At 53.1% G+C, this 243,793-nt stretch overlaps 11 protein-coding genes and 1 long non-coding RNA gene across 44 annotated transcripts; 4 read left to right on the forward strand and 8 right to left on the reverse strand.

Moving 5' to 3' along the window:
• Positions 1 to 503: 503 nt before the first annotated feature.
• Positions 504 to 1,166, reverse strand: DNAJB8 (DnaJ heat shock protein family (Hsp40) member B8). The gene is given in 1 exon segment (XM_005244644.1): positions 504 to 1,166. A coding segment is annotated over 1 exon segment (663 nt).
• Positions 1,167 to 56,466: 55,300 nt separating this feature from the next.
• GATA2 (GATA binding protein 2) lies at positions 56,467 to 75,237 on the reverse strand. Of its 6 annotated transcripts, none has more exons than XM_055805744.1 (6): positions 75,123 to 75,237; positions 67,331 to 67,817; positions 65,988 to 66,587; positions 63,158 to 63,336; positions 59,966 to 60,091; positions 56,467 to 59,132 (listed from the first exon to the last, which is right to left on the reverse strand). In XM_055805744.1, exons 2-6 carry the CDS (start codon positions 67,557 to 67,559, stop codon positions 58,833 to 58,835), a joined length of 1,434 nt encoding a protein of 477 aa, XP_055661719.1. In that variant the 5' UTR covers positions 67,560 to 67,817; positions 75,123 to 75,237; the 3' UTR covers positions 56,467 to 58,832. The 6 variants fall into 6 exon arrangements, with proteins under 6 accessions (XP_055661719.1, XP_055661718.1, XP_055661721.1 ...); XM_055805743.1 differs by lacking the exon at positions 75,123 to 75,237 and adding an exon at positions 68,337 to 68,765; XM_055805746.1 differs by lacking the exon at positions 75,123 to 75,237 and adding an exon at positions 68,337 to 68,759 and having other exon boundaries at positions 63,158 to 63,303.
• On the forward strand, positions 67,300 to 79,616 carry LOC114013644 (translation initiation factor IF-2-like). 14 transcript variants are annotated; one of them, XR_008747432.1, is made up of 7 exons: positions 68,918 to 69,045; positions 70,997 to 71,146; positions 73,561 to 73,742; positions 73,828 to 73,879; positions 74,244 to 74,396; positions 76,826 to 77,238; positions 77,628 to 79,616. XR_008747432.1 is itself a non-coding variant. In XM_055805757.1 (6 exons), exons 1-6 carry the CDS (start codon positions 69,006 to 69,008, stop codon positions 77,170 to 77,172), a joined length of 924 nt encoding a protein of 307 aa, XP_055661732.1. In that variant the 5' UTR covers positions 68,918 to 69,005; the 3' UTR covers positions 77,173 to 79,616. The 14 variants fall into 14 exon arrangements, 12 of the variants coding, with proteins under 12 accessions (XP_055661724.1, XP_055661728.1, XP_055661730.1 ...); XM_055805757.1 differs by having other exon boundaries at positions 76,826 to 79,616; XM_055805749.1 differs by lacking the exons at positions 68,918 to 69,045; positions 76,826 to 77,238; positions 77,628 to 79,616 and adding an exon at positions 67,316 to 67,438 and having other exon boundaries at positions 74,244 to 75,951.
• A 39,636-nt stretch (positions 79,617 to 119,252) lies between these two features.
• RPN1 (ribophorin I) lies at positions 119,253 to 127,617 on the reverse strand. Its single transcript, XM_055805560.1, has 10 exons — positions 127,356 to 127,617; positions 126,485 to 126,549; positions 124,669 to 124,975; positions 123,945 to 124,154; positions 122,782 to 122,974; positions 122,353 to 122,452; positions 121,945 to 122,083; positions 121,626 to 121,745; positions 120,905 to 121,150; positions 119,253 to 119,840 (listed from the first exon to the last, which is right to left on the reverse strand). Exons 1-10 carry the CDS (start codon positions 127,578 to 127,580, stop codon positions 119,658 to 119,660), a joined length of 1,788 nt encoding a protein of 595 aa, XP_055661535.1. The 5' UTR covers positions 127,581 to 127,617; the 3' UTR covers positions 119,253 to 119,657.
• Positions 127,618 to 127,760: 143 nt separating this feature from the next.
• LOC129784543 (uncharacterized) lies at positions 127,761 to 140,752 on the forward strand. Its single transcript, XR_008747398.1, has 3 exons — positions 127,761 to 128,273; positions 130,503 to 130,694; positions 131,924 to 140,752. It is a non-coding gene; the product is annotated as an uncharacterized LOC129784543 (long non-coding RNA).
• Positions 140,753 to 141,154: 402 nt separating this feature from the next.
• On the forward strand, positions 141,155 to 162,394 carry RAB7A (RAB7A, member RAS oncogene family). The gene is made up of 6 exons (XM_005230014.3): positions 141,155 to 141,298; positions 158,270 to 158,330; positions 159,458 to 159,584; positions 160,403 to 160,621; positions 161,159 to 161,287; positions 161,448 to 162,394. The coding sequence occupies exons 2-6, from the start codon at positions 158,278 to 158,280 to the stop codon at positions 161,541 to 161,543; spliced, it is 624 nt and encodes a 207-aa protein (XP_005230071.1). The 5' UTR covers positions 141,155 to 141,298; positions 158,270 to 158,277; the 3' UTR covers positions 161,544 to 162,394.
• Positions 162,395 to 171,568: 9,174 nt separating this feature from the next.
• Positions 171,569 to 173,105, forward strand: LOC101913239 (histone H1.10). The gene has a single exon (XM_013303057.3). The coding sequence runs from the start codon at positions 171,711 to 171,713 to the stop codon at positions 172,371 to 172,373; it is 663 nt and encodes a 220-aa protein (XP_013158511.2). The 5' UTR covers positions 171,569 to 171,710; the 3' UTR covers positions 172,374 to 173,105.
• Positions 173,106 to 176,563: 3,458 nt separating this feature from the next.
• On the reverse strand, positions 176,564 to 179,012 carry LOC101911171 (histone H2A type 2-B). The gene has a single exon (XM_055806554.1). It carries the CDS (start codon positions 178,810 to 178,812, stop codon positions 178,432 to 178,434), a length of 381 nt encoding a protein of 126 aa, XP_055662529.1. The 5' UTR covers positions 178,813 to 179,012; the 3' UTR covers positions 176,564 to 178,431.
• Positions 179,013 to 180,597: 1,585 nt separating this feature from the next.
• Positions 180,598 to 186,288, reverse strand: HMCES (5-hydroxymethylcytosine binding, ES cell specific). Its single transcript, XM_005230076.4, has 6 exons — positions 185,976 to 186,288; positions 184,028 to 184,171; positions 183,554 to 183,673; positions 182,815 to 182,975; positions 182,163 to 182,352; positions 180,598 to 181,753 (listed from the first exon to the last, which is right to left on the reverse strand). The coding sequence occupies exons 1-6, from the start codon at positions 186,156 to 186,158 to the stop codon at positions 181,547 to 181,549; spliced, it is 1,005 nt and encodes a 334-aa protein (XP_005230133.2). The 5' UTR covers positions 186,159 to 186,288; the 3' UTR covers positions 180,598 to 181,546.
• Positions 186,289 to 186,295: 7 nt separating this feature from the next.
• COPG1 (COPI coat complex subunit gamma 1) lies at positions 186,296 to 208,418 on the reverse strand. 2 transcript variants are annotated; one of them, XM_027794207.2, is made up of 24 exons: positions 208,133 to 208,418; positions 204,019 to 204,071; positions 203,136 to 203,216; positions 202,961 to 203,032; positions 202,055 to 202,134; positions 201,073 to 201,148; positions 200,825 to 200,917; positions 200,426 to 200,512; positions 200,117 to 200,274; positions 199,358 to 199,491; positions 198,515 to 198,582; positions 197,570 to 197,758; positions 197,000 to 197,095; positions 195,363 to 195,606; positions 194,921 to 194,996; positions 194,470 to 194,573; positions 194,237 to 194,362; positions 193,728 to 193,796; positions 193,206 to 193,348; positions 191,699 to 191,870; positions 190,603 to 190,700; positions 188,395 to 188,533; positions 187,349 to 187,447; positions 186,296 to 186,736 (listed from the first exon to the last, which is right to left on the reverse strand). In XM_027794207.2, exons 1-24 carry the CDS (start codon positions 208,158 to 208,160, stop codon positions 186,606 to 186,608), a joined length of 2,616 nt encoding a protein of 871 aa, XP_027650008.1. In that variant the 5' UTR covers positions 208,161 to 208,418; the 3' UTR covers positions 186,296 to 186,605. The 2 variants fall into 2 exon arrangements, with proteins under 2 accessions (XP_027650008.1, XP_055660646.1); XM_055804671.1 differs by lacking the exon at positions 208,133 to 208,418 and adding an exon at positions 206,916 to 207,034.
• Positions 208,419 to 208,567: 149 nt separating this feature from the next.
• Positions 208,568 to 209,761, reverse strand: LOC114013772 (urocortin-3). Its single transcript, XM_027794948.2, has one exon. It carries the CDS (start codon positions 209,464 to 209,466, stop codon positions 208,990 to 208,992), a length of 477 nt encoding a protein of 158 aa, XP_027650749.1. The 5' UTR covers positions 209,467 to 209,761; the 3' UTR covers positions 208,568 to 208,989.
• Positions 209,762 to 211,886: 2,125 nt separating this feature from the next.
• On the reverse strand, positions 211,887 to 242,970 carry COL7A1 (collagen type VII alpha 1 chain). 14 transcript variants are annotated; one of them, XM_055804673.1, is made up of 120 exons: positions 242,848 to 242,970; positions 241,753 to 241,843; positions 241,467 to 241,644; positions 241,231 to 241,390; positions 241,040 to 241,133; positions 240,796 to 240,954; positions 240,419 to 240,582; positions 240,191 to 240,320; positions 239,976 to 240,098; positions 239,250 to 239,399; positions 238,421 to 238,540; positions 238,158 to 238,304; positions 237,833 to 237,949; positions 237,608 to 237,757; positions 237,274 to 237,402; positions 237,039 to 237,185; positions 236,750 to 236,875; positions 236,535 to 236,678; positions 236,327 to 236,452; positions 236,107 to 236,253; positions 235,902 to 236,030; positions 235,673 to 235,819; positions 235,375 to 235,494; positions 235,142 to 235,288; positions 234,928 to 235,064; positions 234,722 to 234,848; positions 234,499 to 234,642; positions 234,267 to 234,427; positions 234,121 to 234,162; positions 233,937 to 233,963; positions 233,778 to 233,822; positions 233,501 to 233,593; positions 233,101 to 233,172; positions 232,749 to 232,784; positions 232,620 to 232,673; positions 232,321 to 232,389; positions 232,115 to 232,228; positions 231,773 to 231,799; positions 231,585 to 231,638; positions 231,410 to 231,472; positions 231,238 to 231,297; positions 231,052 to 231,087; positions 230,888 to 230,932; positions 230,477 to 230,512; positions 230,312 to 230,356; positions 230,154 to 230,189; positions 230,047 to 230,073; positions 229,914 to 229,946; positions 229,642 to 229,713; positions 229,481 to 229,540; positions 229,307 to 229,342; positions 229,019 to 229,099; positions 228,841 to 228,876; positions 228,725 to 228,769; positions 228,555 to 228,626; positions 228,335 to 228,379; positions 228,202 to 228,228; positions 228,078 to 228,119; positions 227,345 to 227,425; positions 227,166 to 227,201; positions 227,030 to 227,065; positions 226,864 to 226,944; positions 226,632 to 226,667; positions 226,331 to 226,402; positions 226,085 to 226,129; positions 225,857 to 225,892; positions 225,685 to 225,720; positions 225,471 to 225,575; positions 225,281 to 225,316; positions 225,158 to 225,193; positions 224,947 to 224,994; positions 224,787 to 224,822; positions 224,490 to 224,621; positions 224,124 to 224,333; positions 224,009 to 224,044; positions 223,794 to 223,838; positions 223,552 to 223,623; positions 223,359 to 223,403; positions 223,134 to 223,196; positions 223,007 to 223,051; positions 222,680 to 222,715; positions 222,377 to 222,412; positions 222,144 to 222,188; positions 221,853 to 221,885; positions 221,628 to 221,690; positions 221,499 to 221,534; positions 221,307 to 221,387; positions 221,139 to 221,207; positions 220,983 to 221,018; positions 220,825 to 220,866; positions 220,657 to 220,701; positions 220,459 to 220,503; positions 220,298 to 220,333; positions 220,113 to 220,172; positions 219,857 to 219,982; positions 219,649 to 219,720; positions 219,386 to 219,421; positions 219,073 to 219,132; positions 218,840 to 218,884; positions 218,728 to 218,763; positions 218,558 to 218,593; positions 218,412 to 218,468; positions 217,934 to 218,005; positions 217,591 to 217,662; positions 217,458 to 217,493; positions 217,295 to 217,375; positions 217,150 to 217,203; positions 216,877 to 216,930; positions 216,738 to 216,800; positions 216,572 to 216,634; positions 216,168 to 216,284; positions 215,722 to 215,799; positions 215,588 to 215,641; positions 215,337 to 215,385; positions 215,209 to 215,256; positions 214,692 to 214,781; positions 214,280 to 214,363; positions 213,913 to 214,032; positions 213,055 to 213,234; positions 211,887 to 212,907 (listed from the first exon to the last, which is right to left on the reverse strand). In XM_055804673.1, the coding sequence occupies exons 2-120, from the start codon at positions 241,832 to 241,834 to the stop codon at positions 212,858 to 212,860; spliced, it is 9,099 nt and encodes a 3,032-aa protein (XP_055660648.1). In that variant the 5' UTR covers positions 241,835 to 241,843; positions 242,848 to 242,970; the 3' UTR covers positions 211,887 to 212,857. The 14 variants fall into 14 exon arrangements, 10 of the variants coding, with proteins under 10 accessions (XP_055660648.1, XP_055660651.1, XP_055660650.1 ...); XM_055804676.1 differs by having other exon boundaries at positions 214,692 to 214,778; positions 215,221 to 215,256; positions 241,467 to 241,647; XM_055804675.1 differs by having other exon boundaries at positions 215,221 to 215,256; positions 241,467 to 241,647.
• Between the last annotated feature and the right edge of the window lie 823 nt (positions 242,971 to 243,793).

The raw sequence follows: 243,793 nt of genomic DNA on the forward strand, positions 1-243,793 counted from the left end.
CCCCTTTTCAATGAATATGCATCTTCTGATGCACCAAAGGTAGGATATTCTTCACTCAGCCTCAGGGATGTGTATGAGGGTCATGCAAGTCTTTATTCTTCCAGCTAGTAGACTTCAAGACTGGCATTTCAAGGAGTGGAAAGAGGACCTATAGCTTGTCACAGAGCTCTCTTACCTGCCCATCAACCAGCCTTTCTCCTCTTGCTATATTAATCAACTTGACCTCTTTGGCAAACTGGCAAGGTTGCTTTCACATATATCTACTATACCTATTTAGTGAACAAGCACTATCTATCACTTGCACAGAGTTACTAGGGTCCCACTCCTCAGTTTAATGCAACTCCATATCTTTAGCTGTAAAGTATTTGTTCCCAACCACTGAGAAGTCTGCATTGGCTGCGTCATGGACTTAGCATTTATTAATACTGCTTGTAGTAGATCCTGTCCATTGAGCTATGAGAGCATGTCCCACAGCTTGCACTTCATGCTTGTTCTGGGGTACATTATATCTTCAGGTGGTCTCTCCCATTTATTGTCACAGACCTCATCTGGCCGTCTTCTTCCATACCTATTCTCTCCTGCCTGTTCTCAATGATTTTCCCGATGGTGATCCTCTTGCCATTGATCGCTTCAGTAATAGTTAACGCTGATCTGACACCGTGCAGCCCAGCTGTGCCCTCAGCAAAGGAGGAGGTGGGCTGCTTGCTGGGGCTGAACAAATTCCGTGGCATAAATGACTCCATAAAGTCAGAAAACAGGCTGGAGCTTCTTCCTCTTCCAATTGTCCTGTGCCAGTTCTCGCCATTGTTTCTGATGTTGCCGAAGGGGTCCCAGAAAACATGTACAAAGGGATCCATCCCTCTAAAGATCTCCTTGAAGTCATGGAATACATAGGGGGAATCAAAGGAACTTTCATGACCCGCTGTGGCACTTCTTTCTCTGTGGGATCTGCTCTTTTTAACAGACCTGTCATAGAGCAATCATTTCTGAGGGTCAGGCAAAACCTTGTATGCCTCACCAACTGCTTTGAATTTCTTTTCAGCTTCTTCCCTGTTGCTGGGATTCTTATCAGGATGCCATTTCAGTGCCAGTTTGTGGTAGGATTTCTTAACATCATCCTGTGAGGCACTTTTTTGCAGTCCAAGGACTTTGTAATAATCCACCATTGCAAAGGAAAGGTGGTGCTGTTTGGAAGATGCCTGGTACCTCTCTCCCACCAAGGATGTGAAGCCCAGGGATGACCAGTATGCAGGGACTCCTGGACACCTGCTGTGGCTGCGCTCCTGAGGCATGAGTAGATGTTCACTTCATCCCTTGATCTGCTCCATCCTTTTGCATCGTGAGGCCCCAGAGTGCTGCTTGGCCACTGTTTGCTCACAAACGGTGGGTGAGATTGTGAGCTGGTGTAGTGCTAATGTTACATATGACTTTGTCAGATTACTTTTTTGCCTGTACCTGCCCAAAAATGGGATTCTCAGATGCTCTCTGTGGTTTCATGTGCAGTCCACGGAAGTGTGGTGTAGGGAGGTCATATTTCTTTGTTGGGGCATAATACCCTATAGGAACAGCTATAGGAAAGCTGTTTGCAGCTTGGCTACCCACAGTTTGTGGAGAGCATTGACAAATTGGAAAAGGCTCAGGGAAGAGTCATAAAATACGATTAAAGTTTGGAAAATATGTTCTGGAATGAGGTAGTCGGGGAAGGTATCTTGGTATTAAGAGGAAGTTCAATGCCAGCTTCATCATAGTCTGTAAGAACCTGCATGGGAACAGCAATTCAGTGGCACAGGGATCTCCAGGCTCCCAGACAAAGCAGTTGGAAGGTGGCATTGGCCAAATTTAAACTCAAAATACATTGCACGTCCTTCATTATGAAGGTAATGAATCATTAGAACCTCCTCATGTGGCCATTTTCAAACCCAGGGTGGGCCTTTTTCCTAAAATCGTGATCAGATGACCATCATGATCTCTTTTGAATTTATAGCCAAACCTAACACTTCCAGAAGAGCTTAGCTCTCGTGTTGGTACCAAATTAAATGCCCAGAATGAAGCTCATTAGCTGCCTTAGCCTCTTTTCCACATGCTTGTTTTGATAATCTGTCCCAAGGTGTATGCATGTGCAATAGGGATGCCCCATGAACTACATACAGACAAGTTCAGCTTTAGGAGTTGAACTTAGACGATAGTTTGGGGCTATCCTGCATCTGTTTCTGTTCCCTGGATTTGCAATTCCTGTTTGGAAATGCAATATCCTTACAGAGAACCATTGCATGAAGGAGGTCTCCAAGGAAGTGCCGGCAAGGAGAACTCATCTGTGTGTTACACAGCATCGTAAACACCTACCAATAGCAGCGTGTGTTGCAGATCACTGCCCTCATCTCCATTATCCCACATTATGGGAAGGAGTCAAGAGCTGGCCAGACCAAAGACCATATGCACAGCATACGAGCTGACTGCTGTCCTAACCTACATCGTACGTGTGGGGCCCAGAAGCCAAGGGGCTGCCACGTCAGCCCGTAGAAAGCGATGTGACAGAGGAAGGATGAAAGGCAATTGAGCTGACGTGTTGGGGAAGGGCTTTGTTTTGCTGGTTTTCTCACTGGTCAGCGATGGGTCAGTAGTATGGAGGTACTTGGCATGCTCCTGCAATAAAAGTTACTGTAAGGCACCACGGCACTGGTCTGGAGGCTGGAGATGAAGGGGGTGCAAAGGACCTCTTGGTCCCGTGGGTTCACCTTTCTGGGGAGATCTTTGCTTTTCTTCTTTTTGCACAGAGGAGGTCTTCTTAACTACAGGGTGGTTGTGCCACGTGAATTATTTTTCTGCTGGGTGTTGTTTGTACTGTAGCAATGGCAAAAGTTCATCTGGACCCAACAGCAAGCTTCTGCTGCCCGTTTGAACTCAGAGGGCTCGTCACCCTCCCAGTGCATCCCAAAGTGCTCTTCGGCACTGAGGGGCTTCATGGCTCACTCACACGGTAGTGCCTTGCTTGAAATCTTCACCAAGGGGGCTCATTTACTTGGGCTAGTGTTTTTTAGGATTGTGCATTGGACTTGAGGATATCCAAGCTTACCACCCACAAGCCCGTGAAAGGTGCCATCAGCTCCTAGCCACTGTCAGCACCGTCCATTTTCAGATGCTTAGCAAAAATTTCAAGACCAATTGCTCTTCCTACTCTCTGTCACCCAGAAGGGAAAACAGGACATCAGAAAAGCCTGTTGGAGGGTGCCAGGCCACTTATCTCCAGCAGGGAGTAGGGCTGTGCATGGAAGGAAGGAGGTGGCTCTGCCCTGTGCTGTCGCTTTGCAAAGCATCTCCTCCCGTACTTGCTTTTGATGATGAAAGCCCATCTCAGGCTGGCTGGCGCACTGGATTATCTGTCTTGGATTTAGTGTGTCCTACCCATCTGAAAAGTAGGGAGTGTTTTTCTCCTGTCATCCCCAAATGGAGGACGCTCACTGCCTGTCTGTCTGCTGCCTGCAGCAGGCGTCAGAGATTAGCAGCCATTCAAGAAAGGCCACTGCTGTGAGCCAAAAGGGTTTCAAGAAAAAAAGAAAGGGTCGAGGAGAGGCAGGGAGAAAGGGAAGTGAGAGAGACATGCACACATCAAGTAACTAGACCCAAACTAGCCTGGCAGTCCCATCCCTAGAAACCAAGGCTTTGAAATGAGAAATGTTTTTCGTATCTTAAATCTCAAGTACAAACAATAAAAACCAGCCCAGACTGTGTTCTTTGAAGAGAAAGTACGAGTGACCTGAACACTGGTTATCAGCAGCGTCATTAAGATAAACCCTTAACATGATTTAAAGCATCCGAAACTGAAGGCAGCACTTTCAGATACTAACAAAATGGTCTGACATTGGGGATGAAAATCAATAGTAATCTGATGTCACTAAAAATACTCAAAAGTGTCCCATGGCTGATGGAGGTGAGATTAGTGTAAATATTTGTATTCTAATCAGTGGCACGCGAGGGCTGGAGGCGGCCTTTCTGTCTATTTAATTAATGGAGTAGCTTTTTAAAAGGATCCTAATCATATGTGATTGTATCTGCTTATCAACATTTTTGCTAATTAGATGATATGGAGGCAGTCACTCTGCTAATTCCCTCATCCAAACAGCATATCCTGCACAGATAAAGTACAGTCTCTTTTTAATAAGAAACAATCATGAGACAGACTAACCTTAATGGTGCTTATTATCCGAGGATCTTTGGGATTTTCTCTTCTACCCACCCCCTCCTTCCTTTTCCTTCATTCACTGCTTCAGTATGCCAGATGGATGCGGATGCGGCAGTCCCTGTTCCCCCCAGTCCCCCACTTCAGGCACCACCATGTCCAGCCTGCTCTTCCCTTCCAGCCAGGCATCAAGTCTGCAAGGGCAGGGGTTGTCAGCCAGGTCAGGATGGGAAGCAAAACATGGAACACGAAGTAGCAAAATGCCCCGAGCTTTTGGTCACCATGACCACAGGTGACCCCAAGCTTGCAGCCCCAATCCCTGACCTTGCTTTTGGCTCCCCAATGCACCCTGGTCCAGAAAGGAGTGAGCATCTCCAAGTTGTGACAACTTTATATTATTATTAATAATTTTTATTATTATTATTGTTGTTGTTGTTGTTATTATTATATTGGATATTAGGAAAACTTTCTTCACTGAAAGAGTTATCAAGCATTGGAACAGGTTGCCCAGGGAAGTGGTTGAGTTACCTTCCTGGAGGTATTTAAAAGAGGTGTAGACGTGGCACTTAGGGATACGGTTAGTGGTGGGCTTGGTAGCGTTAGGTTTACGGTTGGACGCGATGATCTTCAAGGCCTTTTCCAACCTAAATAATTATTATTATTGTTGTTGTTGGGGATTTTTTTTTCTTTCTTCTGTTTTAAAAGGGTCTGAGGGCAGAGGGAGTCTACACGAGTGGTTTCTCACCAGCCCTGTAGATCCTGTGACAAGGCCAGGGTCCTTTTATCTAAACCAATATAAGCTGGAGACATTTGTTCCAAGTCCTTTGGCTATCTAAACAAACATGGGTTGCGCTTCACTCCACCAGTCAAACTGTCATCGGCTTCCTCCCCCTGAGGCAGCCCCATCGGAGGGGACACTGCACTCGCTCTCAGGGGATGGGCGCTTTGGGCTGACCTCCTGCTGGGGGAGCATCTGCCTGACTTCATAAGAAGGTTGAAAACTAAACAGAAAATTTGCCCCAAAGAATGCCTCCTTACCTCCCAAAATATAAAAGCATCATGATAAGGAGAAGCCGTCCCAAATGGGTGTGGGTGCCACCCCAAGAACCTCTGGGTGGACCAGAGGCAGCTGCCGGGGGGGGGGTGGGGGGGTGTGGGGGGGTGGTGATAGGTGCCTGGTGTTTAGTTTTGGGATGTCAGGAGTTTGCCTGCTGTTGTTGCAGCTGTGAATGTTGAGCAGAGAAGGCTTAACTGACATGGATCCCTGCCTCCACGGGCAGGAGGGAGGGTCAGTGTGTCCCATGCATTGATCCCATGTGTTGGGCTCAGCATGGAGGTTAGCTGAGACTTGGGAGGTGGGGTGGCTCTGGGGAGGGCTGGCTGGGAGGGACCCCCAGAGGCTGGGAGACATTGCTGAAGGAGGACCCAGATTCCTAAGCCTGCATCCAGCTTTTCTGAGCCTCAGGCTGGGGTTTGAGTCTAAACCGAGGTTCAGACAAGAAGACAACCAGCTTCTAGGTGGTGGTGAGGGGCAAGAACGCCATGAAACCGCTCTTTTTTGAGGTAAGAAGCCAAAGAGGAGGCCTGATCCTACTTAGTGGAGTCAAGGGTGGGCCTAATATTTTTTTTTTTTTATGTTAGATCATGCCCTATGCCCAGTCTTGGAAAGCCCAAATGGTGCTGTAACTTGCGTCCATGGACTCTGACTCCAGCAGAATTCAGGGCACTTTGATTTCATTGCCTGGGTCATCTCCATCTGTGCTATCCTCCTCCAGGCATGGCTATGCTGAGGTTGTAGTCAGCAACACAGTTGGCCGGTCCTTCTACTATTCCTCCTTTTTCGCACAGTCCCTGACCATCCTTCCTCTCCGTGCTATGTGCAGGAATTAATTCAATATTGACCACTTTCCCAGAGTGGTTTCCCGTTGCCAGTTCCATGACTGAGGGCTACAACTTGAAAAGAGGAGGGACTTCTGGGCCAAGGATTGCATTGCAAGCCGTTGAGTCCTGGGGCTTAATGAGGCACTGCTTATCAGCGAGCGTGCTTATCTGGAGCCTGCCGACAGTGTACCTGCTCCAGCCCCATCGTGAGCGAACATGTTTTACCACCCAGTTGCAGGGAGCCGGCAGCACGCATGCGGTCAGATGGCACGGTTCAGCTGATGCGTGGTAACTCATGAAGCTGCAGCAACTTTATCACTTCACAACATCCATACATAGCCACAGCCTTGAATCTTCTCAGGGGAAGAAAGGATGATGAGTTACTGTCCTGGGATTTTCTCTCTGTCTCCAGTCAGTGGGAAGTGGTATGTGGAACATTCATTTAATAAACCAGAGGGGAAAAGCTGTAGATCAGCTTCTCATTATTCCAGTGCTGGCTCACGCCATCGCTTGGGTTTGTGCCTGACAGTTCAGTGTGTTATTTGAGGCCACTCAAGCATTCTGCAGAAATGATGCCACCCTCTTCTGAAAGCATGGGGTTCATCCAAACAGGGAGGCCTGCCTCTATTAGTAGGTTTATCAGTGCTAACTTCATCTCAGTTTTAGGGCTCAGTTTGCAAAGGAGGTGCCCACTTTGGAGATCAGTTCCTGTTGAGAGCCACTGCCCCAGCAGGAAAACCTGGAGATGGTTCTTCTCATGTGGACCTCTGAAGTAAAGCAACTCTAGATGGGTAAAAAAGCACTGGTGGGGCTGGTTTGCTGAGGAAGGGGGGAGTCTAAGTGGTACAAAACTTAGGTGAGGGTCCTGGTGATGTGCATGTAGACCGAACCCCTCTGATTAAAAGAAGCAGCATCTTGCTCTGGAAGGTAGGAGGGATTGTAGGGGACCACTGTAAGTGATTGTCCCTAGTATTTGCTAGTGTGTTATACCTACATCCAAGAAGGGGCATGGCTGGGCAATCAAGGTAGCAGGTGGGGGACTGATGAATTACAAATTACTTTTCTGGGAGTGAGGAACTGAGGAAGACCCCACATTGAAGCCACCAGGACGAATGTCCTGGTCCTGCCTATGGGCACCTTGTATGTGGGGCTGCCAGGAAGAGTGAAGTTTCCACACTGCCTTGGCAAAGGTTTGGTCTGAGTTTATTGCTGAGATTAAAAGACTGGACAATATAAATTGTAAATGTTATGACTTAAGAGCTCATAAATTCAGTATACAGCCCCATTTCAGAAAGCGTGTGCGCAGTGCAGCCGTGCTGCCTTGGATTCACGAGTTGCCCATGCCCCTGTTGCTCAAACCCAACTCTCCAAAGAGCCCTTCTGCCCTGCCCTGGCTCCTGAGAAGATGCATGTGTGTGTGTGTGCACAGACGGTCAGAAACACAAAACCATACTGCCCAGGGATGCCATCCTTTCTGTGCACGCTGGTTTTGCTGTTTATGTACAGACATGGATTCCTTGCCACTGCTTCAGCCCAGAAACCAGTGGTAGTGCTGGAGTAGTATTTGCCCATATCTATCTGCAGCGACAGAGCAGGTAGAGGTCTTGAAGATGATGTTGCATTCTCCAGGAGGAGGGACAGTCCCCCCTAGCTGGAGAGCTATCTTTGTTTACCTGGGCTCCAAGTGTCGTCGCTTGGGGCTTGCAAAGGAGCTTTATGGTCTTACACATGTTCCTGTGTGCAGGCAGCTTGAACTGCCTGGGTGAACTGGTCACACACAGTCAGTGGAAGCAGCATTGTCTCTGAGCTGTGGTGGAGACTGCCAGAGTGGGAATGATGGAGCTTTTGACTAATGTACAAGTCCCTCCCCAGGTTTTGCTGTTACCCTGCTTGTGTCCCCCACCCTGGAGCTGGATGGCCCCTGTGAGCAGAAGGCTGACAAAAGCTTTTCAGAGGAGTGGTTAACATGCCGGGCAGTTTCTGGGGTGAGTTATGATGAGGTTTCTACATTTGGGTCATGGCTGTCACTGAGTTTGTCCAGTAAAAAGTTCCTTAAGTAAATGGGTTAGATGTAAGCATCTTTGACATCATGTGCTTTTTCCTCTTTTCCTGAAAGATGGAGAGGTGAAACTAGCCTACTCTTAGGATTGGTCCATCCCATGCCAAGGATGTAGGTTTTGGTCTGGGAACCCTAACTGAAGCCAACAGGGGAATGCAGCACCCAGTGCCAACCTACTGTCCTGCTAGGAGCAGAGCTTATGACACTGTCTGAGTAGGGGCAGCTGGGGACAAATCCTGGGGGGACACCAGAAGATGCCATGGAATGCCCTTCTCCTCAGTCAAGTGGACCAGCATGCAATACGCATGGAATGGATGGGCTTGGCAGGTGGTTGCCATAGACCTTGTAGCTCCCTGTCCTTGCGCAAGCACGCAGGGGTCAGCGCTTGGGGCAGGCTGTGCTCTGGCTGGTGCCGGGTAAGCCCCAACCTGCTTTTCAGAAGACAGAGCCCTGCAGCCCCCTGTGCACAGGCCCCAGCTGCGAAGGGATGCGTGAGTCAGCGCCGAGCGCTCCCTGGAGTGCCAGGGTTTGTTTTTGGGGTCCAGCACAGGGGACGATGGCAGCACTTGCAAAAATCCACACCAGCCTCTCCCAACAAAACCAAGTCCCCGAGCTCCTGCCAAATTTCTCTGAAAAAAGTGGCTCAGGCCTCCTAGATGGCACGCTCGAGGTTTCCCCTCTCCCAAGGTCCAAGCCTTGACAAGGCAGTTTCAGCAGTGTTTTGGCTCAGAGGTGGCTGTGCAGCACTAGTCCTTTGGAGCAGTATAGGTGCTGAGGGTCGCATTGGATGTACAGCTGGCATTTGCTCATTTTGGAGACCTTTTACCAAATGAGCAACAAGAAAGGAGGTTATATTTTTGAAATCATTTTTAATTACTGTAAAACCCACATTCTTGCTGGTTTGTTTTTCGATCGGACTTGCAGTAAATGTGTCATTAACGTCACAAGAGCACGTGTGAACGTAGGGCTGCGCGTGCAGGTTCACGCGTGCACGGCTGGGCAGGCAAGGCTTGGGGTCCCTGCCTAGAGGCACGGTCCTGCCTGAGCAGACTCAAGAACACACTGCATACGCGGGCCAAACCATGCTGCGTTTTCCTATCCTGGCTGAAGTCTATTTGGCAGCGTTCTGGTCTGATGGAACCATCTTCCCTTGCTTCCCTCCACCCAAACCCTGGAAAACTTTGCAAATTCACCTGAAATGTTTGCCATTCCTCAGCACCGTGTTTGTGTGACCCACCATAACTGCCCTTTCCCGGGACTTGGTTCTGAATGTGGAGTAGAGATAACGTTTAACAGGCAAGACCAGATTAAAAGGAGATAAAGGGAATAAGGGGAGGGGGGGCGGGAAGGGAAAGGAGGGAAGGGAGGAGGAATGCAGAGGTATGTGGCTGCATGTTGTACTCTGTTTATGCATAAACAGGCACGCTTATCGATATCCAGATGTAAGCATGTGTGCGGGGTAATATCTCCTGAAACAATAGGCGCTACTCGACGTGGGGAGTGCTGCTGGAGCCTCCCCATCAGATGCTGCCGTGTTATCAGGTTGCAGCAGGCGTTCCCATCTAATGGGGGATCTGAGCCCCGCCAGCTGCACCCGGGGCTTTCAAAGCCTCTCCTCCAGCCTTCAGCCTGCTTTGGCTCTCCGAGGAGGGAGGGCAAGAGGGGACAAAAGGGGCCAAGCATCTCCAGAAGCAATACTTGGTGCACCTGGCTGCCCAGCTTCACACCTCGGCAGGGATGCAGGAGCTGGTGTGGCCACCATGCGTCCGTGGGGCTGGCAGCAGGGTGACACCGAGGACCCAGCCAGCCCTTGCCAGGAGGGGAGATCCCAGCCCGCAGCAAAGCACCCGCTTTGTTCAGTGCGGGACAGATAATGTCAGAGGGGCCACAGCAGCCATTTCACCCCCATCCCCTGCGCTGTGGCAGGACCAGGAGCCAGCCCTGGGGGCAGCGCTGGCAGCCAGGGGCCTTTTCTCTTATTTTCTTCTGTGCTTTTAAGGAAGACTCCAAGAGCAAAAAAAAGCTTACAAAACCTTCTTTCCCCCTGCCTCTCCCTAGCACCAAAAATGCAATGACCACTAATTTTACATGGCTTATAACTGCAAATAGCTCTGGAACTAATTAATTTGACAGTGCGGCGGCTGCCTGTCTTTTTCACCAAAATCAATTAAGGAAACGCACATTTCCCCTTCTCCTCCCTCCCCTCCCCGCACCGCTTTGCAGCGAGGCAGAGGGGAGAAGGGGCAGTGAGGACCAGGCACTGCTTTCCCAGGGCTCCCGGGGGGGTCGGGGTGGGGAGCCGAGCGCAGGAGCACAGCGAAAGGGGATTAACAAGGTGGAGGGAGAGACGCTGCTGCTTCTGCACAAGAGGAGCGGGGATGCTCCCCAGGGACGGGTGGCGGTGGGAAAGCTTGATTGCCACACGCAGCCACGCTGTGCTGCGTTCCTCCCTCCCTCTGTCCCAGCTCCCTGAAGACCCCCATGAATTGTCATTCCTTGCTGGTGCAGGGGGGGATTTGGCTGCCGGGCTCTCGAAGCATTTTTTATTTGCATGGCTAATGAGCCCCTCCAGAAGGGGCTGCAAGGGAGGCAGGTGGGAATTTCGGCACTGTTTGCTTGCCAAGCGAGGGCAGAGGTGTGTGTTAAGAAAGAATCAGCGAGGAATTTAGGGAAGCAAATTTTGCATTTGCGAGAGGCAGTGGTAGAAATTGGAGAGGAGTCTCACGCCATTTTTAAGGCTCCTTGGAGGTTTAAAACCACGGCCAGGGAGTGATGGCGAGGAGCGTGCTGGAGGGGTCTGCTGCTCCCTTCTGCTCTAGGCTGGATGCAGGGCAGGAGGGTCTGAGCTGGGGGGTGTTGTATCAGCATCACACTGCTTCCCAAAATATCCAGCAAGAACAGGACCCCGCTCTGCGCTTGTTCTTCTGGTTCTACTTCCAGGTGGAAATGAGAGCCAGGTCTGGGGGAAATGGGTTGGCTGATGCCAGAGCTGTGTGATCATCCAGGTCCCCAAAAACACCCTTTTCAGGGAATGGGAGACAACCATCCTCAGGACACGGTGTCGAGACACCTGGCCAAGCTGGGTAAAACCTCCTGAGCGTTATTTCTGTAAATGCCTCCATTTGGTCCATATCGCCTCCTCCAATCTCTATTGAAATGCCCTTCTATTAATAAATAACTCCATTCTCCATTACCCCATCTCCACAGCTCACGTTGAAGTAACTGGGAATTTGGGTTTGGTTTTTATAGCCATTAGAAATAGATTTTATCTTTATTAAGGGCTTTCTCTCCACCTCCCCAACCTTTGCTCCATTGCACCAAGCACGGCAGCGGCTGGAGCGGAGGAAGCAGGTTCCTGGGCTGAGCTCAGCACAAGGAGAGGAAGGAGAACATCTCCCTTGTTTCAGCCAGGGCAGAAGGGGTTTTGAAGGGCCAGGTTCTTCCCTGTGCGTTGGTGGCCTGTGAGTACATCTCTATAGCATGGCGTAAAGAAAGAGAAAACAAGGGAGAAATTTTGAATGAAGAATATTTAAGAAATCATGTATCTGGAAGACTTAGTTTTCAGGCGTTTGGGTTTTTTTTTCTTTGTGAGGGTAGATATCTGGCTTGGGAAATACCTATAAGGAAACCTCCCTGAATGCAGTCATGATGCTGAGCGACCACATGAATTTGGGGAAGATTTTCTTTTTTTAACTGTGGCTTGTAAACATTCCCTGGAAAATATTTGAGTTTTGAAGTGCATTGGTTGGTCGTGATTGGGCAGGGAAGTCACAGGGCAGCATTTTTATCCCTGGGTTGGATGGCAGCAGTTTCTGGCAGGGAAATCAGTGCATGTAAATTAGAATTGTGGTTTCCATGAATGCTATCATATATGGGTTGGAAGCTGATTTTCCAAGAGCAATCGTGCCAGGAAAACTTGTGCTCTCACATAGCCCCAGGCAGCAAACACAAGTGACACAAACATGGTGAGGGTGAGTTCATTTACAACTGTGACTGTTCAAAAAGTATTTCTAAAATTTGCCTTCCCTGCTGTTCCTCCCCTGTCCCCCCTTCCTCCTCCCCTTCCAGCTATGCCGGAGTGAGCTAGGAGGTTTGGTATCCAGCCTTACGCAGCGGCTGGTGCTCGGCTGGCGGGATGGGCGCTGAGGCCGGCGTGCACCTGGGCGCAGGTAAGGCTCTGGCAGGGTGGGGACTGGATTCCTTCCCGGCCCCTCTCGGCAAACAGCTCCTGCCCTGGAGCCCTGCGTTCCTCTGCCCTTATCTCCCTGTGCAAGGCAAAGCTATAAATGTTATTGGCCATGAAGTTATTCATCCCCTTCAAAGTTACACATATGCAAAATAGGCTCCCCTGCTAGAAATGGGAGCCTTCTTAGCAAGAGTGTTTAAAGATAGGGGGTTTTATATAAAATTCTCTGAGAAAGAAGTGCATTAACACATAGCAATGTTAATAGCACTCGATCTGTAGAGACCTATTTATGTATATTACCACAGGTAAATGCCCACAGCATTTCTTACAAGGTAAATATACTCTTGCTCCAGGCGTGGCTAAATCGAGGTGCAGAGCAATGACCTGGCTGGTCCACACAGCGGGCAGGGGAGAGAATAAGTGGGAAGTGACAGAAAGGAGCTTGAGTTGTGACACAGGTCCTGCCTTCATCTCAGGCACAACTCAGCCCCCCTTGGCCCCTCACCATACCCATCCCAGGGATGTGGCACCAGGCCCTGCACCCACAGTGTTCAGCGTGGCACACAGCAGCCTCTGTCCCGGCTCGATGCAGTGATGCTCTTACCAGAGCAAAGACCAGACTTTCAAAGCTCAGAAGACCCACTGCCGCCTTCTGGGAGTTTATAAAATTCATTCTAGTTCATACCTGTTGTTGTTTTAAAACCATTCCTTTCTGAGGAATGACTCAGCTCAAGAAAGAAAAAGTTGTTTTATTTTTTGGCTAACTAGGAGAATCCAGTGATATATAAGGGGATGGGAGATCTCCTTGACCTCCAAAGCTGGAAGAAGCCATTTCCACATTTATGGCACACCTATTTTATTAGGCTCGGGCACAGGCTATGCCTGCCTGCATCAGCCATCTCCCGGTTTTCCCCCCACGTTGTCTGTTGATGGCTCAGACCAAGACCTTTGCAATGCTTCAAGCCAGCTGAGCCTGGAAACGTCTGGACAAGCCAAGCAGCAGTTTCCAGTCACTCTGCCCCATCCCCTTCCCTTCTCTCCCTGTGGGGCTCCTCTCTGCTAAGCAATGCGGGACGGGGCTTTTTGGGGAAGCGAATGCAAGACCCTGGCTAACTTCTGTCCCGTATTTCAACTTCCAAGGCCCAACATCAAACATGTCACTGCAGCCTGAGCCCCCATGAGCCTGACGGAGGAGCAAAAAGAGAGGGCTGGAGGCAGCAGATCCTAATCTTTATTAAATAAGAACAAAGCTTATGCCGGCTAATGAGAGAAACAAACCGATGAAAGATCCGGCGAGCTCCTCAGAAGGACACAAAGAAATTCTCTCTGAACAAGAGCAGGCTAAAAATATTCCCGAATATTTATTTTGCTGGCAATGGCTTCACAGGCTCCAGATTCAATGCCGCCTCTTTGGGGATTGGTATGGCCGTCAAAGTGATTTCAGAGGGTGCTCCGAACTCCGCATGACACCCGGAGCTGCAGCAGAAACAGCCTTGCAAGCCAAGACGCAAGAGCATGATCTGCCTCAGTGCTGTGAGAAGACAGCCAGTCCCTGTACACCTCTGTTTCTCTAAGAACAACAGGGTGGTTTACCATCAGTTTAGGCCCATCATCCTGTTTGGAGCCAATGTGTAAGAGCCAGAGATGCTGCAGGTGTTTTTCTCCAGTGTCAGTCCCTTTCTCGACATGGGTCCCTGTGCATGGGCTGCTGAGGCTGCCAGCACCAAGACCTGCACTGATGCTGTGCACCCTCTGCATCACGACATCAGACACATCAGGGACAACCCACAGGAAACTGGGAACACTGGTGGTCTTTTCCAGCTTGAGCCCACAATGTTCCCCCAGCGAATCTCCATAACCAGCTGGTCCTCACCAGCTCCAAGTCTCCTCTCTGCAGCAAGCCACAGCCCACGCAGCCATCATCAGTAAAGGTATGGACATCATTTTCAATCAAACCCAAAACCATGTGAAGTTGCCTAGATTGTGCACGTAGCGTAATGAACTCCAAAGCACAGACTGTGCCTGGGGAAACCAGTCAGGGTGGGGAGCATTTTGGGAGGCTGTGCTCAGCCTGGTGTGGGCTGTGGATGCCAGCAAGCAAGGAGCTTGCACCCACACAAGTGTTTGCAGAGATTCAGCCAACCCAGCTCTTTCGCTCCTCCTGCCCTTGCCACCTCACATAGGCCCCCACAACCTCTGTCCAGCCCATCATCTCCAGAGACGATGGGAGTGATAGCAACCACCATACTGGATCAGACCGCCTGGCTGGGGCAGGTGGGCAGCTTCCCAGGCTGCTCAGAAATTCAGCTTCGCAACTGCCCCCCGCTTTCCCATATAGGCTGAGCCCCAAACCTCAGCCTTGACTGCCACTGAACTTGGCTGAAAATGTCGCTTCCAAAGGCAAAAGCAATGCAGCAACGAGGTCTGCAGCTCCTCCTCCACCTCTGCCTTCGCTGACCATGAAACCTCAGCCTCTGCTCTTTTAATGTACTGTGGCTGAACTTGCTGCCAGCAGGTCAAAGGGAACATAATTTACTCGGGCTTTGATGCATTTGATACAGTTTGGGGTGAAAAGGGAGAGGGGGAGGACAGGAGACGGAGGGCATAAGCGGTGGCAAGGAAGGAAGAAGGTTGCCTGGCTGTATGGGAACTGGATTAGTATGAGGATGACAGAGCCATTTTCTAGCCAAGAGGGACTTAGCAATAACCAAGAGGGTTTTGACTGGAGCAGGGGCTCCACGTGCTCAGATCAGCGCGGTGGGTAGGAGGCAGCCTGAGCATTTGTCTGCAGGCCCCTTTTTATCTCTTTCTCCAGTTAGGAGATTTGGACGGGGAGGGGGAGGGGAGCGTTTGTATTCTGTATCGCCTGGAGAGTCCTTTTACTGCTCAGGCAGGACCACGGGACAGTTGTATTTCCCCTCCTCGCAGCCAGTTCTCATCGTGTTTGCTTGTCCTTACACACCCTCCTTGTCTTAGAGCCCTTTGCCAGCTGCTTCGTGAAGCCCCCCTGCCCATTTTCCTGCTGGAAGGATGTTGCAAGGCAGAGGGCAGGTAAATAAACCCACGTGGTACCATAGGTGGCTTTTTTGGAGAGAGAAATTGCAGGTACCAATTGCCCAGTCTACACTCAGAGGATGGAGAGCTCGGACACCGAGGCCAGGCTGCAACCAGGGGAGCGCAGCCCTTACATTGCTTCTGGCTGGGCTTTTTTGCAGCAAGATGGTCCAGATCATCTTGCCAGCTCTGTCTGCACTGGTGTTGTCCAAACCCCAAAATACTGTGCAAACATCCACCCTCTACCCTTCTCATTCCTCTAGCAACCACCATCAGCCTTGGAGAAGTCAGGGGCCATCACGTGCCTCTTGGTGTAAGTTTTTCTACAGGTACCAAAGCTGTACCTTGGCTATAGGCTTCAGGGCAGGACTGAATTAACAGCAGGAGCCAGCAGCTTTTGCAAAGAGCCCCTCCTGATGGCAACACTTTCGGGTCACACCACACACCTCACTGGGCTGTGAGCACTTGGGTCACAGTGATGCTTTCAAACACAGGTCGCTTCCCCCTTTTTTTGTAGGGGGTTTGAAACAGGAAAACGGCAACATCTCTTGTGAGAACCTAAATACTTTACTCTCCAGCTTTTGTCTTGGCTGGCTGGTGTTTACACAGGGGCAGAGAGGCCAGGAGGAAGCGAAGCGATGTGGCTGCTGTGGTTTCAGTTCTCACTCCACCTCACTACTGAGAAACTGGACCCATGGTTTGGTTTGTGGCTGGGGGGGAAGAGGAAAGGTCCTTGGATCCGATCCCTGCTGGGGAGGCTCTCCCAGCCCCGCAGAGGCACCAGCAACGCTGATGGGGGGCCTTGAAAAAGAGGAGAGAAAACCAGACCCTCAACAACACCCCGCTCCAGCAGCTCACGGTGCATTAATATTCACTGCAGACCGAGGGGTGTAAATTCACTGCTATCTCCTCAGAGTTTGCCGTTTATGCCGTTCATTTCAAATAGATGTCACTACTGCCTTATGAGCACTCCTCCGAGCCAGCCGGTTAAATGGACCTAGTGCATTATAGTAATGGAGTAACTGTATAAAAACAATGAAATCCAATCTCTTTAAACTGATTTGATGTCTGCCTGAACCACAACATTTCCTGCTAATGGCTTCCTTCATTTTGTAACCGTGATCTCCACCTGATCAGATTACAGCTGTTTTTAATTACAAAGCTAATAGAGTTTGTAGGCAGTGTCAGGCAGACGGCGCATGCCTGGGGTGGGCACAGGGTGGAGGGGAGCCGGCAGGGGCTCTGCGTGACTCTGCTAACACACTCAGCCCGTCAAGCTGACTGTCAAAACACTGGGAGTGGGGGACAGCTAGGAGGAACAGTGATATTTTTTGGCGTGGAGCCAGCACACCGATCTCCAGGCCAGTTTGTGCGACAGCAGACAGCCCTGGGTTGTGCTCCTGCTACATGCTCAGGATGCCTTGTCACCAGGCCAGGCAGCTGGTGATGCCCAGCAGATTTGTGGCATGTTTGGTCCTCCTGTGAGACAGGTGCTAGGGTCACAGGAAGGCATGAGAAGGGCAGAAACAGCTTTTCTTGATGATGGAGTGTAAAAAGACCAAGAGAAAGGAAAAAGAAAAGAAAAAAGACCAGAATAGGGATGCGTGGTGCCATTTGACTCTGCAACTGATGGGGCAGGAAAGAGCATTGTGGATAACTGACAGTGGAAAAAGCCCTTGAGATTGATGTCTTTCTTACGGAATAGTGCAGTCAGCTGCTGCAGGGTCTGCGTCTTCTGCCTCGCCTCGGCCCAGACAGCAAACCCCTGGGGACCACCTCCACAGCTCAGTCCCATTCCCAGTGGCCTCGTTTTTTCCAGCGGTTCATTTGTGTACTGATTGCTCCATCTCTCCAGGTTAGGGGCACAGATCAGCATAGCTGCAGGGGGAGAAGCGGTTCGAAAAAGCTGTTCCAAGCAGCGCTGGCCAGGAATGCCTGTATTCAGCAGAGCATGTGCATGGCAAGCCCCAGTTTGACACTCTGATGGTGGGGAAAAACCTATGGGTGTGTTACAGATTGGTGCTGGGTAGTCCATGCTGATGTTTAGGATTCAGTTGAGGCTGGGCTCAGTTGAAGTTGGCTGAAACATCTCAGCAAAGAAACAGCAGCATCTCCCTCTCATACCTCCCTGTCCTGCCATGTGAACTTCTTTTGTGGGTTGGTGGAGCTACTCTTGTCTACCAAAGCATAGCGCCAGGCAAGTGGGATGGCTTGGTGGCAAGCAACCCACTTACAGCAACTGAGGAAGGGTGGGAGCAGGCAAGAGGAGGACCCTGACTCAGCCAAGCCTCCATAGGGGTGTCCCCGGGCAGTGTGAGCCACGTCAGAGGTGCCCCACTCAATTCACACTGCTGCAGGAGATGCTCGTCCCTTGCTGTTGTAATGCCAGAGCTGCCCACGTCGGGTTACGCACCAGCCTTGTAAATGATTTAGGGTCCACATCAAGAGCGCATCAATTATGTACCCTGGGACTTAATTATTTAGCTTGACAGGAGTCTCTTCCCTTAATTTCATTGTCTTCTCAGTCTCCCCTTTCACAACAGAGCCATGGATGCTCTGCTGGGAAGGGTACGTCGTCGTATGTCTCTGCTCCTTCCCAGTATTGCCCAAAGTCATCTATTTTCCCCTTCCTTTAGTGGATGAGGAAAACAAGCCCCACACATGACACTGGGTCAAAGTGAGGGTCTGGGCCTGTGCACCACAGCTGCTGTGCTCTGCCCTTGAGGTGTGTTAGGGACTGGACTCTGCCACTGGTCCTAATTGAGCAAATTTTGAAGAATCTGGGGATGCTGTAGGGGCTTTGGGTGTTGGGATGAATTTTTGTGATTTCCAAAGTCCTTTCTGATGCTCGGTCACCCATCAGCAGCCAGAGAAGAGGGTTCCTATAGCCCTTCCAGGTGCTCCCTGGCAGCACTGGGGGTGCTGCCTGCCTGCCACACCAAGAGCCATCAGCACATACTACCATTCCAGTCAGCACTTCCCTCCTCTCCTCCCCTCCCTCTTTTCTTCTCCTTCCACCTCTCCCTTTAACCGAACTTTTAAACCCCATGTCTGGTGCAGGTTTTTACAGTAACTGAAGCCTTTGAGAATTGTTACTGCTGTGCTGTTTTCACAGTGACATTACTACGCGCTCCAAAAATGACGAGTATCAAAAGTCGGTCATTGCTGCTGGGAGGCCACGGGTCACAGCAGCCACAGGAGAGCAGGAGATGAAGACGTGGCCACGCTCAAGGGGCACAGCTCAGGCAGGCGAGGCCCCAGATTTGACAGGATTTCCTCTCCGCATCATCTCTTCGTCGTGTCTTGGTATGTCTTTAAACATGTTTATTTTTCAACCCTTAAAAACTACCTTTTCCTAAAATAAATAAATGAAGCTAAGACCAGGAGCCTAGGATTTTAAAGCAACCCTACAATAACAAAGCAGTGTGTGCAGACCAGTTGTCATCAGCAACCCTACAATAACAAAATAATACACGCAACCCCATGCAAGGCTGAAACAACCACTATGGGCATGTGAGGAAGGAAATATATTTTCCAGCGTTGAGCTTAACAAGACTTTGTTCTGCAGTAAACTCGGGGGTCAGAATGGGGATGTAAGGACCAAAACACCTTGAGCAGCGTAACTTTAATGTCACGCAGCAGGCAGGGTCATCGGACATGCAGCAAACACCGCTTCATTAGCGTGGGGTTTAATAGTCTGGAAAAGGAAAAGAAAGCAAGGTTTTGCGATGAAACAGGAAGTTCCCTCGAATCCTGGAGCCTTTGAAGAATTGTCAAAGGAATGAGAAGTCTGTATGTTTGAAAAGGCTCTGGGTAGTGGAGCCAGAGGGGGCAGGGGGACACAGGGAGGGAGGCACCAAGCACAGGCCTTCTCCAGTCCCACACTCCACTCTTTGTTCCCCTTTTCTTTTTTTCTTAAATTATTTGATGCTTTTTCATTGCTTTATTTTTTTATTTTCTGACACACACACACGCACCCTCTGAGGTTAGCAGGAGTTTTCTCAGAGTTAGAGCAAAGCCACGATCCTACATCGGGCTGCTGCTGGCATGGCTTTGCCTGCACCTTGCTGCAGAGCAGTGAGTGGAAGTAGCTCTGTGATCCAGGCTCTGCTCATGCCTGACACACAAAACCATTTTTTTGAGGAAGTGTTTCTGGAGTTCGAAAAGGTCTTGGTTAGCTGTCTTTTTTTTTTTTTTTTTTTTCCCTTTTTAAAATTTATTTCTGCCCTTCTATTTTTTGGGCATGGCACATCTGTGTGGCTGTGGGAGCAGATGGGCAATGCCTCCCCTTCCCAGAGTGCCTGGGGTTGACCAAGAGACACCGAAGAAAATCCCTGTATGATTTCTGACACATTTTCTCAGTGTTTGAAATACAAATATGTGGAAAAATTGTAGTGTCGTGGCTTAGCTGTTAGTAGAGGGAATCTAGTTTCTGCAAAACTGATGATGCTGCTGATGTTTCTGAGGGCTGAGTTTAAAGGCCTGTTGCATGCCCATAAAGAGGACTGGACACTAGACCTAAGAGAGGTTTTCAGCCAGCTGAAGGCATCATGAGGGTGCCCAGCACTGGAGGGATGCCTGCAGGCACTTCTTCACAGGGAATGGGTTTAATTTCCTTGCAAACCCAGGGTGAGGAGGACCAGCTTTTTCTTCCTACCCACCAAGGGAAACAGAATCTGCCTCTTCCCAGGCAAAAACTGCTGGTGATGAGTTACCTTCTCCACTTGCAGCATGTCCTTCCTGGCACCCAGAAAGAGCAAGACATGAGCAACAAGGTGAACGAGAGGGAGCACCCAGCTGCTCGGCAGAGAGGGCGAGCCTGGTGAAGGGAGCCTGGAGGGAAAGCCAAGAGACTGTCATGACACTGCACTTTCCTCTGTGCTAATTGTACACTTGGGACCAAATTTAGACTGGTGTAACTCTGCTGAAGTCACTAGGGATTAATTTGGCTTCTGGTGGCTCCATTGTTTTAGCTAAATGAGTCAGAAGAAGCAGCCTATTCTTATCTGCGCACAGTGGGGCGGTGACAGTAATGGCTTGGTGAGGCAGACCCCAAAAGCAGCATGACTAGGACCCAGGATCAGGGCTACCATGAGCCGAACGGGGCTGCAAGAGGAAATGTTTTGACATTTGGGTTATAGATGGAGGCAGGCTCGGCGTGGGCGCGCTAGTGGTGCTCACCGCTGCTGCAGGCGGAGGGGAAGGGGGCTGTCAGGTTCCCTGAATATTCGGTGGTGCCGTTTGGAGTTCCTCAATTCTTCAGCCACCGGAGAGGGAAGCTGTGGCTCTGGAAGGGGCACGTGGTGTCTAAGGGGACTTCACACTGCTTCCCGGCCCAGTGAGAAAAGGAGCCAAGGCTGGAAACATCCAAAAAGCACCGGCTGCATCCCTGGGCTGCTCGTGCATCTGTCAGCAGCCGGGTGCGGAGAAGGAGGGATGGGACAGAGGATGGGCTTGCACAAGGTTGGAAGAGATGCCTGGGGCATAAGTTTTGCCTGCTGACACAAAGCAGCATGCCACTTTTAAGTGTGTTGTGCATTCCCTCAAACTTCTGGAAAAGTCAGGATGGTTGGGAAGTTTTGATTTTTCCAGCCCAGGTTAGGTGCAAGTTGCTTCCCAGCAGAAAGGTGGTTTTTGTGGGAGCTCTGTGCCTCAAGCAGCCAGCACCCAGCCTTGTGGCAGGCAGTTTTGGAGGGGAAATGGTGTGAGCAACGGAGACGAAACCATTGTCCTTCTTCCCATGCCTGCTGCTGCACCCAGTCTCCTCTTTTCATGCTGTACCCACTGGGCAGATAAGCACAAGACTTCAGACTCTGAGGCTTTCAAGTCTGCACCTTTCACCATGGGTAAACACGCTTTAAAGCAAGTACAAAGGCAGATCTTCTGAGGATGGAGATAACAATAGGTAGGAAGGGAGGGGAGAGCAGACCTGGAGCCTCCCTGCTCCCAGCGCTCCTGCACCTCCGTGGCTCAAATAGGCACATTCCCAGCATCCAGGGCCAGATAATAAGCAGAGCCACAGCAGCTATTCAGGAGGCTCTGACCCTGGCTAGGTAACTACATAATGAGCCTGTTTGAATTGCTCCCGTCCCTGCCAAAGGGGTGGGATCGGGGGATGCTTTTGTTTGCAATAATGAACCTGTAATTATGCTACATTTCTTGGTTTTAGCCACATTTTTTGTGTGCGTGTTGTTCTCTTTGTATTGACAGATTTATGGCCAGGATACTCCGCTGCACCACCAGCCGTACGGCACTGTGTGGAGACTGTCTGACTGTTGTCTCGGAAAGGTGTGGGAGGAGGGGGGCGGGGGGGGGGGGGCTTTTTACACTACCCCAGCCCCTGAAGGGTTAAATAAATGCATTAAAATTAATACAAATGGCAGAGGTGCTGCCTTTCCAAAAGTCACTGGTTTCAGCAAGGCAAAACCAAATCTTTTGAGCTTCAGGTGAATAATAATAATAATAAAAAAAAAAAGTAGGAAACGATTAAACTGCATAAATAAATAAATAACACACCAGATTTCAGCTCCAAGGCGCTCAATGAAATTACACTTTGAAATGCAAGGATTAAGCAGGGTAGGTGACAAGGTAACTTTGTTAACAGGCTAATCTCTCGCCTTAACAGAGACAGGGGATTTACATGTGACTGCACAAAACTGCTTTATGGTCTTTTTTTCCAGCTGGAGATGGTAGGAAGGGGGCAGGATGAAATGGGACAGGGTTGGATGGTTTAGAGCCATTTGTAAGATGGGTTTAAACTGATTTTTTTATTATTATTATTATTTTAGGTTTGTTTGTGGTTTTCTTTAAGCAAGTCTGCATGGAAATGTGTCACCAATAATCAGCTGTTTCCAAACAGTTCAGGTAGGGGTTGATGAAGATGTCACAGGATGATGAATAATTGGGTAAAAGCATTTGTGGTGCTCTTTCTCCCTGAATGGTTTTATTTGTTTTCTTGTAAAAAGCCAACCAGCAGCATGGGCCAGTCAAAATGTTATGTCAGGACTTCTTTGCCCTGAGTCTATCCCTGAATTTCAGCACTTCTTAATCAAAGGCTGTGTGAAATCTAAATCCAGGTTACTATGGCTTTTTTTTTTTTTTGGGGGGGGGGGGGGGTGGGGAGAAGAAAAAATAAAAATAAAAAAACCTTTATGTCTTTACATTTCTATCTGTTACTAAAAGTGACCGTGATGGGCAGAGGAATCTGAAATGAGACCTGAATCTTTCCTGTGAGGTTTTGTACCATAGGGTGCCCACTTCACTGCACCCAGGGTTGAGCTACCCCTCCCTCCTCCAGCAGGCAGAGCGCTCCTGGCTTTGCAGTTTAACCTCTTGCCTGTCAGTGTGGATCTCCACCATGAACCAGAGGAGATGTGGGGGAGCAACCAGAAGTTCAAATTTTCTCCAGACTTCATTTCTGGATAAAAATGAGAATGAGAAAACCATCTCCTCCATAATGTTCATTTGAAATTCAACAGAAAACAGCAGGCAGAATATGTTCTCTGGTTTTAAATAGATCTGGTGAAAGTATTTATCATGTCATATTCATTGCAGCATTTCCAGGGTATTTGTGCTGGCTGCAGGCGGAGGGACTGATCCTGGAAGGAAACGCAGTGTCAAGTCCCTAGCCCATTTCCAGATTCATGTGGTGGACCATTTCTAGATGAGATTTCAGCTTTTTCAGGTGGGTGAGGATGATCTCCTCTATGAAGGCATGGGAATGGATGTCCTAGTGAGGGAGGCTCTGCCACTGGGTCAGGGAAAAGTTGCTTTTCGCTTTGCTTTGATGCCTGGGTAGCAGGAGAGACGATGGTTTCACACAGGAGGGTTGTGAACTTCAGTTGAGTACAACTGTTTAAAAGTTTTCAAACCATCAGCCCTAAGAGTCTTCCCTACTAATGCTGGAAAAACAGAAAAACGATGTGGTCAAGCATTGCCCCTCAGCCTCCAGACCTCAGGGTTATGTCCATTCCCGCATTTCAAGCTGCCTTTGCAGGAAGGCACATGTGAAGTGCTCACAAAAGGCACATGAAGGTTCAGCAGTGCATCTGCCCAAAACCACCGTGGCCAGCTTGGCCAGTGACATACCAGCAGGTCACGGAGCCAACGGCAGTACAGGCAGAGGTCAGAGCCGCAGTGGTGCGGCAGGAGGGGAGGTGGGGGTACGGGACAGGGCTGTCACAAGCACAGCAGGTAGCTGTTTCCCCTGGGGAGCCATCTGACTCTTCAAAGAAAATGCTCAACTTTGGGTTGAGTTGACTGAACCTGATAGAAGTGCTGGTCCAAGCTGCAGCCGTGACGTGGCCGCTGGGGACCTGGAGCATTACTTGGAGACCCTTCTGCGCCTCAGCAGTGATAACCAGAGCACACCCTCCACACAGCGTATGGGTGACAATAAAACTTGTTGGCTTGCCGCTGCCCAAGGGCTCGAGCTTGTGCACAGGTCATGCAGGCTGCCATGTGCCAGGTCCTAGCAGGGCTCATCGGAGGTGGACTGCTGTCTGTGAGCACATCAAGCACTTTCCCATGCATGGATGGAACACAAAGCATGAATTACCCACTTTAAAAATCAGACATAAGCCCAACTCTGAAGTTTATCCACCATTTGGGCGCTAAAACATATTCAAACTGAGCATCAGACATTTATTCTGCACAGGAATCTGACCAATTGTTTCCCTTCTCTCTCTCCTCCTTATACCTTAAATCATTTTGACCTTTAATTGGCCCTAATTTGCCCACAGACGGCCCTGGGACCCTTCAACACATTTGCTTGTAATTGGGTCCCTTTGTTATTTTTCCAGAGAGCCACTGCTGGTTGTTTCTTTTTGAAAACATTGTGGCATGTCATTGAGAGCGGAGCCGCTTTTAAATTAGCCCTGCTGGGGGCCAGGAGAGCCCTGTGAAAAGCCCAGCAGAGAGAGACAGGGCTATCTAAATGCAATTATCATATCACTGCGAAAATGTGAAACCAGCCTGAGCTTAAGCAAACATCACACGCCCCTCGGCTGGAGGGTGGTAAATACTTTGCTGGGAGGCACGAGGTCGAATGCCAGCAGAAGAGGTTATCCTGCCATCACACATTCTGCCGGGCGAAGTGGCGAACGTCTCTCTGCCTCTTGCTCCCTACAGCTGGGAATGTAACTTGGAGATGTGTTTTCCTCAGAGGTTTTATTCAAATCCACCTTATTTCAGCATGGTGGTTTGCAAGCAATCGCTCTGGTACAGCTATAGGGCACTGCGCCGCGGAGCAGGAATAGGAAAGTCCAGACGAGGAGCAGCCATAGCAGTGAGCAACTGTATTAGCAGACAGCCGGCCCTGTGTGTGCTCTTAATCTGGCTGTGGCCACAGTTTGCCCCTAGCCCCACTCATAATGTCATCAAGATCTTAACAGTCCAAAGCTAAGTTAGAACAGCAAGGGATAATACCGCAGCTAGATAGCATCTGCGCTGCCTCCTGCGCTAATGGACAGTTGTTCTGTAACCGAGTCTCCCAGCTCAGTTAGCCCTGCAGCATGGAGACCTTGCTTTAATATTCGCTCTGTGCAGACCTTAAAATCAAGTTAAGTTACAGTGCTGTCAAGCATCTGACCACGGGTTGTTATGCTGATGGTCCTCTTGTCACCAGCTGAGATTGAAGCTGGTGCCCAAGCAGCTGGGAGCTGCAGCGTGTCCCGTAAGGTCATTTTAGTACCAGATCCCAAATAAGTTTACTTTCCATGGCTTAAAGCATTCATGCAGGCAGCACCCACAGAGTTCCGCTGCCTTGGAATAGGTTAGTGAACTACATGTCACATTGTACAGAAAATCAAGTCAGCCGTGGCTGGCAAAAGCTAAGGCTGGATTTCTGCCCTGCAGAGGGGAGTTTTGTATCAGCTCAGTCTGTCTGTGTGTGGCTCCAGCAAGGAAAAGACACTGCTGACACTAGTGGAGGTCAATGGCAACTGAGAAGGACTTGCTGCTCTGCAAAGGTAGTATGTATGATGACGCCTCCTCTCCCTCGAGGCTGTGCGCTGAGACAGGCATGGCAAGACAGTGATCGCAATGTGAAAGACACGTTTGGAAGGAGGGCAGAGTCCTGCCCTACCAGCATGGCTGTTAAATCCTAGCTGAAGCCAGTAGATGGGCCCTTAGAAACAGACAAACCTCGCAAGTCCCTCTGTTGCCCATGGATATTTCTTCATCTGAGGGACTGGAAGCTGTAGTTCCTAATGGTCAAGGCATCTAGTTAGAGTGGCAGCTGGAACTGGCTGAGTAAAGTGGGTCTTACTAGTTGGCAGCAAGACTCCTAGTTGCGTAAAGTTGCTACCATAATCTGGCAACATGGAACTGGCTCTGAGGTGCTGGGGGAAGAAGTCCATCAAAGTGTCCCCCTTGCCCTCACCACATCAGACCCTGCTCTCCCAGAGCCATGTGAAAGGGGCAGCACGCCTCTGCCCAAACCTCCACCAGCTGGGGCCGCTCACCCGGAACACAGAGCCCTGGAGGCTGCTGGCACAGAGCAGCTCCTGGGTGTGACCGGAGTGCAGATTTTGGCCAGGACATCACATGCAGACCTGCAACTGCAGCCAAGTCCTTTTCTAAGGTTAACATGGAGCCAGCAGGCCTGGGGGTGAGGTTTGGGGTCCACATGATGCACCAGGCATGGCTGGGTTCTCCTTTGGAGGACGGCCTGCGCGTGAGAAGCACAGCTCCACCAAAACAGGGCTGAACACTCTGGAGTCTGCAAAACAAGGTGGGAAGCATTTTTGTAGTCTTCTTCAGAATCTGCCTCTCTCTTCTGACTTAACTGTACATTTTTCCCAGGGTTTTCTGATGTTTCTATGCAGCTTGTTTAGGATCCGAGGCATTTTACCTCTGTGGGTCAGAGCCCACATCTGACCAGAACCTCATCACCAGTCTTAGGTTAAGACTGAAGACCCTCAGAGTTCAGCAGTGGATCCCTGCAGTCCAGCTGTAAGGGAGGACAGCATGCACCCTGAAGAGTTTACAGCGTCAGGCTCAGTCCTGGCAGATGCTGGTCCATGTAAGTATGTTTAGACACACGATCCTTCCCCTTGAGCTCAGAGTGCCCAGGATTCTTGCATATGTAAATGTTCGCAAAGTCAGGGCTCTGTTTGTATTGCCTGCTTACTAATTTAAGTTTATATTTAAGCTTCTGATTTTTTTTTTAAATCCATCCATAATTTTAAGGAAAGGCTTTTTGCTGTGCTTTTTAAGCAGATGTCTGAAATATTCCTTGTGAGTTCAGTGTGTTGCTGCAGTAGATACAAAGTCTGGGTCCAGTAGTTTGCGACAGGGTCTCTCATTTTGCACAATGATGAAGGAGCATGAGAACTGTGCTGTACAAACCCTTGTTTGCCATTCCTGACAGTTTTTTGTCCCGGTTGCTGCTAGGATGTGCTTTCTCATGGTCAGACCATTATATAGGTCTGTGCTTGGTGCCGAGTCAGAAAGCTGGTCATCTGTCCTGCCTTTGAGCAAGACAAGTGCAACAGGGCATGCCTGCCTGCGCCAGCTCCTCTTACAAGCCCAAAGCCTCTCTGGGAGCTTGGAGAAAGCCAAAGCATCACCCTGGCACAGGGAGGAGATGTCCATATCATGGAAGCCCTTTGACAGCACCAGCTTGGTCAGACCCAGAGAAAAAATGCCTTGCTGGTAGGGGACAGTGGCATGGCAGTTTGCTCCTGCCATGCTCCAATTACAGTGTGTGGAGCAGCAGAGGGTACTGGTCTTCAGGACTGTCACTCCAGCACTAGCAAATTCCCCTTTCAATCATTCTTTTTTTATTATTATTAAAACAAAAAAGCCTGAATGGTCAAGCAGGAAGAAGTCATTTTTCCAAAGTACTTAGTGATGAATTTGGGAAAATTGGAGGGAGGCCAAGGAGCTACAACAGAGAGTACAAGCTGGGTGACTTTCCTGGGAGTGACCAGAGAAGCTTTCAAAGCCACCAACCCCCCCTTCCCCACCACTGCCACAGGAAAGCGAAAACCTTGGCGGGCAGAGGAGCTGCTGCCACCGCCACTGCCTCCTTTTCTTGCTGCCAGATAAAGAGGACAGGCTCTCCTTTTTCAGCCCATTCTGCTCACACAATGGGAGAGGGGGATCAGCGCCAAAATTACAAGTGTGAGCCCTTAATGCATCAGGTTGAACAATGGGCTTCGGAGGCGTCTGCCTTGTCGTGAGGAGCAGTACAGCTAGTTCTGACTACCCAGTGCCATGGAAAAAAACCTCATTGTCCTGGTGAAATACTCCCCAGAATGAAAACACCCTCCTCCTCCTTTCTTCAGCTTCCTAATGGGAAGCAAAATAACAAACCAGGCCCACAATTAAACAAACATGCCACTAACTGAGCAGAGCTCAAGTGTAACAGATGTTGTTGCAGTTGGACCAGGCTGGAGGCTGGGAGCAAACTGCGCTGGCTGGCTGCAATTCCTGGGACACTGTTGCTGCCATGGTTTCTTTGCCACACCAGGGCCTTCTCCCTCCACCAATCTTTCTTCCATTTTCTCCAGTGTTCCTTTTCCTTGCTCTTCTCCTCTTGGAACATCCCTTCTGCTCATCCTGCCCAGCCACCCCATTTTGTCCCAATATCTCATTCATCACTTCATCATTTTCATTTTTTAACACTCAAACCCACAGGTTTTATTTCAGAAAAGCTCAAGAGAAAGGTCAAAGCCACTTCAATGAACTTTTTAGACCATTTTAATATAGGAGAACACAACAATTATTTTTCTCCTTTTATTTTTTCTTGCTTACATCCAGTGCAGGGACCAGCTCTGTCCCCTCACTGGCACACAGTCTCCATGAGGGTGCTCAGTGCCACCTCCCAGTTCCTGCAGCCCCCCTGAGTTTGATGGTTGTGATGCTGGTAGCTGTGGGGCTGCAGCTGGGCACACGTGAGATTCCCATCTGAAAAGTGCTGTCCCCCCGTTGCTGTTCCTGAAAACCGCTGGTGCCTCTGCCACACAAGAAATTTGGTGTTGGAGAGGGAATGGAGATGGCTAAAGAAGGGCAAGCAAAAGGGAAGCTGTGTCCTTTCCACATTCAGCTGGAACACATCTTCTCTGGGGCTTCACAACCCTGGTGCAGTCCATAATGGGGGTCTTTTTACCTCTGAGGTTTAAAGTCCCTAGGTCCCCATATGGCACCAACTGATGCTTCTGACAGCCCATGCATCCCTGAGCTTTACTGGAACCTGTTTCTTCCAACTCCGTGTCAAAGGCACCAAAATAATTGGGCACATCCCAGAGCCAGAGGCTGGTTGGCCTTGCTCACTCCCCTGTAGAGCTGTGTCAGGGTCTTATGCTGCTGGAGGAACAAGAGGGACTCAAGAGTTCAAGCAACCCCCAGGGCTGGGCACAGTCTTCTCAGGCCTTTGGGTGAGTCCCTAGAGCAAAATCTCCCTGTCTCTTCTGGGAGCCATGGTCACCAACACCTCACTGAGGTGTTTTGAAGAGGAATACAGGGCTGTAGCATGGGCCATCTATGCCCACACAGGTTTTTGACTTGTCTTTTGTTCTACTTGCTCTTGTAAGTACAAAGTCCTGTGCAGTGGGGTTTTGCCTTACCCCAGGCTGCCGTAGCGACTTCTGCAACTATTAATAGAATCTTGAAGATGCAAGAAAAGTTACTTCTCTTTCTCCTTCAAGCAGGGGAGCTGGAAGAAGTGGGAAGATCCCCAAAATCTTCCCTGAGCTGTCTCAGAAACAGGGGCTGGACCAGCCCAAAGGCCCCCAGAGCCACAGCTCACTGGCACAGTTTGGGACTGGAGCATCCCCCACCCGCCGTGACCAACAATGCTGTGGGGTGGAGCAGGTAAGCAGCTCAGAGTGAAGCCTTGTTTCGTTTACCCTGTTTGCTTGTTAGGTGAGATGGGCTGGATACCCTGAGGTACTGGCAGTATTAAGCCCACATCACCTCTCAATGCTCTGCTTTGGTAAGGAGCCAGCCAAATGCACAGTCACTGTGGACCAGGTCTGCTAGTTCACCACGCCAGGGGTCAGAGCAAGAGCAGCACAGCCACGGATAGCTCTGGCCAGAACTGGCTCTTCTGTGCTCCCAGATGGCTAGCACAGCACCGAGCGATACTTCTACTCATATGACAAAGTTGTGAACAAGCAACAGGGAGCCCTTAGCAAAAAGCTCCCCTGCTGTCAAAACCCCCTTCCAGTTCAAAATGAAAACCAAGTCCAGGTGCATGTCCAGGTATTCCAGACCAGGGTAGTGCTGAAGGTAAATCACAGCGAGCCAACCAACCACATACTGGTTTACTAATCGCCTGAGTTTTTGGGTTTTATACTTTTGAACTACTTACATTGAGGCAAAGCACCTCAGATGGAAAATTTGATCACAGTATTGGGTTTTACTTTACTTCCTTTTTCACAGTTGATACACACAGTGTGTGCACATATGTGACTGCACATTTGATAAATACAGCAGATTTACGAGGTCGGCTCCATTAGAACAGTTGATGACATGAGCTAAAATGACTAAGAATTACCATCCAGAAGTGGATGTAAAATTCTTAGACTTCAAGAAACTCAGGGGAAGTCCTGTCCTATAAAACACTGGTGCTTTGTTCAGAAAATGCATCTCTCTTTTCGCTGCCCTTCATTCTTCACCCCACCCCCTTCTTTCTCTCATTTTAAACTCAAATTTACCTCTCTTCAGTTCCCACTTTGTTGCCCACAGCATCTTTTATTTTCACAGCAGCTTGGCAATGCAGATTTTGAGACTAAGACCTAGGGGGACACACGTTATTATAGTAATGTATCTGGGCTGTGGCTGCAGAGCACCCACCACCACCACCACCCTCTCACTAGCTCTGGGGCTTCCTGGATCCTGCTCTGAGCCTGATCAGGATGCTGAGCAGCAAAAGGAAAGTCATTTTTGGTTGGGTTATTTTTATGCCAGCTCAACACGTGGAGGCAATTCTTTACCAGGTCAAGTGAGAAAAGGAATGGAAAAGAGAGAGACCATGTAGGACAGCAGTGCTCAGCAGACAGGTTGGCTAGGGATGCTGCAGAGCTGCTGGCTCCAGCCCTCTTTTTTATTTTTTACTACCGGTGTATTCTGTGTCTTGTATGGATGTTTGTCCCAGTTCTTGCTCAAGTCACTGACCTGAATATACTCTTTACCAGCAGCTCTCTACTTAGTCCCATCCCAGTGAAGAACTATGTGGCTTCTATATTTCAAAGCCTTTTTAATTTAGGTCTTCTGTATGCAGGACTATTTTGATAAAGCTGGGGAAGTGATGACACAAATAGTTGACAACACAAATAGTTTTGCTGGCAGGTCAGAAGAGGTGGCAACCTCTGGATGAGAGCCATGAAAAGCAGCTGTGAACAGACACCTCTGCACAGAGCTCAGCTGCAGCTGAAACAGGATGCACAACCTGGGGCTTCAGTCAATGTTTCATCAGGTCAAAGGAAGGGACAGGGTGAATCAGTCCAGAGCAAATGAAAACTATTCTGAATGCCTGCTCATAAAACCAAAGGGAACGTTTTTTCTGAGATCTGAAAAGATTTGTCTAATTCTCCACCATTCTGTTATTTCTGTTGTCGATCTAGTGCCTGGTTTCATTCCCATCCCAGACAAAAGCAGAAATGCTGGGATACCACAAGTAGTTGTTGGTCTCTGTAACTCTTCAGGCCAGGTAGAAGCAGAAGTAGTGGAAATTTCACATAAATTATCCACACGGTATTTAAAGGTGTGTCTGTACTGTCTTGAGTGTCTCAGCCTCTTCCAAAGCAGATAGTGTAAGGCACCAGCAATAGCAGCATTTCTGACTATGATTCACTCTGATTTGGCTGCAACATCTCAGATGCCTCAGATCCCAGGAGCTCTTGAGAAGTATAACCTCTATGCATCGTTTCAGGTCCAACCAAACATTTATTGGAAAGAGCAGGTAAAGTGAAGGGGAAACACCCTATGTGACACAGAGCAAGGAGTGAAGGCAGGACTGAGCAAGACTAAAAGATGCTGCATGACAGCAATTCCCACCCATTGTAACAGCCCTCAGCAGAGCTGCTACAAACTGGAATAGTTTGTAACAGCCCTGAGGGACCAGGGCCAGAGCAAGGGAGATAGCAGCCAGCTTTGTACCCCCTCACAGGACTGAAGCTCAGCATGATTTGGAAAGAAAAGGATCTTTTTTTTTCACTCTGGGAAACCGGAATCTAAGGATGCCAGCTGATGAGGGCTGTTCTTACAGAAAATGCCAAATAGGAGTACCACATAACCCTGTGACTGCTCACACTTAATCCTGTGATCGCTTTCTTTTTTAGATCCCTCTGTCCCCTCTGGATGGGAGCCCTCACTTTTGCAGAGCACTGACGATATGATATAATGCTCATGCAGGCCTGGAGGAGCCTTGCTCATCCCAGTGCCGCCATCAGGAGAAAAGCATGCCCTTTTGCTGTAGCCACACCAACCTGCAGAAGCCTTTAACCCTCAGGCCACTGGTGACAGGATGCCTGGCATCTGCCTATGCCTGCAAGCATGCAGCAAGAGCTCTCTGATGCAAAGCCCCTTTGGCCTTGTGTTGCTATGTGAGTCAGCTTCCTTGCTCTTCGCATTTCAATTGCATGCATCCACATCCAATCATTTGGGAATCTCATTGTAACTTGCATAAAGTCCCCACTGCTCCATAATTACAGGGACCAAACTAAGACAGTCCTTAGATTGTTTGTGAGTCAGGTGATCAGGATGTGGCCTAAGGTATCAAAACTTCCAGCAATAAAGGGGACATCATCCTAGCTAAATCCTCTCAGGGGCTGGTATGTGGCAAGCACTGGAATGCACCACTTTTCTTCATCTTGCTTGATATAATTACTTTCAGTGTTATTTAAAGCTCTGACTAATCACATGGCAATGGCCAGGTTTATAATGCAACAGTGTGTAGCCTGGAGCAAATTCTGACATAATTATACTTTATAAATTCCCCCATTAGAAATGACACTGCACTGGCATTGTGTACAAAGCAGCCATGGTCCAGTCAGCTGGCTCTGTGAAAATCTGTCTGACAATTCTTTACCCTGTTGGTATCTTATTGACACTTCCTACAATGATGAAACTGTTACATGACAGCGAGTGGGAGCCAGAGGCTGCACAAGTCTCTCCTTTCCTCTCACTCATTTCAAGTGCGGTCGTTTTCTTGCCTGGTTTTCTCTGGATGAGGGCTTGCTCAGTTCTCATTGCTCTGAAATAGAAAGAGAAGCGCATGGTTATGGTACAAATCACAAAAGCCCATAGAAATCCTGGTTGGGGTTGCATCATTTGCCACAAGAAGCAATTACTCCCCTAGGCCCCGTCCCTTTGCTGCAGTGTGATTATGGACCATTTTAGGATTCGTTCTGACCTGGCATTGCCTTGCGCCATGGCAGGGTAGCAGGAGCCAAGCTGCTCTCCCGCTGTTTTTGGCACATGCCAACAGAGCAGCAGGGCATTGTGATGGGCTAATTTGTCAGACCCTGGCATGTACCGCTGCAAAATGATTGCATGACATATTTGTTTCCCACCACAGTGTCAGGGCTGTGGCACGTTTGAATGGCCTGATGAGGCTGCCCTCTTGGTTGGGAGGAGGCCTGAACTCTCAGGGCTGTGACCAGTGCTATTTGGGCAAAGGCAGCCAAACTTCTCCAGTTTCGGAACACTGATTCAGTGTAGGACAAGGAAGGATTTTGTCCTTTTTGGTCATTATCTTGTGTAAGGGTAGGAAAAAAGATATTGGGAAATACTCGGTAATCTGGAGAAATTCGATGAATGCAATGAATATTGGTTATGAAAATTAAAACTTGTAGAGTGCTTCAAAGGCAGTTTTATCACCTCCCTGAGGAAGGTTCAGGAAGAACTCACTGAAACCATATCTTAAACAACAGGCTTGCTAGCAACAGAATAGCAACAAATGGTGATATCATTCAGAGGACAGGATAGAGGAGTGATTCCAGTCTCCCTCTAACTGGTAATTCAAAGTATGTGGAATGGGATCTGGGCCCTTTCCAGATCTTCAATTTCAAGCTGTCTCAGGAGACCAAGAAGCCTCCAACACAGGCAAACTTAAGAGAGAAATAGAGGAGGGTTTTTGAGTTAAAGCTGAAAAAGAGGGAGAAGTTAAACACCTGCATCCCCACCTGTAAAGGATTGTTCCTTGCAATATGTTGTCTATACCAGTTAATTTACAAAATCCCAAAAGACTGAGTTTCTTAATTTCCCTGTGGAACAGATTATTCTTTAAAGGCGGTATTGTCACATCCATTTGGAAAACTTTGGGGCTTTGTGCAGTACAAGTAACATTGGTAGCGTGTGTCCATTTTCACCAGGTAAGAGCTGAACCTATTAACGCACCTAAACCTGGAGCAATAACCCAGGACTTTTGTTTGTTTGTTTTCAGCATCATCAAGAAAGCTGTGACCTGGATGCACCACACAGTCTCCTTCCTAAACAGTAAGTAATGCCCCTAAGACACAGAATTTTCCTGACGGTATTCAGAGGCTGGACGAAGTACTGAGATGTTATTGCATGTATGGGAGCAGTGGTGTGGTGCCCGGCTTATGTTCTCAAATCCCAGTGTCCCCACATTGAGCTGGGTCCCTAAGGGAATACAGTAGTTTTCCCCAGTCCTGCTAGTGGTACTGCAGGACCTGAGCAGCCCCCTCCTCTCTGGGGTGCATGTCCCTGCCTTAGCAAGGAGCAGCGTGGAAGAAGTCAGCACTGCTGTTCCCTATGGCAAACCAAGCTGTGGCTAAAGGAGTATTTAGATACCCTGGGCTGCCAATTCAGAACTTTTCTAAAACCAGCAGTAAAATTTGCTTCCAATTCCTTTTTAGGAAAAGAAGGCTGTAGTATAAAGTCCCATTTTCTAGGCATTAAAAGTTTACAACCCACACCATTAAAAGCAGCATTCTGTGTCTAACTTAATGTTTGGTCTTCAGGAACAGCTAGGAGGAAAAGAGAAGGTTCCCTGTTTGTTCTACATAACAGGAAAGTGGTTGCTTTCTATACTGTAAATATGCATTAGAAAGCTCTTATAGGCTCGTGCTGGGGATTTGATGTTTTTAACTGACTACATTCCTTACATTTTTGTATAACTGCCAAGAAAGCTAAATAAAATGGCTTTTTTAGTGTTTTCTCTAAGAATAGCCCTGCTTCTTTGTAAATATAGCAAAGGAATTGTTGATAATAATTCTTTGGGAGAATAACTGGTGTTATTGATGTTAAAAGTAGAAAGATTGCTGTTTCTCTGTCTCAGAAATACAGCTAACCAAGTGGGCTGGGACTTCAGAAAGCGTGAGCATTCCATAGCCAGTTACTGAGATTAGATTACTGGTTTCATTCCTGTGCCAGAGAAGGTGTAGAATCAGAGAAGACTGGTACTGAAGCTCAAGTGTAAAAAACCAAAAAAACCCCACCCACCCACCCCCCAAAAAAAAGAAAAATAAAAAGAAAGATTTGTATTTTCTTTCAGAATGCAAAACTGAACTTTTTCCCTCCTTTTTTGCATTTCTCAGTTTGCAGATGGTTCTGCCTTCTGCCAACTTACCCTGAAAAGCTGGGGGTTAATCTACTCAGTCTGAGTCAAATATGCGCAATTAACACTTGGGCACCCCTAAACCTCTGCAGTGTTAGGTGGAACCCCGTCCTCCTGAGATACCAGCAGGCAAAGACTGTCATTCTTAGCTAGAAGTTGACAAGTTGAGCCAAATTTTAGACTGTTGCAGGCCCCTGGCTGTTTACTGGCTTGATGCCCATCATATGCCAAGACCTTAGATGTGTTTTGTAATGCCATATGATAAACTAGTGGTGAAATCAGGATTGCAGCATGAGAATTTGAACCACCCTGTGCCATGCTTTCGCTGCTAAACATTGCTGCCATCTAGGATTACCAGAAGGTGGAAGGCTCCTAACCCACTCACATGTCACCTTCAGGAAACAAAAAGGCTAACATTATTTTTTTAAGGTTGACTGAAAGCATCTGCCTTCCCTGCAGTCGAGGCAACCTCTCACAAATTCTGTGTCTAACTTAATGCTTGGTCTTCAGGAACCCTGTCATTAACTAGAACTGCACTTCAGTTAAGCATGCAAAGATTTGGTACTTGTTCAACCGGGCTTCATCAGGGCTGGTAGCCCTCGTTAGGATTATTTTTCAAAACAGAGACTTGATGGGGCCAGGTTGTAGCATACATTGCCCAGATGCTGCCTTCTGTTTGTTCTGACTGTCTCCTCCTAGCCTCCCTAGTTGCTCCGTACCACTGCCAGAAAAGGTGGTAAATGGTTGCTCCTGATGCACCTTTGCCAGTGCCACTCAGCAGATTATACACCTCTACTATATTCTCTCTTACTTGTTTACTTCCCAGACTGCAACACTTCAGTCTAGTTATTCCTCGTAGAGATATAGTAGGTAAAAACAGGATAATTTTGGGAAAAGAGGTAATCAGTCAGTCCTGCCATTACTTTTTTTTCCTGTATCATCAGTTTGGTTACATGGTATCATTGTTAATGAGGCATACACTATGTCAGATGGCATCTGAGGCCAAGCATCTTGGCATCTTTTGAGCCAAAAGAAGGGTTCTGTGTTTCACCATCAAGCCTGTGCTTGTGCCACAGATTTGATGATATTCTCTACCCAAAGCTACAGTATCTAGAACGACACCAAAATTCATAGAGCCTGTAAGGGTTTCATCATCTCTACGATTGATTTGTGAATAAGAAGGGTGGAAGGCAGAGTTCCCACCCTGTAAGGACTTTTAAGATTTAAAAAATTAAAACAGCCCCCAGTAGTCCCCATACCTATCAATTTAACAAAAAACAAACAAAACCCAACAACAAACAAACCATAAAAAAATAAACAATATCCCCCCAAACCAGTGTGCTTTTATCAAGACTGGAAGATGTTACACAGGCTGACTACAGCATCAATGAGCTTGTTTGTGTTTTAGGAAATTCAGATTCTGATCCCTCACCTATCATTTCCAGCATGATCTGGGCTGTTGGCTGCTCTGCTTATGGCCCTAGACCTCGTTGTCACTGCTTGTTCCAAATTTGGGTTGAATCTCAAGCAGGTAGGACCAGACCTTGTTCGGATCCAAATAGCAGCCAACTTACAAGGCTCACAGAACTTCAGTCCTCAATGAGGGCAGAATTATGAAAATTGCTTGTCCTATGAGAATGCTGCCTTTCAAAGCCAAATCCACATGCTAAATTTGATTCGTCTATTCCTTTTAGTGCTCTTTGGAATAGTCTGAGCACTGTGATAAGGACTGTGTGGAGTACAATGACAGAAGAACAGGTTAAGTGTTGCAGATGTGCTCAAATTTGGGTTAGAGAGAGAACCCAATGGGACTAGTAGTCTGGGATTGAAACCACTTTGTGACTTCTGCATAACTGGAGAATTGAGCTGTAATGGGATGCAGAGTGTCTGCATGTTTGTCTGCTCATGAGAGGCACAGCTTCTTTCAAGTTGCCTGGACCACAGGCCCCTAATGATCTTTTACTAACTATAGGATAAAACAACTGTTGCCTCCCTGAATCCATCCATGTGCCGAAGAGGGATGTGAGTGAGGGCTGAGTTCCCAGAGCGGGTGCTGGGAGCACAGTGTGAGAGCGTGCGATGCTGTGCAGAAACACGGCTTAAGGTCAGACTCAGCTCTAAAGCTTCCCCAGAATCCCAAATCCTCTTTTTATATGAGTTTCACTCAAACACAAACAATTAAAGAATTTCATCTTCTCCAACTATGGTGGGAAAGCCTGGATGCTTCTCTGGTCTCTGAACTTTATTAAATAGCTCCAGAGTGTTCCCTAGATGAGGGTCCTACTTGGCTTCAGTCAATCCATATCTTTGTGCTTGATGCGAATAAATTGGTCACTGACGCCAGTTGGCAGTGGGGAAGAGAAATAACACAGCCTGTTGCAAAGAAGTGGGGAAAAAAAAAAAAAAAGAACAAAAAAAAAGGGCAGCTATGAGCCTCATGTCTGCTGGTATGATTGGAGTCACTTGACAAGGACTCCCATCAATGGCAGCTTTTCAAAGACCTCAGCGTGAGCTATTGCACATCTCCGCTATCTGCCTCCTTTTATGTTTCGCGTCCTAAGGGCAACACACATGCCACCTTTTGAGCTTACATAGGTTCTGATGTCTGGGTGGAGCACTGGGAGACGCTTTTTGTAGGTTTAATTTTTTAATTTTCCCCATTAATAGCAACGGTCTGGTGGAACGGGGAGAAACTTTCCCCTGGGCTGGATTGCTGTGGACGCCAGCAGCTCTCTCATCACCAGGGGTTTGTTAAAGCGTGCAGTATGCTAACATCCTGCCAGCTCACCTTTCGCAAGCTGAGTCAAAAGCATTAGTCCCACCAGTGCAAATAAGGTGTCTGCCACATGTCTGCTGGTTTTTCCCTGGTGCACTGAGGCAAAGCAGCCCTTCCTTGTCAGTCATTGACCAAAACTGTTGATTCTGGAACAACGGACTATGCTGGTTGTAAAGGATGCCAAAACCTCTTGAAAGCTGGGAGGCATAGGTGTTTTCTTTTTAAATGAATTAAGCCGTAGAAGGAATTTCCCTGAGAGCTTGTTTGATATCTGGAGTAGAAATGGTTTTCCTTCTCCACCTCTACCTCCTCAACACTCAGAGTCACATCCAGAGAGCCTTTAGACACATTTCCCCTCCTCTCTCCAGACCCCCTGCATTAGAGTTCCTCTGCCTTTATATCTAGACAGCTGACAAATGTTCCAGTTAAGTCCAACTTGAATTTTCTTGCTGGGTTAGTGTAATAATGGACTTAATTCAGCCTAAGGAGTATATAGCAATTGTAGAGCACATTTTCTGTTATATCAGACATTTCTGACAGGGTTGAGCTGGAGGAAGTTTGATACAGTTTGGTTAAACTGTCTGTTAAAATCACAACCAGTTTCTGAACCGCTTGTTAAAGCTCAGGTCTGGTACATCCCACCTGATGGAAGTGCTCTCCGTTTTCCCAGGAGCCACTCCTGCTCAGTTTAGCAGGCAGTTCCCCCGCTTCCCCTCCCCAACAGCAGGCTGAGAGGGGATTTCTGGCCAGCTCCAGGCCCCAGGGTCACCCAGACACCTCCTGACCCCCCCTGCCTCCCTTGAGCAACATAGCTGTGCAAAAGGAAAGCTCATCCTGAGATCTGTGTATGCCCAAAGCAGCACAGACCCCATTATATTGCTAAATGCTGCCACATCTTGTGTGAAAGGTCTTTTCCAGCCCAAATGATGGTATGATTCTGTGACTGAAGCAGGACCTTGCAACGCAAAAGGCATTTTGCAGACACATAGGAGAGCAACCCCAAGACAGGAGTGGCTTTTAAAAAACAGGCCTTATTAAAAGGAGCAGTAAACCCAGCTCTCACCATACCAAAAGACACAGATAACACCTGGTGGCACAGCACTGGAGCTGTGAGCCTAATGCCCCTTGGCTCCTGCAGGAAATAGGACCTCTACCAGCATCCGTAAATAAATATCCCCCTGTGTCTTTACACACTTAAATACCTTTGCAAACCTGACTCCTTGCCTGTTTCCTGCTCGGCTGCTGGCTTCTTCACTTTTGCACAGCAGCAGGAGCAAGGAGCTCAGCTGTAATTTGGGGTTGTGTTGTGCTAAGTGCTGTACAGGCACACAACAAAAGACCTCTGACCCCTTTCCAGCATCTAGTTCTTGTTGTTTTAAAAACAACCCTCCCTGGTTCTCTTTTTTTTTTTGCTTCTTTTACTCATTGTTTTCATGCTTCCTCTATATTCCTGGTGCCTCCAAGCTAGAACACCTTTGCTGAGCTCCTGAGTGAACCAGGCCAAGCTGGCCACATAGTAAGGACTTTTTACCTGTGTCCCACTTATCTGCAAGTGGTAAGTGTGGCTGGAGTGAAGCTGCGAGGGTTGAAATGAAGGGTGTTAGGGGTAATGCTGCACAACAAACTTAGTGCTTCAAGGTTCCCACTGAGATTAAGCATTGCTGGGAAAAAAAAAGCAAAAGTTTATACCACAGAGAACTGAGCAGATGCAAACATGTGACACCAAAACTGAAAAGCTGTGCTCCGAGAGAGGCAAATGTACTCCAGCTGCGCCTGGAGTGGGTGGGTTGTGCTTTTCCTGTGCCCAGGCTGTTTATTCGACAGCAACTACCAAGAAGGGATTTCCTACAGTTTTACATCAAGGAGCTTCATTTCTTGCATCTTGACCCTTAACTAGGTAAAAGTTACTGTATTAACAATCAACCAACCTTGGGTTCCAGGTCTGAGTGACAATTTGCATCCATCCCCGAGTTACATAAATCTAAGCCACCATACTTCAAAGAAAAAGTTCTTCAGCTAGTGTTTCTTCTGAAATCCCAATGGGAGAAGTGTGTTCTCTGGGTGCTTTGATGCATTTCAGGTTCCTTTTGGGGCTCTGCAATTCATGGCAGATGGTTCTCTGATTATTTTATATTAAGGACCAACTTCCAGTAACATCAGTGGGAGCAGGATTTTAGCTCTGAAGCTATTATTAACTAATGCAGCACAACAATGCCTGGCTTTCGTTCTGTTTTGTTTTCTCCCAGGGTCGGAACGTGTGTGTATCCCATTAACTCTGTCCTCGCTGCTCTCAAGATGTTCCGCACAAATGATTTTATTTTTTTTGTAAGAAAATATATTTTACTAGGCAGTTTTATGAGAGCTGACAAAATGCCTCGTAAATAACCCAGCAGGAAATATGGGGTAAATAAAATTTTTACAACTTTATCATAAACCTGAGAAGTCTTTGGTTCCTTTTCAAATGGAATGAACAAGGTATTTCATTAAAGGAAAAGACATGCTCTCTAAAGCCCAACAATTATAGACACAATGCCTTTTTAACCTGCAATTCAGTCAAACAGGTTTGGTGGCAGTGGAAAATGTTACAGGCCCTGTTTTGACACTTTAGGTCATGCTCCCTACAGATCAATTTGTGCTGTAGGTTCCCTACACAGCAGAGCTGGAGAACTAATGTGTGCCTGACCTGCCCCCAAAGTATCCAGGACCTCTAAGGAAATGTGTATCTGGGGGAACATGCTGAGGTTTTCTGTTGCCTTTGTACACCTCCTAGTACAGGAGGCTGTGGTTGGGCCCCTGGGTGCAAAGGGAGTACAAACAAATATGGTCCTCAGGTCTCCAACACAAGCCTGAAATGCGATGGTTTGGTCAAAGACCAAGAGTCTGAAATAGAAACGCTTGGAACAAGCCTCAGTCCTTGAACTTTGCATGAAGGGGGAATTCAGCTCTCAGCAGGAGGATCTTTGACGTGTGATATTTTGGTACTGTGGCAAGATGGGAGGGGGTGTCACTTTTATGTCCTTTGCACTTGTAAAAATTCATATTGATATCCATGACTATTTTCTGCTTACAGTGAAAGAGAAATATGGCAAAATACAACCTGTTCCTGGGTGCATAAAAGGTATGGAAACTACCTCCCAAAGGAAGTGATAAAATGCCATTGTACATCTACCTGGTCTGATGAAATACCAGAGGAAATGATCCGGAGGGAAGGTCTTTGCCATTTCTCACGCCTCTGGTTCTCTGATCCACCCTATTTGTGCCTCTGGGTTGGATAAAAACTGCGAGAGAACAGTGCTGGAAAGGCTGAGCCTCACAGAAGAACTGGAGATGTTCAGATCTGCACATTCTCTTCCCTGTGTTGAGAGCAGGAATCTCAGGCTTACCAGAAGAAGACCAGAGCAGACTCCACCAGCCAGGCCTCACCTTGCTGGCACCACAGGTTGTACCGCACAGCTATGGCCCCCACCCCTCCTCCAGGGCATCACTGCATAAAGCCCACCACCCAGGGTGGTATGGGCCCCACCCTCCCTTAGAGGCACTGTTGCATTCCCTTGCCTTCCCTCCCAGTCCCTCCCAGTTAGATAGCCCTTCCCCACCCACCCACCAGATCACCTAGGTCCTCAGGACATCTACCGGATGGTCGGTCGCATCGGGGAAAGCATTTAAAGCCTTTGTAGCTCTAATGCCGTGTAAACAAGGAGGTAAGCCCACACCATACCACGACTCCAAAGCTCTTTTGATGTTGATTTCTTTTATGACCACCAGCCACACTTTGGGAATCGGGCACCTACAGGAGAGCCGGTCCCTGCGCCAACAGTTTGCAGCCTGACCCTGCATAATGCTGAGTACTCAGAGCCCTAGCTGACTTCCAGGCCAAGTCAGGGTGTCCCTGGGCGTTTTGCCTGTACAAGGGCTCCAACGTCTGGCACGTTGTCTGGAAAGCGCTGTGTAAATAGGAGAGACAATTATCACAGCCCTTTCCCGAAAGGAAATTCCATATTGGCACCGGACAGCAGGGTAGCATGGCAGAGCGCAGCCCTGACAGAGCAGGCTGGGCTGCGTGCAGGGCTCTGCCCGCCCCCGGCAGCGCCTGGCAGCGTGGAGTGGGAAACGGGCTTTTCGGTGGGACGTGCTGCTTTAGTGAAGGCCCATATGTTACTGAGTTATCTGCTCTGAATCCCCCGTATTATCCCCACGTCTCTGTCACTGCCCCCTGCCTCTACCCTCCCCTCAGGCCCCCACCGATGCAGAGGCTAAATAAAATACCATTTCCTACTGATTTAGCCTTTGTCTTTGGCAATCAAAATGCCCTTCAGGCCCCTGTGGATTCAACCTTCCAGGTCAGGGTAGGACATGGGAAACCCCTTCCCAGGCATTTCACTGTAGATAATGTCGTGGCTGATTCATGAGATCATTCAAAGCGCTGCCTTCCACTGTGGCTGCTGCTTTCGGTGCTGACGCTTTTTGGCTTGGGCTCTACCTCCTTTTCCCTCCCCACCACATCACCTCTCCTTCTGGCTGGATTTTACAAACCATCTCCTGGGCAGCTGGGAGACACAGGAGGGGTGCTCAGAAGAAGAATAAAGGGCAGGTTAGGTCTACTGCAGCCAGCCTCTGTGCAAGGGAGGAACAGGCTGGGTGAGTTGGGAGAGCCAGCGAACTCTGTCCCTGCTCCGGGAGAGGCAGGAGAAGCCAGGGAAGCAGCAATGCTCTCGCAGTCCTGCTGCTCCTGTTTGGGCCCCTGAATGCCGGAGTGGATGGAAGCACAAGGGCTCCTGTTGTGGTACTGCTGGGCAGACACAGCAAGAGATGGGGGAACATACTTATACCTGCCCATAGATGCATCATCTGTGTGTCATTCCTCGGCTTGAGGGTGCAATATAGGACAACAGTGTATTTTTTTTTTTATTACAGCTCCTCTAATCTCCTGCTCGGTATTGTTCTGGAGACTCCCTCTAACATAATGTCCAACAGAGATCACACTGGTAAAAGAACATGGTGTAACAGGAAAGACCTATAAAGGACAGTATATTACCTGTCTTTTATCATGCTATTTTAACCTCTCCTTCCTTGTGCAGTTTTACATACTTGGGTTGAAAGTGCAAAGAGAAAGCAGGGAAACTGAGAGCACTGACTTCACCCTGTAATGTGTAACATAGGTAAAAAGGGAGGAAGGTTGACTGTTTTTTGTTGTTTGCGTGGTCTCCAAGGCAAGTAGGATGAGCATGGAGGGAAAGACTCCAGTGTTGGCGTCCCATTCATTTTGCTGGCTAGGTTTGACCATTTCTGACGTGGTTAAGTGTGCAAATGTGTGGCCGGCAGGGAGCATGCTGCTGTCATGGATGTGCAGCAGGCATATACGCTGATGTACTCTGGGTGAAAGCCTTTGTGAGTACAGGGCTTCCTGTTGATCAAAACTTTTCTGGTTCAGCCCCATGCAGGGATACATATTGTTAGAAAATCATGCTGGTGAAAACTGTCCATGAGTCAACAGCTGTCATCCCCAAATCAGTATTTATTGGCATGGCTCAGTTACTGATACATAACTGCCAGGTGTGTCCTAGGACTCGGCCCCAAGCACCTTCTCACTGTCTGCTCTCTGTAGGAGACCAGGTAGGGATGCAGTAAAAGGTGAGCACTGAATAAAGGACAAGGTATGGGTTGTGCGTGTGCAGCCACGTTACCATGGGTAGGGTCAACGCGCCCTGTATCTTTGGTGGGTAGAGCTGTAGGGAATTAGCTCACAGGAGTTTGGGCTATGAGGCCGTTCCCTGGCTTTTCTTGCAGAAATAGAGCCTATTTATCTTCTTATTTATTTATTTTTAGGCAGCAGCCTCCTAAATAACTACCTAAAGCATTTCAAAAAGCCAATCTGGCAAGACATGAAAATCAGAAGGAGACAGCAGGGAGGGGAAAGTGCCTGAGAGCCGGGAAGAGAGGACAAATGGCCCCTGCCCCAGCAATGGTCCCAGCCCCCCATTCTCACCCTGCTAACATCCCTCTCTTTGGTAAACGGAGACAGGCAGGTTGGCACCTTTTCTCTTCAGACAAAGGAGCTGGCCCTTTGTTTCGCTGTGTGACTCCCTAGCAGATGGGGGCTGGAGGGTGCCTGAGGGGTCTTGTTCAAGGAAAACCTCCAGTATGCAAAACGTGCCCACAGGCAGACAGGAGAGCGATGGGTTTCCTCCTGTGAAAGAGGTGGGTGAAACATTTTCTATCTCCTGCCTGTTCTTTTTTGACTTTGAGAAAACATAAATAGTCTGTAGTTTTCCTAACTGAGCCTCTTGTTTTTATAGGAACTGAGAGGGAAACCTGGGATTTGGAGCCAAGCCTTTTTTCTGGAGAGCAAGAAAGCCAAAATCCTGACGACAGGAATGTGTGCATATCTTAAATATTTACAATTCTTGCAGAAAATTTCTTAGGAGGTGAGAATCTGCCCCACAGATCAGTGAGACGCAAGTTTTACAAAGTCCTTATACTTGTCAATCCCTGCTTTCAGCCCCAAGGGATTTATTGGGTTTTATTTTTGTTGGTTTCAGTGGGGCGAGCAAGGCAGACAGAGAGGAAATAGCCAAGCCAAGGCACAAAGGTTGATGAGAAGCCCAATGTTAGTTGGTCATTTAGTCTATCGCTCACTGGTGATAGATCATCTTCCAAGGCCATTGCACCACATATGTGGCCTAACCTTGTTGTATGTGCTTCCTCTAGCCTCCTACACCACAAATAGCCAGGCTGAGGCAATTAAGTAACTGAAAATATTTGATCTCTTCAGGGAAGGTGTCAGGCATGGCATGGAGAGACTCATGGCACATTTCCATACCTAGCTCTGCTGTGATGGCAGCTGAGATCTGTCCTTGTGAATGGGGAACCTCTGTGTTGAAACCAATCTCAGTCAATGGACCTGTCGTGCTGACTTGCAGGTCTCAGACCAGCTGGTAACAGGAAGATGCCCACACTGTTGCTGGCATGGTTTGTCCCCTTGTTTCATTATTTTCCTTCCCTACTCTGACCTATTATTAACAGACCCACCTTCTACCTAGTGCTTCTGTTTCCCCTGATATATTTGTAAAAGGCCTCTTATTCTCCTTAATCCCTTTGGCTATAATTAACTCATTTTGCATTTTTGCTGCCCTTATCTTTTCCCTGCAAGCCTTAACTGACTGAATATTCTTGTTTGGTTGCCTCCCTGTTTTCCATTTCTACTAAAGGTTTTCTTTTTAATCCTTAGATCTATGAGCATGCTTTACGCACACTTATTTCTTGCATTCTTCTTCTTTATTTACTCTTCTTTTTGTCTCCCACCTTACTTATTGTGTGTGTAAGGACCCCTATCTGCTTCACACATGGGTAGATTTCACGACTGCCTCACATGGCACCTTACTTGCTTAGTTTCTTAATTCCCTTCAACCCATTTGCCTTTTTTCTTTGGCACTATGAGATTTTTTTTGACAATGTTGAGTTTTTCCTTCCCACTTGTGAGATTCCCACCTTCTCAGGCAGTTCCTTTCTTTCACCCAATACCTTTCGTTCTACAGAATACATGCAAAGTACAAAATATGTATTTTAAAAAACTTTTTGTTTGTGCAGGGTCTACTTTTGACCCAGAAAACTAGAAGGGCTGAACATGGGCTCAGTGCTATTCAGGAAAGTGGATCTTGACTCCCAGTGCCAAAACTGTCTTTAGAGTTTGGGTCTTTATAACATCCTGGTGTCTCTTCCCAACGGGACTCTCTGGACAGCCCTTTTCTTTACTCCTCTCAGTCCCCAGCTTTTCCACCCTTCCTCTCAGCTGGGTTTGCCTTTGCTGTGATGGTTTTGAGCAGGTTTTATTTTCTTTCAATGCATTTTACCTCTTGTGCCAACAGCAATATCACTGGGGAGGGGGCTGCCCCCCTGCTACTGGGGCTTGGCTGGGAAATAAGGAGCTCCTGACGCTCAGAGGAACAAGTTTGTGGCACATGATGGGGATCCATTGTGTTTACCTGAGGGGAAGGTGCCAGGGACTAGGCTGACACTGTGTGTTTGTGGACCAGGGTGGTAAAAGCCCACAGGACATTGTGGAGACCTGTCCACCATCGCAGCACTGAGGCGGGCTGTCCCACCCGCCATTTTAGGCTGCAGAAGAAGGGCACTTGGGCCACCTTCTTGCTTCTTGGTCTGCTGCTAACACCCACCTCAGGAGTGAGCATGGTGAGGAAACTTTTACTGCTAACAGAGAGGTGTAAACTGAAGTGGGGTCTCCAGCCATGCTTTTCCTCTCCTCCTGGGCACCCCAAGGAGAGGCCACCAGGCTATGCAGGTACACCATAATTCAGTGGGTGGGGGCAGGGGTAAAAAACCCATTCTTTTTTCCCATTATTATGGAAACAGAAGCTAAAAGAGACCCCTTGGAGGAGAGTCACAGGTGAACTTGTCCTATGTGGTGTCAGCAGCCAGGAGGCTTCCAGGGTGTGTGGTGAGGGCCTGGCCCAGATACCCTCTTCTCCCTGAGAGGACGGGGCTGCCTGAGCCCTGCAGCCACTGCCACTCACCTGGGAGGAGGCGACCAGCTCATCATGGTTTAAAAGACAACTAAATTGACTGTTCTTACTCAACAGCCACCTCCCTTTGCCCTTCCCACAATGTCCCTCCAGATCTGAGCCTCCACGGAGGCCAGGGCTGTGCTGCGTGGACAGAAGGATGGCGGCAAGGAAGAGAGAGGTTTGTGAGGGGCAGCACGTGGGCTGCCTTCCCTCCGCAGGGTCTCCCTCCCTTACACCAGGCACATCCCACCGGAGCTGCTAGCTGGCTGCCCCCTCTGCTCCCTGCTCCAGTCCAACTTAGGGCAGAAGCAGCTGCAGATGGCCATGCCGGTTTTGCCAGCCTCGGTCCCAGCATCACTCTGCAGTGGACATCATGGGCATTCTTTTGCCCTTTGCTCTCCTCTAGTTTCAGGCTCTGCCACTCTGGTGCTGCGGTTCAGTGCGGCAGAGCAGGGGAGGGAAGGAAGAAGAAGTGGGGGGGCTGCTTTACAGAAAAAAAAAAAGAAGAAAAAAGAAAAGAAAAGGCAGTCATCTGAGGCCTGGGCATGCTGGTGGTTTTGCTGCTTCCGTTGCATGATCCACCTTTATAGACACGCATGAGAAGACTTCTGAGGAACAGCCCTGGGCACTTCAGCATAACCGTGCACACGTGTGTGCAAACACACAGCCCTGCATGCAGGCTTGCACACTGGGAAGGAGCCTGCGAGGCCAGGCTGCTCCCCAGCACACACTCACGCATGCATGCCTACCATCCTCCTTCCACAAAAGAGGTTTCTTTCATTTCCTGCAAGAGGAGGAGGTGGGAGAGAGGGAACTTGAAGGCTGCAAATTCCTCAGCCACATATCTTGCCTCCCTCTCCTTTCCTATGCTGCCTGCCAGCTCCATGTTCGGGAGCTGCGGCTCCTGCTTCCCATACAAATAGGCAAAGCTGAACAACTGTGCTTTTAAACCTTGTGAGACATTTCTGTAACTTTGTGGGTTGGTTGTTTTGGGTTTTTTTCACAGCATTTGTGTGCTTTGCCTGCCAGAGACACCTCAAGGCTGCTCTAACTCTGTAGGGCCAAGTTGCTGTTTAGCTGGTTAGGAGCACAGGCATGCCTTGTGCTGTGGTTGAAGCCTTTTTTCCACCCGAGCTGTCCCCTTCTTTTCTCCAGCCAACCCCAGGAAGCTCGTCTTCATGCATATTGACAATTACTTTGTGCGGGAGTAACACTTTTCCAAACCCTGAGCGCTATATGAGCAGTATACCTGGCATTTCAAAGGGATATTGCTGTCAAGCACCCAGCTTGTCACAAAACTGTGAGCTGGAGCCACTAAAGCAGCAGGTGGTACCCAGGTGTGTTAGGCTAATCCTCAGCTCTCCTAAGCCAGAGTTACTTTCCCTCATGAGTAACTAGGACAAGCACAGAAGAGGCGGAGAGTGTTTCACAGTTATTTGGCACTTGCAGGCTCTCCCTTATTTTCTACAAGGTAGGTAGTATCACTTCTCCTGTGTCATGGACAGAGACATTAAGGATAGTGAGTAAGATCTTGCTCTCTCCAGAGCTGTGGCAAAGCAGCTTACCCAGCCACTCCAGGGCTGCCGTGGCTGGGAGGTGTTTCTTAGACCATTTGAAGCATCCGAATGCAGTGTTGTGGCTCCGCTCAGTTAGAGCTGGTGCTGATGTAGGAGGGAGTCCAGCTGTCTCTCCTGTTTTTTTGCCTGACACTGCAGGCATAAATGAGTAGTATCAATTAGAAACCATGCCTGAAAGGCAAATAGATTTTGTGTTCTTTAAACAGGGGAAATCCTGTGCACAGAGATTTCAGGACCTGGTGGCTGGAGTGCAGAATGCATGGAGAGAAAGTCCGCTTTTGCAGAACGTTTCCCAAGGCATCCAAGGACTCTCTCAAACCCACAAAGCCTGCCCTAAAACCACAGCTGCAACAAAAGAGGAAGAGTCCACAGCAGAACTCGGAGCATATTAAACCTTGCAAAATAGGTCTCTTTCTGCGGTGGTGGGTATGTGTATAAATACGTATATATTCGTGTACATGAAGAGAGAGCTGGGTTTGTTCGGCATCGAGGCTAAAAGTGAAAGCAGCCTGCAGGAATGCTGAGCAGGGGCGGTGATTTCAGGCAGGGCTAGCAGTGGCAGGGCTGGATCGTGTGGAGGAGCGGCCCGCAGTGGTGGCTTCGCAAGGAGAATGACCAGTCTTCCCAGGCCATAGCGCAGCAGAAGTAAAGGACTCCGGCTGGTTTGTGAGCCACAAACGTAAATTCAGTAAGGATGTAAGTGGGAGAGTGAAATATCAGAAAGAGAGCACAAAGAAAGAGGGTGCAGATGAAAAGATGTCCAACTCGTGCAGGGTGCTAGGCCTAAAGGAATGTAATTTGCATGTGGCATTAAGGAATAACACAGGAAAAGAAAGTAAAAAGAGCGTGTTAAAATATAACCTGCTAAATGCTGGTACTATCTCTGTTCTTGTCAGTCCTGACACAACCCAGTGCAGCCACTGTTGAGTTCGGAGTTGTGCAGGCTCCCATGAAGTCGGTGTTCAAGGCTGGCCCCAGTGAGACTCTACCTGAGGTGGCTGCATTCCTGTGCATTGAGTCAGGAGCTCAGGGTTAACTCTTTCGAGGATGCAGGGCCTTTGCTGAGCAGGTGTGGGTCCCTCATGGACAAGTTTGCTGCAGCTGGAATGACACTGGCCAAAGGGATCTCGCCAAAGAAAGGAAATTCAAGGAGCCTGTACCTGGACACCGTGTCTGTAAGAGCGGTTGCTTGATTTCAACTAACCTTTGGCCCACAGTGCTGGTGCATGCTTTGTGAACGTGCCTATGGTATGGTTTGCAGTCAGACCCGCATGTTTTGGTTGCTGCATGTATCCAGCTTAAAGTTTCCATTGGGATGTGACCATGTCCAAGGCCTGCACTAACACAGACTAATGGATTGCCACAACCCTATGGGTAGATAAATCCTGCCTTAACTGAGTGGGCAGAGGCATTAAACCTCTCAGTTAAGGTGGTGTAGAGCCTATTCTAGATCACAGGAGCCTGCAGCTCCTGGGAACAGTGGATTCACCTCCTGCATCACTTTAGAAAGCACAGAAGAAGGAAATGCACTGGAGATCTCTGCTACTATCTCAGTTCTTCTGAGCACAAGGTCAGCAGAAGAAAAACTACTCCATGCTATGTCTGGACTGCAAGCAGACAGGCTCCACTGGGCAAGCCACAACCCTTGTTCCCCAGTCACCTCATCCACACCAGGGATGTGGCTGGAGCTCCCTGACCTCCTTTAGCCCACGCACCCAGTCTTTTTTCCCAGGAAGTCAGAACAGAGCCACTGTAACCCTCAAGATGGAAGGACCAAGGCGTTCCTGAGACTAGGGGTTACAGTAGCATTTCCACCTCTGATTATCTGCGTCTCACCTTCTACTGGAGCAAAATACACTTCCATATCCCTCAAAGTCAGCCTGCTGTGGAAGTGATGGAGAAAGGAGGGTAAAGCATGCAGATAATGCAGCAGTGAAGCATTTCTTTGCGTCTTTCCTGGACAGAAGTATTGTCTCCGTTCCCATCACTTGCAGGACCAGCTGTGGTTTCTGGCAATGCCAGACACAGCTATCACTCTCTGGGTTCCTTTCCCTTTCATTGTCCCTCTGGAGAACAGAACTCCTGTTAAAAACCCTGCAAGTATCGCTGAGAGCCAGCTCTATTATTCACCAGCCAGTGAAGCAAGACAGGCATACTCTCCCACAACCTAGGGATGCCCCTCTGATCTGTTACCAATGGGGCTATCTTTAATGGGATCAGAGCCTGCCCTTTACCACATCCCAGTGGGACAACACCTGCCCACTAGAGAACAAAGAGGAAACCTGTTGTGATGGGAAAAAAGACAGAGTTCTCCCCAGAGGCGCAGTGAGGCCGTTTGATTAAGAGCATCTTTCTTCCAGCCAGCTGGTTTGTTAGCAAAACAACCAACTAAACGTCATCTTTATGCAAAAGAGAAAATCTCTGTGAAGCAAATGCCCCAAGTTCAGTTCTATTCACCTATATAAACCATGAGAAATCTGGGGAAATAATTGCAGAAGAAGACTGTAGGAGCAAGAGGGAAAATATTTCTGCCTAAAACCAGTATTTAATGTATTTTTAAAAGGTAAATTCAGAACAAGATTTGAAATACCGCAGCAAAGAGATTTAACTAGAAGCTTCATTTCTAACACGTCCTCTTCAAAAGACCCAACAGTTACCAATCACTGTACATTTCTTTCAAGCTCCAGTCTTTGCAGAGGTTCAACATCCCAGTCAGGCAGGTCTAATTCCAGTTGTGCCTTCTGCATGAATGTCCTCTGGAGACTGACTGTCCTATGTGCACACATCTGCCCAGGAGTGCCCTTCATCTGTAGCACTCCCAGCCCTGGGGCACGGAACCAGAACAGGACCAACCAGCCCATTTCTCCTTGACGGTGGTGCCAAAGTCCAGATCAGGCTGTGCTTTCTTTTTCTCTGTCTAGTTCAAATTCCAAATCAGAGACCATAGTATTGGTTGCTGGGGCTTCTCCCATGAGCTGACCAGAGCAAAACTGGCATATGAGCATAGGTGCAGGCTCCGAGGGGGGTCAGAAGAAAGTTATCTATGACCCAGGCACCACTTTGTGATACATGGTTCATTAGCCCCGTCCAGAGTTGGAGTGGAAGGACTCGGGCATGCTTGGATGTGTTTCTGCATCCTTGTTTCTTTGGCAGTTTTGTGATTCTGGCAGAAGTGTAATTGTGAACAAAGCTTTATTCCAGTGGATGCAGCACGTAACAAGAAGTTCACCTTCAGTTAGAGAGGATCTTAATATGACCTTCCATAAAAAAGGGGCATTGTTTTGAGTTGTTAAACAGCTGCTGTGTTCCACCCCAGTAATGGTTGCAATTCAGTAGTGAATAATATAAGCCCTAGATAAACAGCCGGTAAAATAATTTGGGATCTTTCCTGGCAGGGGGAAGCAGGCAAGTTACTCTACAAAAATAAATTATTATTCTCTCTGCCTAGGAAATGAAGTGTTCTCCTTTTCATCACCAAGTGGGCTGTCACAAAAAAAAAATCTCTTCCCACCCTTGTGTGCTGGAAGCAGCCCAATGCCGTTTGCAGTACTCTCTTGCCATCTTCACTTTCATAGGAAGCAAGATGTGGTTTTAGTTTGGATTCATGCATCTTATCCGTTTTCTCCTCTGACCCTTGCTGCCTTCTCCATCCGATTCCCTATCTTCTTAAAAATAAGCCTTCCAAACTGCCCACCCATTGTTCCGCACAGGCACAAACACCATCTCCTTTCTTGAAGCAGCCACGACGTGACTGCAAGAGAAGCAAAAGTTTCCCTAAACCACTCCCTCCTGCGAAACACCGAGTGTCCGCTCGGTACGCGCCGTGTCTGTCTGTGCTGGGGCAGGACTGGAAAGCGCCGGGCCTTGGGTCTTGGCCTCCATCGGATGAACAATTTCCCGTTGAAGGTTACTCACTTCCTGTTTTCCGTATTTAGACAATCTGGGCCTATAGGGAGGCTTTGATTTGTTGTAAACTTCAGCTGGTTTAAACGTTAAGTTGCGGGAGACCGAGGTGAAGGGGAGGAAGGGAAAGGCCTGGAGACAAATTAAGGCTATTTAATGCCGCGACTGTGTTCTCTAGCAGTTTTCTAGTGACCATTAGAGCATGTGAAAGGAAGGTCAGGGGCTGACAGCATGGGAGATGGGGAAAGGGCTGCTTCACAGTGGGCTGGGGCTGGCGGCAGTGTGTGTGTGCGTGTGCGTGGGGCTCCCTGTGTGCACGCCTGTACAGCAGTTGGGAGCAGCCGGGTGATACACTCCAATGACTAATTCCTCCAATGTGTCATTTTTGCCACAGACAGCTGTACGGAGAGACTAACGGCAGTACAACAGTTCCATAGCGAAGGCAGGGAGGAGCCTCTAACCTAGAGAGGAGAGTGCTGTGCCCTTTCCCGGTGCCTATCAGTACACACCACACACTGACATTTGTTAGAACTTGCCCAGAAGTTTGCTAGAGTGGAGCGAGTCAATACTTGTACAAAGCTGATATGGTCATGTCTTTTTTATGCCTGTTTTTCAAGGGGAAACTGAGGCATGAAGTGCTGTAACTGTGCTTGTTATCAGAAAGGGACTGAGTGAGGGTTTGGGGTGAGTACTGGCACCAATCAGGCAGTGGTCTGTCTCCAGAGATGTGCTTCTTCATGAAGACCATCTTCCTTGTGCTGGTGGGAGTTATGCTTGGATAGAGAAAAATAGTGTGCAGCCCAGAGTGCCTGTGGGCATAAAGGTCACATGAATGGTTTTGGTTTGTTCCTTTTTGTTCATGTTCATCTAGTTCTCATCTAACAGATTAACTCTCAAAACAGGGTGCTTTTGCTTCCAAATTTTACAAGAATCTACAAAAATTAAAAGAAAACAAACAAACAAAAAAAAGCAGATGGGCTGAAATGCAGCAGGAGGGGGTAAATTAATCTGAATTTTACAGCAAAGTCCAGTAGGGATTTCCAGGGACACCCTGAAATCACTCTAGCAATATAACCTGCTAGCAGAATGCCAATGTGGGCAGGTGAGAGTGAATGAAAGAACCAGAGATAAAAAAATCACAAAACAACCAACATAAAGCTCTTGCGTCCCAGGTAAAGAAATCTGCCATGTCCCCTCTCCCTGACGGAGACTGAATCAAGCTCCAGAGGAAAATAAAAGCACTGGGGAAGACTGCTGAAGCACTGAAGTGTTTAGGAGAAACAAGGGTCGTCTTCACGCTGTGGCATTGATAGGCCCAACTCCAGATGATTTACATACGCTCTTGACCCTCCTGAGCCAGAGTCAACTTTCCTCCAAATAACTCCCTGCAGCCCAGAGCACAGAATCACAGAGAGGCACAGGAGCAGGACACAGGCAGGTAGCTGTTTTCTCCCTGACATTGCTGCATAGGCTGGGTTAACGTTATACTTCCCTGATTCCATTTTTATAGACCAAACAGTAGCAGTTCCCTCCTTCAGTGGTATGTTGAAGCCTTTCCCTGAAGGAGGGGTTAGTTCTCTATTGTGTTACTACCTGCTGGATGTTTTTCTGCTGTATCTCCTACCCTGTGATTGCATTTGACTCAGCCGAGCTTTTGGTGCTCAGAAATGCAACTTAGTTGTTATTGCAAATGCAGTATAGTTCTCACTGTCTATAGAAACTATAGTTTCTCCCGTAAGTTTCCTCTGTAGGGGCCCTCGACCACCCAGCAGCACCTTGATGCAATCTAAACCCTGAATTTAGGACAAGCTCTGGATCTGACAGGGACACATCAGACTGAATCAGGATTGACCGCAAAGCCGGCACCACGGAGAATTGCACCCAAAGATGTTCAAGCAAATGGTGTCCCTGAATCAGCACCAGCCGGCTGCCCTGATGCCGAGGTTTGATCTGTTAGATCCAGAGCAGCCTGGTTTGCACTCACATCACCATGCTTAAAGAACAGTCACTTAATCTCACTTAGAAATGTTTACTTGCAAGGACCAGATGGCCCAGGGAGTTGGACTAAACAAAGCATTTTACTTCTAGGTCATGCATTCTAATCCAGTCCAGGTTGGTGATAAAAGAACATATTCACCTGATAGCCACTTTTGACTTATTTTTTGGTGTTTTTCAGGCTGGTTTCCAAGGGGAGATGTCACACCACAAAATCTCCCTCTGTGCCCTGCCACAGTTGGTACTGATTTGACTGTGTCTGTGGAGAAGCCAAGGATCAAATGCTCCATGGCGCCAGACTGTTTTCTTTTGCAGCCTGCAGGTAAGGGGAAGTTGTCCGATGTCTGGCTGTGTCATGCCTGCTCTGTGGATGGGCAGGATTTCAGTTTGCAAAGCTGCTGGTCCAACCCCCTCCACCAATGTGAAATTCATTTTAAAAAATAGGGAAATATTTAATTGCAGTTGACATATAGGCACTCTCTGCTATGAACTTTACATGCAATCACAGATAACAGCATCAAAATTAATGCCTGCTTCCCACTTGTCCTGCTATAAGCAATAAACGTTTGGCAAGTCAGTAAATAACAAAATTCTCATGTGGCCATCTACAGGTCACCAGGATACTTAAGAAGTTTGCGTTAATTATACCGTGTTTGCCATCAAAGAGGGGATATTAACCCTTTCGAGCTGTTGCAGGAAAGCATTGGAGTCACTTAGAAGTAAATGAAATCTTGTCACTAAAAGTGCAACCTTTGCAACATTAAAAAGAAAAAGGGGAGATGTTTGAGGCAAAACCCTCACTAGACATCATGGAAAATACGGTACCTTTTCAGCTTTCCTTTTATTTATTTTGTATTTTGACATCAAACACTCCCTGTAACTTAATCTTCTTGGCTTTTGATGTGGCCGTGGAGACATGACAATTAAGCATGGCTTAAAACAATAATCCCAACAACAGGAACCAAAGGCAAGTAATGTCAGGGCTACCTCCTCACAAAAAGCCTGTCCCCAAGTGTTTCGTGGTAGTGAAAGGATCGTAAATCCCAATTTGTTGCCTTGATATAGGCTCTGTGCTTACACTTTACGTTGAACTTTACACACTTGCTCCATTTCCATTCCCTGCTGTTTGTTTTTCTTCCGCTATGCAAAATGTCTGGAGACAAACACAATACGTCGCAGAGAGATGGTTTGATCTTTCACAGATTAGTGCCACCTGACAAATACAGGATTATTTATTATCTGTGTTGCAGGAACCGCTGAAGACCCCACTCAGAAGAGGCACGCTCCGGGTGCTGTGGGGCTGCAGCACCTCTTCTGACAAGCTGGTGGGTTTTGGCCCTGATTCCGCAAGCAGATTGGACCGACCCGGCAAAGTGCCTGCAGAGAGGCAACACCAAGGTAAGCCATCATCAAAGCCTGAATGGGCGTGTGATGTGCCACCAAAGCAAATAGCTTGATAAGCCTAAATTATTTTTAAGAGATCTTGTTAGTTCTGTTCTCTCCTTGTCTCAGTCTCAGCTATTCAAATATGGAGGGAGGGTTGCTGAGTTTTGTTACAACCGTGTTTTAAACCTGTCTGAAAATGAACATGTTTCTTTTTAAATGAAGCTTGCACGGTATGCTATAAACTGCTTTTTTTTTTTTTTTTGCTTTTTTTTTTCCTTTTTTTAATGGGTGTTTGCACTAAGCCTCGCTAAACAAGTTAGAGAGAGATGATTAACTCCTCTGAAATGATGCAGGAAGGCCTCGTCCCAGTTGTGTGTGCTTTCTTGTCATTCGTGAGCAGGGCTTGCAAACAGGGCTGGGGAGGAGGCTGCAGGGTTAAAAAGCAGCAGTGATAGAAAGGGCTGGAATTTACATACACACGCTGAAAAAGGAACTCAGGTTATTTTTTTTCTTCATGAGTAAGGAGTTATGCCCAGGTTCATTTCCACAGAAGTGAGATGCAACTCCTGGGGGGGTCAAAGGAGCAAACCCAAAGTTCATTAGGCGTTTTCTTGAAAATATTGTTTTAGTAGACCAGTACTCACCCCTACACATGGTGGGAGGACTTTGCAAAACTTTGCTTCACTCCGTCAGGCCCCAAGGAGTTCCTTGTGTGGGTCAGACTCAATCATGTGATGAAAGCAGCTGCAAAGTTTTGGCTGTGGGCTGCCTGGTAAGCACTTTTCTCCATCCTCATGTACCAGCCCATGTGTGCACGCCCTGCACCTCTGTTCACCAGACAGCGCTGAGCAGCTCTGGGCTGGCCACCCCCCATTGCTCCCTTCACACCACTGATGATGCCAAACAGTAAGAAAGAGGCTTCCAGACTGATGGTGTTGCCTGTTACAGCAGTGCAAGAACCTATGGAGAACTTTACCCAGTCTGATGCAGTTGAAACCCACTAAGGCAGCTGGCTGCTTCTCTGCATTTACGATGCCTTTAAAACTTGTTTTTATTTGAAAAGTATTTTCTCCAAGCACTTTAAAAAAAACAACAGAATTAACCCCCAAGAAACAACAGTCCATCATCTGCAGTGTGGTGGTGCCTTAGATTTTAAACTGGTTCAGAAACTTTAGTGCACTTAACTGCGTGACCTCGTCACCCCAAAACACCACCAGAGAATGAGCTTTTGTACCTGTGCTTTTTATACTAAATCATTCACCAGCTACTTTTTTTGTCTTAGCCTAATAGGTTTTTGAAATACCAATAGACCACTCTGCATAAAGTTTAAGCTAATAATTCTACTGGCAACAATGACGACGATAATTTTTCCTTTCTCCCTATTAAAAGCAGCCTTTATGACATGAAGCTGGGCACAAGTACTTTCACAAAAAAGGTATTTTATTATTCTTAGCAGTATTCACCTTGAAGGAATATGAGGAAAGCATACACTTTTTACAGACAATATATAAACATGTTGTACATAATTAACAATAACTTAGTTCACTAATCCAAAAATAAGCAAAATAAAAATTAAAAACAGAAAATACTGAAGAATTTTTTTATGCTGATACAAGTACAAAATAATTTAAATCTCGACTGCCGTTGTCTATGCTGCAGTGACTGACAATATATTGCACTTTGTCAACTGTATCAGTAATCCCTGTCTTCCACCCACATCCCTTCCCCACCCCCTGCCCAAATCCTAAAGAAATTTGAGTTGGGTACAAATAATATACAACTGTACCATTGCAAAAGATAAAAAGTAAAAAGGACCCAATTTTTTACTTCAGTAGATTAAAAATTCTTAGATTGCTCCCAACCAATTTAGTTTCTCATTTATTTCCACTTCTTTACAAAGTGCACCTATATGCCTACGCAGACCAGAAAAAGGAGGAAAGCAGGATTTTCATGGCTGCTTGGTTCTTAATTCATTATCAAATATTTGAATTACATGTTTAGAAAAAAATTAACATACATCAATTTTTATTTGTTTTGTTGTGGTTTTTTTCTTTAAAGCAGGACTTTTGCAGTAAAGATACAATTGGCTTGATCAAAAAAAAAAAAAAAAGAAAAAAACCCCAACAACAAAAGTTAAAAATCAAAAAAAAAAAAAAAAATAAAAAGCTTGTCACAGAGTTAAGCTTACGTGGTTTACATTATCAAACCCCTCTGTTCATCGGGGCATTTTCATCAGAAGTATAGCTAAATATGTACATTGTATGTTATACTGGAGCTTGTGTTCACGAGAGGCATCAGATCATAACAATCAATAGAATACACTTCACATTGGCAATAGCTTTGTTTTCGGTCATTTACGTACAATATGCTTTAATAATGGGAGATTTAATTTTTTCTTTTTTTTCTTTTTTTCATATAAAATATGCTACGGAAAAACGACGTTCCCCTTAGAACGATGCTTTCCCTCGTCTCATCAGCTGTCGCTGTGTCTGGGATTTGACGGATGTGTGAAGCTCCAACTGATTGTCTCTCCCTTTCCCCTCTCCAGTGATCTCAACCTCATTTCTGCCCTTCCTCCCTGTGAAGTCCACCGGGGCCTGGATGCCTGAGACAGCACACGCGCTGGCTGGCTTGTGTGGATGTGGTGGCCACACTGCCGTAAGTTTACCCAAGCAGCTAATTTGCATTTTTAAGCGACAGCTGCCAACACAACAGAACAAAATGCTTCAACCTCTAAAGTCTGTGAGTTGGATGTTTTCATGCCCTGTGATGGTTTTTGCTGTGCTAGAAGTTAGCTGCGACAGTTTGGTAAACGCCTGTATCTCACCCCTTGCTAGTGCACGATTGCCTTCCCGAGAGTTTTTTCCCCAACAGTTTGTCTGATCTAGCTGTCTGGTTTGAGGAATAATAGGGTAGCTGGGAGGGGGGCTGTTTTGTTTTTTCTTTAAATAAATTTTTCATGTTAGGGAAAAGAATGAAAAAATTGTGTCAAAATAATCACCATCTTGGGCACATTTTACTGCTACATTTTGGCTTTGTTCTCCCCCTCCCCCCCCAGTTTTTTCCCCCCTTCCAGGTTAAGTATTTTGGTACGGAAGATAGACAGAGCTAATCCAAGGGGGCTGCTGAATATGTTCCACTCTCTCCCCCTTGTTTTGAAGGCAGGTTTTCTTACAGGATAGCCATTGCAAACAACAGCACCAAAACATGCAATCAGAGGGGTTGAGGCTTTTTGTGGAAAACAAAGAGCAAAATAAATATGACTTTGTGTCTGATTTCATTTTAAAAATTAAGTTTTTATAAAGATGTCCTTTTCTTTTTTTCTTTTCTTTTTTCTTCTTTTTTCCCCATCCCTAACAAAGTCTGCGATAGAAATCCAGCATGTCTGGCTTCCAGTGAGCCGGTTCCAACCCGGGAGGCTGCTTATATCTCTTTACAATATTCACAGTAATAACAAAGAGAGAAAGGAAAGCCAGTTCCAAGCCTTTTCCTTCAGCTTCTGCCACCTTTTGCTTCCCGCTGGACCATTAAGTATCGAACAGGTGGGTTCTTTTTCCTTATACCTGAGGGGGCAAAGTGCATTACAGGCACCACTACACGTTTCTGCAGAAGACCCATCATTTGCAAGTTTTTAGTCCAGCATTAAGAGTTAAACCACATGGGAGCAAAGATCCCCTTTTGCCATCCCTACATTCTCCTCTTGGCAGAACGTTTTCTTACTTGATGTCATCTTAGGCAAAGCCCCATGTTCTTGATCTCTGGGTGGGTCTCTTGGTCATCAGGTTTTATCCCATGGCTGTAACCATGCTGGATGGGTGTGGATGTCCAAATGAGATGCTGGAAGATGGGTGGATGGGGGTAGGTGTTGGTAGGATGTGTCCAGAGTGGCTGAAAGGTGGCAAATGCCCCATGGGTGCCATATGACTAGCGAGGGCAGCAGCGCTGAAAGGAGATGATTTCTCCTGCATGCACTTGGACAGTTCCTCAAAACACTCGGAGCCTTTCTTGCTTTTCTTTGATTTGTTGGACATTTTCCTATTCCTGGTCTGAATTCCTTCCTTTTTCATGGTCAGAGGCCTGTTCACCTGCAAGAAATGAGAAAATCAGGCTCATGCAGACAAAATGACCTTATTGTGCAAAAATGAAAATATTTGGATAGACCCCATGTGTTTTTCCTGGATGGAGACCTTTTTCTGGCCCAAAAATATTGTGTTTCTCTCTGCAGAACTTGTTTATATTGATTTGTTTAATAAAACCACACACAAAAAAACCCTCTAGACATGAAAAACAAATTGGACTGAATTTGGCAGCTGATAACTCTCTTTCCTGTAGGCTTACCCTCAGTCCTCATTCATTTCCTAATAGAAGAGATCAAACTAGGAGGCACGCATTGACCCAAATTCAGTCCTAAGACATGAACAATCTTGTACTGGTAACCTCTGTTACTTACAGTTTAAATAACGTTCCAACTTGTCAAGCGATCCCTGCTTAGGATTAATTTCTTTTTAAAAAATATACAATAAAACAAAGCCTTAGATATAATTATTTTTTAAAAAATCAAAATGAAGATGTGCCAGCAGGATTAATGTTTGCACAGAACCCATTCCAAATGGTCTCTGTGTTTCTGGAAGGAAACAGCACACAAAACGCACTTAGTTAAAACAAAGTGTGGTAGCTCTGTTTTGCCCAATTTGCCAAAGCGTTAGAAGCCAAGCTAATACATTGTAATGTCACTAAACTTAGCATCACTATGCTGACAAAGAACGGCTGTCACTTCCCAGGGGAACCTTAGAGACAGGGGAAGGAATAAAACAACAACCAAAACCCTGAAACCAATAAAAGCCCAGTATACACCATGCAGTTAAGACATCAACCCCAGCTAGGCAAGCAGCAACACATGAGATGAGTAAATACTCACATTGTGCAATTTATAGTAGAGTCCGCAGGCATTACAAACTGGGTCCCCGTTTGCATTACGTCGCCATAAGGTCGTGGTGGTTGTCTGACAGTTGGCACAACAAGTCCCTGCTCTCCTAGCCGCTGACTAACAAAAAGAAATAGAAAATTAAAAATGTATTGGCAGGATGAGAGGTCATGAGAAAGGTCAAGTTGGACTCAGTATTTAGGTTGGGTAGAACTAGTTACTAGGATTTTTACAGAGCATCAGGGCTGAAGGAAAGCTCCCGTCTGTTTGAGTTTTGTGGCCATTAGGTTTTTGTTTAAATTCAAGTATTCTCTGCAAACTGCAGCTTCAGGCCCTGTGGCAGTGTGTGTGCACAGGGGAAGTAATGAGGGAAACAACGCATCTCTAACTCCACAAACAGAAGTTTTAGAGGGGGGCAACATCATCCGATTTGTTTAGGTTTTCCCTTTGCAGGATTCTAGAATGCTCCTGAAAATATACTTGCCTTTTTTTAAAAAAAATGACCAATTTAGTTTGTGCCAATGTTGCAACTGGGTTTGAAAATAAGGAATGATCTTAAAAAAAGTGATTTTTACCCCTACTCTGGCCCTTTAAAGATGGACACAAAAGAAAAGCCACTGCATTACTTAACTGGTTAACTGGGTGCATTACTTAACTGAGTATTTATCAGAGCCATCACTGAAAATTCAGTTTCCATTTACAAGTGAAAGGGAGAAAACAAAACCGGCTCCAACTTTCTTTAAATATTTAGCAAACCAAATTTCATGCCTTGAAGCAATGATTCCACTGACCCTGTCTGCCGCCTGTCCCAGCTCAGTTCCTTGGCTGACAAGCCCTCAAACAACTGTCTTAAAAAAAAAAAAACAAAAAAAAAAAAAACAAACAAAAAACCCAAAACAAAAAAATTCACCACCCTTTCCTAAAACTATTGTTCTGCCAAAACCAAGGTGGGGGAAAAGAAAAATGCCCAAACTTTCACCCACCTCCCAAAACAAGAACAGGAAAAGTAGAACAGCAGGCAGCCAGTAATTCCTGGATGGGCTCTTGTCTAGCAGACCCCACAATAATACGTTCTTTGTGCAAGCATGGTGTCATATAAAGTGTTACGGATGGACTAATTGCACCCCATATTTCGGGAAGTTATTTTGTATTAGAAAACTTCAGCCCTGCCTCTGGAAGTGGTCAAAATATAGTCCATTTTGTGCCATTGGATTATTGCTGAGGACTCATTATTTTCTTCTCTTAAATTAGCAGTTTACTTTCTAATGTATATCTATTGTGGTAACTTCCCCGGGGCCTTGCTCCCTGGATATTTTTGCAATTAGCCACTGAGAGCCATAAGGTGAAGCAGCAGTAGCTCACATTAATGTGCTTGGCATCTCCGCACACAGAGCACAAAGTCCCGGAGCGGTGGGTTTCTCAGACCAGAACTTTGTGCGCTTCCCTGCCTGCCGGCTCTGCTGGGGAGCTGGCACCGCTTAGGCACAGACAGACCCAGCTCTCACAAGAGGAGCACCGGGTTCTGTTCTCACTTGTTCCTGATTTATGCCATGGCCCTCTGCAACTTTCCCAAAGCTGAGAGACGGCTCAGCAGTCTAAGGCAAGAATCAGGCCCTCGGAGACTCATATATTTCAGCCCCTTACTCGCCTGTAAGAACAGGCCAAAGGCAGAAAGAGGGGGTACCCCCTACTGCAAGTACACTCATGCAACCCAAACACAATTAATGCCAGACATCCAAACACTAGTGTTATTAATATGATCACTTTGCTATTGCATGTCATAATGAACAAATTCCCAAAGATGGCCATCTCCTCTCCCCCGCAAACAAGCAAACTACAGTGGAAAAAGGGGCAATAAACAAAGCTGTAAATCAATTAAAACAAAACATTAAAACAACTACACTAAAAGAAAACCGCTCTAGTGCTCCCCAAACCCCGTGCCGAGAGCTGTGAGCTAAGTGTAACACTCTCCCAGCACACTGGAAGGTGGAGACCCATGTTTGCATATTTGAGATGGCTTACTGATACTCAACTATGCTGCTTAACTCTATGGCCTGTCCCATTCAGGCTGGAAAGCACTTGAGCCTGAGAGACGATAATGTTACACTGTTGTCTTAACATTTTTCTATATGTCAGTCACTTTAGAAGGCAAGTCATTAAGAGGCTTGCATAGTTGAAATTCTGGCTCATGACAGAAATCTTCTGTATCCCATCCCAGTGTTAAGAGCAGTAATGCCAATTTTCTGCTCTCCAAACCTCATTGAAACGTGCCCATGAATAGCTAAGAGACTTAGGCACCATAAATCACAAAGCTCCAAAAAATATATTTATTATTCTTAGCATTTTACGCATTATTTGTGGAGTAGAGTGTATTAGAAATTTCAAAACAGCAAGCATGACTGGCAAGGCTTGCCTATAGAAACTCTCTAAAGCTTTTAGAGTCAGGAAACAGATACACAAAGTTTCCTTATCTTTAACGTACAGATATCCGGATAGGAAACTACTACCAGGAGCTTAGAAAGGACTTTTTTTTTAAATCACTCAAATGAAAATACAAAGTATAGGTGACTCCATGGAAAAATAAGAGGAATTTTTTTTTAAACAGTAGGGGATTGTCTGGGGAGGGAACCAATATTAATATTGCCAGAGAATATAAGAGTGAAAATTACTTCATGGCTTTTATACAAATAATTATTAGGTAGGGAGCAGTAGCTTTGACTCATCTGATTTGTTTTGCTTTTTGGAGCTGGAACTTTTTTTTAGTACACGGTGGAGGACATTCACGTTCATAACCCTTTCGCTCCCAGTACGCCCCCAAAAACATCCCAAGAGGCCAAATAAACGAGGAATTAAATTAAAAGCTGTCATCCGAGGATAAACGGGGAGACGGATACACGATATCCCGCATGTATTGTGAGCGGCAGGGAGGCTTGGGACAGAGGCGCGCTCGGCAGGCTGCAGCGGCACGGTGGTCTGTGGTCTGTGCCGGGGCTGCCGGGGCTGGGGGTGGAGGGGGGGAGATCTGCCCCGAGGCGCAGCAGTGACCTCGACGTGACTGACCCCCGTGTACAGTACAGCTCAGCTCCGCGCAGGGGCTGAGCAGAGATGAGACACGTTTGGCTTGTGCCTGCGTGTGGTCCCTTTGCCTAATTTATCCCCAAACCCAGAAGAAAGAGAGACACCTACCAGCCTTCGCTTAGGTTTAATGAGAGGTCGGTTTTGACCATTCATTTTGTGGTAGAGCCCGCAGGCGTTACACAGGTAATGCCCGGTGCCGTCTCTTCTCCAGAGAGGGGTAGCAGTTGCTCCACAGTTCACACACTCTCTGCCTTCTAAATGGAAACACGAAGAAACCGGATTTCTTTCTTTAAAAACAAATTCACAAAAGCTTTTTGCATTGTCCTTTAGGCATTTTCCAGAAGTCAAAACAGTGTGTTAATTCAAGCACAATCAGACAGCAGTGACATCTACAGCACATGCAGCAAGGAGCTCAGTGTTTCGAGAACGGCCAGACTCCAGCAAGTATTTTATGTCATGATCAAAAATAGGCAGATCTCTCTGCAAGGTGAGAAAGAGTGACACTCTCATTGTGTCAGATGGAAGTTATCATTTCAGTAATGAGAACTCCCTTAATCTGCACTGGGCACCGGTCCCCTCCCATACCTATTGCACTCCAATGGTTAGATCCCATGTTCTCCTGCCACAAATACACATGTACACAAACACACACACCTGCAAACACAGAGAGTCAAAGGAAGAGTTTTTCTAGGATTAAATCTAAGCAAAAAGACCTCCCGTCCTGTGCTTTCTCTTTTGTTGCAAATGCTACAAGATGAGAAAGCAAAGCCGAGCAGACTGGGAATGGATACAGAATGCCAAAGTCTGTTATGATTTCTGTTCTTAAGGCAGAAAAAAGTTAATTCTGATCTTTGAGAAAGTTCAGTTTCAGCGAATACTCTGGGAAATACTGTAAAACAACAGGCTTTCAGTTCTTTCCTGCTTCGGTGATTTTTCAGCAATACAGTTTGGATTTGGTAGGGAGCAGTTTACCTTATTATTGCTTCATTATTAGTTTTAGCAGCACAACGTGGGAAACGCAGCATTGTAGAATGGCTGTATTAAAACCCAGCGTGTAACTCCTAGATATCCATTTCTGCCCAGAAAAGCTCTCTGCTAAAAGTTCATTTGCCTCTGATGGTTTGAGGGCAGGTCTGCTTAATATAGAAATCTCTCAATATAGTTTATGCAAATCCTACAGTATTTAACTAGAGAGGAAATTCTTTTTGCTAATAACTGAAGCAGGCCATGTTGAGTTCAGCAGGGCTTGCGTCTCCTTTAATCTAGGGAGTGGGTGGCTTTTAAACAACACAGTCTAGAGTGAAAAATGAGGGGAGCTCTGCGGCGCTGCATTTGTAGCTTTTGTCCCTCCTAGGGCAGGAAGCTGCAGGAGTCGTTGTGTCGTGAGTCTTAGTTTTCCTACAAAAACACTGAGTGGTCACGAACTTTCCCCAGTTCCTTGCACAGGGGTGCTCCCTTACAGAAAAAAAAATAAAAATACCAACACGTAAAACAAAACAAGAAAAGCTCCTTACTTCCCCCATCTAATAAAATCATCGGCAACTACAGGACAAAAATAAAAATGCTACTCGAGATCCCTTTTATTATCTTCAGAGACCGAGGTCTTGAATTGGTTTCCAAACTCGGGAAGCTCATGCTGCTGATTGCCTTTACTTTCTACTCTCTGCGCTACTGGAAAAATACATATAGATAGCAGCAATTGCATTTAAATGGTGGAAGAGAGGGTGCATTTTTCCCCTCAGAGGATCGGTTTGAAAGCAGAGCTGATGAGCTTGTGAAATAGCTTATATTTTTGTTGCAAAACTCCTAAGAGTTCACATCTAAATTATTGTCTACTTTAAAAACAACTACATGTAGCGTATTCATAAGCATATATGTGCAATGGTATATAAGAATACACACACAAAAGTATAGATAGCCATTTATTTTTAAAGGGCTATCTAAATTCAGTCCCAATGTACAGTAGTTTCATCTCCTTCCATTGCTGAGGATGTTAAACCAGGAAGGCAAGAAGGTTAGTGGCATTACACAAACTGTCGCAATTCGTCTGCCTAGTTCTACAACTAGTGCGATCAAAACTTCATCTATCACCTAATTTGCTGATTCAGGACTGCACTTTTAGGAAGAAATACAAGGAGGGGTTGTGAACACGGGAAAGGTCTGCAGTCAGTTGTTTGGAAGCAGAGATGTGTCTGGTTCAGAGGAGGGAAAAAAAAGGGGGGGGGGATAGTATTTTCCAGTTAAAGTTAGGCTGGAGTACGTTAGCGATGACTGGACACCTTAGTCTTTTGCACTGGTATGTAAACTATATTTGAACTTTTGCTCCTGTGAAATGTGAAGGAAATAAGGCCCTCTGCGAGCTGAAGCGGACCGGCCGGGTAAGTTTCGCTTTCATCCTCTGCCGGGGCCTGGGTTAGTACTAATGAAGAGACGTAGAAATGACCGGAGGAGAAATACCTATCGCTGGAAGGTCCCCACGTGTAATCCGTGGGGGTTTGCCTGCCTGGGGGGAGCAGGGTCGGGCCCCTGAGCCCCTTGGGTGGCTGAGGCCAGCTTTTCTCCGAGGGAAACGTTTTTTCCTCCTATAAATCCCTCTTTGTACAACTCGACCTGCCGGCTCAAGCCACACCAGTCCCCGTGTCTCTCGGCCTCATCCGAGCGCCCTGGGGCCGGTGCCCGGTGGCTCAGCAGCCGCTGCGGATGCGTTGGCACCCGTGGGAGCCCGGTACGAGCTCCGTCTCCGTGCTGAAACACCCAAGAAAGCGGGACCAAGCAGCCACCTGACGCCCTGTCCCGACGGGAGCCGACACAAGCACCCAGCCTCGCAGCAGCCTGCACCCTCGCCCCCAACAGCCAGCGAAGCCCACCCCGGCAGCACGGCCCTCCCACCCCGGGGGTGCAGCCGGCGCGTGGCGGGGCCGGGGGGCGCAGCACTTACCCGAGCAGGATCTGGCCTTGCTTCGCGGCTTGGGGGTGAAGCTGGACGCGGGGCCCCCCAGGAAGCTGCCTGGGTGGAAGAGGCTGCTGCTGTAGTCGTGGGCAGCCGGCACGTAGGAGGGGTAGGTGGGGATGGGGTGGTGGGTGGAGGGCTGGGCCCCCATGCTGGTGAGGCTGCTTCTCAGCGGGCTGGCGCTTTCCATCTTCATCCCTTCCGACAGCGACACTTGGTACTTGATGCTGTCTTTGTCCTCTTGCCGGGCCCCGGCGGAGGACGAAGGGGAGGCGGCGCTGGTGGAGTTGGGGTCCGGGGACACTTCCTTGGGAGGGGTCGGGGGGAAGCCGAAGAGGTGGGAGCCGGAGTGCGAGGCCGGGGTGAGCGAAGACACGGAGGCGGTGCTGGATGTGCTGCTGCCGGGGTACACCGAAATGGCCCCGGGTGCTCCAGCCGCCGAGGGGTGCAGGGGTGTCTTGGTGAAGGGGTTGACGGTCCAGGGGTTGTGGTGATGGGCAGACAGTGCCGCCTTGCTACTGTCCAGCCAAGGGATCCCGGGGCTGTGGATAAGATGAGGCCGGCACATCTGACTCCCGGTCAGGCGGGCTGTAGGAACACAAGAGCGTTTGGGATCAGCGTGGGGGCAGCTCAGTGCGGGGGAGCCCCCCAGACCCCGGCCCGGGCAGCCCCTCAGCCTGTGGGCAGCCGGCAGGGAGCCGGCCACGGGGGATCTCATAACCCGCAGAAGAGCCTCCAGCCTGGCGCGACGGCCCCTTCACCCCGTCCCCTCCGAGGGAGATGCCCGCCAGCCCAGCGAGAAAGAGCGATGGGCAGCAGGAAGGGGACCCAGGCACCCGGGGCAGGAGTAAAGGCACCCCCTCCTTTCCTCCCACCCCACCCCTCGGAGCAAGCAGCAAACCCCTTTCTGCTCTGTCTTCTGAGCTGCTGCAACGCGCTCTCTTCGGCTCCTAAAACCACCCCAAATAAAATCCGTCGCCGATTTGAACCGGTTTGCGTTTTGCATCCGGGAAGTAGCCGTGTCTTGAGAAGTTTTAGCCCGTGCGCACACTATTTCCCCTTCCTCTCTCACCTCCCCCCCTTTCTTTCCCTCCCCTCCGCCAGTCCTGGGTTATCCCGAGGGTTAAAACCCACCCGTACCCCCCCTTTCTATCCCGTCTCCTTAGATCTCCTTTCTCCCCGGCGCCGACACACCGAGGCGGCCCCGAGCGAAACTCCCGGGCTGCGCGTCGGACACCGGCCGGGCCGCACGGCGGGGCCGGGGCAGCGCAGGCGGCGGGCGGGGCCGGGCCGGGCCGGGGGGCCAAGGAGGGCAGCGGGTGCTCATTTACCGTGTGCCTGGCTGTAGGAGACCCTGGCCCGGGCATGGGCGGAATTGGCATAGTAGGGGTTGCCCTGGGAATCCAGGTGATTGAAGAAGACGTCGACTTCATCCGGAGGTAGGAGCTGCGCTGGTTCCATGTAGTTGTGAGCCAGTCCGGGATGGTGGCTCTCGGGGTGCTGCCCGTTGAGCACGGCGTGGTGGGCCATCCAGCGAGGCTGGTCCGTGGCCACCTCCATGGCCTCGGGCCTCCCCTCCCACCCACCCCCGGATCAAGAGCAGCGGCGCTCAGCGGGGGGTGGGGTGGTGCTGCCCGGGGGGTGGCTGTTGGCGCCGCCGGTGGGTTTTAGGAGATAGGGTGGCTTTTCTTAAAAAGAAAACCGCCGAATTAGTGGATTGCGCCCTCGGAAGGGTGGGGGAGGACCCCCGGAGTCAGCGTGTCCCTCTGTCAACACGCGGGTGGCGGAGGCAGGTCCAGGGAAGCGCCGGGGGAGCACCTGTAGGGAGAGACGGGCGGGTTAGCGGCTCGGCGAGCCCCGGGGTGCGCTCCCGGCGCGCCGGCTCCCGGCCGGCTCGTTTTCCCAGCGATAAATGGATGGGGAGGGGGAAGCAGAGCCCCTCCCCCTTCCAAAAATATCCTCTCCCCCAAAGTCCTCGTCTTGCGCCCTCCCTGCTCATTGCCCCACAAAATAAACAGAGATCCCATTTCAAACTCTTTACCAAAAAAAAAAAAAAAAAGTCAAAAAGCTTCCTTCTTTTTTCCCCCCCGCTCTCGCTACAAACGTCAACAGGAGTTCTTCCAGCTGGCTTCAAAAGCGGGGTAAAAAAGAAAGAACGGCAGATCTAATACAGCGTAGTTCTAGCAAGAACTCCGACTGACACAAAAGGAAAAGGAAGGGGAGAAAGAAGGAGGGGGGGGGGGGAGAGAAGGAGAAGAGCGAGGAGAAGGGTGTTTAGCGAAAGCAGCGAGTGCGCCCTGGCAGCGGCGCGGCGCCCCCCCCGCGCCCCACACTTACCCGGCGCGGGAGGCTGGGTGCCTCCGCGGGGTGGGTGACGATGGATGCCGGCTTGGAGGATGCGAGTGCCGCGAAGAGGGGGAGAAAGGGGGGGGGGGGGGAGGAAAAAAAAGCAAAAAAAAAAAAGGGAGGGGGGGAAAGGCAGAGCGAGCGCGGGAGGAGGAGAGGAGGCTGGATGGAGGGTGTTACTCAGATGGCAAAGCCGCTGCTCTGGCCGGCTCGGTCCCATCCCCGCGCATCCTATATGAGCGCTGGCGCCAGCTGGCCGCGGCGCCGCAGACGGGCCGGGGCGCGCAGGGCCGGCGGCCGGGCCAGCCAATCCCGCCGCCCCACACCGCCCCCAACCGCACCCCCGGCCCCAAACGGAGCCGGCCCGGGGGGGGGAGCGCGGCGCAGACCCCCTCCTCCGCCCCCCTTCTCCCGCCCGCAGCATCCTCGCCCGGCAGCGCCGTGGGGGCTTTCCCCGCCCGGGCGCTGCACGCCCCTGCGGGGCGGGGACGGCAAAATAGGGGGGTCCCGCCGGCGTATGCGGGAATGCGGGGGGGGGGGTGAGGGGGCCGGGGCGGGCGGGCGAGCGAGGACGGAGTGCGGGAAGGGCTCTGCGACTGGGGCCGGCTCCGTTGGGTGCTGCCCGGCCGCGGAGCCGTAGCTCCCAGCGTCGCCGGCGGGATGCCTGGGGCTCGGGGGGATGGAAATCGGCACCGGGGAGGTAAATACGCGACAGCCCCCTAAATGGGGCACAGCAGCCGAGAGCGGGACAAACCCCAGCGTGGTCGTTCCCATCACGTTAGTTTAAAATAACTGTCTGAATCGGGGGAGAAAAAAAAGAAGGGGGGGGGGGGGAGAAAAGAAAACAAATAAACGCGAGGCTCCGCGCCGGCCCCGGGGACCGGTAGGGCGAGGAGGGCCCGGGCAGCGGGGCTGCTCCCCTCTGCCGCGCCGGGCAGGCTGCGGGGCACGGGGACCCTGCCCGGCCACCTGGCCTGCGGCGGCCGGGCCGGGGTCTGCTGGCGGCTGCGCCCGGGCAGGCCCGGGGACACCAGCCGGGGCAGGAAGGCTCCTGGGGACTCGCCTCAGCCTCCCCGATGGGGCCGCGGCGCCGGAACCCCGTTTTTTCCCCTTCGCCCCCTCTTTAAAAAACAAAAACAATTCGGGTTTCATGTTTGCAGTTACTGCTGTGCTTTGGGCCGGGGAGGAGAGGCGCAGCCCGAATCAACAGGCGTTTTATGCGGAGTTTGCGGCGCTGCTCGGCCAGCCCGGGCGCGGGTCGGGCCCTGCCACCCCGAAAGGTGCAGGGAAACCAACCCGCTTCTGGGGCGGAAAATAATAATAATAATAATAATAATAATTAATAATAATAATAATAATGGGAAAGTCACTACCGACCCCCCCTGACCGCGGCCGGGCGCTGCTGCAGGTCCCAGTTCCCAGGCGCTCCCCTCCCATCACTCAGCCGCGGCTTTCGGGGGATGAAAACCTCGAGCTGGACGCAGGGCCGGGAAACCGCTCCTCTCCCGGGGAGTGGGGCAGGGGGCGGCGGAGAGCGGCCTCTCCGCTCGCCGGGCTCCGGCCGCGGCTCGCCCCCGACGGCGCGGCTGGGGCAGGGGCCGCGGGAGCCGGGCGGTGCCGGGCCCCACCGGGGAGATGCCGGCGGCCCTGAGGATGCGGCTGCTGCCCCGGGGGCCGCCCCCCTGGCGGACAGCGCTGGGGGCCGAGAGCCGGAGTCGGCCTCCCCCAGCCCGGCCGCCCCAGTCACTACGACGCCGGGGCTCTGACGTCACCCGTCACTGCCAAATTCGCCAGGAAATGAACTTTTTTTTTTTAATAATAACAATAATAATAATAATGATGACGGTAATAATAATAAAACTCCCTTTCCTCGCTGCGGAGCCCGTCTGGCCGCTGCGGAGCCCTAACTGTTCCCCCACCACCTCCCTCTAGTCACCCCAAACCTCCCCCCAGGGGGACCCCCAGCGCAGCCCCTCGGGGGGACCCACAGCGCAGCCCGGCGGGGCGAGGAGGCGGGGGCCGGGCTGGGGGCGCCGGCACTGCTCCCCCCGCCTCCCCGCATCCTTTCCTCTGCCGACCTCCTGCACCCAAAGCCCGGGTCGCCCCGCTCGCTCCCCCCGGCCCCTGCCCTCGGGGCTGCGTGGTGGCGCCAGGACCGCGGCGCCCCTCGCCCCCCTCTGCCGCCGGGGGGTCGCAAGCGGCGGGTCGGGCGGCAGCTCCTCCGTCAGCTGCCGGGCGCGGAAGGGGCGGCGGAGCCGGCTTCTCCCGGGACGGGCTGGTTGGCCTGGGCAGGCCGGGGACAGGCGCTGGGCCGGGCTTGGTGGGAGAGGGGCCGGGGCTGGGGAGGACAAGTGCCCCCGGCGCTGCCGAGCTGCCTGCCCTCGGCGGAGCGTGCTTGGGCGCCTTAGGCCGGAGGTGCCAGGGAGGAAAGGGAAACAAAGCAAAAAAAAAAAAAAAAAAGTTAAAAGGCAGAGAGAAAACCAAGCGAGCTTTCTAAAAATCCGGCTTCTCCCTCCGAAGAGATTTTCTTTCTACATGCACCACCCCCACCCCCGTCAAAATCACCCAAATATCCCCCCAAAACGGATTTTTTTTTCTTTTTTTTTTTTTTTAAAGAAGGATGAGTATTAAATGAACCCGGGCGTTTGCAGGTAGGTCCCTTCGGCGCCCTGTTCGACCCACAGCCCGGAGGCTGCCGGAGCCGGAGCGCGCCGTGCCCAGGGGGTCCCTCCCGCTGCAGCAGGGCGGCAGGCGGCCGCGATCACCTCGGCTCCCGGACGGCGGCAAGACCCAGCGCCTAGGTACGCCCGTATTAATTAATACAGATGTTTTAATTATTGTCCGCCTGCCATCAGCACGGGGCCGCGATTTTTTTTTTTTTTTTGTGGGGGTGAGTGGGGTGGGCTGTTTGTTTTAGGCAGGTGATAAAATCACAGTTAACGAGCTGATAATTCGCTCGTGTTTGTTTTAAAAGACAAATTGTAAAGATTAATCAGGCGGCTTGATTTATGGCGAGGCAGACCCCAGCGCTGCCCGGCCAGGGCTCCCTGAAGCCCCCGTCTCGGGTTACCCGGGGGCCGGCAAGCGAAACAAAACAAAAGGGGCGAGCGGGCAGCGGCGGCGGCTCCGGCCGAGCTGCCTCGGGCCGGGCCCCCTCCCCGGCGCCGCCCGCCTCGGGCCGGGGGGTCCGGCCGCCCCCTTCCCGCCGCCGGGGTGCTGGCACCGCGGACGGCGCCTCTCCGCGCACCCGCCTCTCGCCTTTGGCACCCCATCCCCCACCCCCCCCATTAAAATCCTTTGTAAAATAAATGACCCCTGCAGCAGGGATGAACGATTTCTGCTGAGGGAGCGGTTTAATTCCGTGGCTGAGCTGGGAGATTTCCTAGCCAGCCGGCTCGCAGGATTTTACCTTTTTTTTTTTTAATTATGTTATTTTATTTTATATTTTATTTTATTCCCGCCATGTCCCATTCCCCGCTGCCTGCGTTTGACGAACCGGCTCCGGTCTCGGCTGCTAAATGCCGCGGCGGCACGGCTGGGGTTTTTAATTGAATTAACGCACCCAGCGGGAACATCAGCAACCCGCGCTGGCTGCTGCCGGCGAGCGGCTTAGCTCCGCTCCGCAGCCCGCTGACACGGCTGGTTAGGCAGCTCTCCCCGCAATCTGCTGCCGAACCCCCGGGGAGAGGGTCCGGCCGGGCCGGGGGCGCGCCCTGCTCCTGCACCCCGCTCCTCGCCAGCCCCTTTCCGCCTCCTCTCTCCCTGCCTTTCCCCCTCTTTTTTTTTCCTTTCAAAAAACCGGCTCCGGTTTATTAACTTTATTTTGTTAGTACCGTTGCAATTTTTTTTCTTTTTTTTTTTTTAATAAGGGAGCTTTCCCAAATCTGGAAGCACAACTGGTTATTTTGATTTGATTGACAAGTGATGTCATATCGTTAAGGGAGGTGGGAGACGACAACATGTTTTAGCAACAGTTAGTAGCGCCATGTGATGGAGTTGACACCTATGACTGGGCAGAGGCGAAGGCAGAAAACAAATACCCCCGGCCGTGCGCGCCGTCTATTTACGCGCCCGGAGTGGGGTGTTTTCCCCCCCCTCCTTTTTTTTTTTTTATCCCCTGATCCTGGGTGCTTGGACCTGGGAAAAAGTGTACCTGAGGAATCGGGGCTGGGCTGCTGGGGACCCCCAGTCCCCGGGGCACTTTCCTCCGAGATCCCCCTTCCCTGGGTGCGCCCAGCGTCCCCCTCCTCCCGGGGCCATGCTCCCTCCCGCCTCTCAGTGAACGGAGACCCCGGGGGTCGAGACCTCCCGGGGTCGAGACCTCCCGGGGCGCCCGTGCAGCATCTCCCCCCAGGCCCCCCTCCGCGCTCCGCCTCGAAGTGTGCAACCCGTGGCGGCCGCAAGCAGGGAGGGCAGGAAAAACTGCGGGAAAAGAAAGAAAAAAGAGGGAGAGGAGCGCTCAGCCCCGCGCCGGGCCGCGGTACTCACGGCCGCCGGGTGATGTGCGAGCCCCGGGGCGGGCCGGGGAAGGGGGCTGCCCGCCGGCGAGGAGGGGGCTGGGAGGGCCGCCGGCGGGCTGTGGGCGTACCGCTCCCACCTCCCCGCCCCGCCGGGGCCGCGGCAGGTAACGAGCAGCCCCTGGTGCAGCGGCTCCCGTCCGCCCGCCGCCCGCAGGTAGGAGCCCCGCGCCCCCCCGGGCGGCCAGCCCCGGCCGCGGCGAGCAGCCCCCCCGCCCCCCAGCCTCGGGTTTATTTCCTTGGATGTGATTTTTTGGGGGAAGTGAAGTTCTTGCTTTCTGCCTCCTTTTCGGTGTTTTCCTCCCTTTGGTCTTGTCTCCGCTTTGCTTTTCTTCTCCCCCGATATCCCCCCGTTCTGCGTTACTAGCACATATTAATGGCTGCTAATAGGGTTATAAAATGACTCGGTTACCGCTTAACCACAGCACCCTATTTAAGCTGCATTAAAAAAAAAAAAAAAAAGAGCGAGAGAGCAAGAAAGAAAAGAGAGACAGCTCCTCGGGGAATAAATCACGGAATACTTAATGTTTGGGGTTTGTTTTGTTTTTTAAAAAAATATTATAGGAGCCTCCTTGCTATTCTCCGACCTCGCAGATGATTTCTGCGGGGTCTGCCCTCCACCGTGGGAACCCTCCATCCCAGCCTCCCTCCCTCCTTGCCCGCTCCCGCACACGCCTTCACCTGTGCTTTGTCCGCAGTTTGCCCGGTGCCCGCCACCCCCCGCACACCCCGGCTCGCTCGGCTCCAACTAAAGGGGAGGAAAAGCCTCAAGTCGACGCCAGGCTGCCCACAAAAACGTCTTTTGTGCAAGTTCCCAAAGAAAAACGCGTGCGGGGTGCGAGGGGGGGAGTTGCACACGCACAGCTTTGTCCAGAAAAAGGTATAAGCATTATTTTCAGGCGCTGCCAGAACAGATTTCGTTCTCAGGAGCTCGCTTTAATTTTATTTTTTTTTTTCCTCGCAAGGTTATTTCGGGCGCAGCTGTTGCAGGAGGGAGGAAAGAGGCCGATCCCGCAGGTTTGGTTTGTTTCTCCGCAGGCAAAACTTTGCTGGGGAGGGCTCGAGCCCGGACCGGGGAGCAGGGCTCGTCTCACACCCGGCACCGGCACCGCCCCCGGCTGCCCCCACCGCCCCCGGCCCAGTCGCCACTGCCCTTCCCCTGCGCGCCGCGGGGCTGCAACCAGGCCGGGGTTTAGACTTCCGAGAAAAAAAAAAAAAAATGCGTTTAATAAAGATGCTCCGTGCTCTGGGGGAGAACAATCCCCGCGACTGAAACCTGCACCCCCTTAGTGAAATCGCTTTTCTTATTGAAATCGCCTCAAATCCAGGCAGGATCCGCTCCTGGTTGCTTTTATTATATTTTTTTTTTCTTGCCTTCCAGCCACAGCACCCCAAAGCAAAAGGAGGATAAAGAGAGGAACTTTGCACATACAACAACAACAAAACAAAACAAAACAAAACAAAAAAAAGAAAGGAAAGAGAGAGGGTGTGAAAGAGCCCGCGGAGAGGAGCGGCCCGTTCCCGATGTGGCTGGGTAATTTTAAATCATGCAAAGCCCCGTAAAGCTGCCGCACGGGACTGGGACCGGGAGGACTCCCCAGCAGGCAGGTGCAGGGGAGCGGGGCCGGGCCCTGCCGGCTTTCCGGAGCAGAATAAACCCTCGCATCTTTCTTTTCTTTCTTTTTTTTTTTTTTTTTTTTTTTTAATGCCCAAATCTGCCAACAATGGGAGCGAGGAAGATAGGATGTGGCTGCGGGGAGGGGGCGCGGGGCTCTGCACACCCTGTCTCCGGGAAGTGTCTGCCTGGCCGCCCTGGGTGAAATGCAACTTTCCAAGATGGAGATTTAAATAATTACCCCGGTGACAAGGGGGAGGGGGGAACAAAACCAAACACCAAAACCAACAAACAGACAAACCTCAAACCCAAACGCGGCCCGGCAGCCCCGCTTCCCGCAGGGTGCCGGTGAGCGGGGGGCGCAGCGGGTGCGCCCCAGCCGCCGGGCAGAGCCGGCCGAGCCCCGCGCTGCACCGGGCTCAGCCCGGCCCCGGCCCCGGCCGGGCGGGAGGAGGCGGCCCGGGGATGTCCGGCCATGCCGGGGGCATTTTTTCGTTCTTTACAAAACCCTGCCTGGTTTGTCCCCAGGGGAAACTGCCCCGAGCGATGCGCTCCGGCGGCGGAACCCGCATCCCGCTGCGCTGCGGCGGCGGAGCCGCGGTGCCGGTACGGCAGCCCCCGAGCCGCGCAGCCGCATCTCCTTACCTTGCCTTTTGCCCGTCCTCGTTTTTCTTTCAGTTTTCTGCCCGTTGATGGCCGGTTCTCCTCCTCCGCGGGGCCGCTCCGCGGGCTGGAGAGGGGGCGCCGGCCGTGGGGAGCCTCCCCCGCCTGCCTGCGCCGGGAGCGGCGGCTCTGCCGCGGGCGGTGGGTGCGCGCAGCCCGGCGGAGGGGCTGCCCGAGGTGCGCGCCGCTTAAAACTGGCAGCAGTTTTCGAGCTGAGCCTTTTTTTTTTCCTCTCTCTCTCTCTTCCCTCCTTCCCCCTTCCCTTCCTCCCTCCCTCCCTCCCTCCCTCTCTTTTCCTCTCTCCCTTCTTTCCCTCCCCTTCTCTCTCTCACTCTCCTGCATTCAAGGATGGCACAGCGAGCCACTGTGTATTTATGTACATAATAAGACAGCTCGTCCCCTCCACTTCATTTGCATCATTACAATATCTGTACAAGCACATCACATTGTCTGTTGCTTGCACCTTTTGTTACGGTTGCTGTCACAGTCTACGCGACTTGACTTTCATATTTTAAATGAATTGATATTATACCAACAGCACACACTCACATCCCAGGCGCTGGGAAGCGGGGCTCTGGCGCGCCGGGCGCCGCAGCCCCAGCCCCAGCCTCTCCCGAGCCGCTCACTTCTTCCACCGGATCCCGCGGAAGGTGGGGTGGGGGAGCCGCTTAGTAGGATCATTTATTCGTATAAATTATTCCTGTTCGTATTAGTTTTGTTTCCACTCCCCAGTGAAGCAGATGTTTGGGGGGTTTGGATTTTGGAGATTTTTTTTTCCCTTTTTTCACTGGCCAGCCTGGCTTTTGTATAACGTCGTGCTGCTTCTCCCCCCTTTTCCTTCCCAAACTCAGCCTTTCGGGCTATGCACCTGCACGTAAGAGAGGCAGCAGAGAAGCTGGAAGAGGCGCAAGCAGATATTTTGTGACGCGTCGTTGTTATAGCTAGGAAAGAAACGGTAGATACATATTTCGTAGACCACTAGGAAATTCAGCAGAACGAATGTTTTTGGAAACCTTTGCGCTCCCCAGCCCCGTCTTGGCAGTCCTCACCTGCTGGGTATTTTGCTCCCGGTGCGTGTGTGAGCGAGGCTGGGGGAGATGCCCGAGCCAAGCGTCCGGTGCCGGGATGGGGTGGCGGGCGCCGGGGCCGGCCGCGGGGAGCCGCGCCGCGGGGGGCCGTAGGGGCCGCGCCGAGGCGCCGCGGGGCGCGGCGCGATTCTCCCGGGGGGGCAGACGAGACCCCCGCCCGGGGCTGCGGGAGAACCATAGTAATGGAGAGAGACAAAGGCCGGACCGTCCGGCGGGGGCCCTGCGGGAACGGGGGAACGAAATACGGTTCAGGAAGGGAAGCAGAAAAGTTTCGCGGGAGAAGAATTATCATCATAATGGAGGTAAAAATGTGAGCAGGGGAAAGGAGGGGGGGAGGGAATCCTATTCTGCTGGCATTTTCTGTCTTTGTGATATGGTTCGGGGGAAAAAAGGTCCTTGATATGCGGCAGATAATTCTTATCAGCACCACGCAGCCCATTTCCAAAGTAAGTGTTTTAATTACTCCTCCTGTATTACCCTTCATCCTCTGAGAGGAGATACATCACCAGATTTATGCAGGGGAAAAAATACAAAAGAATGCGGTATTAAAATATATACATATATATATATCCCACTCTTTTTTCCCCTTGTGCCCAGGAAGAGGAGACGCTGTCGCCAGCCGCGCCCTGGGATCGCCCCTGCACGGAACGACTCTCCAACGAGGGACCGTCGCTCAGGCGGAAAAACCGACGGGCCGAGCGGGGTTCGGAGCCTGCGGGTGTCACCCCGAGCGGGGGCACAGGGGGGGCCCGGCCCGGGGGTGCGGCCGGCGGGGGCGCGGGGCTGCCCGCCCGAGCTCGCCGCGCTGCTGCCTGCCCGCCGGCCGGGCTGTCCCGGGGCCAGGGTCACCCCTCCAAGTGCCACCAGAGGCATTTGAGGGCGGGGGGCTGCGATTTTCCCCTCACGCCCGCTGGAAGAGAAGAATGTTTTCCTCTGCTGTTTAGCTTTCCTGCTAGATGTCATCTCAAAGTCTGGGAGGAAGGGGGGACCGTGCTCTGCTCTCTTCCACGGTAACAACCATATTCTGCATATTGAAAAATATGATAGACAGTGAGGAAGGAGCTTTTTTTTTTCCCCCTTAAAAAAAAACAAAAAAACCAACCTTTTCAATATTGATTCAACAAAAAAGAGAGGGAGAGAATTTAAAAAGAGAAGAAGCAGCACCAGCAGCAAGGAGAATATAGGCTCAGCAGCTCTCCAGGTTCGCTTCCTTATTATTACTATCCAGGGGTAATTTTTCATCTCTGCTAGCTAATCTTTGTTCCTTGTGAAGATAATGAATAGCCCAATCCTTATCTCCTGGGCTCCTGGAGGCTGCTGGAGAATGGGGTTGAACAGGGTTGAAAATTGGTTCCAAAGTGCTGCTGAATAAATGGTGTTCCTTATCTCTCGCTTCCAGATTATCGGAACCCTTTCAAAACTCACACAACAAATACAGCCACCGCATCTAATGCATCATTTACCAGAGCAGATCTCCGCGTTTGATCGGCAGATAGGCAAAATCTATGTATTACTTGCTTTACTTAGTATGCATGGACGCTGGGCTGCTGTGCATGCGGGGTGCCCCCGGCCGGGCCTGGGACACCCCCGAGACTCTGAGCACACGCAGGTCTTTGCTGTGGACTCTGTGGAGTGACAAGAGTGTCCCCTGCCTGTCCCTGACCCAGAGGAGCAGGGTGGGACAGCAACCCACCTTGCAAGGTTGCTGCATGCTTGGAAATTTGGGGTTGCTCTGCTGGGGAGCTGGTGCATTTGCAGGGAGAGGGGAATAGGTGTGAGCATCATCCTGGGCACCCCAGGCACCCCCTTGCACTTACATTCACTCCTGCACCCACAGGCGCATTAGCCTGCACTCATGAGTTGTTGCTGCTCCAGAGGTGCTGAGCTCTGGCTGCATGGCAGCATCACTGCCCCACCCCCATTCCCCACACCCCCCCGAAAACTGTTTTTAGGCTTAGCTGTGCCCTAGTCCTGCCCCAGCCTTCAGCAGTCTCAGGGTCCATCTTGAACAGTCTGGTAAAACCTCCTAGTGCTCCCCCAGGCTTGTCCCCCCAAATCCTGGCAGCCCAGCCACGGAGCCCAGATGTCCCTTGGGTCCTCCAGGGGCTGGGGCCAGCCCCCAGCCCTTCCCATTGGGTGCTGGGTGGTCCCCTCCACATCCCAGTGACGGCAGAACAGGGCACCTGGGGCAGCTTAAATCTGGGGAGCAACTAGTGACCCTGGGGGAGAAAAATAAAGAAATAAACCCCACAGAAAAGGAGTCCTTCTTTGCCTCTGGAGTTTGTGTGAAGCCTGTCCCTTCCAGCTCAGGGCAATATCAGGTTTTCCTTTTTCATTTTCTTTCTTTCCTTTCTTTTTCTTTTTCTTTTTCTTTTTCTTTTTCTCTTTTTCTTTTTCTTTTTCTTTTTCTTTTTCTTTTTCTTTTTCTTTTTCTTTTTCTTTTTCTTTTTCTTTTTCTTTTTCTTTTTCTTTTTCTTTTTTTCCTTCTTTCCTTCTTTTCCCACTAGGTTTTCTGGTTTCTTATTCTCTTTTTTTTTTCCCCAGAAAAATACATCTGCGTAACGCAAATGCTTCCCAGCCTGGCTGTGCAGCCACTAGCTCCAGAGCAGGAGATCCCCCAACCCAGAGCTGGGGACAGATGTCCCTTTCCCCAGCAGTGCCTGAGCTTGTCCCCAGGTCCCAAACAAGATGGTATTTTATTTTGCTCCACCACAGTATACCCCTACATCCCCAGGACTGCCCTGGACCCCCAGCCCAGGGACAGCAATGAGATTCTGGATTGGTGACAGGACATCCACAGTGTCCCAGTCCCCTCTGCCTGTCCAGCAAAGCTCATCCCTCCCCTGCCTGGAAAGGGAGAGAAACTTCCATGGGAAGTTGCCGGCAAGCAGCAGCCCCAGCCAGCCCCTGCCCATCTCAAGAGTTTTGCAAATGTTCAACTTGTACTAATTTTTTTATGGCTGTATTCATAGTTGTTCCCTGTAAAAAATGGACCTGTGTTAGTTTATTAATAACCTAAACATTACGTATTAAAGACCTATGAGTGACACAAGATGACAAAAAGCTGTATTTTTCCAATATACACAAGCACACATTTAATAACCTTCTATTGCATCTCAGCTAGGCCTTCTCTCTGATGGTTCCCATGGCAACTGAGATAAAAAAGCAGCCATTTTCCATATCTCTATGAAAGTCTATTATATTGCAGGATTAGTTCATCTTCTGCTAAGGTCAAACACAAAGTCATACAACCTGAAATATTTAGAATCCATGTACATTCATTTTTTTGTATGCCCTTTCATTTTCCACAAAAGACTGGGCTCCTCTGAGGTTTTATTCCCCAGAAAATGCTAAGCAAAGCAATAAAAAAATCATGATTAGCAGCTGATGAAAAGTTCAATTGTTTTTTTTTTTTTTCCTCCCCCCCAGGTTTCTTTTTCCCCTTTAAAAAAAAAAAAAAAAAAAAAAAGAAGAAAACCAGCACACTATTGTTGGGCAGATAGTACGTTCCCCATTTATCTCTATCAGCAGCCGTGATTGCAGCCGATACCGGCCGCCTAATTGGGCTGGGAGCAATTTGCAGGCGGACGGCGTCACCTTCTGGCTAAGGCGGGTGAGACAGCGGCGGTGCAGGGTCAGGCCCGGGGAGGGGTGCGGAGCCCCCCCCTCCGTTTTAGCATCCCCCAGCCTGCGCACCGGGCTGGCACGGCGGGATGTGCTCCGGGCGCCCCCCAGGGCAGGGACCCCAGGGGCGCGCAGCTCCGGGGCGGCAGCGCTCAGCTCTGCGCCGCTTCGGGAGAATTAATATCATCTCGCTCTACACGCTTGCAAACGTTTCAGGAGTCCGTATCTGCTTATTCCTGCCATGATTAAACATTTTTATTTATTAGTGTGTCATGAGGAGGTGCTCAAAGTCTTTCACCTGAAAATTGCAGCTATTGCATGCTTGCAAAAAAAAAAATGCATTGAACACATCCGAGTCGCTTCTGCCAACCCCCATCTCCATCACAGCGTGGAGAGGGAAAGCAAAGTCACTTTTCTTTTTTTTTTATGAAGGAGTTGGCAACGTAATTCAGCTGGGTTTTGGTGACACCTCGAAATGCAATAAAATAAAACCTGGGCAGCCTTCGGACAGTTTGAATGGTGATAATGTATTATCTCCTATGACATGAAGAACTATGGCTCACTCTTTTTCCAAGGTCACTCCTGAAAACCTGGAAAATCAGGGGAGAGAATCTGTGCATGCGGCTGGCCACACTTGTGGCTTTGTTCATGGGTACCTGCTGCAATGTGACATTTACTCCAGCCTTTTTTTAAGTGGAAAAATAGAGGCTTTGGAAATACAGGGGAGAAGCTCATCAGTGGCAGGAGGATTGAAGAATTATTTTTGTCCTTCTTTTCCCTGTCCCTCCATCCCCTGGGGGCTCCACAGGGACATCCCAGTGGCTCTGGCCACGCTGTTGGAGCAGACTGGGGTGGGCCGGGCATAGGGTTAGCAGGGATGGTGTACACCAGGCTACTCCTGGAGAAGACCTGCACCTGCTGCAGAGAGGTGGAGTGGGAGTAGGGAATAAAAGCCAGCACAGGCAAAGCCAAATCCCAGTCCTTGCCCCCCGTCTCCCACTACCTCATCTTCCCCCAGCTTGGGTGAGGTGGGTGACACAGGGCACACACCTGCACGGTGTTGCCAGAGGTCAGCATGTACCCAAAGGTGTTTTTAATAAGCTGTTTGCAGGTAGGTGTTATACAGTAGTGCTGTGCCCCCCTCCCAAAAACGGGCAGCAGCCTCTGGTCTTGGGAGCACTCCTGGGAGGGGGATGCCAGGGTGGCTTCCCCACCTGGGGGCACCCACTCACCTGGGGCACCTGTGCACCCATAAAAGCCCCCACCTGCACCTCCTTTTGGTCTCTGCCTCCTTTTCCTTCTTTTGGTGAAAGGCAGATAGCTGCATTTTTAGGGCTAATGCAAAGCTATTTCAAAACCTTGGATCCTGGGATCTGGAGGTTTGTTGTTGGTTTTCTTTTTTTTTTTAAAGGTGGCTTTATATGTATTCTGGGATTTGGAGGTTTGCTGTTGGTGTTTGGTTTTTTGTTTGTGGTTTGGTTTTTTTTTTAAAAGGTGGCTATGTATTGCTAGTCTTGGGATTTGTACTAAGGAGAAGAAGGCTGAAAGTGTGCCCTGAGCTGAAAGCTTGAAGGAGGAGTTCAGAGCATCACCAAACCATGTAGGTGGGTTTCTTTTTAAGTCTTATGGTATCTTTCCTTCCCTACTTCATCCTTGCTATACCAGGCAGCAGCTGACATGGTGTTTGCATGTCTGAGGTCTGCAGCTCTGAGGAAGCCTCTAGAAATCTAGGAGTAGCTATGCCCTCCAACCAAAATAGGGTGCTCCCCTGCCTAGGGTGCTAGCACCGTCTTGTTGGGGTGGTGGCATTGGTCTTCTCTCCTTCATAGCTCTGGCTTTCTTTGAAATCTGCTGCTGGGTGTAGGTAGAGGCTGAGCTGTGGTGGTGCTGATAGTGTGGGTGCTATGGGAAGCTGTGATGGAGCTCGTTGAAAGGATCCCGGTCCTCCAGCAAGTGGGGATGTTTGTGTGCCAGTGCCCACTGGGGCTGCCGGGAACTCCACGGAGCCATGCTGGGTGTATTGAGTGCTGTTCAAACCCAGCACGGAGCAAGAAACCACGTCCCCCTTGGGCTGCAAATACTGAGATTGTTTTGTTTCCACTGGCTGGTTACTGCTAGGGGAAGCCTGGAGTCATGTGGGGCTGCTGTCATGTGGCTTTTTGCAGGAGCAGGGTGGCTGCTTGTGCCTGGGAGGAAGGGGCTCCTTCCAACCCTGGGGGCTCGGGGCCGGTGGTGCCACTGAGGGGGTGCTCTCTGCTCCCTCTCCCCAGAGAGCCAGGCGCCGTGTGGTTTGGGATTCAGGGCAGTGGCGAAATGCCCCAGTTTGGCCCCCAGTTGTTTTTCTGTGTCTCAGTGACATCTGGTGTGTTGCTGCGAGTTCCCAGAAAGAGGCCCTGATGGAGGATGTCAGGGTAGAAAGAAAGGAGCTGACCTTGCTATTAAAAGGCAACAGAAATGGAAATGTTTCAGGCTGTTTCTAGTAGACGTCTCTGGGAAGAAAATCTCCTTGCTCTGTTCCATCAGACCCTTGTGGGCAGCTTTTCTCTGGTAATTGTTCGCTTGATACCGCACTGGAGATGCTTAATTTATCCTCACCCCCACTGCTGCATGTGAAAAGATCTTGGGGAGTTTGAGAAGGATTTAAGTCCTACTGATTCCTTGCGACTTTGTGCGTTGCTGGTCTTACAGTGACACCAACAGCCCCAATGCTCTTGGATCAAAGATGATTGTCTCAAGTGGGAAGAGTCTGGGGCCAGATCCTGCTCTGAGTCTGGAGTAATCCCATTGAATCCAGCCCCGCATTCCCAGCAGTACCTCTTTAAAGAGAATTTCTTGCAAATCTCTGATCCTTGCTCCAAGCAGGGTCCTATGGAGGAAGGAAACCTTGTCATCACATGGATGCTCCCATGATGGGGGAGAACTGGAGTAATTATTGAGATTAGTGAGAATAAGCTTTGCTTACAGCCTGAGATGAATGAATGTTTTAAACCCTCTTGGCTTTTTGGCTGAGGTCAAATGTGGCATCAGTTTAACATCTGTATCCTTTATCTGGGCACTGGGAAGACTAACTGCTAACCTTTCTTGATGCAGGGTGTGATCTTGATTTAAAAGGGCTTCCTTGCAACTTCCCCCCCCCCCCCCCCCCCCCCCCCCCCCCCAGCTGTGTGATGCTGCTAGGTGATACTGTGGAGAGCAGGGGCTGCTCTGTCTGCCTGGAAGGGAAGTGGAGGAGGAAGAGGAGGAGAATATGGTAGGCTGTGCTGGATATTTGGAGAACGATGAGAGCGGTGTGTGTGAAATGTGGCTGGGGGTGGGCCTGTGTGCTTGAGGCCAGTGTGGGCACAGTGACAGCAGGCAGCTATTGGGATTGAGATGTACGGATAATCCCTGCTGACCACAGAGCCATCGGCTGCCCCAGTTTGGTCTCCTCTGAGCTGTTGCCTGCTGAGCCACGGCTGACAGCATATCTCAGAAAACCCAAACGGTATATCTGCTGCAAAGGCATAAATCATCCCAGGTGCCATCTACCTGTGCCACAAACTGCTGGTCCTGCTTTGTCCTGGGAAGTGCGAAGCTGGGAGCGAGCTGACAGCCACGTTCACCCACCACGGGTGGTGGAGGGGGCTTGGTAGCAGCCATGAGAGCTAATGCTTTAAACAATTAGCACAGGGAGCACGGGCAGCTGCTATTGACTTCAGCCAAGGTGCTCCCATTGTTCAGGCCAGTGTTTTCCAGCCACTGTCTGTGGAGGCATCAGTGGGGCTGTGGTGGTGGTATGCATCAATGAAGCACTTCCCAGAAGCTGTGGGCACAGAGCAGGGACAGCTGAAGGCTTTCTGAACTCTGCCTTCAAATGTTTTTTGGTGATGAAAGTGGCTGTTTCCTCGGGGCGAAGGCACCTGACCTGGCTTGTTGAACATCATCTCCTCTTCCCCACCCTGGCTCTGGGGTGCCATGTGTGGGTGGACTGTGCCTGGGCCAGTGGCCCCTGATGCCATGGCAGCAGCCAAAGCTGAGCAGTGAGGCTGGTGTGGCCCAAATGGGGAAAACTGGGTGGCTGTGTCCAGTGCAGGAGCTTGGAGCTGCTCTCCTTGGGGTTTTCTGCATCCTCGGTGCATTTAGTCTGTACTGGGCTGAAGGCAGCAGCTTCACCTTCCCCATCGCTTTCTCTTGGCATGTTGTTCCGTTCCTACAGTCCTTAATGGTGACAAGCCCCTGAGCAAAAGAGCACCTAATAACTTTGTTTTCTACCCAACAGAGAGGGGAGATGGTACCTAATAGGGCCCAGGAGCCTTTTTCCCCCTCGGGGGCCAGGCCTGGGGCTTGTTTGAGTAAACCAGCCTGGGCTGGTTCTGCCCGTCCTTGCAAAGTGAACCCCGTGGGTGTCAGAAGGAGGTTTTGTTTGCTGGACTAGAGAAAGTGAACCACAACCTGAGAGCAGGGCTGGAGCCCAGTGTACCCACCACCCTCTGGCAAGTGGCATGCAAAGGGCAGAGCCACATCCTGCACCCCTGGTCCACCCCCGTACATCTGGGCAGCCCCTCAAAGCGTGTTGCTCCAGCCCCACAAGGGCAGCTCTCAGGTCAGTGGGGGTATGCGATGCCCATACCCGGAGGGTCTCCAGGAAGGTCCTCTCTCCTTTCAGAGACTAAGCTGGTGCTGGCAGGCAGTGGATAGTCTTTGACTACTATGGGCTCTTAAGACCTGCTGGAGCATCTGGTCGAGCCACTGTTGGGGACAGGATATTGCAGTGGGGGATATTGGAGCTGGTCCACCAGCCGGTTCCTGTGTTGTGTGGATGTGTAATGCACACCGGCACAGTATATGCTGTGCAGAGTGTGTGACTGTGGGTGCAGTATTTATTTAGGTGTTGAAGGTGAAATGAATCTCTGCCACTTCCCTCTGGGCTGAATCTTTACCTGCTTCCCCAGTTGAAAGCCAACACTGCTGCTCTGGAGCATGGGAACCTCCTCCCAGTATGGTGGGTGGATGCATGTTTCCCAGACTTTAGCAGAAAAACCTTTTTCCCCTCCATCCCCTAATGAAACATGCAGTCCCCACTACCCATCTTCCCACTCTTGCCTTCATTTCCAAAAGCTGGTGGGGCTGCCACTGCTCTGCCCCTTTCCCTTGTTTTTCCCATCTGTTTTGGAGCCCAGTGGGTGGCTCTGGACAGAAACCTGCCCAGCCCACAGAAGCCATAGAAATGCTTCCTATGGGGCTGATAAGAGCAGGGTGGGGCTTTTTGAGGGTTTTTTTGCCAGAACCCAAAATAGCCATTTACAGTGCAACAGGCACGTCACCACCAAGTCAGCTTGACACAGTAACTGCAAATCCTTCTGGGTGGAGATGCCCTGGAGGAGGCAGCCAGGCTGCTGCTCTTCCCCAGTGTGCACAGGTGAACTGGGAACAACCGCGCTGGGATCGATGGGGCCATAGGGAGCATCTCTCAATGCAGTGCTTTCCTTAACCCATTGATCTCAACCCTTGCCTACTGGGCTGTTCTGAAGGCTCCAAAACAAAGCCCATCCTTCATTTGGGAACGTGGCTGTATTTTTTTGGACAAATGAAGGGATTTCTTCATAAATCACTTTTTCAACAAATTAAGAGGGAAGAGAAGGGGAGGAAAGGAAACCCCCCAGCCCTTGTCTTGGTGGCTTGTCATGCCTGCATTTAATTGACAGACCTTGTTATTAATGTTTTCCAGCCGCCTCTCATCCAGGGCTCAAGCCTCCCTTTTAAAGCCCTGTCATGTTAAAAATTGACATGTGTTGACTTTGGCCTGGGAGAAGCTGGGCCCTGGCTGTAGGTAGGAACTGCATGTGTTTAGTCTGGCTTACGTTTTATTTTCCCCTTTCATCAAATTAGTTCAGCTGTATTTTTTTTCTGAAGGAAAGAAAAGAAAAGAAAAACTGTTTGACAATCCGAGGCTCTGGGTTAGAATTGCAGCATTGCGTTAAAACAACAAAAAATAGCTTACAAATGTGGGCTGCGGTGGGCCGGGTGGAGATGGGGCCACCAGAGCAGGGATGGGAAAAGCCACTGCAAGGAAACACAGTCTCCAAGGAGGCACACAGAGATTCCTCCTGCAACCCTTCAGACCCAGATATTTGTTTATTTGATTTATTCCGGTTAGGGTAGTTGCATTCAGCCTTGCTAAAATTAGTGCTGTCCTGACTACATCAGGTTTTTTTCCACCTCCTAGCGCAGCCTGTGCAGCAGCCTTGCTGTGGGTACCCAAGTAGTCCACCCTAAAGCTCAGCCAGGGATGTGCTTCAAGCCCATAGGGTGAGTGCCAGGTTGAACTGGGGCTGGAAAGCCAAGGAAATGCTGCTTCTTGCCCACTAAGTGCCTGAGATTAGGAACTACATGGCACATTTCATTGGGATCACAGTTAAGATCCAAACCGCATCCATCAGGGATGCTCCTGCCCACAAATGTGGAGTGGAGGAGCTCCCACACACCAGGGAGAGCATGTCCTGCTCTTGCTACCCTAGGGTTTTACCCACACACCTTAGTGCCTTGCTGTGGGAATCATCTGCCCCTGGCTCCTGGTGTGTTTTCCCCAGGTGCTTCAGGGTTAAATGCACCTGAAATGTCAGCGGGGCTCATCTAACATATAGGAGGCTTCCCGAGCCCCAAGTCACCGCGGACCAGGGAAGCACCAGCTGTTGTTTTGGTGCCAAATGGAAAGAAATAGTTGAAACCTCAGGAAGTTACTAATGTGCTTGTGTCGCCATCCTGCCTGTGCTGAATCCAACCCTGCTCTGCCCAGGGCGGATGACAGACACCAGCCTCGGGCTGGAAACAGTGAGGGGGGAAAAACCCAGATGGGGCTCCCAGGAGGCTGCATGGGGGTAAGGGGGGACTCTACTCCCACCCACTCAGGAGCATGGCAGTGGCATGTCCCCATGCTGCCATTGGGGTTTCTCCTGCAGTGCCTGTGGACATGGGAGCAATGGGGCTCAGCACCTGCTGCTTGGTTGATGCCATATTCATGCACAGCTAGTGTCAATCCTGCAAGAGGTGACCGCCTCGTCATACCCAAACAGCGCAAGTGAAGTGGAAACGGGCAGAGAAGGATCTTCATTTAACCTGGGGCACGTTTGGGACAACCTGTCAACCTGTCTTTGCCTCCTGAAAGGTCTCACGGTGGGTGCTGACTTAACATCTCCCTTTGTAGCAATTCCCATGCACCCTTTTTTCTGTATCTTGTGATGATGTTTCTGTGGGATGGCCACCACACAGCCTTGTATCCTCAGTGCCCACCAGGTGCAGTGCCAGACCCCAACATCCTGGCAGCCCTGGGACCCTCAATCTGGATTAGCCCCCTGGTTTTTGGTTGTATGGACAGACAAGAACAGGTCCCATCCCCACCTGCCCCACAGGTGTCACTGTAAAAAGAAGCAGGGGGGGTGGGGGTGGGTGGAGGGTTCCTGCCTCCCTGATGGACCCACAATGAAAAAGTTGCACCCAGGGAAGCGTAGAGAGATTTGGCACCAAGACGTCTTCTCCCTGCAGCTTCAGTCCCTTTCCGAAGGGCCTGGCTGGGCAGCATGCCTATACATAGAATCATACATGCAAGGACCCGGCCCCTCATGGGGAGGCTGAAATATTTTCTAACAGCTACTTTTGTAATATTAGCAAAATCAAAGCAAAACGTGTCAAAATTCCCATTAAGACACATTTAACTTCCCTTGTTTCAAGACAAAGTGCCTTTGCCTGGAGGCAGGTTTCGGGTTTGCTGCGTGGCCGTGGGAGACTATTGGATTACAGGCAGCACAGAGCCAGATTTTGCTCTCTTCAGGGTAAAGGCTTTTTCTAATCGGGATCAGTTTAATTCTGTTATCTGAATTATTAGCTTGGCTCTGTTTCTGGCCTGTGCAGGAAAGAGATGAGGGAAAGGAGCCTGTTGCTGGAGGAGGGGAGTTGAGCAGGGAGAGGGTCCGAGGCCCAAAGGGCAGAGCCTCTCCCTGCCTGGGACCTGCTCTTTGCAACTGCAAAACCCCTGTGTTTGTTTGCTAGGTGATGATGGATGGTGGAAGATGTGAAGGCCTCAGAGGGCTTTACAGCTACAGATTAAGCCTCACCACATGGCTCTGCCATCGATGAGCATCAACCTGATTTACTGATGGGGAAACTGAGGCATGAGGCAGAGCCCAGGGATGCGGAGCTGTGGTGCTGGCAGCGCTGGGCTGCCCTTGCCAGCAGAGAGGTAAGATGAATTCCTTATTAAACAGTAGGAAACAGCAAAATCCCTCCTTTCCTCCTGGAAAAAACAGCATCTCTGCATCCTGGCTCATGTGTCAGGGGAGGCTGTTTGGCCTTACCACATCCTTGCTTTGAAAAGTATACTTTTTTCCCCTTCCCTTTCTTCCACCCCCCTCACCAAGAGTGAGGGTGTGTATGGAAATTTGAAGGTAGCATTTCCCATGTTTCTCCTCCAACATCCTCACTCTCCATGTCATGAGTCCTGTCTGTGGTTCTCAGTGCTTGTGCTCCAGACACACACAGTGCTGTTGCTTTCAGCCCAGGCTCCCCAGGGAGCATTTTGGCTGTTTAACCTGCTCGGAGGGCACCAGGCAGCAGCAGTTACCCACCAAGTTAGTTATTACTTGTATTGCTGGTGGCATCATAAGGAGAGTGTGATGGGGTGTGTGAGCGTGGTGGTGGTGAGAAAAGGGCTTGGTGAAGGGGCTGGGCAATGCATCCTGCATCCTGGGTGGTGACCAAGGTCTGGGATACCTGCACCTCTGAACGGGATGCAATCAGGCTGGACTGAGCATCAAAGGAAAGCTGGTGCTTGTTCTCAGAGGGAGTAGCCGGCTCTGCTTGCATGTTCCCAGGTGGTCCCTCAAAATGAGGGGGAAGTTGCTATAGCACAAGGATGATCCCAGTTTTGTTTCACCCATGCAGATCAGGGGTGAGGGAGCCTCACTTCAGCCCATGAGCTGGATACCTGCTTGTCCAAAGGTGGCACCAAGACACCTAAAATGAGAGGGTGCAGGCACAGACGGTGTGGTCAGGATTAGCCAGGCCACTGAGGCACAGTTGGGGTGGCTGAGGCTTACAGGAGCATGCAAGGACTCCAGTGCATCTGATTTAAGTGGGTGAGCAAATCCGCAGGCAAAAGCACCAGGCATGGAGTGATGCTGGGTCTGAGCTGCATGGGTGAGTGCAGGCAGTGCAACAAGGATGGTCCAGTGTCTCCTGCTATTGTGCAAGGAAGAGGCAGAAATAAGGTGCGTGGTGAAGCCACTGCTTGGAGTGAGCATCTGGGAGTCCAGACCCCATCTGAAAAAGGGAAAAGAGAATTGCTTCCAGCTGCCTGTAAGGAGAGGAGAGCATGTGAGGAGAGGGGCTGGTCAGGCGATTGCCGGGTTAGCTGGTGGGAGTGCAAGCAGTCCTGCAGCTGGGCTGGCTGGTGGATTCACCCACAATGGGCACCCTTGGGAGACCCCAGGCTTTCTCCTGTGTTCCTAACATCTGCCCTGCAGCTGGAGTACCGACTAGTGCTGAAGAGCACTTCCAGAGCAAGAGACTGAAAAAAGCAGCATAACGTCCTTTCCATCATGTTAATGGGATCGTGGTTTCTCGGGTGCGTTTACCCTGGGGTAAGAGGTAACCCAATGAGACAATCGCCATCCAGTGGCAGTAAGACACCTCTGCTTAATAAATTCTCTGCTTTTTGATTATGCTCAGGCTGTGGTCATTAAGAGGTTTGAGCCCAGGTAGGACTGAGATGTCAGATTGGCAGAACTGGGGAAAATAGATGAGTTGCAAAATACCTGGGGAGACCTTAGCAGATCTGCCACTGAGTTGTCTTACTGAGTTTTCATAAGGTTTCTTCAACACCTGTGAAAAACAAGAGAGACCTTGCTGGTATGTGAAGGGTCTTCAAACCATTAGATTTGGGGACAAAAAAGCTGCTTGTTCCCTGGCTGGTCCAGTCCTGGGGTGGGAGCAGGGAGATCCAGCACAGGGCAGGGGGATGACATGAACAGCACTGGGTCTGGCTCATTGGTGATGGGGAATCTGTGACTGAACCCATGTGGGTCAGCACGTAGGGGTCCCACATGTGGCAGAGCTCAGTTCCAGGGGCATGGAGACTGATGTGATGTTTTTGGCTTTGTTCCTTGCTGGCACAATCAATCTTCTTCAGGAGATGCTCTCTGCTCAGTATTTCTGACATTATCTCATCCCCACTGTAAAGTGCAAGCTGAAGAAGTGTCCCAGTACTTCAATTTTCAGCCATATAAGCCCTGAGCATCTTTGAAGCCTTGGCTCCATGTTTCCCTTTGCATCCATGTTTCCTCCCTGATGAGCAGCTGTTGCACAGAGAAGCCAGCCTGTGTCTTCGCTGTCCTGCCCCTGCAAGGTGCTCGCTTCCCCATGACCTGTTTTGATCTGTGGAGACCTTTAGGTTCCCTGTGTCGGAGATTATCCCTTTCCTCCTAAATCAAGAGCTGATGGTTGCATGTCTGAGTCCAGGAACACAGCAGTCCTGGAGTCCTCTTTCCTCGGCCTCCTTAATTTGATGGAGTCAACATGCTGGCTCTTTTGCTGGGCCCAAAATTTTTCTGAAGAAGGTAATTTTGAGGGAATACTGCTCTGGGGTGTGCTAGTTGGCCTTTGGGGTTGTGCTGTGTTTTTTAAGGTTGTTGAGGGTTGTGAGATGTGATGCCAATATGTGGTTTGATGTTGAGTCAATGTTTCTTTGGGTCACTGCTGTGGGCTTCTGCCATGGAGCTGCTGGAGCTAGTGTCCAGAATGTGTGGTGCCAGTTGGGCTGGTGCCTCTTTGAACAACTTCTGCAACATTTTCCAGCTCAGTCCATGTATCCTGAGGTCCCTTTCCCTCTTCTAGAAAGAGGCCAAGGAGATGGGAGGTGGTGTGAGCTCAGGTCATGGGAGCTTTCACCCTCTGGCATGAGCCACTGAACCTGGGTGACAGGGATGGCTCTTCCTAGGGCTATCAGCTGGGACAGCCCACAGCCACCCTCAGCAGCTGGCCAATGCCTCCGTTGTGCTGCCATGTCTGCAGCTCCCATCCAGGCGTTTCATGATGTGCTGCCACCCACCCATGGGAGAGAGACCTTCTCCCAGCTGCTTATGCTGGCTCTCTTCAGCCCAGGGTGCCTCACCAAAATAGCTGCTATGGAAAGAGATTTGTTGTCTTTTTCTTTTCCTTTATTCTTTTTTTCTTCCTGTGCTCAAACTTCCCCAGACCTCCTCAGAAGGCTCTGGCATATCATCCTACAGATGTGGCATAGAAGCCCTGGTTGCAAAATATATCCGGCATGGCAGTTGGTAGTGTTGTGCAATCTCCATCAACTTACGGAAACCACTGTGAGATACTATTAAAGAGAGACCCCGGCCCCATCCATCACTCCAGCCGCAGTCACGTGTTCCGCTGTCAGGCAGAAGGGCACAGGCAGGCAGTGCAGGGGCTGTAGGCACCAGGCGAGCTTTCCCTTGCACTGGGTGCTCTTGTGCAGGGGCAGATGGGATATGACCTGTCTTCCGGCACCCTTTGCTGTTCAGACCGGATCTGTGGCATTGCCACTTATGCCCTACCATTGAATATTCCTTTTCAGTGTTTGTCAGTGCTGCTGGTTTCATGCCAGTGGTCAAAATCTGGGTGACTGAATGGCCAAGCAAAGCTCAGTGGGGAAACATGGCAGAGGTGATGGTTATAGTAGCTCTGAGAGGCCAGACGTGGGATGGGAGCATGAAAGCCGCTGTTCAGATCATCACACTGTTTCTTAACCCAGCAGAGCTCTGTGGCCCAGGCTGTCCCCTGTGGCAGTCAGTGCAGTGTGCTCAGTCAGACTGTCCTAGCATGGGACAGCCTGTGCCACCATACCTGACAACAGCAAGCATGTGTAAGAAGGAGCTGTTGCAGTTGGAGACCTTAGGTATGTCCCTTGCCAGAGAGGGATGATGCAGGTCAAAGGATGCTGTAAGGACTCAAAGCAAGAGGAGAGCAGGGGATTACAGGTGTTTTCAGGAACAAAAGCATCCATGCTGTTCCCACACAGCTGGTTGGCTTTTCCCACTAAAAAGGAACCTGCTGGATGAGCAACACCAAATGTGGAGCAGGACTCTACCTACCCATGTGCAGAGAGGCTCCTAGAGGCAATGGCTGGGCTGGTGTTGGGGCAGCCCCCTCCCGTCCTTCATTGCTGTTCTCCAGGGTCCTTGCTAGTTGCCCCCCCCCCCCCAAAAAAAAAAAAAAAAAAAAAGGACCCTGGCTGCAAGGGGGCACTTGTGCAACAGCCTGGGTCTCCTGGATTGGTGAGAACATCAAGGATTGCAAGGACAGACTGGCAACTTCCAACCATGGGCAGACTTGGGTGAAGGGCCACAGGACACTGGTCTCACCAACTCTATTCATCCCTGTCCTTGGGGCACTTCCCCACCAACCCCAGTGGCTGTGGCAGGGCACTGGGAAGGGACACAGTGAGCAGCCACCCCTGATGAACCCTGCTCAGTGTGGCAGGCTCTTTATCACCGCAGCTTTATTGCACAGCACCTCCTGGCCCAGCTTGCCCTCTCCTCCTGAGCCGCCTCTCGCCCTTCTCTCTCCCTGCAGGCATATTAAATCCCTGAGGTCTGCCCAGGAGAAATTGCTGCTGCTCCATTACCCTGCTGTCAGTATCCGCTGCACTTGTGAGAATCAGGCTCCGCATCAGAAAATAATAAAGGCAATATTATGAGCAGAGGGGAGATGAGATTAAAAAACCTGTTTAAAGAGCCTTCTGGTCCCCATGCTGTTTATTGCACATCGTGACTTTGGGTTATTTTTGTTGTCACTGAAGTTGGACTTTTAATTTTCCTCTGATCGTCAAGTGCCTGGCTTGTAATTTCCCTATGGCTCTGAGGATTAAAAAAAGGCTGTTCTTTAGAGTACCTGTTGCTCCCCAAGATCAGCTAGCGATACATTTTCTGCTAGTTGAAGTGCTAAATAAATCCCTTATTTGGCTAGACTGCAGTCATGGCATGCACCGAGTCTAACTCCAAGACTGAGCCAGACTTGCAGTGACAAGGCAAGAGCTACTTGGGGAGGACTTCATAACCCGGTGCAGGGTTAGTTCTGGACCCCTTGGGATCTTAGTGTCATACCCATGTTTGTCCAGGACTCTTAAGTGATTTACTTTCCAGGGTGTTTTGGTCAATTCTCACCCTTAATGCCTTTGGCTAATGAGCCTGCTGAATTTCACGGACTGGTTTTCATGCATTGACATGTTTGTGCTGTGGGCTGGCAGCACTATGAAGGGAAGATATTTAAGTCCTTCAGCCAAAAATGCCATCTTTTCCACCCTTGTGCCAAAAACTTTATTGGTGATAGGATTTTTGGTGGTGGTGGTGAAGGTTTATTTAAATAATGGATATTAAATAATCCCATGAACTGCAGAAGTAGTGATGAGTGTTGGTACCATGGAGCTGTCATGGGTGGATGCTACAGCAAGGGCTGTATGGATGTGTGGCAGCCCTGGCCTTGGAAAGCGTCCAGTGTCCAGCATGGACATGAGCTGCTGTTGCCTGCCCTGCCTGGGTGCTGCCTGCTTTGATGGCAGTGCCCGTCTCTGTACTGATGGGTTTGTGTTATACCTCCCCGGTCAAGGGAGTCAAGGCTACCTGGGGTGGCTTAACTTATTTTATTGCAGCACAGGTCCTGGTCAGGCCTGGAGAGTTTCATCGGTGTGAACCTGGGATTTGTCACATAAGCAGCTCTGCCTGCAGCTCCAGGGCAAACATTGCTTCAGCTGGCAGGGCCACAGAAGAGGAGGTCTGGTGTTGGAGATGTTGGTTGGAAGCAGTTCCTGGAGGGCTCCAGACTGAGAGAGCGTGACTATTGCTGGTGCTAGACCAGCTCAGCTCTGGCTGTGCTCAGGCAACTCCTGCAAAACCTCTAGGAATGGGACTCCTCACACCTCTGGGGAGCCAGCCCGCTGATGTGCTTTTGTCCTGCTGATGGCAAGAAGGAGCAGGTAGATATGAGTGCAATGATGTGTGCAGCTCCTTCAGACGCAGGACCATGGCAAATGCTATTGATGTGAGTGCCTGGTGGAGAAAGATGGGCTGTGATGGATGTAGTCACTGGCCTCTACACAGTGCAGCTGCTGCAGGCACTGCTGGGACATCTGGATGTGTCTCTCCATTGGGTTTACTTATTGCCTGAGACATGGATGCAACTGGACCTGTGTTGTGCATGCACTGACAAGGAGCCAAAGGTGAAAACCCACCTCAGGAGATACTGGTTGGTTTTGGCTTTCTGTCCCCTCTTTCCTCACCCTGGTCCCAGGGTTTAGTATGGGCAGATCTCTGCCACCTTCCAAAAGGCAAAGAGGTTGCCTGGCTTCACTGGAGATGGGCCAGGTCCAGTCCCTCCTCCTGTCTCACCAGTGCCCAAGTGCCACCACAGCGCTCAGCTGGTGGGAGGAGAGCAGAGTTCTGCCTGTCCTCTGGTCCACCCCTCTCCCTCCTCCCAGTCCCAGGGAGCTGCGTTTGGGACTCCTCCCCCAACAGGTCATGCTGGTACCAAAGATGAAAATTAAATTTAAAAAAAATCCATGTATTTCTAAAGAAAACTCCAGACTGAGTTTTCCCAGCTGGAGGGTAGGGGACGGTTGCTTTGTAGTCACTCCCGGCTTACTGTTGAAAACATCTTGGTCAGATTTTTATCAGTACCCAAACAGGAACAGCCTTGAAGGACTGTCTGGGGAGATTAGGTGGTTGCCTGGTACAGCGTGAGACGCTCCTGCCCAGCCAGCTGAGGTGCATTTTAAGTGACACTGAGTTGGTGTCTGGCTGGGGACAGGCATCCCTGGTTCTTCATGGCAGAGCTGGGTGGCTGCTCTCTGGCCTAGGGAAGACCATTAGCTGTCAGATTATGACCATGGTGAGGTGGAAGTGTGTGGTTCACTCCTGCTTGCAGTGTTGAGGAAGGGCTGGGGTTGCCCAGAAGGCAGGTGGGATGGGTTTACCCATCCTCAGAAGAGGGTAAAAGGAGAAAAGGGGAAGGAGACTCAGGTCTGCCCTGTGGGGAGAGGACTGACTTTGGGGATGAGACTTCAGCTGTGAAGAAGGGACCTTGCAGGGACTTGGCCAGGACACATCTACACTGCAGAGATGGACTTAAGGTGAGACCAGGCAATGTGACGGGAGCTGGGCTGGGAGTGGTGAGATCTGATCTGTGGTGTTTTGAAGGAGCTTTGGAGCTACGGTGGGTCCCAAGAAGGTACCAGCACCCCCCAGGGATGGTGATCAGGGCTGGGAGAGGAACCTGCATAGGAGGAGGTGGGTGCTGAAGATCAAGAAAATGCTGGTCCAGGCTAGGATGGATGTACAATAGGAAGGGAGGAGACTGAGCCAGTCCTCTGGTGTGAGCCTGGATGTGGGGCCTGGGTGATGGGAGGGAAGATGGGCTGAAAGGCAAGGGAGATGAAGAGCCATGCTTCCACCAGGCAGCCAGCACAGCTCTGTGAGCATAAACCCTGCAGGGATGAACCCTCTGCTTGGCTGATGCTGCTGTAAATCAGGTGGGAGCATGCTGGATGATGTCCATGGGGAGTGCCTGCCTCATAAGCCCAGGCACCAAGAGGGACGGCTTGGTTTGTAGCCCCCATGGCCTTGAATACTGACGTTGTCTCCCACTGCCAGGGCTTGTGCCGTTCCTCCCCTCTGCCGTTCCATTCCCTTTCATATCCCTATGGAAAGAAAGCAAGCACTTTGCTCCAGCAGCAGCGCAAAGCAGAGGGGAAGGGGGAGAGCGAGGTCGTGGCTCACACCAGCCTTTTGCCACCTGGACAGTGCTGGTGGCCAGGCTGAGAGTGTTGGGCAGCGCTCAGGGTTTCCAGTAAGGCCGGGCCGTGGCAGGGGGCAGGAAGTGTGCAGCAGGCAGCAGGAAACTGGCCACCACACCGCCCGGCATTCCTGCATGCTGGAAACCCGAGTCATGCTTCCTGCGGCGTGCCGGCAGTGCCTCCACCCCAAGCAGTGCCTGCCGCCAGGCTGGATGTGGCCCTGAGGCTGCAGGGATGGGAGCACAGCGATGCTTGATGCTCGGTGGCTTCAGTCCTCGGTGTGGGATGCAGCCCAGTACCTGCTCTGAGGATGCTGCAGGCACAGGTCAAAGCTGTGGTACCTCTGGTGATGACGCACCCCAGGGGGGACACAGCTATGCCAAGGTGAGATGACAGCGAACTGCAGCAGCAGACAGTATGTGTATGTTTTAGATGACCTCAGTGTGGAAACAAGCAGTGCCCTGTGGCAGAGAGTGCCAGATGGAACCCCATGCCGCTGTGGCAGTGCCCCATTGCTCCTCTCCCACCACAGGCTTGTCCCAGCCCATCTCCTCCATGCCGTGCACCTACGCTGCCCACACGGGGGTCCTGTGTCCTTGTGCACCACTGCTTGCACCTACTGGGGTTTGGCCCCAGAGAAACCTGAACTGCTGTGTGTTAGGACAGTTGGCAACAGAGCCATCCCTAAGGGACAGCATGGCATTGTTTCCTCTCCACCACCCACATGTGGCCCGCAGCAGGGCCACAGCCAAGAGTGGGGCTTGTTACCATGTCCCCTCCAGCTGGGATTTCCCTGTTTCCTCCTGCCTATCCTGTTGCCTGCAATCCATGCAGGGGAACGAGACTTTGGGCTCTTCTCCCAAAACCTCTTCCACACCTATGCTTTGGGTTATTTCCTTTGTTAAGGTGTTTCTGCTTTAGCCAGAAGGACCTCAACTGAATAATGATTATTGTGATTTCCTTTGCTTTCCTCCTAGATTTCTGCAATTCCCCCTTGCTTATGCCCCTAGACAGTTCCACTAATCGATGTGCTGATTCAACAAGCCTGGGCTCTGTGCTGGCACAACAGTGTGTATCCGAGAAGGTTTTCAGCTTTTTTTTCCTCTGATAGCCCAGCAGTTGAGTTCAATCCTCTTTAAGATGCTAATGTCCAAGTTTACTCCTGCACCAGAAAGCCTATCCAGTGGTCGTGTCCTGGCTGGATTTCATCTGGCATCTTGCAGCCATGCAAAACTGCTGCTGCCCTTCATTGCAACATCGCTGTTCTGTTGCCCTGTCCTTTCTTTCACTGTGTAGGTGAGATTTCCCTCTTGGGGTGCTAGGATGTGTTGTCAGCCATTCTGGATGGTGCTGAGTATCATCAGAGGCAGCAGGAGCAGCGGGATGGCTGCAGAAGCCCCTGCTTTAGACCCAGGCTGGTACAACTGGCGAAGGGGAAAGTAGATGGATACAGGTGGTGAGAAAAGTCCCACCGGGCAACTTTTTGGATAGAAAGAGGGCCCTGGTGTTGCTGTTTGAAGCTGACATATGCCAGCATGGCTTAGGGGTACAAACCAGAGCAATTGAAACCCTGCAGTTCACATCAGGGGAAAATATCATATTCCAAACCAACACTGCAAGGCCGGTACCATGTATTCTTTAGGCCCAGAAAACTTATTTTTCTGTTATCTCTCATTCTAGTACCAGCCTAACTACCCCGGTGAATAGGGCAAGCCTCTCTGCTGCAGGGTTTTTCCAGCACACCTCTGCCATGGAGAGGGTCAAAACCCCCAGGGCTTTTTTCCTTGGCTGCCCTGGCACTGGGAGCATCAACCTGCCAGCTTAAGCCTGGCCCACCAGTACTCTCTGTGCTGCCTTGGCTGCGTTTCAGAGCACACCTGGAAGCAGACTGAGCCCTGCGTGACAGCCAAGCTCTACTTGTGAGCTTCACCAAGCCCCTCGAGCACAGCCCAGCCCATGGGCTTTGATGGCTCTGAAGCGGCTTGCACCAGCCCCTGGGAGTGCGGTCCCCGTGTCCCTGCCACCTCGGGCCAGCAGCAAGCCCCGCTTGCTAAAAGAAACCCCCAAAATGCCACCGCCAGCTTTCCTCCAGCCGGTCCCCTGCTGCGGAGGGGTCAGCCCTCTGCCAACCTGCTGCCGTAGGAAGCGGGCGCGCGGCTGGTGGCTGCGGTTTCCCGCGCGGCTGCTTTCCCGGCCGAGATTGCAGGGCTGGAGTAATGAGTTACCCGGAGTAATGAGTTACCCAGCCCTCTGAGGAGAGGAGAGCCCAGCGGAGCCAGCGGTGTTTCCAGGGAAGGAAATCCCAGCGCTTCACAAGCTCCACATAATCGTGGGCAACGAGGAGCAGGAAGCACTTGTTAGGAAGGAGCAAGGAAACAGAGCCGCTGCCTCAGCCCAAGCACACTTTTTAGGACCGGAAAGTGGGAGTAGGAAGGCGTAAAAGTACTTTGAGCTTTCGCAGAGGATTGCAAAGGGCAAAGGGTGAGGGGAGAGGGAACAAATACCGGCACGATGCTCAAGGAGGGGGGAGCCAGCATTGTGCGTGCTGTGGAGGGGACTTCACGGTGGAGCTGCTAATTAAATAAGAAAGGCTCGTCTCCATGCTTGTTAGGTTAACTCAGCAGGGATATTGCAAAAGCAAATTCCTCCCAGCAAGTGTAATTAGGTGGCCGGAATTCCTCCAGTTCCTTGTCCTCCCTGCAAATCCTGCTAAAGCCATCAGGTGAGGACACAGGGTGAGGGGGCGAGGGGGGAACACGCAAGTCCTGTGCAATAACAAACCCCCTCCTGGTGTGGCAAGGTTTTCACATCAAGGCTTGACATTTTTTCTCTCTGATTATTCCAGGGTGGAAAATACATGTTCAACAGAACAGGCTCCCTTTCTGGGCTAGGTTGCAGGGCTGCTGTCCCCAGGTCAACAAGCTTGTGTTGGAGGTGGAAAGAGGACTGTGAGCGGTCTTGGCAGGGCATCGGCAGCTCCCAGGCCGCAGGATTTGGGAGGCGTCCACGCACAGCACAGTGGTCTTGGATGGTGCTGCTGACCTGTCATCTTCCTTGCCAAGGGATGCGTGGCTCTAACCCAGCATCGCTGCAGCAGGACATTTCAGGGTTTGTCTGGCACATCATGGCACGTGTTGCTGTTTGTGCCAGTGCTGCCTGTGCAGGCAAAGGAGGATGCTCATGGGGGGCAGCACATGAAGATGTGTCTCACCTGGCACTGGGGGACATAAGGTACCTCTGGAAACGCTGGGACAATGGGAGGTATGTGGCATGGGTGGATGGAAAGAGCCCGGGGGCTGACTGAAGGGGATGGAGGGCATGGATGGAGGGTGAGGAGTTGGGAGAGGAAGCGTGGGGGGAGGAGAAAGGGTGAGCCTGGGACCTTAAAGAGCAATTAGTCAAAGCTGAATTGTTTTTCTAAACTCTTAATGAAAACAAAGAGTGGGGCATGGCCCAGATGGTGCCAGGGGATCAAATAAATGTCGCACTCAGGAAGCAGCTGCTACTGGGAATGTTTCCTGCCAGCCCTGCTGCTGCTCACAGCCACTTTTATTATTTGTTATTTTTCAGGACTGCAGCTGGGGTTTCCCTCCAGCTGTGTGGAAATATGCTTAAGGCTGGTCATGCCGAGAGGCGAAGGGCCTGCTAGGGCTTGTCACTGGCCCATGGCAGCGGGCAGCCGCAGGGCACACAGCCTCCCTGCCCCGCATCTGTGGCCACCCTTCTCCATGCCAAGCTCTGATGGAGCGGTCTTGTCCTCTAGATCCCACCCAGCCTGGCCCAGCATCATCCCTGGCTTGTATGTTGTGAGCCTTTATCTTGTGTAGGGTTTTATCAAAGGGCAGTGAACTGTTTCGCTGCCCAACCCAAGCATCTGCCAGTGGGGGTTCAACCTGTCCCTGCTCCATGTGGTTGGTGTGAATGACCAGAAATCAAGAAATTTTACAAAAATGAATGTTTTGGGTGTTGTTTTCATCTGCCTGCTGCTTTTTGGAGCTGGGGAGTTTTTCTGTAATCCCAAGGCCTAAAATACCCTTGTTTTTAGGAAAAAGAATATAAATCACAACCAAACCAATGCTCCCCCGATGCCAGCAGATGTGATTTAAGAAAGGCATAAAACCCAGCCAGATCAGCTTGCTAGCCATGAGCTGGCTTCCATGGGCATTGGTCAGCCTGAGCGCTGGCAAAAGGTAGCTGAGCAGGGATGTGAGGGGCAAGCAGATTGTGGAGGTTGGTGTCATTTTGATGGAGGGGATGGTGCCTGAATGGTGGGGGACTGTGCTCTGTCCCCCACACTGTCTGGTCCCATCCAGTCCACCAGCAGCCCCTCTGGTCCCTTTTTTTGGGGCACAAGAGATTTGACAGTTTCACGCATGCTTTTCTGTGCACATCAGTCATGAAAGCTCAGGTTGTGCCAGTCCCACAGATTTCCTGGGCTTTTGAAGGCCCCTGAAAATGTGTGTGGAAAGAGCTGACCTGGTAGAGAAAAGGGCCTGTTAGTGTTACCATGGAGGTGAAGAGTGCAACGTGTGTTCAACCCCTTATTAGCCAGCAGAGACTCTATATGGGGCTGTACTTTTGCGGCACAAAACAGTTGGAAAGCTAGCTTTGTAGGGCAGCTGCTCCCCAACCAAAGTATTTTTAAGACATCAGGACTATGGTGGGTTGGTGTATATTCAAGTATTTCATTGGGAGACCAAATGTAGGGACCACTCAAGTCCCTCCTGAGGAACCATGTGCTCAGCTTCTGCCCCTTCCCTTTTAGACGTGGAAAAAATAAGTCAAACTTGCCATGTTATGGTACATCCTGGTCTCTAGAGGATATAATTTTCCACCCAAGCCCTCCTCTGTGTGCCCAGGAGGATGAGCACATATGGTTTGCTGAGGCTTGTGGCAGGCTTTCATCCCATGTCCCCATTCAGAGTGGGATCAGATACCTCTGAGCAGGCTGTTCCACTGCTCAGGGTGGGGATTGTCCCAGACAGCAGGTATGGGGCCCTTGTGAGTTCCCGAATGAGGGGAAGGAGCTGGGCAAAAGGAAGAGGCCATGGAGCGGTTGGCACCGGCCAGGATGGTGCAGGAAAGCCCTGCATGCCCAGGGTTTGGCAGCACAGCCCTGGCGCTGTGGTCCGGCGCGCCGGCAGGGCAGGACCCTCGCTATTGAGTCGTGTCCCAGGAGTTTTGCTCCAGCCAAACCATCAGCTACAGCCATTGTGGCAATTCAGCGATGTGCTCTGGGGGGTTTGGGCTGGGTCATGGGGGGGGGCTGTTTCCCGGCTGTGATGGCCAAGGCTTTGCCAGCTCATGCTGGAGACACCACTTCCCTGCCCGTCATAGCATGTCCCGGGATTTGCGGTTATGTCCTCAGAGCTGTTTGATCCACTAAAATCACAGCTGATCAAAGGGGCAGTTTACAAGAACAAAACACTGGGTGACTTCCTCCGGTGGTGCCAGAGGCAGTCCTTTAGAGGCCAGATACGAGAAAAGAAGAAATCTTTTAACTACTGAGTGCCTTGGCTCCTTATATAGCTGCTTCTGTGGGATAGCTCTGCTATGCAGCACAGGCAACAGCCAAGTGACAGGTTTTTTTTTAAAATAAGTAATATATATATGTATTCTTGGATTTCCACTCCTAAATACACAGGCACGTTTTTTAAAATGTGTATTCCTGCATTTCCAGGCTTATGAGCAAGCTTGGCTGCTGCAGTAACTCAAAAGCAAAAGCCCTCAGTCACTTGTCTACTGAGCAAGCACAGAACAAAAGCCTTGATGGGCCCATCAAGTTTGGGGTTTGCACATCAGTTGGGAGAGGGAAACGATGACAAAAGTGGGGGCACTTGCCAGCCAGCCACGATCACCCCATTTCCTCTGGTCCCATGTTTCTTCCAATGAATGTTTTGGTTGTTAACATAGGATTAAATTATTTTTGCTCACACAGGGAAGAAAGAAATAGCTAACAATGGCTCTCCTGCAGCAATAAGCATGCAGTGGTGGCCACGGATTGCCCTCCTGCCTGAGACATGGGGAGTGCCACCAGTGTGGGAAGAGGCTTGTTCCAGGTAGGTGCTGCCAGGCTGGATCTCAGTTGTAGACTCCCTCGTGGTCACTGTGCTGGGTGATCCTCCAAATCTTCCTGACTCTCTTTTTGACCTATCCAGTGAATTGGGAGGTTTGCAGCTGAACAGGGACAGTGCTGAGCATCATTTTGGGAAGCTGGACCATCCTCTGGGATGGTCACACCAGTCCCGATAGTCTCAGGAGTGGATGGTTTTGGCTTTTTGGAGGGGCCATATAGGAGCAAGCACCCCTCTGAAGGGTGCTCAGCTAGGGGTTCAGAGTAGCGCTCCTGAGAGGGACCTTATCGTGCTGGTCCACGTATTACCTGAACATCGAACTGCTGGAAACGGAATCGTCTTATTGCACAGGAGTGGGAGGAGATGGGAAAAGAGTGGGAAGTCACTCAGTAGTGGGAAGCATTAAAGAGGGCTGGGCAGAGGGGTGCTCCCCACCCGCCCTCCACGCTCTGGAAAAAGCCTGGTCCCCAGGTAGAGGAGGAAGCTGGCAGTGACAATGCACTCCAAGATGTCACCATGCAATCAGGGAGGCTATTTATAGGTCATTAATTGGTTAGGGCAGCCACAGCAGAAGGAAGTGACTTTCAGGAGCAATAGAAAACTGCAGTGCCCAGCTGGCTTTGGAGAGGTGTCAGGGAAAGCCAAAAGCCCTAAAATGATCAAAATGCTTTGGAAAGAGGTATTTCACTGGGATGATGACTGACTTGGGTACAGCCTGAAGAAAAGTTGCATACCTGCCTGTGCTGTTTGGGGGGGCGCCTTGGCAGGACAGAGCCAGAGCTGCTGTTGGTCTGGGAAGCCCCATGGCAATGCTGGTGGCTGTGCTCCACACCATGACATATCTCTTTTTGTCATAGAGCTTTTGGCTCTTCTTTGTAGCCATCCCTCGAGGGGCTTTCTGTCTCTTCTGAGCTCCAGTTAGAGGCTTTGTCCCCAGGCCTGTCAGGTTTAGTTCATTAAAAGCTGGTAAGTAGAACTGATACCAGCTCAGAGAACACCTTAAATACCATGTGATGTCCTCCTAGGTGGGACACTTTTCTTCCTTGAGTTCTTGATGAGATGAGTTTCCCTCAAGCCAGGGGCTGACCTCACTGTCAACCATCAGGCTACTCAAGTCAGAGCAATTGCAGCTTTCCCTTACAGCCTGGAAGATGCCAAGCTGGTTTCAGGAATTAACATGGGCAATGTCATGTGCCTGTGACTGCAAATAGCCGTTTTTCTGGAGGTCCTGATGTGAGATTCCAGCCTGCAGGCATGCGAATAGCGGGGACCTGGTCGGGCTGTGCTGGGGCTGCCTGAAGCGAGTGTGCTGAACTGGTGTGAGCTGCAGGAATGCACTGTCTCCAAGTCCACTCATTTGGATATTGTGCTCTTTTCAACGGTTCTGTTATCAGATGGAGCATTTCCTTCATCAGTGTTAATATCCATGTACTGAAACAATGAAAGGGCTTCCTATCAGTTCCAAATAGGACGTGAAAAGCTCTCAGCGTTAAGAGTAGAGGATGCTGGAATAGGGCAATGGGAAACGCCTGAGTCACTGAAATGCCTCTTTGATTCCATGAGGCTGATATGTTCAAAAGGGAAGAAGAAAAAAATAAAAAGAAAGAGAGCGGAGCTAGTTAATGATCTGCGGGACAGAGGACAGGAAGGGCCAGTGCTTGCAGCGTGGGCCTGCAGAGGAGGGGAGGCACAGAGGGGTGTCTGGCAAGGGCTTTGGAAAGTGGAGAGGGCAGCAGGGAACTGAGCATGATGAGCTGCCTAGTTTGTTTTTAGAGAGGGGGGAGGCATGGTGGAGAAAGCCTTCCTCAGCCTGACCCTGTGCCCCTCGCCCTGCTGCCTCTCAGCCAGCGTTTGCCAGCCTTGCCACCCCTTGCCTGAGGGCTGCTGAGCCTGCAATCCCAGACCAGAGCAGGGCTATTCAGTGCAGCATGGCTTGGGGCAAGGAAACCAGCCAGGGCAATGCTCTCCAGCAAAAACTGGAAGGGTTGAATGTATCCCTGATGCTCTGTGCAGGTGTAGGACATAGTGGTATCTTCTCTTCACATCTCCCTTTTGTGCTGGCAGGCACAGCTGGGGCAAAGCTGCTGGATGGGCACGGAAGGGCTGCTCTTGGGCTTTGTCGAGCAGCATTGGCAGCACTGTGAGGCTGTCCTGGGGACTCCTGGTACATAGAGGCAGCACCAGACACCCTCCATCTCATGTCCAGGAAACTCGCCGGCAAGCTGCCCCTGCAGCCTGTGGGATTTAGGCTGTCAGTCCTGCTCAGCTTGGGGCTGATAAGCTGCAAAACAAACTTTTAAATCACTGTGATTTAACGGTCCCTCCAAGCGCTGCAGACTTGGAGTAGGGAAGGGAAAAACTGCTTTGCAAAGCACCCAAGGTCACTAGCCCAGCACAGAGGAGTTGATTGTTTCCACTGCCTGTTGTCCTGGCCGGAGGACGTGCACGGCCGCTTATGCTGGAGCTGTGCATGCACGCGGGAGTGAGGGATTTGCTGAGATTGGGCAGCACCTGCTGTCCCGAGGCAGAAGGAGCAGGATTTCCCGAGCCTGCAGAAATCCCTGGTTTGGAGCAGGGCAGGTGGCCAGGGCAGCACGGTCACTGGCTGCTGCTCTGCCGTGACTGAAGGTCTCCCTGCCTGTCCCCGCTGACCAGGTGTAAATCTCAAGGCCACCGAGCAAACACACAGGCTGTGAGGTGTGCCAGGTCAGGGGCTGCAAGGAGATTTTTTGCTGTTACAGGAAGAGTTGCAAATACATTAGATGTAACCTGTTTTCTCCCTCTGTTTTGCAAACCATCCCCACTCTCCTGCAGGCAAACACTCCATCGGGCATGAAGGCAACAGCCTTGCTGTCCTCCCCGAGGAAATTTCTCAATGAAACGAGTTAAAAACTGCAAAGGGAAGGAATTGGAGGAGAGATCAGGTTGCTCCTTCAGGGTGGTAAGAGCACTAGGCACTGCAAAACTCAGTAAAGAGCAACCCCCTCCGTGAGGAGTAGGTGTCTCTGCACCCTGAGAAGCACCGTGGAGGGCTGTACCCAAGGGGCACAACTGCTCCATGCTCAGGGTGATGGAGCAGTGCACACTCAAAATCTCTCCTCTCCTAGCTGTGGGGCCACAGGCAGGAGGCGTGGACCTGTCCCCTCACCAGAAAGCATGCAAGACTCCCTGTGAGCCTACTCTCCAGGATTGTGTCCTTTCCTCCATTCTGCCTTGCCCAGGAGATGCATCTGGCTCCCTGCTTCCCTCATTCCAGGGGGAGCCCAGCCCCAGCGAGCCCAGCCTCCAGGCGATGCGCAGCACTTATCCCTCTGTGGCTCCCATTCCCATGCAGGACAGGGTTGCCCTTTGTGATGGGTGAGAGGAGAGGTGATGAAAAGCCAGGGGAAGATGTGCCAGGGCTGGAGGGAGCCCAGCGCGGGGGGTTAGGGCGGCTCGGGAGGCTCGCACACAAAGGGATGTCCTGTCTTCACACCTGCGGGGCGGCTGGGGCGCTGACAGGGGGGATAATGCCACTGACAGAGGCACGTCACTGGCAGATAGAGGCAAGGCGCTTCAAATAAAGGCAAGCGGCATGGTGACAGGAGATGTGCCTGGGCTTGACTGCACAGGGAAAGGTGGCTGCTGTGGGCATGGGCTGGGGACAGTGCTGGGGACCCTGTTGAGGGGACGGGGGAGATCAGGTGGTTGCCTCTCCTCCTCCTCTATCTCTGCAATGCACAAGCCTATGCAGTAGTCCAGTGTTTGCTGGAATGTGTCTTGGCCAGGCTGTTTTCTACCACTGTGAGAGAAATAGATGGTCTATGTGAGCAGGGGCTGAAGCCAGAGCTTAGGCAAAGGCTCAGAGAAGCTCTCAGAAAAGGCTCCCCCCATCTTTACCTCCTTGAAAATACACAGCAGACCCCAACCTATCCATCAGGTCTTTCCAAGAGTTTGCTAAAGTACAAAATCAGGAAGCACTGTGGGTTTCCAGCTACTTTTCCCACTAGTCAGGTGTGACTGTGTTTGAACCCACAGCCACGCTGTTCCCTTGGCTTTCTGTGTCTTGTCTGGGTGCGGGCAGTCCCTAGGTGGGGCTGGGGTCCTGTGGGAACCAGCATGGTTGAATCCTGGTGGGCATTCAGCAATGTTTTGCCTCTACTGCACTTTGGTGGGTTGCAGCATGGGGCTGTGGCAGGCACCCATCACCAGGCGTAGTGATGATGGTGCTTTCCTTACAGGATGCACCAAACCCCACTACTTCTGGCCCCAAAAAACCGACGTTGCCTCTGTTGGGAGAGGTGTAGCCCAGGGCTGTGTGAGGCTTCTCTTGCTCCCCAGGAGGGTGAGGAGCCCTCAGGAGCTGGCAGGGCCCCGTGTTCCGGGATCTCCTCCCCTCGCTGGGATAACATCTCCCTTGGGTCCTGCTCCCTGCTGCCTGTCGTCACCGGTGAGGGACACCTGTGCCCACTTCTCACGGGGGATGAACAGGGGTTTGGGACGCTGGAGGAGGAGGAGGAGGGGGCTCCGTGCGTTAGAAAGCAGGTTGTAGATTTAAGCAGCTTGGCTCGTCAGTCGCTTCAGGGCCGGCCGGGCCGGGGCTAAGCCTCTGGTGCTCCCGGCAGCCTCGGGAAAAGCGTGCGGATGGTGCCCTCCGGCGGCCCCGGCCCCGCTCGCCTCCCGCCCGCAGCGGCTGGCGCTGGGGCCGCCCCGCGCTCGTCGAACCGCGCTCTGCGTCGCGGAGTCGGGATGGCTCTCCACTTCTTGTGGTTTGTTTGTCAGGATGTTTTCCCTCCTCTGGCCTCTGCTTTCCACTGGCTTCTCATCTGCTGAGCTCCCACCTCTGCCAGAGGACAGCTGAGATGCTGCACAGGCACCGAGCTGCTCCTCAGCCAGCCCCGTCCCGAGTGGAGCCTGGGGGCCCTGCAGCCCCAGCCACATCCCCTGGATCCCACTCAGGACCCTGAGCCTGGCAGGATCCCACTTAATGGGTGGCAATAGTGGATGTGGGAGCCATCCGGCCCTGGATGGGCGGTGAAGGGGGCTTAAAGGGATGGGGTGACCCTGAGAGGAGGCTGGCAGGATGGGCACCCTGGGGTGGGCTCTGTTCAGTGCTTGGGTGTCCCTCTTGCAGCCACCAGTGTTCCCAGCTGGGGCCCTGAGCACACCCAGAGCATCTCTTTCCTGTCCCAACTGGGAAGGGCTGGGTCCTGGAGAGCTTTCCTGTTTGTGTTACACCCCACCGCTCCCCAGCAGCCTGTCACCCGCAGGGTGGGGGACCAGGGCAGCAGCACTCCTCTGGGTTCCCGGTGCTGGCAGGGCACTTGTGACCCCTGCTCCTGCCAGGACCTGCTGCCTCCCCCCGACATCCTGCAGGAGCGGGATGGAGGACTATCTGGGCTGGGCAAATTAGGCCCTGCCGAGGTCTGAGCAGCCCCGGAGCCCTTTGCGAGCCTCCCTGAGCCAGTGGCCCTTGGGACTCCAGGGGAGGCAATGAGCAGATCCCAGCGGTGGCTTGCAGGTGCCTTTTCCCTCCATCTGGGTTTTGCTGCGGCAGAGGAAGGGGGAGATGATGGGCTGGCTCCCGGAGCCCCCTTCCATGCTGTCCCACCCACGCACCAGGCCAGCGGTGAGAGACGTCTCCTGGAGCTGTCAGGGGACAACAACTGAGGACAGAAGCTCCCAGCCCTGCCCTGCAGATGGGCTGAGGCAGGGCTGCCTTCAAAGCAAAGCGTGGGTGCTCCCAGGCCTGCTGGGATAAGAAAGTTAAGGGCTGGCATTGTTTTCCCAGGTCCAGAAGGGGGGTGGATACCAGGCAGGATTAGTCTGGCAAAGCTTCTCAGTGTGCTCAAAGGGGCACAAAGGGCCTTGAAGAGAAGAAGATGCACTGATGACAGGTAAGAGGAGTGTCTCTCAGCAGCCTCTGCCTCCTGACGCAGACGGGATGCGCTCAGAGCAGGTGCTGCTGCTTTGCAGACCCATCTCTGCCAGGACTCCCTTCCCATGTGCCCTGGGTCCCCCTCAGCACCACTGGTCCTGCAGGCAGGCAAATGGGGCGCAGGGTGCTCTGCAGCAGGGAGGGGGAGGAGAGGTGATGGGGGTGATTTTGGTGCCTCTCTGCTGCTGACAGCCCAGGTAACCCCCATGAGTCCCTCAGGGTCTGTACTGCCTGTCCCTATCTGCAGACAGGGGGCAAGCCCTTCCTCCCAGGCAGTGTCTGTTCACAGAGTATGAAGGTGCTTGTATTGTGGGCCAGATTTTGCTTCTCTACTTATTGGTTTTACAAATGGTATTTGTCTCGAGGAACTAAATGCACTGTTAAGTCTGGGAGGCTCTGACAGTACCTTGGGGCAGGGGGAGCCCACCATGGTGCAGAGGACCCCCTATGGCAGCCAGCTTTTTCCCAGGGCATCTCCCTATGCCACCCAAGGCCATTGCTGCCATTTGGAGACCCCTGGGATGATGGGATGGGACATGTGTGCAGGCACAAGCAGAGCCTGGGAAAAGGGTGGACGTGCAGGTAAACAGGTAATGCGTGCACAGGAGTTCAGTTTCTTGTTTGTTTGGGTTTTTTTTTTAATTATTTGCAATCACAAGCAATTAGAAGCTCAAACCTGGAGAGTGACAAAACCCATGCCTTGCTGGGTTGCTGCTCACCAAGGTTTTCCTGCCCAGAAACCCGCACCAGCACCACAGGGGCTGCTCTGTGCTCTGGCTCAGCTTTAGAAAGCATGGCTGCAAGAGGACTAGCGACCCACAGAAGCAGCCAGCGCTGGGTGACACCTGCTTCCTGAAAATGGGTCCTGATGGGTGGGCTGGATGTGGCCCTGGCTGCAGGGAGGGTATCACCTGCAGGTGCTACTTTCCCTGGTGCGAGGCGATGCCCCCTGTGCAGGGGGGAGCCTGTGTCCATACACGGGATTTCCCAGAACTGCTCTCCTGCTCTGTGCAGGCCCTTTCGTGCCTGCTCAGTCACATTCCTTCTTTTATCAGACTTTTGCTGAAGCTTCAGTCACCAGGAGCCAAATTTAACTGAGTAGAAACATGTACCCCAGCAGAGCTGTGGAGTTTGGCAAACAAGTGCCAGGGGCATTTACTCCAGTGTAAGGAGCTGCTCCATCAGTGAGCTGCAGTGATTGCTCAGGCTCCTTGTGGAAACCACAGCTTTGTTCAGCAGCACACAGCACCAGCTTTTGTACATCTGTGATAACTTGTTAGCTCTGATAACTTGATAAGTGGCGGGGAATTTGTGTGCCATCACCTGTCTGGCCCACCTCCTCCAGCATGGGTTATAGCCTGGCACCATCCTGCTCTGCAACAGCCTGGCTCACACAGCTGTGCTGTGGATGCACCTAAGCTCCCAGGAGAAGGCAGACAGCCACTGCAGAGCCTCTGCCTTGCTCACAGCTTACCATGTGCTATCTGAAGTGCTGCAAACCAGGCTGAGAACTGAAGAGGCTCAACACACCTCAGGTTTCTTACCCACCTGGCCCCAGGATGACTGGCCCGGAGCAGAGACACCAGACCTGGGCTGGACTCTCTTTGGGGAGGATGCAGGGGATCTCACTGTCGGTGTGGTCTCACAGAGCAGCCAGAGCATCCGTTAGGCTGAATGGGGCTGGCGTGCCATGTTTGTGAAACCTGCCGTGCTTGCGGTTGACCAGAACGCTGAAATAAGCCCGGCCGGAATTGGTGCACTGCTCTGTATCCTGATGTGGTGAGCAGCTCCGACCAGCAAGGGTGGGGGCAGCCCCACTGGGGAGACTAGTGGCAGCAGGACTGCGGGGACCTGGCAGCACCAGCACGAGGGCCGCATGCAGGGCCCCGCCGGTGCCCGGAAAGCTCAGCCTGGCACTAACGGAACTGTGATAAAAATGAATGTGACCAGGACAGCAGCATGAGGGAGATTAATGTCAGATTGTCAGAGGGGAGGAAACTAAGGCAGACAGCACTCAAACAGATACTGGAGTGTGTTGGGGGGGCAAAGCGGGTAGATGCCACTTTTCCCGACATTGATGCATCTGCAGATCTGCATCCCCCCCTACAGCCTTTCAAGAGAGAAGAAGGGACGAAGAGTTTGCCTGAAATGCATGCATCACCCTTGCCAATCCCTGTCCTGCCATCTTCCCACCTCTGCAGGTGGGGACCTGCCCCTCTGTACTGGCCTGAACACCAACATTAGCAGCACCTGCTGCCTGACACATTGCTGCATGTCTCTTGTGGGTCCCTGCCCAGGCCAGGTTTGCTGGTGTTTCCCACCAGCAAAACTTTGGCTATAACTGGAGAGCTCTTGGCTGCAAGAAGGTGCTTCGCCATGGCTGCTCACAGGTACAAAGCTCTTCTCATTGCTATCAGCTGCTCTGGCCTTGCCTGCATCACCAGAGAAGTCTGGTTGCTCAGTATCTCTCACACTACCTGGTCCCCTGGTTTCACCACAGCTCCTTCTTTCTTCCATCCATCACTTTTGGTGACCCCAGTGACTGTTTTCTCTCCAGCCCCAACTTTCTCAGGCTGTTCTGTTGGTCGATGTTCATGTCTGACTGGTCACACCCTCTTCCCCACCTGAATGAAGCAATCCGTGTCCGTAGCCAGCCCCCAGTGCATCACCTTCCATCCCTGTCCTCTGCTGCGCCCTGGGCTCTTTGTAGCTCTCTTCCAAGGGAGTATCCAGCCCCGCAAAACCTGCCCGTGGCATCATCCAAAACAAAAGTCTCACCAGGTTAGGTCAGAGAAAAGGCAGCCCCAAACCAGGGCGTAGCTAAGTAGCCGCAGGAGCTGGGCTCCAGTGGGGCCGTGTCTGCCCTGTTCGCACCTTTGCCCCACGTCCCTCCCGCATCCCCCCGCATCCCCCCGCATCCCTCCCGCATCCCTCCCGCATCCCTCCCTGCCGGCAGGGCGCGGGGCCTGGCTCCGTGCTGACCCGCCCGAGCCAGCGAAACACCTCAAAACCCCCAGCCAGGGTGGGCAGAGGCGGAGGGCCGGAGGGCCGGAGGACCAGGGTTCCAGCTCCAGGAGGTGCCGCCGCTTTCCCCGGCCCCGGCGCCGCGGCGGCGACGCGCGAGCCTGCAGGGACACCTGGCGGCTGCCGGCCGCGCCAGGCCCCGCGGGGGGTGCTGCCTCCGGGGAGCCCTGAAACCCCGGGGCACGGCTGCCGGGGGTACGGAGGCTCTTTTTAGCCACGGCATCCCCCGAGCAGCTGCAGCTCCGTCTTTTCTGCCGTAAGGAGAGGGGGAACCGGAGACTTTTCCCTCGCCTGGGCTGGCTGCAGTCAGCGAGAGGCGTTTTCCATCTCAACCCCTTTTTGTCTGGTTTCCTTCTCCCCTCCTTGCAGGTCTGCAGGGGGGCGGATGGACGGCTGGGCTGCAGGCGCCTGTTCATGCACCAGCTGAGCTGTTGCAGAGGTGATGCTGGCTCCTGCTTGTGAAGTTGGAGGTAGCTGGTGCAGGTGTGGGACCAAACAGTCCTAGGCACAAATGGCAGTGATGGGTGACAAAATCACCTTCTGTGAGCAGTGAAGAGTAAATCTTACAGGAGCTGGGAGCTGAGAGGTGAGTGTGGGCAGTGCCCGTCTGTCTCAGCTGTACTTGTTCCCCCACCGTATTTGTTGGACAGCCAGGGATGCTGAATGCAGGCGATGAAAATCAAAATCTGCTTGCAAGTCATTAGCAAAGAGTAAGGACAACAGATTTCAGCACTGCTCTCCAGCACATTTGTTGCCTGTTTATAAAGCTGGCACGCAGAGGCATGCTGTGACGCAGGTGCTCGGTGTCCCAAAGGTAGCAAAAGCTCCCGCCTGCTCTACTGTTCTGGCACAGGGATGTCCCAAGGCCGAGGCTACAACAAATTTTGTGGGCAGAGCACGCCTGAGACATGGCGTGGCCTGTGCCAGCAAAGGCAGGGGGCACTGCCGGCGCAGGAACCAGAGGAGATGGGCTGAGGAGGGAGGGCAGCTGGACTTGCACCCATGGGACATACATTCTCCTCCCGTGTTGCCTCACTCAGAGGTGAGGCTCACTAATGCATTTATCTGGACAACGTTGAGTCCCGCAGCTCTGTCCTGCCAGTCCCCTTTCAAACAACCCAGGTTTTATATATCCTGAACAGCAGCCCCTGCTATCAGGGACCAATTTCTCCAGGACAGTGAGCTGTTAGGATGCTCACTCTGATGCTCTGGTTCTATTATGCCCTTTTTAGATTTAGCACCCAAGTCATTCACCTCCCCAGTGCTGGTACTCACTTGATCTTTCATACCTGAGCTCACACCTCGTTCCTGCTAACTGCTGCTAACCGCTGCTAACCCCTGCCACATGGATTTGCTTCTTCAGCACACCTTCTCTAAATCCTCCTCCTCAACCCTCTCTGAATGCCTCCAGCTTCTATGAGCTCCCCTGGTACCAAAGGTTACAGTAGAATTGTGTTGGCATAAGCATTGGTCTCCTGAGCAGCAGGGAAGTGTGGTCTTGGCTGCCTGGGAATCCACAGTGGCAGCAGCATGGAGTAGGGAGCAGCCGTGTGTTCCCGAGGGCTGGCCACAGGTTTGTCCTACTCCTTAGTCTCTCCGTGCAGAGAACAGAGGCAGAGGGGGCAGGGCTGAGTTACCCTTACACAGTGGGGTGAGAAGGGCTGTGCAACAGAAGCAGATTTGTCCCGGGGCCAGCCAGATGAACCAGCTACCTGCTGGAAAACGACCCTTGGAGGAAAATCTACCCAGGGATTTTGGTGGCAAGTTGCCACCCTCACCCCGAGCAGTTGGCTCTGGCTGAGAACACCAGCCTGCCTCTGTGGAGCAGCATCCCCTGGGGCTGGCCCTGAGCTCCTCACTGCCATTTCCTCCACCAGCCCCTTTTCCTCTTTGCATGGCAGGTTTACCGAAGAGGTGCTGAGCATCATCTTCTCCATCCCAGCTTCTGACCGTTGCTGCCATGATGCTGGTCTGTGGACAGTGAGCACGGAAATTTCACCCTGGGCGGTATTTGGTAAGCCAGCATCTCTGGTCTTCGGTCCAAGCCCAGCAAGCCCTGGACCACTCCAGTCTGGACCAGTTTGAGTCAGAGGGTGAGAAGTGCCCGGGGCTTTCTTGCTTGTGTACCTGGCTGAGAGCAAAGACTTGTCCTAATGACGAGCTTCAGGGCGGAGACTTGCACAGCCACCCAGTAGCTTTGTACAGCCCAGGAACTGGGAAGGATGGGGAGAGAGGACAAGTTGTGTCCCCCAGCAGACGGATGTGGCGGGGCCAGGTGATCAGAGGCATGGTGACATAGATGCAGCCAGCAGAGCCCATGTGCCTGGGCCAACATCTCTCAGTGAGGAGGGACCTAACGTGACATGTGGTGTGGCTCCTGCTTTAGCCATGTGCTTGCTGCTTCTCTGCTGCCTACCCCTGTGCTCTTGGAAATGTTAGGAGGTGGGTTCCTCTCTTTTGAGTGTCCCATGCCATACCAAAATCAGAGGCGTGGAACACTCTCGGGCCGCTCTTCACTCAGTTTGGCTTTCTCCAGCCTGCGGCTGTAGGGTTGACACAGCTGTATCCCTGCTGGCCAAGGGATGCTCTGCATCTTGCAGCTGTGCCACGTGGGCCACTGCCACGCGCAGCCCTCGTGTCCCCATGGGAGGACGATGCTCCCCACCACCCCTGGAGCCCCTGGCACAGCAGTGGCTTCAAGCTAGGCACCACGCAGAGCCACGCAGGTGGCACCTACAGGGAATGTCCCCTGAAGCCAGAGTCATCAAAGCCCGGGGTCTCGTCCACCATGGCAGGGAGGCCCACGCCAGCCCTGTGGTATCTCTCCAGCCGTGGTGTGCATGGCTGCTGCCCTTGGGAGGAAGAGGCAGCTCCAAGGTGCAACATGGGGCTCGGCACAAGATGGCGGCAGGGCTGGGTGAGGAGGACGGGGGTCCCGGCGGGCCCACCATGGCCCCAGTGGGGTGGGCTCCCTTGGCTGTGCCTCGAGACCCTGGGGTGGCCCCGGAGGAGCTCCCTGGGCCCAGGGGACGTTTCCTGTTTGCTGCCCGCGCTGAAGCATCGGCCCTTCAACCGCCGCCAGTCCTCCGCTTCCGGCAGGGGCTCCCGCCCGGAGCCCCCCTGCACTATCAGCTCACCAGATGCCTTTTTCAGGATACTGTGGTAAAACTGTGCCGGGCAGGCGCTGTCATTTGGGGTTTTCTCTCATGTCAGCCTCGAAGACAAATTGGATGAGGAGGAGCGAGAGGGGGGGAAAGAAAAAAATAACAAATTTAAACAAAAAAACCCCCACCAAAACCCAAAAAAATAAAGATGCTTGCCTCCATCCTCAGCCAGGGCTGGCCCGTGCACCAGCGGGGCAATGGGTCCCCCAAGCAGCGGGGCCACCAGCGGGCCGGGGCACGCTGGCGTGGCGACAGGGCGGTGCGGCCTCCCCGCTGGTGTCGGCCTCTAGCGGCGGTGGAGGCGGCGAGGTGCCATGATGGCCCCATGGGCCCCACCAGTGCCACAGGGACCTTCTCTCGCCCCTCCTGGCCCTGCCACCCGCTGGGACGTGGTCCTTGTCCCAGTGCTGTTGTCTGGTGGGACGTGGTCCTCTGCCAGGCCGTGGCCCACCCTGTGCTGGTGAGGGAGCGGGTGCCACGAGCAGGGGTGTGAGGTACCACAGACCCCTCAGCCAGCAACAGCCCAGGGTGACCCCAGACCGGGCAGGTGCCCCCCAGGCCACCGGTCCATAGCCACCAGATGGTTCTGAGCAGCTGCCAGACTGGGTAGACTGGGAACCGGGCAGTGCTACTGGGGATGGAGGGAGGGAAATGGTGAAAGAACATTTGGGGAAGTCTGTCTGTCCGTCTGGGGGGGCTGCCAGGTCTGCCATGGGGCTGAGGTACCAAGGCGCTGTGCCCTGCTGCCAGGGATGGTCTGCAGACAGATGAAGGGGACAGACCATGGATGCTGTTTAACCTGGGAGCTCATTAAAACCCTCTGCGCTGGCGCAGGGTGTGCACGCGGGTGTGCGCTCCCCACAGCTGTAACTCAGCAGGCAGCGTTACAGCACAGCTGCTTGCACGGCGCCTAGCGTGTGCTCCATCCCTGCCTCCCTTTGAAGATCCAGGGTCAGGTCAGGCATTGCTAAACCCACCGCGCTTTTGGATGTGCTTCCTCAGGGCGTACGGAGACGTGGCACCCCCCAGAGCTGACTGCAGACCTGAAAGATTTGCTCCGGGTTAAGCCTGGTGGTTTTATTTGGTTAGAAGAAAAAAAATAATTAAAAAAAAAAGGTGGTTGGTCCCTGTGGAATAGAGGGGAGGTGTCAGCACGGGGAGGGGAGACAGGGTCAATGGCGCAGAAATATTACTGGGCTATCCCCACCCATAGAGGATGGAGGGAGGTCTGGCTACGGCTGGGGGTGTGGGTGTGAGTCACAATGCAACTGACTATAAAACCCAACTTTTGCCTCCAGCCCCTAAGTTCGAGCATCCACTGGAGGATGGGTTGGACCTCCAGAACAGGTCTTCAGGTCTGTAATTTCCCTTGGAGGATTGTAAGTGAGAAGTCAAAGAGGGAGAAGTTGTTCTCTGGCTCCTCAGGACCCCCAGGAGAAGCTTTGGGTGCGGGTGGCATGCTGGTGAGAAGGGGAGCTGTGGGGTGCAGGGAGGCAGGGGGGAGCAGCAGGGAGGTAGAGGGGAGCTGCAATCAAGCTGCATGCAAGGCAGGTGGCTGTGCTGAGCTGGGGACCTGAAATCATGGCTGCTCGCTTTCGCCAGCAAATCTTGCATTTGTGTGGTTTCCTTTTCCTTCTTCTACATATACTTTTTTTTCCCCTTTTCTCTTCATTTTGTTCCCTTTGCTGTAGAGGCAAATTTCAGCCCTTTCAACCTTTTGGTTCCAAACTCTGCACAGGAGGAAAACTAATTACAGAGTCCCAGCAGGGCTCAGCTTTAATTACCCATGAGATGTTAATCTGCTAGAGGGTCTCAAGCGCTCCTTTATCCAAGCCTTCCTATTCCTTCTGCTGCTCCACAATTCCCCTGGCAAACGCCTCCCAACTCCTCACAGGCTCCCCAGGATTTTGTCTGAACAAGATCACAAGCGATATTCCTAGCCCAGAAAAGTTTCTGTGCAGAGCAGCAGAGACAAAGCCCAGTCTTCTTGCAGTTCTCAGCTCTCTCTTGAAGGCCCAGCTGGTTTTGGATGCAGCGCAAGGATGGGGTTGTCCTCTCCATCAGCCTGGGATTCCCCCTGACCACAGGTCTCAGGTTAGATGGCCACAAGCGTAGCTGAAGGGAAGAGGAGCCCTCGTGCCTGGATTCCCTGGTGGCAGTGCCTACATCCCCAGTGTTGGCTGTGGTGCTTTGGGAACCCGCTGGCTCCAGTTCCTCACACTTGATGAGCTGCCAAGCCTGGAAGAAATAAGGGATATCCTTGGAAAGCAGCAGCTGGAGCTTTGGAGCAGCTGGAGGGTGATTCCAAAGTCAACTAAAAATGGTGCCAACAAGGCCAGCCCTGGCCAAGGACCTCCTGGACTGGCCCTGGTGGCAGAGGCCAGCATGGTGATGCTGGCTGGAGGATGCAGCAGCTGCAGGAGCAAAGCAAGCACAGCCTGAACCACGTGGAGGAGAGACTGAGCTCCCTGATGGATCTGCTGGTGGGAGCTTTTTTGGGCTGTCCGCAGTAGCTCCTTCCTAGCAAATTAGTCCTCAATGGGCACCTTGGGAGACACATCTGGCAAGGGGCTGCTTCTCTGCTTGTCACTGGGGTCTGAGCAGGGAGAACATTTTGAAACCTCCTTGGATGCATTTACAGTTTGTCATACCCAGCCACAAGAGAGAGATTTTTAAGTCAGATCCCCTCAAGCCCTCAGAACTGAGGAGGAAGACGGCAGGACATGGACAGCTGACTGCCTTTCTGGCCCAATGGCCCTCCCCATTTTTCCCCCACCCCATGGATTGGAGGCTGATGCCTTTAAATTTGGCAGAGAGAGAAATCATTTGGCCTTAATTGATCCATTTGCTGCTATCAGGTGCTGTTGCTCTGGCTCTCCCACAGCTCCTGCAGACACCAAACTTCTGGTAGGTGCTATGTTTTTTCCTCCTCCTTTTCTAGTTTATTCTCAGGAATTAATGATGCAGGAATCCAGAAATTGCTCTGGTTTCTAGGTTGCTCTGCTGCTGTGTGTTTGTTGAAAGGGTTCCCTGATATATATGCTGCTGTGGGCTACTATCACAGGCTCCAGGTGCCCAGCTGCCCCTTCTGGGGGGGGGTCAAGCAGGGAGGCTGTGTGCTTTGAGGTGTGGGGTCCCTCTTTGCTGTGGTTTCCCAGAAGTTCTAGGGGCTGCTGGCACAGGAGAGCAGACACAAAAGTTGGGGGCAACTCTGGGGGGTGAAACCCACCCTGGGGAATGCAGCAGCATGTGTGCCTCCATCCTATTTCATAACGCAGTTGAAAAGCACGGTAGGAGCCAGAGCCTGTCTCTCCAGGGGTCTCTTGCTCAGCCCAAGGACCTGCACTAAGCCCCAGGGCAGGGACACCCCTGTGCCACTCACCCTGAATCGCCCCTTCCCTGCATGTGAGCTGTCCTGAAGGATGGGCTCAGGGCGCACCGCGTGGGAGGCTGCGTCCACCTGGGGAGGGTGGCGGAGGGGAGCAAAGCATCTCTCTCTGCAGCGGCTGGTTTATTCTCAGCCTCTGGAATTGGGGCAGCTCTCCTTAGGGACCAGAAGCCTTTTTTACCGGAGCTGCCTGCGTTCATCCTGCCTATTTATAGCTGCTATCTCCGCAGCCGTGGTTTCCATTAACAAGCAAAATCTGAAGCCGCCAGTAGCCGTGCGGGCTGAGGCATGTGCTGATCAAGCAGAGCCCCTTGGAACAGGGAGGAAAGACACAGAGACACACTTGCAACCCCACGGGGCTTTGTAATGGGCACAAACTCCGCTGTTCCCTGGTGGTCTGGGCTGCCTGCAAAGCCAGGCAGAAGTAGTATGTGGGGAAGGTGGGGTGGCATCGCCTTTCCTCTGCCAGGGTGAATGGAAAGTTTGGGGTGTCTCTGGGATCATCAGTTTGATCCCTCTCCTCCTCCCTGGACCTGCTTGTGTTGCCCTGGGTGCAACAGGCAGCCCCTGTCTGGGCTTTGCATGCCCCTGGTACCTCTATGAATATTGTGCGTGTGTTTTGGCCCAGTGGGGTAACGTTTATTTATTTGATTTTAGTTGTTGGTCATCGCCACCCTTGCCAGGCAGGACTTGTGGTCTCAGGGCTCCCAAGAGCACCTGTGCAGGGAGCAGAGGCAGGGGATCTAGGCTTGCCCACCCCGCTGCAAGGTGAGGCTTGTGGGTGTGGGAGGGAGCTGGCACCGGGGCTCAAGCCTACAGCAAAACGCTAACAAACCTCTTTGGAGGCTGTGTGGCATGGGACAAAGGGCTTTCCTACCAACTTCATCCTCTGTAAAAGGAGAAAACCATCCCAGGAGAGGACAAAGACCACTTTTATCCAAGTTAAGAGGGGACAGTAAGGGGGCAGAGACCATGAATGTGACAAAGACCTGTGCTACGTGGGCCTGGGACAGAGGGACAGGCAGTGCAGGTGGCCTGCCGAAGGACTGGAAAGCGTCCAGCTGCTTGCGGGTGTCCAGGCACGGGGCTTGCAGGTAGCACTGGGCCACAGAGTCTGTTTGCCCCGAGTCTCGCACGGTGCCAGTGCAGGTGCTGTGTGGGGGGGGACACCTCCACCTCCCAGCACAGGCACTTCTGGCACTAGCATCCTGGCGCTGACTCAGATGCTCTGGATGTGCTCAGTGGTGTAACTATGTTCTTGCCCAGTCTGTAAGCAGCCTCCAGCTCCTCTGGAAGAGTGCATGAAGCGAAGGCCCGAAGGAGAGGGTGGCATACCGCTTAACCACCCCTGCCCTGCAGAAGCAACACCCGCAGGCAGCTGCCTTCGCCCACAGCTCAGGGCAAGGCATCACCAAGAAAGTCAGAGGGACACATCTTGTTCTGAACTTTCGGGTTTTTTCTGTACTAGGATCTCAAACCAACTTGGTAAACAACTTAGCCGTGCAAGTGCAGTAGGGAAGACCTATACTGCTGTCCCGGCAGCCAGCTCTGGGGTGTTTAGCAGTGCACTGAAGCAGAGAGGCACAGGGAAAAAAAAAAAATCTTGCAAGACTGAAATTAGCAGGGAAATGCATGCAACAGCCCAAGATACCCAGGTGTGAGCAAGGGCCTACTTGGGCAGCACAAGGGCTGCAAGGACTGTTGTCATATGCAGCAGGAAAGCATATGGCACACTGAGAGGGACTAGCAGGGGGAGTTATATTGCATGTTTTTTCTCCCTGTAAGGGTGTAGGTGCACGCATATCCCTAGGGAACAAGTACTTGGCTTTCTCCCTTGCTTGGGTCTGCCTGTGCAGGGTGGCAGAGCTCTGCCTTTCGGGCACATAGCTGACAGGAGACAGGAGTGGTCAGGGCTGAACGCTGGTCCCCAGGGAACTGCCCTGCCTGGCCATGGGCAGGACAGGGCCACCCAGCCCCTCTGCACCAGCATCTTTGCCTCCCCCCACCCCAGCACGACACGTAAAGGAGAGGCAGTGGTTGTTTTATTTCAAAGTAGAACAAAGGTGTCTTTTATTCTTTCTGGAGGCGCAACATTCAGATTTGCCATGAGCATGTCAGAGCTCAGCCTGGCTGTTTGCGTGCACTTTAGTCAGGGCACATTTACACAGGGAAAAGCAAAAGTGGGAGACTGTTTTATAACCTGGCTGAGACTCAGCCAAACAGCATGATGTTGTGGTCCCTTGCACAGCATGTATTGCTGAGCAGACAGGCTCTATAGAAAAATCTAAATGCAAAACGTACTCTCATACATTTCGCATCAACTTTTCCCCTAACTTTGCTGGGAAGAAGTTTTGGCTCAAAGTTATCCACTCCCAGGCTTCTCATTTTCCTCCATACTTCTCCCGTCCACATGCTCACTAAACCAGAGAGTTACAGTGCGTCAAGGATGTTGTCGATTCTGGTGACCAGGTCCTGGCGCTTGTTGGAATGCATCTTCTCATTCTCAATGTACGTGTCCTTCTTGAGCTTGCCAGCTACCAGCCGCTCAGCCTCAACCGAGGACTTCAGAACAAGCTCCTTGACTTGGCCATCGAGCTTCTGAATCTCGCTTACCTTACAGGGTAAGAAACAAAGGGAATATTAGAGGAGACAAAAACCCCATCCATACAGTGATGCTGGAATAGAAGAGAGGATGAAGCTGGAGCAAAAGATGAAGTCAATGCTAAGAGGAAACACCTCCGATCTCTGAATATTGCCTCCCGAGCCATCACCTTACTCTGGCATTGCGTTATGAGGAGTATCTCATGAATGGATAATTAAGCAGTGCGGATAAAGGGGCTCTGAGGACCCAGGAGCCATACTGGCAGGAGACAGGTGCAATGACTGTTAAGGAGTGCTTAATGACAGATTTTAAAGGCTTCAAGCTAATTTACAACTATGACAGCTGGAAGCTGTGTCCCTACAGCTAATATTAATGGTGTGTGAGAAGCAGGTCTGCAATGACAGAGCTGCTCTGAGTTAATAATAGATTAAGCAAGGTGGGCTGCTGGTTGAATGGACCTTACACTAAAGTGTCGCTCACCTGGGTTTAAGTGGCTGTTGCAGGTTAAGTGTTGAAATATGGTGGAGGAAGGAAAGGATAGTGGGTGTGTGCTTGCTGTGCTGTGGCTTTCAGCATGGTACAGCAAAATACCCCCGGAGGAGCATCATGTTACTAAAATTCTGTCAGCACCAAATTCAAGTGTGCAAGAATACAAGAGATCAGGGAGAAGATTTTGGTTTGGCTGGTGTCAATAGTAAAGTCAGAACTGATAACGTGCTGATAGCTTCCATTTTTACCTAAGTGTCTCTACCATGAGCTCAATCAGAAGCATCAGGATTGTGTTACAAAAGCATTAATCTGTACTCATGCAGCTGGTTCAAGGGCTGTTTAAGAAACAGCACAAGCAGCTGTTTAACAGCAGCACTTAATGGCTGCATAACCAAGATTACTGCAAAGAGAACAAGCTGATCTTCACACCCCCTGGCAGGGATCAAGCCATTTCCAGAGGTGGGAAAAAAAACCACCACAACAAAATACAGGCTGCAGAAGCTAAACCCCAAATTAAAACTTGCCTAGAATACTTGATAGAACCAACAATAGGAAGAGTTTATAAATATAAACTAGAATTTCTTACTTTATCACACAAGTCTGAGCCTTCTGTCTTCAGTTTAGACTGCAGAGACGCTATCTCATTTGTCAGGGCCTTGTGCTCTGTCTCCAAAGACTTTTTGCCACTGTTCAGCGTGGAGATGTCCCGCGACTGCTTGTATTTATTCACTGCTTCATCAAAGTGACGGTACAGTCCAAGTCTCTTGTTCACCAGAGTAAGCACTTGTTCTGTGATGCAGGCAACCTTCATCCTGGCTTCAGCAGCTGGATCCTGCAAGAAGACAAAGGGAAGATCTAAGCAGTCACATCTTTGACCTGCACCAAACCATGCCTGCAATCTGCCACGGACCTGTTACAGAAACTGCTCCCTTTGCAACTTAGTCAACCAATAGTAATTAGGTGAATGGTACAAGTACTGACTACAGCAAGCACCTTTCAGCACTCAGTCTGGCCCAACAAATAGTTTAACAAAATAAGTAAAAACATTGCAGGAGAATTACAGCTATCCCTACTTCTTGGGGGGATTCTTTTCTATCCAGAAGGCAAAAGTCTGGCTAGCCTTAGTACACCAGTTCAAACCCTGCAGAAATATCAACGCTCAGGTAGCATAAAACAAGGGCTTCATTTAAACATCTAGTAAAATATCTGATCAGCAGGAACATCCAGTGAGAATTACTGGTGTGAAAAAATCTCCATCAGCTGAGTAAGCTACTAATGCTCCCGCAGAGCTTTTCATCATACAGCACCTTAGTGATGGAGAAATCCAGCCTCACATAGACGATCACAGTGAAGAACAAGATATAAAAGGCTCCAACCACCAACAGAGGCTCCTGCAGCATCAAGATTTTGTTGAAGGTGTAATGAACCTAGAAGAGAAGTTTGAAATGCTGAGCAGTAACCCATGTTACTATGAGAGAGAACTACCCTCCTCGGACAGCAGTGGAACTGGACATGAAGTCCAGCAAGTATTTATTTCTGGAACCCAATACGGGTGTTTTGACAGTGTTCCTAAATTCAGAGGAGGCACAACTGCTCAGGCAAACCACGCACAGAGGCCACACTCACCACAATGTCTTGGATGTGCTGTTCCACCAGGTTGCTCTTGTGTGCCACAATAACTGGACGTCCAAAAGTGTCCAGATAGGTGTAGTGAAGCTCATCTGAAGCACGATTGATTTCATAGGGGCTGTCCACGTGGATATTCCTGTGGATAAAATCAGACAGTCCCATATGACTATACAGTGTCTGAGATGATGTAACCTCGGAGTCGGCTGGCCAGCCATGGCCTCTAGCACAAGGCAAATTATGCAGTTTAAACACCACTCTAAAAGGAAGCAAAGCTGTGCTCCAAGGTCTCCTCCACGTGCAAAGTCATAGTTTTGTTTCACTGCCCCCAGGCCGTTCGAGTAGACTGGAGAGTTGCCACCAACACAGCACTATCTGCAGTAACAAGCCAGGAATAATGACACTTACTTGGCGCCTTCTGGCAGGACGATCTTGACAGTCAGAGAGTCTGTAACTTGCTCATCGAACACATGGTCGACAAACCTCATTTTCAGGGCATACTGATCACCTAAGAGAGTGCAGGCCAGAGGGTGGTTACAATTCCTCAAAGAACTGAAGCTCAGCTCCTAACACAAGTAAAAGCAGAATTTGGATGGATCGGTTGTGCAGCAGGGGGCACTAGCTCACTCGAGTATATTTTAACCAGATGTCTACAAAAACCTGAAGGAAGCACAGAAAAGAAGAAAAGAAGGTGGATTTGCATATTCTAGAAATAATAGCTAGCAACTGTTGTTGCTAAGGTGCTGCATACTGCAGCTTTGAATTCTTCACTGTACAGCAACCACCTATAAACACAGAGGAGAAGGTTTTTTTACCCCCTTCCCCTATGCCACCCACCGAGATTGTAGAGGTATTCGTAGCTCGGCAGGTTATAGCCAATGATGTAATGTGTTTTCCATCCCCCAAAAAGTGGGAAGCGGGGACGGATCTCCATCTCCACGGAATCATCCAGGACAAGGAGGTGGCTGGTGGAGATGTTCCCGATTTCATCTCTATAATAGACGTCCTGAGCAGCAGCTGGGAGAATGGTCTGTATGGAGAGAAGCAAGTCAAGTGCATCAGCTAGGAGTTATTTCCCGTGAAACTGGCAAACCCAATAATGACTGTTAAAGCGCTGAGAAACTGCGCTCCCGTGTGAGAGATGACAAAATGGCCATTCAGTTGCACCAAGTGGTAAAATTGTGCTATTATAAGCAATCAGTCACAGAAGTGGCTGCCAGCACTAAAATCACTTGGACTCTAAATGAACGTGCCTTTCTCCAGCCCAGTTTCAAGTATCTCAGACAGCAAGGGATCTCATCATGCCCACCAGGACAGCAATTCCCTTTTCACTCCAGCCCGCTGCCATAGCTCACTAGGCTTGCTGGCTTTACACTCAGCAAAACGAGATTTCTGTTTGGCTGCACCACCTTACAGAACTACAACAATCAATTCTGGAGGCTTCAAGCAGCGAGAAACATTTTGGTTCAGATGAAAACACGTAATACTTCTCACATCTGCCTAGCAAAGCCACAGCTTTAACTCCTGTTGAGTGCTTTGTGAGCAAGGAATGAATGGGTGAGTTTTTAATCAATACTGCTTGACATGATGAGACTATGACAGAGAAGGCAACTCTAAAAATAAGACGGTGGGGACAGAATGAATGGCCCTTGCACAGTAGAAAACAGAAAGCAGATATTAAGGGTTTTAGAGAGTCTCTGGGATTGGAGGGGTGGGAGTGTGAAGAAACACTACATGCCCTGGTATATGCAATTTGTTTGGGGAACAGATGCAATAAAGCACATAACCTCCCAATTCTACCTCCAAAACCTATTCCTTATCTAGCACGAGCTTTCTCTGAAAATAGATCAGAGCTCTAATATTCCCTTATTATTTGGGTATGGTTACCAAAGAAGAGGCAAAGGAAAAGGACAACTGTATTTTTTTTTTCTCCTCTGGGGATGTAAGAAAGGGGGAAGCCACAGTTTAAAGGAAAAAAAAATATTATGCAAAATGTGAACCTTAAAAGACTTGACAGAAGAGATCCCACTGTCTGGCTGTCTCTGGTAGTCATATCTGGAGAAAGGCCCTTTCAGCACTGCTCCGGTGTGCTTTAAATCAACCGTCTCTTCAACTGCTATGTTCCCCCAATGAGACACCTCGATGACTCGGGTCATACTGGTGATGGTCAGGAATGGACTGTTATTTTCATAGTGCACCTTCAGAGTGTCCTACCGAGGAAAAAAGATAAACTATTAGACCTGAAGCAAGGAGCAACCTCCGCTCATAATTATCTGTCTCCGTGTCCCACAGAGAAACCTCCTTGACAGACTCTGCAAGAGATGAAGCTGACTGCACAGGAGGGACTGAGCCACCCCAGCCCAGCTCACACAGAGCGCTGGGTACCTGGGGTGTACTCGTAGGTCACACCCTGTGTGTCTGGCTGTTATGGTGGTGAGGGTGCTAGAGATGCAGTCTTCCCCACTGCAAATACACCCCTGCCAGAACCATGCACAAACTGGCTTGGTTTGCTCTGTAGACATCAAGCAGCGGTCAGCGATCACATCTGTACTAGGAGCACCCTGCTGGAGCGCATGTTCCAAGCCTGCATGCAGGCTAACTCAGGCTTGACCTGCAATTCTTATATGAAAGCCTCTAATTCCCACTCTCCAGCCTCTGAGACACAGGTGCCGTGTTTCTAAGACGCTCTCTACACAGCCACAACCTCTTTGCACCAATATTTACCTGGCTGTATGGAGGAATATCCTTGAAGGGGCCATATTCAATCATGTCTTCAGTGCGGGAAGGGTTGCCCAGCTTGGTGTAACTCTCCACGTTCCTAGAGGCCAGTTTGACCCGGGTTGTTTGAGTCTTGGCGAAGTATGGCGAGTAGAAATAGTGATTTCCTTCAAAGACCACAAACTGTTTCTCACTTTGGGTGATGTGGGTGGGGTAGGGCTGCAGGACGTGCGTGAAAACCATTTCAACAGATACACGGACCTTGGCCCCTGGTGCCAAAGGAGAGGGCAGCTTCACAGAGAAGAATTTTCCACTGGAAGGGAAAACAGGTAAGTCATATGAGATCTCCCCCGAGAGAGTAATCAGATCCAACCTCTGCAACACCTCCTGTGTATGGGAGCCCGTATATCGTGCGTGACTGGGGCCAATATTTTATTTGCTTCTCCAAGGTGTATAGATGTTTGGTCCCAGAATGCGTACTTACTCTGGACTGGGGAAGCAGGACAAGAGGCAGCACAGGGGTGAACTGTGTCCAGGCACACTTATAGTCTTTGCTTCACAAAAAGTCTGGGCTCCCATTTTGGAAAGGGAATGGTGACACACTCCCCTCCCTCGTTCTGCATTTATAAAGCATGCTTCAGCAGGGCTTTTTCTATTCCCCAGATGACAAGAATGATTTGAATGAGAGGAAGCATGTGCAAATGTCCAGAAGACAAATCACAAACATCTTCACCACCTGTTCCCACCAAGTCTGTTCATTCTCAGCTTTTTGCCCACAGGACCTGAAACTAAGGAATGGCCAGAAAATAAGCACAGTTTTGGACTGAGGTTCTACAGAAAAGACTGAGATTTCACCAAACCTGTAAGGATGCACCAGATGGACCACGGTGATGATACATGCCTGGTGGGCCCAGAGCAGGATGACACGAGACCTCCAGATAGGTCAGAAACCCATGGTCTACCATGGCAACTCAATTCAACAGTCCTCTTGAAATCCTGCAGCACGGTGCTTCTGACCCACTTTACAAGCACCCTTTATTTCTCAGCTCTCACGGCTCAGAAAGCACCTGCCTGCCCAGATATGCAGTGTAAGCAAAGCATCCCAAGCTTGGCAGCACAGAGCCTCATGCAAAAGATAGCATTCTCTCTCCCTGCAGCAGCAACAGACCATGCTGGGCCACAGCAGGCAGCGTACTGCGTACTCCCCACATCGCAGACTAAGAGCTGTGCTCCGGGGACAGCCAAAGAGCACTTTACAATCTCTCAGTAATCACCACTGCTAATTGTTTGAGAACTCTAAAGGGAGCAATGGATAAGAGCATGACCATAGCTATAATGCTTCTTTTACCTGATGTCCCTTAATAAAGGAACAGGGCATTACTCAAAGCATTGCGTACAAGAGACTACGCACAGCTGAGCTCCCCTGAAGGCAGCTGTGTTACATTTAAGAGATGCTCTCCCCTCCCTAGCAGCCACGGGTGGCTGTGAGAAGCAGGTATACACTGCTTGTGCTAGGCTCGGTGCAGAGATCTAAACCCACACACGCTATTTCCCAAGAAAGGAGCATCTAAGGGTGGGAAACGACTTCTACTGGAGCCTCTTGGGCTGCAGGAATTGGGTTTGGCTGCTTGTGTGAGCTGTGCTCCCTGGCTCTGTGGCACCCCAGGATGCAGCCTGATTACAGAATGGATCTTTTCAGGAACAGAAGACTCTAGGATCTCTAGGTATGTGGGACTGGGGTAGTATTTCTGCTCCACCATAAGGACAATGGTGGAACCCCTATGCACAACTCCACGTATTGACATTAGAGGGTGACACTCACCTTTTGCCCTTAACTTTAGTCTCTCTCACTTCCAAGGTGTTCTCCTCCTCTTCCTCACCCTTGACCTGTTCCAAAATGACAGACTGATGAGTGTGTTACTGTTTAAGAGGCTTAACTTGTCCAGGGCAAACTCCAGAAGGTCCCTATCCATTTTTCAGGGGGATGCTCCCTGAGAAAGTACAAGCTGATAACTATTTACATACATACATAAAAGCCCTTTAATAATGTTTTGCATGAATACAAATTGCAGTGCGGTCAGCATGCAAGAACAGATACTGGTTATTTCTGCTAGCACTCTCAAGTTCCCCTCGGCCTGGTTCCCAAGCCAGCACAGTCACGGTAACTTCTGCAAACCAGACTATCGGTCAACTGCTTTTGTGATTTCTCTTGTAGTTTTCTACGGTGGCTGGGGAGCGAGCAGGCCACGGGGTCTGGCTTGGGCAGCCAGCAAGCACAGAGGAGCTCAGTGGAAGCGCTCCTGGCCGTACAAGAGCCCCCTTGCACGTACGGCCCGGGGGGCAGGCGCTGGACCCCGACCCCCGGCCGGCACCAGCTGGAACCGCAAGCGCTGCTCCCCGCGAGGGGCCGCGGCCGCTCTGCCCGCAGTCTAACGCCGTTAATTAGCGCCCGGCCCGCCGCCGGCACCGCGCCTCGTCCCGCGGCCGCCGCAGCCCCCGGCTTCATTGTTCCTCACGCACTGGAGGGGCAGCCCGTCCCCGCCCGCCACGCCGGCCGGCGGCGCAGCCCGTGCGGGGGGAGCGCGGCGCGGTGCCTACGTGTCCCTGCGGGCGGCGGGGCCCGCGCAGCGCCCCAGGCCGTGCCGCGCCCCCCCCGAGGAGCGGGGCGCCGTCCCCCGCCGCCCCTCGCTCACCTGCACGCCCAGGTAGGCCAGGCGGGGCTCCAGGCCGGGCTCCAGCGCCAGCAGGAAAGTGGAGGCGGCTGCGCCGCCCGCTGCATTGGCGAGGCTGAGCTCGGCCGAGACCTTGGCCAGGTGGGTGCTGAGGTCCACGGAGCGCCGCACCTCCTCCAGCAGCAGGTCGGCGGCGGCCCCGGCGGCCGCCAGGCAGAGGAGCAGGCGGCACAGCAGCCCCGCCATGGCCGACACACCGCACGGGGAGGGCACAAGATGGCGGCGCCCACGCTGTACGGGGAGGGCACAAGATGGCGGCGCCCAGCAGGGGAGGAGGCCCATGATGGCGGCGCCTAGCGGCGCCTCAGGCCCTGCCCCCGCAGGGTGAGGTGGCCGCGCCAGTGCCTGGGGAGAAGGGGCGGGCCCCTCCAGAGCCCCCGGGGTGGCTCCGGCCTCCCGCAGGCCCGGGCGCTCGCGCCTCGCTGAAAGCACCGGGCCGCAAGCTAGGGGCGCCCGCGGTGCGGCTGGGCTCCACACGGGCCGCGCTGCCGGGCCCCGGGGCCGGCCAAGCGCCAGAGGCGCGGCAGCCGCTCGCTCGGCCCTGCTGTGGTGAACCGCTGCGGGGCCTGAAAGGGAGCAAAGAGCAATTACAGCAAATAATCCTGGACGCTCAGGGCACCAGGTGCTTTTAAATCTCCAGCCACCGCACGGAACAGCTCTGTTGTCTCCTCGTTTTTTGCAGAATTCGGCTCTCGCCAGGGCTCTGTCGGTGGCGGCTTCGAGCAGCCAGAAGTGTGGGCACCGCTGGCAGCACCATGTGGCACCGGGCCCTGTGCGGAGATGGGGCTTGGTGCTCTTGATTGCTCTGCTGAGTTAATGAGCCACAAGTCGGGGCAGTTTGTCTCACAGGCCTGGCACGCAGGTCACTTGCTCTGGAAGGTGAGGTTCAACACGAGTAGGTTTTAAGCTTGTGTTGTGAGTGATTTTCAAGATTGTAAATCAAAATCTGCTAAAAAAACCACTGGTAATTGACAGCTAAATGATGCCGGAGTAGAAGTGCCACAGGCAGCTGAGGCGTGGTAACCAGCCTTGAACTGACTTGGGCAGAGAGAGCTGGAGAAAGGAAGATGTTAGTGGTTTAACACATGACTGGGGAAGAGGTGATAGACACTTTATTCCCAAACATGTAAAACAGATAAAAGCAAAGAACGGATGTTGTCTGCCGTGATTACTGGAGCAACGCTTTTGCCTGTGAGCCCTGTGGGACAACAGACTTTTCACGTTTGTATAATGTGATCCAGGACTCGACCTTTCTTTAAGATCCTAATATGAGTCACGAAGATAAGTCTTTGGATTGGCCTGAGGTTGCCAAGTATCAGAAGGGGATTTCCTAAATGTGAGTTTGGATCTGGAGTCTAATAGCCCCTTGGCAAAAGCTAAATAAAATGGGATGTTTCCTGGTGTGCTGTGTTCAAAACAGCATGCCTCTTAACTGGCCTTCCCTTTCTTCCCTTACTGTCGTCCCGTCCCCCCCCCCCCCTTCCTATTATGGAAATTTTCTTGGCAAATTACTTCAATTTCCCTTTGATTTAGGCACCAGACCTGTGAATTTGGCAGCTGGCCCTGCTAGCATACCCTAGCACAAGCAGGTAGTCTTGTCACTGTGTTTTGGGTGACAGCAGGCTATCTTCCAGCAGCACAGCAGGGGAAGGTTGCAGGGGCAGGTGTCTGCGTCCTCAGCCTTGTGTTTCCAGCTAGGGAAATGTTCCAGGTCCCTCTGCTTTCCAGGAAAAGCATGATTATCTTCAGCTTCTCCAAAGAGCTGGGTTTCAGGGCCCTGCAAGTGGGTGGGCCAGTTCAGGGAGAAACAGCTATGAAACATGGAGGGCTGAGTGAAATAGCCAGCTCTAATTTAAGGCTGGCCAGCAGTGCTGTGTCTGGGGACTCCCTCCAGTTGTCCAGGTTGGTTTTACTGTGGAAAGTTCCTCCACTAGGAGTGGCTGTCGCTGTCCTTCCTTCAACCCTCGTCTTCATGTCAGAGGGAATAAATGAACTCCAGGCTGCATCTTTAATAACATGCAGCTTCAGCCTTAATTTGCCCTCTCTCCCTCAGGGCAGTTTCTCCTGGCAAAGGGAGAGGAAGAAATAAATACATGTTCCCCTTGTGTCTGGAGATAATTGGGCTTCAGTCGTTACCTCCTGGGCTAAAGGTTGCTCTCTGATGGGTTCAGCCCAGAGCCTGGATCTGAGCTTGCTGGCAAATGCAAAAGTTTCAACATCTGACCCATCCCAGACCCTGGCGAGCTCTGAATCAGGCTGTTATATGCTAACCCCGTGTTTGGATCCATTTCTAATTGCAATAATTGAGTCATGCCAAGCCTGTGCAGCGTCTGTTCCAAGGCTTCAGCCCTACCACGTAGGCTAAATTTATCTTTGGGTTGAAAAGCTGCTGCCTTTCAGCTTGCGTGAAGGATGAGTTTGGCTCCGCAGGCCCCTCTCACTGCTGCCCTGCATGTTGTGTAGATATTTAAGCTCACACAGAGTGGTGCCAGGCTGTTGTTCTTGTACGGGTTCTGTTAACAGCTGGTGGCAGCCCCCTGGCTGGGTGTGCTGGTTATGGTGGCTGGGATAGCTGGTGGATAGCTTGCAGGCTGTGTTCCAGTAGGGAGAGGCTGCTTTTGCAGGCAAGGAGCACTGCGGGGCCTGCTGCCTCCTAATTGTCCCAGGCTGTGGTGCCTGTGTGAGAATCTGGCCACCTAGGGCTGATTCTAGCAAGAGTCCACAGAGCCACTTACTTTTCTCTCTTTAAGTGTTTAGCGGTGGGTTGTTTTTTTTTTTAATTCTCCCATTGCGTGGAATGTTCCCCTCCAGCAGTAATGGCCCAGAGAGCTGTGGGTTGGGAAGCAGCATGAGAGAGGTTACCAGACCCTGCTGCCATCCAGGCACTGGCATAATGCCCCAGCTGCTGGTGACAATGTGCTGTGGAGAGAGCATGTCAACCTCAGGGACCCCAGGCAGTGTGAGTGGAACAGCCATGATGGAGCCCGTGCCAGCGCAGCCGTCTGCCAGGGCTGAGGGAGAAGGGCGGTCTAATAAATGCCTCTGGCAGGATAAGCCATGGACGGAACTGCACCCCAGGAAAAGCCCTACACTCTTCTGTTTTCACAGGGCTGATGCCAGGCTTAAGAGCTGTGTCATCTGTCGGAGCAATTTGTTCTCAAGGAGGAAAGGAGAAGTTGTTTTCCTGAAGGAGCGGCTTGGCTGTGACCACAGAAGCACACTTAAGCCTGTAGCAGCAGGGAACAGGATTTATCCTAGTGCGATCGTCATGCCACGGGAGCTTGCACTGGGAATATGCAGGTACCGTGATATAATGTGTTGCTCTCTGAGGAGCCCAGGTCAGGTCAGGAGATATTAAACAGAGCTGTGCATGTGTAGCAGAAGTCATCCTGGCAACACCTTAGCTTGCAGATTGTAGTAAAAATCTAACAACAATCCTGAGAAAAACCCCCAGGCACGTGGCTGTCATAATGACTGAGAAAAAAACCTCCATGCTTCAGCTTTTAATGTTATTTATTTCACTGTTTAATCCTGTCCGTGTAAAATCAAGGCAGCCTTCTGGCTGCCAGTGGGAGGCAGAGGTATTTCTCCTGCTGCATTAGATCCCGGGTGAGGTTTTGCAGTTCCCAGCCATGAGAGCACAGGTACCACCTGGCCTTGCTAAGGCCCTCGAAAAGTAGCTGGGGAAAAAAATAATAAGTCTTCCAGTTTCATTATTTTTACAACCTCATTTTTCAGCTAGTCAGCACAACTTACACTGAGCCTTTGCCAAGCAAAACACACAGTGATTCTTGCTTGGGGTTCGCCTGCGATTTCCATGGGAGTGGTGGGCCTGGAGGGGGGCTGGTTGGGGCTCAGCGCTTGGGCTTTGCTTGGCTGCCCTGGAAACGTGTCCTGCCTTCGCACAGAGACGGTGCTGACAGGGCATTGTCTGCTCAGGGGCTGCTCCTCCGGGGTTTCTTCAAGAGACTTCAGGAATCTGCAGTAGCCCTCCTTACAATGTTCACCTTTCTTTAAAATAATTTCTTTCCTGGGTTTAAAAAAAATGTTTTCCTGCCCACGTTAGACCATGAGACTTGGAAAAACTAATGGAGAAAACTGTCTGTGCACCGCAATTGTATGGAGCATTGGGAAGCACACAAGGAAAACCTGCTGGAAGGAAATGGGAGAGTGTCTTTGGGTCTTGTAAAGGGCTGAGAGCACTGTGTGGCAGGTATTGTTGCAATAGGGAGGAAAAGACTGCAGCAGGGAGGACACTTCATTGCTATAAAAAGCATTTTTAACTCCATTTTTAAAGCTTACTAGAACCCTAACTGAAATAGCTATAGACAGGCACTGGTGGGCTGCTAATGGAAGAAATCTGCTACACGTGTGTCATTAAAATGCAGAGCCTGAGCAAGGAATGGGCACATTGCCCGCTTCAGGAGACCTCCTTTGGCTTGGGTCTAGATTTTGTTACAGGATCAGGGTGTGTTTTGGATGGAGAGAGCAGTGCCAGTTGAACTGCATCAAAAAAATTGTGTGCTCAGGGCTGCCACTCAAGTACTTCCCAGCGCAGATGGGACCTGGGTACAACACCCGCTTTGAACCAGCCCTGAAGTGGCCCGTCCACGTCGCTCTGTGGCTTGAAAATGCCTTTGGCAGACTGGTGTCTGCAAAACACGAGGAGGTACAAGGAGGATGGGGTGCAAATCCTGGTCTGAAAAGATGAGTGCTGGCTTTCAGAGAACCAGGGGGAGCAGGGAAGCTGCTGTCCTTAGAGCAGGAGGCTGGGGGTCCTAAGCACGGGCAGAGAGGGGAGATGCTGCCTCCTGGGCTGAATTGCACCCTCACACTGCGAGCAGGCTGCGTTCAGCTCCTCCTGCCAGGGTCTGGCACAGCATGGCCAGCTGGTCACTTGCCCAAGGCTGCAACCTCCCAGGGCCGGCGGTGGAGGCAACAGCACGCCTGTTTGGCACAGAAACACAAATCTGGGGACAAACCAGTGAAAGCACGTCCAGTGGAAACCCTCGTGCCCCGAGGTAGGGAGCGCCCATGGCGTGGGCTGTGTGCTGGGGTCCTGGCGGGGTCCTGCGGGCAGCGCTGCCACTGCTCCCCGCCTAGACTGGGAGATGGAGCTAGTTCCTGGCTAAGGTAGTGGGGGGGGGGGGGGGGGGGGGGGGCGCTGCAAAAAGCCCTGGCTGCCCCCCGCCCGCTCCCTCCCCGCGGTGCCCGCCCGCCGCCGCCAGGGGGCGCCCATGCGCCCGGCAGCCGAGGGGGCGGTGCTGGCGCGGTACCGTGGCGCCGCCCCCGGGGGACAGAGCCCGGCCCGGGGCCACCCGCCGCCTCTCGGCCGCCGCTGGTGGCTGAACCGCCCCGTGCGCGGCAGCTCTCGCAGGAGTAACAACAGTTAATGAAAGGGAGGGCCCCTTCCCCCCCGCAGGCTCCGGGCAGGCACCCCCGCTGAGGCTGCATCCCCTGGCTCTTTGTGATGGGCAAAAGTCACCCAGGTCTGCGGGGTAACGGAGCGTCTAATGGGGATCCGCTGCAAGGATCAGCAGGTTTCACCGCATCGTCCTGGTGTCATCGCTGTCCCGCCAATCTGCCAGGCTCTGGGATGTCCAGTGCATCTCCCGGGGTTGCTGCAGGAGGTGATGTTTGTCGCTGGGGTGAAAGATGGGGAGAAGTGGCACGCTTCTGCCCGGGTGAGAGAAGGGCTGTGCAATAATGCAGCCCCCGGGTGCCATGCCACTGTGGTGTGTGATGTAGTGCCCAATCTGCCAGATAACTGGTATTGCATTTTTCCTTCTGACCCTTTAAGATCCTGAAAATGTGGTGCCAAGACCTACCTCAGAACAGTACAGTCCCACGGCCACGATCCTGACTCAAAGAAATCACCTCACAGTCCACAACTGTCAAGTAAAGCACACCTTCACCTTTATTGGTGCCAGGAGCACATAGGGGTTAGCACCTCCCTGTATGTGTCCAACGATTTTTGAGATTACAGGTCAATTATACCTTTTGGTTATCTGATAATAGTTACCACACGCGATGCATACTAACGGCACAGGTTCCTGATCTAGGGTCCATACAGGGTGAACCCCCAGGTGGACCTCTGGTACTTAGGTGGAGGTCCTCCCCTCGCCCAAGCCCTTCTCGCCTTGTACATGGCAGTAGCTATTCTCTTACTGTTTATTTACTTTTATCTTATGAATACCATCTCTGCTTGTAAGCTTATTTACGGAAGTAGAAGTATCGGCGCCTAATATGTTTTCAAAACAGGCCCCCACCTGCAAAGTCATGCTAGCATGTTGCGCCTATCTATCTCACTGCACTCACACTGTATTTCAGCTGTCAGGCAATCGAACTAGCAAGCAGTGCCCAAACTCCCGTTTCAATCCTGTCCTCAGTGAAGTCCGGTGAGGAACTGTTGCTGGTCACTCTCAGTACAATAACTGAGTTTCCATCTTTGTATGGAGCAACTCTTTCTTTCCCAGATTATTTTTGGAAAGGAAGGCAATTGTTGATATATTTCCTTTGGAACCCTGTTGCTCACGTAGAGTTTAAGCCTGGACTTTAAAGCCTCAGTTTTGCAGGATCTGCCACAGACAGTGGGAGGTTGAGGATTCCTCCAACAGCAGCAAAAGGGGGTCATTTGCAGATTGGCAGCTCTTGCTGTGCCTTCTGCTTCCTCCAGGAGCCCTGCGTTTGACAGTGCTTGCTGTGAGATAATGCAGATTTCTCACCAGGTTACTAAATTTTGGAATCCACTGACAGGGACTTCCCTGGATGGCGCTCTCTAAAGTGCCAGCTGGGATTTACGTTTCTTTGCCCGTGCCAGGCTGAATCAAAACCTCTGACCCAAGCCTGGCTATTCATGGACCTCGGGCATTCAGGTATGTGGTGGTCAGCAGTGGCCCCTTCCCCAGAGGTGATCCCAGCGTGCCCCACCGGATGGCTGATGTGTGAGCCAAAAAGAGGGAGTGTTAACCCTCTGTGAACAGCATTGGTGTGCAGCAGTGAATGCAGTCATTCTTTCCTGATAAGAAAAACACTGATTATCAAGGAAAAAAAGAAGCTTGAGGATAAAAAGGTCATTCTTTCTTATTCCTCTTATTCCTCAGGTGGGTCTCAGGCTCCTAACACACAGCTCTCTTACCTGCCTGCTGAGAAATGCCTGATGCGATGTATACATTGTTTTTCCCTGAGTTGCAGGTATTGCTCAGCAAACCGATCCACTCCAACAGAAAGGACAGCAGGCAGTGCAGCAGGTAGCCCCACGCAGGTCACCCAGAGAGCAGCTAAAAGACAGCCTTAGCCTCTGTCCTGTACTCCAGCAGGCCAGCCCCAGCTCTGATGTGGAGGTGGCCCAGGTGTCTGAAGCAATTTGGCAGAGGGCAGGAGTGCAGGTTGGGGGGCAGAGCAGATGTTCCTCAGGCTTGCATTGTGATGGGAAGGTAGATGGAATGAGTCTTTTTAGCTCGATGGCTCTCAAGTTCACTGAGGAATTCCCTGAAGGAGACAAACCCACATTGATCCGCGGTTTGTCCCAGAATTGAAGAAAGATGTGCTGGTTTCTATTTGCCAGAAATTCAGGCAGGGATATGGAGCCAGCCCTGAGTGCTAGAACAGAATAACTGAAGCTTTAACACCCACCTATAACCATTTCAGTTTTAGGCAATTGTGCTTTGCAGGGCATACCTTCAATTTGGTGGCTCAGGGATTTGCAAACAGTGAGTCATAACTCCCTGGGGTCAAAAATGCAGCTGCTGAGGCACCAGGCATTGAAAAGTGTTGTCCAAGATAAAAGCAAAGCAAACCTCACTGCCCACGCACCCTTATCCTTCAAGGCTGAGTATCTCTATCACCCTCTTTGAAAACATGGACTCAAAATTATACAGGCTTCTTGTGGTTGCCATTGATACGGAATTTACTTCTTTTAGAGCAGACAAGAAGGGATTGCAAAAATCTGTGACTTGAAAGAGTTGAGGCAGATAGATCTGAAGCTAACAGGCAGCACCCTGTGCTTGCAGAGAGGTGGCTGGTGTTTGAGGAGGGAATCACGCTGTGGGCCATGTCTGTGTCCTTCCCAGGAAGGTCCCAGAAGAGCACCTGGGTCTATGCAGACAACCCCTGGCCCTTCACATCCAGGACGGACCTGCAGGTCCTGGAGAGCATGCATGCAGCCAGTGTGGTTCGTGGCCATGGAGCACTGTCTTTGGGACACCTTTTGGCACTGACTCACTGCTAAGGAAGAAGCAACATGCGAGTCACCTGTCCCATAAAGTGTCCCACTCACAGTGGTCATGTGGCACCGGGCTGCTGTCCCATGACACATTCTGGGTACAACAACAGTGTGACATGGCCACCTTTGCCACAAAACGCCTGGTTGCAGAGCTCACGTGGCTGGTCCACCCCATCGCACAACACCCAGTGCAGAGAGGAGTGGTGGCATGCAGCCTGTGGGTCCTGCAGAGCATTCCAGGCACTGCCACCCATCGGCCTGTCCCCATGGCTTTAAAGCCATTAGTATAATGAGCTGAGAGGTCTCAGGCACACCAGACCTTTACTGTGAAGGCTTCAGAGCTTGGTAAGTAACAGCTTGCAGAACCTGCTGCTTTAGTAACGCACTGCACTAACAAAACCTTGATTCCTGAAGAAAGGCCAGTTCTGCAAAGGCCTGTGCTGGCTGTGTGCACCTCTCTCTGCACCTATTTTTATACCATTCCTATGGTTTAAAAACCTTTCAGAAATGTCCCGTGTTTAGAGGGACCCAGATCTGATGAAGTAACTGACTCACTCTGACCTCAGGCAAGTTACTTCACTCCCTGGATCATCTTCTCCACTCGAGTACTGAGAACAGTCATATGAAATTACCCAGCATACCTCCAGTGCAGCTGTAAAAAAATAATTAACTGGTATTTAGCACCGGCTGTAAAAGTGGGAAGGTGTTGGTGTGGCTGGAGAACTTCCTTAGCTGGGGAGGCCAGCTGGGAGTCCTGTGGAGGACACGGGTGATTGTCACTGTTTGTGTGACAGCCTTTTAGGATTATGGTCATCAGTAGGATGCAGGTGCCTTTCTGCTAGTCTGGACCATCAAAACACCCCTTTACCCTGTGACACTTGAACGTTCCATGGGCTTTGGTGTCCACCAGTCCAGGCTCCAGGTAACTGCAGTGGTGCCAAATGCGTAAGCATAAAGCTGCGTGGTGCCCATCTTACACTGTGCCAGCAGCATGTGGTTGTTGCTCCCTGCCTGTCTTACCAGGACCAGTGTAGGCATTAAGGGGATGTCCCCTGTGCTCAGCATGTTGTCCATAACCTCTGTAGGAGGGTGACTCAAAGGCAGAACAAGGGAGAGATTTGGACCTTCACGTCTCAGGGATTGAGCTGGCATCTAAGGGAAGATGCCAGCGTTGCCACTTCCCAGTATCAAAGAGATCACAGCTCTGCAGTGGTTTTGCGGCTCTTGCTATTGAGCAGGGGGAAGCTGTCAAAAGACATTTCCTTTATATGTGCTCGTGTCTCCTGTGTCTGGTGTGAGGGAACATGGCAGAATCAGACTTTGCAGCACTGCAGGTTGGCCCCCACCCACACTGTGGGGCTCAGGCTTCAATGGCTGCATTTAGACCCTTTATCTGTCTTGGGTTTTTTGGTTTTGTTTTTGTTTTTTTAACACGTTCAACCTCCAGCAGCTGCATTTTTATCAGCAAGTACAGATGCTGGTAATCCCTTGCACTATATGCAATGTCCTCTGCACGCAGAAGCTCAGATTGGAGATCTGCCATGAGATAACGTGATTGCAGTTTCTTCCTACGGTTGGTATCTGGTGATCAAGTCTTGTCCAGAGCTAGCTTTTTGCTTTCATGTATTGCTGCTTAGAAATCAGCTGAGGATTGCAAAGGTGAAAGCATTAGTAGATTACCGGAGCAGTATTTGTACTGCAGGCAGGGATTAGAGAAGAGGGCAGACAAAAGACTACGGATGTACTCTTGCCAGTGGAAATGCATCTGTGGTCATGCAACAGCAGTAGATTTCTGATGAACAAAATGCCAGCAGTAGCAGGGTGAATCTGCTTTAGACAAGATAAAGGATGACAAAGCTTGGAATACAAAAGCAAGATATTGTGTGTTTACTGCATTTTAGTTCCCCTTTTTTATTTTTGTAAGTTAGACCATTATAATTATAATTATAATTTGAGGAAGCTGATCTGGAAAGCCAGAAGAAAACATTGCATAGCTAGTTGAGAGAGGACAGCTCTATGTAGGGATCTCCAGACAAGTCAGTTTTCACTGAGCAGTACAGCCACTGTGGGCTGGTGCTACATCTTTCTGGGCACAGAGGCAAAAAAGGGTCCCAGGACTGTGCCCAGCGAACGAGGAGGAGGGACAGCAGGACTCTGAAGAGCTGAAATATGCTGGATAAGAATCAGAAGAATGAGGAGGCTCTCCCCAAGCTTTTAATGTCACAGGTGGCCAGAGGTGGAGTAGCTGTGTGCCCATAGAAGAGGGTGAATGCATTAGGCACTGTAGGGAATGTCAGATGTTCACAGTTAATGTCAAGGATTTGTACGTACTACAGCTAAGGTGATGTGCTCCCTGGATCTCTCTGCAGGCCATTCCAGAAGGCAGCAACTAGCATGTGTTACTGTTTCCCTGTTCACTCTGCCGTCTTATAGACTTGGAAGAGAAAGGGAAGGTCCCTTTCCGTCCAAGAATAAAAGCAAAGAGATGGCATAATATATATATCATGTTTTATTGTCTGTAATCGGATCAGGAAGATTAGTACATAGAGATCAGATGTCACAAAGGGAAGAAAATCAAAGCAGGAGGCATTCTGACTTCCCAATTTAGAGGGAAAAGTGCATGAAATAGATTGAGGTTTTTGCAATGGTGAATGTCTTAAGACCTGTCACTATAACTTTAAGAGTTCCACTCGTGTGAAGGTCCTTCAAGGACAGAGAATGGATTTCTTCAGAGCAGTGTTAGTGATTGGAAACAAATGCCATTGGGTTTCAAACTGATCCATTTTTATGGGTTTTCCTTGGGTTTTGTTGTTATCAAATAAGTGGTCAGATGAGGAATACAGTTTTGTTCACAGGCTCTGAAACCAAGTGTGCTGGGCTGCTCACTGCACCATGTTCTGGTTTCTCCCAGGCCACATGTTTATTCTTGTGGGGAGGTGCATGCGTGTGTGTGTCCATAGGGCTAAGCAAAACACAAAAGCCATGGCTCAGTACTTCCTTTTGCCACTTTCTCACCACTGTCCGTCTACTTTCATTCTGCCACTCCAAGCGTAACTCTCATCTGTGCCAAAAGACAGGCATCCAGCCTGGATAGCAAGGACCTCTCTGCTGACGTTGTCCTCCTGAGTGCCAGGATTCATATGCTCTTCAAGGCAGGCAGGATCTTGCCTCGTCAGTCTGAGAAAATGCTGCATTCCCACAGAGGATGAGAAACTCATCACAAACAGCTATTGCATGACACAGCTATTGGTCATGCCAAGAAAGCTAGCAAGTGACATGGGAACTTGGTGTGAGGTTATTGTCTGCGTAACAAAGGTACGTAATAGATGGTGCCAGGATTGCTCTGTGGTAGAAAAGGAAGGAGGAAATTTCACCCACAGTTTTTGATTGCTTTTCATATTGTGTAAAAAGAAAGAAAAAAGGAAACTTAGGAAAAGAGAGCCAAGGAACAGTCTAACTCACCATTAATGCCTGCTCGTAACAGCCCAGCGTGTTGGTCTCCTGTTACAGGAAAATGGACTGGAGCAAGCCAGTGCTCTGCTCCACCAGCTGCTGCTAATCCCAGGGCCCACAGTCCTGTGGTGGAGCTGAGAGGATACTTTCTTCCCCACCTGAAGAAATCATGTGTGTTTGGGAGGCTTTTCTCCATCATTTCACTAATCAAAGCTTTTCCTCTTTTGTCCAGTCTGCGTTTTAACTAGCGCCAAGTTCTGGAGCTCTTTGTATCTGATGGGGCACCTTAAAAGCACTGATAAATGAGATGTCACAGGCTCCCCTCTCTTGTGGGATGGATTGGTAACAGTCACTCAGTCCTGCAGGTGGAGAACTGAAGGTACAAAACTGGTAATGAACTTGCTGGCATCACACGAGGAGAGCCCAGCACCCCAGCCTCCCATTCACCTTCTCCTAGTCTTCATTTCCACAACTTAAACCAGCACAAGGACTGGCAGCCGTGTCCTGCCTCATCCACACCTTCCCTTGCATGACGTGCGCCCTGCATGAAGCCAGTTCAGTGCACTAAGCCGGCAGAAAATTTAACCATGCTGCTTTTGTTGCTAGTTATCAGCAGATTTAGCGCTCAAGTGACTCAGGGCAGGCTCAGTCAAGTGTTAGCACTGGCATAGTGGAGAGTGAGTGTGACGGTGTGGCGAGTACCTGAAGATGGCTTGGGCTGGTCTGCCCTTTGCAGCAGAGGTGATTCCCACTGCAGGCAGCACACAGGCTTCTCTGGGCAACAGAGATGCCAAATCAGGCTCACGCGCCTATGCCATTGTTGCCCGATTTTTCTAAAGCAGGACACTGTAAGGAGACCCTGCATGCTTTGTGGTAAGATACTCCTCTGGTGGGACTCAGGCCAGACCCGACAGGTAACGATGACGTGAACAGCATGCTTGCTACGCTGTGCTGCCTTTACACTATTGATCTCAAACTGCTTTGTGAGCATTAATGAATCAAACCTTGCAGCATCTTTCTGAGGTGACCGTTCCTGTTTCCAGGTGACTCACAGGGAAACTCTGTTACCCTACAGAGGAGGCAGGTGATTTGTGTAACAGTATGTAGCAGATTTGTCTTGGGACAGAAGGAAAAGCGAAGGTCTTCTGACTGCCAGTTCTGTGATCTCCCTGCAAATCACAGTCCCCATCTCTTACAGAGCTGGAAGCAGTCTGCTGTATATTGCTCAGAAGTGATTTTCTTTTTAATGTAGCTATAAGTAGCTTCAGCCCTTTTAGCTCTAATTAGCTCTAAAAATACTTCTCTTCCTTAGTCGCTTTCCTGACTTCACAGGCTAACTAAACACACAACAGTCATGTGACTTGAATGAATCCAAGAGAATATCCAAGTAATTGCTGAATAATAAAATGAACTTGCTGCCAATGTGCAGGGTAGAAAATATGGGTATCTCTGGTATGACCAGGGCGGCCAATGTCCCATGGATTCAGGTGCTAGAGAGTTTACCTAGTCCCGTTTTACTCGCCTGCAGTATTGCTCTTGGAACTGGTAATTGCTCGATTAATCAACCTGAATGTATCTTTAATTGTCATCCTTTACTTTTTTGTCTTTTTTTTCCTGACAAATGCTGTTGCTACAACCTCACTCCAGATCCCAGCTGCAAATAGAAAGATGCCAAACCACAGATTTGTGCCCTTGTGTGCCCATCCTTTGTAAGTGAAAGCATGAAAAGCTCTCCAGCCCTCTCCTCCTCCCCTCGGGACCGCAGGGCGCGGCGTGGCGGGAGGCCGCGGCCACAGCGGGTCACCTCCCCCCGTGCTAGGGCGGGCACAGCGGCTTGTGCGGTACCACAGGCACCATCTGGGCTCCCAACAGGCGCGCTCGGCCCGGGCCCGCCTCCCGCGGAGAAGCTGCCGGTTCCAGCGGGAGGCAGCCGGGCCCCAGAGCCGGTACGGGGCGCGGCTACGCGGCTGCCTCGGCGACCCAAGATGGCGGCCGAGAGCCCGCGGTCACGTGACGCGCGTGCCACCACTCCCCTTCCACCACCAACCCCCCCTCCGGCTGCCGGGCGGCGTGCTGACGTCAGGGCCAGCGGGCGGGCCCCGTGACCGGAAGTTGTCGGGGGGGAGGCGGAAGTGAAAGCGGGGAGGCGGTTGGGCCCATTAAAGCCGACCGAGGCGAGCGGGGGGTGGCAGTGAGTCTCGGGCGGGCGCCGCGGCACACGCACCAGGTGAGGCCCTGCGGGGCGCTGGGGTCGTGCGGGGAGGGGAGGGAGGGAATCCCCTCCCGCCGGGGCTCGGGGTGCGGAGTGGCGGCTCCGCCCCGGCCGTAGGAGACGCTGGGTGGGGGGCGCCGCTGTGGGCCCCTCCCCGCAGCCGGGGCGGTCGGTCGGGGACCCCTCTGCAGGGGGGCGGCGGGCGAGGCATTGCCTTCCCGCTATCGCGGGCGGGCTCAGCGGGGTCTGGCCCGCCGGGGAGGGGCGGTGTTTGGCTGTCCCCGCGGCAGGGTCAGGCGGCCGGTGCTGCCGGGTGCCGAGCTCCCTGGAGCCGGCCCGGGCCTGTGGCTTCCCCGGGAACAATACAGCTGGGCCGCGAGGGCCTGCCCGGGCAGGGGCTCCGGAGCAGAGACCCGTAGGCCTTCCCCGGGATGCGCGTTTGTCGAGGCCTTTGTGGGAGCCTCCTTTCCTGAGAGGTTTAAAGAGGCCCGAAGTGGCGCCTCCCGGCAAGGGGAGCGTATTGTCTGTGACATGTGCTGCTGCTCGCGTAGCTTGAAGAGGCTTTGGGGCAGCTGGTGGCCGAAGGTGGCTCGAGTGCTGGTCTTTGGGGAAGCGCTGGGGCGGGGGGGGGCGTGAAATGGTGCTCCGGGTGGTCAGTGGATATCGCTTTTAAGATGGGCAGGCTGCCCTGGGAGCAATTAAATTGACAAAACAGGCGGCTGAAGAGACTGGCAGTTATTGCGAAAGTAGCTCTCGGCGTGTGTAAAGCCTGAGTCAGTTCTAAGAAATATTGGAGTGCATGTTAGAAGTGCTTTTGGCGGTGAGTGTATAATAAGGTAAATTAAGTGATAGATACATTACTAGTCTCCAGGTATATATAGACTAATAAATATGGAAATACCTAATTGTTGTAGTTAAGACAACTGCACTGCCTTCCCTACAGATAGAGGGATTAGTTTAATAGCAAAACAGCTGTAAAAGGCTGTTTTAATCTGAAGTAAGATGAGTAACTTACTCATCAAAATGAGTATCTCTTACACAGTAACTCTAAACCCTTCAAGTCAACGCTAGAATTCTCAGTATTATTTCCCTGAGGACTAAAAATACTCGCTGATAAGCAGAGCTGTTGATATGTGTGTATGAGGTTTTTTATTTGTAAACTGAGAACATATGACCTCCCAACACAAAGTCCTCTCAACTGTAAGCAAGCTGTTCTTTGTTTGACAATTGCCAATATGGAAGCTTTAAAGTTTCTGGCACTTGCCACTGTCCAGCCAGCTCTGGCCTGTGCCTAGCACTCCATCTGTGTGGAAACTGGGACTGGGGGAAGTGGAGAGTTCTCTTTTTAGGGGAATCGTACATAACCAGCTATGCCACAGTGTTTGGCTATGACTTAAAGGCTTATTTGCGGCTATACAATGTTCATGGACTGAGGTGGTCCTAGTAGTGAAGGATAGAAGCTGTAGCCTGGCTACGCTTCCAGTAGAGCCAGGCTGCTGGAGTCAGCGTACCCTGTTCTCTCAGTGGCTGTATTTTGAGGTTAAAGTGGGTGGAGTCATTTGAATATTCCCTGTTAAATAATCAGGCTTCCTTGCTGTACTTATTCAGGAAGAACGAGTATACTTGTCTCTTTTCTGTTTTCCCCCTCTTCCCCCTTGTGACTTCCAACAGCTGACTGAACACATGACTTGCCCTCCATGAACTAATGAGTAGACCCACCATGCCTGGCCTGAGTCCTTACAATCCAAAGCAGCTCTAATACTGTTACTTTCAAGCGCTACCCCCGTGGTTTTTTTTGTTCTCTTATGTTAATTCTCTACTTCTGGTGTAGAAAAGCTCTGAGATGGGGTTAATCTGACCCCTCAGTAAGGAAGACTTAAAATCCAATAGCAGTTTCTTGATACCCTAACCTGCAGTGAGGAGTATAACTGGTAAGATGCCAGGCAGTAGCTACATCAAACTTTCCTTTTCCCTTTTGGTGTTACGCAGTGGTCAGTGTCTGAGGACACCCTACTAATAGTTCAGCGTGGCATGCTGAGTTGTACCTTAAAAGGCAAAGGTGCCAAGTTAAGAATTTAAATAACTGTGTTGCAGAGCCTACACTACAGGCATCCTTGCTCTGCCAGTGAATCAAACTATGCTGAGTAGCACAGACATATTATAACATTGAATTCTTAACTGGAAGTGGAAAATGTACAAGCTCTGCTATAGGCTCTCCTCTGAAATCACTTGGAGAAAATACCATGGTGTTTGGTTTACTACCCAAAATGAATGTTTGCAGGCAAGAGGGCTACCAGATTAAATTTCTGCAGTGGCTTCTTAAAGCTTCTGTTTTAAGACTCCTGTGTTGGAAGGTCATGTGAATTACCTGTTGGTGCAAATCTCTGGCAAAGCTTGTCCTTGAGGAAACATAACAATTACAGTCAAACCATCTGTGCAAAACTATAAATAGCTTTGTCTCTAACATGTTTGGGGTTCTGGTCTGACTTCTGTGTGAAAATGAGACTAGTTGATGCAGAACTTGACATTGGGCTGTAAACAGAGCTGCTTGTGCTTTATTAGAGGGTGCAGTTTTAAATGTTTTGTTGTGAGGTAGGTGTCTGGCAAGCTGTGAGGGCTGTGGAATAGGGCACCTGGATATTTGCATTCTCTAGAACTGGTGGATGTGTGGGATCAGAGATACTTTCTAAGAGCTGTTCCTGCTGTTAAAATGTAGCAATTTCTTCAGTAACTAAAGAAAAATTGGCATTTGATAAATGAGTACAGAACCCTCACCTTGCATGCTGCCAGCATTCCCTAATGTCTTCTGGGCTTCTCCTTAGCTGAGACCCTAACTGCTCGTAACCCTTGTTACTAGGGCCTGATGGATCCAAGATTCCCTTGTGGAACTGTAGAGTAATTTAAAGCTTGTCGCCTTGATGGGAGTCAGGATAAGACCCAACCTAAATGATGAACTTGGCTGGGCACTAGCATGCTTGCACGCTGCTTGTCTGCCAGCAGTCCTGTATCCTTCGGGTGCTGAAGTACTTCATTCTTGCACAGCATTGTTTTGATAATTGCAGTTTAATTGCCTGATGAGTTGGAGTTCAGTTGGCTTCCCCCTGCAGCTTCCTAAAATGATCTTTTGTAGTTGCTATATAACAGTCTGCCTTCAGATGTAGTTAAGTTTTGACAGTGGGTTTTGAGGATAAATGGGTCACTTTCTGCAGCGACAATCCAAATGTGAGCTGTGCATCTCAAAACTGAATTAGATATGGATAATGAATGGAATAAGCATAGTTAATACACCATATTCAGCCCTGCAGTTAGCTGCCCTATTGAAGATTACATTTCCCTTTAAATGCACCTTGAATAAAACTTCCAAATGAGTGCCCAAGGTCAGTGACTCCACATGTGCTGTTCAGAAATAGCAGGCAGTGAAGGAATACCCCTCTATCACATGGTTGCTTTCTGGCTTCCAGTGTGCTTGTAGCTTTTGCGCTCTGTTGGTGGGGATGCAGTGCTTGAACCCAGTGTGCTGCTGCATTTTCTGCTCGGTGGAGATCTGCCGTAGTGATGTCATTGTTGCTGTTAGCGCTGTTCCTGCGAGACTGCTGCTCCTCTCCGGTGCCAGCAATGAGCGCTCCGTGCTGTCCATGGGGGAAGCTGTGTCAACACTGCTGTTGCTAACTGCCGGTCAGTGATGGGGTGGGAGGAAGCAAGCTTGTGAGGGTCACTGGAGTGTGCTGATTTACAGCTGATCTCAAATAGCTTTGACTTCGCTTGCAAGGGAACCTGTTCTTGAAGCCATGGCTGTTTTCAAAGGGCAGTGAAACTTCAGGAGGGGTGCGCTGCCTTTGAGATGGGGTTGAAGTATTAACTTGTGGCACAGATTCCTGTTCGTATAATTTGAAGGCACTTGATGTAGTGAGTGATTTGCTCTTGCCTCACCATAACTACTTACAATTAGTCACCTTCAGTTGGCATTTTATCTAACTGTACTTGCATGAGTTTCAAGCAGAAATTCCTGAATAAAATCAAGTAGATCTTTACGCTGTCAATTAAGAAAACAGTATTTTTCTGGAGGTCCTATATCACTGCATACTTCGATCACTTGGTGGACAAGCAGGACTAGTGAAGTGGTGGACAAAAGTGAAAGCAGGCAGGTGGAGCTGCCTTCAGAGGCTTCCTGGTTGGAGTACCTGGATGTTGGTTGCTGGGGCTACCAGTTTATCTAACAAGCCTGTGCTGAACCCTTGATCCCTTTCCAACTGGGAAGCAGCATCCTCTTGAAAGTAACCTGCTTGGTGCTTGTTTCTCTCAAGTGGGTTGAGCCACTTGGCTCTGTAGCTCACTTTTCCTGCTGGCTCCTAGACATGGATAATATTTGAAGTCCAAACTGGCACAGTGGTAACAGTGTCTCGAGCATGAGCAGTGAGATGGTTGTAGCTGAGGCATGCCTAGGCCTGATCAACCCCCAACCCCACCCCCACCGAGATGGAGTTTACTAGCACTGCTCTCATAATCTCACCACTTCAGTAAGTTGTTGGGGTTTTTTTGTCTCTTGTGGAGCTTCATCAAGAGAATAGCTCAGCGGGTAAATTATCAATGCATGATCTGTGCAAGAGATAGGAAGGTATGAAATATGTCTGAAACAGTATCCACAGTAGGAATTAATTGTTAGGCACTGACTCAGCTGTCAAGGCAGGCTACCTGTTACACTCCCATCCTGGGACTGGTACTGAAATACTTGTCCTTCCTGCTCTGCAAACTGCATTAGCATAGTAAGAGGTATTGAGTGTGTAGGATCAGGAGTTCTGCTTGCAGATCAAGGTTTAGTTCTTAGATTGCAACCTGGCCCTGGAGGAAGCCTTCTCTCTGGAAGACTAATTGCTGAGAACAGGACCTCTTGGAATAGATGTACGGGAGCAAGGTTTTTGCCATTAGTGTTGGTCTTGTACTTATCTACACCGCCTTGTCTGGCGGTAGGATCTCTCATCAGTATTTGTCCTATCTGTTTATCAAGCTGCTGGTGCTGAAGGAGGGACAATATTCACTCTTGGATCTGAGTCTTGGATGTAAGCTACAGGGCCTGGCAGTCTTCCTGAGGGCCGTGATTTCACTTGAAGCCCTGAACCTTGGTCAGCCTCCCTTCAGTCACTTGTTTCCAGCCTCTAGGAACTGGTGGAAGCTAGCAGCCAGGAATAGATAAACAAGGCTTGTTTACCACTGACAAGGTGTAAGATCTGTGCTTTGCTTACCACTGCAAAGGTTATCCAACACCTCCTATTTGTGTTTCTAAAACTGAAGGCACGACAGGAATGTGTGAAACCTTAGGAAGCTGTAGACAAAACTAGAAACTAATCGGAGTACTTGAAAAATACTGTTAGATCTTTACTATATCTGACAACTTTACTGTTTTAGTGGATTGGCTGACTGGCAGTATTTTGATTTGGTCACCCTTATCTTCTGGATATGAGGATTAAAACTCAGCTGGCACTGTGCTTGATTTATAGAAAGTAACAGGGAAATAGTGTTTAGTGGCATGGCTTGATGTGAGAACCGTGCTGGGCTATTGGTACTGGTATAGGGGTTACTGAAACTGTTGGTTGGCTCTAATGGTTGGGTGGCTGTGTGCCAAAAGGCTGACAGACTTTCCTGTATAAACAAGGCTGTATGGGCACTATAGCTATGTTCCAGTTAATAGTAGAAGATTTGTCTTGCTGGGTTTGAAAGCTCTCCACCAAGGAGACTGTTCTGGTAGAGGCATGGCAATATGGAAGCTATACTGGCATAGCTGAAACGCTTTGCGTAGGCAAGGCCCTTAGTCAAGACACATGGCTTGTTGCCTAGTGTCTCCCAGCAGCCAGCAATGTGCTCAACTCTCCTCCCACATCCTGAGATTGTCTCCCCCAGGGCAGAATAGGGGAAGTTGAGCTTGCTTTGATAAAGGGGGAGGGGTATTAAAGCAGGCATGCCTGTTCTTGTAACAGCTTGATCCTTGGGGAAAATTAACTGGGAACTACCTGAAATCCTGTAGGATTTATAGGGGAACTGCTTCTCCCTGGAAGGCAGGGGCACAGCAATACTGATTCTTGGATGACATCATAACTTGAGCCTCCAAAAGAAGGGTAGCTGAAGATCTTCAGTCACTCACTATAAGCCTGTTAGGGCTCTGTATGTGTCTGCCCATTCCTGGGAGAAAGTTATCCTGTGATACAAGGGCCCTTCAGCTGCTGGAGGAGCCGGTGGACTATGAAACTTCATGACTGGAAACATCTAGCTTTCGGTGAAGCTTCTGGGTATGGCTTTCTCACAGAGCTGCCTTCCTAAAGCCTGAAGACTACCACTTCAGCGGGCTTTCTGTCTGGGAATCCTGGTCTTGTTACTGTGTGGCATTAGCTCTAAAGGGCCGTCCTGCATACAGCTGCAGTCTGAAAATGCCTGCTACCTGCTGTGGAGATGATCGTCCTCATGTTGCTGAGGAGCGAAGTGACCATCCAGGATGGCTGTCCAGCATAGGTGGCTGCATTGCCAGGGACACTTCCTGCACTCCCTTCCCTTCCTCCCTTTGGCTCAGGGTGTCTATCACCTAGAAGAGCCTACATGTGCTGCTGTAATCTTAGGCTAAGCAGCAGTCTGGACAAAGTAGTGTTCCTGTAGACAGCAAGAAATGATCTCCAGACCTTTCCCATTGCTCCTAAGCACACTGGTGGTCTGACTAAACATGCAGTGATACATCTGCCTTAGTGCTGTAAGAAAACACATTTCTGTGCTTGTTTTGCTCCCACTTTCAAACCATGTAGTCAGATCAACGTGATATCCCCTCAAGAGAAGGTAGATGCTGTGATATCTAAACTGTCAGTTTCTAAGCTTTATACCTTCCTGGATGTGGGGGTGGGGGCTAGTCCTACATAGTTTGGACTTTTCCAGGCTAGAGTCATGACTCAAATGGCAGCTGTAGAGCAAGAAGCTTGTTCAGATCAACATCTGGGATTTAAGCGTTGTGCAGGCATAAAACAACTGATCTGGAGAAATGCCGGGAGGTGTAACAGGGCTGTGAATCAGTGAGGCTTGGGCTGGGGGACTTGCGTTTGAGAACTTGGGCTTTGAGCCTGACTGATCATATGCATCAGTGCCTCTCAGGAATGCAGTGCTCTCCAAATCTCAGCCCTCACGCAGCTGAGCTGATACCTCAGGTGCGGCAGACCCCTTCTCATGTGTGAGTCCTGTGATTCCACTGCAGACGTGGTTCCTACCAGTGGCATTGCTTCTGCCTTCCATGTATCTGGACTCTGGCAAACTGGCCGTTGGCATATACTTTTCCAAGGAGCTCTATGAGCCCTTGCCCACAGCTGGGATGTGTCCTAGAGCCCCCAGCTGAGGCTTGAAGGGTATGTCTGAGGGCAAGCTAAAACCTTATTGCCACTGAAAGGAGTGTCTTCCTCAGCACCAGCTCTGGAGCTGCCTTGATCACACCAAGAGCCTGTTCTGCTCACAGCTGTTCCAGAGCTTTTGCTTTCTAGCTGGGTCCTACATGTTTCCCCAAGTTGCATGTTGCCCCATCATTCTCTCCTGAGCTGTCTTAAGAGCATGTTATCCAGCAACAGGATGCAGCAGAGCATCTGTGGGCCTGGTGTCGTATCCATCTGGTAGTTAGCTCACAGACCAGGTCAGTTAGCTATTGGCATGTCATGCCAGTTGGGTGCTCACATTGAAGCAGCCAATGACCTGAACTAGAAGCCATGTGCCTCAGCTGTAGCTGGTGGCTGCTGGCTGGTTCCTGAGCTTCATTTGGTCCTAGAGCAGCTCCTCTGGTGTGGGAGGCTGCAACTCCACCCTCAAAATGAGGTGGAAGCTTACTGCAGACAGCTGTAGTCTAAAAAATCCAGTTCCTCTGGGATGCTGAAACATGTTTTAAGATTCTATTTTGATCTGAGCCATGTCAGTGTGCTAGCAAGCATCAAAAGTTCTAGGCTGTTCTTAAAGAAGGTGAAGCTTTTGGCTGAGGACTTGGGTGGGGGTGGAAGACACTGGACAGCATACCTGCACCTGACAACTTGCAATATAATGTTTTACATGAGGTATCAAAAATTAATTTGTAGCCGAGGCTCCCAGCTGCCTGAGTAGAGGTAATTCCTACCTCAGAGGGCTGTCTGGGAAAAGCACCAACTGGACAGAAGCCTGCTCTTGGTGAAACTGCAGTAGGTAGCAGGCAGCCGAGCTGCCCCTCCTGAGGAGGGAATGATGAGCTGTGCTTAAGCTCTTGGCTGGGTACCAGCAGGAGGGACATGTGTTGGTTAGAACAGCAACATAATCGTGTGGGGAGGAAGGAGGTGGAAAGCAGTTTTGAGATGCTACTGATACAGCAGTAGCTAGAGTGTACCCTTCTGTGAAGCTGTCACAGGAATATCTTGCCAGCTGCTTTTGGTGTGGGCTTTACTTTGATAGCTGCTCTGTGGTGCATCAGCAAGGCCTGAAAACACCTCTAAAGCACCTCTGACTATGGACTGTAGGAGCCTGTTGCCCTAAAAAGCAACCTATTTAGAGAGCAGTTCTTGCAAGTTGTCAACCCAAATGGCAAGATGTTCCTAATTTGCTTTTTAGGCACAAAGCCAGCACATGTCCCCACTAAATGTGAAGCTTTCCTATATGGGATCTTGCAGCCAGCTGGGGATGTTGAGCTACTAGTAAACCTGTCACGGGCATGGAAGAGGGTACTGTCCTGCTTGTGCAGCCCTTCTTGATACAAGACTGAATCTGCTGTTAAATCTTCATGTGCTTTTGTAGCAGTCCTCAGTGTGAGGATGCCAGGCACTTGTTCCACTTGTCGAGCACTCGGATTTGGTGAGGAAAATACGCAGGCTCTGTAGCAGTCAAAAAAACCGAACGAACAAACACCAAAGCAGGCTTATTTCTAGCTTCTTCCTTAAAGGCAGCTTGGCGCCTCTTAAGCCATTTTTGTGTGAAAGAAACGGCTCCTGCTGATTGTTCTCTGGCTGGCACTTGGCTTTTTCCCAGCTGAAGGGACAGGGCTTCTGTTTACTGGTGGGCTGTTGTGTCACTTGGGAAGAATGCAAGATGTTAAATGTTGGTATCTGCTGGTCATTCGTGTTGAATTGCTCAGGCTGTCACGTGTAGCTTTGCATTAGCAGACACCTCGTTAACAATGTCTGTGTGGCCAGGTATTTGGAACCAAGCTGTTCTTGTTAAATTGTATTGGTCAAATTTGTTCAGCTCCACCTTGAGTTCCTGCTGCAATTGGAGATTGAGGCTTCAATACAAAGGGTGTCTTGGTACTCTGCAAATGGGACCTGTGATCCTGGTCAGCCGATGGCAATCGGAGGCTATCGGCCTTTCGTCCGGACGAGGCCTTGTTCAGGGTAGCTCAGTTGGAACAAATTCACATCTCCTCAAAGCCTCAGCTAAACTTGGCTTGAAAAATCATGGCAGGGTACAGCATGACTACAGGGCAAGTGATATATGCCCGTCTGGTGTGCTTGATCCTGTAAGACCAGGATAAACATCCAGTGAGCATCTCATTTCAGTGGCTGAAGGTCTAAGCAGACATACCCCCCTGAGGTGACAAACGTGCTAGGGAACTTGCTGCTTCTGGGAAGGAACTGGTTCAGTCTGACTGAGCTGGTCCTGAATCATTCTTCCAGCTTCAGTTTCCTTGAAGAAATGCAGAACCATTGGTCTCTGTGTGTGTGTAAAAATAGCTTTCTGGTGTAGTACAGAGACCTAATGCTTTGCAGCCTCCCCCATGCAAGAGAAGAGTGAGCAGAGGTGGCGTTCCTGTGTCAGAAGCACACTTAGCTGCATTTTCGGATACTTTTCCTGTGTGTTAGGACAGGAAGTTCTTCCAGTGTTCAAGTGTGGCTGTCTTCTCAGTCTGGTCATTGTGGCGAGTCCACTGCAGTGTGTGGTATCCCCTAATGGAGTACTTAACTATATTTTTGTTTGATACAGTGGAGAAGTGAATGCTCTGCTTATCAGCCACAACACCTAGACCAGACCTGCAGTGCTTCATGTTCAGATATGCCTTTGTGGAACATCTGTTTACTCCTGTGCTGTGTGCCTGGACAGGGGCGCAGAACTAGGTATTCCTCAGTGCTGCAGTAAGTTTAGCTCTGCTTGATGCTTGCTCACCTGCTGCTGGCACCTTGTTGGCATAGTAATAAATATCCCTGGCAATGGACACCAGGAGAGAGGCATGGTCTTGCTTCAGCATTTAGCTGGTTTCTGGTGGAAGATGCAGATGGCAGACTGGTGGTTGTAGGAGCAGGGAACTCCTGGCCAAATGTCCCAGTTCTTCTGGCCTCTGTGTAAACATGCTTTGGTTCTTTGTTAGGATTGTGATTTGAACTGTTTCATAGCAAAGCTGCAACAGTAAGGACTGCTCCAGCAGCTTGTCAGAAGGTTCAAAACGGGTATGGATATGCTGCTGCTTAGGGAGCTGTTGTCTGTCTTCCATGGAGGTGAGATTCTCCCCCTAAGGCTAGCTACTTTCATACTAAAATGGTCAATGAGCAACTTAACGGGGTGTCCTTGTTGTGAGGTCTACTTCTGTTAAAGGATAGCTTATCCAAGGAGCTGGTGGGCCATCAATGCAAGCTGCTACTGTTCTTCATTTCTACCAACCTAATTAATATTAAAATGCCTGCATTGTGACTTGACACATGTTAACATCTCTAAGGAATCCTTAACCATCCATTTATGCCTTAATTCAAAGCGGCTGTCTTAATATAGCAAGTGAAAGGACAGTAGTAATGTACTCTGAAGCAACAAGGGAAGCCTAATTAGATTTGGCATAGGCTTTATTTCCTCTTGCATCTGAGGAGCTGTGGCACTATGGAGCTTCATAGGATAGCTCTTGACCCTTCCCTTCAGATCGGTTAAGCCAGTAACATTTACAGGTCAGATGTTACGGTTTCTTCCTTGCTGCCTCAGCAGGCCAGCCTTACAAAGGTAGTAATGCTACTGTGGGTGAGAACATGCTATGTCAGGCTTATCTCATGAGGGTCAACAAACTGTTATGGCTAGTTTGCTTAGAGGGATTGCCATTAAAAAAAGAGTGGAAGGACCCCTTTCCTGTATTAGGCAGCTGTGTCATTCCTCTGGCACCACTTAAGCCAGGAGGAGGAATGATGCTCACTGGTCTCCTGACTGGAAGCTTCTGCCAGTTCCTGAGCAGGGCTAGCTGGGTATGCTGGTAGGCTGTGTTCTGAGCATTCATGCAGGTGACCTCACTACAAGAGACTTCACACAATGTAAAACAGAACTGATGTCTTGGATCAAATCTTAACAAACAAGTTTTTCTTCATGATATCTCTGAAAAAGGAAGTGTGTGTTCAGAAGTGCTCCTGGGACTGGATGTGAGCCCTATGTGAGCTTGCACAGTGCCATCTTAAGGGCTTATGTGACTTGTACAGGATGCTGCTCTAGATTAATCGTACCAAATCTTATAAAGCGAGACAAGCTGCATATATTGTGCAAAGTAGTTTTGGATTTGGATACCACTAACTCAGCACTATCACGGTTCTAATCTGGTGGTCTCAAGCTGAGCTTGCTCGTTGCAAGAGCATGGGTGAAATCCTGCACAGCCTACATCTCAGCTTAGCTCAGTAATGTTTCTTGTAGGTGTGACTAGAGAAACTCCTCATGTCAACTAAACTGCTCCTTCAGGTATCCAAACCTGCTTCATCTGTGAGCTAAAGCTATATTCTTCTTGATCTTCAGTTGATTTTTGTACTAGCAAGGTTCACCAGAAACAAGATCTGCATAGCTTATAGCATGTATGTGGGCTCTGTTTCTGGGATGAAAGGCAGAAATGAACCTACTCAGTGTCGTGTAATGTGAGAAACAGCCGGTGTTAACAAGGGAGTAATCATAAATTGCCTCTGACTTCAGGCAAGCAGATCTTTTGAGTACTGAACCTGACCAAGGGTTCATTCATTCATTGCACCTTGTTCTACTGACACAGCAGGTGGCATGCTGTAACCAGGATCGACTGCGGTATTTCTGAGCTTACTTGAACTGCAGTGTGTGGAAGCATCCTCTGCCATGAAGACATTGTATTTGCTTTTGGCTTAGTATGAGCTGAAGTCACCAAAATCCTTTGCATGGTGCTAAGGAGATTGTAGTAAGGCTTTTACTTACAGGATCCTCAGAGAGCTCTAGTGTCTTCTGCTTCTAGTACCTTGGCTTGTTAAACACACTGTGGCTGGAAGCAAGTATTGGAGGAGGCATGGTATCCTGTCCTTGCAGTAGTTTGACCCTTTAGGTTGCTTCATAAGAAACCCCCATTAAGATAATGAGGATGTCTTCAATCTGTCTAGAGTGAGGATCTCACTAGGAGCAGTCAGAGCTCTGTTAAGCATAAACAGCTGCTTTAGAGCTGGAGACCTGCTCAGCCACACAGAACATGGTAAGGATAAGGGGGAAATGGCAAAGGTGGTGCTGTAGAGAGCAACCTGATGCTACTTAAACTTAGAGTGGTTTCCTTCTGTAGGAAAGCTCCAGGAGATCAAACACTGGTGCTTCCTCCAAGACCTGCAAATGTGGTCTCCTCTCCAAAGGCAAGATCTCTTGTACTTGGCAAGGAGTAACTCTGAAGTGTTGGTCTGTTTATACCTGTAATGAGAAGATTGAGGGCTTGACCCATCGACTGCCTAGTAGAACAGGGGGTGGGAAGCTCTGAGTAATGTCCACTGCTGGCCCCTGGTAGGACTGGAGTTCCTCACTGTCTCATGGCCCAAACCAAATACCAAGCTGAGGCAGCTCCTTCTGTGCTATGGCTCATATCCGTTCCATCACCTGGGATGGAAGCTGAGTGTACTGCCTGACTGGTGTTTGTGAGGCAGTAATAGCCCTTCACATGATGGGGCAGCCCATCAGCTATGACAAGAAGGCAGTGTTAGTGACTCGGATGTTGTTCCCATGTCTGCAGGTGCCTGCTCAGCTGAGCTACTTCCAAGGTAATGAGACTTGACAACAGTTTCCCCTCCCTTCATAGTGGGACTTCAGACTCTGTTGAACTTGGGTGCTAAGCATCCAGTGTGATTTAGTGGTGTATTTTAGGGCTCTGCAAATCCCTTCCTGAGCATGAGAACTAGTGCCAGCTTGTCCAAAGCTGCTTTGAATACCAGGAAGCAGTGAGCTGCAGCAGCCAATGGCAAGTAATATTGAAAACATTCAGAAGAAAATAGAAGCTGTACATGCTGGGCTCCGGCATAGTCACTTTCAGGGTGAGTTTTGGTCTGTCCTGAGGAAAACAGGTGATTCTCATACTGGACCTGAAAACCTGATGTTTTCCTCTACAGTTTGGTGTACACAGTTGTCTTTAAGCTGTTTCAAAGCTCTGTTCCCTTGCTTCTTGCTCCAAGCCAATTGTGCTGCAGAAGTCTCTGGCTCGGCTAGCACAAGTGTCACTTGTGCTGTGCACTTGGGAAACACAGGAGGTTCAGTCTGCTTGAAGGACCTTACATGGTCTGTTGTCCCCATGGCTGTAGAGGAAACGAGCTATAGCTTGTGGACCTTGGCAAGACCAGAAGCAGGATGAAATGTTGGGGTTGTTGACAACTTTCAGCTGGCTATATCTTTGCAAGTATAGCTGTGCTGCCAGCTGGATCATTGAGCAATGCAGTCCAGCATAGACGCTGTGGAAAGGAGAGGTGTTTACGCTTGGAGAAACTGTCCTGTGCAGGCTCTGTCATCTGTTAACACCCATCTAAGGATAGCATGAGCTCTATGGGTGGCCTGCCACTGCTATTCACTCCGCAGCCTCTGGCTGTTATCTTAACAGTTTTTCCCAACTAGATGTATCACTAGATGCGTGAGTACTATAAGGATGTTGTGAGGTTATGCAAGGAGAAAATTGGAAGGGGCAAAGCCCCACCAAATGTAATCTGGCTACTGCCATAAAACCATATGTCTGTGAATACACTAGCAACTAAAAGGAGAGCAAATCTCCATCCTTCATTGGATTTGGGGCAGGGCAGACACACATAGTACAAGGGATGAGGAAAAGGATGAGGTACTTGATACCTTCTCTGCCTCAGTCTTTGTTAGTAAGACCAGTTGTTCTCTGGGTATGTGGCCCATTGCTCTGCAAGACAGGGACAGGGAGCAGAATGAAGCCCTTGTAATAGGAGGGGGAGTGGTCAGCAACCTGCTACACCACTTAGACCCACATGAGTCTATGGGGCAGGATGGGATCCCCCTGAGGGTACTGAGGGAGCTGGTGAAAGTGTTCACTGAGCCACTTTCATTTATCAGCAGCCCTGGCTCACCAGGGAGGCCCCAGCTGACTGGTAATTGGCAAATGTGACACCATCTACAAGAGGGGCTGGAAGGAGGATCCAGGGAGCTACAGGCCTGTCAGCCTGACCTTGGTACTGAGAGAGGTTATGGAGCAGATCATCCTGAGAGAATGATGACCTGGACGAGGGGATCGAGTGCACCCTCAGTAAGTTTGCAGACAACACCAAGCTGGGGGGGAGTGTTGATCTGCTGGAGGGCAGGAGGCTCTGCAGAGGGGTCTGGGCAGGCTGGGCCGATGGGCTGAGGCCAATGGTATGAGGTTGAGCAAGGCTGAGCGCTGGGTCCTGCACTGGGGGCACAACAACCCCACACAACGCTACAGGCTTGGGAGAGAGGCTGGAAAGGTGTCTGGTAGAAGAGGGCCTGGGGATGTTGGTTGATGGCCAGCTGAATGTGAGCCAGCCGTGTGCCCAGTGGCCAACAGCATCCTGGCTTGTATCAGAAACGGTGTGGCCAGCAGGACCAGGGCAGTGACTGTCCCCCTGCACTCGGCACTGGGGAGGCTGCAGCTTGAATACTGTGTTCAGTATTGGAGCCCTCGCTGCAAGAGGGATGTTGAGGTGCTGGAATGTGCCCAGAGAAGGACGCTGGGGACGGGTCTAGGGCACAAGGCTTAGGAGGAGCAGATGAGGGAGCTGGGGTTGTTCAGCTGGGAGAGAAAGAGGCTCGGGGGGACCTTATTGCTCTCTGCAACTGCCTGAAAGGAGATTGGGATGGAGTGGTGGTTGTCTCTTCTCCCAGGTAACAAGAGATAGGACAAGAAGAAATGGCCTCACGTTGTGCCGGGGGGGGGGAGGGTGGTGGTGGTGGTTAGATTGGATATTAGGAAAAATTTCTTCACTGAAGGAGTTGTTGAGCGCTGGAACAGGCTGCCCAGGGAGGTGGTTGAGTCACCACCGCTGGGGGTATTTAAAAGACGTGTAGATGTGGCACTTAAGGACATGTTTAGTGGTGGGCTTGGCAGTGTTAAGGGTTGGACTCAATCTTCACCTTCTTTCACAACTTAAATGATCCTATGATTGTGAGCTGGGTGCAGTCCAACAAGGTGTAGCTGTAAGGGCAGCACTACCTGTGGCAGCCACAGGAGGACTTGAGCTTCTGCAGCATTCACTGCTGGCAGAGTCTAAAAGACCGCATGTATTCTAACACTCAAAGCTTGGGATAAATAAGACCTTTTGCAACTGGACTCTGCATCTAGTAAGAGGCTTTTACAGCTTGTAGCATGTTACCTCCAGTAGTAGTGGGATGAAGCAGGTTGCAGTTGTCTAGCAGCTTAGGCTGTTATATCCTCCGGAACTGAGCTGCACGGAAGGTGTGTGTATCCATGTTGTTGTAGAAGTGAAGGCTTCTTTAGCTGTGCAAGTGGGGAATAGCTTCTGAAGAGTAGCTATGTGGTGCAATGGATGTAGTGTAGGGTAGTTTTAAGGTAACCAAGTCCCCATATAAGAGCTTAATACATGTAGCACAGCTATAACCATCTTTTGGATCCTCTTGCTGTACAGAACCTGCAGGGCTTCTCAGTGAAAGCCAAGGAGTCTGTGTTGCAGACCAGGTCAGTACCAAACCAGGATCTGTGACCTGATTAAGCCTGAGTACCTAAGAATGGTTTGTCCCATCACCTCCCCAGAGGTGGAGAGAAGGGCCTTGTGGTAGGAAGGACATCTTCAACCATTCATAGAAGGACTTCATACTTGCTCTCACTATGCTAAAGCACTTCCAGAAGTGTATTTCAGGCCTGCTGCAGCTGTTGTATTTGAAGCTTCTTCACTTACCTGAAGGAGACCTGGGAACAAGTAAGAGTGTGGATCTCTGGAGCTCAGCTCTCACTCGTGCTAATTGGATGGACCATTAGTAGCCTATGAAGTAGACTGGAGTCGTGGCAGGATGAAACTAAACTAAGAACTCCTTGTTTAACAGAGCAATAGACCGATTGTTGTGAGGTTTGTCACTGTAGCCTTACATGGCCTTCCACTGAAGGTGAGGTGGCAGTAGTTAGCTTCACATGCTCTCAGCAAAGCTGTGTAGTCTGTCTTAAAAAAAAAAAAAGCAGTTTGCCTTGTAATTCAGCTGTTCAGCTGGCCTGTGTGGTTGTGTTGCAACTGTTCCAACCACAGTGTATCCTTGGGGCTTAATGCTTCCACAAAGCACAGCTGCTAGAGAAAGCTATTGCTTCTCCAAGCTGAATCTGAAGGTGAAGGAAGCCCACTTTTTTCCTACTGCGAAACTACTGAACAGCACAAAAAAAGCGATTATCTTATTAGACACATCCTTGTTTACATCTCACTTGGTAGTGTGTGTAAGAGTTGGCCTGTGTTGGGGGCTGATATGCTTTAGTTAATTTCCTCCAGTAGGGCTATGGGAGATGCCCTAGGCTAGTAGATAACTGCTAAATGGCCTGGAAATAGGCTCCAAAATGGACTGTAAAGGCCAAGTGCTTGGCTCGCTTATCTGTTGGTATTAAGTTGCCACTACTGGTCTGGCATGGCTCTGCCTATGAAATGGGCAAACACCTGGTTAGTGCTCAAGTACTGCCTCTTGAATTGAAGGAGTCTGGTTTCAGGGGTGCTGGACTCTGCATGTTGCTGGCTCCTTGCTGGGAATCGGGTTTCTCAGACTGCAGACTTGCTGCTTTTTGTCCTGAGAAGTGATGTATCTGATGGAATTGTTCCTTTTCCTTTCTAGGGTAAAAGATGACTTCTAGGAAGAAAGTGTTACTGAAAGTCATCATCCTTGGAGACTCTGGGTAAGTGGAGGAGCCTTTAAGCTGCCTATCTGCATCTGACTGGAGCAGTGCTCTTGCCTAGTGGGAGCCTGGATGCTCTGTAAGTAACCAGCAGTGCTGGGAGGAGATATTTTGCATCCTCAGATAGGTGTGTTACTTTATGGCTTTAAGAACTCCTCACCACGCTGTCCTGAATGCATTCCCACGGTTCAACATCTTGAAGTCCTATCACAATAATAAATGATGAAAATGCAGTGGGCAGATGACTCCAGTAGCAGAACTGGATAGCCTTTCTGCAAGGAGGATGTGTGGTGTTGAAATGAGCATTTCACTTAAATAAAAAAAAATTAAAATCCCAAAACTGCTAGTAAGCAGTCTTAGGTGATTTCTGAAAACTCTGCCTCTGTCAGAGACTGTTTATAGTGAGCCATCTGCTTAGCTTCTGTCTGATATGGCTAGAGCCTGCCCCTTGGAGTGAAAGGCTTTGCTCTGAGCTGGTCAGCAGCAGGAGCCTGCTCTGCTCTTGCAGGTTACTTGCCCTGCAGGCTGTAACCGAACTCCCGTGACATAAAGTTTATTTATACCACGGTGTCCAGCAGGCTGTTGATCAGGGACCACGGTGTCCAGCAAGCTGTCGATCGGGGGGTGTTTCTCAGCTGCTGAGAGGCCATGTGAGCTTCTAAGCTGGCTCTCATGGGAGGATCCCCACCTCTGGGTGCCTAGCAGATGTGTATGTGGGTTGTTGCCAGCTGAGATTGTCTGTTCTTCCACCCCTTCATTCTGCAGAGGCTGAAGGTGACCGTTTCTGATGGGTTTCTCTGGGGCACTTCATCTTCTTCCAGAATTGCCCTCATGATGATAATGTGATGCATACTGCTTCCTGGGGATCAGATTACTGATGGGGAAACAAGGTTTCTCAATACTGTAATCCTTTGTATCCTTAGGTAGCTAATGCTCTTACTCAGTGTGTTGGTTCGGCATCTACTGATGTAAAAGCACCTTCTTGTGGAGGCGGGTGCATTTTTCCCTGGTTGAAAGGCCAGGGGTGCTATGGTGGAAGGCAAAGGGCACTGGTATGTTCTGTTCAGGGTGGTTAATGCACACGCTTGTAGAAACAGCCTACATAGTCTTTTTGTCTTTCTGTACAGGGTGGGAAAGACATCGCTCATGAACCAGTATGTGAACAAGAAATTCAGTAACCAGTACAAGGCTACGATAGGCGCAGACTTCCTGACAAAAGAGGTCATGGTGGATGACAGGCTAGTGACAATGCAGGTAAGGGGTAACTCTGCTCCCTGCTGCAAGGGGTACCTGGCTGCCTGGACCACACTCGTGTGGAAGTACCTGCTCTAGTGTAGTCCAGAGTGGTGCAGGGATCAGTGTACTCAGTGCGAACTTTCTTTGCACTGAACTTCTCTTGGCCATAGGTACTGCTGGGCTTCTCTACAGGTCTGTGCAAGGGAAAGCCAAGTACCAGTTTGGCCTCAGCGAAGAGCAGATTGGGCAGGCCCAGTTTACAAACTAGCGTTTGACTGTCAGTGAACTAGATCTCATTAGAAAGGTTTGCTTCCCTAGTGTTTAGGAACTGGAAAGGGCTGGAAAAGGACTCCTTAGTCAGGACGACTACTGGTGCTACCCTGAGTCCTATGGGTATAGTGTTAACCTGCCAGGCTACTTATGTCTCTAGTATCTGAAGCTTTTATCTCTCCATGGTGAGACTGCCTGCAACAAGGCTTTTGCTGCCTCGCAGTCATCAGGGGTGTTTGGACTGTGCTGGTACCTAGGTGTACCCCAGCACTGCAGGCAGGTCGCCCGCTGACCCTAATACCCAAGTCCTGCTTGCCCAGAACAAGGATAAGTCCCTTGCTGAGGCTGAACACAAAAAAGGTTCACTACCTTTAGAAGGGTGTTTCTGGCTTCCTTTTGCTGGCTCTGGTGTAATAGTGCCTACAGAAATTCTCAAGCCTTCGGGTGCTCCTGTCTGGTTAGCTGGGGACTGTAGATGTCTGGTAGGGAGTTTTGAAATGAATGCCCTAACCATGGACTGACTATGTGGAGTAGAGCTGGCTTATCTGACCTGTCTTTTGCTCCAGATATGGGATACAGCAGGACAAGAACGATTTCAGTCTCTGGGAGTTGCCTTCTACAGGGGAGCGGACTGCTGTGTGCTGGTGTTTGATGTCACGGCCCCCAACACATTCAAAACCCTAGACAGCTGGAGGGACGAATTCCTCATTCAGGCCAGTCCAAGGGATCCTGAGAACTTTCCTTTTGTTGTGCTGGGAAACAAGATTGACCTAGAAAACAGACAAGTGAGTAGTGGGACTTGCTGGCCTCCCCTTAAATTCCGGGAGTGGGAGACCTTGTAGGAACGTGGGAGGGTTATCTGAGAAACAGGAGTGGGAGGTGCTTGAGTGGCTCAGCTGCTGTGTGTCACTAAGGAAGAGTTTCTGCTGCCTGGAGAGGTCAAACCCCTGTGCACAGCATGCTCCTGCCCACTGGTGGAAGGATCGCAGCAGTTTCCTAGGTAGATGCAAGGAGAGGAGCCGATTCTCCTCCAGAGTCGCTGAGAAACTCCTATGCGAGCAGGTCCCCGCTGTGTGGATACCTGAGCGGTCTGTGCCCTGTGGTCTCATCTTCCTCGGGCATGGTGTTCCTTGCCTCAGGGCTGAGTGTATCTGGTGGTGGGCAGCAGTCTCCTGTGCTCTGTATCAAGGCTGTAGTTTTAACGAGATCAGAACTGCTGTCTTGGCTCAGGTTGGATAATAAAGGGTCTCTGGCCTGGCCCTGGAAGTAAAACCCCCTTCCTGCCTAGCTGAAGGTGGTGATGCTGCTCTCTGTCCACCCAGGTCACCACAAAAAGGGCACAAGCCTGGTGCTACAGTAAAAACAACATCCCCTACTTTGAAACCAGTGCCAAGGAGGCCATTAATGTGGAACAAGCTTTCCAGACGATTGCACGAAACGCACTTAAACAGGTAGGGAGGGGGCTGGTGGGGGCCAGTCCTGCCTGCTGGGCTGGGCTACTGCAGGCAGCCTTGGACTCTCCAACAGCTTTCCCCAGCCAAGAATGGCTCCTTGCATGCTAGGAGCTGTCTGTAGAGCTGTGGCACTAACTCGGCTCTTCTTTCTCACTAGGAAACCGAAGTGGAGCTTTACAATGAATTTCCTGAACCCATCAAACTAGACAAGAATGACCGAGTGAAGGCTTCTGCGGAGAGCTGCAGCTGCTGAGGGGAGAGGGAGGGGTTGAGCACAGTCCTTCACAAATGATTATCACACTTAGGCCTTCAAACACACAGCCCCTCTTCTGTGTTTAAAATGAAATTTAAAAAAATTTCCATCTCCAGCTGCCAAATTCCACCCATCTCCCATGAGCGTCTGAGTCCCGCACTTCAGAGCTCATGTCCCCACATCATCCACATCACACTTCACGGTAACAGACCTTTCTCTTAGTTTAAAATGGAAACTCTTGGGTATGTTTGGAACTGAATCTAATTCCAGGTGTCCAATGGAGAGAAACTGTTTACAGGTAATCTGTGTAACAAGTTACATACATTTTTAACTGTCTCGTGTTTTCCCCTGTGAAGGCTGCAACTGGAAAGGCTGATTACCCATAGTTCATTGCAAGCTCAGCACTCAGTCCAACTAGGTTGAGTTTTGTATGTATCTCTGTTAATGCTTGTTACTTTTAACTAATCAGATCTTTTTACAGTATCCATGTATTATGTAATGCTTCTTTAGGAAAAATCTTATAGTACATGTTAATATATGCAACCAATTAAAAATGTATAAATTAGTGTAAAATTCCTGAAATACATGTTCAAGTACTGAAACACAGATTGTGTAGAAAGTGAGGAGGACACTTGTGAACTGCAGCGTGCTAGCAACACAAAGTCCAGATAGAGGCAGTATTCTGTACAGTAGAGATGAACTATGTAAGCCTTCTTGTTTCGAGGCCAAAAAGGCTTCATCTTCTGGAAAATCTGTCTGGCTTCCTTGTATCTAAATTCTCAGATTTGCATAACAGCATTGATATGCACACTGGATTATTGGATTTAAAATTAAATACAGCTATGAAATGACCTCATTTGTTCACCTCCCCTACTGCTTAACTCCTAACATCCTGGAGCGAGCGCGAGAAGGAGCCAGAGCTGAGGTGCCCCAGTGGCTCTTTGTACTGTGGATGGAGCTCCTCTCCCACCTGGGTTGTGGTAGCTGTTTCTTGATGAATGACCTGGACTATGAATCTTCCCTTTCTTCTTACTGACTGCTAATCTGGATTTTTGGTATGGAAAAACTTGGCAATCTAGTCCCTTTCCTTTCTTCCTTTCTTCCTTTCTTCCTGGTATTTGTTCTTGCGTTTGTAGCTTGCTTAAATGGAGCCCTTCTACCTGTTTTCCAGAGGTCTACATTCTAGTACGTAGGCTGAGCTCTTATGTAAAGAGACAAACATGATGCCAATAAACTTAACAAGAACAAACCTTCTTGTTTACTCCTGTTTCTGACTTTTTTTTTTCTCCTCTTCACTAACATGCTTTCTTTCTCCATCTAGTCACCATTTCTGCAAGCCACTGCTTGCTGATTGAAGGATGTTTGTGCTTCTTCCTTACTATTTAGTCTGTGCCATCCAAACTGGTTTTCAGGAGTGGGCTGAGCGGGCCCTGCTTGCTTGGCTGACCCCAGGCTGTAGCAGGGCAGCTGCCCCCCTGCTCCTCTTGAAGCTGCTTGCAGGGCAGGAACGGTGCTGGGTCTGATGGCTCGGTTATGGGCATTGTCCTTCAGCCCTGTCCTGGCCACGCAAAAAGCCTTTGCGGAAGGGTGGAGGGGAGGGCAGTGCTGTTGCTCTTGCTACCCTCAACTTGGAGGAGCCCTTCCCGGCTCACCAGTTCCGTGCTTCAGCTGGAAGAGAGGCAATACTGGCAGAGTTATCTTAGAGCTGAGGACCTTGCCTTGGTCCAGCCTAGTCAAAGGTTAAGCCTTTACTTTCTAGATGCTGGGCATGGCTCTCTGCACTCAGCGAGGCTGAGCTCCCTACTACTGTGCCCACAGGAAGATGGAAAACAAAGTGTAGTGAAATGAGGCCAGTTATTTCAAGAGTCTTCTAACAGTTTTTGTGCTCTATATCCTATTTTACAGCTTTGACCTGTCATGCTTTTCTCTCACTTGACTAGGCTTTTGCTGTCCACATCAATTTCAAATAACTACTCTGTAATAGCAACGTATCCTGGTGGGACCGCTTTCCTGTCGGCACCTTTTTTTAAAGACTTGGACCTTCTGCTCGTCTCTATTTAAAGCATCACTCCACGCTTGTTTTTCTGTAGATACGGTTCTGGTGTGGAGAAAGCCAAGCTGGGAGAGGTGGGAATGATAACTCTGAAGTGATGTTTTTGGGAAAGAGGAGGGTCTGTACCTACCTCCTGCTGCTTTGGGCTTGGGTTGTGGAGCTGAGGCTGGAAGGGCTGCGTGGTGCAGCTGTGGAGGAGCCCTGAGGAGACCCTGTGTTTAATTTCTACCCAATTAAATAAAATGGCAGTGACACAAGACAAAGGGAGAGCACTCCACAGTGGGCAGGACAGCTGTGGAGCTCCTTGTCACAAGATGTTATGGGTGATAACGGGGAGGATTCCATTTACCCACCTACAAACTGATGGTTTTGCAGGTGTGAATATGATGTATATGCATGTGTACAAAAGCCAGTGCAGGAGGCAAGCAGTGTGGGGGTTAGTGCCCTGCTGTTGCACTCGGGGCTGATGGTGTCAAAGACAAGGGACTGGTGTTCCTGCAAGAATTGCTTTTTGTTGCTGTGGTCTGGAGAAGCTGGCTGGATTAATTGTCCCTGCAGGGTACAAGCGTGCTTAAAACCACTGTTCACAACTGCCCCTAGCATCAGTGAGGCCTTGTGGCTTTTATTCTCTACTGACCTTTTTGCCTGGTGAGTTGCAGGTGCTACGATGATGTGTGCAAGGGTCACTTGCTGGGCGAATCGCAGAGGCAGCCTTGTCCTGGAAGAGGTGGAGTGTTTGACCGGAGTGCTGAGCCAGCTGAGCTCCATGGGTGGTTTTGCTCTTTGCCCAGGTCCTGACTGGGCAGGAGGGAGAGACCAGAAGAGGGAGGCGGGCTGGTGCGAGGGGAGGGGATCAGATCCCCAGTCCACACCAAGTGTAATAAGCAATAGCTACAACCAGCGCCCTGAATTTGCAAAAGTGGTGTGATCGGGGCCCGTGCCAGTGGGTAAGGCCATGGAGGTAGCAGCAGGGCAGCCAGGTGTGGGGCTTGGCTGTGGCTGCTCCCCACCGAGGGGCTGGAGCTGTTGGCAGAGGCAGCTGCATTTTGCAAGATGCTGGTGCAAACACGAAAGCTGGGGAATCGTACAACTGTATTTGTGCCACAGGGGCTGGAGTGGGGTGGAGCGGCAGCAGCAAAATGAAAAACTGACCGCTGTTACTGGTGCATGGAAAGCAGCATGGAGATGACCAGCTGCGAAGCCCAGGGTGGGAAAGCTCCATGTGTGCCTTGGTAGTGGCACCTGGCTGGCCTTTGGGGCTGGATGTGCCCCGCGCTGCACCCTGCCCTGACCCCGCCGTCGGAGCCCTGCCAGCCCAGCACCTGCTGCTGCAGCCCCCACGGGCGGGCACGGTGCCAGCCCTGGCCCCCCAAATGGCCACCCCTGCCGCCCCCGCTGCTGCCCCTGTCCCGGCACCCGGGTGTGCACGGACCCCCCACCCCACACGCACTTCAGGGTGCTTGTAGGTAAGTGTGTGACAGAAGCACAAAAATATGTTCAGGGTTCTATAGGTACACAGATACGTATTTTAGTGATACGTCTGTTTGTATGTGGCGTACATACCCGAACACACTGACACAAGCAGTGATGTGTGTATGTGTATATTTACCAAGACACATCTGTTGTGAGCCACAGAGCGATAGAGCAAGGGGGTGCAAGAGCACAACCAGGACATCATGGACACAGGGGCCGGGGGAGCGTGTGTGTGTTACAGGTTTCCATTTATGAGACATACATGGTTGCAGGGTTAATGGTGTAAGCATATGCAACGCAAAGCATTTATTTCTCCATATACATATCTATACAGAGAGAGAAAAAGTTATCACACACAGATGATGGCTACCCTCATGTATACTTTATTTATATATTTTTATAAAAAACATTTAAATACAAATGTGTAGATATACACACATAAAAACGTATGCGTGTGTATTATCTATCGACCCCATCTATGGAGAGCAGACATGATCATACACACTAACACATTTTAAATTATTTTATACTTCTATGCTTGTATTTGTATGTGTGCAAATGTGTTTTTTCTTTGTCTGCACACAGATACCCTCCGTATTTTTTTATATTTATACACACGTGTGTTTTAATATATATATTTTTATATTTTATTTATGTATTTTAATATATTTATGTATTTTCTATTTCTAAGTGTTTTAGATACATAAACGGGTCATATACGTGTGGGTACGTGTGTGTAGCTTAGCTATTTTTATGTTTCTTAGAGAAGGGGGAGGGAGGGAGACGGGGAGAGAAAAATTAAATAGACACATAAGTAAAAATTTAAATAAATTCGATGTAGAGGTGGATGTGGGTATATCTACCTGTGATTTGGGAAGAGGGAAGGACTGGCTCCCTCATGCTCTGTCTACGGATATACATACGCATATGTATATGCATCCTAGATATTATACGTGGGGGTGGAAGAGAGGGTGGGAGAGACTTCAACCTCACACACACACATAGCCTATATGCATTTTGGGGGTGTGTGTGTGTAATATTTTTTACCATTCTCCGTGCAGGTCTTTTTCTCTCCCTCAGGAGGGGAGGAGGAGGGGAAGACAGAGAGAATGACAGAAAATAGACACACACAGAGTTTGTTACATATATAAGTAAACAAATAAAGTGTATGTGGCAGGGGTATGGGGAACGCGCTGTGTGTGTGAATAGTGCGTGCGCGCTCTCATGTGTATATATAGCAAGAGAAACAGTGTGTGAACAGCTCTTGCTCACACTCTGTAAGCATGCGTGTGCATATGCACACAGGGAGAGGGCATTGTGCCTTTAAGGATATATGTATAGATGTGGGGATGCCATGTATGTATGAACATATAAAATTATATATTCATGTATATGTGTATATATAGTGACAGAGACTACTGTGTGTGTGGAGTGCTCTCTTGGTGACTACATATATATTTATATTTATATATGTGGGGGTGAGTGAGGGGTCACCTCCCCTCCATATGAGAGACAGAATGTATTTATAGCAAGGGAGAGGGGTGTGACTGAGGACAACACAGCATGGGTGTATCCCCAGAATTTGTGTGTGCAGAGCTCTCTATCTCTTTCTAAATATATATAGGCGTACACGGGTAGTGAGCATTATGCATGTGTGTGCACAGCTCGCATGCGCTTGCTCTCTATATGCATGTGTGTGTGTAAGCAGTGCTTTCTCTAATTATATATGTATATATGCATATACAAAGAGAAATATGTGTGAACAGTCTTTATGTAAGTGTATATGTATATATTTCTCTATAGAGGCATAGCTATAATGAGACAGTATTGTGTGTTTGAGCACAAGTATTGTGCGCTCTCTACATATGTCTATAGACGGAGAATATATATCAAGATATAAGCATACAACTGTACATATTTATACACTCCAGTGATTATACATGGAGGGGAGATAGAATGATAGAAACCGTGTGCATGCGTGTGTGTGGCAAGAGGTATTTGTGTAATTGTGTGAGTGAACAGCTGTCTCTCTGTATTTATGCATATAAATATATGTAGGTGTACATATAGGAAGAGAATTGTGAATGTTAACAGCTCCAAGTATACATCTATATATGTAATGAGAGAAGTGTGTGTGAGAACAGTGGTCTATATATAGAATGCATAGATGTGCATATATATATACATACATAGAGATAGAGGAGTATTATGTGTGAAAACAGCTCACTAAGTATATACATATGTATGCATATATATGGAGAGAGAATAGTGTGGTTTTGTGTAAATAGTGCGTGCTCTCTAGTTATATATGAGTATATGTATATAGAGAACTGTGTGAACAATCTCTGTGTATATACATGTATATATGCTTCTATATATTTATACATATAGCAAGAGAATAGTGTAAGAACAGTTCTTGCTACCTCTACTTATGCATATACATACAAAAAGAGAATATATTGAGATATATACATATATATGTATATATTAATGCACCCCAGAGCTTATACATGGGGTGGGGTGGGGGTGATGATGGAAAATGTGTGTGTGTGAATCACTCCTGCTTTTTTTGTTATGTACATGTATGTATATATGTCTAAACAGATAGATATAGCAAGAGTGCGTGTGAACAGCTCGCTCTGTATGTATGTGCCTGTGCAGAGAGAGTATCCTGTACATGCATTTGTGTGTGAACAGCTCTACTTAGAGCTGCAGATATGCGGTTTCCTATAGAGGGGGATGGTGAGATGTGCGCAGGCGTGCTCCCGCGCTGTATGTATGTGCATATTGAGGGAGAGAGAGAAGTGTGTGTGTCTGTCAGTGCTGATCTCTCTCCCCCACACCAGTATATATGTGTACATGCGTGTGTATGTATGTGTAGTAAGTCTATTCTTTGTTTGAACAGCTCTCCCTTCTCTACATACATATATAGTGACAGAGAACTCTGTGTGAACACCCCTCATGCTCCTTCTCTGTATCTATGTATCTACGCGCATATATATGCGTATATGTATATAGAGCTTGCTCAAGAGAAGTATGTGTGTGTGTGAGTGACAGAAAACAGGTCTATCTTTCATTATATATGTATGTGTATTTTTTATATCGTGAGAGAAACGTGTGTGTTAACTTTGTATGTGTTTAGGTGTGTTCATAAGTATATATGCATATTTGTATATAACAAGAGAGAAATGTGTGTGTGTGTGAACAGCTCTCTCTCCCCCTAATTATACATAGATGTATAAATATTTAGTGAGAACATTACGTATGTTTGAAACCAGCTTGCTGTGTGTGTGTATATATAGTACATATGCACGCTTTTGTGTGTGTATATATACAGTGCATGTGGGGAGAGAGGGGCAAATGTGTGTGAGCGCGAGAGAACAGTTCTCTGTATATACATGTGTGTATATATATGTAAGTATATATGTATATATCATAGAATCACAGAATGGTCTGTGTTGGAAGGGACCTTAAAGATCGTCTAGTTCCACCCCCCCACCATGGGCAGGGTCACCTTCCAACAGGTATATAGTGAGAGAATACCGTGTATGTATTTGTGTGTGAACAGCTAAGTACAGAGAGATAGATGCAATTCTGTATATTGAGGAGGGGATAGTGTATGTCTCTGTGTGAAATCACATGCGCTCTCTCAGTGTATGTATATATATGTGCATACAGAGAGAGGTCAATAGAAAACCGCGTGTGAGAAACCAGGTCTCACCCCTGTATCGGTATACGTGCATACATACATGTTTCTGTGTTGAAACAGAACGCTTTCTCTCATCCCGTCCATTTCTATATATGCCTATATATGTATACACACACATATATAGGCTTATGTAGTGACAAGAGAACTATGTATGAACCTCTCACTGTGTATATATATCTCTAAAAAAATGGAGATAGAAGTATGTGCGAAGTGTGTCTCTATATGTTTATAAATATGTATGCATATATGCCTATCGATGTGTGTATGTATAGCAAGAGTAATTGTGTGAGTTCACTTTCTCAGCATATGTCTATACATGCATATACAGAGCATGTGAGAGAAGCGTGTGCGTATGTATGAACAGCCCTCTGTTATGTATGTATACACGTATGCGATAGAGGTGTATGTGAGCAAGGCTTGTTCTCTGTGCCTATATATGTACATATAGGGAGAGAACGTGTGTGTGTTGGGGCTATTTTTGCCCATTCCCTGTGTATCGCTCTGGCTGCGAACCACAGACACACACAGGCACAGCCACCCCCCACATATTTTATTCAAATATTTCTCTATCCATATATTTAGACACGTGCGTTCTGTTCCCTATGGTCTCCCTGGGGGGAGGAGGGGGTGCGCCCCCACAGCCCCCGCCGGGGGTGTCACTCGCGGTGTCACTGCACGTGCCCGCAGCCACACACAGTGCGGTGAGACCCCCACACTGCCCAGCCCCTCTCACCCCCGCCGATATATTTTATTTTAATATTTATGTGTTTATGCCAAGATTTTAAAAATATATACTGAGGTATTTATGTTTATGCATGCACTTAACATTTCTATTAAATTTACATGTAGCTATTACAATCAGTAACTGTTCTATATTCCATACATACACAATACACACGACATGCACGCTCCCCCTATACAACCATAATATATAGCCAGCTTAGCCATAAGCTTCCATTTGGTTACAGCATTAGATCTACACATATGTAGACACATATGTTTGTGTGTGCCATACACGCACATGTATCGATCTATATACATTACGCGTGCTGACCCCCACCCCCACCGCCTTGCAGCCGTGCAGGCTGGGCAGGGAGGGCCGAGTCCCGGGGGGGTGGGCGTGGGGATGCTGGCCGCCCCGGGGCCGAGGGGCTCCGGCTGAGGGGACCTGGGGCCGCGCCCCCTCCCCCACCTCCCGGCCCCCCCGTACCGACCCCCGCCCCAGCGCCTGGCGGCTCCCAGCGGCCTGACGCAGCTCATCGCAGGTGTGCCGGGGCACGGCTGCTATGGGGGGGGGCAGAACCCCGCTGTTATCGGGGGGCTCTCTCCTGGGGGGGGTGGGGAGCGGGGCGGGACAGGTCACACCGCTGCAGGACGGGGGGGACACGACCGGGCAGGATCCGGCCCCGGCAAGGGGAGCGCCCGGCGGGCGGCCCCAGAGACCCCCCCCCCACCAGCGCGGGCTGCAGGGGCTGGTCCCCCCCGGCGGGGGGGCCGGGCGAGGGAAATGGCGGAGAGCGGCCGGGGGATGGGGGGAGGGGGAGGGGGAGGAGGAAGGGGAGGTGGCGGGGCTGTGCAGGCTCGGCGCGGCGTGCGTGGGCGGGGGACGGTGTGTGCGGGTGTGGACGTGTGTGTGTGCACGCGTGTGCATGTGCACGCGTGTGCGCACCCCTGCGCGTGTGCCCCGTGTGCCCGTGCACGCCTGCGGGCCCCGGCGGGCACGCGTGTGCCGGCTGCGGGGGTGCCCCCGCACACTCACCCTCCCCGGCCCTCGCACGGCGGGGGCACACGGCTCCCACCCCCAGGTGCGGGGGACGAGGGGCCCAGCCAGGCCCGGCCCCGAGGCTCTGCGAGGGGGGGGGCGTTGTGCACACCCCTCCACGGGAAGACTCTTCCGCTGGTGGGATTTCGGGGGGTGCGGTGTATTTTGGGGGGCGGTCATAGCACCGTTGCTCCCCCCCCCCCCAGCCCATGCAGCGCTGCGGCCTGCAGTGGGGCTAGGAGATCGCCGCCCCCAGCCCCCTCCCGCGGCACGCAGGTGCTGCGGGGACGGCAGCTACTCACCATCCCCCCCGCCCCACATAGCGCCAAGCCGGGGGTGCCCACAGTCCCTCCGTCGCCCACCCATCTGGACCCGCCGCGCTTCCCGCATCCTCCGCTGCGCGGCGATGCCCACCGGGGGGGGGAGCACACTGGACACGCAGGGCTCCCCCCTCGGGGGCCCCGTCCGGGCGGCCGTCGGTGTGGGGGTCGTTGGAGGGGCGGCCCCCGTCGCCGGGGCGGGGACCCCCGGCCTCGGCGCGGCGTCTCCGCGCTGCTGCCGGCGGCCGCGGGAGGGCGTCGCCTGTGTTAGTTCCCTCCGGAGAACCCGGGGCCAGCGCCGCCGCCACCCCCCCCCCGCCGCCCGCCGCCTCCTCCCGCCCGCGGCAGCCCCTCTTGGGCGCCGGGCGGCGGCGGTGGCGATGCGCCGGGGGGCCGCCGCGGAGCCCCAGCCGCCGCCGCGCCGGGCGCCCCCCTCCTCGCTCCCGCTGCCGCGCTGGGCGCGCCCCCGAAATCGCGGCGGGGGGCGGCGGGCGGCGGGCGGCGCGGGGCGGGGGGGCGGTGGCGGGCTGGGGGGCGGTGGGGCGCGGGGCGCCGGGCGGGCGGGGCGGCCCGGGGGGGCTCTGCGGCGGCGCGGGAGCCCCGCGAAAGGGCCCCAAGAAGCACAAGTTGGAGCTGGCGGCGGACCAGGCTGTTGTTGTTCTCAACGTGGTCCGCCCCGCGCCCATATAAAGGGCGGCGGCGGCGCCCGCCCCACCAGAGCGCGGCGGCGGCGGCGCGGAGCTGAGCGGAGCGGAGTCGGACAGCAGCGCGCCGCGCCAGGCCTCCGCCACGCCGCGACTGCCCCTGCCCGCCCCCGCCTCCGTCCTGCGGCCCGCGCCCCCGCGGCAACATGTCGGTAGAGCTGGAAGAAGCCGATCTGCCCCTGACCGAGGCGGAGGAGGTGCCTCTCGCCCCGGAGAAAAAAGCGGCCGCTAAGAAAGCGAAAAGCGGCGGCGGCGGCTCCTCGTTGACGCCGTCGAAGAAGAAGAAGAACAACAAGAAGAAGAACCAGCCGGGCAAATACAGCCAGCTGGTGGTGGAGACGATCCGCAAGCTGGGCGAGCGCAATGGCTCCTCGCTGGCCAAGATCTACAACGAGGCCAAGAAGGTGGCCTGGTTCGACCAGCAGAACGGCAGGACCTACCTAAAGTACTCCATCAAGGCGCTGGTGCAGAACGACACACTGCTCCAGGTCAAGGGCACCGGCGCCAACGGCTCCTTCAAGCTCAACAGGAAAAAGCTGGAAGGCGGCGGTGATGGGGGCGCGGGCAGCAGCGCCCACAAATCCCACAAGAAGGCGACGGCCTCCACGTCCCGGCGGGCGGAAAAGAAGCCGGCGGCCAAGAGCAAGAAGCCCGAGAAGAAATCCCACAAGAAGGGAGCCGGCGGCGCGACGGCGAAGAAGGACAAGGGCAAAACCAAGAAGGCCACCAAGAAGGGAGCCGCGTCCCCCGGGGGCAAGAAGGTGAAGAAGTCCGCAAAGCCTAAGGCACTCAAGAGCAGAAAGGCATGAGAGTGGGGCGCAGGGAGCCCCCAGCCGCCCCCCGGACTGTGAGCCCCGCGGCACAGACTGCTCTGAGGACGGACCCCAGGGGACCCGCTTTGTCTTTGTGTTGCTGACTCGGCTCCGCAGCCGCCGCCGTGCGCGGTGAGCGGGGCTGCGGCTGCCCCAGCGCCCCCCCACCCTTTCTCCGACGCCTTATTTTTTCCATCCCCCCACCCCCCTCCACCCCGCGGCTTCTCCCCGATCGCGCCCCTTTTGTTTTCGGCCGTGCCCCTCCCCGCGTGTAGACGGTTCCCGGCCCCCTCCCCCCGTCTCCCCGGTGCTTTACAGGTTTTTTTTCCCGCCCGGTTTCCATAGCAGCCATTTTGCGGCGGCGGCCCCGCTGCCCCCCGCGCCACGTGGGCCGGCTCCCGCCGCCCGGGCCCGCTCCGCGCCCCCGCCCCGCCCCTCCCGCGGGCGCACCGTGCCTGCTCGCAGCGATTTCGAAAAGCCACGGCGCCCCCTATTGGCTCCCGGCCCCCGGCGCCATGGCAACGGCCCGTTCGGCGCCAATTGGCTGCCGCGGCGTCGGGGCGCTCTTAAAGGGCCGGCGCTCGCGGGTGGCCGCCCGCCCCCTGGCGGGCCAGCCTGCGGGGGCCCCTTGGGCCGCCGGTTCAGGTCGCATCTTCAATGGCCTTTAATTTTTTTTTTTTTAATCGGTTTTCGGTTGGTTTTTTTTTTGTTTGTTTGTTTTTTTCTGGGGTTGGGGTGGGGTGGGGAGGGAGGGTGGGATATTTGTTCTCGGTTTTTTTCTTTTCATTTATCGTCGTTTCAAATAAATTGTTAAAAAAACCATCGAGCTGTTGTGTGCTCCCTACAGGCGTCGGGGAGTGGGCGGGGAGGGCTCGGGGCGAGGCAGCGGAGCCCCGGGGAGAGACGGGGAGGGGGGGTTGTGGGGTGCTGGCCGTGCTGCGTTGGTCCCCGCGGAGGGGGCTGGAGCCGCTCCGAGCCCGTCCAGATGTGGGTGCGCCAGAGCGGGCCCGGGGGCGCTGCGGCGCCGCTCCTGAGCCCTGCCTGCGGGGGAGACTGCCGCGCCTGCCGGGAATGGCATGAGAGGAACGAGGATTCCCCCGCCATGGAGGCAAGGGAGGAGAGCGGTTCCTGCGCAGCTGCGCTCGGCTGGGTTCCCTGAACGGCGACGGGGGGAGGCTGGCTGCGCTGAAGGGGTACCCGCGGGGTACCCACCCCGCAGCACAGACCCCCACATCTGGCCTTGCACGGCGCCCGGGTTTGGGGAGGGGGGAGGGCAGCTCCCCGGGCGCACCCCCACCGCCATCCCTCGCTCTGCGCCCCAGCTGCGGGCGCTTTTCCCCCAGGAGCTGGGGGTCGTGCTGCGGGCATGAGTGGCGCCGGGAGCGGAGGGCCCGCCGCACACCCCGCGGAGCCACCCCGCGCCTCCATGGCTGTGCCTATTTATAGCTCGCACCAGCAAGGTTGCATAAAGCCCTGCCAGGGATCTGGGCCATCTTGTGCTGCCCGGCTGAGGGATGCGCCCGCAGCTCCACGCTAAGCACCGTGCACACACCGGGGACCCTCGGCTCACCCCGGGGTTGCGGGAGAGGGAGGAGGAAAGGAGCCGGACCCGCCGTTTGCGCCCTCACGCCGGGGTCCTGCTCGGCTGCCCCCACCAGCAAGGGAGGCGAGCATCATGCAGGAGCACCCCCCGCCGGAGCTGCTGCCAGCCCCTCTGAGTCACCGTGCCAGAGCATCGACACGCTCCCGCTGCCCGGGGGGCACAGCACGGATCAGCCCCATGCACGAGACCCCCGTGAGGAGGGGACAGGGACAGCAGCCAGCCGGTGCCTGGGGACAGCCACAACCCCACGCAACAGCAGGGCTCTTGGGCACTGCCGGGAGGGGAGCAGCCCCATTCCCCCAGGGGCCAGTCCCCGTGCAGCTGCTTTATCCCTTTGCTCCTTGGAGCGCCAGCAGGGCGGAGGGAAGCAGCTTTCACACCAAGAGGAGCCAGCTGTGCTCCTGGAAGAGACCAGGTCTATATTTAGGACGGAGAGCTGCCAAGTCAGGCCAGCCACCACCCCGCTGCCCACGCAAGTCCCTCACCGAGCTTGAGCACCCACCAGTGACCTCGGGAACCAGGAGAGAGCTGCTGCAACCCCGCACCGACCTGCAGTTGTCTCCTCAGTCAATAGATGACACTGCAGGTTTCCAAGGGCTGGAGGGGATGCCACCACCGCGGTCTGGCTGGTCTCGCAGCAGAGCAACACTTCAGACTGGGGGTCTCCCCGCTCCCAGGAGGGGTGACCAGGCCCACCGCATCTCAGCAAGGCCACGGCTCTGCCCTCCGCGCTGGCTTGTGACGCAAGCTGCTTGACTGATAAAGGACACTACCTCGAAGGTAAACCACCGGCGGCATTCCTGTAGGGAGGTGCTGGGCAGGTGAGGGCAGAGGGAAGGCAGAGAGCCTCTGGCTGCCCGGCAGGGTGACACACCGTGCCAGTCCAGCTGGAGCCCTCACCTCCAGCTTGGTCACAGGGGCCAGCAGCATCTTACCCCACAGGTTGAGACCGCCAGGAGCTGTCATGCCAGAGCACCCCCGGGTGAGCTCCCATGAGTGCTGCCAGCTGCGAGGGCCAGGCTCTGGAGAGAAACCCAAGCCCCAAGGACTTCCAAGGGCCAGTGACTCACTTGTCATCACCCAGACAAACACAGCCAGCCCCAGAGCTGAGGTACGCAGCTGGTGGAGACGGCCGCACATGGCAAGATGCACAGCAGACTCCTACAGCAGGCAGCTTCAGGGCACGTTCAGGTGCCAAAGCGGAGGCAGGGGGAGAGCCCTGCAGCTCCTTGGCTCCTCGAGGGAGGCCAAGACCAACAGACACCCTTTTAGGTTCGTGTGACCTCAGGGAAGGCTTTACTCAGCCAAGTCCTTCACATTTTAGAAGCTTAACTTCTCCGGTGCTGTGATGTTTTTCAGAAGAGCCACGACCAGCGACACTGCTCAAAAAAGCCACAAGACTCATCACTGGAGCTGCAGGCTTGAAGGTGACAAAGTCCGTTCCAGCTTTCTAATAAAGACCAAGACTTCCACTCCTGGTCATGACAACGGTCAGACGTGTAGGCCAGGAGGTGATAAAGGCCAAGCAACACTTGGCGAGACAGACAGGATTTCCTTTGGTCTGCCTTGCAACAGCCCAGCTTTCCCAGCTGGTCCATCACACGACTGGCAGAAGTTCAGAACCCAGCTGCAGCCCAGAGTCAAGGGCATGTGCCACCAGCACCCAGCCATCAGCTTGGTCAGAGCTGCAGGCATCACCCTGCCAGCCCGGGCAGGGCCACACAACAGCTCAGGTGGCTGCAGAGCCACTCGGCCCCAGGCGGGTTAAACAGCCGGAGCTGTCCCTGTTCCCTGCCCCAAGGCGCTCCCAACTGCTGAAACCTTTTTGCTTTTTGTTCTGGGCAGCACGTTTGGCAGGGCACGAGGCGGCGTATCGCCCCACAGAGAGCAGCCCAGCGGCTCCAGTCCTGACCAACACCTTCCACAGCCTGGCACAGACCTCGCCAGCACCCAACCCTGACCCCGCAGGAAGCTGTCTGAACTTCCCACAGCCCTTCCTCCCCAAAACCCAAGCAGGGAGCAACTCTGGCTTGCAGACCAGTCACCGGGACAGCAAACTGGGAGATATTCCACAAAGGGAGACTGTGTCAGAGTAAGAAATAGCCCCGTACAGCCAGGTCTCCCTCCCTTCAGGATCAGCTTTTCCCATCTGACCTCCAGAAGCCCATCTCTGCCTACTTGCCTGCAAAGTCACCCAGAAGGTCCTGGGGCAGCCCAGGGGGTGGTGAAAGCACCTCCAGCACTGGGGGAGGCTCCTGGGCGGCCCAGCCTCACTCCTCCCCTGCAGCTCAGGCTTTCTGGCCCTGGTGACAGAGCAACCAGCCAATGTGGCATTCCCATAGCGGGGAAGAAGAGCCAGAGGAGGGTTTTTTTCTGCTCCCAAGGGTAGAAAAAGACTATTTGTCCAAGCGAAGGGCAAGAAGAACCACTGCTAAGCTGTATCTTGGTGCTTTTACTAGGCTTTCCCCCGCTTGGAAAAAACCAAGCCCAGACACCAAGCTGCCACCAGAGAGTCTGCTCCCGCAGACTGCTGCCAGATTCAGTAGGTTTGGTGAGGTGACAAGACACAGTACATTCGACAGCATTCAACAGGGAACCAGTTTAATCAGATATTGGGTTTGCACCGCTCTTTTCAGTATCACAAGTTCTGCATTTTTCTAAGAAATACAAAGCACTCTCGGGTTGTACAGAATGCTGGTCCTGGAGAAAACAACAGGGAGAGAACAAGACACTCAGGTACAGACACATCAACCACTGCACTGGGCAGTGGAAAGGGGACACCTTATCCCCACCTCACTGACAGTGACTTTACAGGAGGAAGGGAGATCCCAGGGGGTCTGTGCCCAGCTGCCCCCCACCCACCCGAGGTCAGGGTACCCCAGCATAACCATGGGACACATCCACACCCCCCCATTAGCACGACACTAAAGAACACACTGCTTCCACGTTCCACAACGGAGTGAAAAACCCCTTCATAAAACCAGTTGACAAGCATCCAGGTTGATCTACTCTAGATAATAAACTCAGAGCCAGGATAAATTACTTCATCCACAAGATTAACAGCCGATTCAATAGGTTGAACACATGCTACTTACAGCACATAAATAGAAGATGCTCTTTTTTTCTTTTTACTTAAAAAACATGTTATAAAGATCTACAGTCCAATTGCCTAGACACTGCTGCATGCACATGACTATTGGTCTCCACAGAAGCAGGCTGCTCTGGGCAGCGAGGAAAGCTGTCTCTGCATCAGCTATTCCAGGTGTCATGGGACAGCTAGCTGCCCCCATGCTTGTACATTATCCACACAGCCATTAAATAAATACGGTACTAAGCCAAGAGTGGGTTTTAATACAAACTCCAGGGTTGTTTTTAAAAAGAAATATTAATCCATAGAGGGTTTACAGTTAACAGATAGCATCATCACTTTATTTCTCAGAACCAGAAATAGTGTTGAACAAACAAACAACAGGAAAAAAAAAAAAAAAAAAAAAGACATGGGATGTCATTTCTAGAAGTGGAACCAGGGTACAGGGCTGCTCTCAGCGAGATGAAGGGCTTCTGCAGCTGGAAGAGGAGGGGAGCCACAGCAGAAGATGGCAGCTCCCGCTCCCGGCGGGCGCCTGACCTTGCGACGCTCTCCGAGGGGATTTATCACCGCAGCCTCCAGCCCACCCCGCTAGCAGGACCCATGGCATGTGGGACCACCAAGTCCCCCAGCACCCACCAAGCCAGGGAGCTGCAGGAAGGTGACTTTGCAGGGAGGTACCCCAAAATGAGAGACCTTAAAATAAATAGGACCAGAGCTTCTTTACAGTAGGCAATGCACTAGCTTTACCATGAACAAAACCAAGACTAACAGTCACTTCTTGCCAACGGAGAAACTTTTCCTCCTTTTCACATTTTCTAGCCCCCTGCCCTCCCTGCTGCAGTGCGGCCAGGATGGCATTGCTGGGGGCGGGGGGCGGGGTGGGGTGGGCACAGTGTAGCAGCAAGTCCCATCCTCACACCAGAGCGAGCAGGACCAGCTGGGGGGGCCCTGCACAGCCCCAGGGCTGGTGGAGGGAAGAGGCAGCCAAGGGTGCCCGTGTCCGTTCCCACGCCAACCAAAACAATCCCCAGCAGCTACCAGCAGCTCTGCACTGCGATCCAACCATACAGCTCCGGATGCCACCACCTCCAACAGCTGTGATCCAGCTGCCTCCTCCAAAAATACTTCTTCCAGAGGGAAGAGGGGCAGGGTGGGGACACAAGCAGGGCCTGACCTCAGCCATGCTCCCCCACCACCCTGCCACAGCCCAGGCTGGGGGGACTAGTGGAGGACTGGTGGGGTGCTGCCAGGGCTCACCACCCAGCCCGGGCTAGGAGGCAGGAAGGGGAACCCCAGCCCCATCGGGAGGGGAGATGAGGCAGTGGTGAGAAGGGAGCCGGGGCAGGGGTGGGGGGCAGCGCTCACTTCTTGGAGCTCTGCGTCTTCTTGGGCAGCAGCACGGCCTGGATGTTGGGCAGGACGCCGCCCTGAGCGATGGTCACGCCGCCCAGCAGCTTGTTGAGCTCCTCGTCGTTGCGGATGGCGAGCTGCAAGTGCCGCGGGATGATGCGCGTCTTCTTGTTGTCGCGGGCCGCGTTGCCCGCCAGCTCCAGGATTTCGGCCGAGAGGTACTCCAGCACGGCTGCCAGGTATACCGGCGCGCCGGCACCCACCCGCTCCGCGTAGTTACCCTTCCGCAGCAGCCGGTGCACCCGGCCCACGGGGAACTGCAGCCCGGCCCGCGACGAGCGCGACTTGGCCTTGGCCCGCGCCTTGCCGCCGGACTTCCCCCGGCCTGACATGGCCGGCAGGCAGCGGCCCCTCGCCGCCGCCTCCCAAGAAGTGCCGCGCACAGACGGTCCCGGTGCCTGCAGGGAGATAAACGCCGTTACACCACACCGCGCCGCCGGGCCAGAGCCCCGCCATCCCCGCCCGCCGCTGCGCCGCCCTTACCCGCAGCCGCAGCCGCCGCTGCCGCTCCGCCCTGCGCGCCGCCCGCCGCCGCACTGCCAGCACCGCCGCCGCCGCGCCGCGGATATCCCTGCCCGCCCCGCCGCCCGCCTCTTCCCATTGGTTGCCGCCGCGGACGGTGCGGTGCTGATTGGTCGTCACGCCGATCCCTGATTTGCATAGGGCTCGCAGCGCCTCGGTTCTGCCGCGGGGCCGGCGCCGAGGGCAGCGCCCGGCACGGAGCGGCCCGGCTCTGCCCCCCGCTGAGGGGGTCCCGGCGCCCGCCCGGCCCGGCGCGGCCGCAGCCAGCGCTCGCCCGCAGCCCGAGAGCCGCTTCCTGGCTGCGCCGGGGCCGAGGACGGGGGGTGGCCGGAGCCCCCGCGGGTGTCCCGGCAGCGCTTGCTCCTCCCCGGCTGCCCCCTTTACCTTCCCCAAACCCAGAGCCCCCTCCCCGGCCGGCGGGATGCCGCTGCTGCGAGGGTGCCGGGGCCTGCGGGCGGGGGGGATGCTCCGGCGAGGGGGTGTCCCCCGGAGCGTCTCCCCGCTCGAAGCCAGCACTACCCTCCCTGCCAGAGCATCCTGCATCCAAGGGGAAAGTTGCTCCCAAGCCAGTTGTCGGGGCCGGGTCTTGCCTGGCTGAGTGCGGTCACCTCCCTGCCCGGTAGAGCAACCGCTGCAAACGGTGCTGGGCAAGCGGCCAGGCTCCGGTTTAAAGGTGGTGTAGTTCAGCAATAACACCTCAGCGTAGGGTTTTTTGGTGCTGCTCCTGCTCACAGTTTGGAGGGTGATAACCTGTACCCTGTGTCTTTGCATTGCCCCTGCCTCCCCAAGGGAAGGATTATGTTCCCCAGAGCAGGGAAAGGTGAGCATCTCCTACTCATGCTCAGCATCTTCACTCCCTCCACAGCAACTGGAGACCTGAAATGAATTTGAGATGAGCTGGTGACCTTTGGAAAAGCCTGATCTGCAGTTAGCACTGACTGGGCCAGGGCAGCTGAGCTGCTCACCCTAGAGCAGTGATGGCTGGGCAGGGAGAGAAACGCCTCTTGTTGCTCCTGCAAGGACAGGCACCAAGGTGAAAGCCCCAGCACCTGAAAATCTATTTATCCTGCCAGGAGCTGCTAATGCAGCAACTCTCTTGCTTCAAGTTACCGTGGGAGTGATGAGGAGCCAGCTAGCAACAGGCTTTTTTGGCTAGAAATCATTATCCCACCCCCAGCTTCCCATAAGCTGGGAGACCTGGGCTCATCTGCCTCTGTGCCACATGAGGGGTTCAGAGACAGATACAGCTCCGAGAGCACTCGGGTCTCCCCAGGTACCCATCCTGCGGCTCCTGCCCCAGCTCCACCGTCCCCCCCCCTCAGGGATGGGCACCAGCTACAGTCACCCCTGCAGCTCCCCAGGGACAGATCGTTTGAGAGGAACCCCAAATTAAATCCCTGGGGAATATTTCCACTGGCAAATGGAAATGCTCCAGCACCATGGCCCTGCCAGTACCCTGATAGCCCAGCAGTGGGTAGCTGGTCTCCATGTCAGCAGATGGAGGAGATTCAAACGCTGCCTGCGAAACAGGAGCAACGGGGCTGCGGTGTGGGCAAGGGGGACACAGACATGCACATGAACAAGGGCACTATACATCAACCAGTTAATTTCATTTTATTGTTTCCAGTACAAATGAAGTACTGCCTTCCAGCAAGGGTCCCACCATGCAAGGCTTTTGGTCTGTAACATCTGGCTCTGTTTACAAAATCCCTGACCTCAAAAACAACCGCCCTGTGCTGTTCTGCAATGGCACTTTGGTTATCTGGGCTTTAATGACTGACCTTTATGAACAAGGCAGAGTGCATCCCTCCACAGATCAAGAAAATCCTCTCTTAAGTCTTCAAATCCCATTAACAAAATGATTGTACAAGCAACGTGACCAAGACGTGCTGTCCCATCCTGCTGCCCATAGGAAAACCCAAGCAAAGTCCAGTTCCTCTGAGGGGCTGCTTAAACATCTCCCTGTTTAGGAGCCACAAATGCACATGGCAATGCTGGTGCTGAGTGGGATGACTCTTGGCAAATCTTCCCAGCCTGGGGTTTCCTCCTGGTATTTATTGCATATTCCTCTGTACTGCAGCCATCTTCTGAGGGCAAGAGTATTAGAAAGGAATTTGTACAAGATCAATACAGAATTAAGTGGAAAAGAGGTAACAGTTTAATATCAAAAAAAAGGGAAAAGAAAAGAAAACAGAAGGAGACACGAATTATGAACACTGTCAGAAGGCAGAAGCTACTCCTCCTTGCAGGCTAAGATGCTTCTCTGGGCTTTATCTTTGCTTGGCACGAATGACTAGCAGGGAGGGAGGCCAGCAGGTTATATTCACTCCCATCAGCACAAGACCACACCAAAAGCTTTAAAGACAAACACCAACCTTTAACAAAACACAAAGAACAGAGACAACAACTTAAGAGCATCGGATCAAAACCTGAAAGGCTTGGGGAATCTCAATACCAGCCTGCAGAGCCTTCCAAAAAAACCATTCTTCATTCTGCTTAGGAAAACCAGGAGGAAAAAGGATGGCCAGCCATCCCAGCTGGTGCCTAAACCTTGCGCTTCTTCACAGCTGGCTCTCCCTCCTTCCTCAGCCACTGCTGCAGGATATCTGCACTAGTTTTCTTGGGTGAAGGGCTGTGGATGAACTGACTTGTCCACCTGGGCAAATCATTTTCTTTCTTCTGGGGAGAGCCTTCCTGGGAGTTTTTTAACCAGTCCAGCATCACCTTGCTACCTGGGGTGGCTTTGACCTCCTAGAGAGACAAAAGACAGAGTGAGAGAAGTCAGAAGCACGGCAAGAGCAGGGCAGGTGGGTGACTGAGAGCTGGTCTGGAGCGGGATGCAGAGGCTGGAGCGATGGCCCTGCCTGCAATCAGGCACATCTGCGGGAGGTTCCCTGGGCTGCTGTGAACAGGCTTGTTCCAAGCCCCATTTCACATGGAATTTGCCTCATTTGGCAGAGAAATCCTGGCACAGGGTAAGTTTATTTCTGGAAGCGGAGAGAAAGGAATCTGTTCAGGGCTTCTGCACTTCAGCATCAAGCGCAGGCATGCCCTGCAGACGCTGCCTCCTGCTGCCCTCCTGCAACCTGGCAGCACCATCCCCACTCATGTGGCCACACAGGGACCTCATGTAGCCATGCTCTCCCCTGCCAGCACTCACCTTGGCTCCCAGCTCAATGGGTGCGAGACATTCAGGTGCATTGTTCCGGACACTGTTGACGAAGGTGGACACTGGGTGGAAAACTATGTTCTCTGTGGGCTGGATGAGTTTAACAGCTTCTTGGGTTGGCACTTCAGCAAAGTCCAGCCATTTCCTGATGGCCTCATCCCCATCCAGGATGGCTGGCATCCTAGGGGACAAGACAGTTGGAGACTAAGCCCAGCACCAATACGGCAGAGCGGGGCGGCAAAAGCCAGGTTTGTAAGCTAGCAAGGAGGTAGCAGCTTGCGGGGAAGCAAACAGGATGGAAAACTGAAGCAGCAAGATGCTCTTCCACAAGGCAGAGCACACATCCACTTCACCCAGGTAGCTGTTTTGCTGGAAGAGACAGAGGGGCTGACTGCCAGGCCCTGGTCAGGTGGAGTGTGATCCAACTCTGCTGCTTGCCAGAGGCACAGAGATGGTAATTTATGGAAAGGGCATGAGCCGGTGACCTGATACAAGCCAGTAATGTTGTAATGTTTTTCTCCAAGGGCATCAGGAGTAGGCAGGGCTCCCCCCTGCCTGCATGATGTCAGACTGGTGTTCACAGGCGCAGCTTTCCTCCCTTGCCCTGCCACCACCCTGCAGCCCCTTGCCCACTCTCACTCACCTGTGATGGATGAAGCTCACATCCTTAGAGGCATCCACAGTGATAATGGTGTAAGTGTATAGCATTTCTCCTCCCGCTGGTGGCTCCCAGCAGTCGAAAATCCCAGCCATGGTGAGCAACCTCCATCCTCTCCACTCCTCATTTCCCTCCTTCCCCTCAGCCTGCAGGAGAGAGGCCCCATCACCCTGGTCAGTGCCAGCCCATGGGCAGCTGAAGCATCACAGACTTGTGAGTGCCACGGCAGGTCAACAACTCAGATCTAAGTCAGGAACTGAATTAATTTGAGGGCTTTCCAGGAGTCCTCAAATTAGTCCGGCTAATTTGACGTAACTCCAGGAGAGTTACTTCATCTTCCCACAGGCAAGCCAGCACCCTCCTCCCCTTCTGAACATCCCAACTGCTGACTCAGCCGAAAGAAAGAGGTAGCGAAACTCCCAGCCCAGTCCCCTGTGAGACACATTGCCCAGCCATGCAAATATCTGGCACGTGGGGAGCAGTGAGCGTGACGGTGGGGATGCTGTGGCACAGCTTACAGTCAGGAGACCGCAGTGGCAGGGACCAGCGGCCACAGAGGGATGCCAGAGTGCAGAGCCCACCGCAGAACAGAGCCCCGTCAGGAAACAGAGACTCCCAGAGATGGGCACAGCTGGAGGGAAGGGGGCTTTTCCCAGGGCAGCTGGAGGGAGCAGGGGCTCAGGAGCTGGGCACCCGCGTTCAGCCACGGCCAGGGACTCCATACCACAGCATCCTTGGTCTGGGGGAAGTAAATGAAATATGGCTGCTTCCTCCCACTGCACTGCTGCCACTCGTAGAAGCCATCCGCCAGGACCACGCAGCGCTTGCCTTTGAGGAGAGCACCCTGGGGGAGAGAAAGCACAAGTGAGCAGTGAACAGCAGCCTCGGGCAGCCTGCAAGGGAGGACGGGGACTCCTGGGACCATCTAGCCCACTCGCTCCCTCTTGGGGCTCCCCTAAACTGCCCTGCAGGGTGCACAAATGCCGCCACTACCAGTACTGTGATAAAAGATGAGCTTCACCAGCAATAACTTTTTGAGTTCTTCTATTTTAATGAAATCTACCAGCTCTGCAGTACAGGGACTTACTCCCCTGGGCAGCAGGTACTGTGACTAGTACTTGCTAGGGAGATGCTTTGGCTCTGGTTTTGCCAGCTACAAGATCTCTCTAAGCTGGACACAAAGGTAAGAGCAACTCACCTTGTAGGAGGACTTCTTCAGCATGGTATCACTGCGGCAGTTGGAGGTATTAAACTGCATTTTGGAGGGGTCGTCCTTTTTGAACCAGGAGGGAATCAGGCCCCAGCGCATGTCCATGAGGACCCGCTCGGAGGAGTCGGCATCCTTTCGAATGAAACAGAGAAACACCTTGGGTCAGAGCCACATCTCAAGGACCATGAGCATCTCCACCCCTTAAGAGAGGGGCTTCACAGAGCCCTGTGGATGCGGCTTCTCCCCCTGCAAAGGGGAACATGCTGGCATCTCTGCCAAGAGCTGAGCTGGGACTCGCAGCCCCTCCAACACCAAACCTGCCTCTGCTCTTCTGCAGGGCTGCCACTCACAAACCAGCAGAAATAACCACTAATTGTAACACTTCACGTATTCTAAACAGCTTGCTTGTAAGAATTAATCTCCAGTAGAAAGCACAAGAATATTTTGCGGGAACAACTAACTCATAAATAAACATTTCAGTGAGGCTCGCCTGACAACTCTTGGAGGAAAAACATGGTTTTTCTTCCATAGGAAGGGCCTGGATGCGCGAGTTCCCCAGCTCCTGAGCAAACAGTCACGTCAGGCTGGTATTACGGTCCTCAAAACTTCCCTCTTTACAGCGAGTGTCCCAAAGGGTGTAAACCTCACCTTCATTTTAATAACATGATTTCTGCTGACCTGGTTCACTTTCACTCCTTGTGCTTTGCATATCATCTGCCTTCGGACAATGGAAATGGCTTGTGGCTTTCACTTCTCCCCCAGCTTGCTCTCACTTTCCGTCCGCAAGCTGCCAGCCCCAGCAGCACACAGCTGGGTGAGCAAGGCCCCGGGGGGCATCTGCTCCCAAAGAACTGCATAGATACACACATATATACCTACCATAGGCGTGTGTGTATAAATAGATATATATATGGATGTGTATGTGCCCAGTTTTGTGAAGTCTTCCAGAGCCTCCCACAGATCTTGGGAGGCAAAAAAGGGCACCTCACACTGTACCTGCATCCCAACAACTTCAACAGAGGTGGACAACTGAGCAGGCATCTGCCTGTGACCTGTATGACGCTCCCAGCCCTGCATTCCTCTGCTCCAAGAGCTGCTCTCAGGGGGACGTGGGACCCCAAGGCAGGAAAGGAGGGTACGAAGGCTAACGGAATCGCCCATGGCGCTCCAGCACGGCCCCACTGAGGTGTCCCAGCTGCTCAGTGCAGCAGCTCCTTTCACTGCCCCACGGGCCAGGGGAGGAAGAGCAGGGGGAGCCCAGGCTGGTGTGCTTCAACTCGGGGAGCCCAGACCGGTGTGTTCCAACTCAGCGCGCCCAGCTTCACCCCACTGAACAGGAACGAGCAGCACCTCCCTGGGCACCTGCTTACACGGAAACCAAACAAGGTGCAGAAACAGTTGTACAGGCTGCTCCGGTTTTCTGAGAAAGGTCTGGCGAGGCTTAAAATTAGCCGGGATAACGGTCACCACAGGTGTACGGTTATTTTACAACTCTGAAGCAGATTTTTTTTTCTCTGCTCTCCCCTACCAATGCAACCTGAACACACCATGCAATGTTATGAAATGGAAAAAAAAAATCCTCAGGGAGGCAGAATGAAACCAGCAGAGCAGTTATAGACACTTAGGAAACAAATTCTACCAGAGTTAATCACTTATGTATGATTTTTTTGCAGAAAATATAAGGCTATGCTGGAAGTACGGTACCGATTCCCCACCCTCTTCTGGAACACGTAAATACTAACGAGAGGCGGCATCTGTGCAATTAGAAAATTCAACACCCGCCCCGTACCCTGAGCAAAGAGAAGCCCAAGCAGCCGTTACAACGCAGACCGGTACCACGCCACCGCGGGAGGCCCAACCCCGTCCCGTCCCAGAACTGAAGCCCCAGGACACCCGGCTGCCCCTTTCGGTTTGCGAAGCGCGGGGAGGGCGGTACCTGCTGGAGGTGCCGGCGGGAGAGCAGCACCGGGCCGCTGGACTGCGGGCCCTTGTTGTACGAGGGCCGGTACCGCTCCGCCCGCACCCACTCGGGCTGCCGCCGCTGGCCCCGCCGGTCGCGGTAGGCGCAGGCCCGGCGGAGGTTGTCGGCGCCCAGGGAGCAGGCCGTGCGGCCGCACATCCCGCCGCTCGGCTGGGCTCGGCCCGGCCCGGCGCTCCGCCCCGGCGGGGAAGTGGCTGCGGGCAGGGGCGGGCCGCGGGGCGGGGCGGCCCCCGGGAGCGGAACGCCTCGCCCTCCCCCAGACAGGCCGGCAACGCAACGGTACGAGATGGTTTTATTTGAACGACATAAAAAGGACAAGGGAGCGGCGGTCACGGTCACGGGCTGGTGGCGCCTGCCCGCCGCGGCGACAGCTGGGCACCCGCTGGGAAACGCTCCAGCGCGGCGACAAGGCGCTTCGTAAAACCAGACCCTAAACGCACGGTTATTTTATGGACAGAGCCCCGGACACAATGTACTGCAGAGGACACAAAAGCTGCCGTAGTGAATGTGATCCCTATACTGCTGCCAGAGAAAGAAGCGTCGCCCGCAGGGGCTCGGGGACAGGACAGTCCTGGAAAAGGCGGTTTAGCCGACAGAGGCCATGATCACATCCACAGGGAGCTCCTCTCCGCTGCGGGCAGTGACCTGCATCGTCACGGTGTCGGTCAGGACGAGACGAGACCGTACCAGGAGGTCGTGGCCACCCCGGAACACACCTGGAAGGGAGAGCGGGAGGAAGGAGTGAGCGTGTTGCAGGCCACCCTCTCCCGCAAGCTTAAAAAAATGACTACTACTGTTTGGCAAGGGCAGGTTTCCCCAGGCAGTCCAGCAAATCCCCAGCACTGGGCCAGAAGAGACCCTCAGGCAGCGCATTTCCCATTGGTTATGACGTACCTGGGGCTCTTGCTACTGTGCAAATCATGAAAGCAAAACTTAAACGCCAGCTGAGAAGAGACCCAGGCACGACCCTCCTTCAGTGACCACCAGTCACTTGCCCAAGAGCTCCATTTTGCCAGGCAAAGGTGCCGTACTTTCCTCTGCAGGCTCACTCTGAACTAGGAGGCCACAGGTCACGAAGACAGCCAATTCCACCCAGCTGAACCTCGGGATGATCCCAGCCGACATCCCCCCGTCACAGCACCCTCGCTGATCCCCAACACCAGCTGCTGCACACTTGTGGAGACAGAAGCCATGGAGGAACACGCCTCCAAATCCTACCCAGAGCACAGCGGGCTCCATCAGAAACTCCTGCCCTGATTTTTAACAGGCAGCTCTGTGTGACCTCCCAAAGAGCTGCTCCTCCGGCAGAGGCCTCACCCACAGCTTACCTGCCAGGTACAGCGTGTGGGAGTTCTTGTTATCTGGCACTTTATCCGATCGCTCACAGGGCTGCATACCCAGGAACTTCACAATATTACTAACTGCCTCTGTTAAGAAAAAAATAAAATGGGCTCCATGTCACAGGTATCTTAACAGAGACACACAGAGAGCATCTAAAGGCGACTCACGCCCTCCTTACATGTTAGGGTTCATGTTCCTGGTCCCAAGGGACACATAGCATTGGCCAGTATTGTGGTTTTGGAGGCCACGAGGGAGGCAAAGGCAATGCACAAAAACCCCACCGCCACACGGCGGTTCCGTTAACTGTTGCAGCAAAGGTGCAACAGAAAGAGGAGGGTGAATGAGTCAGACGACGGAAGCAGGAGAATGCAGCTGACTGCGCGCTAACTGTGCGGCCCTGACAGCCTGCTTCTTTCTCTGGGGACAGCTGCAGAAGGAAGGAGACATCTTGCAGGTGACACAGGTCTTCAGGAGGAATTTGAAAAGGCTGAGGGAGGGTATTACAAATCCCAAGGGGCTGCACAAGGAAGCACAGCGATCGTTACAGGACAAGGACACCCTTCTAAGCCATCAAAGGGACTGGGTTTCTGCAGCTTGCTCAGGAAAAATAAAAGGACTCTAAAACATCATGGAAGAGAAGAGGGCTTACACCATGAGCCTGCCCATCAGCCTGATGTTTTTTGCTCTTTGAATCTTTTCTTACTGGTCTCAAAAAGGAAAGTGGGAGCTCACAGCTGAACGACAGTCTGTCTACTTAGGAAGGTAGAGTACGAGAGCAAAGCAAGATGTTCTCTTGCTTCATGATCCAGCCTGGTCTCCACAGGGCCCAGAATGCTCGTTGGGTTTTTTGAAACCTCAACTTGTTATCACGTTAACTCTAGCTCTGTATTTAACAGCTGTGGTGAAATAGCTTGTGAAGGGTTTTGCCCCATTAGCCTTTCTGTGAGAGATCTAAAGTGAGCCAGACTGTGCCTCCAGACTCTGCCTGCTGGAGGGAACGTTAAGAGCTCTGCTGGGCTCAACAACCCCTTACCTTCAAGGGTTTTAATTGCAGATAAAGTGAAGGTCTCTTCCTTTTCATACTCGTCACCCACTTCATCCCAGGCTGCTCCAAAGTTTGGCTTCAGAACTCGCTGGATGTGATCAGCCACTGTTACCTCCAGGTCTTCAAGCTGGTGGCAGAAGAGGTCCAAGTGAAACATGGTTATTTTTAACCCTGCTCTCTCCAAAGTGAACTTTAGACCGGGTTCCCTGAAATCAGGTGAATGTAGGAGACAGCCTCCACTTCCACTCGTGGATACCTCAGAACAAGTCCTGCCCCTTCTGGTCAAGCAACTGCTAGGCCTGGCAAAGCCACTGGTCATGTCATTTCCAGTGTCTACAAAGCAGGTTCCCATTCTAAGCACAGCCCTTGGCCTGACAGAGATCAAAGCACTGGACAAACATACAAAACAAAGGAAAAAACCAAAAGCTAAGAAATAGCTGCTTGTGCTCACGCAGATGCCGCATTTGATTCCCTGGAACGTTTATAAGCTTGTATTTTGCCTTTCTGGCTTATGGTTTTGCAGACTGGTAAAGTACAGTGAGACACTGTCAGACAGTTGCTATCACCTAACGCGACACGCCAGGTTAGCTGAACTGCTGCTGTGACTAGATCTGTGCAAAGCAGAACTGAGTTTGTCCCTCCAGAGCATGTATCGCAGGGCAGTCAGTGCCAGAGCCGGCTGGACACCAGCCTGCATTCATTTCAGCAAACACTGCAGGAAAGAATCTCCTCCTGATTCTGGTTGAAACACATAGAAGAGCTTGTTTAAATATCACTCAAATGCCCTGATGACTGGTGAGAAGCAGAGAGAGGGGTTAACCTTGCACATTCCATCAGGAAAAACCCTCCCCACTCCTTCTGGGAGGAAGCTGTGTCCTCAGTGACTCACTGCACAGCAGTGCCTCAAATCAGATTCAAAGCAGTGACAGGCAATCCATAGCAAACAGCCTCTGGAGCTAACAGGGCAAGCTGAGTTTGTGCCACAACATCCCTTTCTCTCCAGAGAGTAAGCACCACCCTCTGTGAGCCAGCCTCAGTTTCTGACCAAGCATAAGTTCAGCTTCTTGCTTTATGGTAAAACAGCCTGCCCTGGAAACAGCAAAGCCTGGAAGAGAGGCACTTCTGCAGCATCGGTGCTTTCATCGGTCTTGGTGCTGGAGAGGGAAAAGCCCCACCACCCTGGCTTCAGCTGGGACAGAGTTAATTTTCAGTAGCTGGTACAGCGCTGTGTTCTGGATCTAGTATGAGAATAATACTGATAATACACTGACGGTTTCAGTTGTTGGTAAGCAATTTATTGTAGGTCAAGGACTTCCCAGTTTCTCAGGCCCTGCCAGTGAGAAGGCTGGAGGGGCACAAGAAGCTGGGAGGGGACACGGCCAGGACAGCTCATCCCAACGAGCCAAAGGGACATTCCATACCATAGAACATCATGCTCAGTGTATAAACTGGGGGGGTTGGCTGGGGCCTGCCTGGACATCGGTTAGCAGGTGGTGAGCAATTGTATTGTGCGTGACCTGGAGCTTGTTTGGTTTGGCTTTTCCTTTTGGATTTCATTCCTCTCTCCCCTTTTCATTGCAGTTGTGATTACTATTATTATTTTATTTTAATTATTAAATCGTTCTTATCTCAACCCACAAGTTTTACCTTTTCCCTCGAATCTCCTCCCCACGCCTCCCTGTTGGGGGGAGTGAGTGAGGGGCTGTGAGGTACTTAGTTGCCAGCTGAGGTTACACCATGATACCCACCTTCCCCAGAGCAAGAACAAGGCCAGCAATCTCCCTGTATCAGGCAAGCCACTAGGCAATTAACTGTGCCACCACAAAGAGCAACTCATGGAGAACAAAAGATGTCCAAAGGCCCTCTGTCTCCACAAGCCTGACCATGCAATTGCTAGAGCCCATAAGGGCACAGCCAGCCAAGCCTGGAGGACACACCATGGCCTCCCAAAACATAGGTATCCTGCACAGTCAGGTGTCTGCCAGATATTCCAAACAAGGCAAAGCAAGCTCTGCAAACCCACATCTGCATCCCGGGACAGACACCACACAGATGGCAAGAACCTCCTCTTCACATAATACTGCCCACATCAGCGCCAGTGGTCACATCACTTGCTCGCAGGGATCTAAGTACAGATCACAAAACCCCTCAAAATGACAGCATTTTCCATGATCAGGTACACGCCCAGCTCCTTACCACATACTCGTCCTCGTAACCCTCGTCGTCTGTCTCACCCGTGTTCGGATCACAGTCCTTGACAGTGAACTTCATCATGCAGCTGAAGGTACAGGCCACTGGAGGCAGGGGAGGCAAAGGCAAATCTCACATTACCACAGATCCGCACTCCCCAGTGGCAGGACTGGGCTGGGAGATCTGGGTTCTCCCTGTCATTGTCAGCAGTACAGGCTTAGCCAGTGACCTAGAGAGGGCTCTCCCACAGTTTCTGTCTCTCAAGGACAAGGTATTTATTTTTAATATTAAGGCTAGCAAACAGTGATAAAGATAGGCTCATGATGGTTGTACCAGACCATAATCCTCAGATTAAATGCTATTACTGATGAACCTCAAGTTGTGTTGGGAATACTAACTAAACGTGGCCCACCAGTGCCTTGTAAAGAGGCAAGATCCTTATCTAGGGATCGGTTCGTGTGCCTCTGACATGAAACCACCCTGCACTGCAACACAGCAGCTGATTAATAGCACTCGGCTGGGAGAGGAAGTGATGACTCACCCCTAAGAAGATGGGCACTGCTGGGTGAACAGCAGCAACACACACAGGCGCACAGTCCCAGAACACAAACGAGGGAAACCAAAGCACAGGTAAGGCCCGGTTCATGTTCTGGACAGTGACAAATGAGGGGATGTTCAGTTCAAACAGACATCCCTGAAATTCTAGCAGTTTCTCTGAAATATGCATTTGCTACTCAAAGCAGCTGGGCACTCACAGCACTTTACAAAAGTACCAGCTCCTCACATACTAACACAAAGAACCGACATGCTAAAGGACATGCCAGGGTGCATGGAAGATAACTCAGCAGAGTGCTGAATACTTATCTGCCAGCTCTCATTGCCTGACTCGTCAATGCTATAGCACAAGGGAACGGGGAGAGGAGAAGGGACACCTGACATCCCCCGAACAGCAGAGAGAAGTCATGCTCAGCATCACTCACGGCTGCACCCACACACAGCTATAAATATCTGGCTAGGATGCAAGGTAGAATCTGTGGGGGTGAGCAATACAGTACGCTTAATTTGGAGAATGTCAGGAAAACACAGAGGGCAAACTGTTTACCTGCTGTTGGATCCTCTTCAGACAGTGCCACCAGCGTGTAGCAGGTACCCGGCTGGTTGTACACCAGGGTTTTGGCAGGTACGTAGCCAATGACCTCATATCCCTCTGTTGGCTCCATCTGCACCGTGACATTCTCCAGGATCTGATCGTTCAGGGTGTTTGTGCAGTCAAACTGAACAGGGAAGCAGAAAGCAGCAACAGCTTGAAGCTGCTCACTATAGATCTAATAGCAGACTCACTTTAGGCAGAGCGGGAGTGTGGTGTCAACTTACGAACCCCTAGTCTTTGTGTTTCAGCAGGGCACCCTGCTATCAGCTGGCTAGTCATAGGGCTTGTCTGTTCCAGGTTACTCACAGAGCAACTGTGACTAAAACCTACTCATTTAAATGCTTTAGGGGAGAAACTAAAACCCTGCAGGGGACTTCAGTGCTCCAGCAAACTGTTTTGGTTGGTTTGTTTGGTTTTTAAAGGAAACAACACTTAACAATGAACGAGCACACAACTACCCGAGGCCTGCCTACTGCAACCCAGGCAGAAGCACAAATTCAGCGAGGGCAGGGATGTGTCAGCTTCTGCCTGTTTCAGGTCACCAGTTAGTATGGAAATTTTTCCTCTAACTGTACTTTGTCCTTTCTCCCTGGATGGTAATTTCCAGGTTAACTCTTTGCTGTATGGAAATTGAGTACTGTGCTGCCTACACTTCACTTGACGCTATAGGGAACAGTGCCCCACAGCAGATGGGAAGATGATCCTTTGCAAGTTTCAGCAAGCTTGATTGTTTCAGCAAGTCTAAACTTGCTGATCAGACTTTGCTCCAGCTGCAATCACAAGTCACTTAACCTCACACAATTATATCTGGTAGATGGACAACAGAAACAAAGATCAGCCCCTATGAGGACTGCGTATGCAGTTCTGAGCTTTTGAGGAAGGAGCTGGCTAATGACAAAACACGGCTGTTCACAAGCTATTGTAAGACTCATTGTGCCTTGAACTCCCCGAGGACCAAAGATGCTGGCACACCAATCCTAGTATCTCACATGTAGCAGCAGGGCAGTACAGCCAAGGCCAAGACATACAGAAAAAAGCATGTGTACTACACAAGCTAAAACAAGATGTAGGGGATGAAGAGTTCTCCCCCACTATGTCCCTTTCCTGGGTACCCTCTTCAGTGTTTCAGTAAACTTCACTCTTTTATGCCCAAACCACAAGCCTGGGGACCGTGAGGAAAGAATACAGCTCATCCTGCCAGCTGCTCAGTGAGAACAGCCCCATCTAGTGCTTGCTCGTTTTATTTGGACTACGTGTAAGCACCATTCAGCCACACACACAGGCTCCCTAATTAATTTTTTCTGGGGCTCTGCTGCCCTGGATGAGAAACTAAGGACTCCTCATTGCAGTGACGTGCTCTGCACACAGATATCCCCGAGCTTCTTCCCAGTGGAGCTTTTAACTGGTCAGGAGCTTATTTTCCAATCATCTTTCAGCACCACATGCCACAGTTACCCACCTGGAACACCATGTGGCTGACAAAGGTGTGCTTGGTGCAACGAACCACGTACTCTGTCTCCAGCTCCGTCAGGGCAACAGGCTCTGGGGAAGACTTGAAGAGCGGGCCCAGTCCCCGAAACTCTGGGATTGCCCCCAGTTGCTCTGAAACAGAGGACACAGAAACCATTGCCTTCCCCACCTCATAGGAACGTGTTAGCAGTTTCAGAGCCCTCATTTAAGCTGCCAGAAGCTGCTGCACTATGGAACTGTCCATCAAAAATCCATAAGGATTCAATAGGGACTTTCAAAATTAAAGGCAGAGTCATGCTGTGTCCAGATCTATCGCGATACAGAAAGAACAGGACTGCAGGCATGCCTGCCCACCCTCCCTGGAGCGAACAGTTGACTTAAAGTTGGGAGGGAGCCCATGTCACTTTATGAAAGCAGGTGGGAAAAAGCCAGAGGGGCTAAGGCAGGCTCAGCAAGAAGTTGCTATGTTGTTCTCACACACAGGCATAGGAGAGGCCTTGTATCAGTTCACCTTGGAATATTTCTTGCCGTGTCGCTGCCACCTTCTCTGGCTGTTTGACTACAGCAACAGGAGCATTTTCTGCAAAACAGAAAGAAAACACACTCACACCACAAACCCAACAAAAGATTTGAAGGTGAAGAGTAAGTAGTAACTAAATAAGAAAACAGATTGATGTCTGGAGAGGAATTTGTCTAAGGGAGGAAATGAGGAAAGCTCGTTTCTCATCTTGCTATGGACTAGACACCCATATTTAGTTTCCTAAAACCTTTGCAACTGCAGCAGCTCCAGTGAGGATTACCAACTATTACTACTATTAGCAGTTGTACTAAACTGGAACACTAATGTGGGAGCAACCAGATTTGCTGGCCTTAGTCTTTGCAGAAGATGTAATCCCACAAAATTCAAACAGGATGGAGCTCAGCAATTCCCAGCAACCCCAGTGTAGTCTGTTGTCTGAGGGCTGAGCTGCAAGGGAATTACTAGCAGTTTTGACCAGCATTTAGGGGACTGTTCCTCACCTGCTCTTTGCTCGATGATAGGAGCTGTTGCCAAAGGAACAGATTTCAAGTCAAAGGGTTTCTCGGAGGGCTCCAGGGTGTACTGATGCAGAGCCCTCTCCAGGCCAGGGATAGACACCGTCAAACCTGGGGACAGAAGGGACAAGTCACTGAAACCACAGATAATACCAGCTCTTTGTCACTCGTTAAACCAGGAAAGAGATGAGACTTGTTTTGAGGACTTCCTGCATTACCATTCAGGATGTAGCCAGCATTGAGGGCTTTCTGCTTCTGCTCCAGAACATTCAGGTAGAAGGTGGCTCTGTCTCTCACTTCGTTGTCGTCATCCATCACACACCTGAGAGGAAAAAGCAGAAAACTTTCTTCAGTGCAAGGCAGCAGAGTCCATGCAAATGCATCCAGGTGACTAAGACACCTTACGGGGCCAGAAAGAACATGCCAATAGGAGACAACCAGCAGTCTACTAGTAATTGGTTTAGAAAAGCAATCATCTGCCACACTTGGATTCTGTCCACTTTGTGGTGCTGAATCCAGTGGCGATCCCATCACAGGATCCCAGGTACCCACTGTACCTTTTCAGGTCCACAGCTGGAAAAGACTAGACATGCATGGGGATGCTAACAAGCTCTCAAGCAAACAGGGTTTTTCACCCAGGATGTTGAAAACCTCTGAGGTACAACCCACCTTTTCAGTAACACCAAGATACTAGGTAACATCTCCTCATTCTGGGCTCCAAACTTGGCCAGGGCGCTTACAGCACCTGTAGTACAAGTCATGAAAACAGAATCAGAAAGCAAAGAAATCAGTTGAAGTTTCCTCCATTTCCTGGCCTTGATGAAATGCCACGTGAGAGATGCTAGCACTAGTAAAGCATTACTGTGACTAGAGAGAGGCAGATGTATTACAGCAAAGTGCCTGCAAAGCTCCTCTGTCTAGTTTTAGTCGTTGCATCTCCCTCCCCGTTTCTCAGCTGCAGGCTACCTCTTCCATCAATACTACTGCAGGATCTTTGCTGTGTAAAAAGATCTGCTCAGAACAAGGGCGAATCACAAAAGCAAAGGTGTTCATACACTATTTCCTTGGAGATCTGCCATAGGGTAGACAGCTTTCCAGGTCTGTCTCTTACCTGCCCGGACTTCTTCATGCTCTAGGACAACCCTGTTATAGATGAAACGAATGTATTTGGAGGGGTTGTTGGTTTTGGGCCCTTCCTGCCCCAAGAGGTGGAGGATACGAGTGGCCAGCACGGTGAACTCGCAGTCCTCAATGAATTCGCAGAGATGAGACAGGCCTGTCTCTTTGCTCTCCGAGTTCTCCTCAATGATGCTGATGATGCAGTCCACAATAGCTCGCTTGTATTCAAAGCCACCCTAAGGAGCAAAAGGGAACTGCTCAGCTGGCAATCTCAAAGTATTTTAGAGACTCTGAACTAGCCAGACAGGAAAGACTTTTCTTCAAAAAGGTCACTCACACTCAGCGCTCTTAATCTGTGTTTGAAAGGAGAAAGGCAGTAATGCTGTCCCCACTTTTGACCCTCTTTACACCCAGAGGGCCAGCTAACAGTCAAGCTCTCTTGCCAACTCCCTTCAGAATGGCCGCAGTGAAGGAAAAAACAAGTCCTAAAGAGGGTAAAAGAATGCATCCGCCTGAAGGGTTTACATCTCCTTCAAAATCCTCTGCTACTAGAATTAGTGCATAAAAACAGCCATATGGGAGGAGAAAAAGCCCAACCCTCTCCCCTTTAGCACCAGACATCTGAGGATGAATCACAAGAGAAATATATTAAGGATCATATTTGCCACAGCAGGACCCAGCAAATAGGCCCATTAGTGTGGGAAGACAGGCAATCAGTATCTTCCCAGGCACACCCCATAACCTGACATGCTGTTGATGCTTGGTTATCTTCAGACACTATTTCCTAGTGTCCTCAATACACACCAGGGGATTAAATTGCACACTATCCTCTGCCAATTACATGTGCAGTGCTGGGCATTTGGGGGGATCCTTCTGGAGCTACTTTTGGTTAAAAAAAAGCTTTAGAACAAAATGGTTTGAACTACAAAACCCCATTCAAAATGATACCATCCACCCACAGAAAATCTGGGAAAGGAGAATAGTCCATTTTTCACAGGAGCAAAATGAGATGCTCTGGTTTGTTCCCAAATGAGAGGCTGTAATTGGCAGAAAGTGATGTCAGAGCAAGCAGTGGGGCCAGCTGTGTTGCAGGCATGTTAGCTCATTTAGAAACAGCCTCAGCAAACCTCTGTGAAGCTGTCTTTCTGCAATTTATGTCTGACTGAACGCAGGGAATGATTATAGGTACTCGTGATGCCTTCATCACCACACCACAGAGAACAGAACAAAAGTGGTCCTGTGTCATCAATAAATAGGTTGCTATAGAATCTTTGTGTACAAGACAAAACTTCTTGGAATTTGCTGTCAAAGTATAAAAGAAAGCTGGTTCAAATGTGAAACACACATGGAATGCCAATAGATCTGCTGCTGCCTGCATTTGCTTTGAGAGTTAATAAACCCCCAGAAAAATAAAAGAATGAAAACCACATTAAAAATATGCCTGGCAGTATGCGTATAACTGTTGTGCCCAGCTGGCCATTTCTGCCAGTCAGACTGCAAGCCTTTTAGAGAGAGGCTCCTACTGCACAGCACTATCAGTAAAAGCTTGACTCTCACAGGGGTCACCATGCAGTCCTGCAGTTCATGCATATAAACATGGAACAAAAAGTAGTTGTCCTGCAAACTTACCTCTTCCCGAAGCATAGTGAAGAGAAAGTTCATGAGGACAGCATGTTTGCGAGGGTATTTCTGACACAGTGCATTGATAGCCTGCACCACTACAACCTGGAGGAAAAGGGGGGCAGGTGAAAAAAGGATTCAGTGTCACCAGGCCGGGGGGGGGAAGGCTGACTTGTGTTAATTTTGTGCTGGTCCCTAGCCTGGAAACTACAGTTTTGCCTTTACTTATCCAAAAAACCACAGTTCCAGGAGGTACAATCCTAGAAACTGGGGGAGACTGCTCTTCATGCACTGGGCCAGCCCCTAGCAAAAGCCCACACCAACTGGGAAGAAGAAAAAGATTTAATTCTCAAAGGGTGTCTTCCCAGAAGAGAGCATGTGACTTTGGAGCTGAGTGCTGTACAACCAAGGCATGGCTTAGGCCAACAGCCTCAGATTCTTTCTCTTCCCTGAAAATATTCTGCAGCCCAGCTCCTGGGAACAGCTCCATGCAAGTTTCAGACTGCACACACAAACATGGACAAAGGCCAAGGGCTTTCTTCAGGAACCTGCATGTCCCTCCTCCTCCCACTTCCTTACTTTGAACTCATCTGAGATTTCTGACATGAAAGAGGAGATCTGCTTCATGAGCCGGTCAATGCTGCTCTCACTGCCAGTTTTCAGCAGTGTGGTGATGGCCAGGGTGGCTATGCTGCGGTTCGAGTCTGTCACAAGGTTCTCCAGGTCTAGATTACAGGCAGTCACAGCAGATGGGTGCTTCATGGCCACCTAGAGCAGAGAAGGAAGAGCAGAAATCACTCAATAGATGCAGAAAGTCCAGCTGGCAAAACTCACTCAAGTCTTGTAAGCTCTCACTCCCTCCTGTAAAAATAAATGATTGTACATGTAGGTCATCTCAGACAAACAACTAATCTGAGGTTGAAGTAACAAGCTGTTTCTTCCTGCAGAATTGCATCTCTTGCTGGAAGAGAAGCAGTAGTAATAAACGATCTTTTACTACTTTTAACTCTCTCATTCTCCTCTTTATATTAAGAAAAGAAAGCTATGAACTCCCAATAAAAACTCAGCAAGCCTAGTTCTCCAGAACAGCTTTGTGGGTGGAAGCACAGCAGTTACCAGACACTGCCATCCTGTCTTTTTCTTTTTTTAGAGTTTACAAGGTCAAAGGAAAAGCTGGAGCAAAGATTGCCACGGAACAGGCAAGAAGCAGCATCAAGGTTTGATCCCTGTTTTACAAGGAGCTCCTTCACCATGGGAAGCTCAAAAGGGAAAGTAGTAACACATAAGACCAGTGACACACTTACAGAGACCTGTGAAAATGATTGCTTTAGGTGTTCTTTTTTCCTTCTTAAAGTGTTCTTTGAGGTTTTATTGCACTCAGACACCAATGAAATGTAAAGCTGTAGCTCACGGTAGAGGTTATTCACAGAAAATCATCACATAATCTGCCCCCCTTTCTCTTCTGAAGTCTGCACCTCCCTGCACATGAGAAACTATTACAGCTCCCAAGAGGCTGGCTCCTACCTTGTTGAGGGTACGGACGGCTGCGTATCTCAGCGCTGCTTTTGGGGAGCTGCAGAACAGCTGCAAAACTGCAAGGAGGGAAAACAACAAAGGCAGACGTTTAGGCAATCTATTATTGAGAAGTGTTTCATACCTAAAGCAAGAGCTTAAATGAAGAGACAGCTGCAAGCACAAGGTAACTAGAAGAATGCTTAAAAAACAACTGTGAATTTACCAGATTCCTCCCTCCCTCCCTGTATTCTCCTTTGCCAGACACCCCTGCTGACAAAGAGCTCTTACCCACCTCCCTCTTCTTCCATGGTGCTGCTATCCTTCACTCTTCTTCAAAGCCGATTTCATCACCTTGTCATCTTTTCTACTAAGTCAATTTGAACTGCTGTTCTCCATTTCTATGCAAACTCTGTTCCTTTCCCAGGGCTGGCCCATGAAGGGCCCTCTCCCCGTGCAAAGAGGTGACACACAGCCTCCCTACCTGACAACAGTCCCAGCTCAGAAGAACCTTTGGACTGGACTGAGCTGGGAAGGCAGGACCCCAATACCTTGGCTTTTTGCACAGTTACACTCACTCTAAAGCAGGAAGATTTATCAGTTAGAACTCAAGAGAAAAAAAAAAAAAAAGAGACCCCTCCAGTAACCCACACTTGAACACACCAGGCAAAAACCTTTACAGGAGAAAAGCTACTCACACATATCACAGGCTCTCAGCATCAGCATAAAGCAAAAAACGGTATGGCAGTACTACAGGCCTGAAACTACACAAGGTCCTGTTTCTTGGGGTCATCAGGAGATGTTACCACTGCAGGTCCATAATTCCCTCGCCATTGCTGTGAGCTCCACATTTACCTGAGACAGCTGGAGCCAGCTCTTTGGCAGTGCAGTTGGGCAGGTTAACGATGGCAGATGCTGCTTCATAGACCACCATCTCGTGCTTGTTTCTTAGGCAGCTCTCGATGAAGTCAAACAGGGGGCTATCATGGCTAAGGGACAAAAAACCCCACAAGAATGAATTAAAACAAGGGTGCTAACAACATTAAGAATCCGACAGCAGAAATGGGCAGGTCCCATAGCCCTTGGAAAGGTAAAAGTGGCCATAAATCCACTGTCCCCAGATTATGCAGTGGTCATGATACTGTACTTCCAGCATGCAGGGGCTAGAAGTCAGGCTACCTTCTGAGAAGACTCCCTCTGCCTTACAGGCTAAAGAGAATCTCCCTTAGACCTCACACATCAAGAGTTTACTGTACACACCAGAAATCTTATCCACTAGGAAGCCACGCTGCATACAGGGTAGCCAAAGAATTACAGAAGACAGAGAAAATGAAGTAGAATATCTCAGTAAAGAACACCTATGCAAAACAGTCCAGAGAAACCAGAAAGTATTCAGTGTGCAAGCACACAACTCATAGAAGCCAGCTCGTAAAAACCATGAAAGCATCCTCTATTTTCTCTGCTGCTTTCACCCAACAGTAAGAGGGTAGAAGCTGCATGCTGCTCTTCAAAGACAGAAATAATTGCCCTCATGAGACGGTAAGTGAGTCTGCAAGAGGAAATGGAAGCAGAACCTGAGGAAATTCTTCCAGCAGGGCAAAGGAGATGTCTCACCTGCCAGCCTCTTCCTCCAGCAGCTTGCTGGCTACTCGAATCATCATGCAGTAGGCAAATGGTGACTTGAGGCCGTGGCGCGTGAACTTGCTGAGCATCTTGTTGACTGCCAGGCGGTCATTCTTCCGCACATGGTAAAGCAAGCCCAGAGCATGATACTGCGCAGGGAAAGAGATCGTCACAAACCCATGGAGTGCTCTTTCCACTTTTATGCCCTCTGTTGCCCAGAGGTGGCTGGCTGAGCTCTAGCATTTTTCTCCACTCCCAGCTGCTGCTTGCTGTTCCCTGTGTCAGCAGCGGGTTTCCTACCTGCACCATGATATTGTCACTGGAAGCTGCCTCCTGAGCCTCGTTCACCCAGCGTTTTACCACATCATAACTGGTCTTCAGCAGGTGCTGTGGGGAGATCAAGCCACAGACGACCCATAAGAAAAGGACGGAGGAAGCTTTGGGAATCACGGCTCATATTAAGAAGCAATGAGCCTTCCCCGCAAGGGTGCTGGTGGCAGCAACGTACTGAAGAGCATGCAGAGACCTGCCCGTGACGGCTGCGGCCTCAAGAGGTCGATCATCGCCCACGAACTCAGTACTAGTCCCTCAGTTCACAAAGAACAGCAACAATGAAACCCTGAAACTGTTCAGTCCCACCACAGATAACTGCTTCCCAGCTTTACTGTCCCTCAGGCCCACCCTGCAGGGAGTACGTACCAAGGAGGACACCAGAGCAGAGCTGGATACACTTGGCACTTTGTCAACAATTGCCTGCTTCATGTAACGCTCAATGGCCTGCAACATGGTACTCTGCAGGGAGAGGGAAACAACAGCTGACACAGAAAAGCTGTCAGGAGTGTGAAAAGGGAGATGCAAGGCAAGAAAAGCAGAGTGGAAGGTGGGATGGAGTGAAGCAGGGAAAGATGAAGGGCTTAGGGCTGCCCCAAGGGAAAAGCAGCACTTACATCAGTGATTTGACAGAGCGCTCTCACAGCAGGGCCTCGGTAATTGTCATCCTTCCCAGTCATGTCTTTGGTTAAGCTGGTTGAAAACAGGAAGCTCTCAGTACTGCACTGCTGAGCCAGCAGCTCTCAGGTACACGCAGTGCACACAGAGCAGCAGGCAGCCAGCACCACAGCTGAATGCCAAGCAGGCAACTGCAGGTGTCAGGAAAGTCCCACCAGGATGGGAAGGCAGGAGGAAAAGATCAGTACTCAGGTTCCAAGCCCTGTATGGGCTCCTGATCACCAATCAAGACCGGAGCACACACATGTACCCCGCTAAGGCATCTGCCTTCCTTAGTGAATGCTCATTCCTGCCCTTTCCCCAGGGTCCTGGTCAGTGCAAGACCATCTATGAGTGGATGGGAGTTCATCACATTGCAGCACTTGGGACTGTCTTCTGTCTGCTGCATGGCCTTGGCCCTCAGCACACCCTATACCCTCAGGCTCCTGTCTCCCCCCACCAGCCTTTTAGTGGGATGATCAGAAATTCAGGAATGACTCACAGAGGGAATTCTGTTCCCTGGTGAAGTTGCATCCTGTGCTGCTACAGGAGCAGTAAAGCCTTGTCTACCTGTTGAAAGCCTTGGGAATTAATGCCAGAAGTCTTCAAAATTCTTCAAGGCATTCAGACAGGAAAGTAGGAGTTAATGAACCAGTCTTTTGCAAAAGGGCAAAAGATCAGCAGTGCTGCCATATCACATAACCAAAAGGGACAACCCAAACACCCACGAGCATGGGATATAGGGACACAGCGCATTTCACATACTTCACTAGGAGTTCAATGTCTGTATTCTAATGGCCTCTTTTAAAGGAAAATCTTTTCCTCACCAAGGACATTCCCTATCCTCACCCTACTTAAGGACTACAACTATCTTCAAGAGGTTGAACAAGCCCTTCTGGAGGACACATGAATATAACAGTAAAGAAAATTGAAGTGACTGACCTGCTAGTAACAATGATTACATCTTCTGCAATAGAAGACATCTCTTTGATAGTCAGGTAACACATCCTACGAAGAGTTGGCTGACAAGGAAAGAGGGAAGACAGATATCAGCTGAGAGGATAGGAAGAGATCTCAGTTTTCCCTGCTTCTATGATTTTATTGTGAAGATCAAGAACCTGACACCTTCAGAGGGCCCCAGTGCCTTAGCGTAAAAGATGTACAAAACCCATGTTGATTAACAATATGCCTCTTCCTCTTCTATATCCGTCAATCTTAGAGTGAAGCCGCAGAGATACCAGATTTACGTGGATCTAGTTTCATCTTTCACTTGTCACTTGAACAAGGAGAAAAGCTTGAAATCGTTAGCTGAAGGCACCCTGTTGCTTCAAAAGCAAGAAAGCAAGCAATTTATACTCCTGAGTCTGGGAATCTCTACACTGGTCTCATGATTGTAATGCCCTGTGGTTTAGGGGACAACTAGCGATGGTATTACTGCTGTGGGTAGGTACTAATTCCTGAACTCCTCCAGGACACACAGTTATTGACTCTCAGCAGGAAGCAGGATCTTTTAAAGCCAGACACAAAGCATAGTATATTCTAGCTGATTATATGCTTGATCTGTGCCTAGCAGTCTCAAGAGGCAAAGAGCAATTCAGAAGGAGGAATCTGTCTCAAAATCAGAGGTTGCTTCAGTTAAGCTGCTACAAGGTCTGGGAAGGGCTAGGAAGCTGATCTCTGTTTCTAAACTTTCAGCCTACTCTTCCCACGCAGATCAGGTAGCTCCAGGCAGGACAGAAAAGCTGACTGTATAAAAATGCATGCCTCAAGCTTGACATTTGTCAAGCTTGTCCCATTGACAGCTTGTCCCACTAGATAAATACAGCAGAAAACAACAAGCAGACTTACATCATTGGACTGAAAGAGTTTGGTCATAGCAAAGAAGGATTCGGTAGCTTCCATGACACCAAGGTGCTCCCCCTAGAAGATGTTTGGAAAGGAAGGAAGGAAATATCAATTATCACCACCAGCTTTGGACCTGCTGCACGTGTCTCTGTATAGGTGTAAGTTTTCTCTCCCTTACCTGGTTTATGAGATACAGGATCTTGGTGAGGATGTGAGCACATTTTCGTGGATTTATGGGAGTCTCATTAAACACCCGAGCCTGGAAACAAAGCACAGATAAGGATGCTGACACCAACACCTCCTCACAAACACTGTCCTGTCTGGTCTTGGCCACCAATACAAACACCACATTGTGAGCAAGGTATGGCAAGGTTCTTAATGACTTTGGATCAGATTACCCCTTAATTCCTGTTAAACACGGAATCCTTTTTAAACAGCTGGTTCTACAGTCTGGGATCACAAATCCAAGTGCAATTAAGGTTTAAAGGCCAAATCCTCATCACACTTTCACCCACACAAGTCTGGATTGTATGCTAGCTAAAACACTACTCTTCTGACAGATGTATGAAAGCTCTTGCAAGGCTAAGGGGAGTCAACACCATTCACAAGGTCGCAAGCAAACAGGTAACACTGAAACAACACCGTCTGGGGATTGAGTTTACCTGCTGTTGAACAGAAAGGCATTTTTTCAGAGCGAATTCAGACTATTCAATAACTACTGACACCCTACCCATTAACTTTGTCATCTACAGGACATTTGGGGTGTTCAAGGCCCATTTTCCAACTTTCTCGTTTGAGGGTGAGCTTTCCCAGGTAATTTTATTCATTTTATTCCTATTTATATTCACAGTCTCTAATTTGTCACAGAGACCATTTCAACCTCCTTCCTTCCTCCCTCCAACAATAAAATAAGAACCAATGGGAGTGTTGCCCATTTTTTCAGAGCTAGACAGACTTTAATAAACCCCCACTTCCTTGCTGAATTTCTTCAGTGACCTACTCAAGAAAGGGAGAGACTATCCAGAAAGGGGTACACAAAAGGAGATCATCTGAGCATTTACCTCTTGCAAGACTGCACTCTTCTCCAGGTGCTGGAATGGGTTGGAACCCCCACCTGCAAAAGAAAGAAAAGTCTTTCCAGGAATAGTGCTACAAGAAAGCGACTTTCTAACTAGGCCCATGCTTCAAAAACAGACTGAGCATTTTGGGCTAACTTTTTTCATGAACACCAAGCAACCAGAGCTCCCTCTTTTAAGTAATATTAATTGGATGTCTTCATAGCAGTTAGGGAAGAGCAGACACAATATTCTTCAGTTTGCCATCCCCTCCAGAAGTAACTAGCCATAAGCCGAGGTAGACTGGTTAGCTGTAAAGTAACTGTGCTCCACTGTTATCCCCAAAGACCTATTTCTAGCCCCTGGGCTGGAGGCTTGCTGACAGTTAGAGCATCAATAAGACAGGCCTAGAAACAAAAGCTCAGACAAAAAGAAGTATCGCTTGCCAGACTGTTGAGTCAGGAGTGCTTTATCCCTCCCTTATAAACCAATCAGGAATCCACCAGTAAAGTATTTTTGGCTCTATCACTAATTAATAGAACAAGACAGCAGACTAGAGAGTCTGGACACAGAGTAACTTTCATTGTTCCACTTAACAGAATAAATTATATTAAATAATTAAACCCCTCACCAATTAAGGATGAAATAATCAGAGGGAAAAGCAGTATCATACTGCACGGTCTCTATTAGCTCGCCTCCTAAGCATTTGTGAGCTGCAGCTTTTCAAAAGCTGCCAGTTATTGATAAGCAGGCTTTAATTAGTACCTATGTTCAATCTGGCCCTGGGACAAAACGGAACAGAGCTGGAAATGGCTGCAATGTTTAACAAGCCTGATCTGCTAGAGAGCGCAGCTCCTGGGCCCAGCTCCGATCTGACCTGGGCTTGAAGCATCCTATGCTGGTGCCAGAAGCCTTTGCAAGGGTAACCCTTACACTTAAAGGCAAGCACATCTGCACTCTGGCTCCTTCCTGGTTCATAAACTGCCCTTCTCTGGCTCAGGAGTTTGTAAATGCAGCAGGTGGCTGAAAAAACACAGACTCTTATGTGGGGTTGAGGAGAGAAGAAAACAAGGGGAAAGAACAAAATTAACATCTCTAGTATGAACCAGTCCTAGTATGAGCATGTGAACACGTTCCAAAAAACCTGCCCGGTAAAACAGTATTTCCCATGGCCCAGCAAAACTACAGTCCCTAAATCAGCTATGAATAAGGGAGCATCGCTGCTTCATCTTTCATAGTACTAAGGAGCTTGAAATACATTGTACATGACGTCTCAGTCTGGTCTCAAAGCATTCTTCCATCAGTGGAGGAGAAAGACACAGGGAAGACAGAAGCTGTGTGTTCAGAAGGCTCCTAGTATTGGATGACTAATAACAATTCATACTGATTTGCAGAAAAACAGTCACTGACCAAGCAAGGATCTCGTAATTTTATGCCGAAAATAACATCTCAAAGTGCATTTCTGAGAGCTGCTGGAAGCAGCTCATCTAAGGCTACCTAAACCACCCATGAAAATCAGAGTCACAGAAGCCAATTAAGCAGACACACTTATCTTAACAAGATGACCATCCTGTTGGCCTTTACATGGAAAAGATGGGTATACAAGGCCTGTAAATTCAGAGGTGATGCACTGCACCCAATACTAAGAAAAACAAGCACTCAAGCTATACATTTTGGACATATACACAATCCACGGGAGAAAGGCAGGTGCAGTAAATGCTAGGAATCTTCATTTGAGACAGAAGCAATAGGATGAGAAATAGATGTAATAGCAAAGAAAAAATGCTGGGAAGCACGCAAGCAGCAGTGGCAGAAAGAACAAACACTGTGAGCTCTGAATATGAACAAAGTCAACAAGTCAGCACCATAATACAAGGAAGTGCATCTCCTGCCAGCCTTGGCCATAAGTAATGCCAACACCTTGAAGTGTGTGGCAGGTGCAAATGAAGAATAGCCCCAAAAATGAAAGCCAAGAGCAATTCCCCTCCAACAGTTGCCTCACTAAATTCTCTGCTTATCAGGATGTCACTGGAGGCTTTGGACAAGGGAAAGAAGGGCAAAGCATTTAATGCATATTAAAATCAAAAGCAAGCACAGTCCACAGAGCAACCACTAAGATTTACACTGAATGAATTCACTTCAGGACACACCGATTCATTACGCAGAACAAGGCACACAGAAAGCTTCACAGGAGGATGAAAAAGATACCACAAGGCACAACCATGAAAGCAAACACTATCATAGCTAGCCTCAATTCCACACCACATAAAATATCTACCTCTTCCTTACTACCCAGGCCTAAAGTTTTGAAAGGTCAAGCAGTCACTTGGTGGTTTTTAGGTGCTCTCAGCCTTTCAGATCCACTGAAAGTGGAAGTGATCTTGTTGGAACAGCAGACCACGTGTGCCAGAAAAAATACCAGAAACTACAAATCGGATTCTACCCTGCTTTAGCACCTGGTTTGAGAGTTGGGTAAATGTGAACAGGGCTAATATGCTCAATATTTAGTCTCAGACTCCACACCTGGTGGTGCAGCGGGCGACCTCGGTGTGCTGTGCCAAAACAACTGGTTTAGCCCCTGGATGCAGCAGGGAGAGGACAGCAGCAGGCTGCTCTAGTGCTTCCACAGTGCTTCACACTGCACCCCGGTGCGCGCCAGCCAGCCCCGGCTGCAAAGCTGGTACCCAGTGTCCCCTCATGGCTCCCTCGGGGGCCTCCCCCGCAGCTGCCCCCCCCTTACCCACAGGAGGGGTCTCCCCACGCAGCTGCCCCCCCCTTACCCACAGGAGGGGTCTCCCCCCGCAGCTGCCCCCCCCTTACCCACAGGAGGGGTCTCCCCCCACAGCTCCCCTTCCCCACGGGAGGGCCCCCCACCCACGCAGAGCCCCGCGGCCTCCCCTCACCCGACTCCTCGTCCTTCTTGTCGAACTTCTTCAGCATGGTGCTGCCAAGCGGCCCCTAGGTGAGGCCCTCCCCGCCCCGTGGCAGTCCCCGTCCCCGTCCCAGTCCCGGTGCCGGTGCCAGCCCGCCCCTTCCTGCCCCCCGCCCCTTCCTGCCAGCCTGTCACTGCCGCCGCCGCCCGCCGCACTGCGCAGGCGCGGCCCCGCCCGCCCTGACGTGGCTCTCGGTGACTGACAGGAGGAGAGGGCGGGATCGATTGGGAAGGGCGCGGCCTGATTGGCGGGGGGGTGGCGGGGCTAGGAGTGGGGCCGGGGGCGGTGAGGCTGGGCGGCACGGGGGGGCGTTGGGCTTGGGGCAGTATTCACAGTGGGGCTGGGGAGCACGGGGCCTGGGGGCGGCACTGGCATTGGGGGGGGACTGGGGTTGGGGGCGGCACTTGCACCGGAGAGCAACGGGGGCAGCGGCGCTGGGGGGCACTGGAGGCACTGGGGCTGGCGCGGGCGCAGTATTGGCAGTGGGGCTGGGGGGACTGGTGTTAGGGCAGTACGGGCACTGGGAATGCTGGGGCAGTGGAGCTGGGGACGGCACAAGGCCTGGGGCAGGAGACACTTGTACTGGGGGACACAGTCCAGGAGACACAGCAGGAGGGGACACTGGGATCCCTGGGACACACTGGGCAGGGGGATACCCTGGGAGCAGCAGAGCCCCGGGCACCGGGCGATCAGGGAATGCTGGGGCCAGAGGGGGCCGGAGCAAGGCAGGGGCACACTGGGAGTCAGGGAGGGAAGATGGGGCAGTGGGGCAGGACGTGGGAAGGGGGAGTTCCTGGCAAGGGCTCAGTGCTCTGGGGGAGAACCCCTCCTGGGGACAGGCAGTTCTCACCTGAGTGTGTGTCCCTGCTGTGGGACACCGCCTCTGGCAGCTCCTGTGCCCCGTGTCCCCACTGGCACCCCACCTGTACTCTACACCCGCAAACCCCGGGGCCCAGCCCTGCAGCCCCCACCACTGCAGCAGGGTGTCCTGGGGGTCCGGTGCTGCCCAGGCGTAGCCTGAGCCCTGGGGCAGGCAGGGCAGGACCAGTTACCCACCCTGCTGCCTCACCCAACCCACCCATCTGCTGGCGCATCCCTTTGCTGGCTACTGAGATACATCCCTCCCACGGGGCGTTGGGTCACCCCGATGGCTTCTGTCCGCTCCAAGGTGAAGGGGCTGCACTCACCCTGCAGCAGGTACTCCTCGAAGAGCATGGCCGTGTCCCCCACCAGCTCCAGCAGCCCCTCCGGCACGTGGCCCCTGGCTTTTGCCTCGCTCGCACCACCCTGTACTTTGCACGGGGCAGCTGCACTCTGCTCCACGCCGCTCTTATCTCCCAGCTCCGCCAAAGACGGCAGCCACACGGCACAGCGCGATGTCCCCGTTGGCCCAGAGCTGCTGAGGACACCCTGGGCCGGGGGCTGGCCTTGCTGCCAGTACAAGGGCTGACAGCCCCTCTTTGGGATCTGCTGAGTTCCAGTGCTGGCCCTGGCCCAGGATGTGTCCCCGCTGCAGCTCTGGGGAGAGGGAACACAAAATGGGGGTGTACAGGGATGCAGGACCTGTATAAACCACAACCAGTCATGTTTGATGCCAACTTTTTATTGTGCACGCTCACCAACCCTGGCTTTGAGGCTCAGCCGAGCTTTGCAGAGGATTTTGCACGCTGCAGCCACCCCAAGAGAGGCGGCACAGGAAAACCTGCCTAGCTGGATGCAGCCTCCTTGGAGACATCCCAGCAGCAGGGGAGCAGGGGACCGAAGCAGGACACAGGTCCCTGCGGTGCCTGGGGCTGGGACCTGGCTGTGCTCCTGTGCTGGCCCTGCCATAGGCAAACCCAGCTGTATCTTCTCTGGTGATGCTGAGGTGACAGTTATTAAACCAAACCCTTCTATGGCTGCTGCTTGTGCCTCGTGCACCGGGACCGGGGAGATGAGGTGCTGTGTCTGTGGTCCCCTGCGGGCACGTGCCCTCCACCCGTGCGCCCCAGCAGCCCTGCTGCCCTCCCCAGCCCTGGCAGAAGCCATGCCCCAGCCGGGAGGTTTATTTCCTGCGCCCGAGGCGGGCCATCAGCTCAGCGTTGGCGGCCGCCTTGGCCTGCAGCTCCTTCTCTCTGGCCAGGTCGAGCAGGATTTTCAATACATGGGTGGGGACATCAAGTGACAGGGACAGCTTTCTTGACTTTTTCCTGGGAGCAGGTCTCTTGGTGGCTGGGCTCATCGGCCAGGGCAATGCTTTTCTTGCTGATGCCTCTAGCAGTGGCAGGTTGGCTTTGTCCGGATGAGACCCTTCCCCGGAGCCGTGGTCACCCTTCCTCATCTCAGGGACACCTGGCAGCATCTCCTTAGCACCAGTGGCTTCCTGCTTCATCAGCTTGTCTCCGTCCCCCACTCGGGGGCCTGGTGGGAGCTGCTCGCTGCTCAGCCCCTTCCAGGCTCTCACTGGGGCTCCAAGGACCACCAGGAAGGTGAGCAGTATCCTGCAGTGCAGCGTGGCTGGGAGTGCCTGCGGGGACCACATGGCTGGTGCTGAGCATCACACCCCCCATCACACTGTCATGGCCCTGCAGCCCCCTGGACAAAATGCATCTCTGCCGGGGTGCCACACGCAGAGCCCCCCCGCTCCCTGCACCAGCTGGCCATGCCCAGTGCTGGGGGCTCGCCTCCCTTTTGGCCTTCAGTTTTCCACCCTGATTTTAATCTTTTTGCATGGGGTGGGGGGAGTTTTGGGGAGGCTGAAGGGGACATGGGAAGCAAATCAGCTGGGTATCCCCATCCTTTCCTGCAGCCCCTGGCCAGATGCCAGCTGTCCCCTTCATTTTACACCCTCCAGTCCTTTGCTACCCAGGGGAAGGGACATTCCTGCCTGGGGGGGTGGCTGCCCGGGGTCTGCCGCTGCTCCCTGGCCCGGACCTGCCCTTTGGCTGGGGAAGTGTGACGTGCCTGGGGTTTTGGGGCCAGGCGGACTGTGGGGCTTTCCTCCTCCCACGCTTTCCCCAGCAGATGCTGTCCCCTCACGGGGCTACCAGGCTCTCTGGAGCAAAAGCCACCCACCAGGAGGGATGTGAGCCAATTGACCTAAAATACACAGCGGGTCGGTGGCAATGAGGTGACAAGGGCACGAGTCTGGCCACGTGTGCTGAGTTGTGCTAAGCCTCAGCATCTTCCTTGACCCTGTCCCCCACCCTGGTCCCAGGGAGGGCCCTGGGGGATGCAGGGTTCTGTGCCACAGTGTGACGGGTCAGGATGCTGTGCAGTGGGGTGGGGGTCAGAGCAGGGGCAGGGGCAGTGCCTCACAAATCCTGCTGTATAGCTGCCTCTCCCCTGAATCAGTCACCCAGAGGGGTTTGCCCAGCTGGAAGGAGAGCAGTGAAAGGCATCCAACCTCCTACAACCCATCTCCGGGGTGGAACCCTTTGGAAAGTACCGGACTGGGCAGCTGGAGGCAGTTTAACTCACTGGGAAGCAGGTAATGAAAAGCATCCAACCCCCTGCAACCCACAGCTAAAAGCCCCCTGAAAAGCACCACCAAAGGCTGCAGCCTCACCATTTCCAGCAGGTCCTCGTCCCCTGGATTGGATGTTCAGCCAATGCTCCCAGCGTGTGCAGACCATGAACTGGGGGTTTGCCCTGCTCCCCGCCAAGCCCTGGCTCTTATCCTGCCCTCAGCTCCACCTCCGACCCACACAGGGGGTGACGGTGACATGCGGGGGGGGGGGGGGGGGGGGGGGGGGGCACACGACAGTGTTATTAATACATTTTGCCTAATAGCGGATGAAATCATCCTGGGCCATGGGTGGGTGTGTGACCCCTCGCATCTCCATCAACTGCATTTAGAGGGGATTCCTGGAACTTGGGGCAGCTCAGGCATAATTATTTCACATCTGACTCGCAAGATGGTTTTTCTCCATCTAACTGAGCCTTCCTGCTCCTGTCAGCTTTGGTTAATCACTTAAGGAAGGGAGAAAACACATATGCGTTATCACTACCGGCTGGCATCTGTGGCAATGGCAGTGAGTGCCAGCTCCGCAGGTGTTGTGCCACACGAGGCTCTTGGACATCTCCCAGTGCTGGTTGGCACTGTTGTCCTGATGGAGTCCCTGGCCCTGGCCAGCTGAGGGTTATATCTGGAGACACGTTGCCTCCCCACTGTGCCAACCCCAGCACGCTGCTTGGGCCCCTGGTTTGCAGCCAGCTGCACCAGTTCAACCAGGACATCACCGGTTTGCAGCCCACCTACAACCAGTCCTAATGGGATGCCACTGGTTTGCAGCCCAGCTGCACCAGTCCAGACTGTCCCAGTCCCTCTGCAGTGAGTAGCAGCCTATAGGCATTGGTGTGGGGTGAGCCCCACACAGAAGGGTTTTGCCCCAGAGTTCCCCCCCTAGGGGCTGTGGGAGCACCCAAGGGCTTTCAGGCCAGGCAGGCACCTGCATGAGATCAGTTGGTGGGTGCTCAGCCTGGAGGGCTGGCCAGGGTCAGCAGCCAGGGCACCCGGGGCTGGGGCTCAGACTGCTGGGGGTCTTGCCCACCCCCGTGGCCGCAGGATGACCTAACCCAGGGCAGCCTCCCCAGCAGTGGCAAGGGCAGGAAACAATGCCAGCTCTGTTCCTCCTCCCGGGGATGGCCAGGAACTCACACCCAACAGCCAAAATTAGCCAGTGGCACTGATTCACCCAGCACATCATGCAGTGCTGCAGCCTCACGTGTCGACACGTCACAGCCTGGCCACAGGGTCGTGGCCTAGCTTGCGTCAGTTGGGCACACACCGGGCACAGGGACGGAGCACTGGGGTCCCTGGGGGGGTGAGGACCCCCAGCTGGTGCAGCATTCAGCAGCTGGGAAGGGCATTCCAGCTAGGGTGGGCAGGGGGCATGCTTGGCTCAAGAGCTGGCCCCAAACTCCACGGGCACCTTTGGCAATGCATCAAGAAGTGTGGCATCTCCCCGCGAGCGCAGCTTTAATATCATTGGTACACATATACATTCACTGTATACAGATATACACAAAGAGCAGCGGTACGTATGGGTGCCACAAAGCCCACCCAGCAGCCTGCTCCAGGCCCCAAGGTGGGGGGAGGCAGGGGCTGCAGACCCCTGGAGCCAACATCGCTTTCATGAAGCCTTTGAGAGCGAGCACAGGCGAGCAGGAACCTCCTCTAACATAGCACCATCCTCAGGGTTTCCCCACTGGGCTGGGGGGTGCAGGAGAGCCCCCCTGGATTAGACAGATGTGCTGCTGGCGGGCATGCAAGCTGGAAGGTAGCACATGGAGAAAGCCTCTGGCCTCCCCACAGGTCTTTGCCAAACCACGGCAGCCACAAAAGGGGAACTGGGCCTCACTTGAGGTTAAGGTGAAATTTATTCAGATGGAGCTGGTTACGGGACTGGGGGTGGTGAGGGATGCCGTGCAGGGAGGCACTGCCTGGCCCACGGATGCAGGCAGCCTCCCCCAGCAGAGATCAGGGAGGAGTTGGGGGTGTGGGGGGTCCAGGGAAGGGGATGAGGATGTTAGATGAGAGGAGGGGAGGAGCCCAACCATGCCAATTCCCATCTCTGCTCCTGGGCTGCCACACAGGGGGCACGGGGCCAAGCACCATCTCATTGGCTGCAAATAAGTTAAAAATCAAACTGGGAACAGCCCGGGAAACTTCCAGGTGGGAAAGGGGGTTAAGAGCCTTGAAGAAGGGGGGTGTGTTCCCATTTAATATAAATTTCACCTTAATGGGCAATAAAACTGATATGAAAGGGAAAACCCACGAGCAGCAAAAAGACACGTTAGAAATAGCACCAGGTTCCTGCTGGGGACCGGTGGGCACGTGGCCCCCGCCACCGCGGGCAGCCCAGCCCTGGCTGAGGCAGCAGCAGGGCCCTGCCACCAGGCAGCCCTGCCTACCGAGACACTGCCCACACCTATGCCTTTGGCTGCCCTCCCGCCGTGCTGCTGGCAACGCCACGGGCATCTGCGGAGAGAAGCGAAGCGGTGTCAGAGTTGAGCAGGGGACCAGCATCGTTCCCCTGGCTCTGCATTGGCCGAGCCTGTGGCACCACGTAGGGATGCTGCCGGACCTGCTGGTGCCAGCAGCCATGCCATGCCATGCCATGCCTACCTGCCCCTGCACGCTGCCTGCAGCGCAGCTCGCACTCCTCCTTGCTGTCGAAGCGGTTGAGGTTACCCCGGCAGCCACTGTAGACAAAGGGCCGGCAGTCGGTGACTCTTTGGTTGTAGTACCACCGCAGTGTATAGCGCTGGCAGTCCCCCTCGTCCAGCGGCAGGCTGCAGGGCTCAGCTGTGGGGGGCAAATGGCAATGGTGAGGGTAGGCAGGAGCCGGCAGCACACCAGCGGTGGAGGCAGCCAGAGCCACTTGGCAGAGGAGGAGAAACCCCAGAAGGGGAAGGCAAGGGATGGTTCCCAACTGAGCATGGGCAGGGTTTGGCTGGAGGGGACATTCCCATGCCCTGCCCAAGTGCTGGGAGCGAGGGCAGGAGACGCAGCTCTGGGCAAGCCCTCCCCAAGGAGCAGCTCCTAGCAAAAGGTGGGAAGGAGGTGGCATGGGGATGTGATGACCACAGTGTCCCTTGGAAGGGTACCGGAGGGATCCTCCACATGCTACTGCTGCTGCTGGGGCTTCCCTGCTCCCCTGTGAGCTCTGGGATCCCCTCCTGTGGTTCATGACCAGGAGCACAGGAAACCTGCCAGGGCCAGCGGGTCCCACCAGCCCAGAGGGACAGCTTCTGTGAGGGGGAAGGAGCATGAGGTGTGCGCGGCGCAGTGCTGTGATGGGGAACGCACACCCCAGCTGGGTGCCAGCGAGAGGGCTGCGAATCCCAGATCCCCCCAGCCAGAGGGGGTGGGGACCAGCTGCCAGGCAGGATGTGGAGGCATCACCCCAGCAAAGCTCAGGCAGCCCCACAGTCACCCCTGCCAGCTCCATCCTCGGTGCCAGGTGGGCACAGGCAAGCTCACCATCCATTGAGGGCTGCTCCAAGCTGTCCATCTCCAGGACCTCATCATAGTCCTCTTCCTCTCCATACATGCTCTCATACTCGAGGTCATCTGTGTCAAGCATAACCGCCCTGTTTTGCCCTGGGAGACAGTGCCAGGCGTGAGCAGTCCTTGCTTCCCCCTCTGTCCTGCTCCCCCCAGCCATGGCCCCTGCTCTGCACGTGCCTGCACGCACACACGCTCCTTGCTGCCCTCTCCTCGCTCTTTAATTAAAGCCCCCTGGAACCGGCAGCATGGCCACCGATGGTGCAAGCAGGGACGTGACTGGCCACACACATGGAGCAGGGTAAAGGGGGATGGGGACTAAGAGCACAGGGATGACACTCACCCTCCTCTTCCTCAGTGTGTGACAACTTGAGCACAGGGACTTCGTGAGCACCGCCAGCAAGGAACGACTGTGTGGGGAAGAGCCCTGTGAGGGGAAAGGACACAGCACCGGCATCAGGGGGGAGGCGAGGAGGCCCAGGGTGCTTCCCCCAGCCTCCCAGGGGGAAAGTGCCCTGGCACTGCTGCAGCATACGGCTGGGGATGGGGGACCTGGGGATACCCCATCCTCTCTCTGCACTGCAGACCAGGGCTGCTGGGGGCTCCCAGAGGAGGAACAGATAGGAGGAGCTGCTGCTCAGTGAGACAGTGACTGCTGGGAGCCCAGCAGGGTGGGGATGGGGATGAAGATGGGCATGGGGAGCCCCAAGTGCCCATGGGGCCAGATCTTGTAGGTCCTCCAGGCTCTCCATCACCTGTTTGGCCATGCTCCCTCTCCTGGCGGACGCTTCTTCCTCCTCCCTGGACAGAGTGGAGGCTGCTCCTGGCCCGAGCCCCCCAGCCTCCTTGGAGAGAAAGCACCCACCTCATCCCAGCCCACCTCTTGCCTCCATCCCTCACCCCACCCTCCCCTTCAGCAGTACGGGCCACTGCAAGCCCACCTGCCCTGGCTCTGGCACTCAAGCATGGATGGGGTGCAGGACCCATGGTCCCTTCTCGATAGGCAGACCCTGGCAGCACCCAGATCCCATTGGCACCATCCCAAGCCAGATGCCCCTGGGGATCCCTGCTGCACCATCGCTTCTGCCACACACCATCCTTTCTCCCTGTGCATGGTCCCACTCATGCTGGTCCTCACTGAGGGGGTCCCAGAGGGTCCCAGACATCTCTAGTGTCCCCCAAACCAGCAGCACACCTGGGTGCTGGGCCCCTTCAGTGCCACACATGCGGGGCGGGGGCAGAAGCAGAGGGGTAGGAAGGGAGAGCCGCAACCTGAGTGCTCACGTGAATCCAGGCGCCGCGGGAAGTGGCCGCCGCAGGCTGTGGGAGAGACAGGGCTGGGGGTCAGGGGCAGTGGGGGCCAGACCCCCAGCCCCAGGGCAGTGGTGGGGGATGCTCACCACAGTGCTGGCTCATCTCCTGCCTGACGAAGGCACGGATCTCCTCCTCCTGCCACGCACACAGAGGGGCAAAGGACCGGCACCGCAATGGGGGACGGTGCAGTTAGAGAGGAGCAAAATCCCTTTTCCCAGGCCCCAGAGCCCAGAGGTGGGGGAAGTCCCTCCATCGGCAGCAGTGGGATGGATCCGGCACCCCTTCCCACCCCAGTGACCTGCTGGAAGCCTGTGCCGGCTCCCTTCTGGCTCCTTACCGTCATGCCCGGCTCCCCCTTCTCCCCATGGAGCCCCTGGGTGCCAGGACTGCCCTAGGGACAAGCAGAAGGGAGGTGGGAGGCTGGCCCCGGCTGGGGCTCTCCTAGGCAGGGCCAGGCACCCGCTCACCCACCTGCTCTCCTCTCTCACCAGGGATGCCAGGCACACCACGGGCCCCTGGCACCGACTGTCCAGGGGGCCCTCTCTCTCCCTGCAAAGGACACATGCTCAGGATCTGGCTGTGGGTCTGGAGCCTCTCTGCTCTCCCCAGTGCCATGGATGTGCTGTTTTCCCAGTCCCCACACCCTGGGGATGCCTGTGCAGGTAGGGATGGGGATAGGGATGCGGTTGGGGATGGGTCCAGCCCAGCCCCAGGACAAGCAGCGTTCCCAACCCCCCAGGCTCCCACCACCTGGACAAGGGAACACAAGGGAGGACCCCAGAGGCAGCGAGCTGACAGGGCAGGGACAGAGCTGGGACACGGCTCCTGACACCACCAACCCCTCACCCACTCCGGTGACAAGGCTCTCCCTTCCTCAACGCACCGAGGGGGACCAGCCACCCACAGCGCGGACTCACCTTCTGGCCCTGCATGCCCTCAGGACCTCGTGGGCCGACATTCCCTGGGGGCCCCGGCGGCCCAGGAGCACCATCACTACCCCGGGGACCAGGGCCACCGATAATGCCCGGGGCACCCTGCAGGAGAGCAAAGGGTGAGGCCAGGAGAGTCGGAGCCCCCAGCCCCAGAGCAGGTGCCACAGGCATCCTCTGACCCTGCAGCTGGGCACCCCTGAAGCACCAGAACCAGTGCCTTCTTGTAAAGAGTGGGAATTTGTTGCCACTTTTAGTTTAGTGACACAATTTAGAGCAGCACCAGATGGCTCTTCTGGGACTATCAGGCTCTGATGTGCTTCTGACCAAGGATGGATCCTGGCCCGGTGCAGTGGGGTGCAATGTAGACCGTCCCTTTCCAGCCTGCTCACCCGGTCTCCTTTCTCCCCCTGGTCTCCTTTGGCTCCCTGCTGCCCGTCGAAGCCCCGGTCGCCCTGTGAAGAGGAAGGGGCAGGCAGTGGGGGACAGGCAGTGGGGGACAGGCAGCATGGGGGCTGAGGTGCCAGCAGAGCTTTTCCCAGTGCCGTCCTGACATACCTTGGGTCCCATGAGCCCCTCCTTCCCAGGGATGCCCGGTGGTCCCGACAGACCCAGCTCTCCCTGGGGGACAAAGCAGATGTCTGTTAGCCACCAGCCGTGCATTCCCATCCCACACCAGTGTCAGCGTGGTGCTTACCGGCTCGCCTTTCCTCCCTAGCAGCCCTGAGCGCCCCGGGATCCCCGGCTCTCCCTACAGCAGGCAGGAGAGAGGCAGGGCGGTCAGTCCTGTGCCCCCTCAATGCTCACCCCAGAGCCGCAGGCAGAGGAGGGGACCCCATGCCCCTGCCACGGGGCTGAGGTCCAACCTCAGCCATGTCCCTGCTCCTGCTGGCTGGCAGAGGGGATCCAAAGGGCCGCAGCCTCCAGGCAGCATCCAGGCTCCTGTGGCACCCCGCGGGCACCCACTCACCTTCTCGCCCTTGTCCCCATCAAGGCCACAGGCGCCTTTCATGCCCCGATCACCCTGCGAGGATAAGGAGGGGAGTCACAGAGCCACACCAAGCCAGCACAGGTCCCGGCTGGGAGAGCACCAATGAACAGAGGGGCCAACCCACCTTGGGGCCACGCATGCCCAGGGGTCCCATGTCCCCCTTCTCCCCCCGGGCTCCGGGGATCCCATCACGGCCAGGCTGGCCCTACAAGAGAGCACACAGCATGACAGGGGTCTGCTCCTGCCCCGCAGCGGGGTGGCAGTGGCACCGAGACGTGGCTCCTCACCGGCTCGCCAGGCTCTCCTGATGCTCCGACCTCTCCCTGGGGAAGGCAAAGGCATCGTTCAGGGAAGGCGAGGGGGCTGGTGCCCCCAGCACCCCCCAGCACCCCAAGCAGTTGGGGGTGCCTAGCTCCTTACTTTTTGCCCACCAGGGCCACGTGCCCCAGGAAAGCCTGTGGAGCCCTTCTCGCCTTTCTCGCCCCTCACCCCCTGCAAGCAGAAAACCAGATCAACACAGGGCAAGAGGAAGAGCTCTGGCCATGGCATGGCCACAGCACAGCCATGGTGACCTCTGAGGCTGATTGCAGCAGCTCCTCTTGCTGGGGCGCCAAGCACCATGCCCGGGTGCCCAGAAGCACCAGCACATGGGGCACAGGGATGCCATCATGCCCTGGTCCCTCTGTCCATTGCCCTGTCAACAGCCCTCTGTAGTTCCCAACCCAGCAGCCCCCAGCCCCGCACAAGCCCCCAAGCCCTGTACCTTCTCTCCGGGCATGCCTTGCTCCCCCTTGTCCCCCTTGTCCCCTTCTGTGCCCTTCAGGCCACGCTCTCCCTGCAAAGAGGGAAATGCAGGGAGGGGTCAGCGGACAAGGAGATGCTCAGATACACATCAGGGTGGGGAGGACAGACCTCCCTGGGGTAGGGACACAGGGGTCTGTAGGTGGCTGAAGGAGAGGGGACAACATGCACTGCGAGGGAGGGTCCCTCAGTGGCAAGAAGACCCACACCCCAGCTCTTCTGGCAAGCAGAGGTGGGGGGAAGGCTGTCCTGTGCCACTCGGGCGGGAGAGGGGGTATGTGAGGAAAGCTGGGAGCTTTCCCAGCACAAGGCTGGGAGCTGCCATGTACCATGGGCAGGGCGGGCAGGGCCTTGGGGAGGGGATGTACAGGAGAGTCCCTGCCCATCAGGACAAGAGGGACGATGCAGAGAAGGGCAGGAAGGATGGGGACGGCTCTTACCGGCTCCCCCTTGCTGCCTCGGGCTCCAGCGAGCCCCTCCACCACCACAGTATCGCCCTGTACACCCAAAGAAGAGAGGTGGGGGTGAGCGGGGAGGTCAGCACTGCTGCCCTCTTCCTCCTGCTACCCCTGGCCCTGGGACTCACCTTGTCTCCTTTGGGCCCTGGGGCCCCAATGTCACCCTGTGAGGAAAGAGAGATGGTGAGACGCTGCAAGGATGCACGGTGGGGAGCAGGCAGCACCTCCCTGTGGACCCCAATCTCTGGGGATGCATCATTTGCTCACCCCCAGCTCAGCAGCCCCTAGAGTCCCTTACCTTGTCCCCACGCTCCCCCCGGTTCCCAGGCAAGCCCTGCAGGAGAGAAGAAGGGGGGAGGGGGTCAGGGAGGGTCCTGGACAGGGGTGCACCTGGGGAGTGGGGTATTTACCGCCGGCCCTCGATCCCCTTCTGGTCCTGGGCGCCCGTCTTCACCCTGCGAGAAGAAAGGGATGTGAGAAGGGAGTCTAGGATGGGGGCACCCCCAGCATCACCCCACCCCAGGGACAGGCACAGTTCTGGCTCGCCATCCCCTCAAGGCTGACACCGTGGGAATTCCCATCCCTGGTGGCGGGGACATGGGGGGCTGCGGTGGGAACACAGAGGGGTCATGGCAGTACCTACCCGTGGCCCTGGGTCTCCACGCTCGCCTCTGGCTCCTGGCAGCCCGGCCCCCGGCGCACCCTGCCAGGGGGAAGACAAGAGCTCATCCTTGTCCCTGCTGCCCACTGCTCCTCCCAGCTGTGCCACGTCCCCCCCCATGCCAGGGACACCCCACAGTCCCCACCACCTCTCTGTGTGCCTGATGCAGAGCAGGCTCCCGTGTGCCACCATCCAGAGTGGGCTCAGCATCCCCTGTGGGGTGGCTGAAGCAGGGACACCCCACGAGAGGAGCAGCCCCACACCCCTCATGCTGTAGGGCTGCCCCCTATCTTACCTTGTCACCCTTCAGGCCAGAAGCCCCTTGTACGCCCTAAAAGAAAAGACGGGGTGAGCAAGTCACAGAAGGCGATGCCAGGTGCCCTGCGAAGCATTTCTGGGGCTCCCACAGCGGCCCCCATGCCAGAGCCCCCCAGCAACCCCCAGCCCCAGGGGCCACAGGGTGCAGGGTGAGTCCCCGTCACCCTGCCCGAGCTGGTGGGGAGCCAGGGCAGAGCCTGTACCCCTGGGGATGCTGCGGCACTGGAGCCCCATACTTACTGCTGGCCCTGGGGGCCCCGTGGGTCCCGGTGGCCCGGGGGTGCCGTCTCTCCCGGGAAAGCCGATCAAACCCTGGGCAGGGAAACAGCGGTGAGTGAGCAAGGACTGTGCCTGGGAGGCAGTGGGGTTTGCAGGGACCCCACTGACACTGCCCAAGGGTCCAGGGTCACCAGGACCACTGAGGCCAGGTGCTGGCTGTAGCTTCTACCCTTTCTCCTGGGGGACCCGGCAGGCCAGGCTGCCCATTGTCCCCTCTCAGGCCTGGCTGTCCCGGTGTCCCAGCAATGCCTGCTAAGCCTGGGGGTCCTGGTAGTCCTGGCAAACCAGTGTCACCCTGGAGCAGGGATGAAAATTATGAAAACAGCCCCTCAGGAGCGTGCCTCTCCCTCATCCAGCCAAGGCAGGGCAGCACCCCAGCATTGGGGGTGTGGTGAGGGCCAGGGTGACGTGGCGACAGGGGTTACCTTCAAACCTGGAGGCCCATCCTGTCCTGGCGGCCCCTGCACACCAACACCTGGCGATCCCTGTGTGGTGGCAGAGAGCACGTGGCACATCCCCTGGCTGGTGGGCACAGCAGTGCCAGGGCACCATGCCACCAGGGGCAGCCCCCCAGGGCTGTGGAGTGTCTTTGGGGGCAGGGGACACACACCTTCTCCCCTTTGGCTCCAGAGGATCCCTTGGCTCCCTATGAAGACATGAAGCCATGAGGAAGGGCTAGGTGGTAGGTGACAAGGGTACAGGTCCCACTCCCTCGCAGCATCCACTGCCCCCAGCATCCACCCCCTGGCCCCCCATACGCCTCCTACTCACATCTTCCCCAGGATCTCCTGGCTCCCCGAATCGTCCTGGCTCCCCCTGGCAGGGGTGAAACAAGCAAAAAGCTGGGATATGTGATGGTGCACAGGGGCAGCAGCTGCAGCCAGTTCCCCCCCCACGCTGTGGCCAGGCAGCCAGGGAGCCCAGGGACCTCATGGCACCCTCCTTGCTGCCTCCCGGGGCAGCGCTCACCTTCTCGCCCTTGGGGCCCGGCAAGCCTCGGTCGCCCTTGGAGCCCTGCTTGGGGAGAGCAGCGTTAGGGGAGGGGGAGCCACAGGGCTGGCTCGCCCCCCAGAAGGCAGGGGGTGGTGGTAGGGGGATGAGGTTAATAGAGGGGACGAGGTTAAGGGGGTAACTCACGGGTTCTCCCAGCAGCACACCCTCCAGCAGCGCCGGCTCGCCCTGCAGTGACACATGGGTGTTCAGGCAAGCCCGCAATGGGTGCCAGCACCCTGTGGACCCCTGCCCACGCCACGCAGGGGTGGGGGTCCCCCCTGCCTTGCTCCCTGACTCCTTACCTTCTCGCCTTTGGCGCCAGGAGGGCCGGCGATGGCCTGGGGCACAGAGGAGAGAGAGGGCAGGTGAGTAGGGCTGCATGGGGATGCTCCCCCTCGTCCCAGCCCAGGAACACCCAGGGAAGCTCCCAGCTGCTGTGGAAGCAGCTCTGCACTCACCTGCCCTGGCACGCCGGCATCCCCTGGCTCTCCCTTGGGACCCACAGGGCCTGAAGGTCCCGGCACGCCCTGGCACAAGCAGCACAGCCCTCAGCCTCAGCTGCAGACACCCCAGGCTAAGCCCCACGGGGCTCACATTGGGATGGGATGGGGTGAGCAGCAACGTACCATCTTCCCAGGCATCCCTGCCTCGCCATCCTTCCCTGGCACGCCATCCCTGCCCGGCACACCTGGCTTCCCGCTCTCCCCCTGAGGGCAATAAGAGTGGGGCTGGGGTACAGGGGCCCTGCAACACCCCCAGGCAACCCCAAGTGTCCACACTGATGGCAGCCAGGCAGGGGCAGGGGACAACACACTCACCACTTGTCCTGGCAGCCCAGGAACACCCGGTGGGCCCTGCAAGGGAGACAAGCAGAAATCAAGTGGCAGCCCAGGCACCAGGAATGGCCAAGGGGCAGGTTGGGGCGAGAGATGTCTGCAAATACCTACCACTGGGCCCGGGGGACCAGGGGGGCCAGGCAGTCCCATGCTGCCCTGGGGACCAGGCAAGCCCTGCAATGGAAACAGCCACATTAGAGAGGGGATGGCATGCTGCCCTGGCACAGCCAGGACCTCGGCTGCCACCGCAGGAAGGTGCAGCGGCTGTGGGTGGGAGCTGGAAGGTTTTGGGGGGGCAGGCAGGTGCCAGCAGGGATGGCAGGAGTGCTCGCTCACCCGGATGCCAGAGCCAGGTTCCCCCGGATCGCCCTGTGAAGACAGTGCCTGCATCAGCCCCACCATCCCAACCCACCAGCCACCATGGTCACAGCCACATCCCCATGCCTGCCACGGGGCTGTTCCCCAGGGCTGGCTGGATCCATGAGGGTGGCCAGTCCAAAATGTTCCTCTGTCCAGCCCAGAATGTCCTGAAATGCCCCCGTCCCTCCAGCCCCCAAATCTGGCAAGGCCCTGCTTTCCTCTGCCCGGTCTGACGTGGCGATGCCAATGCCGATGCCAATGCCATACCTTGGTCCCAGCTGGGCCCTGGCTCCCCGGTGGGCCAGTGCTTCCCTGCAGGGAACAAGGGGACATTATGTTGGAGTGGTGCTTGCTGGTGGCATAGGACAGGGAGGGGACAGTGGGGTAGCATGGTCCCAGCACTGCCACCCTACCCCTGCTCCCTGGGGACACACACCTCCCCAAGCTGATATCCCACTTGCATGGCACTCCCCTGCACGTGGCATGGGGTGGCTGCTTACCGGAGGTCCTGGGGGTCCTGGGTCTCCCTGGTTGCCCTGAAGGGAGGAAGAGATGGGGTCACTGCAGGGATAGGTTTTCCCTGGTAGGTGCATGGGGTGTCCCCTGGGAGAGGAGACCCAGACACTGCACCCATGCTGAGTGAGGACAAGCCTGGCCGGCTCCTGGCAAGATGCCTGGGGCCAAGCACCCACCCAGGCAGCAGGGTGGCCCCTACAGCTTCACCCAGCACCTGCCGTCAGGAGCCCCCAGCTGCATGCTGAGGTGGGGGGGCACAGTGACACAGAGGGGACACAGACACCTACCGGGCGTCCCAGCACGCCGGGGAAGCCTGGCAAGCCCTGCAAAGAAATGTCAGAGCTGGCAGGTGAGTGGGAGCCCACTACCCCCAAGCAGCCCTGCCTGCCCCCCAAGGATGCTCCCCATTCCCAGCAAGCGGTACCCAGCCCAGGGGTACTTATGGTGGGGGTGAGAGGTGGGAAGCCCCCTAAAGCCCTGTGGGCCCTGCATGAGTGGGGGAAGAAGGTAAATGAGATGTGAATGTTCCCGCTAGTACTGGTGGTGGCTGGTGTGGGACCACAAGACCTTCCCCCTGTCCCATCCCACATCCTCCCCATCCTGTCCCCACTCACCGGCTTCCCCTCGGGGCCAGCCAGCCCTCTCTCACCCAGGAGACCCTGGAGCAAGAGATGCAGACGGGGTCAGTGCCAGGCAGGGGTCCAGGGTCAGCAAGGGGTGGGGGGACATTGCGGTACTCACCGGGGCACCATCCCTGCCCTTCTCGCCGGGCTCCCCTCGCTCGCCTCGTGGGCCACCCTCACCCTGCAGAGGGGACAGGTGCAGGGTTGTGGAACAGGCAGGGACCTTTCTGTCCCCACCCAGGGCCTGCTGACACTCAAAGAGGGGTGCCCCCACGGTGCCCCTGCCCAGGGCTTCACTCCATGGGGCTGCCCTGTTGGCAGCAGGAGACTTAAAACCACAGACCTTATCTCCTTTGGGTCCGCGCTCACCCTCGGCTCCTGGCTCGCCCTGTGTCACAGAGAAGACAGATGCCATCAGCCGCTGCTGCCCCTCTGGGGATGCTTGCCCCACCACAGCCCTCAGTCCCTGCCCAGCTCATCATTTGTCCCAGCCTGGTTGGCTTGGTCGCCCCATTCCCTTCTGCCTGACCACGCACCTTCGCTCCCTTGGGTCCGGTGGGGCCACGCTCACCCGGTAAACCCATCAGGCTGCCCTCCACCACGTCTGCCTGCGGGCAGGGCACCGTCAGGGCCAGCACCCAGGGGATCTCAGTAAGGTCCCCCCAGGGGCACAGCCCTCCCCAGGCCCCTGTGCCAGGGGTCTGGACGTGGCCATCCATCCCCAGAGGTGCAGGCTCGCACCCCTTGGGGATGGTCCCCAGCAGCAGCCATCACCTACCTTGGGCCCTGGGGGCCCTGGGGGGCCAGGCAAGCCTTCCCTGCCCTAGAAGGGGGAGAAAAATAGGCTGAGCATCAAACTGGGCAGAGTTATCCTGCTATGGCCAATCCTGGCCCATATAGGGCATCCTCCTGCCCCCAGGAGAGCCCCCCATCCCCCCAGGAGGTGCACAGCATTTGGGGGACAGAGGGGACTGTGTCCCCATTCTGGCTCACCTGCTCGCCCCGGTCACCCTTTTCGCCCCGGTCGCCCTGGGAAAACAATGTGGTAGCCATCACGGGGCTGTCCCCAAGCCCCGGCACCAGGTCCCACAGCCCTTGCCCCACTCACCTTCTCTCCGGGCCGCCCGGCCTCCCCCAGCTCCCCAGCCCGGCCCGGCACCCCAGGGATGCCTGGCTTGCCAGGCTCCCCCGGCTGCCCGGGTGGCCCCTCAGGACCCCGCTCGCCCACAGCACGGCCCGTGGGGCCCTGGGGGCCAGGGGCACCGGGGTCCCCCTTGTCACCTTTGGGTCCTCGCTCACCGGGGAAGCCTAAGGAGCCCTGCAAAACATAACACCGTGCTGCCAGAGCCAGCCATGCGGCGGGGGTCAGTCCTTCTGGAGCATCCCAGGGTTGAGCCGGCTGTATGGCCCCCCCAACCAGACTGGGTAGTGGGGCAGCATGTTGGGGCATGGCATTGAGCCTGGCTCCACTCACCTCTCGACCTGGAGGCCCCCTCTCTCCCGGCTCCCCCCGGCTGCCCTTCTGGCCCCGCAGCCGCTCCGACACCGGCAGAAATGAGTCCGAGCTCCCGTCGTAGGCACCTGTGAGCTCCTTCAGGGATGAAATCTGGGAGGGAGGAAAAGTCATGGGGTCAGTGCAACCCAGATGTGGCAGCACCCCATGGCCCCAACAACTCATCCTGGGTGGTCTCCTACCACCTCCCACACCCCCCCCCTCCTGCTGCCATGTGGGCAGGAACAGCCCCCAGCATGACAGCCATGGACTACATACCTTGATGCCAAGTGCTTCCAGGCTACGTTCAATGTTCTGCAATAAAAAGATATTAAAAACAAAGTGAGTGTTGGCCTGTGCCCATCATAGGGGCTGTGGAGGGTCCTCCATTCCCCAGGCAGAGCTGACATCCCAGCCCAGCAGGTCGAGATGCACTCACCACTGCAGCCCCAGGGTCTCCACGTGCTCCAGGGTTGCCAGGTCGCCCCTAGGTTTGCAGAGAAAAAGGGAATGAAAAGATGTACAGAGGTGCAGTACGCGAGGAGAGCAGTAGGTTTGAGAGTTAACACTGCTGGTGCTGCCCGGGCAGGCTGTGGTTGCCACCACCCTGGGGTGCTTGCAGCTTGTCAGGCAAAGTGCTGGGTACTCACTGGCTCCCCTTGCAGTCCAGGCTCCCCCGGGTCCCCCTGAAACACAGCAAAGACGCCAAGGTGGCACAGGGTCCCCCAGACCTTTGCCTTGCAAGGAAGGCTCAGGGGCATGAGCACACCTACCTTTGGTCCAGCCACCCCACGGAGCCCTGGCAAGCCCTGGAAGATGTAGAGGGGACACAATAGCACCCAGAACCCACGGACACAGGGCAATGCCCCAAGGGAGCTGTGGGCAGGGGTCTTGCCTGCCCCACAGCAGCCCATACTCCAGGGTCTGGTGCTGGGTGGCACTGTGGGCTCAAGGACTACATACCTGGCCTGGGGGGCCGACCTGGCCTGGGATGCCGGGGAGGCCGGGGGGGCCAAGGGGGCCTGGCAGACCTCTGTCCCCCTGCTCGCCCTTGACGCCACTGTGGCCCTGCCGAGAAAGCAGTATCACCCCCAGGACCTGGGTGCCCAGGTCTGTCCCAGGTGGGGGCACGTACCCAGCACCCCCATCACCACCTCCTCTGTGGGGAGGTACTCACCTCTCTGCCAGGAGGTCCTGTGTCACCTTTGTCTCCCTAACCAGGTGGGAATAGAGTTAGAGGGATGCTGCCCCATCCGCATGCCCCAAAATAATGCTCCTGGACCCAGGCAGGGAGGAGCCACCAGGCATGTGGGGACCACGCAGAGACCACCCAGGGCTTGGCTCCTTACCTTTCTCCCATCCTCTCCCGGCATCCCGTCTTCTCCCTGGGGACACAGGCTGCCAGTCATTGCCTGGGTCAACCACCCCAGCACAGGCACCACATGGGACAGGGACTGGCACCGGGTGTACAGCTCAGAGCATGGGAGCTCCCCCTCTCGCCTTTATGTTGTACTGGGATCACTGGCCCTCAGGACCCCAGGTGAGCCCCAAAGCCAAGCCCCGCTCCCCCTACTCACGTTCTTGCCGCTGATGCCGGGTTTGCCGTCATCGCCAGGTTTGCCCTGGGAGGAAGAAGAGGCAGTGAGAGAGACCCCCAGCTCTCCCCCCGGCCCCAGCAGCCAGGGGTCCCTGGGCACCCATCACGGCCCCAGGGTGCAGGGAAGGGGAGCTGGGCATAGGGCAAGCCCCGGTAGGCAGACCCAGCTGGGACCGACTGCAGCGGGCACAGAGCAGGGTGTGTCCCCAGGGCGGCTGGTACTTACGGGGATGCCAGGTGGTCCCAGGGGACCCACGGGGCCAGGCAGTCCCTGTTCCCCACGCAGCCCAGGCAGCCCCTGCGAGGAAAGGAGACAGGAGAAGCACAGGGCAGCAGGGCACCCACCATCCCCAGCCAGCTCTGGGAGGAGGGAGCATGGCTGGAACGGTGGCACCCTGCTGGGGACAGGAGACAGTCCCACTGCGCTGCCCCAGACCAAGGAGCATGGGACAGGACATCTGTCCCTTGCAAGGATGATGGCCCCAGAGGGACCACAACCCAAACTCGCCCTCTCTGCAGGTACTTACGTCCCGGCCGGGGTCCCCCTGCTTCCCCGGGTCCCCCTGCAGACAAGGAGGAGGTGAGGGCAGGGACACCCCCACCTCGCCAAAGGCCCCCTACGAGCATCCCCAGCCTGGGGCAGAGAGTGTCCGGGGGGGGGGGTGTGTGGCTCCTCCTGTCCCATTGCCCCTCTGTCCCACAGCCCCCCACCCACAGTGCCCGGGGGCAGCCGTGCCCCCTGCCCTGGACCACGCTCACCCGCAGCCCAGCAGGGCCTGGGGGACCAAGTTTGCCTTCCAGCCCGTTGCGGCCATCCAGCCCTGGTGGGCCACGGTCCCCCTGTAAGACAGCAGGGCAGGAGGGCTGAAGCCATGGGGCAGGACAGGGGTGCCATGGGGCAGCTTCCAGCCCCCAGCCCCCTCACCTTCTCTCCTGGCAGGCCTCGGTCCCCGGGGTCACCCTGCAGGGTGGGAACAGGAGTAAGCATTGTCCGCCCTGAACGGGAGCTGAGGAGGGCACGGACCCCCCGACTCAGACCCCCGTGGGGATGGGGCACTCACCCGTGCACCGGGGGGGCCACGAGGACCCTCCACACCCTGCAAGAGAGACACACACTTAGCAGTGGGGCATGGAGGGAAAGGAGGGGATCCTGGGTGCTCACCAGGACCCCCAGCTCTCCCGCAGAACATCACCCGTCTTGCTGTCCCACTGCCTCCCGCACCGAAGCCCCAGCACTTACCCTCTCTCCAGGCAGGCCAGGGGAGCCGGCATCGCCCCGGGCACCCTTTGCACCATCCTCACCAGGGTCCCCAGGGTCCCCCTGCCAGGGAAGGGCACGGCAGTTAGAGGATACTGCCCCGCCGCCCGCGCAAACGCCTGTGCCAGAGCCCATGCTGAGCACCTCTGCTTATGCTGTGTGGTTTAAGGGCGGGATAATAGCAAAGGTCTCAAAATACAGGCACGGGCTGAAAAATAGAGGTTGCTGGGCTCGATGCAGCTCCCGGGTGGCCAGATATTGGTTTCAGAAGAAATGCAATGAGCAGTGCTGCTGAGCCAGGAGCCAGCTGAGCCACGGCTGGGGACCATGATTCCATCCAGCACAGAGCACAGCCCATGGCCAAAGCTGCCCTGAACTTGAGCTGGCTTATAAAAGCAGAACACCTAGAGCGTGGGGTACTGCCGTGGGATCCCTGTGGGGCTGAGGAGCCATAAGCATGCTGGCTCCTTCGAGGAACTCAGCCCTACAGGGCCCTCCTGCCCTGGCACCCTCCTCCCAGCACTGGGCAGGAGCATCAGCCTATGTTGCCCCGGATCCCACATGCCTCTCAGCTGTGGTGCATCAGCTCCGCATGGCAGGGGCTGTTTTGGGCAGGGAGGGCTTGGTGCCACCAGGATCCCAGTGCACAGGCAGAGCCCAGCGGGGACAGCACAGGGCACCCCACCACCAGCATTCCCGGGGACCCACTTGTTACCTTCTCACCCTTCTCCCCTACTCCACCGAGCCCCACATCAACCTGTGGGGCAGAGAGAGGTATCAGAGCACATGGGGGCAGGCACCAGCCCCTGGGCAGGGAGAGGGGTGGGGGCAGGGCTTACAGTTCGTCCTGGGGGTCCGGCAGGCCCCTGAAAGAAGGGCAAGGGAAGCAGGTTAAGGGGAGCTGGTGTGGCTCCAGGGAGGGCAGGGCTGGCTCTGGGATGGGGACCAGGCACACGGCCCTGCGTCACTCACCGGCTCCCCACGGTCACCTTTGCTCCCTGGTGCTCCAGGGCTGCCCTGCAGCAAAGAAGGATAGGGTGAGGGGAGGAGGGAATGGGGGTCCCATGGGATGGGAGGTCCTGTGGGGTGGAGGGTACCCCTGGAAAAGGGTAAAAGGGTGGGTGTGGGGCAATGAGGTGCATGGGGTGGTGGGTGCCCACAGGGTGGTGGGCACACACAAAGTGGTACTCACATTCCTGCCTTCGGGACCTGGGTCCCCTGAGTCCCCCTTCTCCCCTGGGGGGCCGCGGTAGCCAGGGAGGCCCTGGGTGGAGGGCAGAGGAGGGCGTGCGTTGGCGGGAGCCACCTGGCAGCCACTGGGCATCTTGCCTGCCCCGGGGTGCCCGCCAGCCTCGCACTTACCCGGGGGCCCCTGTCTCCAGGTTTGCCAGGCAGACCCGCTTCACCCTGTAGGGAGAGAGGGGGTGAGTGGGGGGCAGTGGGGAGGGGGGCAGTGGTCCTGGGGGGTCCTCACTTACCGGGGTGCCTTCATCACCCTTCTCTCCACGCTCTCCCTGCAGCACAGGTCAGTGGGCACCAGCCAGGAGGAGAAAAGCACAAGTCACCAGCATCCCCCTGCTCCCTGCCATCCCCCACCTCCTCAAGGCCACGGTGCCCCACAGCCCCCTGTCCCACTGCCCCCTTGACCCACGCTACCTCCTTGCCACGCAGCCCGGTCTGCCCTGGGGCGCCTGCTCGGCCCGGCTCACCCTTCTCTCCTGGCTCCCCTGGATCGCCCTGGGCAGGGAAAAAAGGGCAATGGGTTAAGACAGTGTGGGGGGAGTGTGGGGACTGCCAAGGGGAGAAGGGGCTCAGCACGGCACCCTCCACTCCCTGGAGCAGCATCATGGCACAGCCTGCAGGGATTGCCCCTCCAGAGCCCAGTGGGTGGATGGATGGACGGACAGATGGATGGAGGGGCAATGCCTCCTGCAGCGACGTTACCTTTGGGCCGCTCCTGCCCGTGAGGCCAACGATACCCTGGTTGTTGGAGAGGGAGAGCACGTGTCACCAGGGACTGGGGCGGCCCCGTGCCCGGGGAGTGACTGGGGCTGTGAACCAGTGCCTCTGTGGGCAGAGCCCAGCCAGCCCCAGCCCCTGGGGTGCACCCAGACTCACCCGATCACCCTGCTCGCCTTTGGGGCCAGCCGGCCCTGGGATGCTCAGGCCAGGGGCACCCTAGACATGAAGGGATGCAGCTTGGAGCAACAGCGTAGGCACTGTGAGCCCAGGCTGTCTGTGCTGTGCCCCCTGTGCCCCCTGTCCCAGGCAGTACTCACACGGGCGCCTTTATCTCCTGACTCGCCCTTCGGGCCAGGAGGTCCTTCTGGTCCTGGGAAGCCTCTGTCACCCTGGAGCGGATGAAATGGCACTGTCAGCCCCCACAAACCACCCCCCTTCCTCCCACTACAGCTGCAGACAGCCAGGCTGAGGGACCAGCATGGGCATCCCCTCGTGTTGATGGCCAGCTGTGCAAACCCCCTCCCCAGCCCACAGCCATGCCCAGGGAGCACCAGCACAGGGCTGGGGGGCACAGCTGGGGCAGGGTTACCTTCTCTCCTCCAACACCGGCCACACTGGGAGCCTGGGGGAGAAGCAGAGGGGACCATGCTGGGCACTGCCCACGGATCCCTGTCTCAGAGCTGGGACAGGCAGAGGGGGACCTGCCAGGCAGCATCACTTACCGGCTTGCCAGGTGGTCCTGGATCGCCCTGCAGAGAGACAGGTGTCATTGCCAGCCCTTTCCCCAACAGCCCCTTGCCACCCTGCTAGGGCCCCGCTTTGCCCTCACCTTCTCCCCCCGGGGGCCGGCTGGTCCTGGACCTCCCTGTGGTGAAAGAAGAGACCTCAGGGGGCTGGTGGTGCCTGGGGATGCGCACCCAGGGCATGGCAGCCCCCCCACTCCCAGGGTGCTGGGTCTTCATCACCACAGCTGCTACCCCAACTCACCTCTCTGCCAGATGGCCCTGGGCGCCCTGGGGCTCCTGTCTCACCCTAGAGGAGGGGAGGAAGAGGAAGGTGTCAGGGGCATCCTCCCACCCCATGGCAGGGCAGCTGCTGCAGGGCAGGACAGGCATCACCCCGGTGTGGCTGCAGCCACCTCAGCCCACCTACCTTCTCTCCCTCGGGGCCTGGCACGCCGCGGTCCCCCTGCAGAACAAAGCAGAGGAGGGTTTCAGGGAGCCTTCCTCCCGCCACGCCACACTGCCCCCACCCCACGCACCGCCTCAGAGCCCTCTGGGCCCAGCCCCGAATCCCATCCAAAATCACTGGGGTCTGACAGCAACCCCCAGGCACAGCCAGCGCTGTAATTGTGATTAGAGACCATACCTCAGAGGCGGACTCCTTAAAAACTGAATGAAAGTAACAAGCAGTGGGTGGTAATAGAACTGAGTGTCTTCTGCATATTTACAATGGATTAGGCTTTTTTATTTGAGGGTCAGTGCAGCCTTAACCAGGGCCACAGGAACATCAGGACCCGCCGATGCTGCCAAATGGCACAGTCTCACTCCAGCACTGTCTCACCTTCTCGCCCGTCTCTCCCAGCTCACCCGGCGCCCCACGGTCTCCCTGGCACAGGAGGAATACGGGGTCAGGGGCAGCAGGACCTGCAGGGAATGGCGCAGGTCCTGGCACAGAACCCGCTGAAGGCAAGGCGAGAGCACCCCTTCAGTCCCCGCACCACTCACCTTCCTGCCCTGCTCCCCTGGTGGTCCCCGAGGGCCCTGCAAAGGAAGATGGAGAAGATGTCACCTCCAGCGTGGCAGGGTCAATGCCCAGGCTGTCTGGAGCAGGAGTCCTCCAGGGTGCCGTCCGGGCTTGGCTTGCTGGTGAGGCCAGCTCTAGCCCGCCTTACCTTCTCTCGGGAAACTCACCCGGTCTCCTGGGTCCCCAGGGCGGCCAGGTGGCCCTGGGAAACCTTCTTTGCCATCACCCTAGGGATTAGGAAAGGCAACAGCCATGCCCGTGAGATGGGGATTGGCACCCCCACTGGAGAGCGGTGTGGGGTCCAAGCCCCAGGACAGAGCATCTCCACCATCCTCTTACCTTCTCTCCCTTCAGGCCAGGGGACCCAGCAGGTCCCCGGGGCCCAGGGTCCCCAGGCAGGCCCTGCAAGAGAGCACAGCTTAGCCCCTGGTGATGCAGCTCATCCCCAGGGATACATGGCTGCCATGGCCCTGCTCCCCTCTGCCATCCCTGCTGGCCTGGGGGCCCAACTCACCGGAGGGCCGGGTTCCCCTCGAGGCACTGCCCCATCCACAAGTCCAGGGGGGCCCTGCAGAGACAGGCATCAGCTCCTGCGTGATAGCCCCAGGGAGCTCAGTCCTTCCCAGCACCCTGGAGGGGCTGCAGAGCCCTCAGGGACCTCAATCCAGGAGGGCAGAACCAGGGAAATGCAGAGCCACTCACCCTTTCTCCTCGGTCACCCTTCTCGCCCTGCAAGGGCAAAAAAAGCAAGTAAGGGCAGGTTTGGGCTCTTCCTATGCCCCCGTGAACAGGCGGGGAACATGCTGAACAGAGCCCATCATCAGTGGTATTGGGGTACATGCAAGCCATGCGTCTCTCCCCACACTGCCCAGCACCAGCTCATGCATATGTAAGTGTGCGTGGGCACAGCTGGTGGGGGCACAGCCCACGAGTGAGACCAGGAGGAGTGCACGAGGGAGCAGCTTCAGGTTGCTGGCTGTTCCTCCATCCATCTGTCCACACGTCCCCCCAGCTGTCCCCACACAGCACCTGCAGGGGATGTACCTTCACAAACTCTCCCGGAGGTCCTGGTGGCCCCATGGGTCCAAGCAGACCGGGGGGACCTGGATCACCAAAGGGCCCCTGTGGGCCGGGGCTCCCAGGGGGGCCAGGGCTGCCCTAGAGGACAGAGATGCTCTGTTAAGCTGGGGCTGCAGCACGGCCTGGCAGTGCTGGCAGAGATCCTTTGGCATCACCACCCACACACCTACCGGTGTGCCCGGCTCCCCTTTCTGGCCTGGCAGTCCCTGTGCTCCATCCACAATCACCCTGGGCTCTCCCTGCACAAGGAGGTAGAGGAAAAATCAGTGTCCCCATGTGCCCTGTTGTGTGCCCCGTGCAGGATGGGGGCCAGAGTGCCACAAGGCCAGGAGCCCATCAGGTAGATGGGGAGACTCCGAGGTCACCCAGACACCAAGGACCAGGAGATGCCAGGGGCTGAGGTATGCCCATCAGGGTCCCCGCTGCTCCCCAGGGACCCCCACAGGGCAGCCCCACGCCCATCACCTACCGGCTCGCCTTTGTTCCCCTTCGGGCCAGAAAGCCCCATTGGCCCCCGTGCCCCCTGGGAAGGAAAGCTAAGAGTGAGGAGGGGGTGTGTACAGGGAGCAGGGCTGGGGAGGGCTGGGGCCATACTCACAGGATCCCCTCGGGGGCCAGGGATGCCCTGGGTACCCTGGAAAACAACAGCTCAGGATGTGAGTGTGTATCCCTGCCAGCCAAGGGAGTGAGGATGGGATGGGATGGGATGGGATGGGATGGGATGGGGATGGGATGGGGATGGGATGGGGATGGGATGGGGATGGGATGGGGATGGGATGGGGATGGGATGGGGCTCCAGCCAAAGCAGGGATTGACAGTCCCTGCCCAGTACACTTGGCCTGGGACACACACACAGGGGACAGCAGTGACCTTGCCAGCTACAGAGCCACACCGACACAGGGAAAGGGTAGGCTCCGGGAGCAGCAAAACCAAGGAACATCCCCACTCACCGGCTGCCCAGGTGATCCAGGGTTCCCAGGGCGGCCAGGGCTTCCTGGTGTCCCATCAGCTCCGGGGAACCCCTGCAGGAGGGAAGAGCATCATACCAGCACCTGGTGGACCCTGGCACTGCCAGACCCCCGCAGTGCCCCAGGCAGTGCTGGTCCCAGCACTGGGAGCCCAGAACAGCCCCATGGCTGAGCCAGGTCCCAGGGTGCCTTTCCCCTGTGTGCTGAGCCGGAGTGTGAGGGAGCAGTGTGGGGCTGGACCAGGGGTCTCCAAGGGGATCCCTCCTCCAGCCTGGACGAGAAGGAGAAGGGAGGGACGAGAGGCAGAGAGAGGCCCTGTGGGGCCAGATCACTATGCCTGGGGATCCTGGGGTGCCTGGGTGAGGGGCTTGGAGTTACTTACCCTGTCCCCCTTCTTGCCCGGCCGCTCGACACTCTCTCCCGGCAGACCCTGTGGCCCCCGGGGTCCTGGAGGGCCAGGCAGCCCGTGGCGGCCCTGGAAGGACAGCAGAGAGGACAGGCGGGTGGTGGCTAAGGGATGGTCCCATCCATCCCTGTAGCAAGGGCTGGATAGGTCCCTGCACCGCACCCACCTGCCGGCAGGACAAGGGAACCCAGGGACCTTGTTGCTGCCCCCCACCAGGGAACTGCCCCCATTTCCCCCCCCATCAGGGTATTACCGGCTCGCCAGGGGGGCCTGGTGGCCCCGTGCGTCCTTGTGGTCCCTGCAGAGACAAAGTCAGCCGTGAGCATCCCCCGCAGGCTAGCATCAGCAGGGTTTGGGGAAGGCAGCCCCCACCCCGTGCCACCAGCTGGGGGGGGGATGCCAAAGCACTCACTGCCTCGCCGCGGTCTCCCTTCTCGCCCTGCAAGGAGACAGAGGGAAGGGGTTAGGGCTGCACCCCCATGCTCGGCTCCCTACTGCGCTGCTGTCATCAACAAGCTGGGGGGACCCTGATCTATGCTGAGCCCCTGTGCTGCAGCACGGCATGGCGCAGCACGGCACAGCGTGGCGATGCTCACCTTGGGGCACTGCACTGTGCAGGGCTTCGGCTGGGGCTCCGGCTGGCAAGACAAGAGAAGCCCATATGAACCCAGGAGCAGGAGAAGCTCCTGACCCCCATGAGGCTGCTCCCCCTCATGCCCCCTGGGGCACCCTGGCCCCTTACCCTGGTGGAGATGATGGTGCAGAGGTCGTCGGTGAGCTCTCCCTCCAGCTCTGCCAGGGCACCACCATCACTGTAGATGTAGCGCGGGTCCTCACCAGTGACCATGCGCCGGAGCTGCTCTCGGTCTGACCCCTCCAAGCCCACCGCCAGCACCCGGACTCCTGAACCAAGAGCACCCTCAGCACCCCGCAGAACTCCCTGCACGCCCTGTTAGGACTCTATCCATCCTCACCACCAGCCTTGACGTCCCTGGCTGCAGCAATGGCATCGTCCCCAGAAGGGCCATCAGCCAGGACCACCAGCACCGCTGGCACACTGGACCGGCGCCCTGCACCCGGGCTCAGCAGGTAGGTCCTGGCAAAGGTGATGGCTGCCCCTAGGGAGGGAGAAGGAGGAAGAGAACAGTCAGCAGGATCCTACCGACCACTACCCTGGCTTCCAGTGCCGCACCTCACCGATGGCATTGCCGCTGGGCTCCTCGTAGCGCATGGTGCGGATCTGCTCCAGCACAGCAGGCAGGTCACTGGAGCGGTTGAGGAGCAGCCAGGGCAGGCTGCGGTAGCTGTACGTGGCCAGAGCCACCTGCAAGGGTGCAGGGGAGCAGTGGGTACCACTGCCTGCCCGCACACCCAGGCCCCCTGCCCATGCAGCAGCCCCCTACCTGGGTGCCCTCAGGGCCCAGGCGCCCCAGGGCAGACACCGTGTTGGAGAGGAGGGTGCGCACAGCATCGGCACCGGAGGAGCTGTCACGGGTGCCGTGCACCAGGAAGACAATGTCACCACGGGCATCCCTGCAAACTACAGGCAGGGAAGGGGTGAAGCTGCCACCAGAGCAGAGATAAGCCCAGTCCATCCCTGTAGTGACCCCACCATACCTGTGCGCTCGGTGACAGATGTCTCGGCGCCCGGTGCGCTCCCCAGGAGCGGACGAAGGGTGAAGGTGTAGCGCTGGCCCAGGCGCAGCCCAGAAACCTGCTGGGAGCTGGCAGCACCAGACAGCGTCTGCCCTGTCTCCCCACCAGCTGCCACCCAGGGGACAGAGTCAGGGGGGACACTGAGACCCTGCAGGGATGCTGCCCCCTATCCCGGGGCCACCCACCCGTCTCACCTGTGGGGGGGCTCCAGGAAAGGATGTAGCCAGAGGCGCCAGGAATTGGGGTCCAGGTGAGTGTCACTGAGTCCCTCTGTACCTCTGTCACCCGCAGGTTGGTGACATGGCCCCGGGCAGCTGCCAAGGAAGAGGAAAGGGTGTCCTGGCCCCATGGGACAGCCACCACCCCCCCCCAGCTCCCCACCCACCACCCTCCCCAACCTAAGGCTGGGACAGCCCGGTCCCTGGATGCCCCTCTGGGCTCCAGCCCCACATCAGGGGTCCAGCGTCCCCTTAGCTCCATGCAGTTCCTTACTGGTGACAGCAGTGATGGTGGCTGGCTCGCTCTCCCGGCCACTGCCCAGGCTGGTGATGCTGATGTGGTAGCGCCGGCCTGGCTCCAGCCCGCCCAGGTCGTAGGAGCTGGTGGTGGCCGGGAGCTGCTGGCTGCGCTGGGGCCCCCCTGTGCAGGGGGGCAGAGAGAGGTGAGGGGGTGTGACGCGGGGGCTGCGGGGGAGGCAGGGGTGCCAGCCGGCCACACGTACCCTCAGCCAGGCGCCAGACAAGGCGGTACCCGGCGCTGCTGGCCACTGGCACCCAGGCCAGGCGCAGGCGGTGCTCCGAGGCCTCCATCACCTGGAAGCTGCTGACAGGGGGCAGTGGGGCTGCCTCCGCTGCGGGGCAGGGACAGGCATTAGGGGCAGGGTGCCTGGTGCCACCCTGGATGCTGCCCCCCACCCCAGCACTCACGGGTGGTGACGATGATGGAGACAGGGTTTCCCTCACGGTTGCCTACGAGCGCTGTCACCTTCACAGTGTAGGAGACACCTCCCTCCAGGTCAGGGATGTCAAAAGAGCTGATGTGGCCGGGAACCCGCCGGCTGGTCTCCGAGCCCCCTGCCAATGACCGCAGTGTCAGGCCCCCACCCTGCTGCCCTCGCAGCCCACCCCTGATGCTGTCCCACAGTACCGTCCCTGCGGCTCCACACCACGCGGTAGGCAGTGGCTCCTGGCACACCAACCCAGGTGACACGGGCAACATTGCTCCTGGATGCCTGCACCTCCAGTTGAGACACTGTCCCCACCTGCTCAGGTGCTGTGACACCAAGAGGACCCCTGTCACCTGGGCTCACAGCAAGCGGCACCAGCCAGCACTGACAGGTGGGGGGACACCGCACCTATCCGCCCCGTGGCAGTGACAGGGTTGCCCTCACGGCCATCCACAATAGCTGTGACACCAACAGTGTAGACAATGCCAGCATGCAGCCCCTCGATGGTGAAGGTGGTGGGGTCGGCAGGGAGAAAGCGGGATTGATCCAGACCTAGGAGAAACGGCCAGGATGGGAAGGGCTCCAGCACCTCTACTGCAGCACCCCACGGTCCTCATGCTCACCGTCACTGCCTCGCCACGTCAGCAGGTAACCGCTGGCACCTGGTAGCCCTCGCCAGGTGACCCGCAGCTGGCTGGGCCCGGCCTCCATCACACGCAGCTCCGAGATGCTGCCCACAGCTGGGTATTCTGCACCACCCCACGGCACCATGGCGTCACCTTGGGGGGCCCAGGGGGGGCCCTCGGCCACCCTGGCACCTTGAGCGCTTGCAGGGGGATAGGTGGCAAATGCATGCCGGGGGAGAAAACACAGTACCGGGACTCACAGCACCAAACCCTGATGTGGACTTACTGAGGCGGACGGTGAGCGTGGCGGCGCTGCCCTCACGGCTGCCCACCAGTGCTGAGACACGCACCAGGTAGGCGATGCCCTCCTGGAGGTCACCCAGCTCCAGCCCTGTCTGGCTGCCTGGGACACGCTTTGTCCTCTCCGTGCCATCTGCCAGGAGCAGGGCAGCCACAGGACCCTCAGCGCCAGCCAGCCAGGGTCCCTTGGGTGCTGTCCCCACCCCTGTCCACAGACTCACCCTGGCTGTTGCGCACAACCACTTTGTACTCCGTGGCACCAGGAACACCAGTCCAGCCCAGTCGCACCCACCTGCCCGACTCCTCAACCAGCCGCAGGTCCGACACGGCACCCACAGGTGCCTCCACACCTGCAAGGGGACACGGTGAGGCACAGCTGGAGCTGCACAGCCCAGACAGCACATCTCCCATCCTCACCCTCGGCAGTGACCAGAGACCAGGAGGGGCTCACAACCAAAGGGGTCCCCAGGCTGAGCAATGCCACGTGAGATGTTCCTCCATCCCAGTGGCTCGGGAGGGTGGGGGACAACCCATGGACCCACAGTAGTCACTCACCTGTCTGGAAGGTGGTGACGGGGGTGGCCACCTCACCACCATCATAGAGGGTGTAGAGGGTGATGCGGTACTCAGTGCCTGGCTGCAGCCCCGTCAGCTGGTAGGTGTTGGTGCTGCTGGGGAGGGACACCGTCCTGGGGGGCTCCAGTCCTGTGGGGAGGGGAAGGTCACTGCTGGCTGCTGGCATAGGGGGTCCACAAGGGTGACTGGGCACCCTGATCCCACCTGTGGCTCTCTTCCACTCCAGGCGGTAGCCACGGGCATCATGGGCACTGGTCCAGAGCACCTGGATGGACGTGGGGCCCAGGATGTTGGTCCGCAGTGTCTGCTCTGTGCCCACTTCTGCAAGAGGGATCCCGTGGGCCAGGCTATCCTGTGACACTCTGCCACCAGCCACCCACCATAGCATGTCCCCAGCCCCCGCACATGGCAGGGTAGGGAGCATCACCATGGTGTGGGGCCACAGGGGATGGCTGCCATCCCATCCCATGGTAATGGCAGCGTAAGTAAAGCCAGAGGCAGGATGGCACCACCTGTACCCGTCACCTACCCGTCCTCTGCCGCACAGTGGCTGTGGGCCCCTCCAGCTGCCCAAAAAGTGGGGCCACCGTCACCACGTAGTCAGTGTTGGGCTGCAGCCCCCCCAGCGCGTGTGACGTCCGCCCAGAATCCAGGTCCACCCTATGCCTGTCCTGCCCTGTGAGAGCCGGCACAGCAGTCCCATGGGGGGTCCAGGCAATGGGTGCCACCACCCCCACGTCTCTCCTCCCTGGTGCCACCAGAAGGGCCACAAGCTCTGGGACAGGCACCTACCTGTGAGGGTTGCCCAGGAGAGCCGGTAGCCGGTGGCACCGCCAACGGGCTGCCAGGCCAGCAGCATGCTCTGCGCTGAGACGTTGTGGACAGCCAAGTGCTGCATGCCCACCAGGCGCCCTGTGGGCAAGAGGTGCCTGTCGCATCCCCTACATGACAGTGGAGCAGGAGGCAGGGGGAAGCACCTTCACCTGCAAACCCACCTGCTCCAGGAGTAAGAAGCCCCCTTGCCCCTGCTCATGGATGCTGAACTGCACTGAAGTCACCGAGTGCAGCCCACACCCACACAGCTCCTTCAGAGCACCCCAGCTCCAGCAAACTGGAGCTCAAACACCTTCCTCTTAATGCCTTAAATACTTTCTGTGGGTTAAGGCTGCCTGGGGCAGCTGAAGGAATTGGTTTGCCAAAATTTGAGGCTTGCAAAGGTGTTGCCCTGGGGCCTCACCCCCGCTCCTGCCCAGCGATGCTTTCCACCACACTCTTTCCTGGTGGAAACCGCACTTTCCTCCTGAAGAGCGCAGTGCTTCAATTTATAAAAAACAAAACCCCGCATTTTTTCAGTTGACATTTTTACATCACGTGGGGAAAGCTCTGGTGGAAACATTCCCAGACGGCTGTGAAGGAGCTTGAGAGTGCACAGTACTGTGTTCCCCCGGGAGCACACAGCATCACCCTGTAGTCATGCTTGCCTGCATCCCTGTTGGGATCCTCCAGGCAGCAATGGGCCAGGCAGCCCCCTCCCCATAGGGCATCGTGACTGCAGGGGCATCCCTGTGCTGGGAACCTGTCTGCATCCCTGGCTGGGCCCAGGGCAAGGCGCGGTGCTTACGTGTCCGGGCAGTGAGCGTGGCGGGGACGGTGGGCTGCTGTGCATAGCGGGGTCGGAGCATTACCACATACTCAGTGTCGGGGCGCAGGTTGCTGAGCGTGGCTGACTGTGTGCTGGCTCCCAGGCTCTTCTCCTCACCCTGGGCTGCTCCTGGAGGGGAGGCGGGGGGGTGCAGGTGGGCACAGGGGCACAGCATGCACCGGGCCTGGCAGGGAAGGGGTGTCTGTGGGACGGCACCCTGCCCCAGGGATGCCAGGCCGTGCCAGGGGTGGGGAGCATGGGGAGAGGCTGGGATGTCGGCCAGGATGAGGGCACCCACCGGAGTGCCCGGGGCCAAGGAGGGGCTGCCAGGTGTGCAGCTCCAGCCCAGCGCATGGCTGGGACGGGGGTCTGCCGCCTGCCCCCCATGCGCAGCAATCATGGGGGCACACGTATACCCATGCTCCGAGCTCCAGGCTGGGGCACACACCAGGCCCCCAGGCATTGTGCACACCCAAGCACATGCCCCAAGCCTTGCGCACCAAAGCCTCTGGGTGTAGGAACACACACGCCACCTCCACGCCTCTGCACGCACGGGTGCCCCACAGCCCGTACGCAAGTGCTGGCCGCTGTGGTGAAGGCAGGCATGCACCCCCTGCATCAACCCCCACGCATGCACACCCTCTGCCATGTCCTGCCCGGCCCACCGAGCTGTGCACTGTCCCCTCATAGGGACCGTCCCCTCACCTTGCACAGCGTAGCTGAGGCCGTAGCCCTGGGGGGGCTCAGGGCCAGGCTGCCAGGCTACACGCAGGAAGGTTGGTCCGGTCTCCACCACACGGAAATCCAGCAGGGAGCCAGCACGGCTCTCTAGGGGCACACAGAGCCACGGATGAGCCCCTAGTCCCGTGTGCCGCAGACCCCCGACACCTGCCCGTGTCCCTGTGGGCATGGACACTCACGGGTACGTGCTCGGCTGGATACTGACTCGCCGATGCTGTTGGCGTACTGGGCAGTGACAGTGACCAGGTACTCCGTCCCCATGCGCAGCCCCCGCAGTACAGTGCTCGTCTCCCGTGGTCCCAGTCTCACCTGGGCAGGGACTGCGTTATCCCCTCACCATCCCCAGGCCACACATGGAGCCACCGGGGATCTCCAGGGACTCTGAGCAGGCAGGTGGGAGCACTCACCTCCTGCCTCTCCGCCACGATGGGCTGCCCCAGCCCCGTCAGTGGCACACGCTGAACCCGGTAGCCTGTGACGGGGCCGCTGGCTGCCGTCCAGCGGATCTGCAGCTGGTCGAGGCCGCGCTCCAGGATCTCCAGGTTGGAGGGACCAGTGTGGCTCGGTCCATCTGCAGGGGAGCGCAGGGGCCATAGTCTCCAGGGTGCATCGGGCAGTGGGGAGAGCTTGCCAGGGTGGCACAGCCACGTGCCCAGTGGGACAGGGTGGCCAGGAGGGCATTTTGGGGAGGATGGGTGCTAAGGGTGCAACCAGGGTGAGCACAGCCTGGCAGCCAGTACTGCTGGCAGCTGCACCCCACAGGGAGGAGGATGGGGGCTCATACCCAGCATGCGCAGGGTCCCCCCAGCGCTTGTGCACACCCTGCGTGTCATCAGTGGCACCAGCGTCCCCAGCAGCTTGAAGTCACCAACGTAGAAGAAGAAGGCTTCAGTGGGTGTTGAGGCCACACGGATAAGCTCCTTGTGGTCGGCGTTCTTGACCCCTAGCAGGGATGGAGATGATGGGTCAGGGCAGGGACCCTGAACCCGGCGGGAAACCCCCTTGCCTAGCTCTGAAGCCTTGCTCACCCACGGCAAAGACCTTGATGCCCTGGCTCTTCAGCTTTGCTGCTGGCCCCTCAGCATCATCCTGGGATTTGCCATCTGTGATGAGGATGCAGATCTGCGGGGCCAAGACAGAGCCATGAGACCCAGACCAGGGCCTGCGGACTCACCACATCACACTCTGGGTGTCCCTAGGGCCACTGCCCTGCATGTACCTGCGGGACCCCGGGACGGAGCTGCGAGGGGCCAAAGAAGTTGTCAGCGATGTAACGGAAGCCAGCGCCAGTCCGTGTGTTGCCACCCTTGTAGCTGAGCTGCTGGATGGCCCTCCGGACGCTTGTGCCATCGGTGTGCTGGGAGAAGGGGAACTCCACCCTGGGGGGTGTGCGGGGCTGTGTCACCTCCCAGCCCTGCTGCCCGCTGCCCTGCATGCCCTCTCCCCGGGGCTCACCGCGGCTCATCACTGTACTGCACCACGGCGAAGCGCACCGCCTTCTCACCCACCACCTGCACGAAGGGCCCCACCAGGTCGTCCATGAAGGTGCGGATGGCGCGGAAGTTGTTCCTGCCGATGCTGGATGAGCCGTCCACCAGGAAGGCGATGTCGGCCTCCAGCACATCCTCGCACACTGCTGCGGGGCAGCGATGGTGCTCAGGGCACAGACTGGCTCCATGGCACAGTGGTGCTTGGGCCCTCTCACCCCACCCATCATGTACACCCAGTGCTCAGCACCCACCTTGGCTCCTCTTCTGCGCCATGGCGGCCGGGGGGGCCAGGAGCACAGGGAGCATGGCGAGGAGCAGGAGCCAGCCACTCATCGTGGGAGCCTGTGGGAGAGGATGCTACCACTACAGCCTCACACCTCTGAGGGCAGCGGTGGCAGAGTGGCTGGGTCCAGGATGTCCCAGCACCGTGCCGTGCCAGGACACCTGGCAGCCTCGGGAGGGCACGGTGCCAGCACTGCCCTGGGCACGGCTGCCGGCACCCCACGGCGCAGGGAAGAGTCCTCACTTTGAGCCGGGGCGGGGAGCAGCAGGGCTGTGCCCAGCCACGCTGCCACGTGTCCCCCACGCCAGAGGAGCAGCCGGCAGCACCCAGTGCCCTACCCAGCGGGCCAGGTCTGCTGGCTCACCAAAAAGTGGCGGGTGGGCAGCGGCTGGCCAGCGTCCGGCCAGGTGGGAGCGGTGCCGGCAGCTGCCCCGTGGCAGGGCACGGGCTGGCGGTGGCACAGGGTACAGGAGGACGGTCGCGTGCGTGCCCCATGCCGGCCGGTACCTGGCCCCGCTCCAGCCCTCCGGCTCAGCCTGGCCAGGCCTGGCCCGCGGCCCCGCTTGCTGCCTGACGCCCGGGGGAGCCGTGCCCAGGCCAGGGGAGGCTGCCAGCCCCGGCTGCAGGGTGTGCGCGGGCTCTGCCTCCACAAGCCCTTGGCGCTGCCTGCCCGCCCGCCCGCCCCACGCCTCGGCACCGGCAGCAGCCCACCCTGCCCGCTCCTGCCCACTGCCGCCCCAGCCTGCAGGGGCTCCCCACCACCCCGGGATGGGTGGCCAAAGCGGGGTGCTCCAGGGGAACCAGGGTGGGTGAGCCCTGCCCGTGAGCCCTCACGCCCCGCCGCTGCCCACGCACACGCCTGCGGGGTCACCCAGCCTGACACCGCGGTGATGGCCGCGCTGGGTCTCAGCCCAGCCCGGCTGCACGCAGGAGGTGCGAGCCCCCACGGCCGCCCCGGCGCGGGAGGGCGGGTGAGCGCCCACGGGTGCCCGTGCGGGGGGCTCGGTCCTGCTCCGCAGCGGCCCGCGCCCGCAGCCGGCCCCCCGCCACCGCCCGCACTCACCCGGGAACCCCGCGGGGCCGCGCCGTGCCGGGCCGTGCCGCCCCGCTCCGTGCCGTGCCGCTCCGTGCCGCTCCGTGCCGGGCCGTGCCGTGCCGAGCCGGGCGCAGGCGGTGCCGGCGCGGAGCGGCCCCCGGTGCTCCCGCCCCTTTATTGAGGGCGGCCCGGAGCGCGGTGCCGGGGGGGGGAGCGGGAGCACCGCGGCCCCCGCCCAGCCCGGCCCCCCAGAAAGGGCTTTTCCCACCCGCTCCCCGGGGATGGGGGGAAAGTGGCTTTTCGGGCTGTTCCCCCCCAAAGCACCAGCCCTGGCTCCGCCGCCGGCTGCGCCCTGGGCAGGGGCAGGAGGGCACCGAGGTGGGGATGGAGCAGGGGGGGGTTGGACCCCCGGCCAGGGTTTCTGCTGGGCTTGCCCAGTGTGACCTCGGTGTGGGGCTGAGTGGGCACCGGCGAGGCTCAAGGCGGTTTTCCCTCCAGCATCTCCATCCTTCACATCCCAGGAACGTGGCAAGTGGCTCTTAGACATGCCAGCCAGGAGCCGGCCACACACCTCCATCCATCTGGAGGGGATTCGTCCCCAGGGACCTCAGGGCACTGCCCGGCCCTGGACAGAGCTGGACAGAGGTGCCACGGGGACCCAAGCCCCTGGTCCCCTCCGGTTACAGCCTGGCTCTGAGCACCAGCCCTAGGAAGGACGATGGTGGTGGCGAAGGGCTGCTCCCCATGCCACCGCAGCTCCCACGAGGCTGTAGGATGGCTGAGCCTTGCCCAGGACCTTTCCTGCACCCACAGCTTACGGTACCCATCACGTGGGACCCCAGCACCCATAGCTCAAGTACAGGGATTGCCCTGGCACCAACTGTGGGGCATCCTCCTGCCCTGCTCCAGACACCGTCCCCCAGCAGCCACCAGAACAGACTGGTGGCTGAGAACCTACCCCGGGGCTAGGGCA

The sequence above is a fragment of the Falco peregrinus genome, chromosome 5 (assembly GCF_023634155.1).
Source record: "Falco peregrinus isolate bFalPer1 chromosome 5, bFalPer1.pri, whole genome shotgun sequence".
NCBI classification, from domain to species: Eukaryota; Metazoa; Chordata; class Aves; order Falconiformes; family Falconidae; genus Falco; species Falco peregrinus.

Bases quoted from the DNA above. Each gene is read 5' to 3' on its own strand.
- GATA2 (XM_055805744.1), bottom strand. From the start codon at position 67,559: ATGGAGGTGGCCACGGACCAGCCTCGCTGGATGGCCCACCACGCCGTG. The intron at 66,588-67,330 runs GTAAATGAGCAC...GTGTTCCTACAG, and splicing joins CTCCTACAGCCAGGCACACG to CCCGCCTGACCGGGAGTCAG. The intron at 59,133-59,965 runs GTGAGTATTTAC...CATTTCTTGCAG, and splicing joins TCTACTATAAATTGCACAAT to GTGAACAGGCCTCTGACCAT.
- LOC114013644 (XM_055805749.1), top strand. From the start codon at position 74,953: ATGCCGGGGGCATTTTTTCGTTCTTTACAAAACCCTGCCTGGTTTGTC.
- RPN1 (XM_055805560.1), bottom strand. From the start codon at position 127,580: ATGGCGGGGCTGCTGTGCCGCCTGCTCCTCTGCCTGGCGGCCGCCGGG. The intron at 126,550-127,355 runs GTGAGCGAGGGG...ATTTTGGAACAG, and splicing joins TGGCCTACCTGGGCGTGCAG to GTCAAGGGTGAGGAAGAGGA. The intron at 119,841-120,904 runs GTAAGAAATTCT...TTACCCTGTAAG, and splicing joins GCTCAGACTTGTGTGATAAA to GTAAGCGAGATTCAGAAGCT.
- RAB7A (XM_005230014.3), top strand. From the start codon at position 158,278: ATGACTTCTAGGAAGAAAGTGTTACTGAAAGTCATCATCCTTGGAGAC. The intron at 158,331-159,457 runs GTAAGTGGAGGA...CTTTCTGTACAG, and splicing joins ATCATCCTTGGAGACTCTGG to GGTGGGAAAGACATCGCTCA. The intron at 159,585-160,402 runs GTAAGGGGTAAC...CTTTTGCTCCAG, and splicing joins ACAGGCTAGTGACAATGCAG to ATATGGGATACAGCAGGACA.
- LOC101913239 (XM_013303057.3), top strand. From the start codon at position 171,711: ATGTCGGTAGAGCTGGAAGAAGCCGATCTGCCCCTGACCGAGGCGGAG.
- LOC101911171 (XM_055806554.1), bottom strand. From the start codon at position 178,812: ATGTCAGGCCGGGGGAAGTCCGGCGGCAAGGCGCGGGCCAAGGCCAAG.
- HMCES (XM_005230076.4), bottom strand. From the start codon at position 186,158: ATGTGCGGCCGCACGGCCTGCTCCCTGGGCGCCGACAACCTCCGCCGG. The intron at 184,172-185,975 runs GTACCGCCCTCC...TTCATTCGAAAG, and splicing joins CCCGCCGGCACCTCCAGCAG to GATGCCGACTCCTCCGAGCG. The intron at 183,674-184,027 runs GTGAGTTGCTCT...TCTCTCCCCCAG, and splicing joins TGAAGAAGTCCTCCTACAAG to GGTGCTCTCCTCAAAGGCAA.
- COPG1 (XM_055804671.1), bottom strand. From the start codon at position 206,952: ATGCTGAAGAAGTTCGACAAGAAGGACGAGGAGTCGG. The intron at 195,607-196,999 runs GTAAGTTTGCAG...TTTGCTCCTTAG, and splicing joins TCACTATGCTTCGGGAAGAG to GGTGGCTTTGAATACAAGCG. The intron at 186,737-187,348 runs GTAAGCTGTGGG...TCTCCCTTCCAG, and splicing joins CCACACGCTGTACCTGGCAG to GTGTGTTCCGGGGTGGCCAC.
- LOC114013772 (XM_027794948.2), bottom strand. From the start codon at position 209,466: ATGTGGTCCCCGCAGGCACTCCCAGCCACGCTGCACTGCAGGATACTG.
- COL7A1 (XM_055804672.1), bottom strand. From the start codon at position 241,834: ATGAGTGGCTGGCTCCTGCTCCTCGCCATGCTCCCTGTGCTCCTGGCC. The intron at 226,130-226,330 runs GTAAGTACCAGC...TCTTCCTCCCAG, and splicing joins TGGGACCACCTGGCATCCCC to GGCAAACCTGGCGATGACGG. The intron at 219,721-219,856 runs GTAGAAGCTACA...TTCCCTGCCCAG, and splicing joins CGGGTCCCCCAGGAGAAAGG to GGTTTGATCGGCTTTCCCGG.